Source organism: Archocentrus centrarchus, chromosome 22, assembly GCF_007364275.1.
Source record: "Archocentrus centrarchus isolate MPI-CPG fArcCen1 chromosome 22, fArcCen1, whole genome shotgun sequence".
NCBI lineage: Eukaryota > Metazoa > Chordata > Actinopteri > Cichliformes > Cichlidae > Archocentrus > Archocentrus centrarchus.
In genome coordinates, this window is record NC_044367.1 from 15,762,155 (window position 1) to 16,050,512 (window position 288,358).

Consider the following 288,358-nt stretch of genomic DNA (forward strand, 5'->3'; position numbering starts at 1 on the left):
ACTATAGAACTGAGATAAATAGAGGAAAGAAGGAGGGAGAGCGTCTCATGTGAATCGTTTAACAGCGGACACACCATGCCACTTGCATTATAGTGACTGTTGCATCAAGGGGCAATGCAAAGGGGCCCTCCTTTTTTCAGTGAACCCCAGGGTTTTTGGTCTTTTCTGGAAGAAAAAAATGAACCAACCATATTTAAGACTCAGCTAATAACTCATGTTATGGAATCAGAGAGCAGATTTCAACTGAAAATAATAATTAGACGAGAAAGTAAAATTTCAAGATATTTACATTTTTGTGTTTAAGAGAGCCAACGTCAATAAAAAAAAATGCAGACTATACTTTTAGATCAAAATGAATCAGTGAGTTTGGTTTTGTTTCTGATTCATGCCTGAAGCTTATGTTTATGTCATGCACCTCACCAGTTTAATGCCTGTCAGTCTCGCTATATCTCCATGTGCAGTTCATTCATGGTGTCTGACGTGCTTAGGTGCTGAATACTATTTTTTTCTCCTGGAAGCTCGATGCAGCCTTTTAATAGCAACGATGTATTCTTGTTAGCCAAAAGGAAAAAAAAAAAAAAGGTCACGCAATTGGATTTCTGAGCTCTGGAAAGCCCTAGATATTTACCTAAACACTGTGTGCACCTTGCCCTCTTAGCTCACTTTTCATATTCCTGCAAATCAGGATGATTTGTCACCCATCATCAGTTAATCTGTGGAGACTAAACAACATGGAAGACTCAGTGTTTATACAAACCCAGCATATATCTAATGTGCATCCCCCTGTTGTCTTTCTCTTTCTGGAGAAACATCAAGCATTTGCTTTAAATCCCACAATAACTCTTTTGTAAAAGGCATTGCAAAAACAAAAAAGAACTGTAATTTTACAAAGAAAGCCATTAAACCAGTCATGCAACTGTGCGTTTCCTCCAGTTTTTCATATCTGCAGTAAACAAGGTAAGTTTTCCATTGTGTGCTTTCAGTATTCAGCACTGTGTTCTTATGTATGAAAGGAAGCTTGTAAGAATGTGTTGTTTATTTCAATCTAGGAAGACAAGAGGAAGATAAAAAAACAAATCAGTGACTCACTGCTTTTCTCTTTCTTCCTTCACAAAAGAGTCAGGTATTGTAGCAAGAGAATCAAGTTTCCCCTGCAGCCAGTAAGTGCCAAGCTGTGTCAAAAATGACATGCATTTCCTCTTTCCATGTCATGCCATGCATGTGATGTGATGGGCGAAATGAAGGCAGTTCCTGCAGAGAATAGTAGGGGGTCATTATTAAGCCTCTTAAATTAGCACCCCCCCCCCCCCCCCCCCCACACACACACAGCCATTGCAATTTTCCAAGACCCACAACCACACAAATACCCACTGAACTTCGCACATTACCCCCCCCCCCCCCCCCCCCCCCCCCCCCCCCCCCCCCACACACACACACAGCCATTGCAATTTTCCAAGACCCACAACCACACAAATACCCACTGAACTTCGCACATTAGACTTGACAAAGAAAATCATTTCCAAAGTTTACTTGCAGCAAACTCATTTCATATGTGATTGAATTGTACCTTATAGCATGACCCATTTAGACTCAAAGTCACACATGGACGCTTTGAAACCTATTTGAGCAGAACCATACTGTTAGCTAGCTATAGACTGAGCCAATTGCATGTCCTATGCAATGCAATTTACATGTCTTTCCATCACACTCACTTATATGGTTCAACTCACAAGAGCTACCATTTAGATCACTTATAGGGGAGGGGAAAGGGTGAGTAGTACTGGTATAATACCATATGTACTGCAGTGGTATAGCATGTGTGGCAATAGTAGTAGAAAGCTTAACCTCTATTGCCCCTGAACACCATCCATGGTGAAATGCAAACAAAATGACAAACCCTGCTTGTACCCCAGCTGTGAAAATGGACTGTTTCTGGTGCTGGTCTTCCTATTTTGATAGGCAGGTCCCACCACTCCAGCCTCTTTGGCCCATCTAAGGCTCCTAATGTGCCCAGATTAAAGACACCTCAGCCCCAAGGTCATCCTGTGAGAGAGGTTGCTTCTTCTTGAGTGAGCAGTTTTTGTCCTTTGTCTCATTTTTATTCTGCACTCTTTCACTCAATTTCTCTCTCTTCTGTGTCTGCCTTTGCATCTGTGCATCACAGTAGCCTCCTCTCTTCTTCCTTCATTGTGTATATTTACAGTATATTTACAAGAGTGCACATAACTGCTGTCTGGGGAAGGGGAAGCAGCAGCGGGGAAGGGAAGCCATTAGAGGAATAAAGAGAGGTGCTGCCTCGCAGCCGAGCTTCACAGGCCAGTGGAGCAAATCAAATTGGGTCTTGTTCAGTGGCAGGATGCACCCACACACACGAGCACACATGCACGTGCACATATCCACACACACGCGAGCACACACGCGAGCACACACACACACACACACACACACACCACATAGGGAATCAGTGACAGTAGCGGAGTCACACAGCTGACAGGAGGGCCTTTGGGATATAGCAGGGCTGGGCATGTCTAAGGTTGGCCCACTAAGGGATGCTATTATGACCCTTAACTCTCCCGAGCCACAGGTGTGCTCATACAGGAAGACTAAAGAACAATGATGTCGTAAGGGACAAGGTAAAATGGTTTCAATAAAAAAGAGTACATTTTTGATCTAATTACTGACCGAAATAATCTGTTATTATACAGTAGTTGAGCAGCAGCTAACTTTGGGGCTTAGCACAGATTCCCTGTGGTAGTCTAAAAGTTTGAAAAGCAAGATAAACAAATATGTTGCAAAAAATGTACAATAGAAAATCATAAAATTTTGTCATATATTGGTGACATCCCTGTGACAGTTTTCATGGCATGTAGAAATATCCATCCACCTTCTCTGCATTAATATCTCATGTATAACTGCTCAAATCCTCCGTTCCCTAATGGTCTAAGTTATTAGTGGGCTTATAGCAAAGCTAAAGAACTAGAGGAAGACTTCAGGTAAAGGGCACTAAAGCTAATGAAAAATGAGATGGAGGTTCATTCTTTAGGGCTTTAGTTTTATTAGAAATACATGGTAATAGCAGGAAAACCTTAGTCAACATAATGTTCACTGCCATCTATATGATACCCATGCCTATGGGGCACTATTAATCCACAGAGAAATAAAGGGAGATGGGTAAAAAAAAAAATACATGCAATGCTTACATTTCATTCAGTTTCTCTGAAGAATTACTGCCACACATCACTTTGGATCAATTCATTACATGCCTGTAGAGAGGGGGCAAATGTGTGATGGATAGTTGTCTGCAAATGGACTTGCCAGTAATAGAAAAATGCACACTCTTTAATTAAAGAGAGCTAGACCAGTGGATCCACAGTGGGTTTAGGTATCTCTCCACATCTACACAGGAAACATTGTGCATCAGAATGCATCAGAGATGTCTGGACCTGAACTACCAGTGGTAGTTATATTATGTCCACAATGACGTGGACAGTAACTCATGCCATCTGATTTTTTTTTTTACTTTTTTTGTGCTTCCTCTGATTCTCCTTCTGTGGTTTCATTGGATTTTAGTTCTGCTCAAACTGTACTTTGTTTTCTGCGATAATGTTTGTATTATTAAGATTTGGGGTTTCATAGAATTGAGCTGAGATTTGTCAGATTTCCAGTGGGTCAAAATAGAATTTAATCAGTAGTTCATTTAAGTTTTGCATCATCATATTTTGTAATTGTATGGTTGATTTAGGTAAATATCTATGAGTCCCCACTGCACTTGTTTCATTTGTATGGGCACGAGGACACTTACTTACATGCAAACATGCATGCTGAAGAACGTATAGCCTAGCCAATTCTGAATTTTATAGGGTAATGCTGATATTATAATGGCCTAGCTGATTTATTGGTCCCGCTCTGGTTTTATGATCTTTCTATAATATGCGGTGGCAGCAATGCAGCAAAAATGTAGTAAAGAGTCAAGAAAGGCAGAGAAGAAGGCTGTTAGCAGACATACACATAGATGTAAACTATAGAGAGATGTTAAAAAAACACATCGTATATTGAATTGTCTTTAATCATATAATATTAATAAAAATACTGTGTAAAATGCAAACAGAGTACAATGATTTGAATATCAGGTAAACCCTAGATTTAAATACAATTATTACACTGAAAAACATTGTATCAAATACTGAAGTTGAAATTGAAAATGCAAAAAGAAAAGACAACAAAAAAACACCTGTCGGAAAATCTCACAATAAGTTAGGTCAACTGGCAACAGGCTAGTAACGGGATTAGTCATAAAACTCTTTTAAGAAGTAAAGATAAAGACAAACAGTTTAACGATTTAATAATTACGCTTTTTATAACATAAAATTGCAAAGAATCTGCAGATTAGCACAAATTTTATCATCTATTGCACATTATACTAACAAAATTTAAGAGAATCCAGGGAGTCTATAAATCACAGCACCCAGGCCTGAAAACCATTATTGAATGGTTGTGGTCTTGCAGCCCTCGAGCAGCACTACACTGAAAGTCACAGTTATGTAGTATGAATCACTCCACACAGTGTCCAGTCTTTTTGGATGTTTCTGCCTTTTATTCTGTTCCTTGTCAAGATGATCCCACACTGATTCAATATTGTTGAGATCCGGGCTCTGGGGAGGCCAGTCCATGAGTGACAGTATTCCATTGTGTGTTTTTCCTATCCAGGTATGCTTTTATTTAATTGGTGGTGTTTTTGGGATCATTGTCATGCTAAAAAAAAGTCCGATTACATGGTTTCCAGATGGTATTGCACGGCGGATCTTACAGTATGTTTTTGTATTCATAATTCCTTCAGTTTTGACAAACTCCCCACCTCCACTGGTTAAAATGCAGCCCCAAACCATGACAGCGCCTCCATCGTGTTTTAAAGATGTCTGTAGACACTCACTGTTGTACCTCTGCTCCTGATGTTCTCTGCATGTATTCATGATAATTTTAACAAAGAAATTATGGATTAATCATTCCATAAGATCTGTTACCACTGATTTTCAGTCCAGTTCTTGTGTAATTTGGGATACATCAGGCTTTTCTCCCTGTTTCTCTTCCTTCAGAATGGCTTATTGACAGCCATCATCTCACTGTGATCATTTCCGATGAGGTGTCAGCAAACAGTAGATGGATCAACATCTCTCAGGTCATGTGTCACGTCTTTGCTAGATTTAAGAAAATTGCTTTCCGATACTGTTAGTCTGCTGTAAATTGTTTGTAGGTCTGCTGCTTCTTCTTTTGTCTTCCACTTGTCCAGTTTCCTCAATTTCTTTTAAGGACACATTCCAAGTTTTCAGTTGAGCTCTTTGGGAATCATTTGTTGGTTGCAAAACTACAAATTTATGCCTATTAAACTTTGCTATCATTGGAATTTTTCATAGATTCAACTAAAGAAATTGGTACAAAATATATTAGTAACAAGGTGCCAAAGGAGACAATTAAAATTGATTTTTTGCTAAGTGGTCTGCCTTTATCCCCCCTTGAGTTAGATGCCTTTTTTTATGCTTAATGATTAATAAGTCAGTGTTAAGTAGCTTGACAAACAAAACTTTCCTGAAAATGGTCAGGTACAATGACTGAACTGAAAATGAGTTAAATAAACAGACAATGTCCAAAAAAAGATTTTGAAACTCTGGAGAAACTATTGCCACAAGACTACTTTAAAAATGACAGTCTGGGTTCCTGGGAAGCAACATATAAAGAAATGAGGGGAGGCTGAAGAGATTTCACAGTATGTAGTTCAGTAACACGTCTGAAAAACACAGCTGAATTACTACATTCATATATCCACAAACACTTTCTACTTCTCTGGACCTCAGGATCAGGTGAAGATGGACTGTGGGGATATGAGAGACCTGTCCCCTGGCGTCACCAATTAAAATTAAAAATATTTTATGGAAATTGTAGCATCGTGTCTTCTTTAACCTGGAGGATATGTGCTCTGACGTGGACATCGGTTGAAGATATCATTAATGCTGAACAATATACACAACCTATGGAGCAACGTAAGCTGTAAATTCAGAAAATTTAGCAAATCTGGCAAAGCTGTTGAAAATATTTGTAGAAACGAAAAAATGATACCAACCTATTAAGCCATATTCTGTGCATTTTCTAGAGGTCTAGTGAGTAAAGCTGTACTTATGTCTACACTAGTCAAAGCAGTGGACTCTTAGCATACTCAATCTCTAGTGTTGCCCCTAATATATATTATTTGAGTAAACATGGCAATACCCTTTTACATTTTTCTCCATGTCTGCAGTCGCCCTCAGATATTCCTGTGCATTTCACTCCAGTGAAACAAATTCTCCACTACTTTTGTTTTAAAGGCAGGCCATTAATGAAGAGCTCTAAGCTAAATACATCTTTATTTGCGATTAATGATGGTGCTTGAAGTAAGCACTGGTGTGGAAAGGAGGGCAGCGGCCTTCAACGTCCAAGCCTTTACAGCCACTCTGCCATCAATCAGGCTTGTGTCCAGTAAGTGCTGCTAACATTTATGAAATATTCATCAGCCTTTCAGTTTTGCTTTCCACTCACCCTAATAATTACTTTTAGGCAGCATTGTGTCACCTCTTTAAAAAAAAGGAAGGGGGGGCTACAATCATCTTGCTGAGGGGAGGTGAATTAGGCAATGGGTTTCTGCTTTTATGCAGCCATCCCACGGGTGGACATTCTAGTATAAAAATGTCAGTCAAGAGTCTTCTCCACCTCCTATGATGTTCCCTCATGTTTTCACTATGGTTTTTCATGCCCGTAGTTACAAAAAGTTGGAAACAAAACCAGATTTTTTTTTTTTTTTGTGGTTGGTGGTGGGTGGGGTATTCAAGTCCAGTTTGAAAAACTGATAAACTAATTTCCCTCACTCTCTGTGCTTCATTTTTTCTATGACTTTAATAATAAAATGAGCATATTCTGATCACTCTTCCCATCACTCATGCTCAACCAGTCGAAGGCCAGCCCACGAACGGTTCTGACATCATCAACATTCAGGACAGGAGTCTAACACACTTTTCAGTTACACAATAGCAGAGGGAAATTCCACCTTATTCTTCACCTATTTGCAATTCCTATTGCTGTAAGAAAGTTAATCTATCCCCAGCAATAACTCATTGGATGTTACAGCTTAAGCGAAGATGTCCTCAGTTGCCTGTCTTACATTTTAAACAGGGGGCAAAGAGCTTTGGTACAATTTTCCAAACACAACTGAGCTAACACTGATTTATTTCTCCAGTTTATATAACTCATATTAGGAATTCATGGACCTGGCAAAAGGGATTAGAGCGTTATTCAGGCAGGGAGATGATCCTGTCATTAATGGTCGATACTTTCATCATCGTTTAAACCAGAGGAATTTGCCCGGTGACGAATCGTGGCGGACACAGCTATCAGGGTTGTGCAGCTGTACTCGTTATCTTTCAACGACCCGCTCTGCTTGGTGAACGTGGACCCGCGCCCATCAAACTTGGATTAGGCTGTCAATCAAGCGTTGGCCGTGTATATTGTGTTACAATTTCTCCCAAATGTCACCAAGATCAGAGTAATTTCTTGGCTAATTGCATCTCGTCTCCTTTTTAATGCTGCACATTAATGGTTTTGTTACATTGCGTGACAAGATGGTGTTTCTCTCATATTGGCACGGTGATGAGCAGAAAGAGGCCCCGCTTTTGTTTTAGAGAAGGAAATGAAAGAATAAATGACTGTTAAAGTTCACAGGGCGTATTCTGAAATGGCAGCAACACAAAGAGAAGAAGAAACTGAGAAATGATCCCAATCTTGCCATAGCGTGACATCAATTACACAAAATTCTCATTAGAAGGGGTTGCCTCCAAAAGTCTGCGAGCTTTGCCTGGGTTGTTTTGTTCTGGAAGAGGCAGCGTGTTATGCTGAAGATCTGTGTCAAAGCCAGCTCAGAGCAATGCTGAGGATTTTCTCTCCTCTGACACCTACTTTTTTTTTATATGCCACTGACTTAGTTTAAACATGACAAATACAATTTCAAGCATTTTACTGTGTCCGTGTGCGTCGCCACAGCTAACAATAGCTGCCACAATGCACCCATAATTCCCCTCCACTCAAAAATCTCTACTAAGGGAAATACTATTAACCATGTTAAATAAAATACTGACGTACTAATTCCGCTGCACATCATCAGCAGGATTACATTAACAATGTACATGTCAAGTTATACTGGAAGGAGTCTCACAAATAATTACTAAAAGTCTGTTTCTCCAATTCCTCAAAGGCAAAAAATGCATAGGTGGAGGACGAACTCTTAGCTGCAGTACAGGCAAAGTGAAGTGTGACACATACAGAATAAAGGCCTTCACAAGCTGCCTGTGCCACTCCATATGTAATACACACAACACACACACACACACACACACACACACACACACACACCACACACACACACACCACACACCACACACACACACACACACACACACACACACCACCACCATATATAATGTATAATGTACATGAAAAATTCTCACAAAACCAAGGACAAAGTGTCTGACAGTCAAATGCACTTAGCATTACTCCACAATATACTTTATAATTAGACAATGAATAAAAGTCGCACCATTAAAACATACAAAAAAAAAAATTTACATCTCTGATTGCAAACTATAAATGCAGAAGAGAAAAGAAATAACGGGGCAACAATAACAAACACTTAACTGCTTTCCATTAGTGCACTTAACCTCCTCTTCATGGAGCGCAATCCCACTTTACATTTCCTGTGGCTAAATGTGTGTCTCTAATTCAGAAATGAGGGGACGTTTTGAGTGGCCCTCTGTTTCCTCCGATGAGCAAATGCTGCAATTAACTTTTCCTCGTCTTTTCTAGGGGGAGAAGGTGTTTTAAAGACATTTGCCTCGAGTCAACAGCATCTTCTGGCTGCTGCGAAATTTAAGCCATTTTTTTTCCCCCCGTGGTGCTTAACATTTCTGTTGGAGATAATGGATCAAGGATGATTTAATGGAAAAGAATCAAAAGTATAATAGTCGTTAGAACTTATTACTGTCATCAGCTAAAATGTATATGCAGCTTTCAACATTTTTCTTTTCAATTTTATGCTTAAAAATCAACCCATTGCTCATTTTCCTTTTAAGCAGACATCCATTTTATAACTATAACAATTTATTATAATTGAATGTGTGCGAATGAATCTCAGGTGTATACAAAGCTTATAGGTGAGGACCTTTTTAGGGATTAGTGACCAAAATAGCAATAATAAGCAACATCATGTGTTCCTGCTTTTACTGCTGACACGACACTCTGATAAATAATAAGGAGATGTCAAGATTAAACCTGGTTTAGTCCTGTAATGATCTCCCCGTGTATGTGACTGAGTGTGTACGTGGACTTCGCTATGCATGCCAATCGATGTGGGGTGTGTGTGTGTGTGTGTGTGTGTGTGTGTGTGTGTGTGTGTGTGTGTGTGTGTGTGTGTGTGTGTGTCATTACAACAAGAGCTGGTTGCATCCATGAGCAAGATTGCTGCATAATTGGTGATGTCCATGACACTGTGCTCTCTGTAGGTGTTTTTTTCTGCATGTTGCCTAGACTCTAATTACTGGGGTTTCAGCGGGGAGGTAAGGCAGGCGATGAGGAGAACTGCCGCCTATTTCTATCAGCTGACGGGCTGTACGTCTGCGGTAAAGCCAGGCAGCCCAGAATCCCTGGAGTGAGTTTGGGAGAGACCCAGGGACTGGTCATATCAACAAATCTTAATCAAAAGCCTGAAATTGTCAGCTGTCATACACTTTTTGTGATCTTTGATACCTTGCCCCTCCTCTGACCCAGACTGGCAAATAATACCTTGTCTGCCCGTGCGTGTGCACATACACAGACACACACGTGGAAAAGCACACAAACAGAGCATGCTCACACTTTCACACATGGATTTCACATGTGCTCACTGTCTCTCTCTGATATACGTGCAGAGACACACAGTGCACCTGTGCTTTCTTACTCAGATTTGTGCAGGAGAAGACAAAAACCTGCAGTATCCTCTTTTGAAAATGCAGACAGGCAGCCTGTATTATTTACAGCATAATAGCACACATGGCTGAACCTTTTAGCTTGTATCATAGTTATAACTCTGCTTAATATATAAAATAACAGCTTTTGTTACTCAGAAAAGTGGCTGGATTTTAGATGAAGCCCAATGAGTTCAAAAACAAACACTTGAGCATAATGAATAAAAATCGGCACTTCATTTTGGTTTACTGAGTCAGGTCAGTGGCAAACAATACCATTTCAGTTTCAGTCCCCTTTCAGAAAATCCTAAACTTGTGCCTTCAGTTCAGGAGAGGATGGAAAGGCTGTGGTGGCTTTGTCGCCCGACTGTTACTAAGAAGCTTTAAAGGAGGGTTTTAAAGGACCTAAATGTATAAAATGGACGGATCAAGAGCCAAGCAGAAATTTGACGGTTCAGAGGCAGGTTAAAAAAGTAAGAACATTCCCATACAATATATATCCAGTTAGTGCATATTAGGGGACAGCAGATGACAAAGGTGGAATCTTAGAGCCGATTAGCACTGTAGTTAAAACCTTCAATGAACCGAGGGTAAATACAGCTCCAGGAAGTGCATGATGGAAGCAGATTATAAGTGGAGTCAAAATAACAGTAAAATAAGATAAAACCGTGTTGCACATTCTACTGTAAACAAGGCTAAAAAATGCAAAGGTTGTGTGGTGAGACTTAATTATATCCTGGATCTTTAACTAAACCGCACGTGCTTGAAGAGGTCAGTGGTGAACAATGTGAAAATTAATCAAGTTTGATAAGTGTGCCATGCAAAGCAAACAGGTGTACAGCCTTATATTTTCCACAATAAGAACTGCTGCTTGCCAGCCTGGCTTCCATTGAATTCACTTCCCTTCACACTTTTAGAATTTTTTTTTTTCATGTGATTGATTGAAAAAAAGTTTCTTATTATAATTGCTTACCTGATTATTTGCTGGTTAAAAAAAACAAAACAAAAGAACAAATATGAATGACAGTATCTCATTAATCCAAGTCCAAAATACTGTCATCACCTAATTTCTTTTAGCTAATAAGGACACATCAATAAAGGCCCTGCCCTCTGTAATGAAACAGGCTGGGACTGTTATGATAACTGTTATTTATTCCTGTGCTACCCAGGTTATTTGGGCCAATGTGGCACTATGAACCTCTCTCACTTTGGTAATTAAGCGTGTTGATACCGCAGGATGCTTTACCTGCAATTATGCCATTTTAATGAGCAGCAGCGGATGGAAAAAAGGGTGGAGGCGAGGTCAGCAGATGGCAGCAAAGCACTGGTGTTTTAATAGACACTTAAATGCTGTTAATTTAGCTCCGGTAATGGAGAAGGCTGCTTGTTGGAAATATCTACAGTTCCAGGCTCAGTAAGTCACAAGAGCTGAGGCGCATTTTTGAGGAAAGATTGAAAATTCTTAAGCTATTCACAGACCTCTGTTACTGCCCAGAGGAGGATCTCCACATCTTCTGCTTGTTATCGGAGGCAGCCTTGGCATGTTTTCAGCTCTCAGGAACTAAGTTGATGGGTGTAGGTAAAGGTTTGGCAGGTTCTCACCAGCTCTCACCCGAAAAATGTCAGTGTTGGCTGGATTTTTTCGAGGAGCAGGACAATGGGCTAAGGAAAAAGGGGTAAAACAAGTCCAAGAAAAGTATAAAGTTAGAATGTACTGTATAACATAGCTAAATATATTTCGTATATCACATAATCAAGGTAAACAATAATAGCTTCTTCTTTATAGAAATAAGAACGCAATATAAAATACCATATAACAATATAAATACTCTGTAAATAGGAATAGTACATACACAATATAAAATAACGCTATATACGTGACATAGATATAAATACTATATACAACTGTACATTAAGATTAGTGGCTTGCGTTAAAGAGTCTGATTGCTGCTGGCAGGAAGGACCTGGTATCAGTATGAATGTATGAATGGGTGAAGACAATGCAATGCCTGTTTAATCAATTTGAATATTTTCATAGCTCTCTTCTGGTTGAACAAACTGATCTACTGGTTTCCCCCTGTCCACCCCTTTGCATGGATCATGTATCACCTGTGTGACTGTGTAAGCACACACACACACGCACACACACACACGCGCGTGCGCGCACACACACACACACACACACAGAGCGATGCTATGGTGCACAGTTTATTATAACTCATGCGTTGGGCTCTGTGAAGGTGGTGTGATAACAGTCATTAGGGGAGCTGTAGGAGGACACTGAGTCTTATTAGAGGAACATGGAAATTCATTGGAAAAACAAGCACTTTCATTAACAGGTGTGAAGCTATGCAAATACATAAACACACCCAGGTAGCCCAGTCTCCTCACACCTGCATGTGAAAAAACAGCTGCTTATTAACACAACAACCCTGCAATTAGTTTAGAAGAATCAGATTAAATTATAATGGACGTGAATATTTGCATAAATGTCCAGAAGGAGGGATGCATCTGCGCAATTTGGCAAAAAAGCCAAAAGCATAAAATATGATATACATTAAATGGGCATTATAGTGCAGGATTTTCTGATTTTTAAAAAAAAATGTTTTTTAAATAATAGAAAAGTGTTGCAGTACTGTGTACTCTGTTTCTTAATTTTTACTTAGATTTTCAAGTCATAACCTGCAAAATAACATTCAGGAAAATCTCCTAAAACCTAAAATTGTAATTAACCAAACAGTCGATGTGGAAAGCAGTTAATAGTTAATGAGCTGCATTTTAAATTCAAATTCTTTGTTGTCATTATTTCATTGTGAGTCTTTGTTTACGCTGCTGTTTGTTCTTTGTCTCGCTGCTTTTTTTTTTCTTCCCCCCTCTAATGAAACCAGCACAACTACATAGCATCAGCAATGAGGACTGGAATCGGATGGATCAGAAGACACTTTCCTGTGTGACACATTTAATGCATAACATGCTTCCACTGAGAGCTCTTGAATGGGTGGATTTTTGAAATGTGCCAGAGTGGCTCCCCACTGAGCAGTAAGCTAGGTCTTTGATGCATCGTGCTGTAATGTGGTTGTTATCCATAATCGGCTTGAATTCAGGAGGGCCACAGCTGAAAGAAGTACAGTGGTAGCCTGTTCTTGTGGAACATTAAAATGCGGCTGTCTTCCCATTAAAAAATATGCCACTTATGCCCACAGCGACCAGAACTAAACAGCCTGAATGCCACTATTGACAAAGCACTTAAAATATGGATTCACAAAAACGCTGTAAGATTTTAATAAAATCTCAAAACCACTATTTTATTTTTGAGTTTTTGACTGTATAAAGTATATGAAAGAGAACATTTTAGGCCATATAAACCCCGCTGACCCACAAGATGATGCTTTAAATGAGGTTGTTTGAAACTTATGCAAATTTCTTGTTTCTGCACATAAGTTTAAGCGCAAAATAATCCTGATGCCATCACATTAAGCTGTGATTTGAAAGGTGGGAGGCAAACAAGAGTTTGTGATACACATCACGGTAGGGTTTGCAAGGAATAGGGAGCTTATACTTTGCATTGCATGAATAACAATCAACAGTTGAGGGAACAAAGAAATGTTTTGAAATATGAACCCTATCATGCACTAAAATGAGACCCCTAGTAATGGGTTTTTAATGTTGCACCACGAAGCAAAGAATTTTCTGACAAACAACTAAGGAAGCGACTTAGACATAGAAATTGTAACATATAATAATCCAGGAAAATCACGAGCTGTTTTGCTGTCATACATCTTCCAAATAATATGGGTGCTCTACAAACTCAAAAGCCATAACACTACCGCACATTTTTGCTCATCCATACGGTTCAACAGATACTAATCTGCATTACCTTTATTATGTATACCATAATAAAGACATTTTCATGAGGCCATTAGAACCCCCTAAAACACTCTGATAGGCTGACTACTGAAAAGATAAGTGAAGTTATGCACCCAGGTTGTGATTACTCCAGAGATTTACTATATTATTACCATCTAGACTGTGCTTAGAGTTTTAATTTAGCAGTGATAATTTGCTGGTGCAGGTCTCCACTGTTTAGAGTTCTTTGTTGCACCGCCAGTTTTTAATATAGCGTGTGAATTACCCACAGTGGTTGTTTATACCAAACAGGACTGAAAATCAGCGTTACGCCTAGATGACAATAAAGATGAAATCAAAGAGACTGTGGTAAGAGACAACCAGATAAGGGGAAATGGATGCCATTGTGGGTGTGGTGGTGGTGGTGGTGGGGCTGTGTTTGTAAAGGAGAGTAATCAAACTGCAGAAAAGACCAAAATATAATATTGAATGCAGCTGACTCTCTGACATTAGCTGGACTATAATAGTTAGGTTTGAGAGGCTATCCTCATTGAGGATTGCAAGAGTGAATGGAAGTGTGCTAGTTATGCATCATTACAGGGGGAAGAGCTGTCCACTTCCTGCTGGGACAAGATGCCCTCTGCTTTCACACTAAGCAGTAGAGTTAGTTCACTAAATAACAGCATAGCAAGTGTCTGTCCCCGTCTCTTTGACAGAGGGCTCATATGAAGAGCCTGTGGGAAAGGATACGCCTCCATTTAAACTTAAAAGCAGGCATCTAATTCACAGCTTACAAGGGAGAAGTCATAATAGCGCACAGTTAAAAGATAGAGAGGAAAGGGTGTCAACAGTACAATATGCGCAATTACAATGGTAAAACATGCAATTTGATATTTTTCAACAGAGAAACGGCATACGTGCAGGACTTTTAATTCAGTTGTGAGACAAGATAGATTGTTAAAAAAAAAATAGAATTGGTTGCCTTTGACTGTGTGAGCAGGCATAAGGTTGCTCTACTCATCATCAGTCTGTATTGTGAAGAGCTCCAGAGGCTTTTTTCATCACGATCTTATCCACTTAAGAGGTTCAACAGATTAGCGGTCCACTGAGGTGCATTGGCTTTTCAGCGGTGTGCTTTACGTCCAATTTGAAGTGTGTAAGAGCATTCTTGCCATTAGTGTTTACTCAAGACTGTTTTTTAGAGAGCCCAGACTGAGTGTGACATTAAAGACAAATAAAACTCCATCAACCGTGCTGATCTTTTCGAAGGCTCCGGAGAAACAGGCCCAACATTTTATCTTGGCAGACAGCGGTTTCAGGGGTTATAGATAGGCCACCTTGCTGATGCTATTATTTACCAATGGAGCAGAATGTCAGCCCTCCTATATACTTCTTTGCTTTTTCCTCTGTATTGTTTGCTCCCTGTTTGTGAAAGGGGGCACTTTATGGCGGTGAGCGGCAAGAGAAAATATTTCTATCTTGCCATCAATAGATCAATGGAGATGTGTTTACCTGTCTTGAGGCACAATGTTCACTCCATAATACTGGATATTAAACAGCTTGTTGACTGAGTGCTTTTGTTCTGGGCTCTTGTCAATCCCTTAAATACTGCTGACCAGTGGAGAAGCACACACTACTGCTGTGGGGTTACCATTGACACCTCCAGCACCAAAAGGCGTTCTTGGACATGGACACCCTCCCTCACCTTGTTTGGGCAAAAAAAAGGACATGTCGGGTCAGTGAGATTCTCAGTAATTAAACTGAAAGGGGTCATTTTAGTTCAAACTGTGGAAGGTGCTGGCCTATGTGTACACTGTTTGAGCTGCCTTTCTAAAAAGAAGAGCTTGATCAGCACAGAATGTCTGTATTTAAAACAACATATAATCCTCACTGCAGAAGTTGGCTCATCGCTTTAGATTAGAACTTTTGATTAATGCTACTAAAATGGTGATCAGAGCATTAAGATTTCAGTAGCCACCAATTATTCTGCACATAAACTCAACTTTACAAATGTTGAGCTGTAGGGAAAGTATTAATATGTTGCCAGAATCATGATCAATGACAGATACCTGCTGAATATTAGTGCAGTCAGCTAAATCTGCCAACCCCCTCTAGTTAAACAGAGCTCAGAATGAACCATCCCTTTGTTTTTAAATCATGACTGCGTGCCTGCTCTATAATCCAAACTGCTCTTCACTGTGTAATAACTGCCTCTCATGTGGAGCAGATTTTTAGCTCATACCTCAATAAAAACAGAAGCCCATGGTCATTTTGTGGCTGCTGGGCTACTTTGGGGAATGCAGAGTCTGGCTTTCTAGCCACAGCACAGTGGTGTGATGGGAGCAGCAGAATGAAAAGTCTGGGTTTGTTTTACATAAAGGCTGCAGCCATCAGGACTCAGCAGGACAGGCGGAGAGTGGCTCTCTGGGCCTGATAAATCATGACCTGCATTCATTCATTCAGCACATTCAGACCAAGACATACATTTCTCTCCCAGCCAGCTCTGCTGACTCCTCATTTCTGCTTCCTTTTAATATGTGACCTTATACTAGGATTTTAGTTTCACTGTTCAGGTGAAGAAAAAAAGTGAAGAAGGCTGACAACAGAACAGTGAGAGGGTAGTGTCAGATTTGTGTGAGAAAACGGCCTTAGAGAAATCTTTATCTTTACAACAAAGGACAAAACTGCACATTTAAAGTTAGGTGTTTCACAAATCGACAAATACTGGTGTGCATTTTCCCTTTCTTTCAGGTAAATACATGGCACCCTTTAGGTTTAATGGAATTCATAGTAGTGACTGACAGGTTTTGAATAGACCAGAGAAAATGGGGAGGTAAAAGGGACATTAGGACTAGCTAAAGAGGTGGGGGTTGGCTAAGGACTGACACCATCTTCTGCCAGTGACACGAACAGACAAACGCTTGCACACATGCGCACGCTCAGATATTCAATAAAGGGTCAAGGTACAATAATTTGAATACATCTGTTCTGTGTGTGTGTGTGCATGCGCGTGCGTGTATATGGATGTAACGTGCAAAAAAACAAAAAAACCCTTTCACTCTTTGTTTCAATGGCTGAAAAGATCTGCAACACTAAGATGCAAAGCTGTTTTTGCCCCTCTCTCTCTTTCTCTCTCTCTCTCTCTCGCTCTCTCTCACACACACACACACACACACACACACACACACACACACACACACACACACAAAAAAAAAACAACACAACACAATTCAGTGCTCACAGAAAAGAAAAACGTAAATATGACAAAAAAAATCTAACAGTAACTTAAATGTACTGTACTTATAGTTGAAGCAGTTCAAGTAACAGCTTAAGATCACAGTACATTTCTGTCTTTGTTGAAACATTTATAAAGAGTTCAAGGCTGGTTGGTGATGCTGAATATTGGTTTACTTTCCATAAAAAAAATTACCTAATTATTTCATCCAAGTCAGGCAAAGCTGATTACAATACCACAATCAGACTTCAGTTGTCAAAAGCATCATGTGATGGAGAAAAGAAAGAAAAGAAACAAAAATCGCCTTTGTCTGTCCTTAGCAAATTAATAACACCAATCACATGAGCAGAAGGGGAAATACACTAGTCAAAAACTTCCAGCAGGTGTTGCCTTAAAAAAAAACATTTTCTTGCATGGAACCAGTAAACGAGATTGGGTCTTAAATAAACATGTTACACAGTATGCACAAGTGTTCAGGACTGGCAGACGTCTGGATTTTAACACAGTAAACAGACAGCAGTCTGTGATAAGCAAACACTTCCATTGTTATTAATTTGTTATTTCTCTTCTGTTTGGATCCTGGCTGGATTATCATGTTGAACACACAGTCCAAATTCCACTGTAAACATTTGCAATTAATCTTCTCACCAGCCCCACCCCCCCCCACCCCCCCCCCCCCCCACCCCCACCCCCCCCCCCCCCCCCCCCCCCCCCCCCCCCCCCCCCCCCCCCCGCCCCCCCCCCCCCCCCCCCCCCCCCCCCCCCCCCCCCCCCCCCCCCCCCCCCCCCCCCCCCCCCCCCCCCCCCCCCCCCCAGCCCCCCCAAATGACTGATTTACATAAAGCTGATCAAATTGAGTTATTTGCAGTGGCTAAATTCTGTTGTCACTTTGTCTGGAAATGCTGCAACATTCATTTACTGACAAATCAATGTACATTTCTTTGTTACAGTAACTAACTGCCATTAGAATTAGCATCATGAGCGCTTTTTCTCCTCTGCTTTGCATGTCTTGGGAATAGCAGACATTCTCAGCTGAGCTCTGAACCTGAATGTCTGCAAAACAGCAAACAGCCAGTGTGATTTATATTGGAGTAATCCCTCAATTAATGTCTATACCATATTAAGTAATTCAATGCAGCCAGTTAATGGAAAGGCAGGCAGAGATATCATGTTTTGCATAAAACCTATAAAGCCACTGCTTCTCACCACGGTCTGCCTCTGTCATTTTGGTCACATGACATATTCACATCCAAGGTAATCCCCAATCTATTTTGGAGCCGTGGCTGAAAATTATCAGCCTGTCTAAGAGATCTAGTGCATGTTACTGTATGAAATTACTAGTATAGTCACACTGAAATACCATTCCTGTTAGATCTGGCAGACCAACAGAAGAGTTCAGGATTTATAGTGTATCATAGCACAGAAGCAACACTAGTAAAAGACGACCTTCTCATAGCCGGTCATATTAGGGAAGAATGTGGTTGGTAACCGTGGCATGATCAAAATTATCGTGACTGTGTGCGATGAACTTGTGATCATGTTGCCTTTGAAATGGCTGCCTTGAAGACAGGAACCAGATCTGTGACCACTTGCAGTCAGTTGCTATATTCAGTGATTTCGGTGCGCCAAAGGAGTTAATCATTTTTCTATCAGTTTGCGATTGAATTAACAATTACATCTCAAATCTGTGACTGTTTATACACAGGAATCCAGATTAAATAGAAAATCACATTAACTGCTTATGCTCAGAATCCAGCCAGACCTTCATAGATTTGAAACAGAACTTGAAAAATTCCTCCACAGCTAGTGGCATAGTTGCTGCAGGATGATGATTTAAAACTGAAAAATGACATTGATGCTTGACAACCTTACTTTTATATAGAAATATAACCAGAATACAACCAGATGGCAACCAGTTGAGTCCCATATTGTAAGAGATGGGTGGTAGATGAGTTTCATTCATTGGCATAGACTGACATAGATTGATTGCAATATGTTGACTGCAGTTAGTCTGAGTTGGACCACGAGCGTTTAGAGACAGGTGGCCTCCCACCAGGAAACCTGTGCAATCACCAAAGTGGTCAACGTAACTATTTTCAATCTTTCACTGAATGCAAAACATTTCAATGCATTCACTGGGCAACCACCAGTTTTCCTGGGAAGTTGCCATTCTTTCTTTATTCTAGTGTGATTGAGCCATAAGACAGTTGGTTTGTCCTTCTAGAAATCAGTGGTCCATCTGACATCATTGTTGTTTGTCATGTCTCTATGACCATCTACTATGTCTTCTCTTTCCCTCACCTCACCAGTTGCAGCAGATGGCTGTCATCCTTGAACCTGGTTCTGATTTCTTTCTACAATCTCATTTCTCCCCGCTGTCGACAAGTGCTTGTCCGTAGAGGGTCACTGGATTTTTTTCCCTAAATGCTAAAGGAGCCTAATCTTACAACATGAAGTGCTATATTGTGGGTTTGGGATGGCAGCAACCTGTGTCTGACAAAAATCATAGAACACAGTTAAAGATAATGCTTGGGTGTGATGATCTTTGCTACATTTAAATGTGAAATGGTCATGCAGTAGAAAGTAGAAGTTCAAAGCAACAGAAGGATTCTTGCAGTAGAGGTGGTTTTCATATTAAAAAAAAATATGAATGAACCAAATTAATGAATATCCATATAGTCAAATATTTGGGTACAGCCCTAATAATACTTATACTATAATTGTGTTGAAATATTGCACTTTTTAAAATCCTGATAAGAATCCAGACTTTTTGTCATGCATCAAGTTACATTTAATTGTGTAAGTAGATAGAATTACAGTGGCCCAATCATTGTTGAAATTGTCACTACATTGTTGTGTTAGTCTGGCAACACAGGATTATACGGGTTCCATCGGAGTAAAACAAGTCCGTATGTTCAGTATTCTGCTTTGGTTTAAACACACTAACTACAATAAGCTGTAAGCCTTTTGTAACCCTCTTGTGATGGCCTGAGGGACATTGAGAATACATGAAGACATCAGGAATCCAATGACTAATGCCTGGAGTCTTTATTGAGCAGTCATTTTTCATAGGATGACTGACAAAAACAGAATCTATGGGTGGAGCTTCTTAAAAGCATCTGACCTGCATCTGCATACCAAACCCATCATGTCATATGAAATTTTTTGACAGTATTCAAAGAGAACATAATGGAAAGCAGTAAACCATGAATGCTGTTTGAAGATGTGTAATGCTCTCCTGGGAGAAAGCTGCCTTAGTGGTGAATCTTTCTTTACTAACATCACTCAGATGGACTTAAATTGGTCTGAATATTTTGGAATCAGCCTTATAAATGTATGTATATGTGGTGCATGATGAGCTCCAGCTAGTCTGTCTTCACTTAACATAGAAGCTGTCATTGTTGTGCTGAGGGAAGATGGAAAAAGTATATGGGAATGGTTTTCCACATTGACTGTGTTAGTATTCAAATACACTCACCAGCCATGCTGTTAACAGACTTTGCTAGTACCTGGTAGGACCCCCCCTTGCATTCAGAACTGCCTTAGTTCTTCATGGTATGGATTCAACAAGGTGCATGTCAATATAGACCAAGGATTTTGGTCCAGATTGATATGATAGTATCACTGCAGATTTGTTGGCTGCACATCCATGATGGAATTTCCTGTTCCACCACATCTTAAAGGTGCTGTGGAGGCCATTTAAATAAAGTGACATCACTGTCATGTTCAAGAAACCAGCTTGAGATGGTTTGAGCTTTGTGATAATGCACATTTTTGTACTGGAAGCAGCCACTGAAAGATCAGACCTTGTGGTGATAAAGGGATCATTAACAATACTCTGGTAGGGTGTGGCCTACACCATTATACCATGACCATCAGCCTGAACCGTTAAATGAATGCAGGATGGAGTCATGCTTTCATGTCTATGCTAAATTCTAACCCTACCATCTGAATGTCACAACTGAAATGAGACTCATCAGACCAGGAAATGTTTTTCCAATCTTCTATTGTCCAGTCTTGGTGATCCCGTGTGAAATATAGCCTCAATTTCATACCTTGATTGTAACAAATGGTTATTTGAGTTGTTGTTTCCTTCCCTTTATCTCAAGCACGCTGGCCATTCTCCTCTGACCTCTGGCATCAACTAGACATTTTTGCCTAGAGAACTGCCACTCACTGAATATTTTCTCCTTTTTCAGAAGGTTTTGAAATACTCAGCCCAGCTTGGCTGGCATGAGCAGCCATACCACATTCATAGTCCCTTAAATCATCTTTCTTCCCCATTATACTGTGTTATGATTGCCTAATTAGACATTTGCATTAGCGAGCCGCTGAACAGGTGTACCTAACAAAATGGCCGGTAAGTGTTTGTGTGTGTGTGTGTGTGTGTGTGTGTGTATATATATATATATATACACACACACACATATATATCATATATATATGATTTTCAAGTGCAGAAGTGCAGGACAAAGGCGTGTCTGATCAAGGCTTTAGACAAAACCTTGATCAGACATGCTCAATTAGGCAAAACCCAATGAAAAGAGGTTGGCAATAGAGATTGGGAGAGCAGTACTTTGTTGGACACCGTTTGACTGTTAATACATAAACATCCATTGTCAAGGCCCACAGACAGCCATTGGCTCAACTGATTGCCATGTAGAACTGCTTTGGGCCCTGCAAGTCTCTGGGTCTTGAGGGTCACGACTCTAGGCACTGTGGACCAAAGCTAAGGTCATAAGGTTGGCTTAGGATTATATTCCAACAAAAGGGTGTTGGTTCAGAAAGATACTATGGATCAGATGGATTACTAAAGAGATCTCTCACCATTTCTTGTTTAATCTTCACGGAAGAAAAAATTTTCAATGTCTTCTATGCAGAAAAAAAACAAGTACACATTGCACATAACTAATTTAGAAATGACATGAAAATCAATTATTCATATTGTATGTTGCCAATAATTATAGCATGGCACATAGCTGGATTTCAACCATTCACATTATCAAACTAATATTATATCAATATCCCTCAAATGCGACCAACACTTGCAAACACTGAATCATGTATGCACATCCGTCTTTGGTCTGGGAGGTACTTATTGTGCAAAGCTTCCTCAGTGCTAATCCATCTGTTCACAAGTTAGGTTGAAATCTGCCTCATACACTACAACATAAATGTAGTGACAACTGCAAGGATGCTAGAGGCTCTCCTGCTGAAATTTGTTAAAGAAGCAACCCCGAGGTAGTTCTACAGTTTATACATACTATTTTAGTCGCTAGCACTGTTGCATTTTGAGGAGTTACATGTAGTTTTCATGATGTCCTGCAAAGGGAGGCCAATGAAAGTGGCATGGGGGTGTGTGCTTGGTCTGCACCAGTATTTAGGTGAGTGGTACATATTAAAGCAATAGCCATGTGAATAGCAGGGTCCAAGGAATTACAGCAGAACATTGCATTGTTATGAACAGATCAGTGTTATTCACTCTACCAGTGGTTTTAATGTTGTGGTGGATCAGTGTGTATTAGTAAAATAGATGAACAATTTCTCTTCATACCCAGACCAAGGGATTTTGAGTACACTGATCTGCTGATCTGGCTTGCACAGTTTTTTGCTTAAAGTCAAAAATCTTAAACCACGTAAGTAAGAACAGGGAAGGCCATGAAGACAATGGATACAGGCCAGGGGACAGGGATGTCATATTTAGCTCATGATTGCACTCAGGGTAGACATAAGTAAGATTCATTAGGTCATTTTTTACTTTCGTCTGCCAAGATCTGGAATGAAAATGTTAAATGTTTCATGGGCTAAGAAAAGGGCAGAATTTGTCTTTGTGTTTGCCATTAGAGAGAGAAAGGAAAGGTAAAGAGAGGGGGATATTATAGGTAGATCTAAAAGAATGAAATAAGAATACGAGGGGAATACCGTTAAAGCACAGACAGTCTGCAAAGGAAGGAAATTGTCGGGAGCGTAAAACGAGGAAAAAAAAAAACAAAGGAAAGGAAAGAGTAAAGAGCGAGAACAAGTGAGGGGGAGCAACGAAAGGCGGGAGCATGGCTGGGTGTTTTGGGCTGTCTGATGGATGAGGGTGTAGTAGGGTTGGTGGGGCGGTGGTCCTCCTGAATGATGATGGCCTAATATCATCATCCCCCTGTCAGGCCTAATAGGCTTTCCTTGGTAGAAATCACTCACCAGAGCCGCCATAATGCCCAGGCCCCTGACAGCATCATCCATCCACTCAGCCAAGCGAATGTCTCCAAACTAATAAGGAAATATATGGTTCAAGGAGATCTGAAAAATTAAACAGGTATCTTATGAACAATTTGTTTCACAGGGATGTTTATTATATTTATCGAATGTTGCACTGGGTTGAGGTGTCTCTTGCACTGCAGCTTTATGTTTGAGACATTGGCTTGGAACCCGATATGCTGACAAGGCAGGTCTATAAAGTGTGAAATAAACACCTTCTCCTACAGCTCCTCTACCTCATGACTGGCCTTGTACTCCACTGTTGCCTGACTTTACTTTTGTCATTCTTAAGCAAGGCAGACCGGTCTTCTATCTTGGTAAAGCTATATTTTCTACAGTTGTTGAATTAATAATATGCGCATGCTGGAAAGGTCATTCTCAGCTGGAGTAAAAATACTTTTTTGAATCTTTATTCCCCGATCTCACGGTCCATTGTTCATATCTTCTAAAATATTCTAATTTTAGCAGCAGAGCTTTGGAGGAGTCACCCATTTCTGTTTTCCTCGCAGCAAGCCTATCACCAATACACCTGTCATTGCTTTCCCTCATGCAATGGCTGATCACAGCACACTTTAAACATGGTTATTCTCCTCTTATCTCCTCTCATACCCTACCGATCTTGCCATCTCCAATCGCCGCTTTAATCATGTGGCACCTTCGCAACAAACCCCTCTCTCCCCCCATCAACATCCACAAGAGAATACTGCCGCCATCAATAACGACAAGAATCTTTTCAAAGTCTGCTCTTAAAAGCCCCTGTACCATCAAAATGGTCAGATTTCATTATCGATCATGCATTGCAAAGAGACTCTTTCACGCATTCAGGTGATCATTGTTTTGGCTTTGCTTGTGAAGCTTATGCATACAGTCCAAACATTGCGATAACACATTTACATCACCAGTCCTCTGGTGTCTTTCTTATGCATATAAATTAATTACTTGAATACGCGTCACTCTGTCTGACAGTCAATATTTAAAATTGCAGGTGAATGGAGTGGCCCTTTATATACACATTTACAACTTCTTTGTGCTATGCTTTACATGCTGTACTGTATATAGTTGCTTTACATTGCTGTTACCAACTCAAAGTGTGGGATTTCATAAGAAGTGTCATTATTATTGTTGATGATAAAAAATTTGAGATATACAGTACTGGTCACTCAATCAGTGACCACTTTTCAGACCATCAGCCTCAGATAAATTGATTCCAATGATATACCACAGCCCAGCATGCAAAGGCATCATGTCATGTAAAGAAATAAATATAAACCTGTAACATAACTTTGTGCACAGATATTTCTTCTGTGAAACTAAACACAATATGTGATAACCTATAACTGTATCTAGGTTACTTGGTAAATGGACAGCTTTTCTACTCTATATGAGCACAAAATGCTTTCTTACCACAAGCCTCATTCACAAAATCACTTTCCTCTATGTCCAAGCGCTTTTGGCCTAACATTCATTCACTCACACTCCCATGTACACATCAGGGGTAACTCAGGGTTCGGTATCTTGCCCAAGGATACTTTGACATACAGATTAGAGGAGCTGGGGATCAAACCACCAACCTTCCAGTCAGTATTCAACCCACTCTACCTCCTGAGCCACAACCTTACTCATAATGCTAACATCTGCTGGTTCCTGCCAGCCTTTGTGTATGCTTAGTTGCCTTCTGAAGTCTTCTGGCTTTGTGGCGTTCTAGTAATTAGATTGAAAGAGACTTAAAAAAAAAAGAATGATCCAAGAAAATTGCAATCTGTGCATGTCTCCAAATTTTCATAAATAAGTGGTTTTTCTTCTCTTGTGGAAATCTGGCTCTGTGTTTTGCTTTTGTAGTTAAACCGATGTTCTCGCAAAACATATGGCCAAGGATGCATTATAAGTCAGTTCCCTGCTTTTTGATTAACATCTCGGCTTAAATGAATCTCTGTGTATTCAGCTGCATCTCAATTGTGTTCAGCTTTAATGCTGACATATGCTCATCTGCAGCCATGTTATTATTGTGCTTGTGGCACACAGTCCACCCTCTAAACGCCCCTTTCCAGTTGTAGGTTGAACCTGCAGCATCGAGAGTGTGTGTTAATAAGAGAGGGCTTGTTAGGTGTGTATGAGGCCATTGTGGTCTCCACGCTCGCTGGTTTTCTTTGTGCCATAAAAGCCCGGCGATACAGTAACAGCCAAAGGCAGAAAGGAGCTGTCTGTCGTCAAGACGGCTGGTAACACTTGTTTCACCCACCCTTCCAGGGGGCCGTGGAGAATAGAGGAGAGGCAGCTGGTAGGCTTAACAGGAAATGCAATGGTAACAGTGTCAACAGCTGCCCTCATGGCCACGCAAGCCAAACGGCGGGCAACAACAGGCAATATGAAAAGCTACATGTTTGGATAGCTGGGGGGATTTGCTTCGTACTGTATCTCTGTGTAATGCTGCAATAGCAAATGAGTGCTATTGTGTGTTTTCTCATTAGAGCTTTATACTCTAAGCTCAGTCATTTCACAGGTGATGACAACATGGACAGCGGTGAATGTTGAGTAAACAAGACAAAAACAACAGCTGAAGGAGAGCAGACAGGAGCGCTTTGACTGCTGCTTTTACGAACTGGATTATCGTTTCAGCCTGCTGTTTACTCATGTGAAGCTAAAACAGTATCCTGTTTCACATTTGAAGTATCTTCTCTTCAGGTTGCTGTTTTTCCTTAATACTTCTGGTATGATCAAAGGAAATAGTTAGAAAAATAGATTTTAAGTTTTATATATATATATATATATATATATATATATATATATATATATATATATATATATATATATATATATATATATATATATATATATATATATATATATATATTTGCATAATGTGTGCTGCATAGTTTGTTTAAAGTGAAGATAAGGACAAGAAAATTCCCATTACCCGTGGCTGTTACAGTGACCTCAAACTTAGGTCAAGATGACCCCCTGAGGAGTCAATAAATCACCGTGTCACCTTTGCTGCCTGATCCCCCTCATGCTATCAGTAACTTTGAGCGTCCTTAGCATTCTTTCACTTCCCCTGCTCCTTGCTTGACCCCCCATTCAAACAAACCGCCTGTCAGCACCGCAGCGACAGGTACGACAGCTCCAGCTCACTGTGAGGAGTGATCTCCCCCAAAAAGTAACACTCTCCCTGTCCTCGACTTTCTGTCTCCAACCCCGTCTCCCCTCCCTCTACCTCCTCTATCTTGGCAGAACAACTCAAGCCTCACTTTTCCAGCCTTTTCCTTTCTCTATATCACCTTGGTACTGTCATTTGCAATTACTGCGTGTACACTAAGCTGTTTGCAGATGGAATTTGTTTTTAGTCTTTATCCAAATTCCACGTGAGAGTTTTCAAATAAGGAACATGGGGTAGCATTGCAATTTTCTGTCTACAAAATCTGAGTCTTTAAGTCTTACATCCAATTTGTCAGGAGCTTTAATTCACCCTTATAGGATCATTGTTGGACATATATTTTGGAATCTTGTGGTATTATCTGCCATTTGCTAACTTTAATACCTTGCTGGGATTGGCCTGTGTTAGAGCTTATTTTCTGTTGGACTTGAAGATTTGGAGCTTCTTTTATGTACAATTCATTACTTTAATATGTAAAAGACTCATTGGGGTCACCATGGAATGAATGTAGCCATTAGTTTACATTCTTCGTCATCATTAGATGAATAAATATCAATGAGATTACCTCGTAAGCCTCGGCAAGTTCCACCCCATGACCCCGCTGCTACGAAGTCTCCTCAGACATGAAGTAAGTATTAAAGGGCTATTTCAGTTTACGTTTAAAATCCTAGCTGTGAAATAGCCCCCATTTTTGAGCTTGGGGGAATTATCTGAGATCTTTTTTCATTTTGCAAGAAGAGACCAAAGCGCCTTCTCACCGGTAGCAACACGGTTGTGATAATAGTAAAGAGGGAGGCCAACAGACAGTGGAATCTGCTTTCAATGACCTTAAATACTTTATCTGCACCTTTGAAGCTAGAGCGAGGTGATTGGCAGGTCAATTTGTGATGGTATCGGTCGATGTACTTGGCACTCTTAATGCTCTTTGCTTCAGATAAGTCTGCTTAATATGAAAACTGTCATAATTCATCCGCCTTTTCAGCAATATACATTTTCTCGTGGAATCATCAATCCAGTCACCTGTCAGAAGAGACGTGTAAGGATTCGTATTCCACCATCCGCCCTTCTGTGATTTCACTTTATGGAGATTATCCCGCACTATGAAGCAGTTAGGATTATTCCTCTGGTACGCTGAATCAAAGTTAGTTTTTCCCTCCCTGAACACTGTGTGTTGACAGAGATAGCAAGTTAGAGCCAGACATCCAGGCCCGCAATATGGATGTTTTCACTGTGTCCGCTCTTTGTCCAGTCTGCTGTCAAACCCATCACAGTCCCATCCCCTCCCAGTCGGTAGTTTCCTGCGTAAATTAACAGACTCAGTGGTGAACGAGATTCCAATTTTGAAGCAGAGTACAGTGTGCAAATTAGCCATGTTTTATAATTAAGCCCCCGTGCACAGTGCAAACGCAGAGGTCCATTGTTCCGGATGGGGCAGGTGCAAATTTATTCTCTGGGGAAGCGCTGCAATGTCCGTCCTCCAGCCGAGTCCCATGCTTAGCCTAATCAGTCCCTTGCTTGAAAAATATCCACATTTTGGCACCCTCTTGCTGGGAGCCACTGCTGAGAGTGGTCACAAATTATTCATTATTTGAGGACCTCATTTGTAACATTTCTATCAAAGCTTGCCACCATACAGACTAGCTCAACATTTGATTTTTTATAATTATAGTTGTTTTCTGCATCTCTGTATTGCTCCTTTAGATGCTGCCTCACCTCTGTCCTGCCACTTTCTATGTGTTCCCTCAGGTACACTGTCTTAGGAGGCCTTTAGGTTATCTCAGTGGATGAGGGAATGCTGGGAATACTGTCTTTTTTCATCTGTGTTTTCTGGGGACAGTATGCTTGACTTGATAAAACACCTTAAAAGAAACGCAATCTTCAACTGTTAAAATAATCAATTCCCTGTTTCAATTATTTGCAAGCAAATATAGTTTAGATTTTGTTTTTTTCATCAAGCTCATACTGTAAATTATTCAAATGTATGATTTAAGTTCAGAACAGCTTATGTTTTAAGCTCATCTTTGAAGTTGGGCATCCAGTTGTAGAGTGGGTAGGACCTAAAATATGAAAAGGCAGATTCTCTTTTGGGTGACAAGGACAATTGTGCCTTCTCTTTAGGTTCCTCTCATTCCTCTGTGGGGGCTTGAATCAGACGGAGACTAGCCACAGATAATGAGCCGTCTTTAATCATGGGAGACAGTACTTTGAGATGCTTTGCATCGCAGTTTCTGGATGGAAAAAAAGGGGGGTCTAATTATTGTACTACAGAAAAATCACACAGCTTCCTGTCCATCGGAACTGATGCTGAGTCCTAACGAACCTTGACAGGAAGTGACAACAAACGCTTTCTTTATTCTGAGCACTGGAGAAAAAGAAAACAAAACTGAGGAGATTCAAGATTGGAGGATGTAGATTAATGAATATTTGTCTCTTCAAAGTGAATCAGTGATTCTCTTATTTTGGAAAATATAGAAAACTATGAGTCTTGATAAGATACAGTATATTGCTTACAGCTGACAGCATATACTCTGCTATATGCTTTATTGATGTTTTAAAAATTCAATTCTTGACAGCTTTGTATGAATATTTCCAATGCTCATCAGCAATACGCCCTTCCTGCTGACAGAATAAAGATGAAACAGTGTACATCAAAATATAAATGCATCAGAAAGTAAGCTGAAGTTGACTTTGACTCAAAACAGACTCTGACTGAAAATGACAGGATGATGTTTTTGTTAAAAAAAAAAAAAAAAAATCTCAAACACAGCAAAGAAGCCGTGAATAAATTTCTGGATCGGTGACAAAACCCCAAAACATGTATTCCTTGACTGTCTCAGACACTAATTGCAGGTGACACCTTATGATGTTTTAAAAAAATGAAACATGACTCACATTGTAACTGTGAGGTTCTTTTTCAGTCAGTTTAAGAAAAGCCAAAATTTCATCTGGTTACAGTGATATTTAATAATAAAATAACAAAATAATCTTAATGGTAAGATTCTCCTTTCTTCATTCCACTGCGTAAAGTTCATTCCATGAAACTAAAATGGTTGCCTGAGATAAGTCCTCCAATCCCTTCACTATTTCATCCATGTCCATGTCCATAAAATCCAAAACAAAAAAGAAAAAAAAAGATGTGTCCCATAACCCTGTTTGATCATTTGCATCTAAAACGATATTCGACATTTGTTATTTCATCAATCAATACCATCTCTCCTATTCTCTGTGTGCATAATCTCAAGGCTTGCATGCAAAATGCTTAACAATAACATGTATGTTATACACGAAGCCATATATCATCCCTGGACGCATTTACATCCTGTTAACAATTTCTCAGGGCAGATTAGAGGGCCCCGAGACAGCAGCCCAGATCCCATGAGAGGTGGGCTTTGGGAGCTGATAAGGCCAACCATAGGAAGGCAGGATTAATACATATGACCAGGACACATGGAGGCTCTCTGATTATTCCAGCAGAAAAACGGCCCTATTGCATCGGCCCCGTGTGATTAAATACAGCCCGAGTGCGGACAGTGAAGCAAAGGGATGGGGAGATAACCGATTTTATTTATGCAAGCCGGTTAGCCCGGCAGATCACGTCTGAGGATTGTTCACGCTACAGGGGTGAGGAATCTCACCAGGGGAGCTCACCCCTGATCACACACAGGGCTGCTTTAGCTGTCACTTCACCACCTTGCCTTCTTCCCTCTGTAGAATATAAATCAAGCATTCCCAAAATATTTCATGTCAAGAATTTCCAAATAAAAATGCAGAATGTAACAGACCAAGCTGGAGATTATTTCTGTCATAATAAATCACTGAATACGCTGACTTTGTGCTTAGGGTGTTGTGTAACTGGGTTAATTATTTGATTGTTTTAACTTCAGCAGAGGGATATAATGCCAAATAAATTTTCCTTGAGCTCAAGTTGAGGTCTAGTCTTGTCTAAGCAGCAGTCAAAAATACAAAAATATTGAGATTATTATGTTGAAAGATAATTTTTTAGGTGATTAGTAGTTTATAATATTAGTATAACATACTAAAAATAAAGAGACAAAACAACATAAAACCTGATGGGACTCAAACTGAACTTGAATTAAAAGCTAAGGTAAAAAGGTGAATTTTTAGAGAAGATTTACTGTAAATGACTGTATGGACTCAGCAGTACAAATATAAAGTGGCAAAGTATTCCACAGTCTAGGGGCTGCAACTGTAAAGCCCGATCCCCTCTATCCTTAAAACGAGACCTCGGCTGCACTAAGAGCATCTGGCTAGATGTTGTCAGTGCTCTTTTGGGGTTATATAGTTTGAGCAGCTTAGCCAAATAGCTGAGTGCCATTCCATTTAAAACTAAAAGTAAGTAAAAGAATCTTAAAATCAATATGAGATTGGACAGGAAGCCAGTGTAAACCTGCTAAAACTGGAGTGATGTGTTCATGCTTTCTAGTACCTGTCAAAAGACGTGCAGCAGCATTTTGGACTACCTGCAAATGATGAAAAGATGATCATTCGAGACACAAATACAGAGAATTACAGTAGTCCAATCTAGAGGTGATGAAAGCAAGTTTTTCGAGGTCGTTTGGAGGAAGAAAATATTTTGCTTTGGCAATTAGCCGTAACTGATAGAAACTGGTCTTTTCAACTGTGTTCACTTGCTTCTCAAATTTAAAGGAACTATCAAAAAACACTCCAAGGTTTCTGACCGTCGAGGAGCAGTAAGAAGCAAGAGGGCCAAGGATTTCAGCTAGCTTACAAGGATATGACTTCCAAACACAATAGTTTCTGTCTTGTTTTCATTTAAGGTAAGAAAATTCTGTGTTAATCAGTCTTTGACATCATGAAGACAGTTAAACAGATGCTGCAGCAGGACAGAAGCATCCAATTTAATAGGGAGATAAATTTGGATGTCGTCTGCATAACAATGAAAGGGAATGTTGTACTTCCTAAAAATCTCTCCCAAAGGCAGCATATATAATGAAAACAAGACTGGACCCAAAATGGACCCCTGAGGCACACCACACCAAATAAGGGCTGAGGAAGAGGAATGTTCCCCCAGGGTTACAGAAAACGACCTCTCAGACAAATGGGTGGGCCGATCTGAATGAAATGCTGCACAAACATTGTCCCACATACAGCAATTATTAACATCTATATAAATCCCAATTTCTTTTCATTTCATATTATGTTAATTTCATCATTCCCCTGCAAATGTGATGTTACATTTTCATTTGTTTTTTCTGACATGTCATGTTCAACGTACGTTGCCCGCACGGTCACCAAAATTTGTATCCACGATGGAATTTTGTTTGAGTCACCACTAAATACAGAATGAACAATGAAAGGTCTAAAATAGCACAAACATATAGCTTAACAGAAATAAATTAATTCCAGTAAAGCTGAGGACATTTCTTGATAATCACCAGGACTGCTAAGTTTTATGTAAAATCTAACTCTTAATTTTACACATTTTTGAGAGAGAGAGAGAGAGAGAGAGTCTTTTTTTGGGTCCTGGTTTGTATCTTAGCTTTTCCTAGGACTGCGCTCTTTTGGACAGAGATCTTAGTCATTCTTGGAATCTGCTGGAGCCACTCTCCCAGTTTAGGAATCGCTACCCCAAGTGTTCTGATTACAATGGGAGGTAATCAGAGGATGTTGCATTCACCTTCCACATCTTCTCTAGCTCTTCTCGCAGCCCTTGGTATTTCTCAAGCTTATTGTGTTCCTTCTTCTTGATGTTGTTATCACTCAGTATTGCTACATCTATCATTACGGCCTTCTTCCTGTGTTTGTCCACCATTACTATGTCTGGTTGGTTAGCCATTACCAGTTTGTCTGTCTGTATCTGGAAGTCCCACACTTTGGTCATTCTCAACCACCTTTGGGGGCGTATCCCATTTTGACCTCTTGACTTCCAGGCAATTCTCAGCACAGATGTTCCTGCAGACTATTTCAGCCACTTGGTTATGGTTTTTTATGTATGTCATGCCTGCTAGTACCTGCACCCTGCTGTTATGTGCTGAATTGTCTCAGTGGCATTTCTACACAGCCTACACCTGGGGTCTTGCCTGGTGTGGTTGACTCCAGCCTCTATTGATCTTGGGCTTAGCGCTTGTTCCTGTGCTGCCATAATTAGTGCCTCTGTACGGTCTTTCAGTTCAGCTTTGTCCAACAATTGGTAGGATTTTTTGATATCAGCCACTTCTTCTATCTGCCGGTTGTACATGCCAAGCAGGGGCCTGTCTCCCCATGATGGTTTCTGTTTTTGCTCCTCTTCTTTCTCGAGTTTCTGCTGCCTGAGGTATTCACTAAGCACATGATCCTTTGTGGCCATCTTCCTGATGTACTCATGGATCTTTGTTGTTTTATCTTGGATAGTGGTTCTGACACTCACTAGAATTTGGCCTCCTTTCTTCCACTTAGTGTACTTAGCTGTTGATTTTGTTGTTCCCATTCAGCAGACTCCTTAGGACTTACCTTACTCTCTGCAGGTCATGGTTCCCATTTACCTGTGGAATTCCAAGGTACTTAAAGATTCCCTCAGTGTCTGCAATGTTGCCTTCTGGTAGTACAATCCAATCAGTTCTTTCTTTCAAATGTCTCTTTATTGATTACTGGAAATATATTGACAGATACAATACAAAGCCATATGTAGTAATCAAATTTTAACAGATTTTAACCCACAAATAAAACCCCAGACAGCAGACACACCCACACAAAACTAAACTGAGGTACAATATGCTCAAAGTAACAAAAAATGAAAAACAACAGATGAATAATGGCATTTAAGATAACCTTAAGACACTAAAATATATTATCCACAAATATGTATAAAAGGGAAAAAAAATAATAATAACAATAATTTTTTTTTAAAATGGGGGGGGGGGGGGGGGGGTGCGCTACTCACAGACAATAGTAGTAGATTTCTCATAAACTGTCAAGAAGGGGCGCCAAACTTTATAAAATCTATTTTCATGACCTCGGACAGTAAATGTTATTTTTTCTAAGTCCATACACAACATAATATCCCTTATCCAGTGTGAATGAGAAGGGGGAGCTGGATCCTTCCACCTTAATAAGATAGCTCTCCTGGCAATTAAAGATGAAAATGAGAGCATTCTTTGTTTGAAACGTGGTAAATCCAGTTCTGGGGCAACTCCAAAGATGGCGGGTAAGGGGTTCGGCTCAATCTTACAGAGCAAAACTTCAGATATAGTATGGAAGACTGATTTCCAGAAATTAGCCAGAGAGGGACAAGATCAAAACATGTGGATTAATGTCGCAGGTGCACTCCTACAACTGTCGCATGTTGGGTCCACACCTGGGTAGATGCACGCCAGTTTAGCTTTAGAGAAATGTACCCGATGGACAACTTTAAATTGCAAAAGTGCATGGCGAGCGCACATTGAAGATGAATGCACCTGATCCAAAATAGAGTCCCACACATTATCAGAGATGGTGGATTGTAAGTCTTGTTTCCAGACTGTTTTAATAGCAGTCACAGATGGACAATGCAAACTGAAAATTAGATTATAAAGTTTAGACAACACACCTCTGGAAGTAGGACTGATTGACAAAAATGCATCGAGGGGATTCTCTGGAGGTTTACGAGGAAATTGTGATGTCATACTTTGTACATAATGCCTGACCTGCAGAAACCTGAAAAAATTTGTGGATGCAAGTCTAAATTTTTTGTTAGATCAGAGAAACTGAAAATGTATCCATTGAATATAAATCCGCAAAGCACTTCACTCCTTTCTCATGTCAGACCCGGAAGCCAGCTGATGGAACAAACAGGTGATTAGCTGCAATAGGGCTTAAAAGTAAAAAAGCCTGGAGACCAAGTGTTTTCCTGAATTGAGACCAAATTTTAAGAGACTGGTTAACCACTGGACCACCGAAGGGAACTGAACAGGAAAGAGGAAGAGGTGAACCTAGAAGTGCAGACAGAGAAGTTCCAGAACCTCGAGCATGAACCTCCATGGACACCCAGACTGGAGGTGAAGGGTCCAAATGAAAATACTGCCAGTAAAGCAGTCCTTGGATGTTAGCTGCCGAATAGTAGTTTTGGAAGTTAGGCAAGGCCATTCCACCTAATTTTTTAGGCCTCTGAAGAAAGGCTTTCCTTAATCTGGGGTGTTTACCATTCCAAAAAAAAGAAATAATTAATGAGTCTAGAGATTGTCGGTGTCGGTGCTGGTGCTTTCTTTTCATATTTAAGACTCTTTCTTGGATGTCTGTCTATTATGATGGTTACTGGATCCTGTTCATGGAGGTTCCTGTGGTCTGCTCTTTGATCCAGTGGCCACTGTTCTCATATTGTTCCCCTGCCACTGAGAGTATACCTTGGATGGTTCAATGGAGAACATTTGGTTTATTCTCCTGGTTTCTCTGTTTCTTGTATACCTCTTCAAGATATTAGCCCAGGTATCAACAGCTTGTTGTACTTCTTAGGCCTCTTAGACACCTATCTCCATCTTTTCTGATAGCTGGCTAACTTCCCTCCATGCTGCCTGTCTGTAGTGCTTTCAGAGGATACTTCACATAGCCTTGGTAATCAGCCATGGAGATCTAACGTTTATGATTTCTTGCCCAACATATTTAATTACTGTCCTGTAACTGTCCATGCCAGAGTAAATGGCTAATTGTCGCCACTTCCTGTGGCCACCAGCCAACCAATCAAACAGGCTATTCTTCTCATCAGCTCATGTTTCGTTGACTACCAGGGTCAGCCAAACATTCGGTTTATTCAGCAGTGCCAGATCTGTTTACTAAAAATATCCCACTGCTAATTCCACACAAAGTTTAACACTGTATGGATATCTTACTTAAGAAATAGACCAAACAGTTTTTAAAATAGCTGATTTGTTTTCAGTTGAACAATCAATCAACTGACAATTGCAGTTCTATTATTCAGTTAACAAAACCCCTTATTCAGGGACCCTCAGAAAAATCAGATATCCTTAAACTCCACTTTGTGAACTCAGCTGTGAAATCACCTTTGTCAGCGCCTGATGGAAATACAACGATGCACAACCTGAGTTGTAAAGTTCTTGAGCTGCTCATCGCAAGGGGAGAAACTCTCCTAATTTATTTAATCGACTGCATAAAACACTCTCAAGTCCAGTTTCTTTGGCCACATCCTTGACAAAGACTTCAGCAAGTTTCAGCAGTAACTGTAGTTCACATTAGACTCCGTACACAAGACTTTGTGTGAGCTGGGATTACCTAATTAACTTCTTCAAAAACGTGTACTCATTATAGATTGAATTCCTTTTAGGGTGCTTTATTAATTAATTGTGTTAATGACCCATTAATGGAGGGGCTCCAGGAATTCTAATGAGCCACCTTAATTAAATATTATCTCACTGTTTAATCAATGCGTTTAATTATTCACATGATATTTTCTGTGGAATCAATTTGGTCCTGGGTCGCTGGAGCAAAATGCTGATTGTGAGCTCCCTCACTGATTCATCACTGAATTGGTCACCCAGTTCAAAATCCTCTTTTAATCATGGGGAGTATAAAGCCATTTGGCCCAGATCCATATATTTTCATGTGAGAGAGTAATTCTGATCATTTTGATATCAATTTTAATTGACCTCAGGTCACATTTTACATCTGTTTGAGAGACGTGTTTTAATTAGAAATATGAGATGTTGCAATTACTTGCCACAGTTGCAGTGAATTCCTAGCCATTAAGGGAGATAAATGGTAGGATTTCATATATTTTCATATGATAATGGACAATCTACCTGCAATTTTTTTTTCATTGTTCAGTGTGCTGTGTTATGCTACAGACTTTATATTATTTTCTCTCACAATGACAAGTGTGGCTCAGCAGCTTGAAATCTCCATGCTGCTTAACAGATATGGGGAGGACAAATTCGGACACATTTCCCTGCACATTCACAGTAATGTGTAGTTTTAGGCGGAAACACATCCATGGAATTTGTAGTCATGTCATCACCAAGTTTCTCTCCATCTCGAGGCCCTGAACCTCTGCTCTTCCTCTCTTCCCTCCTCCCCCCCTCTTCTCTAGAACAAACTGGAAGACCTCAGTCATCATCCTCATTTTAGCTCAAATTTGGTGGGATCAAAGGTGGCCAGCTGGGTGGGGGCGGGGAGCAGATGGTTGCATGCTCAGAGGGACCAGGCAAAGGCCCTTCAGGTTTTAACACCTCCTCTCCCCTGGGTGCCCGGGTGGGGGGGATCCGGCTCGGGGAATTTACCTGAGCTCAGTGGCATGACCAGCAGGCTTCCACTGCACCACCCCCTGCTTTGCTCACATATGGCACCAGCTATTCGGGTCTTTTTAGCTGGGGTTCTGACCTGAGGAAAATAAACTGTGGAAGGGCAAGGGAAGGTAAGCCTCACTCACTAGGATGAGTGCATGAGAAAAAAAAATCCATTCATTATGAAACTTAGAATAAACTTTTTAAGGATTCAACTTACATACAAATTCTATACACATACAAAAAGATACAAATTCTTGTATGTTTTTATAAAACCAATAATTTTATGAAATAAAAACATATAAAAGGAACTTTTAAGTGGAATTTTCCTAGATATCAGAAGTTCTTCCTCTGTTTCTTTGCCTCTGCTAACCTACTGTTTTGGGGTCTCTAGCTGGTTACAGAGACTGCAGGTGCTGGGGCTGATTAATCCCTTGCCAAATCAGCTCCGCCTCAGCAATCTCAAAGTTCCAGGAAAAAGGGCCTGCTGGGAACGTGAAGTGGTACTTGTGGTCTGAGATTATGACTTTCAGACTTGTTGGCCTTGAGAACACAAATGTAGCCTCTTGAATCGAATTTGCAGAGGGAATAAGTTCTGTGGAGCGGGTGAGGTGGGGGTGGGGGTGCTCGATTCATCCACCGACCAATGTTTTTTTGGGGATAACTATTTTTCCATAAATCCATCTTAAGTACTCACATTCTCCCTGTGGCTAATAGGATCATGATGGGAATAATCTTTGCAAATCTGACAGAAAAAAAAAAGAATGTCCTGGCCTTCAACTTCTTCCTCTCGGTAAATGAACAATTTCAAGAGTCTTTCCTGTGGGACAAGGGGGAGAAAAAAAAACTGGCAATGAAACAAATAAGAGGAAAAACAGTGTAATTTTCTCAGAAGGTTTGGCTGCTATTACTGAAACCATATAGGTTATACCTAATGTCTGCACTTCAGATGGAAATGCAAGCGATTGGTATGTCAATCTAGTACAGTTTAAAAATAACTTTCTAAAATCAATATTACCCACCGACACTTCTGTGGTAAGCATACAATTTCACCTTTTCTAACTACTTCTGAAAACTATGAATACAGATAAGTTTGGTTTAATTTCATACATGTATAGTAAATTAGTCTGCAAATAATAGCGACCTTAAGGTGTCCAGTGAACGCAGCAAAAATAGAACTGCCATTCAGTTCACTGTGGACTGAAAGTGAAACGGTACCTGATCAGACATTTGTTCCCCATTCTCACCTTGTCACTCATACCCATTTCTAGTCCCACAATAGCCTCAGATGCTCACAATATGACCAAGCAAACCTCTTATTGTCATATCAAACTCTGACAGCGCTTGGATATGTTTTTGCCCTGCATTTACTCACCTGCTCCCCATGTACAAACACATATTATTTTGGGCTTTCACAGTTTCAAACAACAAAGATGGAACCAGAAGAAAAAAAAAGATTGCTGAGATTTATGATTTTCTCACACATGCCTGTCCTCATCAAAATTAAAAGATGTGATACTATCAAATATCAGTCTAATGCTCAGCAAAATTCAGACTTACTAGAGCTCAAACAGTATGCTGTTGCATCATAGAAAATTAATGAATTGTCTCTAAGCTATTTTTAAAGCAAACACTGCCTGGTTGAAGCTTTAAGGATATGATGATTTGCTGCTTTTTCAAAAATATTTTTGCAAATTAGGGCTCCATATAATGGTTATTTTTATCTATTATTATTATTCTTTTTTTGATCAATAACTGGGTTATTATTCAAACATATAATGGATTGTCAAAAATAGCTGCCAGTAATTTCTTTGCTGACTGATGAAGTCTTTAACTGAGTAATGGCTGGGTTAAACAAGCAACCTATAGACAACACATGGGGCCCTGGGAAATTCTGCTATTTTTGGTGACATCATTTTTTATTTAATTTTTTTGCATATTGTAGCGCAAACCCGAGTTATTAAAGAGTAAAGAAATCATTTGACATTTACTGGGATTGCATTCATACCGTTTAATCACTTCAGAGACAGTGAAGGTCTTGGCTATACTGAAACTGAAACCTACAACTTCACAAAGAGCTGCTGGGCCCATTGCATTCTGGGATAAAGGTGTCATCCAGGATCCATCTATCCTATAGCATCACACTAAAAAGCAAGGAGTTGATTTAGGTTCCACCTATGTTTTTTCTCTATGCCTTTTGTTTGTGTATTTGTGTGTCTGTGTGTGTATTTGTGAGTGACCCATTGTGACCAGACACCTGCCCACAGGCTCCTTGTCTGACTGATGAATCAGTGTCTTCAAGGTGTCTTTGAAGAAGTCTATTGTATGCCTTTGTTCTACAGTCTTAAGCGTCCTGTCCTGTGCCTCCCTCTGCACACTAAAGAGAAAATAAATCCACTGCTGACACTGCTACAATGAATGGCCCAGGCCACTGTCCCATCAACCATCTCTTCCAGCTCAGAACAGTAGGAGAAAGGGATAATGGATGTTGGATCAGAGATAGAGAAAGGAGCATCTCTACCCATCTTTGCCATGAAGGAATAAATTAAACTGAAAAACAAAACAAAAAAAAATCCCCCAAACTTTTTCTCATTTTTATTCAGTTTTCTCTTTACTCGCTTCATTTGATTTCTTTCCTATTTGTGATGTCACACCTGCTATCAGTCATGTGCTGCACGGTCTGTCAGGGCAGATTAGAAGCAGGGACTTGTGCCTCGACAGCCATCGTACAGTATCAATATTGTGACGGCTGAGGAGCCACCCGTCCTCACATCTCCTCAGAGTGCAAAGACAATTGAAAAGAGGAAGCGTCACAAACCTGACACCCGAGTCACTTCAAGGAATCCCTTTCAAGAAGAAATAAAACCTCACCTGACAAAGCAAAGCTAGTCCAGGACAAGAGTAAATAGCATCAAACAGCAAGGGTATTTCCACTTTTAACAAAAGGAAATGCACTCGCCGAAATTAATTAAGATTCAGGAAGTGAAATTATGTTCTTAAATGTTCTGTTTTGCCAAAGAAATTTTCGTTAGACACGTGGTCTTTTTGTGCATGTTTAAAAGAAAAAAAATTAAACTAGACAAAAGGAATTCTGCTTGTGACAAGCAAATGCAGTAGGCAGTCGCGGTTAAAAGTTGAGGTGACTTCAATCAATAACAGCCTCATTATTGAAATGAGAGATATTTCATACAACGGCTAATGCTCGTTGGTGCATTTTTCAAATCTCGTAACATTAGGCATAGTTGCTTTGGATTTTTTTATACAATGTCTGGCCTTGAGATTTTTAGTTTAACAAAATGTAATAATTTTCCCTTATACAGTACAGCTCATTAACCCCAATTACTCTTCCAGGAGGCTATCAAAATTACTCTTTTTTTTCCAGTGTTCTAATAACTCCAGCTGGTCTCCTCATCAACCAGTTTAATCTGGGTGAGTTAAACTGGGATGTAAGCCAAATGAAAAAATGTAACATGAGGTTAATCACCCTTAATACAGCCTCTAAGTAATGTAATGCAATGTGTCCTTTTTCTGCCGTTTCTCTTATGTTCCTCATACTCCCACCCTGCTAAATTTGTCATTAAAAGTTAGACGTTGCTTTTTTTGTAGCAAGATTAGTGAAGTTTGTGACCCACTGCTTTCTGGGAAATACATTTACTGCGCTGAAAACATGAAGACATTGAGAGCTGTCACATTTTTTTAATTCATCTTTTAGCTTGGTGCATATAACTATGCACGTTTTAACCAAATTCCCTTGTTTTTACCATATGACATTTAATTTAGACCCTTTTTAACCCTGGTAGCTCTGACCCAGGATTAGTGCTACCAGGGTCTACAGAGTGTGCAAGACTGGGAGCACTGTTTGTGCATCAAATCTCTGATGGCTACACAAAGCAGCAAAAGTCCAGAAATATAAGATGAGATGGAACAAATTGAAAAGGAAAACAGAAAAAAAAAACAAGCAGAAAAAAAAAAGAATCCCAGGGTGATTACAAGATCAGCATGCCACAGTACAATTACCATCACTTTGAATTTGAAATGGCCATTTAAAGGGCAGTAGAGCATCCTGGAAAATTAAACTGGAGCCTAATTAGCACACTCCAACCTGACAACAGTGCAGCTTTCAGCCTGGCTGAGCAAAGCAGTCAAGCAAAAGGAATTGAGTGACTGAAGGACTGAAGGACCAAGGAGGCCCTGCCGCTCCTCCTATGAACCTATCATACACCCAGCTGGGAAAAACACTAACGCACAGACATGCAAATGCAAACATATACATGTACATGTACACACAAGCTTCCTGCTTTCCACCCCAGCAATGATCAAATTTAATTCATTCATCATATATCTGGCAGTGTCATGCTGTCATATGAGGTGAATTTATAACATATTGTTAAGAAATTTATGTGCATTATGAGGGCTAACTATTTCTTTTCAATGTGAATTCATGTCCTGTGTTCTCCTCACTCTGCCAGTAGTGGTTAGGTCAGGCCGTGACCCCCTGACTCTGTACTGTTAAATTAACTCAGCCCCCAGTTGTGTGTTGTGCCAAGTGTCAGGAGAGGCCTCTAATCCTGTCTGGTTGGACAATCAGCACAAGACTACCTTTCCTTTCCAGACCAATCTACCTCCAAACCAACCTCCGCTCAACTGCTGCAGGTTCTCATACCCAGAGTGAAGACCACCTCCTTACTCCACTGGAATGCTAGTTCAACCAGTTGGACAGTTTTCTTTATATAGCACTTTACAGAATGATGCAGCAACAGAGTTTTCATTTTCAGATGAAACTTTTGACCGTCAAAGTGGGTGAAAAGTGGCATTGCAAAATCCTGCCGGAGGGATGGAAAAGTGCTGAGGGGAGGTGAAACAAGAAACTGTCAAGACAACTCTGTGTGTGTGTGTGTGTGTGTGTGTGTGTGTGTGTGTGTGTGTGTGTGTGTGTGTGTGTGTGTGTGTGTGTGTGTGTGTGTGTGTGTGTGTGTGTGTGTGTGTGTGAGATTCACCTCTGTCTTTCCTGAGCCCTGGGGTCTTTACTGAGGTCTGGTCAAAGACAAGGAAAGCCCCATGGCTATATCTGCCACAGAGCACAAGAAGACAACTCTAACTTCCCTGAGAACTTTGGTAAGTTTGGTAGTTTGTGGGTAAAGTTGAGAACACAATGTGAAATACTTTATAATTTCAAAGAATATAATTAATGAGAGATAACAATGGTCGTATTACAAGTGTGTTGCTATTGTGACGTACCAGATCTCATATTGATTGGAGCCTGAGCAAGAGCTCATTTCCTCTGGGCAGATCAATTCAAACCTGTTCCAGAGACCCACATGATCTCTCCATGCTGCAATCATAGTGCACCAGCATTGTCCGAAGGCACAATTAATTTGATTTTAGTCAAATGTTGGGCTCAGTCACCTCCTATTTAATTAACCCAAATCGTGTTATTGGGCCTGATGACAAAGGGGTTTATGTGCGTGAACCTCATTGTCAGATCATTTTTCTGTTGTCTCATTCAACTCAGTCAAAGGCTGACTAAGAATAACCAGCTGCCAATGTGGACCACATAGGGAAGCACTATTGTTAATGAAGGGTGTGCACCAGATACCTGGGGGGGGGGGGATAATACATTTAAGAATGCTTTGTAATGAATTTCTTTTGTAAATAAAGCATTTAAACTGGTATAACATAAATACAATATAGTAAATATATGTACCTTTCTTAGTGTCTTCACTCCCATTGTTAGACAGTATAGTGGGACAATATATATAGCATTTACACAGCTTTAACTGGTCTCGCTAGCTTGTCACATAAGTGTCCTGTTATAAATCAAATTTCTGATGCTTGTCAAATTAGAAGTTGAAGCCTGACACATAAAGAATGAAAGGTGCAAGTCAATCACCTTCAAACAAAATGACATAAATACCATTAAATTCCATAAGATATTATTTCACCTCAGTCTTCTATTAATGCCTTTCTCTCATCTGAAATGACATGATATTTTTCCCTGTGACACACACTGTAATTGACAAAGCCTGGCTACACTTTGCCAAAGAGTATTGAGCTGCTGTCTGGCTGAAGAATACAAATTCATCCTGAAATCGGAGGTGCTCAACAAAACTGCTGCCAATTATCTGAAGCCCTGTAAATGATAACTCTGTGGCCACTCAAGCATAAAACAAGGAGATGAAGATGAATCTTGCTCTTCCCCATCATTTCATTCCATTTAATTGACAAGCTCTCACTCACTGTTAAATTTAGAAGATTACAAATATGAGCTGAATCTCGAGCACTCAGTCCTTCTACTCTAATCATATGCAGAACCAGTCGCAAATTAATCTACATATTTTAATAAGGTGCCAGTAGCGGGGAAGGTGTGTGCAGACATTTAACGGATTATCACCCGCCATCCCCTGAGTTCAGAAATTGAATAAATATCTTCCACATAAGTACATGGGAACCTCGGCTGATAGTGAGGAGCTTTTCTCTTACAGTACCAACTTGCTTGTAGTCTTTTCTCTCTCTCCCTTCTCTCCCTTCGCTCCGTCTCTCGCAGATGAACATGTGGACAAGGCTTTCCAAGGCTTTCTTCACTTGTGGACCACAGTCTTACACTCAGGCCGATTAAAAGTCCCAAGCACTTATTGAACAGAGAAGATGTAATTTCCCCAGCTTGTTAATACCAACAGCTCCTTTTTCTACTTCCAATGTAATCTTTGTGAGCACAGGAGTGAAATATCAAGAATTAAACCTGCTTTGGAGATGATGAAGCCTTGTGAGTATCAAAATGGCCATGAGTAAAACACTACTATGAGTTTAAAAAGTTAAGTAGGCATACTCATACCACGCACTGTAGAAAAACTTAGTCGAAGCAACTTTCTGATTAAGCTGATTTTATTATTTTATTCTTTCCAACTTTTGTTTTGGACTCTTTCTTGTTTCTAAAGTATTTCCTGAACCATCTATACCCCAACAGATTTCTATTAGAATATTCCAGAAACTACCGGAATTATGATTTAGTTTTAATTTAAAGCTCACAAGTAGCTCTTCCAAGCTATATATATGACTATTTAAGATTTGTACATTTATATTTTCATCATCTTTCTCCTCCTCTTTTGCATCTATCTCCTCTGTCACTCCAACTCATCCTCTTCCTCACGTGAAAGCCCTAAAATAAGAAAATGTGAATAAACATGCTTACTTATTCCAAATAGTTTAGCTAATGTTATGTTTGACAGTCGTAAAAATCACACTTTGCCTCTAATAAACATTCTCACACGTATTAGAGTTTATTTAGTAATTGGTCAAGTCTGACGATGTTAGAGCCACTAGAGCAGTGTTTCTCAAACTGTGGGGCCTGCCCCACTGGTGGGGCACAGGGTCATGATAGGTGTGGCGCGAACAACCTGGGAGAAAGGTCATGCAGAACAAAATGTTTAACATCGCATTAATTCTCAGGGTGGAACAAGGAAACGTTAGCAGGTATGTTAGCACAGCGACTAGCAAAACTCTCCACCGTCATTGCCTGCTGTGTACATAGAGCCGTCGTGCCGCCGCTTCGCCACTGAAGGGGAGACCCATCCCCCTTGGATCGCGATTCATGCGGGGCGTGAAAAGATTTCTATGACGGAAAAGGTTTGAGAACCACTGCACTAGAGAAAGAAAGTTTCAGTAACGGTGGCAAACACTAGCAAAAGCAGCAATACTGACAGAAAAGTTGAGGATATACTCAGCTGCTTACCTCTGTATCTTTGTTATCAGTCAGAAATGAGTTTCATTGACTCACTGACCTGTATCGGATTCCTTTCACAAAGTTTTGCAGTCTTGCTGAGGTTAAATAAAAATGGATAGTTCACAACAGTGAAGGTGAACAGTGGACTAGCAGGCTACACTTACACTTACTTAATATTTTAAATATTGCAAAATATTTAAGTGACACGTATTTATTTCTTATTCCCCATTTGTTGTTAAGTGTTGCTATTAAGTCATTAAAATAAAGTGTGCACAAAAATGTTGAAATACAATGTACTTATATAGTGTTTTTCTAGTCAATTTGAGTACTCAAAGTACTTTCTCACCCAATCACACATGCTGTTTGTCTATGCCTAACATTCACACTCTGATGGGGCAACTCAGGCTTCAATATTTTGCTCAAAGATACTTTGACATGCAGACTACAGGAGCCAGGGATCAACCCACTGATCTTCCAATTAGTAGACAACCCACTCTGTTCCCTGAGACATAGTGTTATTTTGTTTCTTTGTTTTTTACACTGACAGTAGTAAAAATGTGCCAACCATCTGCCACTGCTATGAAGAAATGCAGAATGGATGGCTGCAGCCGTTATGGAGTAGAGGGGGTTAAAGAATAATACTGTGGAATCATAGCCAGTTACTAGACAATGCTGTTTTACACAATAATGTTTCAATTGACTTGACATTTCTAAAATTAATTGCTTTATGATCATTTATTTTTCATGCGTACCAGGAACACAAAGAAAGATGCCAAGTGAGTTTAGCTTGCACTGAAGCACAAAAGGCTGCATGGATGACCCATACAGAGTGCTTACGTCTTGGTTTGAAATTGGCCCAAAAGTTTTGAGAAATTTCAGATTTTCCTCAGTGTTATAATTTTGACATAGCTCTGGCCTGTGGGAGTATGAGCCAAGCAAATGGTAATGCCACGAATTGAACAGCATGCTACCATTAAGGACTTTCCTAGTGTGGTGACATTGCAGTGGAAAATGAAACAACGCCAGGATAACAACAGATGTCAGGAGTGCAAATAAGTCTCGCGTTTACTATTAGTCAACAACAGAAGATTTGAACTTGCTTGTGACTGGGACTTTATTTAGTTGGAAATTGCAGAAGTAAATAAAACTAGCAGACTGCTCATTCAGAATTTAAGAAGATAGATCTGTTCGCCAGTGTGGGCAGTGCTTATCTCCTTTTGATGTCACAAGGGCTTACAAATCAGAACAGCTCATTCAGACTCATTGGACTATTCAGAGAGAAAATAGAATTTTCTTCACATTTAGTGAGTTTTGCAGGGGAATTTCTTGTGTTCAAAAACAAAGAAAAAGTGGATTTTGCAAAACATCTTCCCCTTGAAAAAAAGGCTAAGTAGTTCTCCCAAAGCAGCTGGACACTATAGAGTAAATGTTACTCATTTATTAACCACTATATTAAACTGTGTATTAAAGCACATTTTACTGCACTGCCAATAGTGGTCGGAGGCTACGTGCTACACTGACTAAAAATTAACTGCATTGGCCATATTACTTTGTAATGAATCACGCTCAAAGATTGTGGGCAACAGTGGAGGGATTAAATAAAAATTAAGTTATTTTGAATTATTAATTTTAAAAAAGTATTATCAATAATAATATATTGTCTAAATGTAGATACATGTGACATTTGGATGTCGCATGTATCTACATTTTTAAAACCCTGCTCCAAACAAATGTACTCAGAACCCAGCATACACCAGCACTGAACTGTTAGTCACCTTCCTAAACATACCTATTTTCTCTACGAAACACTGAAAATTACAAGCTTCCTCATTCACTGCAAATAAACTGGTGGTGGAAGTCCTTAAGTGGCCATACAAGGAGTTATAAATTGTTTTTGTCTCACCTTTTCACAATGCCAGAAGGAATATAGCCCCATTACGCTCTTGAGGGTCACTTTTAGTGTCTGAAGGCAGTGCTTACACCGACTTTACAGCATTTGTCATTATAGCTTGCCATATAAGGAAGCAGCTAGAATGGCAAAGGGAAAGAAAGGGGATGTCACTGAGGTTGTCAGCTTCCGAGAGGAGGTGATCAATGATTAGTGCTAAATTATCACTACTTAAGTGAAGTGAATTCTTTCATTCCTATTATGCCACCTGTTTGTGAAATCAGCATTTTGAACATGTCATACAAAGGCCTAATATCTTTTCTTTGTTCCATGTAGCTAACTCTTACTTTAAAGATCTCTTTTTTCATGGAGATATTTTAACCCCACTGAAAATCTCAAATATCACTTTCAAACAAGTGTATTTATCTTCAATCAGTAAGAGACATATCTCAGGACTAAGACAAAACGGTGATAAACCACCACCATGGCAGTGATTTGTCATTTAGAAGTGATTTGTCTTGTGTTGTCCCATCTCCTGGCTGAGTAAGACATCACATGTCAGCACTGATTGACAGTTCCCAGTTCTGTCAGTTAGCTGCAGGGGAGCTGCAGGGAGAGATAAGGACATCTATCTGTGTAGTCCCTAATGGCAGGCTGGGGTCACATGAAGGTCCCCTCCAACCATGATGATATCTGAATCTAGTAGACCTGGATTGACTCCTACTTTAACATCTGTCCTCGGCTGACCTTTCAACTCTACCTGACACGCCTTATCTGGATAAATTCACACGATCAGTTGTTAAATAAAAAAACTGCACACATTCTGTTGGTGTGGTTTGTCTATCATAGTTTTATAAGAATCAGTAATTATTCTTATTTTTTTGTCTCAACCCTGGACATTTAGTTATTTTGGTGATATAAATAGGTGATCATATTTGGCCTTAAATTGGGGCTTATCCTTCTTTAATATAGCCATGTCATCAAGAAATGACAATTAGCTCAGTATATGGAGTTCAAGTGTGCATGTCACATATTAAATATACAAATTATGTGATATTTATAAACTCCTTGGGATAAAACTTGTCTATATCTTAAACTATATGAGCACTATGTAGTGTCAACTTTGAATTTGGGTCTAGTGCTCAGTGGGACAGTGTGTTTTTGGATGAGAAGTGAAGGTAAGCATAACTTTGTGCATACAGTAAGAAACTTCTACAGCAAGCTATAACCCCCAGCTTTTTAATATGTAGGCTACCCTGCCTTTACTGCTCCCAGGCCTCACAATTCTATAATTTAATGTACAAACTAAATGTTGAGACATGTTTTTTTTTTTAATTTCCTGATTGTTTAAAAAGGTAAAACTTCCTTTGAATTTTTCACTTTATTGGGAACTTTAAACTATCAGCTGTTCAATGTAAGGCACTCGATAGACCAAACCTTACCAGACTGCACAATACTATAAGTGTGTTACTAGATTTAAGTGCCCTTTATTTTTATCTCTTCAAATCTCCTTATTTGGGTTTATGCAAAAGCAAATGGAGAATCAGGCATTGCAGGGGGTAGAGTGGGAGTGGTGGTGGCAGAGATGGTGAATGGGCGAGGGGGGGACGGGAGGCACTTAACCCTAAAGTACCTTGTATTTAAATCCCTCAACATATGTAGTCTGGAACGCAGATCTGTGTCAAAGTTTGTTTGAGTGCGTTTAACTGAATTGCTGTTTTGTAATGTTATTAGCTCAGCATTACCATGTTGATGTTACAGTTAAGAGGTTTGGGTGCCCTGGTGTGCCCTGGTGGTGGAGTATATTCTACCCATACCGATATGGAGCCGTCTGAGGTCCGATTACTTTACCGACGTATTAGAGGATGGATGGGTTTAGAGCAAAACCGGACAAACACTTAAACAGAAAGACCTTTTAATTACAGTTTAGGTTTCACTGTGCATCTGCCACTACAATATCAGGAAAAGCCTCTCTGCTGATCTGATTGGGGTAATATATGCTTCTGCATTTATGTGTCGGCATGCTAATTGTTTTTTACTTGATAGGAAGACCCTGTGAAATCAGCTGGGGGAATTTAGTGAGCGTACTTATCCAGATCTTTCACAAAGGTCAGTAGAGAATGTCTGACCACATGGCTTTGTGGTATTACTCTATACCGTATATAAAATTTTATTTAACAATAAGATTTAAAGACACAATTATCATATTGGTCCACAACATGGTACTGAAAGGCACTAATGCAAAAAAACAAAAAACAAAAACAAAAAAACCCCCCCACACACAAAAAAACAAAACACAAATAGCCACTCTAAATTCATAAACGACCTTGTCTGTGAAGGGAGAGAAGAAAAAAAATTCAAATAGCAATGGAAAATGACAGAGTGGAACAACGGGACATTTAAAGGAGAAACGAGACAGGAAAGAGTCGGGGGGTGTAAAGGGTACGAGAGAAAGGCTTGCCTATTATCCCAATCATTGAGCGGAATAATAGGACAACAAAAAGCCTGAGTGTGCCTGAACCTAGCAGTCTCTCTGCCTGCCAGTTGGGCCTGATGTGGTTAAAAAGAGTTTGGCTAATCGACTAAGCTCTAGCCGTCCCCACCCCAGTGACCCAGAACAGCCATCTTCCTCTCCCTGCGAGACCCCTACAGAGCAAACACTGCAGGGACATTAAACACTCATACACATTTTTAACCATTATCCTAAATGGCAAGGACTGTTCTTTTCTCCTTCCATAAGGTTTGAGCCATTGAATAAACTCAGATGATAATCCATCAATTTATTTCTACTTAGGCTGGTGAATAATGGTGCAATATGAAGCTAGGAAGAAGCACTGGGGAGTACAGATAAGTTCTTGAGAAACTGACATCATGTGTTTCAGTAGGAATTTCTTTTTAAAACTTTGCAGACAAAAAAAAGGGGGGGGGGGGGGGGGGGGTACCAATCCCAGGTTCTGCACACTGGCTGTCATTATTTTCCTACAGCCCCACATCTCGCTCCTATAAACACTCACATATGGCTATGTGGCACTAACATGGGCAGTGTGCCAGACCCATTGTTAGTGTAAATACTCAAGGGCTAGTGTTTCCCCAGAGGAATATAATTTGAATAGTAGCTATATCTTAACCACCTGTAACATGTGAACTAAGTTTGATCCCTCAAACATTTCCTGTCCCAGCGGAGAACATAAGCCTCTGTGGTGAAAGGTGGGTAAAGTCCCCGTGTGTGGATTTCCTGCAATTACAATAACATTTGAAGTTAATTATGTACAAAGCATTTTAACAGCACAGGTTGCCTGACCTTCTGTGCCATAAATTATTTAAAGAGGCAAGTTAGTATTGTAAAAAGAGATTTAAAAAAAGAGCTGAATCAACTAAAAAAGTAAAAATGGATGTAAATATCAATCAGTGGTTAAATGCCACCATGAAGACTATCTTAATTATTTTCAGTTTACACTTTAGAGGAAACTACAGTACTTTATACTATAGTTATTTGTTATCTCTGGTGTTATATAATAATAGTTATTCAAAACAAAATCTAAATTCTACTTCATTTGCAGCATGAAAAACATAACATGTCCACGATGTCAGCATCATAAATTCAGGAATGTCGTTCCTCATACAACAACTTAATTATATAGGATAAGTGGACATAAAAGCTTGAGATACCAAGTTTGAGTTATCAGTGAGGTGTGCTTTTTTTTTCCCAATTCAATTCAATTTTATTTATAAATCACCAAATAACAACAACAGTTGTCTTAAGGTGCTTTTTCCTGCTCCTTTTTTTTTTTTTATTTAAATCGACAAAGAGAACAATTCTTGAACACAGACTTTCTCCTGCTAGAACGTCTAACCAGGATTGTGGTAATTTCTGTGATGTCAGTTCAACTTTCATTTTGCAACTATTTGTCAGCCAGGACTAGACATCAGGAAAGGACAACCAGACGATGGTTATCCTGCTTCAAAATGTTTGCTGGGAACTCACTCTCTGGGTTTTTGACTAATATTAGCATTGAGGAAAAGTAGGTAGTTGCATGTGAGCACATTGTCAAGTAGGTTTGGTGAGAAATACAGACATAACTTTTGGTTGCTTACCAAAAAAAACTAAACAGTTAGCTCTTTTCATGTGGAGCTAACTTATAAAGTCTTACAGGCAGCTAAGAAAACAATAGCCCACTCTTATCAGGTGCTGCTCTAATTCCCTATTTGCTTGAAGGACATGAGCAAGTTGGCATGCTGACTTCCTGTGTGCGTGTGCAAGAGAGAGTATGTGTGTACAAGTTTGTTATAGAGAGGTGATTGTTAATTTACATCCGTTCATTGGCATCCCCTGGTTTTAATTCTGCCATTAGAGCATTAAAGGCGCTGCTGCCAGAGGCCCCATTACTCTGTTATGGGGGGATGTTGGAATGAAACAGTGTTATTATATAAATACCATTGCACTTTTGACTCCAGGAAGCTACTTCCTGAGGTGTAACCCTTAGTCATTCAGGGACCTGATTTACAGTAACTGGCCAGGGGTGGACGTGCTTCTCTAACACTTTATTTCACCCCCCTGCGCGCCTTCCCTCCCCTCTCTCCTTCTTCTTCCCACTCTTCACAGACACCCAGGTTTCTCATCTAATTTTAGGACTGGAAATCTCACTCTTTGACATGTCCTGGGGTTTATTTTCACCTCGACCACCGGCACAGCTGTCCATCCATGTGACGTCCAGAGGCGAGATGTTCTGCTTTATTAAAACGTGTGAATATAAAAAAAGACTAGAGCGGGAAAGAGAGTGAGACACGCACGCACAAAAAGAGGTACAATGGCAGAGACTGTTAACATACATCTGTCCAATTTGTGCATGCAGAGATACAGCCTTACACAAGCTAGGGCTGAGCTGTGCTTGTTTGAATTATAACTGGCCAGCATGCATGATATGTAGCCTACAAATCCTCAGAAGAAAGCATAGCATTGTGAATCCATTCATCTGACAAACTTCTCAGGCAATTTGAGGTAAAAGACAATAACAATTTACATGACAGAGAGAGGAGGGGGGGTGGAAAAAAAAGATGCAAACTCCCCGCCAATCAAACTTTCTTTTGTGTACACCACAGCTGATAAAAAAAGAACCTGACTTTGGAATCAAAAGATTAAAACAAAAGCTCCCTCGTCGAGTGTCTGTAATAACACCGACTCTCTGGCTACTGATTATATAGAAAACAACTGCAATTACGTTTCTGGGCTCCGAAGACAGAGGCGAAGAGGCAAAACCAGGCCCAGGAGAAATGATTAATATTTGTACTTTTATTCAGACACGGCCAATGCACTGACAGCCACAACGTCTCACCATTTTCTCATCAGTCGAACGCTAGGCACGGCTACCGGGAGGGGGTTGGGGGTGCGGTGGTGGTGGTGGTGGTGGTGGTGGTGGTGGTGGGGGGCTGTGTTTTTCTGGCACAGAAAACACATAGGCATCCCACTCTTTTTCTTGCAGTCTCACATTTGATGAGAAAGCAACAGTAGCATTTTAATTTAAATGTGAAAATCCCAGTACTCTGAAGGAGAATGATGCTATTTCCCCCCTAGTGAGTCTTTGGAGAAATCCTCAGCTCCCCTGCGCCTCTGTAACTCCTAATTTATTTCAAGAGTGAGTGTGATTAGAACCCCCCCCCCCCCCCTCCTCAAATTACTGTATCACAAAAAATGGTATAATTAAATTAATATTGGATGTAATAATTACTTTGTGGATTCTCATTTTTCATACACACGGCTGCTTTGTTGCCCGAACCATTAGCATTTGTCTACTGCAATTAACAAAGGCTCTAATGAGATTTCTGTGTATGCACGTGTGCGTGTGTGTGTGTATGTGTGTGTATGTGTGAGTATGAGTGTATGGGGCTTCGTTTGAGTGTGCAGTTTCGTGTGTGAGTGCTTATGCATGCAGATTTAACTGTATAGCAGTGCAGGTTAGCAGGCGTGCACCTCACACGTACAAATATATAACCGCTCGGTATTTCATGACGTGTTAAAAGGGTTTTGTCATCGCAGGTTTTTTATGAGTATCTTAGGACAGAGTAATTTAGCTTCAATGAGAACATGAACTTTAAGGAAAAGGTGGAAAAGTTCCCACTTTTTAATGACTAAAGGTTGAAGAATCTCTGTGGTGCCAAGAAAGGTACATTACTCTCAATCTCATCTGTAATGTATTCCACTACTTGTGAAAAATAGCTACATTTGTCTAATGCACGTCATGGAACTGACTTAATTCTGAATGATGACCCTGTCCACCGATTTCATTCACATTCTCACACTTACCAAGGACATGAGTCATTTTCTTTCAGCTTAGATTTAGAGTTTTCTGTTCATGGTGTACAAAGAGTTCAACACTGATGTTTGGACTCAGGGAAATGCAATCCAGACCCACTTTCTCAGTTGCGTGTCAGCAATAAATAAATTCCGTGACATAAATAAAACTGCTAAATATGTCAGTTAGTCAGTAACTGTCACATCCTGTTGGCAGGTTGTGACCTGCTCAACCTCCTCCAGTGCTCCTCGAGATAACTGTCCATTTGTAATGACTACAGTGGGTGTCACAGTTGTGTTTTCTGACTGGCAGGTGAACCTCTCTTTTCTTCAAACAGGACAACAGTCTCCTTCTCTCTCCCTCTGTCTCCCTCTCTTCTTCTGTCTACAACAGACACACTTCTGTGCCAGCACTGTCACCACGGATGAAAATGTCCCCTAGTTATCTGCCTGTGTAATTGCTGTCTTGTTTGGTTAGGAGATTAGAGGGCTGAAACTCTTTGTGTGGTCTTGCAGATTGAACAAACAGGCTGCAGTAGGAACCCCTGTCCAAAAACCACAAGACAGACTCTTGTCTGTCTGACGATAGCGAGCCAGATGGACTGGCGCAGGTGATAATTGTGGTGGTTGGCGTGTTGATGGGCCATGTTAGGATTTGACGATGTAGCCTCATTTGAAAGCCATTCCACGCTGTGCTATAATGTTTCCAGATGAGAGCTGAAGTTTTCCTGCAGAGCCAGGAAGAGTATTTGGACAACTCCGCTCACAAATGCATACACGTTACACCTGCTGGTTTTGATCTAGTTAGCAACAGAAAAAAAAAAAATTCTATAGTTAAATTTGTCAAAACTCTTTTGAGATCAGAACCAAAGTTTGCCTCTGTTAACTGGCCTGCTGTCTCTAGCATACTGTATACAAATGGTTCACCTCTTCAAGTGGTGAAGTCTGGTTAGGTCTTTTGTGCACTGTCGCTAGTCAGAAGTGACAGCCTATATTTCAGCAGTCTGCACTTTTCCTCCCCATCTCTGAGGGTGGTATCCCATCACTAGCACAGTCTCAGCCTCAGCCCCGTACAATACCGTACTCAGGTCTTCACTATTAAGGCAAATTTCCATCCCAAGCCCTTCTTTGGCTCGCATGCTTTTATTTCCCCTCGTCTCACTCCTTTTTCCTTTTTCATTCTGCTGTCCTCCCTCCCGTGAAAAGCGAAGGGAACGTCAGGCTCCTCTTGTCACGGTGGTTCCAATCAGTGGGGCAAAGCTCAGGGATCATGTTTGATACTGTCAGATGGCCTGGAAAATTAAAAACCCAATTAAAGTGGCAGTCCAGAGGTCAGCTCTTCTGCATATCAAAAGCTCTCCTCTGGCTATTCTGCGCAAATTATATCCGTTAACAGCTCACTTTGCTTAGACTGCAGCAGCACAGCACTTAGGGAGTAATAAGTGCTTTCCCTCTCTCTGTTCCATTTTAAATGTAAACCTATGTGCCTGCTCAGCCAGAGGAAATAAAGATGAACAACTCATTACCAAACAATTTTTTTGTTGTTTCTTTCTTTGAGCAAGACACAAAGGTCTGTCATGGGTGTATTATTAATGTAGCGCGAGGGAGAGAACTACAACCAGGAGTTTATTTTTAGATATGTTGCCACCTTACTCTTTTTTTTTTTCCTTTTTATCCACACATGACATGCTACATTTTTGCTTGTATTTATCTTTTGCTTTTGAGAAATAGCCACCAACCAAGCTCCTCATTTCTCTTTCACTTTCTCTATCTCTCTTGTTCTTTTGTGTACCCTGTTTTAGCCACGATTCATTAATTCCTGTACAGTGGTAGGGAAAGGACAGAGAGAAATGGCTAACCAAGCTTAATGGCATGCGTCTCGAGCCAGGCCATTAATATTCAGCTTAATGTTTCTGATAACAGGGCTGGGGGCCATGAGGAGCTGCTGGCCCAGACAGCCTTATTAAGCAGCTGGAGTGGAATGATGCTCGCTCACGTCGGGGATCAAATGCAAGAGTAAACACATATGCACGCACACACTCGCGCACACACCCACTCACAGTCAAGACAGTTATCTTTGGGACTTCAGACAGCATCAGGATCTTCCCACTAAATCGCTCCCACCATCCACCCTCTCTTTATCTGTGTGTCAGTAGCAGCCTCAAAGGTTTGGTAAGTTGCAGTAGCTGTTTGTAAATGCATCACAGTTCATTGTCATGGGTTGGTCAGCTTATTAAATGTTTACATCCCCAGAAATGAACATGAACATTTTTTTTTTCTCCACATCATTTTCACACCCCCCCCCCCCCCCCCCTTCTCTCTTTGTACAGCATGCCACAAGTCCTTCGCTTTGGGTCTTTTAGCTCCATCTCATTTACATTTAATGACATGATAATACACATTAGCAGACTATTTCAAATAATTACAGCCTTTCAATTGCATTTTACCCTCACCTCTCTCCCCCAAATGTTGTTCTACATCCTACAAGCGCTTTTCTTTCCCCCCTAAACTTTCATATTTCTAATGGAAATAATAGAAAATGCTTTTCCTGTTAACAATATATAATAATATGACACAGGGACAGAAAAAAAAAAAAAAAAGATTGAGCAATTTTCAGGGCGGACATTAAGTTCTTTTCTCTAGTAGAAGTGGTGATTTTTTTTTCCCCTGTCACTGTGACGGGGTTTTACATTGAAACAGCCGCCAGGTTGACAGGAAGGTGACAGCTTTCCTGTCAGGTTAGCCATGGCTGATGTTGAATAAGAGCTGCTGTAATTCTCCTGTAAGTTCAAAGAAAACAGGCTGAAGATGCATTGTTTTATGTTCCCTCATACATTTCAGAACCATCCTTAATTTGGGGAGTTGGGAGATAAAATGGTGGCTGACAGGTACAAAATAAATTTTACGGATAATAATAAGAAACATAATAAATACAGAAACGGGGAAAGGCAAAATCACCACAAATTTGAAAGATCAACATCAAGCAAGGGAAGTGGGTGTGGTTAAGCAAATACAAAGACTAACACACATCTACCTCACTGTAGTTATATCTAAATTGAATCTGATTGAATTAGACTTCGGCCATATTCGCTTTAGCCAATGTTTTTTGCCCTGTGGTCTTGCTCTGTTACTGTGGTTAGTCTGACCTGTGAGTTAATAGAAAGGCAAATGCTGGGTCTCCAGTGTACTTCAGCGCTCACAATTCCTGTTTGTAGTGCATTTACGCTACATCATTTACATAAAGTGTGCAAAATGTGAGCAGCCTAGATGGGTAACAGCAGCAGGTTTTTTTATGAGGCACGATCGTTTGCTGCGGTGTTCTTTGACAGTAACATGTGTAAATAATGATTTTTCACTGAAGTAGCCTGTTATATGTGTGGTCAACAAGTTTTAAGTATTTGCAGAAGGCAGTCATTTCAGGTGAGTGCGTCACTTACCTGTTGAAATTCGTGCACTACACAAGACCACCAAAAAAACACAAATTAAAACACAAAACATTAGCTTCTTGTCCCAAACTTACATTTTAATGGATAAATTTATGTTTAGCAGGTTTTAAGATTTATTTTTGACATTTTAGCCTTTATTAGAGATGACAGTACAGAGAGACAGGTGGAATCTAACTAGGCACCTGCAGTAGCTTTCATTGGTTGCCTGCTCAACCAGCACCCTACTGCCACATTCAGGATCAGTAGTAGAGACTATTTTAGTGCTTTGTGACACACAGTAAGAGGGTCGTTTAATACTGCATTATAACAGAGGAAAATGAATCAATAACACAGGAAGGAGAACCTGAAAATGTGTTTTTCATTTAAATTTTCAGTATTTTGATTTGCCGTTAAATGCTGCCAGTATCAGAAACACAGTACAAACCAAAGTTTGGACACAATAAAAAAAAAAAAACATCATAAATCTTTGATCAGTGATGTCTTTCAGCCAGGTCGGAAAACAGAATGAGGGACTGGTGCTGGCACCCACTGTTCCCTCTAGTCTAGAAATGGCTTCCAATTCCTTTGCAGTTATGGTACCCTGCAGAGTGATCACTGAACCTAATGACTCTGAAATGTTGGCTGACCGTACCGTTCCAGTCCTACACCTTGTTTAACAGATGACAACAGATATTGTGGGCTGAGCCTAAAACCATTTGAATTTAGGCAAAGGTGTGAAAGATAAATCACCATTATATTCCTTTGAGATTGTACTTTCCATACCAAGCAATGCCAGCTAGTACATATAGTCACAATAAAAGTGGCTTCAGGCAACGGCACTTTAGTTCAGCACATTTTGTTAGAACTTCTGAGGCTGCTTCTTGTCACAGTCGAGTTAGTTTGAAGAGATTTTTTGTTATGTTTTTAATTGTTGTCTTTCTTTAGAAACGTGTTAATCAAAGTCACAACTGGCTTTGACTTTTTCTATAGCTGACACATCGGTAACTGACAATATGTCCCACCTGCGAGACCGCCTTTGTGATTGGGAAGGAGTTTTATTTAGCCAGCACTGTGGTGTACACCAGCTCTGCAAATGTTATGGCAGGTCACTGTAACCTGAGGCCTCTCTACAAGTTTGCACATGAAGCACATCAGCATCTAATTATTCATATTGTAATGCAAGTTGTCCGGTGGATACTGCGGTGTTGATGTTGAACTACAGCATCGGATATAGTTGCACACAAATGTCAATTTGCGCATGCGAGCATGTGCCTGGGAAGGAATGAAGGGAGTTGTAAATTAAATAGGGTTTTCTAAAGTGTCTATTTTTTTTAAATAACATTTTGTGATAGGATTAGTCATGTGGAAGAGTAAGCAGAGCTCCCTCGTGGTGCCCGTATGAATCTATTCCTCACAGTTGCACTGTACTGGTCAAACAAATTAAATTACTACACCAGTATGTAAGTAATTTTATGTAAATTATGGTGTTAATGTTCTGTGTCGTGCTGTTGATGATGAGTTGGTGTGTTCCTTGTCTGGTGGCTCTTGTCTACAGGCCTGCCTGAAAATGAACAAGTACATTTGCCAAGATTGGTCAACAGTCTGCCCTAATTTTTTTCTATCTACTGTGTGCACTTGCAAGAGAATTTAACATGCCTTTGTTGGCTTGAGGCTAGAACAGTAGTGGGAGTTTATTAGAATAGTGAGTATGATGCACGTGCTGGTCTATGGCTGTGAGTAAATATACTGCGTGTGTGTCTTGATTTAGCATTGTATTGATATTTCTGACTTGTACTATATTACATATAAGTTAGTATATGTTCATGCCACATGTTTCCAAAAAATGTTTAATCCAACTTTTAATCCAGGAATGTAGCAATAATAAAACAAATGTGGACACGTACATCTTCTTTCGTCCTCACCTCAATACTCTGCCAGTGCCTTCCCTCCCCCCTCTCTCTCCCTCCCTCCTCTATCTGCTACAATTTATACAGCCACAAAAGAGTGCAGGATTTACACTGGATTTTTGTTTCAGCCATCTACGGAATTAAGAAGTGTATCCTTGCATTTCATTAAATCCTGCCTAATGAGATGACTGTCTCTCCCCAAAGAGCAGATGATAAAGTACCCTATGCCATGGTGCATAAATTAGTATGGTGAGGTTAAATGCTGGAACTGACTCATGTTTCACAAGAGGACCCTATCCAGCAGTTAAATCAACTCGCATAAATACTGCCAACTGCACGCAGGCTGAATTCACCTGCCTACTAGAGTCTCGATCCAAACTAATGGATCATTTGTTGGAGCGTAATGAAATGAAAATATGAAGCAATGAAGTTAAGTAGGAATTAGTAGCATTCCCTATGTGCTGCTTCTCAATGCGACACAGTATCGCATGGGATTTCATGTAGTTGTGTACTGTAAGAAGTAGTAAAATATTATAGCATTGATTAACTCTGGCAGTTGTTTTCTGTTGGACACAGACTGAAATAATCTCAGGGCTCTGACAGATCTTGTCACCTGTTTTTAGAAAACTCAAAGACAGGCAAGATTATTTGATAATCATTTAATTATTATGGTCTTTACCTTACAATATAAAGTGCCTTGAGGCAACTGCTGTGATTTGGTGCTATATAACTGAACTGAAGTGAATTGAAAAAGATATATAATTTTGTCAGTGTGTGCTGTGCTTTGGTTCTTAATTGATTAACTCATTTCTGTGTCCATCAGTTTAACACAGTTTAACTCATTTACGCTGTAAATGCTCAAGTGAAGCAGAAGTGCCTGAAAGCTGCAATAAAATTGCTCTGATCTGTTTGTGTAGTGCAGTACAGGATTTATTAATTCCTGGACTTTGATAGAGGCATTTTTGATGTATTAATATAATTACCATTAATGAGAAAACTGACCAAATTTTCTTTTATGAGTTCATCTAACCTTCATTCACACCACACACACACACACACACACACACACACACACACACACACACACACACACACACACACACACACACACACACACACACACACACACACACACTCTCATTTACTCACAGGTTAAGACTAAAAGAGGAAAAGAGATCAAAATTGGAGGAATTATTGAGAATTCATGAGTGGGGCTCGCGCCTGATTTGATCATCACTTCTAATTGGAAGATCATTTTCATAAAGCCTCTCAAACAGCTGACAGCTTCCTCCCTCCATTCCTGTCTATCTCTACAACTCTTTTGCCTTATTTTTCCATGCTTTAAAAGATGCCCTCGGCAGATGGAGAGTGATTAGAGAAGATACTGTGAGTTTGCTGATATTTCAGGTTTTTTAAGCTTTTGGGTCCACATGGGTGTAATGGACTTATTCTCAAGCAGTTCTTGTCTCTCTAATTAGTGGTCCCCCCTCGAGCCGTAACAAGGGCACTGACGAGAGAGGCTTTTTCCCAATGATAATGTGAATGAATACCTGCAGGGGGAGATTTCTGCACTGTTCCTCATCCTGTCAGCCACTCTGGGTAACACTGGGGCTTAATGAACCTGAAAACAAGACACTGTGTGTGGTGACTGGTGTGTGTGTGTGTGTGTGTGTGTGTGTGTGTGTGTGTGTGTGTGTGTGTGTGTGTGTGTGTGTTCGCATAAATTCAGATGGATACAATATAGTACTTTAGAGGTGGCTCTGGTACAGTATATCATAAAAAATACAGATGCATTCCTGGAGGAAAAAAAAAACAGACCCCCTGTGTTGTGATGATGAAGTCAATTATTTGTCTGGGTGTTTTGTATTTGTGAGTTTACCTGTAAGGGTGAAGCAGGCTTCAGCACCTTGCCACATTCACTGAGACACAGTTTACCTGGTGTAAAATCATCTGAGAATCTGAGTCAAACCACATATGGCTTCCCCGCTGGAGCGCAGGAGCTGCTGAACATGTATTGTGATATGTATGGCCTGCCTGTGAGATGGTTTGACTGATAAGTTGACACCACGGAGATGCATATCTAGGATGCATACAGTGTCACAAATGTCACGTGTGATCGATCGAACGCCACGCTGTCAGAGTGAGAGGTCATTGCTCGCCACATACAGCCGGGGGGGAGGACTGGGACAGAATGCCTGGTCAGCACATGGTCACATTTTGGATGCACCATTTTCCTTCCATGCCGTCCTGGGTGTGTAATGAGCTGAGTTGTTGTTGGTGGAGCACACGTCACTCCTGCTGACATTAGACTCAGTCAGTGCAGAGCAGACCCTGCGCTTTATCTTGGACACTTGGCCCTTCAATGAGGGAGTGCAGCTACCTTCTCGAGCTTGCTGACATGAATGATGTGTTTGTTTATTATGGCAGATAGGTGTCATGTTAGACATGCATTAAGTCCTTGCGAAGTGAGCTTTGCAATTTTTTTTTCCTCCAGTAATAGTGCTGTTGAATAAAGTGTGGTTGAAGTGAGTGGGAAAGTCCGTGACAGACTACAGAAAGTAAAAAAAAAAAAAAAAATGGATGAAGTAAAGGATAAGGAGGAGAATTGTGGACAGGTTGCATGTTAGAGAGGTCGAAAGACAAAGAGAGAGAAAAACAGCGACAGAAAGAGCTAAAGACTGAGAGAGAGAGATGGAGGAAGGGAGCCACAGATGTGGCGGGGCCTCGGGCAGTACAAGTCATTATGGTGTAAACTGCTCCAGTGGTGATGTTGTTGAGAGAGCATGGAGGTCACCATCTTGGGGCGTGTCAAGCAATACATGCACGCATACACATAGCAGACACACACACACACACACACAGGAAATTGAGAGAACATCTGGATATGTGCCACCTGCCTAGAGGAAGTCATCTAGTTTACACGCAGTACAGGAGGGGGTTTGTCCCTTCCTGGATGTGCAACCTTCATGCTAGTCTGCACCACTGGGAGAGGATGGAGGACAAAGTGGAGAGTGAAGAGCGTGCAAACCAAGTGACACACTTTACGGGTATTAAATGTTAAAGTAAACACGGATATCGTGAGTCGGGACAGGAAATGGGGAGAAATGCACACCACAGTCTCCTCCACGGACCCCTATCATGTCCCCTTTGATGCTTGTTTTATTCAGCTGCAAGTCCCAGGTCAGCCGTGTTGGAAGGACACATACCTAAATGGTATTCATGCAAACTGTTTCAGAGGTACTAAACCAAAAAAAACTAAAATTTAATATAACAGAAAACAGAAACATTTCTTTTTTTTTGTTTTTAGCAGAAAAGCAAGAAAAGAAAAGAGGAAAAGTAAGACAAGAGACCCAAAACTCCTCACTAAGTATTGACCATCTGGCTCCAGCCCAAGCTAGCGTGCCACAAAACAATTGCATTCATTAGCTTAATTTATCATGGTGGTAAGCTCAATTTACTTTTGCTTGTGCGAGTGTGGCTCATTAAGATTCAGTCTGCTGTTTCCTCAGGCCATCTTGTGATCATTCACACAGGGTTCAAGCATTTTGGACCAGATAGGAAGCACTCCGGGGTTATCTGCCCGACCTAAACTGTTTAAATAAAGGCAACATAAAAAGAGGTGGAGAGAGGGATTGTAAAGGCAAGTTCCAGAATGAGAGAGAGATGGGGGGAGTATCAGCAGAAGAGTGATCTGAAGAAGAATGCCATTGAAGAGGACTGGGTAGAAAGAAAGGCTCAGTTCTCAGTTGACAGAATGGATGTTGCATGGCTTTGGTGGAAGAGGAATGGAGAAAGAGCAAGGGAAGGGAGGCACGTGACTAAATGTATTCTGATAACTGAACAGCAGATGTCTCGCATGGAGCTCCTTTGTTGCCTGAACAGCAGGACCCTGCACTTCAGTGGGCTCACTTCACACCGCATTCATTTGCCTGCCAGCTGCCAATTTAGGGTAGAGAGAGTGAAAAAAGAAGGAGAAAGAGAGAGAGTGAGAGAGAAAGGAGGGTGGCTCACACCAGTCCATCCCTCCCCTCCCTCGCTATGTCTTGCAGAGAGGCTGCCATTCCGTTCTCTCTTTCCCCGGTGGCCTGTACAATTAGTGATCTGCATAACCACCCACACCTCCACGCACTGTTCTCACAGAGCAGAGGGGGAGCTGCCTTTGTCTTTTGGCTGCTGTACAATGAGTCGCTTTGGACTTGGCTGGAAGCCAGAAGCTATGGCACACAACTGCATGTTCTTGATGGATGACGAATACTCCCGGAGTCTTGTTTCCTTGTGCAGCTGATTTGGCAGGTCAGAGATGAACTGCATCAGCAGCCATCAACAGCTCTTTTGTTAAAACACCATATAAGCGGTGGCGAGGGATAAGTTTGTGAATTGTGAACTCTTATTATCCTCCCAGGTACCTTTGCTCAATAGAGGCACACTCTCATTAAGCCCACAAAGCCCACAGTTCATTAACGCCTCCGTAAAAACAAATTCACACCCCTCTGCTAAGTGATGTGGGCAGAGGCGTGGTGGCATCAAGGTTTTGGTGAGCCTAGCTGTGTGTGAGGGAAGAGACAGGTAACTACAACCACAACTTCACAGCTCACCTCATGTTTGATTTCACTGAGAGCCAAATCACCTCTCACTTTGTGCTACACATTTCCAACTTATGAGCCTGAGGAAAGATCATTGTGAAGTTAATTTTTAGTTAGAATAACTGGCTCTTGGCACAATTGGCTCAGATGTAAAATTGTAAAATTATAAGGTTTTATTCCTATATATCCATGCCTCATTGCCTTCTCCCCATTACACCACAATACTATGAATTGCAACACTGTTAGCCACCATGTTATCTCAAATTTTAAAACCATTCCGTAATGTGGGTGCCATGTTATTAATTTTATGGAAATTATATGGATTGATTGATAATCACCGCCTCATCTAAACTGTACAGCCTCAATCAAAACAAGTTGAGACACTGTAAAATGTGAATAAAAATAATGCAAAAGTTTGCAACTCTTAAACACATTTCATTCACAGTAGAACACAGTAAGCATATCAAATGTTTAAAGAAAAAGTACCATTTTAAGAAAAAAAAACATCAAAGATGCAGGGTTTTGAACTGAACCATGATAACAAGTCAGTGTTGATGGCGTGGTATCCAAGTTTACCAAAAAGAACAAACTGTGTCCACAGACGCTGACCTCTGGAAGTGTTTCGGAACTCATTAATGTAGCGCCACCTGCCGCAGATTTTTCCAAATTTTCTGAATCTTTCAATATTATGTACTGCAGATGATGAGATATTCAAAGCCTTCGCAATTATGCTGAGGAACATTATTCTGAAGTTGTTCCACAATTTATAGATGCAAGTTTTAGCAGACTGGTGAACCTCTACCCATCTTTGCCTCTGAGAAACTTTGCCTCTGAGATGCTATTTTTTTTTTTTTTATACCAAATCATGTTACTGACCTAATTAACCTAATTAGTTGCCAAATGTTCCTCCAGCTACTTCTTTTTACCACTTACTTTTTCAGCCTTTTGTTGCCTCAATCGCAACATTTTTGAGACATGTTACTGCCATCAAATTCAAAAAGAGCTAATATTTTTCAGGAAATAGTAAAATATCTGTTTAAACATTGTTTCCTATAGGGATGTGTGCAACTAGTCGACTACTGTCACTAGACAGTACTAGTTGGTTAGTCTAATTGTTAAGATTTGAATTGATACCCAGTGCCGTAAATGGTTATCCTAAATGTACGCAGCCATTTGCCACCAGATGAAGCTGCAGCCCTGACATCGTAATAGAAAAATGCCATAATTATGTTAATCTTGGCCTGGTATTTTTATTAGGTCTAATATTGTTAGTTAAGTTTTATCTAACCTGAAGCTCACCTTCATTTCCTTCTGTGTATTTCCGGTGTTGTGCCAAAAAGTGATCGTCTGCCAAAAAGTGATTGCCAGAAAATGATTGCCTGTATTTAAATTGTGTAAATGACTTGCTGACCTATAATCTGTGAAAAATATGTCAAACATTTCTCTCGTGAATGATATCAAGTAATTTTGAGTAAGAAACAACATTTCTGTTACAAGGTAGATGCTGCAATCAGTTTTTGGCAATGACTTTTATATATTCTTTATTTATCAGGGTAAAAACTGTGATCGATCAGATTTTAAAGAGAAATCCGACCAAGAGAGCAGCAGAAATCAGAACAAATATAACATTACACTCTATAAAGATATTTTAAGTGACCAAAGAGGACTGGATTTATTATAATGTACGTGCAATAATGCAGTGTCATACACATAATTGAAAAACAGGTCATTTCTTCATTTTATATTTAAGCCCTTCATAAATCCTATTGACTACACTATATTCACCAATATAAGCAAAGACATTACACATAAAAGCACATAGAAACATTTAAAATCACTTTATGGCAGACAATCACTTTTTGGCACAACACCGGCAACATCGGCCACTTAAGTAGGTTACGTCGTAGCTCTACAAAGACCCAGCTCTTAAGTCTGAACCAGGGGTTAGCTGGAGAGGGAGGCCTGGGCTTCACTGCTCAGGCTGCGGCCCCGCGACCCGGCCTCAGATAAGCATTAGAAAATGGATGGATGGATGTTGGTATGACATAATGTCATGAACAACGAGCATCGTTCATGACACGCGGCACAATGCGCCACACTTTTAAGTCGCAATTTATTCGTTTTTTGGATGTTTACTTCTCATAGTTTAGTGATGTGTGAACATGTTTGCAGCATGGCGTTTTCATATGTTTAACATAAATTTATTTTAAGTTTTTTTTTTTTTCGATGTTTGGAGTATAAGTCCAGTGTTCATGATGCGCGGTGCCTTACAGTTAAGCAGCATTTAAAGTGCGATTCATAATTGAAGAATGCAGTTCAATGCTTTCAAATGCCTTAGTTTAGACATTGTCCATTAAACAGTCCTAACGTGTAACTTGATATCTGCGTTTCTTAGATTTAGACCAGTCAATTAGTCTATTTTTTCCCCCCTTGTTTAGTCGAGTAAGAAATTAGTCGCCAGGAACATCCCTAGTTTCCTATGTGCTATTGTGAAAATGGGTTTATGAGATTTGTAAGTTATTGCATTTTGTTTTAATTTACATTTTAAACATTGTCCCAACTTTTTTTGGAATTGGGGTTGTACCTGCTTGTTACAGTACAAAAGACAGCAAGAGCAGATCCCTCTCATCACCCACCTCGATGTCAGTTCAGGGGATGAGCAATGGAACAAGCATTATCCCCACTTCCTAGGTTTGGAGGGTGGGTGATAAAAACTTTTTGATTAAGGAAATGGAATCTTCTATTTCATTCTGATTCGGGAAGCAGGAGAAAGAGCGGAGGATTAATCTTAAGGCCGTCGTTTTACTGCCTATCCCCACTCCCGTCTCAGAGCTGAAGAAGCGCAAGTGAATAATGGGGTGTCCATCAGCCCTGGGCTCAAGCCCAGATTGGGATTTTCTCTGGAGATAATACAAAGCAGGGCGACAATTGATGATTCATAATGTGTAGTTTTAGCCTCGTGCTACTGCTGGCTATTGTGGTGTGGTTGGCATTAGTATTACTGTATCTGCCAGTGAGGTGTTGCTGTCTGACAGCAATCTTTGGAAGTCTTCTTCTGCTGAGGATGGTAGAATCACGAGTTTATAAATATGGAATCTTGTATTCTGTAATTCAGATGACAAATTGCGCCATTTGAAGAAACATTCTCATTCAGTCATACATGCACAGTGTAATATTAAAGAATCCTGTGAAAGAAACGGAGGCTCTAACTATGGCAGAAAACGGTGATGAATAATGGCAACTTGTTATGTTCATTTACCTCATTTTGTACACAGGGGCTTTACGCTGAACCAAGAATAATTCCACTAACAAAGTTGTCTGGCTCTCCAGTCATGTGAGCAGCACCTGTCGTGGCAGAGAGTTGGAGGCTGAGGCGCTGCTGGGGATCCATGGTAGGGACGCTATCCATCAGTGGTTCCATTTGATATTTAATTTAGACTTTTATGAGCCTTAGAGGATGGGCCATGTCATTTTCCTCTTGCAAGCTCTCTCTATAGGGATGGAGGATAAATTCCTTCCATCCATGCAGCAGCCTTACCAAGGCTCCCGCAGATTTATAACTGTATTGTGTGCTGCTGAGCCTAGTGACGGTCAGTGAGTGGCCTACATACTGCGGGTAGCTCACAGGTCATACCTTTGAGAAAACCTTCTCCAATTCGGACACGAGTTCCACTTTAGATCAGGATCTAATAGTTGCCAGAAAAGTTGACCATGGATTATTATTATTACAGTGGCATTATATATGCAAGGAGAAACTTCTATGATCGTAATTCCTGGAAGGCCAATATTCCCATTTTAAAGCAACACAAAATCAATTAATTTTGCATTAGTCAGCTGAGTTAGTGATATTATGCATACATGTTTTTTCCATGAGTGATGGATGAAGTAAAATAGGTGCTATTCTGAGAAGGTAATTTTAAGGAACAGCAATGGGTTTTATAAACTAATTCGCTCGTAATGGTCTGTTTTAATGTAATTTATAGCTTCATTCATTACCTCTTTTGTATTAGTAATTATTTCTAAAATACCAAAGAGCCATCTTTTCTTTCTTGGTTCTTCTCCGGCTTTGATTTATCGCTACGGCTCTGGCCTGATGCTGTCTTCCCAAGGTGTGACATTTCAAAATATTTATAGCTCTGGCACATTAAAGGCCTTCCTTTGAAGGTGACCGACCACTCTTCCACACCAGCATAATTAATAGAATCTCAGCTTGTTCGCCTTGCGTTATTTATCCGCTGTTCTGCTATTCTGTTGAAACTCTATGGAAAACAGCAAGGTGTTGGCTCAGCTACTTCAGCTCATAAACAGACTTTTTACACACGCCATTCGGCAGGATGCATTGCACCGGGGGCTACAGGGAGACCATTCCACTTCAAAGCCCCAAAAGTTTAATATTTTATTGATTAGATCTAAACCTTCTGTCCAAAGTGGCAATTAAAATTCAATTAAACTGACTGAAAGCATCATATTAAATTTCATCTCTTTATGAGCTCCAAGATAATGCTGGAGGACAGGAGTTGAATATAATCACAGCCTTTTTAGATTATATTATCCGGTTCATTCACTATAAAACTGACACTTTTAGGTATACTTTCAATATTTCTTAACTATAACCTTCTAATGAACACATTTTATAGCCATTAAATCAACTGTTATTGGGCATTGCAATAAAGAGAGATGGCTGGTTTTTGTTCTGCACTCCACATTACAGAAGAATGAATTATGCCCAGTTTTCATACAGGTAAATGAGAAGTCAACATACAGATTTATTTCATTTATTAAATGTATTAATTGTTATTAACAATGCAAGAACTAGTGAAAAATATTCTATCTATCAATGCTGAATGATCAATAATCAGTGCTATTTTATTTTTATCTATGCAAAAATATTTAAAATATGCTTTATTTTTAAAGCAATTGTCAGGATATTTATCCAGTAATTTCTTTTTTAACATGCAGTCAGGGCAAATGTGTGTAAAAAGTTGCTTATGTAGCCGAGCCAAGCCAATTTTATTTATAAAGCACTTTACAAACAGCAAGCGCTGACAAAAAAGCGGGACACAACAAAAAGTGTATATAAAAAGTAACAAACAAGATAAAAGCAACAATAAAATACAGAGTTTATCATAAGTCAAATAATAAAATAGTATAAAATAACCAGATAAAAATAAATAAGAAATAAATACACAATGACTAAAATTAACATCTCAAACCTGGTCAAAAGCCAGGTGAAATAAGTGGGTCTTAAGAAGAGATTTAATAGTGGTCAGTGAAGAGGCCTGTCTAATATGCAATGGCAGGGAGTTCTACAGTTTAGGGGCTGCCACAGCAAAGGCTCTGTCCCCCCCTAAGCCTTCGCTTAGTCCTCGGCACATCCAAAAGCAGTTTGTCAGCTGATCTGAGCATGCGGGAAGGGGAGTGTGGGTGCAGTAACTCAGAGAGGTACGATGGAGCAAGGCCATTTAAAGACTAAAATGAACTCTAAAATAAACAGGTAGCCAGTGCAATGAAGATAAAACTGGGTAATGTGCTCCCTCTTACGTATTCCAGTCAAAAGCCGTGCAGTGGCATTCTGGACCAGCTGAAGACGAGCCAAGGAGGACTGATTAACACCAAAATATGTATTATGTACAGTTGAGAATTTTAAAGAAAACACATTTTATTATGAAGAATTTGGGACCATTAGAAATGGAATATAAGAAACTTATAGCTTATAATAAAAAACAGCATGTCAAAGGCCCCATTTTGTATGTAGTATGGTTCATATCATCGTCAGCTGTTGAGCATTATTCATATCCTCTAACCTGCAAAGGCAACTCATTCCATAACTTAGGACCAACAATAGAGAAAGCCCTGTCCCATCTGAGCTTTCTTCTTGATGTTGGTACCTCAGAGCAGCTGGTCTGCTGACCTGAGAGACCGACAAGGTATGTAGGGGTGAAGAACCTCTGTGAGGTAATGCGGGGCAAGGTAATGCAAAGATTTAAAAACAAACATAAGAATTTTAAAATGAATCCTAAAATATACAGGCAACCAGTGAAGTGAAGCCAGGACAGAGGTCATGTGCTCTCACTTTTGAGTTCCCGTCAAAAGTCATGCAGCAGCATTTTGAACTAGCTGGAGACGTGAGAGTAGCGACTGACTGACTCCCAAATAGAGTGAGTTAGAGTAATCTAGTCGAGATGAAATAAAAGTGTGGATCACTGTTTGAAAGTGCTGCCTAGATAGAAATGTTTTTACTCATGCCAATCACTTCAAATGATAAAAACTGGAGTTTACCACAGCTCTGATTTGGCTGTCCAATTTAAAATCACTGTCCACCTTAAAACCAAGATCAGTAATAATGGGTTTAAAATATACCTCCAAGGGTCCCAAGTCAACAGAGGAGGACTCACTGGAGCCACTGAGTCCAAACACCATAAACTCTGTTTTCTTTTCATTAAAATTTAAAAAGTTCAAGGCCAACCAAGTTTTAATATCACCTAGACATACCAGGAAATGTTTTATGGAATGGACATCCTTCTGCTTCAAGGGCAAATAAAGTTGGCAAACGTCAGCATAACAATGAAGTGAGATTCCATGTCTTCTGAGGATAGAACCCAGAGGCAGTAAATACAGCGAGAAAAGCAGTGGGCCCAGAATTAAACCCTGCAGGATGCCACATTGCAGGGAAGCAGCAGATGATTCAGATGATTTGACATTTTGCTACACATCAGACACTTTATGCCTTATAATATCAATAATAGGAGCTTTTAATTGTAAGCACAGATATTAAGATATGAACATTCAAACATTATATTTGATTTACATAAATGACATATCTTCACAAACTGTCCTCAATCATGCAGTTTCTATACAGAAATACACAGAAAAAGAAACAGTACTTTTTTTTGAAGCAAATATTTTAATCAGTCACTGTATTGATGTTATGAATCTTGGTAACCTCTATAGTATACAGCAGGGATCCTCAGATCCAGGCCTCAAGGGCTGGTGTCCTGCAGCTTTTAGATGTGTCCCTGATCTAACACACCTGAATGAACTGCCTGAATTGAATTACCTCCTCAGTATGCAGTCAAGTTCTCCAGAGTCCTGCTAATGACTTCTATATTTGACTCAGGTGTGTTGAAGCAGAGACACATCTAAAAGTTGCAGGACACTGGCCCTTGAGGCCTGGATTTGGCCTGGTATACAGGCTAAGTTTCATGAAGATTGAACCAGTTGTCTAGCAGGAGTTTGGGATCAAACATACAGACATACATACACTCCGATCATCATAGTATGATGATAATGCAGGAAACCCTAAAAAAGCAGTAGCAGTGCTACCAGCTTTTTGAGGCCATGTTACATAGGGATATGTGCGTCTAGTCCTTTGTTACTGACTGATTAAATGCAGAGTGGTGTATAAACAAAGTAAAAAGAGGTGAATGAAAAGAAACAGTGCATCATGGATAAAGCTGGGTGTCATCTGCATAATAATGAAAATTTATTCAGTGCTTTCTAATAACACTGCCTAAGGGAAGCATGTATAGTGTAATTAAAATTGTTCCTAGCACAGAACCCTGTGGAACTCCATTATTAACCTTAGTGTGTGAAGAAGAATCCTGATTTACAGGAACAAATTACATGAATGTCACGGTTTCTTGTGGAGATTAGTAGTTCAGTCCAGGGGAAATGGGGATGGGGGGGGGGGGGGGGGGGGGGGGGGGGGGGGGGGGACTGGCTTGCTCATGAGAGGTTGTAGGAGGGAGGGCAGTCAGGTGGTGAGACAGGGACTGTTCCAAAAATTGGTTTCCAAAAGTATACCAATTCAGAAAAACAGTGACTACTCTGACCGACCGGGAGGCGAATTAAAAGGAGGAGCAAGGAGAGCATGTTGAGAAACACAATACACTAGAATAATTACTCTTAGCCTGACTATAATACTGGCAAAGCAGACAATCTGGCGAAGATTGGATGCATGAGCTGGTTCTTAAATACCGGCAGGGAGTTCAGGAAGACAAGCAACCGGTGTGTAGGCTGAGGAGGAAACAATGACAACTCCACCCAAAAGCGGAACCCTGCCTGTCCAACCCAACCTAGACTCTGGGAAGGAAAACCAAGAGACAGAAACACCAGCAACAACCAGTGCCCGCCATGAACAATTAATGGTTATCTATTATTGTGATTATTTATAGCCTACAAGAGAACCATAGATGGTATAAAAGATGGACGCAGCTTTGTGGTCTAAAAGGTGAAATCAATGCAAGAAGCCAAAGGTTGCAAAAAGCCTTCCAGTTTTGTAGAAATCTATGGGAAAATACACCGTGGCTCCTTTTCTGTAACTTTTGTAAACACCTATGTTGCTAGTTTCAGGTCATATTGAACATTAAGTTCATTTTGTAAAGTGGCGATTATAGACAGAACCATCTATTTTCTTTTGCTTATCCAATTCAGGCTTGTAGGAGAGCTGGGGCCTGTGCCAGCGGTCATAGGGCCAGAGGACCTGCGACAGGTCACCAATCTGTGGCAGAGGATTGGTGACCTGAGGATTACTCAGGATATGCACTCTGACTAACAAGTAATCCATCTCAAGTCCTTAGCCAATGAGTGTACGATGTCACAGTCAAATCCATCATCTCGGTCATCACATCAGATTTCAAAACACCAAGTGACAGTGAAAAAGCTCAACATGAGGCTCCATAATGAACAAACCAGCGGGTGGCTACAGAGTTTTGTAGATTGTATTTTGGACAAACCATAATTGCATTTTGGAGGTTACATGAAGGTGTGTGCCAGATGTCATGGCAGTGCATTCAATAACTAATAGACTTCACACAGAAATGCCAGTCTCTGTGTGAGCTATATATCGATGAACTTACAACTCTACTTGCAGCTTTTTCAGCAATTAATTTATTGTTTTAAAGTGTTTATATTTTTATTGAAATTACTTTTATCTGTCTCAGTTATTTTTAAATACAGCACACCTTGTAGTCTTTGTGATTATATTTAGTTTCCGTTATAGTTATCATCTCCTGGCTACTGCAAACTGGTAGTTGTGCCACTAGCTGGGATGTGCAGTTCTTGTTAAAAAGTCAGAGGAGTCCTAGAAAATCTGTAGGTATCATCCATCTGGAACCATTAGCATCTGAACAAAATTAAATTGCCATCCATACAGTAGTTTTTAGCATATTCTACTGAAAAACAAAAATGACATCATGATTGTGGCACCAAAGGAGAAGTCACTAATGTGAGTAGAATTAATCATCTTTAGACCATAAATTTGAATGGCAACCCCTCCAGTAGCTGCTGAGATATTATGACAGGAATCAAAGCTGTGGACTGAGTGATTGTCACGTTACCAGAGTGGCCAAAAATATGGCCAATATGTCTCAATTATTAAAACAAACATGGCATTTATGTTTTACTTGTATAGTGTCATGGCTCGTGTTGTAACATCTAAATATCCTTTCATGTGTGTTTTTTTTTTTTTTTTTTTTTTCCTGTGGGCTCCTCAAAGGTGTCAGGTCAGCGGTAAGCCACAGCAAAGCCATTGATCCCACAGCATCCACCACAGTAAGCAGGCTATTTAGATGTACACAGAGAGCAGTGTCAGAGACTGAGAGAGGTTGTTATTACTGAGTGCCTCTCTGTTTCTCCCAAGACTGTTTGCTCTGTGTGATTATTCTCTCTAGCTCCCTGAGCATCCCAGCTTCTGCCTGTGTGATAAAGATATTCATTTACCTGATATGAAAATCTTGTTCATGGTGATCCCAAATGACGCTAGATAGAAGAGGAGGAATGTGGGGAGGTGAGACACAGTGAAGGTGGGCAGAGTAGGTGATAGAATGGGAGTGCACGAGGGAAAGGAGTAGGAATGACATGAAATATTAATACGCCATGAGACAACGTGACGCCTTGAATTTGTGTGATAGCAAAGTAATGCTTTTGTATAAAATGTGGGTACTGATTTATTTATTTTTTTTCTTAAATTTGTGGAGAAGGCATCACATAGTCATACAAGTCAGTTAAAGTGAAGAGCATAAATATCTGTTGGTGATTCTGGAAAATGAATGAATGAATGAATGGAGGGTGTGTGTGTGTGAGACTGTATGTGCACAAGCTCATATTATAGGTAGAAATGTGTGTGACTGTTTCGGTTTTGGCTGCTAAGGAGTGTCTCGCAGTACACATCCTCCCCTTTGTGCTAATGATGAGACTCGTATCATTTTTACTACGTCTGAATGAGGAGGCTTTGTATGCAGTGTTGGCTTCCCTGCACTAGGTCTTCCTCCTGGATGAAGTAGGGAGAGATTGATATTATGGGCAAAGAAAATTAAATGTGTCTTCTCAAATGCATCCTCATGGTTAAAAGGGTAAAATGAGATGAAGGGGTGTGATAGTCACTTCCCCTGATCTTGTAGCCAGCCCACCCTCTCTTCCTTTATTTTGTTTGAGTATATGGCTCACTCATCTCAGGTTTTATTGTCTCTATCTAGGGAGTGCTGCTTTCCCCTATAACACGGTCACCATGCGCAGCACATCAGGCAAGTTCTTGATTCTGTACTCAGTAATTTAAAGCCTTTATGGAATTGCAATTTCAGGGCTCAGTGCTTGTTTTTCTAAAATGTACTCAAGGAATTAGCTACTCCAGCCACAAATCAGTTGAATTTATGCCCAGTTGTAATACACTTTATGGGCTCATGGTACATTGCTTCAAAAACAGCAGATGTGAAATTATGATAAATATAATGAGGTTTTTTTTTTTTTCCTTTTCGCTCGCCTCTGTCTGTCTCTCACCCTCCTTCCTCTGCTGTGAGAGAGAAGGATGTGAAGCGTGTTTACTCACCCCATACAATACATTTAATGTCTTAGTAAGGGCCGCCAACAAAACCTGATTAATGTCCTCATCTCTTTTATTAAAGATAAGAGTGGCACTGCAGTCAGAAGATAGAGAGAGTGCCATAAATCTTAGGCAAAATGAGCAGTCAAATAATCACTCATCAGAAATGAAATCTACATACATTAACACTCGCAGACATTCTGCTGTGAATATAAACACAGGGCTACGGGCGATGAAGCTGACTCCATTTATCCACATATTCGCAGTTGGGGGGAGGTAAAGGTGTCTGAAGAGGGTAAGCTCTCAGCTGGTGATGATGTTTTAGGGGGTCCTGTCCTGCTAAGATACAGTCCGCCAGACTACCCATGTGTCCAGAGGAGCAGACGCACAATCATTAGGGCAATGGATGAGTTGGATGGCAGAGGCAATTAAGCATCTCCCTGAATAGGACATAATGTTGATCCATCCCTACGATTAATCAAGGCATGCACTAGACAGTGATGAGCGACCCTGTGCCTTTGTGACAAAATGATTCTTCATTGCATGTTTGGGGATTGGGATCCGGAGGTCCCTAATGCGCCTTAGAGGTGCCCCAATGAAATCCTGTCATCTATTTTGCTTCTGTCCCTGACAGCTATCAACCTGTCTTCTGTCAGCCACGGAACATTATCTGAACTCCCAAGGCGGTTAGCGACAGGGACTAAGCTTATGAGTGGTGGTCGCAGGCAGGCAGATATGTTAAGTAATGATAATGCTACCTTGCTTTTGTCCTATCAGCATCAACCCACGCACATGTTCCTATATACATACATACAGACTAAAAAAATGCATATAGATGCATAGAACCGTGTCTTTACTGCAGACATTTTTATGCACACAAGCAGAAAACATCATATATGAACATACAGTACTGTTGTGCACCCACCACAAATGTGCCTTTTCCATCACTCACAGCACGGAGGCCTCGCGGTGACAGATGTCATATATTGTGATTAAAAACTAGTGGAAAATTAAAAACAAATGCACAATGCACTATGACTGCTCTTTGTTTTGGTGTCAATCATATCTTCATAATCAAAATGAGCTGTTTTTTTTCTCTTTCACTCATTCGCCACCACTTTGGCATCTGGCAGGGACAGGCTGACAAGGTGTCTTTGCAGAGGAAATTACTAGAAATGAATTTTCAATGCTTGATAAAAGTCGCACACAATTAGTGGGAGTGTCAAACCACTTCATATAGAGTTGTGCAAAGTACTGAAGCTCCACTCATAATATTGACAGCGATGCGTAACAACGTCAGTGGTCTCACTGTGATAATGACTTGTTTGCAAGCTGATACTTTGCATGCGCTTCATAGACGCAATGCCATAGTTATTTTTTTATTAGTATCTCACGATCTAATCATGATCTCTTGTGCATTTGTATGTTTAACTCTGTAGCTGTTTAACCGCTCTCACCTTGTGAGCCTAAAAAATATTTAACAGTACAGTATAATGATATGATACAAAAATCTCTCTTCATTATACCTTTACACATTTTTCAATCTGTAAGGTGTCCACTTGTTCTCCTATGCAGATTTTTCTCCTTCATAGTCCCCATTGCCCATATGGTTATCTATTCACCTGTATTGCTGGATCATGAGATCATTAACTCCATCATTGCGGCCAGGCATCTGAAAGCCTGTTAACCTGCAGCAAGCCCGGCTGTGCAACCCTGTGCTGATGGTACAATATGCTCCTTGTTATTCTAGGATCATTGACGCTAAATCCCTGGCAATCAAGTCAGTTTTGTTGAAGCTCATTGGCTCAGTGGGGTCTCATCTCATCTGCGAGCTTGGAATGAAGAAAGGAGTGTTCGGGTTAGTTGGGTCGTTAGGTAGAAATTCTTCGATAATGGTGCATGTTACATTAGACCCTTACAAACCAAGGATAAGTGTTTCAGAGTCTGTGTAATGTAATTTGGAGAATGGTTACGGTGGTAAGTGTGGAGATGAATAGTTTCTTATTAATCTAAACTCATCACGCGCTATTCAGCCAATACAGTTACAAAGTGAAAAGATTCAAATGTATCCTGGACACTTTTATTGCAGATGATATATGGCTTAAACTATCTTTTTAAACTGGAGCTCCAACACAGCAAGCAGAAGAGTGTGCTTGTTGGTGCTATCATATTACTTGTTTAAAGCAGTTGTCTAAATAAATGGCTGATTTCATGTATCATTAATAAGACATTCAGAAATGCTCATTAGTTGTGAGCAATCTCTCAGCATTAACAGGAGCCAGATGAAATGTACACTCATGATGAAATGGAAACAGCTGAGCAGCTGAAGCAGGAGGCTGAACTCCAGCCATTGGATTCCCTTCATATGTAACAATGTGTCATGTGACACTTCTTAATTTGAGCTCGGTAAGACCACCATCACAGCACAAGCGATAGACCAAGACCCACTTTAATGTTCCTATATAGTAAACACTACATATGTGTCAGTTTGGACAGATAAAGGTGTTAATTCAACTGGTACTTATCAGTTTTCTACTCTTCCTAAGAAGTCCTTTTACACTACAAGTCACATTCATCGGTTCATACACACTTATATGCAATGCTTTTTTTCCTATGCACTTCTATGATCTACTCATTGAAGGGTCGATAGTTTGATCTCCGGCTTCTCCAATCTGCACGTGGAAGCTTAGGCGATACACTCTTCTGAGCCACAGCTGCCCCGTGTAAACTGCAATTCAACTGTTTTGCAAAGGCATACAACAGCAAGGTAGTAATTCTAGATTTATATCATGGCATGGATAATATCTGTTTTTAGCTAGTGGATACAATATTTGAAAAATCTAAAGGCTTTATCACATCAAGGCAAAAAACAGACAACCAAAATAAAACAAAAAAATACATTTAAACTGCATTAAAATCAACTCTTGAATAGCCACAAATGAATATGAATAGTATATATGCTTGAAATGCTCTTATAACACTTATATAAATAAAAACATTTGCTTCATTAAACTTGTCTGCATTTGAAGTTTGAGTGTAGGTGTAAAGCTAGATCTGCTTCATACACCATGCAGCAAATCACCACCTTCAGCTTGCCTGTAGTGTTACCTTCCAACCACGGCTTAGCGTATTATCAGGTTCATGCCACATCACTTAGACTGCAATTACAAGCAACCACATTGGAAAAAAAAAAAAAAAAGGGAAAAAAAAAAATTTTTTTTTCATACCAGCCCGTTGTCATTCTGAGCTGGAGATATGTGGAATTTGTGACTTCCAAGTGTCAACAACCTTGTGCTTGCAGCATCCCTGGTAATTATACTAAATAAAAATCAAATGTTAACATAATGCATTCAGCCAGCTTAAGCGAAGGTGTAAATAGTTCCTTTGTATCCAATTTCACTTGCTAATAAACTTCTCTAAATATATAACACCGCAAATGTAGCAAGTTTAAGTTACTGAAGTGCTCCATAAGAATAACATACTTGGAAATATACACCACTTCCAAGTTGGATAAATGGGCTTTTGTACTGATGTTGTGTCAGTGCAGTGTATACATTTGCTTTTACATGCATATCATAACTTTAAGAAAAGCAAAGTAAGATTGCGATCATTATTATTAATAGTATTTTATCACTCTTCAGTCCTGGGCTGCCCTGAACACTTGAGCTTACATAATTTCCACAGAAGCATTTCCAGTTAATCCCTCTCCCTTTGAATGTCGGCCTTTCAGAGGAAGAGCAGGCCATCTTTGAGGAGGTGGCGTCACACATCTGCCACAGCCTAGCAAAGCTCCTTGAGGAAAGACATGTTGTCAGTGCACATTAATCATCGGGCCCGCCATCGGAAACAGATTCCCCTCATAAGCAATTTCACTCATTAGAGTTACGGTGCTGATTTGCTGATTGGAGTTACGCTGAGGCTACTGCACTGTGAGGGAAGGAGAGGAGAAACGGCAGTGAGAGGAGGGAAGGAGGGAGGAGAGGAGGGAGAGAGAGGGGAGAGAGGGTCTGACACATTTACAGTGATGTGAAAGCTGAGATGTTGATTAATGTGCATTGTTCCTGTCACATAAACTGAATAAATAAATATCAAACAAAAGCAGAGGGAGAGACTCATTTACAAACCAGGAAATGAAAGTTCCATTTAGTTACGGAGTAAGACAGACTGGGGTGACAGTCTGTAGACATGGCTGTAAACAAGAAACCACCACAGTGCAAGTCAAGGCTGTGTGCCCACATGCTCAAAGCACCTGGTGTGCCTGTTTCAGGCGTTCCTTAAACTGATGCAGTTCACTTCTTGTGTCATAGACAAAACATTAAGTGGAGAGCCCCAAAGCCCTGCCAGCTCCTCGGGAGTCGGCCACTGTGATAAGTGGCCTTCCTGGTAAGAATGACACGTTGCAATCAGCTCTTGAAAGCCCTCCAGCTGCAATTGGTCTCAAAACAATCTAACAGCTCACAGTTCAAGCAGGTTATAAAATAAACACTTTTTACCAAATTGAAAACCCATCCTGCATGCTGCAAGTGATGCATGATGATAACAGAATATTCCACAACAGCACAACCCCATTCAGGTCATTTAGGATAGGCTGTTTATATTGATCTTCATATCCCATCCACAAACACCCTTGTTTACATAAATAAACAATATTATGTTTGCTGCCATGGAAACAGAGTTTACGCAGGCCACAAAATCACCATTTAATGGACTAAGATGTTTACATGCCTGAGAATGCTGGCTAATAATGGCATATCTCAGCTGTCATATCCTGGATTCTCATAACTGGGAAATGTGTTTATCCGGGCTGTTGGGAGTGGAATGTAGCATTTCCAAACTGCAACTCTTAAACTTTACGCTGCTTAATACCAGCTATTTTCAGCAGATTTATGCAAACATCGCTCCTCTGATCATTTTCTGGCAGGAACAGATTTAGAGATTTAAAAAACAAAATTGTTGATCGTTGCTATAAATTTTAGTTTCGTTTATTTTCACACTTGCAGTTATTGCAGCTGCAGAATTTAATTATCGCAAATTTGTTCCCCAAGACAAATTAAATCCACTTGTTTAACACTGCCAGCACTGCACTGGGTTTTGGTTGGATCTTATCTATTACATCCTCTTAGTCAGGTCTCACGACCCCTTTGCCAGTCATTTGATCATTACTAATAATTAGTGACAAATATAAGCCAGCATTCAAATCGGCAACAGACATGAATCAAGTTTGGCCAAATGCTGCACTTCAGGTTTGGTGTAGTTACATGCATTTCTATGAGTCTATGAATACGAGCCCTAACCATTTGATGATTTTCATGTAGTAGTTTGCACATAATTTATTTTTTTTTAACTAGACTGTACAGATACACACTGCGTGTTAATTAGCCATTATTTTGTCAGGTCAGCGACGGCTCCCGATACACCCCTCTGTCATTTTCTTCATGAGAAAATGCACTCCTGCACAAATTCTTCTGCTTGCTTCGCTCAGCTCCTTTTTTCTCCCCGGTTTTGCAAATTCCTCCTTCTGCTCGGGCATCTTGGGAGAAGTCGTTTTACAGTTCAATCAGGAATTCTAATAAACTGACCTGTGCTTTAATGACTAATTCATTGTCTCCTTTACTACCTTCATGGGTATAAAGCAGATTAATGACTTGAGCAAGGTTAAAAACAGTACCACTGTGCTTTTCCTTCATCTGTTATCAATCATCCTTTAGATTCTTAAGAGAGCAACGGAAATTGAAGGAAAATTAGTAATCCTTTTGATGGATGATACCATAGGTAGGAGTGTACACTTAAGATGAAAGTATGGCTATAGCATTAAAGGGAAAGCGGCTGATAAGTAGCATCGCACGAGGAGCTTGCATTTCATTAAATGGCATATATTCTGTATATTGAACAAACTATAATGCTGCATGACAGGAGAATTATCATTTTGTCACAACAAAGCCGCCACAGTTTTAGTTAACCCAGTTGAGGAAAAGAAGTCATGATTTTGATTATCCGCTCAATGCTGGACTTCCTTATCAAAATGGTCCAGAGACATAATCTCGCCGCACTTACTTTTTTCAACTGTGTTTACAAAGAAGAGCTTTAAGAAAACTCTGAGGAAAAACTCACAGCAGTTTAGAGAGCGGAGGCTAAGAATTCCACGTGAGTTGTTAAACTTTGACAGTTTCTTTACTTTTCCTCATACTGTACTTCTCTCTTGTTCAGAAATCCCATGAAAGGGGAAAGTGAAAAGAAAAAAAAAAAACAATAAAAAGAGGAGGCAAAGGGGAATGGCAAGGAAAAGGAAGACCGGGTATAAGGCTGTGTCTTTGTTTACCATTCTATATTCCCATCACATGCGCGCACGCCTTTGCTGCATCTCTGGGCTCTTCCCACTCTTGGCCCAGTCATTTCTGACAATGTTAATGATTTAGTGGAGAGCCCTCCACAACGGATGATTTGTGACATGTAGGAAGGCTCGAAACGAGGGAGGACTAGGCAGGTTTCTGTGGGGAGTGTTTGGGATCCAGGGATGCCTTGAAGATAGTGATTCATTATATTTAAGACAAGTGTGACATCCTACTTCAAGGAAACAGCACACATATGTATGGAGGGGGAGATTTTTCGGGTGGCCAAAGTGGGGAGGGGTAGGTAAGTACAAAGGAATGTCTCTGTGTTTTTGGAGATGACATAGGGATAGGAGGCAGGCATATGGAGACGGCAGACTGGAAAATAATGGGTAATGGAGGAATTTAGCCTCAGGCTATATGCCTGCTTTGCCTACTTCTGTATAACTAGTATATTTATAATTCAAATACATACCTTTAATAATTAACCACCAGTGAATATTAAAGGAGAATGTGGGATATCTTTTCTACAGATAGAGTCAGGTGAAAACAGCATTAAATTTCAAATTTGACAACAGCACAGAACAAAGGACCGGAGAGCCAAAAACAAAAAAGTTGCCTGGCATTTTTTGGGGGGCCAATTTCTTTATTTTATACTACTGTAAATAAACAAATAGCAGCTTTGTATGAGCGTGACATTTGTTTTTATGCATGATCGTATGTTTCCATGTCTTTAAAATTTGAAGTAATGAACTGTCTTAATGTTTCCGGGTTAAAAAAGACATGTTTGTTCACTGTACTTTCATTTTTGTTAAAGGGCAGTTAGTCACCATCTGTACTGTAATCTAGCCGAGGACTACTCCCTGGAAACATAAGTCTAGAGTTACACAAGCAAGCATCCCACTGATTTTCTTGGAGTGTCTCATTCACTGTTTGTCACTGTGAACTTTTTTGCTCTGCTCTAATCTCATCAGCCTTACAGTACCAGAAACGTTGACAACCTTTTGTCTAACCGCAGCGTGAATAATACACATCACACATGATCTCCATGTGACCAAGTGATAACGATCAGCTCACATTAGCCTCGAATCCTGCTTTACATTCGGTTACATAATTTCAGCCACATTGAGGCAGCGAAATTCAGTATATTTACGGTGCTTTTTAAACTAAAACATCCCAGAGGACAGTGTGTTTTGTAGTCTGTACACAAGTGGCACAGAAGAGCTCTCACAGACTGTGTCACCCGATGTTATGCAAACACCAGAGTTCAACAAGAACCGATGCATTTGCATATTCTGGATCTTAAAATGTGTTGGGCTTTTTGTGCGAGCCCCATTTCTGTCTGTGCTCTTTGATGTAGCTCATACATATTGACGAACCCATTCAAGAAACCAACTGTGTTAACTAAAGCATGAGCTCAATTTGTGCATCCCCCTTTAAAAATGGTGCATTAGTTTGTCCCATTTATATTTCCTGGGTTAATTAGCAAGTGAGAGATTGGACAATTAGTTCATCCATGCTAATTGATTATAATATCACAACTCAGTGATGATAAGATGAACATAGCCTTGGTTGCATATTCCTCTAAGAAATTCAATAATATATACAATGCCTTTGCGTAATGAGGGTTTTAAAGGACCACATCAACTAGGGAAATGTTGCTAATTCATTTCCCGTCAAGAGTTTTTCAGGGCACAAATTAATTGAATGGCAGGGATGCGAGGCTCTTACCAAATGGCAGTGTCCTTTTTTACCTTTGAGTCATGTCCACACAAATGATGTGGGTCACTGGTTCACTTCTGTCAGTGGCACCTGACAGTAGGATGGTATTTATTTTTATCTGCTCATTGTTGGAAAAACTCTTATTTCACAATGGTTTTCATAGTCTGAGTAAACTATATAATGCTTTTTTTTGTACTCAAGCAAATATTATGAGCATAAAATTAGACCTTGTTTAATATTCACTGCTCTTTCCTTGTCCTTTGCCAAACCATCCAGACCCAGCTCTCTCCTTAGTTGTCAAATTTGAAGATCAGGTATGGACCTCTAACCACCTCTCACTGGTGGCCCCACTCGAGCACCATCACAGTGTGACAGCCTGTCATGAGGCCGCAAAGCTGCGCAGAGGAAAAAAAAAAGCTTCAGGAATGCGTGCTGACGTAGTTCACCTGGAAAGTTAAACAGGAAGCTCTCAGACTTTCACGTTATTCATTTTAGAGCGACCGTGCCACTAATTTTGATGTAAGAGAAACGTTTCTGCGCGCCGCTGTTATCATCAACCTTCTTTGCCTTTTAGCTATGACGTTAATTATGTATATTCATAGATATTGCTCATGTTCTGTTTGATAATTATTGCTCTCTATTTCTCAAGAGTTGTCTTCATTTTTCTGCCTTACCGGAAGAAGCGTTTTCTGAAATATGGCTCGTTTCACCTTAAAATGTTCTTCCTCAGTTACGGCAAATAAAAAAACAAAATTCAAGTATTACACTTCTATGCTGTGCTTAATAATTAATCGCCCATCTCATCATTCTATGAATATTTACATGCAAAGTGTCCCTGGGAGCCATCCGTATGCCAGAGGGAGGGAAGTCTGTGTGTTTATAGCATTAAACGCTCAAATATCGTCGCAAACCCCATTTTGCCTCCAACCATGAAAAACACTCACTAAAGCATTGCAAGCATTTTATTTGTTGATGCACAATGTAACCTATTCAACTCCCATTTAGACGTGGCGAGTCAAATTACAGGTACTCTCTCTGTGCTGAACAGAAATCCCAGGATGCCGCTTGTCTACTTCAAATGTGAAGGGTTTAGAAATGACTTTTTTTTTTTTTTTTTAGGTGCTGTTTCCAGAGCAATGACATTGTTCACTGAGGCCGACCTCCACTTAATATGTCAAAGTGTCAAAGGTCCTGTTGTCAGGGTTGCTTGAATAGAGGTGTAGGAGAAATTACACAGTATATTAAATTATGTAGTGAAAGAAGAATCGTGCTGTGCAGTGGGAGGAAAAAGCATGTGTGGTGTTTTTAAGGGGAAAAAAAAAAAGAGAAAAGTTTTCGCCTGTACAACTTTGAGCAAGATGAAAATCAAACACAAATACTCCTCGTTATAAGTGATTATGTGGTTCTGCAGTTAAATCAGCTGAGGACTTGTGCTGCCAAACATTAATGCACTATTCAGATCTAATCCTGGTGACTGCCTTATCTTTATGCCTCCCTTTGTCTGTGATCTAGAAATGTAGAATAAGTGCTCCAGCATAACCGTGCTGCCTGTGACTGCTTCGGAGTTCAATACCATTCATAAATTTCCAACCTTTGACCTCTGAGAGAGACTCAGCAGGATGCACATCAGGAGGGTCCAGAGATACAGCAAAATCCATCTTGTTAAAGTGGCACTGTGGCCACTTTAAAGGATACACAAGCTAATAACGGATAAATGTGATATGTTATACAAATAAATATGCTGTTGGTAGTGAACCTGGGCATGTTTGGGTCTGTTGCTCCCATTGGTGATATTTATCTAGGAAGGGAAGGCTGAATGTTGTTGTTGCCTCCCTGCAGGTCCCCGAGCTCTCAGATCTCCTCTCTGTCTCCTGTGCGGATAAGTAGTGGCTGCAAAGGCAATGCCGGTCTTTGATATTTCACTCCTCATTTGAATCAGTGGTCGCTTTATTTGACAATGCCAGGTAATTACGTGGGTACCTTGCTTGATCATGTGAACTCCTGCAGAACCAGAGCAGAGGGAGGGAGGGAGTGAGGATTGGAGGGAGTTTCAGGAGAGGGGGGTGGGGGGTAGGGGGGGTGTACTGGGCTGTGAGAGAAGATGGAAATGGGATCGTATAAACAGGGGGGGGGGGGGGCAACGGGACAAAAACAAAACATACAAACACAAACAAACCATCTGCATTTGTTTACCTGCATTGTTTTCTCCAAGTATTACAAACAAGGGGAGTCGCGAGTAAGAGGCAAACTGTGTTAAGCAAGTCTGGTTTGTTTTTAAATTGTCCGGCAGTGCTTTTTCTAGAGGAGCTGTCCCATGCTGTGAAGGGCGTAAGCAAAAGGTCAGACCGTGCAGGTTACAAAGAGACGCACTTAAGTTCATGGTTATGGGGGGATAGAGCGGGGTGTCAAGTAATCCCAGGGTTGGAGGGTCGATCCCTGGCCCCCTCCACGGTCTTTGGGTAACACCGCAAACCCCAACTTGTGCAGGCCGTTTACCATTTGTATGAGACAGAGGAGTGATTCGAAGAAAACTTGCTAACAAGCTTGTGTGTGTTTCACAAGTACTGAAAAAAAAAGAGAGTGAACCGAATGAGAGTTTTGAAACGTTTTAATTTCATTTACATTCAAGAATTAATAATTAAGCCACAAGAGTCACAAAATACACAATAAATTTTCAGACAGCAAAGAAAAAAAAATGTTCTAGAGGGTAAAATATGTTTAATAAAAAAATGTAACGTCTTCTCTTTTAACAATTTTTTTTTTTTTTAAATGCTGATGCTGCAGTTCAGGATGTGAAATAGCTGGGATATGGGGCCTTATCAATGATGTTTATTGAATAAGAGAGCAGTGTTTACTCTGTTGTGTGACTGGAATATAAAACCCCGCAGCACCACGTGAATGCAGCTGCGTTCAGGCTAAGTGAGCTCTCCTCGGAGGAAATCAGCAGACAACTGAGGCATGGACCTGAAGTTTAACTGAGAGACTGTGACAGCATTTTAAAAAATCCTCTCCTGTAGGCTACCCAAATATTAAAGATGAATTTTATTGCTACAATTTTAAAAAATAAAAGCATTTTTTTTTCAACACACATGCACGCACACACATACACACAAATCTTGAGAAAAGGCATGATTACTAGATCAAGGTATTTTAATGGCCTGCCTATAATTAAAGCAGAATTACGGAAGTCACGTGAGTGGCTAACTATATCTTGTCTTAGGGACGTTTTCACCTTTATTATTTTTTTCCAAGAAAGCAGCAGCCACTTGTGTGGATAGTTTTTAGAGTATTTGGATTTTGATATATAAAAAAAAGCCACGCTGAAATTCAAGCACACTCGAGTTTTAATGTTGCGCGCATTATATCCGCTCTGGACAGGTTCGCTGGCACTCGGAGGCTGCTTTTACAATTTTATTCATCCCCTAATCATACTTGAACCATGGCGGACCTCCGCACTTACATTTCCTCGCTTCCGCGATGGACAAACAACAGAAGAGCCACATTTATATTCGTTTCAAAGTGGAGAGGGGAATTAAGATAATTTAATAAAGACTTAAACCGCTGGGGGTGTCTCTGTGGCGCCTAAAGACACGTTTCCTCTGATCAACGGAGGAGGGCGACTTTATTGGACGTGTTTCTATTTCCAAATCCGCATAACGGGCAACGATGCATGTATTTCCTATAATGCAGATAAGGGAGAGAGGGTTTGATATGTAATAAAAGGTGGGTCTGTGTTGCCTGTTTAAGCCCCTTAAGCCTGATAAATGATGAGCGACAGAGGCACAGCAAGAGGGTCACCGCTATTAACTCCTCGGTTTCCCGGCCTCCACTTAAACTTCTCTCAATTACATGTGGTAATGTGGCTGGATACAGGACTTACAGGCTTCGACCTGTTCAATCTAACTGAAATAATAACAATAAAAAAAAAAAAATCATCGTCAAATCTGCACAGTGCTTTTAGGCTGCCCCTAAAGCCAAGTGTTAAGGGGAAAACACAGGGATTACGGTCTGTGGCGTTACTAACGCATGCACACCAGGTATTCTGGGACAAACACCCAATGCAAGCTCATTAAATCCGCATTTGGTGTATCCGAGCAGGCGTTAACGACGGGCTCTAATCTCGGCGGTGACCTGCTCAAACTGTGTCACAGCCGAGCAGAGCTGAGACTCTGCAGAGAGGCTGCAGACAGAGGAGGGGAAATATTACCAATCTGGGTAGTTTGACTGGGAAAAAAAATATTTCTATATATTTGAACAAAAAAATGTTTGAGGGGAAATACGGGAATGTATAATTTTATACCTGATAGATTTTTTTCAGCATAAGGAAGATTAAAAAATAAGTAATTTTCAAGCAATAATATTTTATAATTAATTGCTAGTTACTGTGGTTGATTCCAAAATCACGATATGAATCGATTTACTGACTTTTTAAAGCCTCTCTTGGGTGATAATTTTTGAAACTTTAAATTTATTAATTTGATGCTTCTCAAATAAGCATGCAATAACGCTTATAACAGACAAATAATGACTTTCAGATTATATTATTATTAAAATAAGCATATGAGCGTCAGTGTGTATTTTTTTTTTCAGGTTAGTTATAGCATAAAGCATTAATTGCTGTTGGTCTTCTTTGTTCGGTTGATTTAGATTTATGTGAATGAGTTAATTTCAAAATAAGCTCAGAATTCAGATAAAGTCGATATTTCAAAATAAATGTGCCTTAAAGATAGATCATGACTGATAAAAGCCAACTTTTTTCTGTTTTGTGTGGCACAGTGACCGTCTTGTCATAGAATCAAATATAAAGGCTGCAGACATTTAAACTGAATTTTTTTTCGAAGCGTGGCAAAAAAAAAAAAAAAATGAATATCAGATCATAAAAAAACAAATCCATGCACTATTTAGATAAAGTCACTAAAACAAAAAACCTGCATTCTTTCAAAGTTCAATTTTAGATTTACACCCACCGGTGCCTCCAGATTAAACTGTTTGATTGCAGTCACTTTAATTTTAATTTTTAAAACACATTTGTGTGGTCATTTTTGGGGGGATTTATTTCGTGTTAATATGGTTAATTAAGTTTGGTGTATTTTGTGGGCCTTCTCGCGTTTGTGGCCAACCTTTCGACAGCTCGGAATCCGCTGCGGCCGCCAGGTGTCGCTAGAGGGCAGCGCATTTGATGCCGAGTCTGTGAGCGGGGTGGGAAGCCACAGTTACGTTTTGTCTTGGCCTCTCTCTCTCTCTATCTCTCTCTTTCTCTCTCTCTCTCTCTCTCTCTCTCTCTCTCTCTCTCTCTCTCTCTCTCCCCTTCTCTCGCTCCCTCTCTCTCCTCCACCCTTTACTAACCCTCTGACACCAAGCTCCGAGAATCGGTGGAGGGGAAAATGAGGCTTTGGAGCTGAAGAATTTACAGTTAGTCGCGAAACTTTTACAAGTATTTGAGTTGCTCACTCCGCTTTCTGAAACCCTATAGTCACATTTCACTCCGGGGTCAAAAAGAGTTCAGACGCAGAGGATTGAGGTAATGCTTTATGGAAAAAGAAAACAAAGAGGGACCAAAATATCATAAACAAATCATGAATAAAATAATCTTAAAAAAAAAAAAGGCCAGGTGTGTGGCGCTGATAATTATGAATTAATTAGCTGCCTCCTTTGGAACCGGAGACATCGGGAAAATGTGGAAATGTGTTGCTGTTACTGAGCGCAAAATTAAACACTGAAGTAAATTTCTGCCATCCGACCTGTTTTTTAATTTTTCTTTTTTTTTTTTTAGAACTTGTGCAAAAAAAAAAAAAGGAAAAGAAAAGAAAAGAGCACGAGCATATTGCAGGGTTTGTATTTTCCGTGCCTCTCCTGCAGTCAGTCTATGATCCAGTCTTATCTCAGCCTCTCTATACATTAGCTTTGCTAATTTACATAATCTCAAATACTGAAGTGGGCCAAAGAAGAACAAAGTTACAAACAAGATTAGGGCGATTTTATTTGTTCCTGCGGTTGAGGGCCAATTGTTTCTTCAGGAGTGTTTAAGGTCACTAAGAGGATTTGAAGCTCGTTTCATATCAGTGATCTTTTTGAGGGAATTAAATCAACAATGCATTTCTCTCCATATTTAGCAACAGGCTTGTGTGTGTGAACAACCGAGCCCTGCAGGGCAGGAGAGGGGGAGAGGGATTGTAAGTCCTGCGAAGAGTAAACAGAGGAGTGGGACTTGAGTGCTGGTGCTCGGGTGGCGCGCAGGCGGTCCTGGTACACCTTAGGATGTGACATGCAGTGGATCTTTAGTCTGGTGACCGTCCCAGTAGTGTTTTCCTTGAAATGGATCCTCTCCCCCCCCTAATGAATCCAAACGCAGCTGGCCATGTCCCACACGGACACCGAGAGCTTTAACCCTAAACTGACCTCAATTTGACACCACCAGATGAAATCTTACCGCCTGTTAATGCCATCTACTGATTTTTTTTTTTTTTTTTTTTTTTTTTTTATGCAAACGCGCGGGAGTTGTCCACCTGAAAAGAGCCGCAACTTGAAGAAATACAAAACTACTTAAAAAAGTCTAATAATCTGTGATAGGTGTCCTCCTGGAGGTATCTTCCTTGTAAACGCGGTCAGATTATAAGCAGGGGAGTTTAGGTTGGCACATGTCTTGTTTATGAGGAAAATTAATTTTAATTAACTATTGAGTGAATGATGATTAAAATGAAATTGGAAAATTAAACACCGACTTGTGTCATGCCACATAAAAAAAGTTGTTATTAAGCGGATTTAATAATTTAAATACTGTCACTTATGAAGTCTTGTGTTTATGGCTTTCATTAATTACTCAAATAAATTTATCACAGAAGAAAAGAGTCTAAAATTTCACGTCGTTGGGAGTCATTGCTGCAAGTTTTATAGGGAAGGATGTGTGTCTGTGGAGCCGTACATTGGACACGCATAATTAGCTTCTCCTATTTTCACACGCTCCTCGGGTGTTTACATCACTCTCCTCCGGGGCAAATCACATATTTTCTGAATAAATGTGAATTAAAAAAAAAAAAAAAGGAAATTTGCGCGACCTAAAACTACATAAACGTAAAAATTAACGCGAGGATTTTGATTTGCAAACGCATTATGCTTCACACCTCACCTAAGCTTATTAAAAAATATGAATTTTTGTCTGCATTTTTATAGTTCACCCTCACAACTTTCCGTACGCTGCGCCCCGAAAGGACGCGCGTTCGCAACAAAGCAGTAGATACAATAAGGTTCATGCTACTTACCATGGTTGTCCAAAGGAGGAGGATGAAAAAAGTCAAGCGTTAGTGCACAAATCAATGTGAACGACAGTATTTAGCTTATGAAAATATCAGTCTTCAATAGCAGAGCCTGCCGGGCTGGTTGTGTTTACAGAGTGTGAGAGAGACTTGGAGACGGTGAATGCCTTGGCTCTCTGCGCACCGCTCTGCTGCTCCTTCCCGGGGTATTGCACGTTGAAATGTCCACACAGCCGTTTGTCAAACCCTGCAGTCCTACACTTCCCACCCCCCTTTATGCCAACAAACATAACTGTTGTCACGGTTTCATTTATTAAATCTTTTTCATTTTTTAAAAAAAACTGCTATTTCTGTAATCGACCCTGAACAGCTCTGCTTTATATTTTGTTTGTTGGGAGAGTTTATTGACCCTCCAGCAGTAGCCACAGCCCATCTCCCTGAGCGTGCGTCTACCTTAATCCAAACCTGTGAATAATTAATTCCCACCATCAAAAATGTCACGGAGCAATAAATGGAGCCTTTATGTGAGAACCTATCAATACAGCCATGATGCCATATTAGCACTGATGGACCTAAATATTAAAGGGGATAGATGGCCTGCTTCTGTTTTGAGCGTAAAAGTGCTCAGGCTCCAAAGAGGGCTTCACTGCAATCGATGGCCGGAGCGTTGCTCCTCCTCTAAACTTCAATCTCCTCACATGATTGATGATCTTGGGGAGCTTTGATAATTGACTACTCTGAGGTAAGGAACGAGTTTCCATCAAGAGAGGGGATTGGACGAAAGAAGCACACAAAATTACTTTCTCCACAAAAGCTTTTTTTCCGCTTGGAAAAGTTCATTCTGGGCTTAGAGGGGTGCTGCGCGCCGTTTAATTGCTAAAAAGACCAGAGCAATAATTAGCAGTGAGATTAGGAGGTATTACTGAGATATTGAGTATGCACACCGGCTTATAACCACAAAACAGATAACAAGTAAGCGTCATGCTCATATATTAAACTCAGCATTCATAAGATCTCTTGTTAATGGCTTTCTATCAATGACAATAAGGATTTAAAATATTTATTTTGTTAAAGATTTTGCCGTGCGTAAAAGCTTGGACTCGTAGTGCGCAATTCTGCTTTAAATCTAACTTTTTTATTTTTTTCATAATTCATGCAGATAAATTCAGTCAGTGTTATGTTTAGTTCAGCTCGGAGCATTTGTAGCCGAAGTGTTAAGAAGTGTCCGCTCTAGTAAACCTCTTGCATTCAACCTTTTCTCCTGTTTCTTTAGGACTCTTATCGGCGAAGAAGAATTGGGTGGGAGTTGGAGCTGTTCTGCGTTGGCTTTTTACCCCCAGTGTGGAGTTGAAGCCGTCCCTGTGCCTCGCATATACTCTGCATATCACAAGATTTGGTCTCTCCTCTCTCTTTTCTGGAGCTGCTGTAGGACTGGCTATGGCCACCACTACTTCCGGGATCCGTCATTTCATTCGCCCACCGCTCAGCGCTGCGAACTGACTCTGTTTCTATAAGCAAGCTAGCAGCCAACCTGCCAACACTCGCTGACACTCACTCATCTCAGTCTCGCCAGATAGACGAAATACCTACGGGGGGAAGAAAGGAAAGATCTGAATCGCAATCTCTTAATTTCGACTGCTTTTTTTCTTTTTTTTACAGTGATAATAAAACAAGATAGAGATCTGGAGGCATTAAAGGAGACGCGGACTTGCGGGATGAAAACGGACTAAAAAGATTCGTCCTTCTCTTGAACATCATCACCAACCGTCATTCATTCATTACCTTGACAACCTCTGGCTTTGATTGACAGCTGGAGTGGCAAAAAGCCATGAGACACGACAGTTTAGTTACATGCAGGTTGTTGATGGGCCGATTGTAACCTTCACTTTGGCGCATTTTTTATTTTTTTTCCAGGAAAGAGGGTAAACAAGAAAAATTGCAAAACTCCCTAATGCAGCGGTTTCAACTGAACCACACTGGCGAATAGGAGAATTCGCAAAGTTGGTTGAAAAAGGAATCTTGCCACTAAATCACTTTCTAACCGGGACTGGGATATTAAATATACGACAGATTCAGGAGTTTATTGGAGCGCAGCCTGATGGCGCAAAGGGTAGGTTTTTAAATCTGCTACACTTACCTGTTCAAATCCACTGTAGGGAGGCCCTCGTATCGCTAACCTCTTGTCGGGTGGTGGCAAATTTACAAAGCATTCATATCAAAGCGGTTATATTTGACATTTTTGCAGCGCTCTCACTCTTCAAGCAAAGTGACAGCCTCTGCTTTTACCGACAGCCTCCACCGCAGCCGTGGAGCAGTTTCACAGAGGACTCCAAACTAATTCGCTCTATTCAACCACCAAACTCTGTGTCGCGGAGCTCCTAACTTATAATGTTTTTGGTAATGACACACCGAGTAGCAGATCTAATATATGACACTTTTCTGCTTTGGCTGCAGTGTATTTTTCACTGCGACCGCTTTTTAGTTTCTTCTTTGCGTTTGTTCAGAATGAGACGGCATGCTTTACTTTTCACATTTGTTTAAAAAAAAAAGTAGCTTAACCGGAAAGTCAGCTGACTTTTGTTCTAATTTTAAATCCTAGTACGATGAGCTGGCCCATTATGGTGGGATGGATGGAGTCCCAGCGTCGATGTACGGGGACCCGCATGCTCCCCGGCCGCTTCCCCAGGTCCACCACCTGAACCACGGACCGCCGCTGCACGCCAGCCAGCACTACGGAGCCCACGCTCCTCATCCAAACGTTATGCCCACCAGCATGGGCTCTGCTGTCAACGACGCTTTAAAGAGGGATAAAGATCAAATTTATGGGTAAGGTTTGCATGGATCTTATACGCGCTCATACACTTTTTTTTTTCTAAGTTTGCAGCTTTTATTCAAGTTTGCTTTCTTGGAGTTTGTCTCCCACTACTAAATTAAATAGTGTTTTGTGCAGGTTTGAGCGCAATTTTGGAGCTCTGTTGTTGGTTAGGGGAGTTTTGTTGATGTGTAATTTTACACTTATTGTACAAGGCATGCAGTAAGTAAGAGTATGAGCCTGAAGCTTGAAATACAAGATATAGAATAACATGGAAGCTCAGTGTTCATAGTCCAACCTCGAAAGACACAGACTGCGAGGAATTATAATAAAAACTATTTTTAACATCATAACATTGTTCCAAAGTGCAAAGTCTGCCTTAATATTGCTGCAGACTATTATTGTTCCATCGTAAACACAGGCTTTAGTTATTTAAACGCTCTTGTTCCAGCTTGCAAAAAATGTTGCAAATGTTTTCAAAAATTGTTTGTGGTGAGACACACACACACACATACACACACATACACAAAGAGCGCGTTACAACGCATTGGGTGTCTTTATAATTTTATCACATTCATCTAAAATAATGTAAGAATTGCCGGGCTACTTACTGCTGAGTTCAAACCTAAAAAAAATATGATTACAGATAATGCTCACTAATACGTACACAGTAAGTGCTATAATCCCGATATAATCTGGGATGTGGTGCAGAGTTGCAGAGTAAATCCAGCTCATCAATTTTTTTTCTTACTTTTTCACATGGGAAATAGAGTCGACTCTCTTTATATATATATATATATATATATATATATATATATATATATATATATATATATATATATATATATATATATATATATATATATATATATATATATATATATATATATATATATGTATCACGATTAATTAACAGCCCAGGGTCAGATTAATTCCTTAGCACTAGTTAGAGAAATGAGAGTTTTGCTGAAATTATAATGTGCTTTAGTGATTGTTTCAACATGTTGAATAACTGGAATAACTGGAAGTTAGTTTACACATTTCACCTCTGTAAAACGATGAACGTGTAGGCCTGTGTGAAACTAATAATAATAGTAATAAGGTCTTCAGTGACGACATCTTTAGTGCAACTCTGTATTTTATTTTATTTTGTCGACCACTTAATTTCTTAAATTCCACTGAAATCAGCGGGCTGTCAGTTTTGTGTTTTGCTTTAAATTTTGTTCACTTCTCAGTCTTTTGTGTTTCGCACTGCAAGAAATGTCTGTCTAAAGTCGATTAATAACATATGAAACTTCAAATGTTAAAAATGTACCAAACGCGGTTGTTCACGTACATGTGTACTTTCCTTACAATGCAAGAAACTACGAAGAGGAATTTTTATACTGTTTAATTGTTGCCGTCCTTATTTTGAGATGATACGACTGGTTTTGATAACAGTGTGTAAAAACTAAACAGCGGAATAAAAGTAAAACTATTTAAAACAGGTAAAACGCATTATTGTTACTATTATTATTTTTAGTTTCAGTAAGAATTTGAAGAGCAGGGAGCCGACAGATAGGCAGGTTGACTGGACATTTTTTACAGTGGGCATTGTAGAGCCGGTGTGCTGTTTGTACTCAGGCCGTGTTTCCCCTCTTGCAGTCACCCTTTATTTCCACTGCTCGCACTGGTTTTTGAGAAGTGCGAGTTGGCGACGTGTACTCCGAGGGAGCCCGGCGTAGCAGGCGGCGATGTCTGCTCTTCAGACTCCTTCAATGAGGACATTGCAGTCTTTGCCAAACAGGTCAATTTTGCTGTTTGAAAATATTTGTGGATGGTGTGGCTGCGTCATGGAAAATAGTTTTCTGCTTGCTTCATTTTTTTTTTTTTTTGCAATTAAAAACCTGTTCTTTTTTTTTTTTTTTTAAATATAATTTATGAATATTTTTAATTACAGAATTTGCACTTAATGCACAAGTTGTCTTTTCTTTTCCTCCAAATTTAAAGTTGCAGCTATGATCAAGTTACAATCCAGCATAAAAATAGAGGCACATTCCACACATTTCATGCCAAACTAACTTTGACATTTGGTGTATTGTTTTAGGTCCGAGCAGAAAAACCTTTATTTTCATCAAATCCAGAGCTGGACAATTTGGTAAGCGCACCTCTTTGTCTCCCAATTCCCTCTTCGGTGTGGTTACTCTGCGCCGGTGCTCTGAATTGTCCACAGCATCTCGAAGTAAATATGTGAACCTATGATTTAGACTTCCGCACAGATGTCGGGTCAGTTTTGAAGTGAAGCTGTGCGACCACATTTGCCGCTGTCATTGTTCAATCTTCCCATCTAACTGGCCCAGCTGACCACTGTGTAATCACTTATTAGAACTGTAAGAGGCAACTTTCTTTACAAGTTTATATATATATATATATATATATATATATATATATATATATATATATATATATATATATATATATATATATATATATATATATATATATATATATATATATATATATACTCTTACTGGCTGTGGTGCACTCAGGACCGGCAGATTCAATTTTTATAGCACAATATATCACAATGTAAAAAATGTAATTAATCCTGTCAGTTTTGTAATTTAATTGTTGTTCTTTTGCTCGTTTTTTTCCAGATGATACAAGCCATACAAGTATTACGGTTTCACCTCTTGGAATTAGAAAAGGTAAAAAAATTTTTTTATATCTTTATGCATTCTTAACGTCACCTGCCACATGCACAATATGACTGTAGTATAAGCGATACCACTAAATGTGCTTCAGAGGAAATCACTGCTGTCCATATATCACGGATATGAAAAATGAAATCCACTGAGAGCCGTTCTGAAGATGTTCATTTTCATAAAATATGCTATTTTATTTAGCCAACTATTGATGCAGATGAAGTGGCTATTGATAAAATATGTTAGAACCTCTTTGCCCACGGTGCTCATTGTTATTGATCTGCAGATTTGGTTTCAGCTGCTCATTATTTCGCCAGCTTACGGCATGCTGTTTATTTTTTGTCGTTCAACTTGTTGCTCCGGTCTCAGGAGAATAATAAGCACTGCAACAATTTCACTATTGTTTCCTCGCCGCCGATAATGCCTCTTAATTGCAGTTATTCTTGGACTTGGCTGAAGCGTTTCCCCATCCTGAAAAAGGTGTTTTCTTCCTTTTTCTAGGTGCACGAGCTCTGCGACAATTTTTGCCACCGGTACATCAGTTGTTTGAAAGGAAAAATGCCAATAGATCTAGTTATTGACGAACGGGATGGCAGTTCTAAATCAGATCACGAAGAACTCTCGGGATCGTCGACCAACCTTGCAGATCACGTGAGTAACACGAGCTTTATTATGTTCATAATTTGTGACGTGCTGTTTTTGTCCATGTCTGCGTGCGCATCTGCTTCTAAATATCAGGCCTACCTGAACACTTAAAATTTTCAACAGACAATGCATTTGAGTGATCGACTTTTTTTTTTTTTTTTGAATAACCACATTGTTTGATTTATCTTATAAAGCCAACTTTAGGGCTACTTAGCTTCTGCTCAGTGTGTGTGACCCTGCTGTGCCATCAGTAAATAGAGCATGCTCTGTTCTGCAAGGAAAATCTGCCGATCGATGTTCTAAGGTCAAAAGCTACATGTGATACAATAGAGTGAGTTATTGTTTTAGTCTTTTGATTAGGGGCAGCCATGTGTGCATAAAGCGTCCGTGCTTGCTTGCGTGCTGGAGGCTTGTGTGGGTGTGTGTTTGCGCGTGACAAAGGGTGCGCGTGCGCGTGTGCAAATCGCTGCCCTGCATTGTGGAGAGTTGCACGCTGAAAAAAACAAAAAGACGGGAAAAAAAAAAAAAACGCGAGGCAATTATCTGTTACGCAGGTTTAGCGTTAAAGCAGGGTATCAGCGGTAAGCTTTAGCTTTAGGCCAATATTTAAAAAGAAAAGGGCTTTATATTTGGGGCTGTGGGAGCTGAATATGGCCTGCGCGTAAAGCTGTGGATTTTGCTGCAGAGGTGGAGAAAGTGGTAGCCTATTGAAAGAGATCTCAGAGCTAAAGGCTTACCATCAATGTCAAGTTCACAAGGCATATGATGGTTCGTCTGGAGGCCTTCCATTGCTGTTGATGTTAATGTGTTTAATTGTTTCGTATTGATTGCCGTGTGGTTTGCTCTGCAGTTGCTTTCTCCTCTGCCCCCCCCAACCAACCCCTTATGGCTGGAGGCTCTATAATGCTAAATTCAATTATATGCACCTGAAGTACAGTAGCTTTAAATTTGAAGATCGATTCTCTGGTTTAAATTGTGCATTTTCGGCGTAATAAACACAGATTCTACCCCCCGCAGTATGGATTGAGCTGACAGTGTAGTACTGAGTTGATATTTGTGAATTACTGCGTCTTCTATGCCTGTGATAAAGCTAATGTTTTAGTGAGGGGGGGTGAGGGGGGTGGGTTGGGCGGCTAGTGTAACAAAGTGACTAGTTAATATCTGTGCAGCACAAGGCCAAGCCTATTAGGAATTAAAGCAGATTTAAGTGTTATGCAAAGTCTCTGCGCTGCATCTGTTGGGTCTGGCTATAGTCCTAGTGGATTCCCCATGAAAGCCCGTCGCCTGCGCAGCGCGTCACACAAGGTGAACTGAAGCATATTTAGCCCGATGCTGGTTTCAGAAACGGTCAAAACGGCAACATTGTGGTCCTCCAACACAAGTGTAGAAATGAGGCATGCTGTTGTTTATAGTGCAGAGATTAGATAAACTAGCCTGTTTAGTTTCATGGCAGATGGTTGGCACTCAAGCCAATTTCCAATGGTGCCTCCAGTGCTCAGACACCAGCTTTGTCATCAGTCCACTTGTAAGAAATATTTAGATAATTAGAAAATTAAATATGCCAATAAAGCAAATAAGGATCAGCAATAAACAAAGAAAGCTGCATGACAAGCTATTTATCGCGGAGTTGTTTGAAATGACCACCTCATTAGCTATTTAAGTTTGAGGGATTTATTTCACTTTTGTGGCACCAATGAACTTTTTATTATACCTAACTGCTGGGCTGGATTTTACTAAAGCAGGAGAGAGTCGCCCCCCCACCCCCTTGTTTGCTTTTAGAGCTGTGTCTGAGCAGAGAAGGGATTTTTAATAATGACTACAATTTATGGAAACATGCATGCTCCAATTTATTTATTTTTAATAAATAGAGGTACAGTGCAGTGTGTGAGAACATATGTGCACCTCATGACACTTGAGTGGAAATAATATTTGCAGAAAGTGAAAGAAAGTGAAACTGCAGTGCAGTCATGATCTAAAAGCCTTGTAATAAATAGTTAACTTCTTCAGCAGTCATTGCCACGTCTAATTGAAAAGAGTCCAGCTTTACACGCCGAAAATGTGTTTTGAGTATTGGACACAATACCCCAAAAAAGCATTTGGCTGCCAAACTGTGCCGATGGATGGGAAGCAATTTCTGTCACTCTTGTCGTGATTTATTTATTCTATCTATTCACTTCTTTTATTTGGCTCTTTTTTTTATTATTCATTTTTGTCCTCGCATCTCATTGAGAAGAAGGCAGCGTGATAGTTAGATATGCTAATTTATTTAGTTAGACTCTCACACGTCCATTTTTCTTTGCTTTGATATGCATTTTTAATATATAGCCCTGGGCTACATCTCATTTGGTGAAAGTCGGTTTTTCTGGAGATGATCAGGCTCTTCACTGAGGAGGCAGCCCGTGGAGCTTGTTTTTATGTGTGTATGTCTGTGTTACACCTTCCTTTCTACCACTTGCTCTGTCTTTTTCTCCCCCTCCTCATACCTTACTGTAGAACTATCTAAGTCTAGTTTTATTTACATTTGAATGCAGTGTGGTCTTAAAGATGATTGGCTCATAGCATAGATCAGGATAAGGCCTTATTGACACTGCTGATTTCCCTCATTTGCTTGTGGTGACTATCTCAACCATGTAGCCCACCCAGTCTTTCCTCACTCTTTGCTCCCCTCCCGCCCCTCCTTAGATTGACTCCATCATATTTAAATTAAAGGAAAAATAGAATTTATATTACACATGAAGGTTGATGGGGGGGGGGGGGGGGGGGGGGGGGGGGGGGCAGAATGGGGTAGTTTTGCAAATGGTTGGTGTGTATGTGTACTTGTCACTGGTTCGCTCTTGTCTTTTAATTAATGAATGAAATTTCTGTCTCTTCTATGCTACATCCAATTAGAGAGACAAATAGAATTAACAGTGTCTGAGTATTATCTGTTCTAATGAATTAGCCTTTGTGTCTTCTTGTGCCATTGTGCCGCTTCCTTAGTCAAGCTATTAGGAGAAGGGTTTTCACTTCTTTTATGCATATGCATTATACTGTTGAGACTGTCATTGAATATCTGCATAGTTTAAGATTTGTCACACAGAAATTCTGTTGCATTTGGAGGTCCCAGTGCATTGTTTTGGAGATCTTTCCTCAGGGTGTGATAGTGCTCATAGTTATGGTGTTGCTTATTTTGCATTTGCTTGGCTAGAAAACAGGATCTTGATCTCTGATAAAGACTCTGTAGGCCAGTGGTCAAATACTCCGATGTCACAGGTTCGATCAAGTAATGCAATAGTTTGTCTTGAGCGCGCGTGTGTGTGGAGGTGCGTGCTCAGTAAGATCCTGTCCTATTTCTGTGCGTCACTATGCATAAGCAGCCCTCTGCCTGTGGACAGCGAGCCCTCGGGCCAAGCTTGCCTGCTGAACCATGCAGTTTCTCAGTTTTGAAGGTGTTCTAATTCTACTAGCTTTGCTCTCCTCGAGGGTCGACTACGTTTGGATATCATGAAAACAGTGCATTGTTGACTTGGAGCGGTCTGTCTGTTCCACACAGTTGTTTTGTGATGGTGGGATGTCTGGCCGTACATTTCCTATTTGATTTGTGTTCAGAGGCAGGGTCCTGTTGGCAGGCATATCTAATCATCACTATGGTGGCTGAAGAGAGGCTTTGCTAACTTGTTGCATCTCCCACACTCCCCTTTATTTAACTGAATGCATGGTGTAAGTGGCTGCAGTGATCATGAGATTGACATTTACTTTTACATTTATTTGAAATGTGAAAGCCCTTGTTTTTGAGTTATTGTTTTAAAGGAATAAATGAAAGCAGAAGAATTTACAATCAATTTTCAGTTTTATGCCATTTATTTTTTTGGAATATGTCATATCAAGTTGTGCCAAATCCATGAATTATAATTACAATCACTTTACAAAAAAAAAAGTCTTCTGTCTTTGCACACATAACATACCACAGCGAGTAAAATAGTTTTTGGCTCAGAGAAAGTTTTCAAGCATAAATACAGTCAGACAATCCTCCTTGTCTGTTAAAACATGCTGTGGTGAATTATTAGCTGCTAAATTAAGGACTCTTTATATTGTGGATAATTGAGGGGGTTGTAAATACTCGGTTGTTCAATAGAAGTGCACCTACACTTTTCTAAAGTGGCTGTATATAATTACGAGCTCAACGCAACAGAAATGTGTGAGAAGTTTCTCTCTTTCTGTGTTTATGCCATGTGGCAAGATGCGTCTTGAAATGTCACATCACTTTATGATTTATGGTCCTGTGCATTTCTGGTGCGTCAGCGATTTTGTACATGTTTAAGCACACGATCTCTGTAGCTGCTCTTCGCAGTGATAGTACACACACAGACACACACACACACTCACGAGGCTAGTCGTTCTCAGCCTGTGTTGCACTGCTGCTACTACACTAGATTTCTCCCCTTCCCGCCAGGTTTCAGGGGAATTTTTGAGGGAAATTCAATGATGCTGCTAAATCAATTTTATTTGAAATTCCTAGGGATGTAGGCAGAGTGCAGTGAGGGAAGTGAAATTGTGCCAGGCAGGTGTTTGTAAATGAGAAACAGGGGACAGTGGCAGAGGAGACGGCAGCATTCTCCTGCTCTCCTGCGGCCTGGCTGCACTACAAGCCTTCTTTCCCATATTGTCTCCTGCTTTTATATTAATTACAACTTGTATTAGCAGCCGCCAGTTGCTAACCCCAGCAAATAGAAAAGGCAGCCCCTAGAGACCACTCTTCTTTTGTATCTTTTTCTCTATCTAGTCCTGCTGTGTACATTTGTGTACATGTTCCCCTCCTGCGCATGCATGTGTATTTGCTTGCTGGCATTCTCCTCCTCCCCCTCCTGGTAACACTGCTCTTTAACACAATTAGTGAGGAGCACGGAGTGAACCGTGTTTGACTCCTAATTATGCTCAGCTTTAGGGAATAGTCACATGGGCTGGAGGCCTTTTTTGTCTCTTTTGCATCTTCCTCTGTTTTATGCGAGGACTTCTTGTGTAGGTTGAAGACTGTTTGTGTGACATGATTTTTTTTTCCTGCAACTTGTTTGAACTTTATCAGACCCACAGGGGTTGTGGCAAAATGGTTGTGTGTGTTTGTGCTGCACAGTGCAGTGTCTGATGATGCACCCGCCATAGCTTAGAGAGACCCACTAAATTATTCATAGGGAGGAAAGGCTGTTGCTTTTGTCGCCTTGTTGAGTGTGGAAAGTTAACACTGTTGTTTTGATATTCGTTGTCTTGTTTTGCACACATGCTTATGAATGAGTGGTGACTTACAGGTACTAAAAGAGAAGTGTGCACTCCGCTGCATATGCATTGGTCTCGTATGCACTCTATTATTATTATTAGGTCATATAAAGTGCTGCAGTCTTCTTTTTCCATTATAAGAGCCAAACTAACAAAGCTTTATCTACATCCCTGCATAAAGGCCCATTAAATCCACAGGGTAGCAAATCACAGCAAAATATCATTCCCTTTTACACCATTAGATGAGGTGTCTTTGAATTTAATTTAGTGCCAGGGCCATTAAAAATGACACATTACTCTGCAATGATAGCTAAATTAAGTCCTATCGATTCCACTGTTGCATTAAAACCGTAGCTTGCTGTGGCCAGAGCTGGCAAGTGTTAAAGGGAGAGATAGAATAAGAGAGCAAGCATGTGTGAGAGCAGCAAGCACAGTTTTTCAGGTCTGTCTTGTGTCTCGCCGGCAGTGGGTGTCTCATTGTGAGGAAGTAGAACCCAGTCATTTTCTTCTCTTGGAACAACAACAGCCCATTCTGAGAGCCCAGAGCCCAGCTCTGCTTAAACACACTATTCACTCTGGGAGTCTGGGATTTTTTACCTCTCCTTTTCTTCCTTCCCTCTGCGTTGTACACGACAAAGACAAAATTAGACTGTTGAGGGGGTTGATGGGCTTTTCCCACATTAGGGATTTTACTTAGCCTATGCTGTGTTGAGAATAACAGAAAATTACTATAACAACAGACCTTGTTCCCATGAAGTGTTCCATGTGTTGATCAGTGGCCCAGAGAGTGAACACATAATCATCCATCCCTCTCATTGCAGGGACACTTTTCCCTCCACTCACTCTGGAGGGCTAAAACCCACGCATGGGCTATTGTTCACGTTGTCTTCTTACCCCTCTTCTGAGTAATTCTCTGAGCTCTTTATCTGATTGCCATCCGGTGAACAGCTGACGCTGAGAGGGCCTTGAGTGGAGCGCGGGGTCTGAAGGGTCTTGTGTGTTTCTGTCTGCTGTTTTCAGCTTCAAGCTGTTTGAGAAAACAGCCCGCCTTCCCCAAAAAACTTAGCAGATAAAAGGGCCTCGCTTACAGGCATAGCAGCAGCCTCGCCTCCGCAGCAGAACAAGCAGCAGCACATCAGGACTGTGCGCCCAGGGGACCTCGGCAGCGGCTTGTCTTATAGTCTCTGTTTCCCTGCAAACCTCGATTAGTCTCCAGGCTCTATCCTGTCTGTCCTCCTCGAGTACAGCTTACTCTGACTGGGGCACCAAAGCAAGCAGGCAGGCTCCTCTCTGGCAGGGACTGAGGGAAAAGTTCATCAGGAACTCTGCTCAAGTTGGACAAAATGGTAAAAATGGTCTGTTTCTAGGAATATACTGAGGCATGTACATTTTCCCTTTACTTTCATATGTATGTATATGTGTTTATGTGTGTTTGAGGAAGAAAAAAAAAACACATAGCGGGAACTGAGAAGTGGGTTGAGGTTTGTGGGAAGCCTTGGTGCAGGCCTGTGTTTGTTTGGCTTGGGCTCTGCTCAAGGGGCTGCTTCTCTCGGGCCCCAGACAACATTAGGCTCAAGTTTGCCAACATTTTGTCATCATGCTCAGGTGACATGTTAAATTGGGAAAGACTAGCAAGGGTTGTGCAAGCTATTATGTTATATCAACTCTGTGCGAGAGGCTGTTTGGAGTGTGTAGTTGAGTGAGTCTGTGTTTGCGGGCACAAATGTAGTATATGACGTGACCAGTCTGTCCCTCTATTGCCTGAATGGCAGAGGAAATTCCACCTCTAGCCTGCCTTCATGTGGCTCTGATAAAGCCTTTCCTGTACAGTAGAAAATCCTGTTTCCCTATGTGCACTGACAAGGCAGTGGGAATGACCAGGAAAGAGAAGAGGAGCAGAGAAAATGAGCTGGAGGTAGGGCAGGACAGAATAAAGTGAACTTAAAAGCCATGAATTTGTTTATGGTTATTTCTTTGAAGTTAGCCAGCAGGGATTTAACACTTCTTTTCACGATGCCTTTGTATATATGAAAGTGAGTGTGCGTGCATCTGTGTTTATACTTCTTGCTCTATTATGTCATTAGCATGTGTGCATAAGTGTATTTCTGCAAGCCTCTGTGGGCGTGTGTGTATGTCAGTGTGGGCGTGTACACATTTTTGGCAGATTAGCAGGAGAATCACTGTCATATCTTATTTTCATTTCTGACAGTGGTAATGATTAATGGCGGCTGTGGTGTGTTTGGACTTTTTACCTCTATATTTCTCACTTGACACGGAAGTCTCAATTGGTTATGGTACAAATGAACTGTACTGGGCTCCACCATATGTGTTTAGACTATTACTCATGAGTGCTCTACTTTGCAGTGTTCAAAATAAAATGCCACATTAACAGTGCTTTGTTTTGCCCTCATGCATTAATGAAAAACTTTGATTACAGTGTTTTGACTTATAGCCAGCTGCGCTGGTGCATTAGTTACTTTCTATTCGATCACTGTAGCTACTTTGATTATTAGCTGAAAAAAAAAGCAGTGGAAATAAGCAGGCCAAGGACCTTCACAGTGCATTTAGACTCTTACAAATGTCACTTTCACATTTTCAGCATTCTCATATGAACTCGCTCTTTCTGTGTTCCTTCCTCTCTATCTTCTTCTCCTCCTCCAACTTCTCCCCCTCCCTGCTCTCTCTGCTCCTGGTTTGTGGTTTGGATGGGGAATGTGGTTGGATGCACGGATGGATGGATGGATCCCACGCTCGCTTTCTCCTTTTTCAAACCTCAGAACCCAGCTTCCTGGAGAGACCACGATGACGCCACCTCCACACACTCAGCCGGCACACCGGGGCCCTCCAGCGGGGGACATGCTTCACAAAGCGGTGACAACAGCAGTGAGCAAGGTGAGTCAGTACAGAAACGGGCATGCACATGCATGCACATTCGTAACACATGCACATACATTGGTATAGTTTTGCACCCGAGCCCTAACACATAAACATACATAGATTTATGCAGGACACATTAATCATCGCACATGGATGGAGTTGCCAACACTTCACTTTAACCCTGTCTAATGTGAGCTTTATTGTAAATAGGTGGCACATCTCTCTTTACACATGTCCCAGTCCTTCCTTTTGCACTTTGGATTATCCAATTTTTTGACTGGCATCCATGTAAACACAGTCACACCTAAAAATGAACACGCTTATCCACTGTTGCACTCACACTGAAATACCAGCAACAGCCACTGGAATATACCAACCTAGTAAAAGGCTTTCCAAAATGTTGCTATTTAGAGAACTGAACAAAAGCTGGTGATTAATAGTATATTTCTGCCAGTTCTTTCTTGAATTTAAACCATATTAACTTTGCCTGCACAACAGCCCCTAATTATGTCTCACCGAGCCTTGTGTTATCTACTACACGACCTGCCAAACACTTATAATGCATTTCAAAACAAATGCATTTGAATTTAATACAGATAGTGTGTTTGAGTCACAGCGATCTGCCTTGTATTTTTGTCACGGTCTGTATCAGTTTTGACATGAAAATTGTCAAATGCACGTGCTGTTAGGTAAGTTTATATATGAGGCCAAGCGTTAAAATCTCACGGAATTAAATTTGTTTAAAAGTGGAATCTGCTGCCTGAAGTAAAAGAGCAGATGAGGAGTTCCTGACCTCTCTCCTCTTGTTTTCATCTTGTTTTGAATGTACCAGAGATGTGTGTTTTTGTGGGCCTTTTTCTGTATCCGTGGGTGCCCTCTGGCAGTGTCCAGAGTTTTTCATGAAATTTCATCACACCATCTAAACACACAAACAGACTAAGATACACACCAATACCAGCTCACTCACAGAGCAAAGCTGCTTGGTATGCCTGTTCAATGCTATCGTTTTGCCAATAAGCAGTCAAATGTACTGATGATGTGTGCTTTGTGGTGGGGCTATTTAAATCATCTTCTGCTCTTTAGACAGAAGGAACAGCTTCTGACCATGGCAAACCTCTGTGGCCAGTTGTGTTAGGGCTAGTTGGATCACAGGCTGGTTGGAGAGATGGCTAAGACTGGTAAAGTAATAGGATATGTCTCGATAGCATTATCAGTATAAGAAAAGAATTCTTGATAATAATGTGATAATAGATCCAGATAGGGATAATTCCCTTTTTGCTTTTCCTCTTCCAGTGACAGATGCAGAACTATCTGTTGCTTAAGGAAACTAAAGCCATGCACTCTCACACACAGCGCATACAGCATATAAAAAAATGTCAACATACATGTCAATACTAATATATTTGGGATTGACCAATATAGACCGATTATGCTGGCCAACTGATGTATCAGTTAAACTCTGTTTAAAACTTTAAAAAGGAAAATTTCAAGAAACTGCAGTGAGTTAAATGTGGATTTTCTGCTTTGAAGTCATAGTATTAGTTAAAAACACAGCATGACAGATCAGACGACAGAGTGCACGTAGAGTTTTTGCACTCCTCTTTGTAATTGCGAGAAGCATGGGAGATGAAGAGCAACAGAAAGAGGAAAGGGATGAGAGAAAGAAATGCACTGCCTATTGATTATCTTACACACATAAGTACAAGTGACCTGTAATCCACAGAGCACTTATCGACTCCTTTCTCCACCGTATCCAGTAACAGCCAATCAATATGGGCCAAAGACAGTTACGGTATAGCACCACGCTCTGGGCCAAGATAGACCTAGACTAGATCAGGGCCAGAGCCTGACCTACACTGAGTGTTAAATGCAAGTTCCACCAACTCAGAATATTTTATGGTTAAAAAAAACAAACAAACGAAGCAGCTTAGAAGAGAAGCAGAGATTTGAACAAAGCCCAAGAACCATTGAAGTACAGAGGTTAAAGTGTAGAGAAGGTGAAAAAGTAGGATCAGCGAGAAAAATGAGTAAGAGAGTAAAAGAGAAAAAGACCAAGGGCAGCTGATTTAATGGTCTAATGAGGCCGTCCTCTAGCCAGTTGTTTTGTGTGAGGCATGCTCTGACCTTTCGCTTCACTCGGGAGCCCCGCCGCCTCATTTTTCACATTCTTGCAATTACGTTAACGCTTGAAGCGCTCGCTGACTCCCGACTCTGGCCCTTCCATTCTGACAGAGCCTTCCCTCTCCAACCTCTCCACCTTTCCCTCCTCGCCTCTCTTCTCCTCCACTCCACTCCACTCTATGCATGATCTTGCCTCCTATCTCAATACATTTCAACATAAAATTTGTAGTCCGCACTCTCAAGTCCACAGAGAAAATGTGAAATGTGGGCTTCACTTCAGTAATGGGGTCTTTAACAGCTTGGCCCCTGTTAAAAGGGGTGACAATGTGGATCGGTTGAGGAAGACAGAATAGATGGGAGAAAGTGAGAGAGGAGCGGCGTATAAAAGAGTGCGTGAGATGCACGGTACTTTCAGATTTCAGCTGCCAAGAAAAACATCAACCTTTTTTTTTTGTCAACTTCCCTCTTAAAAGGTCTGTTCTATCTGTGCATATGGCTTGAACAACAACTACCTCACATTTTGATCCAGAAACATCCTTGCACTGAGTATATGACACCAGTCCATTTGTCCCTGAAATATCAAAGCATTTCTGACAGAGACCAAGCCCACTTTTTCCCTTAAAGACTAACTTGTTTCTGCCTTTCCCTGTTAGGGGATGTACACGAGAATAAATGAGTCACTCACTTACCTTTTTTTTTTTCTTTCTTCAAAAACTGCTGTATGCACAGTCACACAGTACTCAAGAGGGTCGCTTTGAACACAGTCCTCTTCTGCAGTCTTTTGCTTGTATCTCGGTGCTGAGCATTGTTCTGAACCTGCGCCAAAAAACAATTTAGCAAGTGAACAAGTATGTATTATCCCTCGTGTGGAATAATTTATTGCCAAGCAGAAAACCAAGGTGAAGCATGTCCGTAGCTGTCAGTAAAGATTGCCAGTTAAGGTTCTGACACATTAAAAAAAAAAAAAAGTTTTCTGTACAATTCTCAGATCTGCATCCTTTCCCTAACCCTTCTGCTTAACAGACTTTTTTAAAAAAATACTTTTCTCAGAATTTCCCTCCAAAAAAGAAAATATGAGTTATCGCCCTCGGGGCAAAATCAACGATCTGACTCTCAGAGAGTGACTCCCTATGTTCTAGCTAGATAAACAAATATCAGCGGTTAAGGGGAGACGGTTCAGAAGGTAACACACAATAACTACACTGGCTCTGCATTCACATCGTTTTGATTAACAGTCCTTTGGAGCTCCTCCAAGCTTATCTTGAAACATCATAGACATCAGTTGCAGGGAGGTAAACTTGATGAATGTGCGTGCCTTAAGATAGCACTCGTTTCCAAGTAGGTGTCTGTTATATGTTAAGCACCCAAAGTGTGATGGAGCAGTGTGATGAAATACTCTGCACGTTTACCCACACCAAACACAGTAAAGTCAAATGCACTCAGTCATGAACAGTAAATCCCCAACACTGATTCAGCATGGTAGGTAATGCTTTTGCCTTCTTATATGTGTGTGTGTGTGTGTGTGTGTTTGAGCATGCCTCAGCTCCAGTCCACACTTGTAATTATTAGCTATGCATGAAGACCAAATCCACGTTGACATCTTGAGTGCCGAGCAAAGGGGCTTTCTGCACTGTTCCAAGATTCTACTGTAGACGGACAAGGCTCAACAGAAGAGAGGAGAAAGCATTTTGTACATTTTCTCAGCAATTGAACAATCCCCACGCTCTGTGGATAGACGGACTCCCCAGAGAGACAGAGAGAGGCCGAGATGGAGAGGAAAGGGAGGAAAGAGAGGGAGCGCTTGAGTGTTCAGCTCCAAGGGAGCATGTTGCGCTTGATGGTGTTGTGGTACAGCTGTGTGTGTATATGTGTATGTGTGGGGAGTGTGGTGAGTTCCCTTGGCCCTGGCTAGGGGCCCCAATCAGCAAGGTCTTTGTGGTTGAGCTCACTAGAGAGAGGTCATTCCTGTTGGGGACTCAGCTCCTCATGTCCCAGCATGAACAAGTCCTGTTGAATCCTATATTTTCCAGAGCTTTGGCTATGCTTTTTTTTTTTTTTGTCACAGTTATGCTTAGGGCCCAAGAAAATGCAAATGTGCAGGTAGAAAAAGAAAGAACATGTAATCACATTAGAAAAAAAACATGACAGTCTTTGCTAAACACAAGATGGAAACCTTGTTGCATTTTAGTAGCCTATATTCCAGCTATGGAGTGATCGTTGGGGTGTGTCTGTGTATTTACAATATATGATTTGTGTGTGTGTGTGTTTAGCTGGGGGAGGGGGGGGTATGCATGTGCATGTGCATGTGTTAGCTGGTTCCTTCTAAGTGCCTGTTAGAGTTTAATTTAGTGTAGTAATTAAAGCTGAACACTGGCCCATAAACAACAGATAAACAATAAAGCAGGCCCAAGCCCTGCTGTTTCATGGCTCTCACTCCCAGCTGTTGGAGCACTGATAATTTTTACACAGTGCCCCCACCTCACCACAACACAATGCTGAAGCAACAAGGTTTTGTATGTGTGCATGGGTGTTTTTTAGTGTGCGAAGGCAGAGGCTGAACAAAAAGGGCCAAAAAAGCACATAAACACACAGGATATGTCCACTTCCTCTCTCAAAAGAACCGCAGAATTGCAAAGAAAGTTTAAGAGTAATATGCCTCCGTAGCCATTTACAAAACCAGATCAGCGGGGAGATAACATAAACATGAAACCATGTGCAGCCATGATGTTCATACAACGTGCTATATCTCAGTCAAAAGCAGCAAATAGCCTGCACTTAACAGACATTTTTAATGAGGAAAAAAACACAATGCTACAGTGTTTGTCAATAAGCTACTGTGTTCCACTCCAGCCATGTCACTGCATGTCAGTCACATGTTAGTCAGGTTTCTGTTATGGAAACAGTGCAATATGCCTGTCTGATGGTTTGTTGGGAAGGGGCAGGGCCATTGTTGAAAGCTGAGAAGAGTTGCTGTGGAGGGGGAGAAAACATGGTACAGAGGGGATACTTTCATGATCCCATTAGCATAAAAGAGACTAAATTATTCATGTGGAGTGCTTAATCTATGGGGAAAAGTATAGTTAATGCACATAGTTTTAAAATGGATCTCTCCCAGCCTCTGCTCTAACACCAGATTCTTGCTGGATTCAGCATTCGCAGGCATTTACGGGAATGGCTGTCACTCTCTCTTGCACACGCACACACGCACGCGCACACACACACACACACACACACACACACACACACACACACACACACACACACACACACACACACACACACACACACACACACACACACACACAAAATGTGTGGGCATATGTGCACACTTGCCTAAGCACTGCTGCACTTCAAGCTGTTTCAAGGGTCTCTGCTCTCAGGCTCATCCCCTCGCTCCATAAGTCCCTTTCCCATCCTCTCTCTCTCCCCCTTTCTTTCCATTTGTTCCTCCATCTCTCTCCTTCTTCTCTTTCTCCCACCCCCTCCCTCACTTACCGACTCCCTCGTACTCCTCGCCTCACTCACCCTTCTCTGTCTCGCTCTCAGTTCCGCAGACTACCTGGCCCTCATCCAAAATGTGATTAAAGAGAATGATCAGCTCCCTCAGCTCCCACTTTCCTTCCTCCCTTCCGCTCGCTCTTCATTTTTTTTGAGTCTCTTTCTGTCTTTCTTCTGACCCTGTGGTATAGCTTAAAAGAGTGGAAGAAAAGGTAATGTAAAAACAATAAAATAAATAAGGACTGTCAATACAGTCAATTTCCAGTAACACAGGCTTCCTACAATATTACCCCTACCTCTTGGTCTTCCATCTACACTCACTCTTTCACTTAGCATCTCTTCTCTGCTTTTGTCTTTTCCCTTCTGTCCTCTGACCTCTGTCTCAGTACTGGGTTGGGTTCTCTCGCTCTGATCCATAATCATGAACAGGCCTTTTGTGTGACCTGGCCCAACCCAGCCTGGCCCGAGCCTGGCCTGGTACTGAGTCCTACACCACAGGAAAGACATATTTACCATGTCAGTCTAATGTGCAAACTAATGTTTGGAGAACATAGGGAAAAAATTATCCAGATTATTCTGACGGCAGCTGAGGAGAATTTCTGTTTCGCGCCATTAAGGGGAAACTTTTGGGACATTTTTCTCTTTTTTCTTTCTTTTCTTCTGTTTCTCTGAGAAGTAGATGAAGACCAGCTTAACTGGGAGTGAGCTGAGCATAGCTAAAAATGCACAGAGGAAACGGTGTTGCAGGGAAGTAATCAGGATTGAACTCCAGTAAAAGGAGGGGAGTGGCTTTTTCATTCTTTTACCCAAAGGCTTTGGCCAAAAACAAAGACAGTGCAGTGTTGTTGTATCAGTTCATTATACAGTGGGTTTACACACCCTTGCTCCATTGCTGATTACACCAGCGTATGTGGTGATGATGAGAAGTGCACAGGGGTCTGATGTAATATGGCTAAAAGGGATTTGAACACGTGCCCCAAAGGGCATTTCCATGTCCATTAATGCTGCCGCTGCTGCCTTTTCACAAGGACGACAGTGCTTTGGTTCTTTAAAGGGAGAGAGTGTTTTCCCAGGAAATTTTCAGTCTTGTTTCAGCAGGGTAGCCTGAAGGGGGTCAGCCAAGAAGTCACCCTTAAGAGGTGATAGTCCAATTGCTCTAGTCCTCACCAGATTTGTTTTCCCCTTGTCTGGCGGCGTGTTGGTGTGTGTGTGTGTGTGTGTTTATAGAGAATGTAAGCGTGTGTGTGTGTGTGTGTGCATGTGTGTATGTAATAGACAGAATGGGAGGCAGAGACAGCAAGATGCCACTGGTTTCTGTGTCCAACCCCATGCCCCGTTCTAGATCAGAGAGAGGTTATGGAGGCCAAGTCTGTCAAAGGCACACCTGCAGGGAAACTCCAAAAACCCTGACTGCTAGCTTACATGAGCCCGTTTAAGGTGTGCTTATTTGGAGTTTAACCCTCACTTCAAATGTCCTTTCCCTCTCTTCCCCTTTGTGTTTGACCAATGGGCCTTGTGCTCTTTTACTTTCATTTCTTTCTTCTGCCTCCCTTGGCTCTTTAATCTCTTTCACCACCCCCGCCCTCCCAGTTCTCCTCCCCCTAATGTCAAAACTGCACATCACAGCAAAGGTCCCTCCAAAAGACAGCACATGGTTGAGTAGAGTGGCTTAGCAAGGCTAGCTAAAGCTTGTTCACTTGCTGTGTGGTTTTTCTCTTGTGTAAACCAGGGTTTAGACACTAAAGCATATTTGGAACTGAGCAAAGCAGCTATACCCTACAGGTAGTGCTTTAACCACGCTGCCACCATCCAAAAGAGTGGGAGGATGATAAAGGAAGTGTGTTACAATTCGAGTTCTTCCTCTCTGCTGCTGATTTCCACGCGCACATCTTTCCCGTTTATGCAAAGCTTTTGAGGGCTTTATGCAAGATAAGCTCATTTTCTAGTCTGATTCCCACTCTAGCACATGCTTTAATGACTCTTAAAGCCAAGGGCTGCTTTTTTAGGCATAATAGCAGTCCCGCGGTCTCTCAGTTTCCATGTAGCCAGGGTGCTTTTTCCACACCTGATCACTTTTGTTCACCCATTTTATGGCTATTGGGGAGCAGGCGGAGGTGAGCGATTTGACAGTGGTTAGTGCCATGAGCCCTAATGTTTATTGGAACCAAGCGTCTAATAATTTTTGATTACCCCAGAGGAGGTATTAGCCATGTTAGTCAGCAAGGATAATTTCTTATTTACATGCCCCAAGCAGTGAACACTCTGAAGGAACACTGGGGCTAAATGCGCAACAAAACGAATCAAACATGCCAAACGAGATGCTCCATCCTGGCTGGCTGCAGGGCTGAAGCTGAGAAAACCTTCATTATGCATTTACCATAATTCATTTAGAGGGTTATCAATTTGGAGAATACAGAGGAGATGTTTGGAGGGGGAAGCAAGAACACCATATCAAACGAAGGAACAGAAAAAGGAACAAGGGAAAGGGAGATGAAAAGAAGGAAGATATTCAAGGATAGCTCAGTGCCTGTATTTTTAAAATGTTGTTCCAATTACACACATTTCCATGTTCTGAGGCAGAACTTGCATGGTAAATGGTGCAATCTCTTCTCTTTTACCAGTGTCACGCTCCACCCCCTAAAAAAAGCACAAGCTGATTTCTCTTTAATGAAAGCTGTTTAGCTCAGGAATTTTCTCCTCTGCATTTTTTTTTTTTTTGCAAGATTGAGGGTACACAGAGCTGTTGTAGTTCAAATATTGTCTTTCTGTTCATTTAGGGCTTCTCTTTGTTTGGCTCCAACCCTGCTTACTCAAGGGTTTTTTTTTTTTTTTTTTTTGTATCTATCTATCAGTGTGGATTTTAGAACAGTTACTACATGTTTTCATTTTTCTCTACTGGCAGCACAGACTAAGAAAAGAAAAAGACCTTTAAAAGCATCTTTCCCTCTGCCATCAGGCAAGGATGACTAAGGCCCCATTAGAACAATTGGAGGAAACTTAGGGAGTCGGGGAGTGTTTAAAGGAATGAAAGCAACAAGAAAACACCACTATCTTGTGATAACCAGTGCTTTCTTTCATTATCTCAACACAGAAACCCCCACCTAGGAAAAAATTGCACGCACTTTAGTGCTTCATTCAAAAATAAAACAATGAAAACAAGAAAGGCAAGAAAAAGCAAGACAAAAAGGGAAAAAAAACTGTAATATTCTTCAAAGTAAAGGGAAAGCTGCATTGTTTAGTACGAATGCTTACTCCCAGGGATGCAGTCCATAGACAACTGAGTGTCTGCAGGAGACATCTGTGAAGCTTGACCTTGTGACCTTGGAAAAAATGCTCTTAAGGTGGGGGGAAAACTGCCTTTTCCACTGCATCATGGCCTACAGGACAGCCCAGGAGCAGCACAACAAACACAACCACCACAGAAAAACAACAGCGCATCATACAGTCAATAAAAAAAAGATTACGAGGTTGAAAAAAAATTGAGATTTATATTGAGGCCAGTTAACAAGTGAGGAAGTGATGGATATTGAAAAAAAAAGCAACTGAGAACGAGAAAGCGAGGGAGAGACAGAAATAAGAGGCCGATAACATGCAACAGAAAACACAGATGGACTTGGTTTGAATAGTGCCTCACAGGCCTGCCTGTCTCTTACTCCTTTGGCCCCCCATGAGATCATTTTCATCCTTTATGAGTCAAAAGGAAGCCTGGTTGAAAATGAAAGGTTACACAAGCCAGAGCCCAAGCCCTCGGAGTGAGAGAGGAGAAGATCCCTGCTGCAAGGGCCCTGCTGCTATTCAAAGCACCTGCCATTGTGTGGGCGCTCATCCAGTCCTATTGTTGTGCAGAAATTAGTCGTGCTCCCTTTGGCTCCCTTCGGCTCCAGAGGCATGCGGCAGACCCCCTTGTTGTTTTGGGTTCAGATACATGGTTGGATAGATGCGTGGCCCCGGCTACCATCACCACTGGCTGTGGCCCTTTGCCCTCTCTCCAACAGCACACTATCGCTTCTTTTTTTTTTTCTCATCCACTCACTGGTGTTCACTTCTCAAGAACACTTTCAAGCCAACATTCCTATAGTTTTCTCTGTCTTTCTTTTGTACTCCTACTCTCCCTTTTCCTTTGGTGTATATGCTTATTGTTCTTTGGAGCACCCTCATTATACCCATGGTTATATTTTAAGGGCCTCTCTCTTTGATTTTGGTCTCGTGGGGAGTGAGTGGTGGGCTGGTGGGAGCTGTAGGCCTGGCCCGGCTCTCAGGGCTCCCCAGCCAGCGTCTCGGAGAGTAGGCTTGGGGGTATTGTTGGGTTGGCTACCACAGTACAAGCACTGGCGCTACTGCTATTGCAGTGGGTGGATGTGAGGGGAAAATTGAAAAGTCAATAGTGAGGCCGCACAAAAAAGAAAAAAAAGAAAAAAGAAGGTGAAACAAAAGGAGATGGAGAGCTTCAAAAAGCTGAGAGCTATAGAACACTGCTAATTAATAGCATCAGACGAAGAGCTTTTTTTCTTCCTTCTGGAACTCTAATGCTGCATATTAACTTGTGAGGCGGGTTGATTAGGAGCTCACATTATGTGTCATGTCGATCTGTTGACCAAAGTTATGTGAGGGAGCGTTGATAAGGTCACAAAAATGAAAAAATAAGCAAAAAGAATCCATTGAGGAAAGGAAAACAGAAACCATTTCACACTGTAATACAACCCTACCTTTATCAAACTGCTGAATCACCAATAATTGTGATAGATGTTTATTCAAGTAATTTCTGCAGCTATAATTTGTGACAGCAATCAAGTTGCACAATATAAAATTTTAGTTCCTCCATATCAGAAAGGTGGGACAAAATATTATGAAATAGAACAGCAAGAGAAACATAAATTTTTAAGGAAAGTCTGTATTGTCTATTCAGTAAATACACATTTGGCTGCATTTCCTATTCTTTCGTTACTCAACGTAGGGAAACATTACTGGCAAGAAGTATATATTGTTGGTTTTGCCATTTTTATTCCAAAACAGGTTTTAATCTGCTTTTATTCCATCTTTACATGCAGCTACCATCACATAGAACGTGATGAAATACGACTTTTGGTGGGTCAGCAAGGCAGATTGGCAGCAATTTGAAGTGGCTTTACAATTTGCATCTTTCACTGAAGTAATAGGCTCCTCGATCACCGATCCTGCCATTGCAATTTCCACTGCCAACAGCTGTCAAGACCCTAAAATCAAAATTAGCGCCATGGAATTGGTCCTTAATGAAATGACCTGCTGGATTTACCTTAAGGAGCAGGGCGGACAGTCAATACTAGCCTCGTCAAAACCCTCTCTGTGTGTGCTGTGGTCCCATTAACAAAAGGAAATAGTCTGAAGTAAATGCATTAAGCACTACTTCCATTTTCTAATTATATTTCCCTTCTCCCTACATAATTCATTCACTCATTCATTAGTTCTTAATATTAAAAAAGGATTCTGCCTGTTCTTTCTTCATGGGATCACCAATTATTTGTCACTATTTATTAGGGGTTTGTCAGAGGGGTCCATATTTTATGTTCCACCTCAGCTTCTATGTGTATGAGTTTCAAATTGAAAATCTAGCATTATTTCTATAATTAGCAAAAAAAAAAAAAAAAACCCCTGAAACTCCAACCCACCTCCAATCCCCACCCCCTCTCCACCTTTGCTTCCTATAGAAAGAGGTGAATGTGTGCCAAGGCCCAGTGGAGGACATTGGGCCCTGGTTATTGACTTGTAAAGAAGCCGTTAGGTGAGGGGTCTTGACAAGACATGAGCGGCTGACTCTCTTGTAAAGCTGTATCTGATTTCTCTGCTAGTTGACTCCCTGGAGAGGGCCGCTCTACCCTCTGTTGATCACACTTTCACTCACAGCTGTATGGAAAATGTAGTGATAAAAAAAAATGAAAGAGCAGTTTTGTGGGGAAAAAAAAAAAAGAACATAAAGCAAAAAGCAAAACAAAAAAATACTTACATTCAGTATGCCACGAGTGCCTCGTTTGGTGAGACTGAGCGCCAGGAAGGAGGGCAAAAGCAATCCACAGACAGGTGTTGTACCTCAGTAAGTCATAAGATAACTCTTAAATGAATATTTTGGTGAGCTGTGCAATATATACTTCTAAGGACATCTGCATTTGTGTTGGTGTGAATGTATAATAATAATAGCGGAAGTATCAGCAAGAGGCAGACAAAGCAAGTATCAACTTAGCGAGATCTTCACTCCTCAAAGATCTGACTAATTTATGAGGGTAAACTGCTCTGACAGAAAGAGAGATGCAGGTGAAGGGAGGAAGTTTTCATTGGCTCTCTGGAGCAGGCCAACCCAAAGCCCTGGAGGGATCTCTCTCAGTTTGAACTTTATCAGGGGCTACGCTTAATCAATACACTATCGGAAAAAGAATTAATTACTAAAGCAGAATAAAACAGCTGCATTTTAAACCAAGGATTCATCAATTCTGTAATCTCTTGGTTACAGCTCAGGTGTCAGGAGGATCATTTCAGCTCCATGTAATGAGGAACTGTGGGAGTTTACCCCAACCCTCTGCTCCTCTCCTCCTCCACCTCTCTCTTTCTGACCCCTCCTTCCAACCAACACGATTTCTTATTTTCCCATTCCTTACCTTCTCAGCTCTTTGTCACATACCTATAATATTCTTTTCACTCCTTTTCCCCTGCCCCTAAAACACCGACTGTATTCCACTCTTTTATACCCCCACCCCTACCCCACTGCATTCCCTTCCCACCAAATTCCTGTCTTTGCAGGGATGGGACGAAAGGGTATTAAATTTGTGCAAAAGCTGACTAGAACGGGACATTCCCGCTGCTGCAGCCACCAAGCTGGACATTCCTCCACTAAAGCTGAGACACCACTGGTATTGTGAAATTGGGTGGGGGGGACATAAGAGATGGGGGAAGTTGTTCTAAGACTTGAAAAACAGCCTACCACATGCACGTTGTATATACAAAAAGTATATTTTTGTTGTGTAAATTTAGAATAAGAATCAAAAGAGAAGATGAGTTGGAATAAAATTAATGGTGTATGGAAAGGCAAGCCACGCAGGAAGTATCCCCTGTTTCAAAATAACCTTGGCAGCATTGTTGTCACTGCCACTGACATCCACCCATCACAGCCCTTGACCCTGGCCCAAAGCCTGTAAACGGACTGTCCTTGACTCCCCATAATGGGGGATTTCAAGGCAGGTTGAGAAGGGGTTATGGGTGATGAATTGGGTTTTTAGTGAGCTCATTAGGAAGCCAAACAGAGTTTAGACTGTCGGAGCGGAGCAACAGTGCAGTAATCAGTTCTGCTCGCTTTGTTCCCTGCCTCCAGGACATTTGTGCGGAAAAAAAAAAAAGAGAGCGAGGAGGAAAGAAAAAAACTTGGCATTTGGCTGATGAGAGGGCTGCTGAGCAGAGGCTACAATCTGATGGTTGACTTGTTGATTTATAAACCTTTTAATTCATTTACTCTACCAACCCCCCAGCTCTATATAGAACCCCGTGCCCCCTGATCTTTGTCGAACTCTTCTTTGATGCCACTGTCCATCAGGTGTGGCAAAGATTTGTGTAATAAATCCGGGTTGTCCCCCTCTTCAGCTCAAAAACAGCAAGTTTGTTTGGTTTTAAGTTGTAATTGAGGGTAGAGAATCACTGCTTATGCTGTTTTCATGCATTGCCTCAAACGATGTAAGCTGTTCTGAATTTAAAAAAAAAGAAAAAAAGAAAAACACTCAGTTAAATTGGCAACCAGCATACAGCTGCTCTTTGTGGTTTACATAGAAGACTTTGATATACAATAGTTCCTAGCAGGGATTATAAATACATTTCTTTACTAGCAGATGGATCCACATGATGGATCTGCACTGTCTCCATCTCTTTGTTTTATTTTGCTCTTTCTCATGTTTTTATCCCCTGCTTTCACAAAATTATAATTCCAAAATAGAGCAAGTGAGTAATTTTTGGGAAGCATATGGTGTGAGACCACATCATTTTACTAATGATCATGTTTGTTTCTATTCACTGTACCCTAATTACTTTTGGTAAATACTTCTTCTTCAATATTTAATGCTGCATCAAACCTTGAGATGCAGGTATGCTGCTCTGGGTGTGTCGACTTCCTATTGTAAAAATGATAAATTACTGAGTACTGTCAATATGTACAATGCCAACACTAAGAATAGCTTCAGTGTACCATATCAAGGGAAGAAGATAAGACAGAAGCAGTCTGGGTAGACATAAGCGAGATCTGGACTCATGCAGTGGCAGGTTTGTAAATTTGTTTATGAAGAAACAAGTGATGAATCAAGATTACCTGTGAGACCAATTAACCCCATTCAATTCAGAATGTAAGGGAAGAGCAGCAGCGGTTTCTTCTGGAGTGTTAGAGTGCAGGGGGAGCAGGGTGGAGTTGTCAGAGAGGCAGAGAGTGTGAAATATCTGGTGGAGACCCAAAGCCCTTCATTAGCCACTGATCCCTGTCTGCTGAGTGAGGGGCAGTCATGGGCATCACAACTCCCTTTTAGTTCCCCCCAAAAAAAGCGGGGTGAGGGGGTGGAGGGTAGATACCCCCCATCCCCTGCAATTTAGCCCTTTGCCATTCATGCAAATTGGGGCTTGACATCTGCAACAGCCTGCCTCCTTTCTTTTATACATCTTTATTCCATCTCTTTTCTTTGGATCTTTTTTCCTCCTCAAATAAAGCCCCCTTTAGATGACAGAGCCTTGCTGCAACTGACAGGCGTTCTTTTCTGTATAATTCACATCTATGTAAAAGCAGCATTTTTGCTGTGTATTTATATAGGCATAAATATGTAGAGAACTGGAAGATCATATCAGAAGAATCAAGAGCCTAGAAGGCTTAATTTGTTTGTGTGATTCTCAAAGTCCAAGTTTACGAGGAAAAAAAGTTAATTGTTGTTGCAGGTAGCAGGTTGTATTTTTGGTTCTCAACTGATTGGAACCTTATGTAATGAGAAAACTGCTGCACGCATGGCGTTTGGACAAAAAAGCTGTAATCAGGCAGCCCCCACCACCACCACCACCTCTTGCTTCTGGACGAACTTTGTTGGCTCCAGAAGTAAAGCTGAAAAGGGAGAATGGCTTTGCTCCAGCCCATATTTTGGGTTAAAAGGTAAAATAGTCTAACTGGCTGTTAAAAACAAGTTTTACCTCACACTCTAACCCCCCACCCCCACCCCCCCGCTTCTCCCTGTTCCCTCCTGTTCAGCCTTCACCCTCTATGGTAGGGATGTGCACAGTAGGGTCAACTCTGCCCATGAGAGGAGAGAGGCCTTCTATTGGTGGAGAGGCGATAGTTATCTCCAGCATTCCAGGGATGACAGAGAGATATCTGCCTGATGGCAGGGTTAGGGGGCTTAGAGAAGGGGGCAGAGATGGGCGGGAGGGAAAGAGGTACAGGAGTTGTTGAGCAAGTGCTCCCCCCCCCCACACACACACACCCCACCTCCTTCCACCCCCACCTCCCACCTCCCTCCTTCGTTCTCTCCATGCCTTTCTTACTGCCTGACTGCCTCGCTTCCCCACACATAGAAAAAACCCATCTAATTAGAAGCTCTTATTCCACTTCATTTAAGGGAACACTTAATGATGTGTTTTTCGGGGGAGACAACTACACATTATTTCTCATGCAAAAGGAACCACTCAGTTGTAGCCCCCAGGATGCAGATACAGCTGTGTTTGAGATGGAGGTTTGTCCTCATTTCTCTGGGGTGTCATGGCTTTTGGAAAAGAGAGGCAAAAATAGTAGTGCTTTCTAATTCACCTTTAGCCAGTGTCCTGGCAGTAATGGGGGGTGGTAAAGAGGAGGCGGATGGTGACATCTGAGTTTGGCAGGGGGACTTGCTAAAGGAGAGAGTTTGTTGTAATTGCTCTGACAGGTTTTAAGGCTGTTAATGACTCCGGCCTGAGCGCTACCAATTTGTCAGCATGCTTGCTGTTTACTAAGCTGTTGTTTTATGGTCCAGTGCAAGGGCGGCTGCTTGTTTAAGCACAGATCAGGAAATAATCAGCGTAAAACACTAGCTGCAGTGGTGCAGCCACACTAAAACAGTTCCGTTTAGAGCCCTCATCTACTGTATGGATCTGAATGAGTGCACTAAACCATATGGTGTGTAGGGTGTGTGGTCACACTAAGACACACATATTCACTGTTGCTTTACTCAAAGGTTAGAAATTGAAAGTTTGAGTGTGTGTTTAATCACCAAGGCTATCATGTTTTACTCGCTAGCACTTGTCTATGATGTATTTCACATGAATGCAAAGCATATTGCCAGCATGCGGTTATAGCAAGATGATCTTTAATCCCTAGAGCAGCACAGAGCAGCAGAGAAATAGCCATTCCACTAGTGTGAATAGAGCTTCTACGTGTTTGTGTATGTGCCTATGTGAGAGATTGTGTGTGCGTCGAGACCATGTGGTCCCAGAGCCAGCAAAGACCCCTTCGTAAATCCAGAGTAAATAAAAGGGGTAACCAGACGGACAAAAGAGGAGCCCCCACTGCTTCTCTCATTCGCTGCCATTTGGGGGACTGAATGTGCTAAACGCCGCTTATGTTGGCTGAAAAGTTGAGGAGAAAAAGAGGGAAAAGGGAGGCTCTAAATCCCCCTTCTTCTTTTCACTTCATTCTCTGCGGCCAAGCCTGCATGGATAGAGGTGGTGGTAATAGGAGGGTGTTGGAGGGAGAGGTGTCCGTCACTATGGTGCGCTAAGGCCAGCGAAGCTCCTCCAGCAGCAAAACTCTAAACTTCTGCTATCCATCTGCCCCTCTTTCCATCTAACTCTCCTCATGAGTTTTTCTCTTCCCCTTATTCGGGTGAGCTTGGGTGAACACGCTTCACTAGTTTAGGCTGACAGGGGGCGTGGGGGGGTCTGTTGTAATTAGTCACTTTAACCACAGCTTCCATAAGCCACTGCTTCTACACTCTTGGTTCATTACCCTGAAATAAATGCCCAGACTTCCTAGTGCAAAATCACTGCACAGCCTTTGGAATAATACACACACAACATCTAAAGCTTGTCTAGAGGCTTTTCACTATGATTATTAATGGTATACGGGCCACTCTGGAGTGTTATGTGATAACTAACCATGGCTGGATTTGAATGTGTTTTCCAGCTATTGACAAGCCATTATTTATTCATGCATATGAGAATGGCAGAGCAGCAGAGGGAGGGCATTCTCGTTATACTGATAGCTGCAATATATGTTACTCATGGTCATATACACAATACAGAGTATACCTTGGTGGCTCCCTAAGGGGCAGGTACCTACTAGACATACAACTTTTGCTCTGAAGACTGCCCTGTTCTAGGCAGAGACACTTTTTACTTAACAATTTTCTGTGCAAGAAATCCTGAAGTGACCCTGAATGTGCCAGCATTAGATACGCCAAGTTGCAGTGTGTTTACAGTCCTATCCCGACCCGTTAATGAGCTCAGCCCTGAGACCAATTTACTCACAAGGAGATATATCTGAATGCATTTTTAATAACCACCCACTGGTGATGAGAGAGGGAATATGCTTTGGACTTGTGCTTGTTTGTTTGCTAGTGCGCTCATTCACTCTCTCACCCTCATTGCGTCCGGTCATTGTCTTCCATCTTGCCTGATTACACCTTCTCCACTTGTGTGCATCTGAAAATCTGCACAGAAACTTTCGTTGCAGACACTTTATGTCAAGATCTTGATAGCGTGAGCGAGAGAGAAGGAGGGAGGAGAAAAGGTTGAGGGAAGACAGAGAGAGAGAGTGGGAGAGAGAAAGGGGGGGGGCTGTCTTTTTTCTGTCTCCAAGGGCGCTGCTTTTCCAAAAGTGCCTGGGGCTACACTCCAGCACCTCAGCTCCCCTAGGCCTTTCGACTGCCTCCTAATAGCCAACCCCCATCTGTGTCACATGGCTAGATGATGGGACGCTTCCCCCTGCTCTGCCCTGCACTTTTTTTTTCTTTCCTGATTTTTTCAGAGTGCACATCCACACAGGTTAGAATGGCAGAGTTGCCAGGGAACAGTCAGAAGCCATTAGCGTTTGGGACAATTTGCCCTGCAGCGTTCCTTCTCTCGCTCATAAGAAAGGAGTGGGGGTGGATGCAAAGCACCAGCCCTCCTTTAGATGTAATGAGGTTGTGCAAGTTGGATCTTCTTTATTCTATTTCTACTCCTTTTTTCTTGCGTCTTCTTGTTTCTCTTCTTTCTTTGCTCTTTCTTTTCATGTTCTGTCCACACTTGATTTTTCTTCATTCTTTATTTACAATATGCACATTTTCACATATTTAAAGTCATTCAAAAACAGCACACAGTTTGTATTTAAACTGTACACAGAATGAATGCTCGCATGCCACATGCCCGATCTGTGGACACATGTCAGCATCCGTGTGCATGTAAGAGAGAGAGGAGCTCAAAAGCACCGGAGTCTGGTTTCATCCTCGCGGGCTAGGGCAGGAGGCAGCGAGCATGCTGGGTAATGAAGTGACAGGTCAGTCTGTAAATACGCACGGGTCGCACTGGCCCTGGCTGGGGGGGAGGCTATCGCATTGCAGTGAAAATGGAAACGTCAATAAAATTAATCTGCCAGCCTTTTGGCCACTGTGTGGTTCTATTGGATGAGCCTGACTGCTCACAGCAGGAGAGGGATTTGGAGAGTAGCTCGAAAATCAACACAAAACCTAGCGGCATACAAACAAACAGCAAACTGTGTATCAACATTATTCAGTGAAGCTCAAAAGCGGAGAAACAAAAGGGAGTTGGTTAAAATTCACAGCTCACTAGTTGTGTTTTTATTGAAGTTTGGAAGCAAACTGAGGGAGTTAGACTTAGCTTCCGTCTGGGTCGCATTTCTCAGGAAGCCCCTCACAGTCAGGGTAGGGCTATGGCCAGACCAAAGTTTATTGTTTTAAGCTTTCCTGAACAAGGATTCGTACTTAGTCTGGGATTTATGGCATTTGCCACTAATGAATGCCCATTCTACAATTACAACACCCCTAACCTGTGTCCCCATTCCCATATGTCCTTCAGAAGGACTGTTGCTTCTTTAACTTCACACAGGGAGCGCAAAGTCGGCACTTCTCTGTTTTCCTCTTTCGTGTGGCTCTGCACTAATGATGTGGAAGGAAAACACTGTGCACAGACAGAGAAGAAAAAGAGAGGCAAAAAACAAGGGGAAGGGGGGAAAAAAAAGAAACCGGGAAAAGTAGTTAGTGCGGGCCCCTGCTGTCCTTGTATTCTTCATTTATTTTGCATTAGATTACGCCACTAGTCGGATCCTTTTTCTTTCCCCCTTTTTAATGTTATTAGTTCAAATATTTATGCGAGATTAAGGCTTGTATAGGTGGTTGTGATTGATGCCTCTCCAAAAACAGGAGGACATATGAGTCTGAATTTTGAGAATGTCAGGGTCCTTCTCTTCCTTAGTGGAGGAGTTTTTCAGATACATAATTTAGATGCCCTCAAGGAAGGCTTTCAAGGCATTTGTGCCCGGGGGCAAGAAAAAATAACTATGACTGTTAAAAGTAAATCATTTTTGCTAATGCACAATTAATGCCGAGGAAGACGAACAAGGAAAAGACAAGGGACAAAGATGGAAACTTCAATTTAAAGGAGAAATCGTGCCCGGGTATGCGCGTGTTTTCCTTGTGAACTCAAACACTGATGGACATTAATGCAGGCAAAGCCGCTGCTGGCCTGTCATGCTAATCTTGTGGCGGAAGCTTGGGGGGGGGGGGGGGGGGGGGGGGGGGTTGTTCAGGGTTTCGGGAAGCCGACGAAGAGTCCATTATGTGCATCGAAGTGCAACAATGAACCACCCCAAATAACATTTACTTTCATGCACCTCAACTGGATGCCCTAAATTCATGAATTTCTGTGTATTACAGTACATATCTGCATAACTTCATGCTGTCCCCTTTGGCTCTCGTCAAAAGATGGGAAAAAAAAAATGCTCTACATTATGTCAAGCATGCAAATTTAATTGAATTAATGACATGAGTCCATGTTTCTTCTGTACTTGAAGGCTCTGTGTCTATTTTTTTTCTTTCCATCTCCTCCTACTGTACAAATGGAATGAGGAACCTAGTGTTTCAGCGTCCAACCATAACATTAGAGTCATTAACCCCTATTCCCCTCCCTCGTGCTCTGGGGTATAGAGCAGCTCTGCTAGGCTTCTATGTAAACCCCTCAGCCTCTGTACAGCCCTTCGTCTAAGGCCATCTAAATCCCCCTACCTCCATATATTCACTACACAACACTGGCTTTGCTGCGGAAATTCTTTCGGCCTTAGTGCAGCACTTTTGAATTCTTTCAAAGTTATCTGTGGTATTTGTCCGTTTATCCATCTTTCATGAGCCTTAAACTCAGCTTTGACTGTATACCCCTGTTTCATTTTTTTCTGTTGTATTCTGAGCTTGTGGTGTGGTTGAGGGATGTTATTTAACCCTGGGTTTGGTTTCCGTCCAGGAGATGGCTTAGACAACAGCGTTGCATCGCCTGGCACAGGGGATGACGATGATCCAGACAAGGATAAGAAGAGGCAGAAAAAGCGTGGCATTTTCCCTAAGGTGGCCACAAACATCATGAGGGCGTGGCTGTTCCAGCATCTCACGGTAAGCGCAACCATTTTAGAGACATACCTACATTTGGAAAAAAAAAAAAAAGATGAAGACACCCACGTTTTAAACACATATACACACACACGTGGCTGTCACATAGTAGCTACTGAGAGAGCGGGGGAAAGAATGATGGCACTGTTGTGGTGCTCACCTGTCAGCCAACTGTCAGAGGGACACAGTGACCAGGTCAATCTAATCGGTTTGGACTGTTTACTCTGCTCAGCACACTTTGGATAAAAAAAAAAAAAAAGGTCCAACAATCTAAGATATTTATTCTAGTATGAATTGTTCTGCATTTTACATGATCAGCCTTCCTTTAGAATAAAGGAACCTTAACTCATCTCCCGATCACATCCACAGATTTAAATCCAATTGACTTGGTGCTATTCTAGCTTATGTTTTAAGATTTAATGACATGTGTTAGTTTATTTCTTCTCCATAGCTGTAGGAAAGTGTTTATCACCCAATGATTGTCAGACAACTCTGACGATGACTGAAGAGTGTCTTGGATTATAAGTTTAAATGGTGCAGCAATTTAGACATACACTGTAAAATAATGAAATACTCCCTCTCTAGCTATTTTCTGCCTTTGTGTTTCTTAGTAAAACGGGGTGGTCCACATGTCCCCTCACCCTTTCTAATGTCGGGACATTATCAGAACATCAGGCTATATTGATTTTGTATAACAGGTCAGATTTCAGAAGGAGGTGGCTACGCCGGGACACATAAGCTGCCTGAGCTCGTGGCTCCCTGTTGCAGGGATGGATGGACAATTTAGGGGGATGGGCAAAGTAAAAGAAGAGAGAGAACAGGAGAGTAAAGAAGACTTATTTTAGAGTCTGATAGAGCATCCACACATTTAAGAGGGTCATGTGCCCTCTTTGCACTCTGTAGCCCCCACCACCACCACAGTGCCCACTCCCTGCTCAAAGCCCTGTACCCTGATTACCTAACCAAAAGCCCAAGTAATAAGCAGCCAGCAAATACAGCCTAATTGAAAGGGCTGTAAATCCATTACATATTGGTCAGGGATAATCAGGAGTGCTTTAATCACTTTTATCTATTCAGGAGCAGTGAAGCTGCAACAGCAAAGCCCTGAGCCTCGCAGGCCTTAGCGGCTCCACCACGCCAGTCTGCACGCTTATTATTCTCATCATTATCAAAATGACTTCACAGCTGTTCATGGTTCCCATTGCTCTCTGACCGGAGACCTCTCACCAAACACTACAGACCAGGCTTCAATCAGACGCTAAACTTTTTAGTATCACAAACTGTTATTTGAAAGAAAATCTTGCAGATATTGTTAGAATTGTTTGTGTGTGTGTGTGTGTGTGTGTGTGTGGGGGGGGGGGGGGGGGGGGGGTGTCAAACAAAAAAAGGAATTTGCTCTATGTTCATATACACATGCAGAAAATATATAAATAGGCCTTATGTTAAGGCTAGAAATGTTCTCGTGATTTGTCATTTTTCCTGATGAAAGCCCCATGCAGCTTCTGAACAGACCTTTTGGAAGAGTCGCTGCCAATTATCTTTAGAATTGTTTTAAATTTGAATTGAAAGAGTGGCGAGGAAAGGAGGGGGCACATTTTTCAGAAAGCTGGTTAATTCAGACCCTCTTTTTTTTCCCTCTCTCCCTCTCACCCCTTTATCACAAACCCTGCTTGTAGATGTTATCCAATCTTTATTTGTTTCTTTTGTGTAAAGCCCTGGCCAGTCTTGTACAAATAATAATCCCTCCCTTTTAACCTGCCTTCATTTCTCTGCTGAGGAAGACGGCTAATTGAATTATCCCCCTTCTCTTCTCACCATCCACTTCTCCCACCCATAAACTCTCTCTTTTTCTCTCACTCACTCGCACACACACACACACACACACACACCCATTAACCATTCTTCTTTCTTTTAATTTGTTAAGCAAATGTATTTGCCATAGCTGGATGCATTTGTGCAAGGGTGAATTCTTGGGGACTTTGGCCCCTGAATGGCCTATAGCGGCATTCTGCCATTCACGCATTCATTAACTGAGGGGTGAGGAGTGAAAGGAGCGGCCTTGTATTTTCTCAAACTGAGGGGCCAGCATGGAGCTCCTCTTCCATGAGCCGCAGGGGTCTCTCTACATATGTTCTCAACATCCAGCCATTGTCACATCTTCTGAAAAGCTCAAAAGGACAGGACCCCCTTCAAACACAAAAAAACAACACAGGCCAGTAGTAACAACTGTTGGCTTTTAGATTCAGTATAACAAAATTGCCCTTTGCCTCTCCCCTCCCACCCTCCCTTGCTTTACTCTGACCTCACACCCTCTTGGGAGAACTCCCAAGATTGTTTCCTTCATGACAGTCACATGTAGCAAGTAGCCTCATTTCAAGTCATATTTATCACGAATCTTAGTAAGCCAACTTTCCAGTCAAGGGGAAAGTACAGTTCTTGCACTATATCAGTGACAGTTCTCTACAAGTACTCCTCAGAGAAGGTGTGATAACCCTGACCTCTTTTTTTTGTTGAGGCCATATGCATGTTCACTGCAGAGCTGGCAACCTTAAATGCCCCATATGTAATTGGCAAAGGGTTGGACAGATCAGCTGGTGTTAGCTGGCAGAAGAGGGTCAGACTGTCTCTCCACTCCCTTCTTCTATCTTCCCTCCCACTCTTTCTCTCTAATACCCTCCCTCCCTCACCATGAGGTTCTGGATGTTTTCCAGCCACATTAGGGGAAGGGAAATCCCAGACTGTTGGTATAAGCTTTTCAATACTACAGGGAGATTATGTTATCAGAAAGGTAAACTTCACTGTTAGGGGTAAAATGTTCTGCTGCACTTCAAAAGCACTGACCACAGAATTCAGGATAGGAAGAGAGAGTTGGATAAGTAAATAGAGAAAATGTTACAGAATGTGTCAGAGTTGTAAATTTGCAGTGATGGGAGTTTCTTCCTACTTTTATAAAAGTGATGCCCCTTTGTGCTCAGCAAAAGCAAACTCTAAATTTTACAATTAGCCCCTTGGCGCCCCTGGTCTTCCTTCCCTCTCAACCCCTGCTAACCCCCCCGCTAGCCCTTACTCACCCCTGTAAAGACAAGGGTCGGCCTAGCAATGAAAACAGGAAACACTCAGATGCAAAGATACCTCTCTGGGCTCTGGTCTTGTCTTTTTGACTAGTGTAAATTCTCAAACACCTATGAAAATAAATAAGGAACCTTAGGAGCAATCTGGGCCAAGTTGAAAGTTTTTCTTAAATGTGTGCACCCAAACAAGGGAGTGAAGGATTGTAAGAGAGAGGGAAAGCGGTCAGTCAGATGAGTAAGTAGGTAGCCAACCCGAGCATCAAGCGTCTCAAGTTCTGTGCTGGGCCACCCTTTGGCCTGGGTGTTTTGGGAAATGCTGTTAAGCTGCTAAGCCAGGTGTATTGGTCCCCTGGGCTCCTTGAAAGGGAAGTGATATATCCTTTGGTCATTTAGAGAGTCCTTGGACTGTGAAGTAGAACTAAATGTTCAGTTTTGAAATGCTTATGTATTATTAGATGGTATTTAAATATTGCTATTAGTATAATTTGCTTTTATCTTCCTAAATGCAACACCTAATGAGCTATATTTTGATTGAAGCAGTGAAATATACCTAGGCGAACACTAGGAGCAGAGCTCAAAGATACCAGTGCAGCTATTACAGGTGTGCGCAAGAGTGAGGAGCTTTGTGGAGTTAATAGCATTGTGCTGAAAACATCATTAGATTCACTAGGGACAGTGGCTACCCCCTGCCCCACCTCACCCCACCCACACGCAAACACATACGCACACTCCCAATCCAAGCCCAACATAGCATTAGTCACCATGACGACAGGGTGTCATCGTCAGGTCGAGCCCTCCTATGGGAGTTGCGCTCTCTGCCACCCTTTATAGACGCACATAAAAGAGTGGGCTAGGGTCATTCTCAAGACATGGACGCAGGCAAGGCCGAAACCTGGCAACGGATGTTTGTTCCATACGATAAACAAGTGTACGAGTCCATCCCTCAAAAAGAGAGGGCATGTTGTTTGAGTAGACTAAACAGTCAGCTCTGTAGTATCCCCAGTTTTATTTAAGCTCCTCTAGTCCTTCTAATCCTTGTGTGTTGTTCCAGTACAAGCAGCATTTAGCTCGTGCAGACACACATCTGCAAACAGTTTGAAATACCCGAGCCCTTCCTCCTTTTACATTGAACTGCCAAAAGCTGTTTATTCCATATTTGTTGGTGCCTGCTTTTTCTTTCCCATATACATGGCACAGTACTTTTTTTTTCAATAAACAAAGAGTTGACTTACTTATAATTTAATGTAATCACATTTTTCACTGGAAGATTTTTTTTTTTTACTAATATTAGTGTCTGATAATAGTTTGTACAAAAAAGTTTAAAACTGAAAATATTATTAAAAGTAACTTTTGTTTGCTTGTCCATCTCTATAGGTTGTTGATAGTTAGAGACAAAGGAGAGGCAGGGGGCGGCTTTAGTGGTAAGAACAGGGGGTGTGAGGAGGGGACTCCTAAGGGTCACAGAGGTGGACGCCTGGAGGAGGCCCACACACTAATCTGTCATGTGCTTGTTTGCCTCAGGAGCTCAAAAGTCAGTCCTCCAGTCACCCGTAGCAACCCGGGCGACAATTTGGTTCACTGCCACTGCCCAAATGTGTGGCCATCAGTGGAAAACGCAGGAAAAAGAGTCATCACATTGTTACTTTTGTGACAAGACCCGCTGCTCCACGTGTGTTTGCAAAACAGATGTTAGTGACAATATGACAGGATAGTTTGGTGATGTTTAGCACAGGGGTAATTGAAAGTCATTGATAATGAGTGTGGAAGAGACCTTTGGCGGGGAGGGGTTGAGGTTTGGTGCCTAGCTATTGTCTAGTTACTGTGTTCTAATGTTGGCTGCTCAGCGACCCTGGAAAACAGAGACACAAGCCACCTCAGTCTGCCATCTGTTCTTCCGCAGCCAGGACACCACAGAGGGCCTAACACAGCAATGGTAGACCCACACAGGGTAATGAGACACCAGAAATTCTTTATTTTATTCAAGAATTTCACCTTACAAAGAAGGAAACAGAAGGATGTTAAACAAGTAAATAAATCAACTTTTCGTTTTCAATGCAGAGTTGCTGTGGCATTGTTTCCAAGTGTTAGTGTGTCACAGCTCTGTAACCGACAAAAGCTTTGTTTACAGTGCTTTGGCGTAGATGGTAGGTGTTCCAGAGATTTAGTGCTGCATTAGAATGTAATAAGCCCTAATTCGTTTCATGCTCCAATATCAGACCTTTACACTTTGCCCCCTAATCCAGATCTGTCACAGTTCCACTTCAAAGCCAACTAACCCCACTCTGGAATCTACTGACATATAAAGCATGGCACATTAACCTCGCATACGCTATGCGGTGTGTGAAAAAAGTGCTGGCATGTTTATTTGTAGTTGCCCCCCCCCTTTAATCCCATAGGCTTGCTTATCCTCAAAATGAGCATCATGTTATATTGTGCATCTTCTAATGCTGGGATACCTGCATAAACCCACCATTTCTCCTCCTCCATGTTTCCTCTCATTTCCATCCCTTCCAGTTAATTTTCACTCCTGCTGTTTGCATCTTAATGCAGGTTGTTTAATGAAGTAGCAGAAATGAGTGCTTTCGCTAAGGGACTGTTTACGGTACATTCCCACTGCATGGAGGTGATTAAGTTGTGTGAAACTCCACAGTATTTGCAAAAGAAAAAAGAGCAACCTACAAATTATCCTCCAGGAAAAAAAATAATAATAATAAAAATAAAAGAGAAGGGAAGAGTGTTGCCTGAACTGTGACATAATATGCATTTCTTTAAATAATGGTTTTACAGTAAGGTGTCCCTGTTGAAGAGCAGCAACACAGCATGAATTTGACTGGCCCCTGTGGAGGTGACTGCCCGTGCCCTGACCGCAGCAGACTACAAACAGAACTCAGCCCGTGGAGGCCGCTCAGATTTATAAACATACAGCTCACAACAGTGGAGAGATGTCCAAGAACACACATGCACAAAGCAGAGGAGGCTTCTTCAAGGCTGTATGCTCCACTGGGAACTGACCCCAGCTCAGTAACATTTCCCTGCCTTCAGCACTACTGTCCATTGCTTCTGTAGTCATAGCACTGATCCAGGCTGGGACCTGGTTGAGCCAGCTCAATGGGAAATGGGACAAAATGACATCATATTTAATGAGGGACCTCAATGTCTGTGATAGCAAACCTGCCCCTGGTTAAAAAAAACAAGGTTATTAAGATGGTCGTAGCTTATTCTGTGCCATTTTCCTCCTTCTGCACTTTTGGGGTTATCTTATTCATAACAAAATGTATAAGAGGATTTTGGTTTGACGTCTTAGAGCTAGTTCCCTTAAATTACCCCTTACCCTCCCAGAATTTCCACCCGGCAGGCTAGTCTCATTGCCCCCACGGTTGATTGCAGGGTTGTGGCAAGAGCTGTTAGAGCAGTGGCGGTTGCTTGCTGGGGACCATGGAGGCCAATGAGATTCTGCTGCAGGCCTCCAAGCTGCCCCAGTATTGCTTTGATATTCATCTCACACCAAGAGGAGAAAATGCAAAAGGGAAAAGGAGCAGCACAGGCGTGGAAATGGCAAACCAGGCTAAAGAACGGGAGGGAGGCAAGGAAAGAGAAAGGGTTGAGGGATGGAGGCACAGAGTATAAATCAAAAACAGACTATGTGTTTCACTGTTTGGTTTGTCATGGGAGCCTAGCTGCACCAAATCCCACTCCTGCCATTTTGTGTGATTTTTCTCCCCTCCCTTCCAACTCTTCTCAAATGCATGCTTTTGTTTTGCCCAGCTCTTAGTCCAGGGGTAGGCAGTGGGATTCCTGCACAGTGGGGTCCTTATAACTGGGAGCCATGCCTCTTGTTCTCACCTCTTCCCCCCAACTTCCTCACCTTTTCATTTTTCCCCATTGATATCCTATCTCTATTCCCTCTCTGAACATATGGACTGGTTTTTAAGAGAGAGCTCAGTCCACATCAAAGACGCAGACTGAGCAGGTCAATTTGTTGCTCCTTTCCCTGACTTTTCCCCCTCCACTAGCCACAGTGGACCTTCCCTGCACTGTAACCATTTACCCAGAATGCTTCATTGCTCAAGCATTTCTGCTCAGCGCGTATACTGAGCCATGTGTTGTGTCTGTTCTCCACACAGAGCAGATGTAGTTCACTCCAGACCTCTGGATTTCTCTGTAGCCACATCCCTCTAAGATCATGTAAGGCTAAGCAAATGAGCATGTGTGATAGATAACAGTGTCTCTATCAAAAGTAAACTTTATCACACACTAATAAGAAAAAAAAAAAACCCAGATGGATAGAAGAAGAAGAGAAGCAATGAAAAATCAAATAGAAAAAAAAAACACCAATATATAAATCCAAATCTAAGCAGGACAGGCCTTGGCTCCAGATGTGAATCTCTCTTAATATTGATCTTATGGAAAGCTGGTCTCCTACATCCCCAGGGCTGCACCAACTGACACACAAAGCACCTCTCTAAAGCCAATAAACCAGCTTGTACAATTATTTAGATAAAGAGGGTGACAACAGCAGTATATGCCTCCCAAACCAGCACCTCCTCCTTGGCTCTCATCCTCCTTCAACAACTCTCGCTCCTCCTTTTCCTCTTTCTTATCCAGCAATAGGATGAAGAAATGTAAAAGAATGTGAGTGTATGTGTGTGTGTGTGTGTGTGGAGGGGGCAAATGTGTAATTAGCTACACATTTCTGAATCCTCCTTAATGTTCATTACTGAAACCAGGGGCAATTACAAGTTCAAAGAGGTTTAGGGCACCCGCAGCCTGCATAATCAGTCACAAATTAGGCACCGCTCATTTGTCATAGCACAGCATGCACACTTGTACATGCACACAGAAACACACATGCATGCATATTGTCAGAGTTGAGTCATAGATAGGCTGACAGGCATCAATTTCCATACAGGCACAAATCTCAGCTACCCCAAGGCACTTGGTTAGGTTGCCCAATCCTCTTATGCTCTGAATCTTTGTTTTCTCCAGACAACAGCAAACACCACTGATACCTTCACCCTAACTTGCTCGACATTATACTGTATCCTGCTTGCATTCATCCTCTTATAAGTGTCCTGTTTGCATCTACAATCCCTGCCACCACCTGTCCTATCCTGTCTCCATTTTACAGCTTTTTTTTTTTTTTTAAACGGCTGTCTTCCTCAGTGTCAGTCTCTGCCCACCTGGCTGTTTTTCTGCAACACGTGACAGTGTGTGTTTCATGTCTGTCCCCGGAGGTGTATCTCAGTTACCTCTGGGGCTGGGTCACAATAGCTAATCCTGTCTTCAGGTGGCTGTTTAGCACACTGAGAGGAGAGCTCGCCGAACCGGAGGTGAGCTCCTGTAACAGGACTCCCTGACCAGGGGTCACCTCCAACACTGTCAGAATACGCACTGATACACACACAAACAAACATGCAGTCACATTCTGGCAGATAGGTAATAATACAGGCACACAGGCATACTTACAATCTAGAATACACACACATTGTGCCTGTTTATCTATCCTAGGTGGCTCAGCCTTCATCTCTCCCCTTTCTTGTTCTTCTTTATCTGTCCACTGTACTACCGTGCATCTAGTCTTTCCATGACTTCTCTCATTCCCAGATCAGTCTGAGTCTTGTTCACATTAGGATTCCCTGATATGATCTCCATGAAGACTTGCTCGAGTGGCCATGCGTTGCCTGTCCAGCCCAGACAAGCTGCTCTCACACAGGGGCACAGTTCGGTCTCTAGTGAATTGAATGGAGCCCTATCATGTGTGGCTCTGCCTCAGCATAGTAGGAGAGAGAACTCATTTTTCACTGAGGGAATGACATCCATCTCAGCAGCCAAACACTGGCTGTTTCATTAAGTAACCCATCCAGGCAGACAGATGTGTTCACCACACAGCCATGTTTGCCTATGCAAGAGCGTGTATTAACCCACAATCCTTTGGGGGAGATTAATAGGGTACCAGCCCCTTTCCATTGATTATCTCCATGCCATTTTCCCCTCCTTTTCTTGGCTAGATATTAAAAACTAATGAAGCCTATTGAAATCGGGAACCGCAAGTCTCTTCACGGATCATTTTAGGTTATTTGGACTCAAACAGAGAAGGATCTCTTTAAGGCACAGTTTGAGTCGAATTAAGAAAATAAATGTGGAGAGCAGTGTTGAAGAAACAGGAGGAAAACAAGAGGGAGAGTGTGACTGTAAAAAGATGTGTGTTTAAGAAACGACAGCTCCACTCCAACACATGGAGTGGAGACATGGCAGATGTTAGCAATTCCAGAAGATAGCAAAGCATTCCTAGTGTTAGAGCCATGTCCTAATTGGCATAATGGAGGCGGTAAGCACTGACAGTAATGGAATCGTGGGGATCCATCCCCAGCAACCTGAATTAGGGGCTGCTTTGCAGATCCACTTCAAGATGGCCTGTTCTTTTAAGTCAAGACAACTTGTTTTCACTGCTCTGAAAGCCTTTTTAATCTTGCTTCTTCTGAGAGAATTGTGTTGATCTCTTTCTCACCCTTGCCATGGTCTTAGAACTAGGAGTCTGAGTTGGTGGCTGGCATTGCAGTGTGGAGGGAGAAGGTGGTGTGGGGACGAGGGGTGTGAGATAGATCGGTATGAGAGATCTGGGCAGTGAGTGAGCAAAGAGTTAAAAGCGTCCATGTGATGGGCTCACCTCTGCACCAGGCCTGTTGAAAGGCGGCGGGGTGCTGTCGGAGAAAATGACTTCCTGAGACATTACCATCAATCACCAGACAGGTCAGGCCCCCCAATCCCGCCATGAGGATGGAAGAGAGGAGAGGGGGATGGGGATGGAGGATTAGACTAGAGGGGACGAAAACAGGGAAGAAGACTGTTGAGGAGCAGACTATTAACAATCTCTTCCTCTCACTGTTGGACTGTTTTATATCCTTGTCTTCCTCTGCCTATCTGTCTCTTCATGTCTTTCTCTGCTTCTATTTTCCGGTCCTCCATAAAACGGCTACCCAGGCAGTCAGGAATGGCCCCTGCTGGTCAGAGTCCTCTCCTCAGCTCAATTGCATCATTAATTATTCCACAGGCAGTGGGCTAGAAGCAAATCTAAAGAGAAGAAGAGAAATAGAGAGGGAGCAAGAGTTAGATGGGGAGATGGGGGACAGCTGTCTAACACCCCCAGTTGGTCTTGGTCTCACTCTCTGTCTTTCTCTTTCCGTAAATGAAGGATGGAAAAGGGGAGGGGCTTAGGTTACCTCAGTAAGCGGTTGTGTTACATTCCTGAGAAGGGAGGTAGGGTTGGGGGCGGGGTGGGGTGGGGGTTCAACGAGTTGTTGAAAAGAACACAGACGCTTGTCAACAGCCTCTGAGCTGGGGAGCCATGATGCCTTGCGTTAGGCACGCAGGTCAGTGACCTTCTGTTGTACTCAGATAGAGAGAGGTAGAGGGAAACAGTGGAAGCAAAAAAAAAACAAAACAAAAAACATACAGATGGTATGTGTCACTGCTTGTCTGTGGCAGAGGTCAGTGAAAAGTTTCAAAAATTTCCTTCTCTTTACATCCTCAGCCACATACCACTGTACGTGTGCAGAGCCTGAGTGTCTGTGGATTATCCTTCTTCAAAGTACTGCTCGAATTGAAGGGAGAGGAGAGGCAGACGGAGAGGGAAAGAGAAAACGGCAAGCGCTGGCAATCGTGCTAAAATGGCCCATTAGATTTAAGGAGTAAAAGTTCATCAGCTTTATTAATGGGAAGGTATATAAATGAAGTATGAATTACCTGACTTTTATGGAGTGGCGAGAGTGAAACTAGAGTGTCTTATGATATAATGTTTTAGTGAGCTGTTCTGAGCGCTCTGATGAGCAGGCTGCAGAGAGGAGGAGGGTGAGGAAAGAAAGAGTGGAGGGAGGGAGAGAAAGAGAGAGAGAGAGAGACTGAAGTGTGCTGGGGTCCCCTGAGTCCAACGACTGGAAGGTTGCCTGATTGTTGCAAACATGTATAGCTGATCTGGTTAACTTGGAGACATGACCATTTGTAGCTTCCAGATCTATTCTTTGTATGTTATTGGGTAGCATAATAAAAATTACTTGCGCAAAAACCTTCAGTTAAATATGTCTGCACATGCAGATGCACATTTATAAACACGTATTAATTCAAACATACAGTAAATGCATAAGACATGAGCATAAGGACAGACACGTATGCCAGCGCACAGACAGACACACACAAACACACATGCTCCCCAGCATCCTGTAATAAGCAGTAAGCTGAGCTAGCTGATGGTCATCCTCCCATGGGGCTGCTGGGTGGCTGCCAACTTCCTGCCTGCTTTGTCAGTGGATAAAGCGCCTAACAAACGAGAGGGCTGTAGCTAGGCAGGCCAGCCAGGGCAAAGGTCACCTCGGCCTGCGGGCAGGATTGAGCCTAAGAGCACTACAAGCAGGGAGAAAATAGGATGGAAGAATGCACCTAAAGATTGGCGGCTATTGACCAGCCTAAAAGCAACATAAGCCTAACAGGCTCTTCTCTTCTCTTCTCTTCTCTTCTCTTCTCTTCTCTTCTCTTCTCTTCTCTTCTCTTCTCTTCTCTTCTCTTCTCTTCTCTTCTCTTCTCTTCTCTTCTCTTCTCTTCTCTTCTCTTCTCTTCTCTTCTCTTCTCTTCTCTTCTCTTGGCAGCACTTCATAAAGGCATTTTAACTCCTGTCACATGTCGACTCTCCTTTGAGGAACATTAAGAAAGTGAAAGATCCTGAGGGCATTTGTCAGTCCACAGAGCCCTGTGCAGCCAGCCGCCCCTGGGTGTTGAGCAATGACAGGAGATATCTCCTTGACTCATACATTCCTAGATGAGAGGAGAGCTCAGAAGACTTGCATTTCTGAAAGGCTAAAATTGTAGTTGGTAAAAGAGAACAGACACAACAGGTAGGGGCAGGGTGGTGACTGATCAGGACTTGGCTGACTTTGTTCCATGGAAGTACTTGTGATCTCAGATGAATGCACCTACGCTACCGTTACTTGCAGCTATGCTCGTCCATCTCATTGACAGGGACATGATCTGAAGTGTCTGTCTGGCGTGGACCTTCTTACTGGCAGAGGGTAGAGAAAAGGGGAGGCAGAGGAGGAGAAGAGATAAAATGTTTCTTTCCATCCCAGCTGTCCATTTGGAGGGGGAGAAAATTTGACATGGTTGACTTGAACACATTTAGCATCATTAGCAAACAGGAAGTGTCCCCCGCAGCTGTTTTTTGGTAGGGGAGGGGGGTGTTCCTGCCTGCAATGTAATGGACAAATGTTACCCACCATGTTTGCCTTTGATTCTTGACCTGAAAACAAAAATTGACATTACAAATGTCCTATGATATCTTCCAAATTGGCTTGACATTCCACAGTGGGCCCTGGGGGTTTCTTGTTTGTCCTCTGTAAGTGGTTGTGTTCTTGCTGTTGTATCCTGAGGCTCACTATTAGAACGCACTGGCCTTTCTCTGGAGAATGAGGAGTCTTAAAGAAACAGAGGGAGAGAGTAGAAAGAGAGCGGGATAGAGCTAAAGGAGGTGCTGGATGTGTATTTGAATACTTATTCTCATTAAGTTAGTTCACAATGAAAGGGAGAACCGTCAAGTGGAAACTCTCAGAAGCTTCTATTTGAAGAGCGAACAACCCCCCTTTTTCTCTAGCTCGGTCTGTCCATCTCGCCAAATGAATCTGTTTCTATTTCAATTGAAGATCAGCCCCACTTTACTTTGACTTAGGAAGTTAAACAAAGTGTAAAGAACACAATAGAGTAAGAGGGTAAATTTAGAGAGACTCTCTATGTTAATATTAAGTACTTTTTCCGACAGACTTTATCAGCAAGCTCTTGGTTGTAAGTGCTTTACTGGCTTGACATCAGTCCCCTGTTTTTCCTAACATTTCTATAGAGTGGCTTCCAAGCTTCTGTATGCCTGCAGTTTCATTTGTAATTATCAAATTGCCTCAAATGTACTTTGATCTTTTTTTAAAAATATATTTGTAATTAATTAGAAATTGTGTTGCTCATAGTTGAAAAGGTGATGTGATGATTTGGTAGTGTCCTTTGCATTCCACTCTCACAGTCGATGTTAAATGTTTCAGGGCAAGAAAACTGCTCCTTCCTTTGCAACATGTGCACGCTGCATGTCACTAAACCAGTGCTGATGTTTATTCAGCGGGCTAGTTTGTTCACTCTGCTATGACAACTATAACGAGTGGTGCGGATGTGGAGTTGTCTCATGCAGGCAAAGTGAGTGGATCCACTGCTATGACCAGCCCTCTAAACCGCTAATGATCTCTTCATAGGACTTAAAAGGACTGTGCAAAGGCAAAACACCAGTTATTTCACAATTCCAAAAAGCAACATCATAGCAAATAACAGAACTGGAGTCATTACTAAGAATTATTTAAAAAAAAAAAATCTACCAAATGTTTGAAAATGTAAACCTATAAAGTTTTAATAGGAACAAACCCCTTTGTAGGATGATCCTTTGGCTCAGCTGTAGTCATTGCAAGAACATGTTTTAAAGATTTCTTGAGAACAAGTAGTGAGCGTGGCTGTGTGTTGACATCATACAAGCTAGAAAGGAGAGCAGAACAGAGCTGGGTGCCCCTGAGCAGGCAGTTACCACAACAAAGCCAGCAGCCTGGACTGAAAAACCAGGCCAAATTCCTGCCCTCTAGGACCTGGCTTAAAGCTTGTGCGGAAACTTTGAAAATGGGGGACGAGACGAGATGAGAGGAAAGGAGAAGGGATAAGGTGAACTAAAGAGGGTACGAGATGAGGGCAAAAGGGTTAGTGAGTATAGTGAGAAACATATTGCTGTTAGGACCTGTAGAGTACAGTGGGAGAAGGAGAGATTGAAGGAAACGAGAGCGCGATAGAAGACCAGGCCCCCACTGTAAGGATGGAAGGATTGTGTTCCTCCTCTTGAAAGCACAGGGTCAGCCATGCGGTGAAAAAATAAGCCATGAACTCAATCTGACGATTAAAAAGGCACATCTCTATATTATGTCTGCAGGCCACAAGTGGACCCGGTCTGCAACATAGCACACATGCAGTTTATAGATGTAACTGTTGGCAAACACCAATAGATTTGTGGTTGAGCTCAACTGAAATTCATATGGGAGTTTTATTTGGATTTCTATGTACATAATGAATATGTTTATTTATTTTTTAAAACATTTTTATCTCCTCTATTGGATAAAATGATAGCTTTCATTTCATTATGCATGATGGAATTTGGAAATGCTACCCTAAAACACCGCTCTCTTTTTGTTGGTCGATCGCTAAGTCTGGAGGTGCATTGGGATTGTGTGGGAGTGATTGCTATTTAGCCTCATGGAGCTTGGTACAATCAGATGCCTATATCTTTCACATCCTCCAGGGCTATTTCCTCACCCTCTCTTCCATTCATTCCTCCCTCCTTCTGACTCCACACACCCGCTTTACTCTTGCTGGAGCTTGGCAGGCAAACAGGGCAGTTATGCCGTAGAGCTTCTCTACAACCTTGCACTGTCTCCAGTGAACATAAATTAATGGTGTAGAGCAAACAGGCTGCTGGCAGGGGTCCAGGAGCTGGCTTCAGGAGCCCAGCCAGCGATTGTTGTGGGGGGCCGTGGCAGCAACAGCAGTAGTAGTACTGATACACTGCCAACCAGCCAACCAGCCAACCAGCCAGCCAGTCAGAGAGGCAGACAGACAGACTGGGGGCCCTTTTGCTCTATAATAGATGCCGCAGGCCTCACCAGTCCGCCTTGTATTTGCAATCATCACTGTTTTACTGTCAGAGGGCAGTCCACTGAGAGCCCTTATACTTACTGTGGAAGCTTTGGAGTTTGGAGTGAGCACAAGAGAAGTGTAGTGGTATGTTCTGAATGCAGATCGTATGAGGTGCAGATATGGATGTACTTTCATTTGCTGTTATCAGAGGTTGGCATGCAGTGCGTGCAGTTTTTTTGTTTAGCATCATGTGAGTTCTGTTTATAAGCTGGCTGTGTGTGTGTGTGTGTGTGTGTGTGTGTGTGTGTGTGTGTGTGTGTGTGTGTGTGTGTGTGTGTGTGTGTGTGTGTGTGTGTGTGTGTGTGTGTGTATATACAATCGAGAGAGAGAGAAAAGGGAAAGCGGCAGGGTTGAGTCATGTGGCATTCTTGCCTGTTTTCAAACTGTTGTCAGGAAGCAGTGTAGTTCCCAGTAAAATAAAACAAACACCCAAATAACCCTCAACTGCCTCCCACCTCCATTTTCCCCAAATCACACAAAGACAGGGAGAAAGAGAGAACAGTGCGGAAAGTTGAAGATAGGAAAGGACAGGCAACAGTATTTTCATGTAACTTTCAAAAGACCCGCATATGTATATCCAAGTTTGCCATTCTTACTTTGGAGTCCATTAAAAACATCGCAGCAGGTTAGAATTGATAGAGAATTGATAGAAAGCACTTCTCTTTTTTAATTGTCAAGTGTCAGTCGATTTGATGTCTACAGATGGAAGTAATTAACTGTATTTTTCATTATAAATCACAAAACCTGTCAGAAACCTGCAACTAAAAAGCCAAGCATTAGGTAGGCTCTGTGCATAGTAAACACTCATGAAGATTCAAAAACTCCAACTGGATTTATTTGTCATATCTGTTTTGATCTCTCAGTAATGCTGATATGCATTCAATCTCATTGTCATTTGTCAAAGAAGCCAATTGTAACATTATTAACAGCGGCAACTTGATATTTAAAATGTGCCAATCTTACCCCAGCTCGATGCGGAATCCATATTAAAATGTCATTCCTATATTTGATTGCATTTGTTTCTGACAGTGAATATTATTATCATCCTCCAGTCACTTTGATTAAAAACAAATATGATTCCAATCAGTGTGTGGAAGGCATATATGAAAGGAAATACTGGGATGCAATATTTCTATAAATTTAGACACAAAGAGTCACAATAAAGTCCATCAATGCTTCCAACACACGAAAAAGTTGTAAAATTTTATCTGTATGACAAATGCTTTTTTTTTTTTTTTTAAATCAAGTCTACGATAAGTAAAACCAAAAATAACTAGAGCAAAATCATATCAGTCATTCTGGGCAAATGTTGCCATTGCATTGAGGGTAAACAGCCAATGGCCTTTGATTTCCTGGGAGTCATTAGCATGGAATAGGTTTGCGAGCCACTGCAACCTTGTGACCTGCCTCTATAACTCATGTCACACACTGATGATGTAATTCATCAATGGGGTCCACTAGCAGCTCACACAAGGAGCTGCAGGTTCACGGGGTGGAGTGGAAGCGGCAGAGCAGGAAAAGTGGTGGGGGTTGTATGGAACAGCCGGGATAATGACCAGGCTGTGGGATTTGATGATGGGTGCATATAGGTGTCAGGAGAGCACAAAAGTGATATATGACAAACTGGATGTTGAATGAGTTGATAGGTCTGCGAAAGGTGTGGTGTGAAGTTAAGGCAGGTCCAGCGGTAGATGTGGTTATTGTATATGATGAAATGCCAAGCTGCTAAGCTGGATTCAGGTGTGTGCGTGTGTGTGCATGCGTGTGTGTGTGTGTGTGTGTGTGTGTGTTGTTGGGTGGGTGGTGGGTGGTGTCAAGGACCGTATGCAGCAGATGCTAGAGCTACCTCAGCTTGTAATGTTCAGCAACCACAGGGGCCATTACATGCAGCACTATCAGAGAGCACGGAGCACATCAAACCCTGTAATTTAACCAGCAGTCGGTCACACATACACACATGCACACACACGGCTCGATTCTTGACAAATGGCAGACTGTGGTCCACCTGCGTGTGCGCCTGTGTTTGTGTTGATGTTTGTCTGAGTGTGTTTTTTTTTTTTTAGGTCAGACTGCAGGAACTAGACAACATGTGCACTTCAGGATAATGTGCCTCTGTTCCATTAACAGGTTTCAGAATAATTAACGGGGTTGTTTCGATCCGAGACTGCTGCCTGGACAACAAATTGAAACTGTTCGTGTCTGCCTCTAATTATTTATAGACTGCTTTACATTTTGTGGTCAATCCTCTTTTAAGGATATTGGCTGTGGTGTTTGTAACTGAACATATTGAGTGGATCCAAAGCCAGTGGGGAAGCTATCAATACCATCTTTGATCTTCCACCATGTTTGTGTTTCTTCCATTAAATACTCATGTCATATGTCCTCTGATGGTAGAGAAGGACATCTGCAGAAGGATACACACTGATCAGAGGTTTTTTTTTTCAGCAATTCATCTCATCTTTCCTCTTGTCATCTAAGCTTTTTCTGTGCTCATTGGGTGATTTACCAACATATATATATATTTTTTTACTGTGGCAGTTAACAATCAGAGGTTACTTTGAGGTCTAAATAACCATTCTCCAATTTCACGGCTGCTCCAGATTTGTAACCACTAGGCCCACCATGTCAGCTTGCTTCTCATGTCTGTGTGTGTGTGTGTGTGTGTGTGTGTGTGTGTGTGTGTGTGTGTGTGTGTGTGTGTGTGTGTGTGTGTGTGTGTGTGTGTGTGTGTGTGTGTGTGTGTGTGTGTGTGTGTGTGCCACTATTGCTGTCACACACAGATGCTTCAGGGAATTTTGCTACAGTGTAAAGTCTGGCCTGCATTCTAATTCATAAAAAAATCAAACATATGTGAGGCACGGAGGGTCCACAAAAAAGGCAAGACAAAGATTGCTGAGGAGAGATGAAGAGAAGAGACCGACTATACAGTCCTACTGTTTGTATGTTTCAGTCTGTCTGTTTTTAAATGTGTTTCTTTGTGTGTATGCTCAGCAGTACCTATGGGCAAATGCTCACAAGAATTAAGATTGCAGGGGGTGATCATCTGACACAGGGAGGTATAAGTAAGGAGTGGAAGAGGTATGAGCTGAACGAAATAGGATTTTTTTTTTTTTTTTTTTTAGTGTCGTGTCTATGCGGTCAGAGTAAATCTCCTTACTCAGGGGTTTTGTGTGCGAGGGGGGCTTTAACATCCCCACTCTCCTTGATGAGACATCTTTCTTGTTTGTTCAAACCATTCATTACGTGGTGGCTGTTGGACGAGCCGTACCTCTGGCCAGCGTATTTATCACCAGGCTAGAGCGCGCTTTGGCTGACAGTAGGCGATTGATGACCGGGTTTGGGCCTGAGAGGCTGAGGAAGCCTTAATACAATGTAAATGACCCACTCCCATTTCCAATTTAGGCTGCTCCTATCTCCACAATTCCATGCAATACCATCTTTAGCCAACTATTTGTGTAGGTTTCTGGATACGTTTGCAAGAGTTTTGTAGAATGTATACTTAAAAGGATAAAAAGTGTGTGTATGTATATATATATATATATATATATATATATATATATATATATATATATATATATATATATATATATATACTTTTGTACATCTTGTACATCGTGCACACTGTGCCTCTTCTTGAACATGTTTACACACAGACACGCACACAAATGTGCACACACATACACACACAGTACCTCTGTAACTCTGTCTCTAGTAGCCAAGGAAATGTCAACACCTGGCAATCAAAAAATGTATTTCTATGCAAGCATTATCATCTTTCCTTTGTTAATGATTTTAGCATATTAAAAGGGACTAAGTACACAAGTACAAATCAGATTAATCCCTCTCTGCAGCCGGGAGTCATTATTTGTCCAATCTCAGCCTTGTTTGTTATTAATTGTGCACATTCCTCAAACCATTTTTTTTCCATCTCTTCTTTAATTAAAACAGACTACGTTTAAACAGGCAGGGCTACCTGAACGGAGAAATCTCGTTCTCTACTGATATGAATTCTCATATAAATTATTACAGCAGTAAATGAGAAAATGCTTCCTGAGCAACCGCTATCATTTCAAGTTAAAATTAAATTCAATTAACCCAAGCCGGGTGTACATTACCAGTTGTAAAATTTGCTCAATCGGCATATAGACGGAAAGAAACTGAAACAATCAAGTTGAAGACCGAAGGTAGCTTTCTTTTGAGGGGGGAGGGTTAAATGTGCATCAGTGCAGCTTGAAACCACCTGAAATCAGAGGAAGTTTTAAACATCACCTTAAAAAGGATTTTTGTGTGTGTGTGTTTTGATTTGTAGGTATGATTGTCTATGAATAATTCTTATCTGTCTATTTGCATTTCTGTTTTCACGTGCTTGCGTGCATGCATGCTTTCTGTTTACAGCGGCTGAATGAAACACATAGTGTCTCATTTGTTTCGTTTGCGTGCGCCCCGACTCCTAATCTGGCCCTTAAAGACATCTGTCACCAGCGATCACTGTTGTTTTGTCATGCTTCATAGCAGGCCCAGGGGGAGAAAGGAAGCCCAAGGTCTGCCATTTATATCAGCCAATGTTCTCTAGATTGGACCTGACACAAATAGTATCATTGCAGACCTTGTTGGAGAATTACATTTTCAGGTAAAAATCTTGGCAAATCTGTGGAGGAGATTTCACAGTATTCTCTTCTTTTAGCATAAGTCTCTTTTCAGCTGCTCTCTATGAAAGAGCCACCACCAGGATACATGTCAGACATTCAAGGAAAGATAAATGTATTCACCACAAATCTTCTCCCACTCAATCTGTTGCCTGGTACATTATAAAAGGATTCTCAGACACCACAATATATGTCTTAGGCCTACTGGAAAGTCGTGTTTGTCGAAGTGCGTATGGTCATAACTGTTGCATATGATTAGTAGGTGCACTATAGGTTGTTTCTGTGTAGGCAGGGTGGGGACAAAGAAGGGGGTTCTCATGGTTGACAGTTTTGACAAACTTGTTTGGCCAGCTCCTGCAGGTTTTGCTGTGAATTGTGTGTGGGTGGGTGTGCATGTGAATGTGTGTGTGTGTGTGTGTGTGTGTGTGTGTGTGTGGGTGGGTGGACACGTGTATGGTGTGAATGTCTATACTGTGCAAGGGAGAGGCAGCATTGGGTGGAGGTCAAGAGAAGGTTCAGTCTTAAGTTACACAATGCAACAAACTCAGTAACATATTGAATAGATACAGTAATAAGCAACAGCCATGAACTTGACTCGAAGCACGTGTTCCCTTTCCCGTGCTTCTCTTTATGAGTGCTTACATGCATGGATATTTATGTTAATCTGTATGTCAAAGAGGCTCATGCATGTGTTTGTTTCTCTCTCTGCTTGCTCCTGCAGCACCCATACCCTTCTGAAGAGCAGAAGAAGCAGCTAGCCCAAGACACGGGCCTCACCATCTTGCAAGTAAACAACTGGTGAGTCAAGATTTCCGCTCGCCCTATCTCCACCACCAGCATCGCTGTGCCTTTTATTTTCAAAAGCCTTCGCCTCCCTCTCCCCACCAGCCAAGACGGCTAATGCTCCTAAAGTGTGAAAACCGTTTATGTACATCCCTCCCCATCGCGTACAGACACATGCAAAGGTTCACACATAGACACACACACAGACAACCTTTGTAACATTATTATATGTAAGCTACCAGGATGTTCCGGTGTTATCTGTAAAGTGTTCTGCGGCTAAGTCAGTGGTCTTTGTGGTTTGATGCGCATGTATTCACTGGGATATATTTAAGGGAGACAGGCACTGATCATAAGCTACCCCTACAGCCCCCCACACCCACCCCACCCCTTCATCCAAAACCATACCTAGCACCGCCACTGGTGCCCCCACAAAAGGCAAAACTGCCTTTCCACCCCCTCCCCATTTTACACCAGCTATATGGTGGATTAAGGTTTTGGTGGCCTGGCCAGCAGGGCCTTTGTAGATGGCTTAGCACATAACTGGGGGTGGTGGATTAAATAAAATGATCACAGAAGCAAAGAAATGATACAGGAATTACTTATCAAAATACTAGCCCAGGTTTTATCTGCAGCTTAATTTTGTTCAGTACATTCTCAGGGTGATGTTCAGATTAATTGAACTGACAGCTTCCTTTCAAAATTCCGGGAAGGTATTTGCACGGATTTCAGGTCTTACACAAACTTAATTATATGGAACCCCATTTTATCATTCTAATTCCATGTAGCGGGGGTTCTATTTACAAATGACAAGTCTGTGCCTTTTATTCACAGCTTTCCTTAATATATTTATCAAAGCGGGTTCATTTACAAAGTGCTCTATCTGTTGGGTACAGGCAGGCTGACATTAACGAAGCTTTTAGGTTTATCAGACTCGCAGCCTGACAAGCCACCCGAGGGTCAATTGATTTTTTGGTTCTGTGATTCATTTTTTTCTCATTTTTCCTGGATCACAATGAGAAACATGCCTGGAGAATTAGCCTGGTTTGTCGGCCTTATCTATCAGCCCCCTTCCTCATACTCCCCCCACAATCTGACATACTCTGTCTCCTTCTCTCTCTCTCTCTCTCTCTCTCTCTCTCTCCCTCCTTCTCTCTCACCCTTTGCTTTATTTCCTTCTAGCCAGGGGAAGTCAAGCTACTTAAATTGGCCACAGGAACCGCTGTTATCAGACTTTAATGCACCCTACAGTGTGGATAGCATTTCAATTACACTAGTAACCAAAGATTAGCCCCCGCTTGCCTGTTTCATGCCTCGTGCCACCGTTTCGGGACGCCATGCACCTTACCTACAGGAGCAGAAAATTGAGTTGCCTTGCCTGTGTCATGGTGATTAATGCAGAAATACTCTGCTAACCTGGGAGAAGAGAGAAATAGACAGAGACATAGACAGAGATAGATCTAAGACGAGACCCTGTCTTCTCATTGGCCATGAAATTCAAGCCCAGGATTGAATACATGCCTCAGATCCATTTGGTCTGAAAGCAACTTGCACTGTGTAACATCCTTGAACAAACACACATAGGTGCATAATCACAGATGGTCACAGATCTGTGCATTAACTTTACACCAGGCCTATCATCAAATATATACCAATCACTGAAGATTTGTCTATCTGTGGTGCATCATCCTGGATGATGTCAGCAGGCCTGGATGGTTCTGCCACAATAATGGCCATGTTAGAGTGAGGGGAAGGTGAGAAGAATGTGCAGAAGTTTTCTGCTTTTAACTATCCAGGCCAGGTAGTGAGTTATAGATTAATGTATGACTTTTTGCTTTTTCCCTTTGATATTTGGTCCAGTGTCTGCTCAAATCATTCACCCCAGATATGACAGAACTTAGCCGTATGAAATTCCTGTTTTAAAAAAAAAAAATCAAATTCCTGGCTGGTCCCTTGCATTGTTCTGTTATTCCCTTTGATGCGTAGTTGCTGCCATGTTACTGACCAAAGAGAGGGAGAGCGAGCGAGAGAGAGAGATAGCGACAGACAGGGGGAGAAAGAAGCAGAGGATGAGTGGGGGGGGGGGGGGGGGGGGGGGGGGGTTGGCCGCCGTCTTCGGTTTCCAGAGCTCTCCCTCGGGGAAAGGATGTGCTGAATCAGGGCTTTGTCCGCCGGCACAATCGCAGCCCAGCGAGGGCACAACGGTGCTCTGTGTGATAGTCAATAGACAGTGCATCTCACTCTCTCCCCTTTTGCCCCATCAAACCTCCCAGAACCATCCCCTCCAAATGACACCTACCATTACCTTTACCTGGAGCTCACCTGTACACACAGAAAACAAAACTCAGCTGATTGGAAACATTTTGTCTCCGCACCACACACCGATACTCCACCAGATTCTAACTCTGGACTAATTAGCAAACAGCCTCACCTGTTTGTAGCCCACACACCATCAGCTGTTTGATGTTAATAAGGGCCAAAGGAAAGGGTTAAAGTCCACAATCTCATTGCACTGGTGTTCAGCTTATGAGACGAAAGACTTGATTATCCTGTTAATAGTTTCCCCTGTGTTCAGAGGTGTGTTTGTATGTGCCTGCTATGCACATTATTACTAATGGGAACTTAGTTAACATTCAGAGATGTGTATGTGTATACAGTATGTCAGGACATCATTAGTTGACCATTAGATAGTGTGGTGTTTTGTTTGCTCTGCTTACATTTGAGACAACAGGCGTCATGTTAAGAGAACGAGGGAGTGGTCCGATATGTAATTGCATTTGTTTAAGATTGCAGGAAAAGGTGAGGGCCATGTCACATATGGTATTCTGGGATAGCGAAGTAGGTGAAATGGCAGACAGGTGTCCATACACTAAAGAAGCATTTAGAGTTTACAGTGTCTGGTGGCAGATTTGCCTGCCTCAGCAGCTCCCGGTGCCCTGCTATCAGTCTGAACTAAATGGAGCCTGACCAAATCCTTTCATGTCTCAGCATCAGACCCAGCACGCTGTGCCCTCGCTCACTGCCATAAACACACACACCAACTATCCTGCCATTATTTACCACAGCAGCAATGCGTATGCGCACGCTCACGCTCACGCTCACGCTCACACAGGCGGCATGTAACTACACACGCAGGGTTATTACGTGGGCCTGAGAGATGACGCCGATGACAGATGACTGAAAGAAATGGCATCTAAAAAAAGGAAGGAAATCGGCCCGTCATTATTCCCTCATCTCACAGGCAGCCAGTTGGTCATTTCCATGGCTGAGTGAAAGGGGGGAAGGAGTCGGCTGAGGTGGGGCGGGGTGGGGTGCAAGTAGAGAACGAATATGTCATTTGTTGGCATCGATGATAACTGACTGCTGTGCCACTGGAGCACTAATAACAATAAAGAGGGCACTAAGCCACACTCTATTTTTACTTCTCTGCCTCTTCTCTACAGCCCAGGGGGGACTACATGCGCTCACACACACACGCATGCACACACACACACACACACACACACACACACACACACACACACACACACACAGTGAGGAGAGGCTCCAATTAGCGGCAGAAAGGAATACAATGAGTGAGTTATTAAGACACAGAGGCGGATCGCAGCCAACCTTTGCCCCCTGTCGGAGCACAGGTCACATGATAAGGGAAGGATATCCACCAGACAACGGCGCCAAGCAGCCTGTGCCCACTGAGGAGATGAAATAGACTCAGTCTCTGTGGCAGTTCAGTGCAGAGTATGGTGCACTGATTGTTTCTTGTTTTGTTTTTTTTATTTGTTGTTTTACCTTGAGCAACAATCATCATATAACCCAGTGTGCATTTACTGTATGTTTACATTATCAGTTATATATTCATACTGTTTTGAGAACAGCAGAATGTGCTGCAGTATGTGCAACCAATGCCATTTACATGTCCAGTAAGTGGTCAGACAGGTGTATTGGAGATATAAGCAAAATAGCACTGATATAGGATGCTGAAAGAATGCCACAGTTAAAAAAACAAAACAAAAAAGCAAAAATCAAAAGTGATTACCGTCATATGCCTTTTGAACACTCATATGCCTATCTATATGGAATCCCGATTCTGACCCCCGATTGCGCTCTGCTGTAGCACAGCGTGCAGATAAACTGAATTTAGATGGCTCTAAACTGACTGCTCTGTAGCTCTCGGCACAGCAGGTTCCCCATTCCCATTCAGATCATTCCATCATGGATCACCCCTAGATTTTACAGAGTTTAAATCCCTTACCGAGATATGAAGTAGCTATACTGCAGGTTCATGTGCAAAATATTAACAGTTGTTTGTAGTATCTGAAAACACGAAAGAGAAAAAGAAAAGTCAAATTTGTTCCTCCACTCAGCAAAGCATTTTCCATCCCCCTTTCTCAGTCCAAAGAGACACTTAGGAATACTGCCTTTTACGATTTTTTATGATTTTATGATTCTCTGGCTTGGCAGCGACACCCATTATGAAATGCAAAATAATAACTAATATTTTCCAAATGTAACATAAAGCTATGAAACTGGCCTAGCCGCCTGTTTTTCCACATTCTTTATAAGTATTTACGTCTCATGAATCTCACACAGAGGCTTTTGAGGTCCTTCCCCCCTCTCCACACTCTGCTCACTGCCCATTCCTTACTTTTCTATCTCTTCTTTTCTACAGTATTGGTGGGCTAGTTGACTGAAGTTGCTGGTTATCTGTCTAACTTTGACCCAGATGGAAATGTCATGCCTTTTTTTGGCTGCAACCAGGGACTCCCAGCAGTGGCCATCTCATGCCCCTGGCTTTCTAAATATACAGCCGGAGTGTGGAGAGGTTGCGGCTGTGTGTGTGTTTCTGTGTGTGTGTCTCTCTGGTGTGTCTGTGTGTGCAAGCATTAGTGTATATGTGCATCTAACTAAAAAGAGAGACTATCGGGACGCTGCCAACACAGGCATCATGATCCCTCTCATTTAGGGACCGCTAATTGGCAGTTAATTAGCAGAATTGACTCTGTTGTCGGATCCCAAGTGCCATCCCCCCTACCAACACCCTCTACCCGCTAAGTTCATTTGATCTGGCTGCTTTCTTGATGCTGTAATAATAATCCCGTTTTATCTGTTTTGGAGGAAGAAACACATTTAGAAAAACATATTCTCATTATTGGCAGAGTGGAACAGAATGGGCTCTGTTTTGTAACAGGTTTCATTTTGTTTTTCATTTTGTTCAGCAGTTGTTACAGATCCAAGTATCTGTTAACTGCGCAATCTAGACACATGCTTTACTCACAGAGTAAGCCATGGGAGTCTTAAACAGCTGATGCTAATGTGTGCCACTGTGCTCTCACAGTATATGTGAGTACATTAGCCCTGCTGAAGTTCTCAGTGTGATTAACAGGGCTCACTCACATTTTATCAGCCACTGGAGGCCCGTTGGCTCATAGCATGGTATGGACACCCAACGAGGCTGTGGAGCAACCCGGTGCCCACCTCTCTGTGAGGCTAGAGTTATGAAAAACAGGTGGTGCTTTAACAAAAACTGGCAGCATTGGCTGATCATGCACAAAAACGAATGCCTTTTTTTTTTTTTTTTTTAACTTGTTTTCCCATTACAAGCCCAAGATTCTCCAAGGCTGTGGAATTCTCCCAGCACAGACGGCATGCAAGAAGAACGAAGCCAGACCGGGCAAGATAGAGCGGCAAAGAGCTGAAAGAGGCATTACAGAGAAAGCATTAGAGAGAGATGGGAGGAGGGAGGTCTTTGTACTTCTCTGCTCCTTTTGGCTCTTTTATTCCTCAACGGCTTGGTTTTTATTGGTGGGTCGTTTAATAACAAGGGCTCTGCGTTTGAAATGAAGTCGAGCTGCGTTTGCGTGGGCAGGCCCCCTTTTTTATTTTAAGATGGTAATTTCTGCACTAGGGGTGAGAACTGGAGAGAGATCGAGAGAGCGAGGAAGAGAATCCACTAGAGAGAGAGAGAAAGAGGGTGAGAGTGTGGGAGAGGGAGAATTCAAGGAGAAAACAAGGCAGGAAAGTAGGTTAATTTATTTCATTTGTAAGAAAAGAAAGAACTTAAAAAGAAAAAAAGGTTGATGATAGTGAGAAAGAAAGTGTAGGATGCTGTTTTCATGAACAAGCAGCTTAATGCACACGGGCAGCCACAGTAAGCCTGCTAGAATCTCCCTGCGCCTGAGGCCATCTGTGAGCAGAATAGCAATTTTATTACTTTGTCATTAAACCAATTTCACAGCAGTATTGTTTGTTAATGAGCAGCCACAAACGAGCGAAGATGTCACGTACTAGAATAGCAGCAAGATTTGTGACCCCAGCACTCCTCTATCTCATTCTCCCAACCTCTGCCTCATTCTTATTCTTCTTCTCTTTCTGCCATCATCTTCTTTCTTAGCATCCTTACTGTCATCCCTTCTCTCTCTCTCTCCCTCTGCCATCCTCCCATCCTGCTTATCTCCCCTTCACCCCCACCTCCCACCCCTCCCTCCCTCCGTTATAGAGATCCCTGGCTCATAAAAGGGGGAAACTGCTGAAAGATAAAATGCAAAGTCTATACAGTCGAGTCTCTGTTTATGAGCTTCCATTTGCCTTTAGAGCTCATTGGGACGAATAGTTTCTCCACAGGCTTTCAGGGTGTGCTGTTGGAAAGCCTGGCATATTGGCCTGTTATTTAGCTCTAAAACCTAACATGGGTGCCAGCATCAAGTGCCAGCAGAGGGACTAAGCATTTGAATAGGTGCATAAGTCCTTTGGATTGTATGCTGGATGATGTCATGCAATAATTGTGATTTTTCAAAGTTGTTCAGAGTGCAAGGCTTAATCACTGCTTTTTTGTTGTATTGTGCATGTTAATGGAGATGTAGTCACACATTATGAAAAATATCTAACTTCAAGTTTGGCAGTTCTGTGGCATAGTCTGGTTTCACAAAGAAAGTCATGCACTTCAGCTCTTGTGATGCTATATGTGTTTTTATGGCTAGGCGCTCTGTTTATGTTTTTACTTGGGAAGTCATTTGGCACAGATTCTTGGTCCTTTTGTGGCTTATGACTGAGCAAGAACCAATGACACACAGGGAGAGAGACAGAGAGAGAGAATTAAACTGAGGCCCCAGAGGATCAGACAACCTGACAGAGTAGATTTGGAATAATTAGTTTTATCTGCTGAGGGAGATAGCCAGAGGAGCTGTGTGTTAGCCACAGGGTGCTGCTATGTGTGCCTTGTTGGTGATGTGAATTAGGTGAATGAATGTTATGTATGCGGTTTTGTGCATGGTGTGTGTGTTTGGAAGGAGGGGTGGGGTGTGGAGGGCTAAAAGGGATAAAGGTGACCAGGTGTAACAGAATGGCCTTGAGGGTATGTGTGTGTGTTTGTGTGTGTTGGAGCCAGAGAGGACAGGAGCTCCTTCTCTGGCTGAGCTCTTTAAACTCTGTGAACCTTACCAAGGTATTTTCTCTCTGTCCAGGCATGCTCATTCTCTCACTCTTTCTGTTACTCTCTGTTTCCCTTTACCTCCTCCTTACACACTGCAATTCCCTCCGTCCCTGTGTTTGGGTGCACAGTAACACGATGTAAATAAGCATGTTCTTCTGTCTTTGCTTTGTTTCTGTGGTGCCACATTCAAAATAAGCTCCAATTACCGCCCACTCCGTCCTTTTAAGACGTGATGAAAGTAAATGTGTTGGGATAGGAAATGGGAGAGAGTTGTATTCACATTCTTAGCAACACTGCAGTGTAATATTCTTACCTGTTGTGTGCATGTGTATTTTCAGAAGCTGTAATTCATGGCCCCATGCCCTCTGTGGCTTTGAGGTGTAGGCCAATAAGCCCATCATGGGAGACCCTATAAATCAATATAGTCCTTTGTTGGTTTAAGCCATGCTCTGCCCCAGTTCAGGTCTGTTATGGATGAGATATCAGTAGACCTGGTGCCAAGCAGAAAAGGGAAGGGGGGGCCTCTCCACAAAAAACAATCCAGTCTTGACTGGAGCATGGCCCAAACTCCTGCATGTATCAAACCCGCTAATTTGCAATTTGGGAGAGGTAAGAAATGAATGGTGTAGCTTGCTGCCACGTTCTCTGCAAGCAAACAGAAACAGACACATGCACTTTGATGAAGTTATCAGAGGTAGCTGGAGGAATTAACCATGATTATCCAACACCATAACATGCATAACAAGATACAGAGATATAGAGGAAGAGCTGGGAAAAGGAATGGGAAAGAACAATGAAGAGTATATTACCTTAATCTAGGGTTTCTCTATTCCCAGCCTTATGAATATTTATTCTTCCCATTACTGGTGATGATGTTTCAATTAGGAGTCTCTGTGAGCATGTGAGGTGGAGGGATAATGGCGGGAATTGGGTGTCAGCCTGGCAGTAGAGGGTGTCATCCTTTAGCACACCCAAGATATATCTACTTTATCATCTTCTTGTTATATGATACAAGACACATTCTTCATCACCAACTAATATAGTTTTCATTTGATAAAAAGCTTTCTGTGCAAAATGTATCTGGATTTTTTAACCCGGAACAGCACAGACCACTGACAGTTGAGATTTCTCTATTTGGGGGCTTTTATTAGACACGTCATATGAAAAATCTCACATGACAGTTCACAGGCTTGAATTTAAGGACCATAGGATCTTCTGAAGTGTAGGCTTAATTGAATGTGGCTTTGTTGTGTTTGTTTAAGGCTGTCACATATGAAGGAGGCCAGTCAAAGCTTTACACAGTTGGTGGTAGAGCTGATCTGAGAGGCAGAGGGCTCGCTTCAGGCCACCAAGCACATCAGAGTCCCTGTGGTCTGCTCCACAGTGTCACTGCTGTTTCTGCCAGCAGTCCCTTCCACAAACAACAGCTATTTATATCACAAGCCTGCTGCTGGGCTTTTTAGCCCTAAACTCTGCTTCTGACCGTGCCGGCGCATGTGTGTTTGTGTGCCTGTGAGTTCATGCATGTGTATTTCAAAGCGATTATGTGCGATTGAAACTTAGATTAATTATTCAATAGGGAAGTGAGAGGCAAGCTGGCAGCATTTAACCGATGACTCTCGTGGTCAGTAATATGTGCTAGACGCGAACTCACTCACAGAGTCACATCATGGAAACGTGCTTGATGGAAGCACTCAGTCACACGCCAGAGACACAATGATGAGAAGATGATGACATCCCAGAGGGAGGGAGAATCCCTTCCCAAACATACACACACACACACACACACACACACACACACACACACAGGCTGAATCCTGTACTCTGCAGTACTCTGGTTCTGAAAGACTCTAAGTGCAGCAGCACCTAAAGCCAGGCATTAGAGAATCTCAGTGGTCTATCCACTAGGTTTAGGTGTCACTTTTTAATTGCTCAAACTGCAGTGCATTTTCACTGCCCTAAATTCATGGTTAGTATCACATCAGTATGAGGAGTAAAAACTTAAGCTTCAAGAGCAGGGACAGAATGTGAATGTATACACATGTTTGAGAGGGGAGTGGTAAGCTGAGGGCACCTTTCATTCTTAACACCTGCTAATACATTTTTATATTCAGGAGTGTAAGTTGTCTGCAGATGTGTGCGTACATGTACAGCACATGCATGCTCACACGCATGCGCCCAAGTATGTATGTGTGCTGTGTGAGAATGTAACTGTTGCTCTTGGCAGGCCCCCCTCTCTTCTTCTCTTTGAGCTGAACCCATTACAGTCTTATAAAGGAGAGAGAGGAGAGAGGTTTGATATGAAGCAAAGGAAATAGATTGGCCTTATTTCCTGTCTGGCTGCTGCAGAGCAGACACTTGTGTTGCCTAGACGATGCAGGCAATTGACACTCAATTTTGTTTGAAATATCACGCCTCTATCATGTCATTATCAGCTTCTCATGGTAATCCACAAAGCCGCACTGTTTGATATCTGACAATAAGGGGGAGTCACAGAGTCACGGAATCTCTCACTCGATTACCAGGCAGAGAGAGAAAAAGGGGCTGAGAATGAAAGGGAGCAGAAAACGAGAGAGCGGGGAGACAAAGACAGGGTGAAAGAAAAAGAGATGGAAAGATAATTCAGGAGAGAGAAGCTAGAAAAGCCACAGATTTGTATGTTAGCAGTCAGAAGGGGAAGGAAATTGAGATTATACCTGCCCACTCCTCAAAGATATAAAAAGGAGTCCAACAGGTCTGGGATTGTGGAGAAAAAAAAAAAAAGCAAATGTGGGCAATAGGGGTGGCACTCTTCAGAGCTGTGAAATTGGGGTGATCTTGTAAGCACACCCACTCATCTCAGGAGAGCTGATGGGTAGGCTGGGGTAATGATAGTGCTGCAGTCAGTCTCTCTTTCTGTTCCTCCCGCCCGGCTGTGTGTGTGTGTGTGTGTGTGTGTGAGAGAGAGAGGCAGCTTGCCAGGAAGTGTTCTATGTATCTGTTCTATTTCTTGCTGGTCCTTCATGAAAGCAGGAAAACCTCACCCATCCAAAAGGTGAGAAGCTGGCTTATGAGGAATGAGCATTACCTTCCAGCGCTGACGGCCTCTGTCACGCGCTATGTGCTGGAGCCTTTGACGAGGGCTAATATTGACCTACGAATGTTGGTTGTTTTCAGGCGCTCTTCAAACAAGAAAAAATGCAGCTGTTGATCCCTCAGCTCCTGTGCAGGCAGAAAATACCTTTTGTACACCTGTGCACATTAAAAAGGTGTTGTCTTAAAGGGGGCGGGGGACTTGCTAACGAGGGATTTGTGGATCATCTCTTTTCATATTACCCCTGTCTAGTGGCAATAGGAAAAGAAAGGGAGGTTAATGAAGGAAAATATGCATGAAGGGAGATGTAGACAGAAAAAGAAAGAAGAGATGATTTGGTCCTTCCTTCTAACATCAGAAAACTGGTAGTGCTAGGGCAAGTTAGTAACGCTGGGTTGCTACAATAAGGTCTCTTTCATACAGGTGTGTTGACGCCTGGGGCAGGCTTGGCCTCAGTCCATTCCATTCACCCTGGCTGATTTGAACAATAACTATCATATCTTTTAAAAGAAAAGGGAGGGTGAAGCGTCAAGAAGTAGATGCCTGAGAGCTGTGTTGGGGCCAAGAAAAACCCCCGCTGCCGTTGTCAGAGCTTGTTGATGTTGCAGGGAGGAAAAATTTTTTTTTTTTTTTTTTTACCCCCACCCCCCATAACCCCCACATTTTTTTCCCCACTTCTGCACTGGATTCGGTGTTTTGTGCCGTAGGACAGAGTGTGGTGAGGAGACAGAGGAACAAAGTGCTGCTGTGTGGAGCAGCAGCTGCTGCTTGCCGGATCAAAGGGGCAACAAGCGTGGTCTTCCTGGCCCAACGCTGCTCTGGAGGTGTTTGACGGACAGTCAGCAGCTGGGGCCATACAGCCCGCCCTGTAGGGGTCAGGCTGCTGGACTGCAAGGCCCAGAGGTGACATACCGTCACTGGTCTGGGGGAAGAGGGGAGAAGGTGTTAGATGGGAGGGTAAATAGAGAGAGAGATGTCTATGTTTGTTTCTTTTGTTGTTTGCATTGTTTTGGTGTGTTTGTTTAGAGCGAGACTTTTGGGATTACTGTTCCATATTTCCATCAGATATTTACTGTTTCGTGATGAGTGAGTGAGTTCTCACTTATTCTTCATAATGCATAGATGATAGCGCCCTGGTTTTAAGGCTAAACAATTACTTGCCTAGCATTACACTCCACACTGCAGTATTCCACCTCTTTGGTGCTGACAGAGAATCAGAGCAAGAAAAGAGAGACAGAGAGCAAGCATGCCGCAGTGCTATTGATTTATTTTAATTAGCTCCTCGTTAAATCTTGTCAGTTTGCAACACAAATATATAATTCTTTGTCTGATTTTCCACTGGAGTCTTAATGACTCATACTCGGCGGGTTTCAGAGAGAAATGACTTCTGCCGCTAGACTGACAGAGCAATGCAAATGTTAGTCATATAGGGCTGAGGGGGGGATGCCACAAATGGGCAATGAGTGGAGTAATAAAAAGGGAAAGAAAAACAGGTCAGTGAAAGTCCATGGAGGAGAGGTGAAACAGTCCCCCTTTCACAGGCAGACAAAAGCGTGTGTGTGTGGGGGGGGGGGGGGGGGGGGGGGGGGGGGAATATGGAGGCACAGTGGATGTGAGAAAGAGGGAGAGGGGAAGAGATAGACGGAGGTAAAACTATGTAAACACAGTGGCTGCCCTAAAAGCGGGCCCTCTCTGACGTTCCTAAAAAAAAAACGATCCTGTCTTGCTCTGCTTCACATCTGCACTAAATCAAACACAGTGGTGAGGTAATGTTCGCCCAGCGCATGTCTCTTGACTCCTGTTTTAACTTAAAGAAGGGAAGAAGGTATAGAAAAGGGAAATTCTGTTGCTGATGAGCTTGAGAAAGCTGCCCCATTCCTAACTACATGTCCATTATCTCCATCCTAGAAGAGTGAAAAGCTCCTTTGTGGTAGTTTATGATAAATCCACAGATACTGTAGGTTCAGTCTGGTGGGAAGCTATGTATAAACTGTTACAGGGGCCTGCCTGGACCATGTGAACTGATTAAATCACTGTTGTTGACACTACAGTAGATCAGTGTTAGAAGTTCAGTAGACTTAGACTGTCCTACTGTCTGACTGGACCATAATTAGTGTTTGCTTATACTAAACACATTCTCTTGATGGGGTTAATTTGCATGCACTTCCTGGTCAAAGGACTTTCAGTGTTTCCACTCTTGTCTCTCTGCCTTTCTTTTTGGTGGAAGAGCATCAAACTAAAACCTTCCTCCTTTGATTCTAGTGAGTTGTGACTCAATCGCTGGGGGTTTGGAATCTTTATTTCTGTCTGAAACGGAAGTATGGAAGCAATGAGCTTTAATAGGAACCAGAGGACAGTCATGTTTGCAAGCAGTCATCATGGACTGAGTTCAGTATGTTCTTGTTCAGATTGTGTTGCATCTAATCTTCCTACAAAGCGAGACGAATAGGGGCCCAGGAATCGGAAACTTGCCCCCCTCTCCCTTGGCACATGAGCTTCCAAAATGGGCACGTGTAGATCAGCCATGAAGGCAATAAACTGTCAACGATTTTTGTGTCACTGTTTCACAGCCTTTGCACACTATACAGTGCTGTGTTTGGAGCAGTCTGTTCAGTTTTCTGCATTTCATTCTCCTGCCTCACTCTGGCTTGTTTCATTTTGTTTTGTTTTTTTCTTTCATCACAAACTCGTCAAACGAGTGACCCCACTCCTGATTGGCTAGGTCTGCTGTGATCTCAACAGCAATTGGCTAGCTAAGCGCTGAGGCTCTCTCTGTCTCGTCTCCCTCCCTCTCACCCTCTGTCTCTTGGCCGTGCTCCAGGGTAGGGTGGTTTGGCATGACAATTTCTCAGGGAAGGAATGCTGACAACAGGAGCAAGTTACCAGGTGTGGCTGCAAGTCAGTTAACCAGAAACAAGGCCTTTCTGACAGATTGAGATGAGGAAGTAAGAAAAACATTAAGACAAGCTCTGAGTGAGAGAGACTGGTTTGCTATGAATACATCTGCAAACTTCCAGTAACCTTCTATACCATTATGCTTGTGATGCAGTTGGCCTGCATCATTAAAGGGAAGCATTGTAAAATTGAAGGCCTCTACTTTGAAAATAATAGCACGTGGTATGTTTTAGGATTATGTAAGTTCTCTAGTAAATCTATATCGCTTCTTCCACGCCTGACCAGATCTTAATCTTAGTCCCTCCCACACACACATACCTACAGACTATAGCAAAACACTGCATGCTAGCCAGAGTATTTAAAGAGGCACTCTCAGAGAGAGCAGATATTGGTAACAAGGGATGCTGTGTTGATCCCGTCTAGTGGCGGCCCAGTGTCAAGTGGACTCCTGCTTCCCTGGAGCCATCATTCATATCTGCCCACTATGTTCATATTTGTGATCTGCACAGTAACAATCTTCACAGCACGTGTAAATTTACCACCTTATATCATCAAGAGATGAAGATGCATTTTTGTAGCTGTACATGGACTTATGCGCATGCATCTTTCACATCATTTCAGTGCACAAGAGTTTCTGTGACCCAGCTGGCAGTACTGTGCGAAGAATGTGCTGACATGCATTATACGCACATATTGACTGACATGTGCATACATATTAACATGCAAGCTCTAAAGCGCACTTAGAGCTGTGAGTGCAGTTTTTGAAATGCAGCCTGAAAATGTGTTTAAGGCCTATTGGATGGACGAAACCAGTGGCTCATATTAAACAGCAGTGGGCCGCTGCCTCCAACAGCCCATTTTTTCCTGGGGTATTGTACACATTCTGAGCTGTATCCCAATGAATGACCTCCACACGACCCCCTAACCTTGCCTTTAATTAGTTGTTTGAAGACAGCATGGAGTTCCCATGCTGAGAGGTACTCTGTGTACTATGTGTGCATGTGTGTGTTGGTGTTTCTGCGCTCTAACACTGAGCAGAGGCAGGCCATAATAAGCTAGACCACCAGATGTAGATAATAAAACATGGGCTTTGGGTTGGAGGTTTTTTAGCTAGTGTCCCCTGTGAGCCTCCTGTGTTCTGGTTAGCCTACGGACACACTGGCAGTGGTTGTGGTTATGTCCATGGTGTTGATGTGTAGATTTACAGCGTGCACACACACACGTGTTTTAGCAAGTGGCTTAGGAATTCTAAATCCCTGTGGTCAACCTCTGTATCTCTCCCAGGACTTTGGGTCCTTAGATCCTTCCGTCTGACCGTCCATCCGAGTTGACTGGCCCTCATCTCTGGAGGATTCCTGGTTGTGTTGTTCTAAGCACACTCCATTAGCAGCTCACGGGTGGAGGGAAAACAGTGTTATCGGGCCAGGGTCTGATAATCTCAATTGACTTTACTCAGACTGATAAAAGGTGCTCTAAGGCCACGAGAGGTACCCTCACTCCCCCACCCCACCCCACAACTCTTTTCGGTGCACATCATTGCCTGATGGTTACCGTGGCAACTTGTTTAGCATGCAAAAACAGAGTCTTTCTGAATGTTTATTGTGATAGTTAACCAGTAGGGAGCACTGACAAGGAGTAGGTCCATCTAGGGAAAATATGTGAATATCTATATTTGTCCATACCCCAAGAGCTGTTTCCATACCAAAAATTAGTAAACACTCTGGCAGTTAAATTCTTTCCGGTATAATTTAATTTATATGTTTTCTGTAAGAAGGTGGAAAAACACAAGATGAACAGTTATTTTTCTATCTGAAAATGACACTTTTATCTTACTGCATACTCTCCATTATGCAGAATATTTCCTCTGCAGTCACTAGAAAACGTATGGTTGAATTTAGCACCTGGGAAGAACATTCCTAATATTATGTGTTTATGGCTGTGACCCAGAATACGTTAGGTAAGAATGCACGTGGTTGTGATTTTGAGCCTATTGGTGCATCCACAAAGAGAGAAAACAGGACATATCTTTTGGCAGGCCTTACTACTTAGAGGGAGTGTGATACCAGGAATGTCTTACTGTTTACTTGCTCAGCTGGTTTTGATGCTGGAACTGTCTTTTTCTCTTAAGCACCTCAGGCATTTCTTACAGCATAGCTATCGAACAGTGCTTTGTCCCCTTTGTTCTATCAAAAAATACTTCAGAGGTAGTAAAAGTTTATTCTTATTTCTCTCTTAAATCACAAATCATGCATTACAATCATATAATTTCCAATCCAGCTCTCTCATTCACTCCACTCCACTCCACCTCTCATCTTCCTCTTTCGTTCTCTCTTATTCTCATATGGATTTGTTTCATCTTTTTCTCTCAGGGGCCTGCAGTACCCCATGCGTACCTGCACTCTGGATGCCCCCTGGCAAATGAGCACCGCGTCTTTCTTTTCCCAACTGTGCATTTTGTACATTTAACCATGTCACTTTGAGCTGGGCAGATTACAGGCGTTTAAGTTCATTGGAGAAGGTAAGGGCAGGTATCAGGGCTTCATGGGGGATTAGGAACCCAAATTGGTTCCAGCTCTCCCTTCCTTCTAATGACCAGTTCTTCAGCCATATTGATGGTGCCTTGGCCCGTATGTTAGGAGAGAGCAGTAAAGCCTTTTTTTTCTCTTTTTGGAACTAGCAAAAGACTCCATGCTGGACAGCTCCAACGTGATTTGAAACCGCGCTTTAATATCAACCACATGGGGGTACCCCTAGTGCTAGGTCCATGCTATGTTTTCAAGTGTATTAAAGCAAATGAGAGAAAGTCAGAATGAGAAAAGGTGGTAACAGAAGTAAAAGAAAGATACAAAAGTGGAGAACTTGCTTGGCCTTAGTGGCCAGCTTGTGTTTGACACAGCCCAAGGCATCCCATTCTAAGTTAAAAAGGTTGCCCCTGGCTGGCAATCACCTCCAGATGACCTCCGGCTCTACACTGGAAAAGCCACAGGAGCTGGGGAGGCTTTGTGGAGGTGCACTTACTCGCTGCTGTGGTGGTGATAAAACTTCAGACAGCCTAATTGATGGGCTCACTGACATAACAATACCTTGTGAAAGCACGGCGTGGCCCATGCCTGGTCCTCATTTCTGGACAGCTGGAAGGGGAGCAGAGCCCCCTACAATGCAGCCAGAGTTGGGGGTCCCACAGAGGGGGAGGGAAGAGATGGGAGTGCAATGGTGGGGTGCAATGAAAGGGACCATTTATGTCTTGCATTTTGCTAACTTAAAATGTATTTTGGAAATTCCCGTGTCCCCACAAAAATAACACTTTGGACAAAAACCGTAGAGGCTACTGTGCATTACGCATAGAGTTGGTGAGTGTTGGGTGCAGGAGTGACAGAAAAAGAAAGAGACATAGAGGGAAGAAGGGATGTGCCATATTGAGGGTTCTTCTGTGCCCAAGCTGCACTTAATACTTGAGGAATGTCTCCCTGGTGCCCATAGCAACCAAACGTAATCAAAAGCTTTATTAAAAGAGGGGGGAATAGATCATAAGGAACATTAAAAGTATCCCTCACTGGGTTCCCAAGTCAGCAGACAATTGCCCTTTTGTTTGTTTCTGTTGTGTTGTGAGTGCCTCTCTCAAGGACTCGGTGGCTAATGTTGCCATTAAGTCATGCAAAACTGTTTTGTCTTTGTGGCGGCTTGTGATGAATCTTTCTATGTGTGAATGCAGAGTGATTTAACGTTTGTTTTTCTCTTCTCTGTGTTTTTTTTTTTTTTTTCTCTGCCAGGTTTATCAATGCCAGGAGAAGAATAGTACAACCCATGATCGACCAGTCAAATCGAGCAGGTAAAAAATAAATAAATAAAGAGCAAAAAACAAAACCAAAATGAAACAAAACAGACAATCCAGCTAATCTACAGTAAAGTACTGCTTCTTTTCCCTGCATGAAGACACCCTTTCCAAATCCTTTACTGGCAAGCACATCATGCCTGGAGCCCAGATTTTTAGAGGGGCGCCCTACACCTACTCCCTCCTCTTCCTCTCCCATCGTTCATTCCCTTTTCCATTTTCTCAATGAGATGTGTTCAGCAGTGGTGCAGGCTGTTTGCTGATTGACTCTAATTGGAGATTTCCCAGTCTAAGTGGCAAGAGAGGTATATTAGCAGTCTCTCTGTGAATTACTAATTGGACACAAGAGGAGTGCCAGAAATGCTAGCAGCAATTTATGAGTTATCTTCTTTTTTTTCTTTTTTTTTTTTTTTTAAGGCTATTTTGTTTTTCTTTATTTTTTTTCCAGTTAAGGGTAGGGGGCTTCCCCCTGAATCTTTCTGCTGCATTTTTTATTTTATTCCCTCAAGAATCAGTCTTCCAAATTTTGATCTTAAGTAGTCATTCAGTGCATCTCAAATATCGAGACCTCTAATTTTTTGGTTTAATGGATTCTGTGATTAAATCAGATGTTATGTCTTGATTTATCATCCATGCAGTGAGAGATTTACACTGGTTTAAAAAAGATTATGGAACACTTTATACTGGTGAATCATAACACAATAATTTTCCATGTCTATTGTGTTCAGATTACAAAAAGCAGAACCTAGTAGTAGCAAGCATGCCACTATGTGATCCTGCTGAATGTTTCAGTCACCCTAAGCTTCATTGACTTTGGCATTACCCAAAAAAAAAAAAAAAAAAGAAGTAATTTGTCTCAGGGAGGGAAAAGCTGTTTTTCTTGATTAGCAATCTCCCCGTTTTATAGAGATCCCTACACACAGGGGTGGAGATTGTTCAAACAAACATGAGCCATGATTAACATGAGATGCACTTACAAATGTGGGCGACTCTTTCTATACTTATTGCTCTTTTGTGTGGCATATTTGACAGCTTGCATCCGGTGTGCGCCAATCAACAATCTCTACAAACACAGCATGACTAACATCTCCCTCTAATCTTTGAGAATTACAGATTATCCAAGATAATTCTGTTATAGTCCCAGAATGCGATGGTTTCTGCAGTCTCCAAAATGCATTAGTTCAGTACGGCTAATAATAAAGAAAATAAGATCCAGCTGAGCAAATAGATTGCTGCTATGTCTTCTTTATTATGACAGATAATCAGGTAAATCATGCATAACATGAAATGATCTGGCAGTTTTGGGGATTATTTAAATTTGTTATGTTATGTTCTTCTTAACAGAAGAAATGCATACATATGCTATGTATTTAACAAAATATTTGAGAGCTGAGTCTGGATGAATTGCCTGCCATGGCACAAATTCTTCCCATCCTGTCAAACTGCATGCTTTCTTCTCTCGGTTAGAGAACAATGTGTCTCCTGTGAGCGTGGTTTTGAATGACACTGGCTGTGTGTATGCACAAGTATTTGTGTGTGCGTGCGTGTGTGTGTGTGTGCGTGCGCATGCACTTGCATGCATAAGGACCCACTGTATGCGTGTTTGCATGCCACGCGTCAGTCAATGCTGTCCACAAACATGAGCACAATGTCTTACAGTATGTTTGGGCTGGAGCTGGGACAATTGCTGATTGTCTGGTGTGTTTTCTCTTCTTCTTCCCCCCTCCCTTTTTCATGTCCACGTTTTGACTACAAATCAGGTTTTCTTCTTGATCCTTCAGTGAGCCAAGGAGCAGCGTACAGTCCGGAGGGCCAGCCAATGGGTAGCTTCGTGCTGGATGGTCAGCAGCACATGGGGATCCGACCAGCTGGTAAGTCCATCCGCCTCCCTCCCTTCATCCGTCTCCCCTCCATCATGCCTGCTGCACCACACACCAGTTATCGAAGAGCTGATCAGCACTGTTGTTGTCTTTAGCATGAAATTAATCACCTCAACTCGGAGAAGGCCCACAAGTCAGTCACATAAACCTAACACTAACGGTGCACTACAACCACAATAACACCTGTCTTTAAAAGTCCCCCTGTCTGTCTGCCTTGCTTGTGTTTTCTCTAATCTTACACTTCAGTCCCAAATAATCACAACAAACGGGTCTAAGAGGATGCAGTGAGAAATGTAAACTCTTAAGCCACTTCTTCACATCTTCCTCTTTCTCTTCCCTCATTTTCCAGCTAAAGCTAACCAACCTCATCCTTTCTACCAGTTGGTCGTCTCTCACCTCACTGTGATTCAAACTCCTGCTGATGCTTTTTCTGGCAATTATCTCTTCTTTCTAGGGCCTATGAGTGGAATGGGGATGAATATGGGAATGGATGGGCAATGGCACTACATGTAACCTCCATCTTGTAACTCAAAAAGCAAAGAAAAGGGGGAAGTAAGTACTGGGATCTTTTCCTTGTCTTTTTTTTTTTTTTTAACACACCGAGGCTGTGGATCTTATTTTATTTATTTATTTATTTTTTACCCACAATTCCCTTTCACTTCACCAGCACAATGTCTTCTTACACTGGCCATAATTTTACCACAAGCTCCCCCCCCCCCCCCCCCCCCCCCCCCCCCCAGTTCCCAGCAACAACTTGGGTAGCCAAGAAGGGTCGTTTTAGAAAGATGCTTTAAGGGTAGAGGATGAATTGAGGACTTGAGAAAAAGGGGTAATCATCCTGGGACAGAGAGGACCCAACTTGTGGCGCCAGACAACATGAACAACAACAGAAGAAGGGGGAAAGAAACAACCTGGCATGGCATGCACAAATTTATTTATCACAACAGTGCCATCGCTCTCCCCATCTTGGACAGCCAATGCAAATGTTGGACATTTAGGGAAAAAATAACATCTCCTGGGGAAGGGGCTGACAGGGAGAAATTAAGCAGGCTCCAGTGAAGCGATAAAGAAGGAGAAGTGAAACTGTCCTCCGAGTGACATAAATCTGTCTGGGGAAGGATTGATGCCCAAATTATCTTATATGCAAAGACGGGAACACCGCAGTACATTACGGCCCCTGAGCAAGATATACGGGCCGCGGGTGACATGGCCGATCCTTCACTGGGGGTTTGGTTTGAGCTGTGTAAAGGGAGGAATGAGTGTGTGGGGGGGCTGTGTGTTTTGATTATTTTTTACTGGAGGGAGACGATTTGGAGAGAGGGAGGAGGCAGTGACTAGCCTGACCTGAGACTCGCAGACAAGAGCAGGGAGACACTGAGATAAATTTATAAGGTAGAACACACAGGCATGCACATTGTGTCCAAAAGGAGGGAATCTCTTTCACACATGCAGATACAGTCTCTCTGTGGCACTGTTTTGTCTCTCGCTCTCGCTCTCTCTTTCACTCACTCACTCGCGCGCGCGCACACACACACACACACACACACACACACACACACACAATCCCTCCATAGCTAAATGGCGGCAGTCTGATTAAGCCGGCCATTCTGCCACAGTGCTGACATTTGAAAAATCAAGACATATAACATCCCAAAGGCGGCAGGGCAGACGAAATTTTATTTAACACCTAAACTCCCTTGCCCAATGAGGCACAATATAATAACACTTACCTTGATTAAAAGAACCCTTTATATGTAAATGGAGACTGGATTTTCCAAAGGGTCACAGCGGTAATTCTGCCGACAGAGATCATTTCACCCCTCTAGTCTTTGCATTCTCTCTCTCTCTTCCTCTGTTTCTCGCTGCCTCTCGCACGTTTTTATCTCATCCCCTCCTGTCTTTGCTAATGGCACCAGAAAAAAAGAAAGAAAAAAAAAAGAAGGGAAAATCAGGAAGCAATGTTCCCTAAAACAGCCACACAGAGACAACATTTGCTCAGGTTGGCTAATTCTTAATATAGGGCTATATAATTTTGAGACTATTTAATTACGTAACATACTTTATGCTTCATGACCAATTACATTAATAGCTTAATACAGAGGAATATTATCCTCTCTTGATTTGATTACACAGTCACACAATATGGTATATTTGGTACTTAATTATGGCCGGCCATTGAGCAGGACTGCTGTGCCATAACAGAAGTGCACAGCCAGCTAGGGAGGCAGGCATGCAGAGATGGCAAGAGAAAGAGGCCCAGTCTGTCCTCAGTCATTGTCTTCAGATGGTTTTACCACTCTTGTTAATAAAAGAAGGAGTCGGGTGGGGGGGGTGGGGGGGTCTCAGATCTACTTAACGGAATGACTTGAGCTTACAAGACTAGAGATTACCAGCTTACAGTGTCAAAAACATCTGCTGGGCCTTTTAACAGGAGCTGTCCTGGGTTATACGGAGGTGAGGGCACCCATCATACCCTACTAACTCCCTGAATGATTTATTTATTTTATGACCCAAGTAGTGAGGTTTTAAGAGACCTGCTCTGACAAATACTTGCATTTCAAATGGACTGACATGGAAAGGGAGTATTAGAAAATGGCACAGCTTTCAATCAGTGAGACTGGCTATTAATCTTGGCCTTTGCTGTCCCTCTCTCCTTTCTGTCCTCCTCCTCTTCCCCTCACCAGGGCCCTCCAGTGTAATTTCTTAATTGCGGTGTTCTAAGGTGGAGGAATGCAGAGAGTGAGCATGCCTAGTGACCTTGCAGCGACCTCTCCCCTCCTATTACAGCTTCTAATCCCCCAGGGGTTCACATTACAAAGCAGGCCAGCCCAGACCCAATCCCAGACCCAGGCCCCCTGGCTCCAGCAGGACCTCCTGCTCACTTGTTTCTCCCCAAGGTCCAGGCCTCTAGCCCAGCCTTGTTCCCATACTCCAGTCCCAGGCCCCAGGAACAACACCCCCACATTTGACTTTTTTTCTTGCTGATTACAACAAACAGCCATGTGAAAAGCCAAACAGTGGCACTGCTGAGCTCGCCCTGTGTCCTGGGTCGTGTCACAGTATGAGAGATGCAGCATGCTGAGGTCTCTACACATATGAAGTGGACTCCATCTTAAGGGATATCAGCATAAGCCACCTCCTTTTCCTTTACTTTCTCTGTCTCCTTCTTTTTGTCTTGCTGCTGTTTGATGAACAAATGCTACTTTGTTTTGCTTGAAATGCTCTTATTCAAAGGTGGAAACAAGCCTTTAATGATCACTGTATTGGTGATGCAACTAACCGAGTCCTAAATTATTTAATGATATCTTTAAGAGATTCTAAATCAAATATGTGCACAGAGGCACATCCCCATGAGAGAATGCCTGTTCGGTTAGTCACTAAATTCAGCTGGGGGAATTGACTCTTCCACTTGTAAAAGTATTAACGCTTCTCCACATCAATACGCCTGCTTGGTTTTCCTCACATCCTCCAGGACTACAATGTCTGTGGATGACTGAGGATCATTTTCCAACCTGAGACCTGACCACAACGCTATTGGGCATTGTAAACCACTCACCATCACCTAAAATAGTCTACTGCAATAATGTCTCTCTTTACTTGTAGGAGCTAAAAGCTCTGCAGTCACAGGCGTAGTGTCATAAAATCTGTTAAGCTCTTTGTTGGAGAAGTTGAGTTTAAATTGAATTAAGGTCTGTTAATGGAGAAGGGAGCGTGTCAAAGCTGCAGCGAGAAAACAATTTTAGTAACTGAATACATTCTCCTCTTTCTGTCTTTCTTCTCAGGTCTGTCAGGCATGCCAGGGGAGTATGTACCTCAGAGTGGTCCTATGGGCATGAGCATGGCCACACCCACTTACACCAACCCTCATCAGATGACCTCTCACCCTTCCCAGCTCCGACACGGGCCCCCTTTCCACGCATACCTACCCGATCATCCCCACGTCCACCACACTCATCACGCCATGCTGATGCACGGAGGACCCTCGTTGCACCCAGGAATGACCATGTCTGCGCAGAGACCCCCTTTGCTTTCTCCTGTTGATCCCAGTACTGGAGGACAAGGCCTGGACATCCACGCCCAATAGCATAAGGGAACTTTGCTATGACATCACGACAACAGCAGCTACTACAAGAAACCAATAAGAAAAAAAAAACAAAAAACAAACAGCAACCCACAATAAATCCTATTTTGAGACTATTTTTAAGAATAAAAAGCAAACCCTTTTGACCAGAATTTGACACGAACGAAACAGAATTCCAGATGAGCTGTGATAATTCTTTTTTTTTTTTTTTTTTTTTTCTAACTTGTCAATTTTGTTACTTTCATCCAAACGGAGGACCAAGCTGACAAGAACACTTTGTAAAGTCTTGGGCTTTTGGTAAAGATCAACAGAGGATGTTTTGACATACACGTACAAAGAATGGACAGACGCACCCGCTCGAATAAAAACGAAACAAAACACACTTTTCTCACATTCACTCACACACCGTCATAAACATGTTCAGTATACATTCATGCGACGCGCTCAAACGCTTCTATAAGATCACTCTGGAAGATTAAAAAAAAAGAAAAAAGAAACAACAGAAAGACTCCAAGAGTTATAACTACTGTAGTATAAAAGTATAGATAAATAAGTTAAAACTTGTGCATTTTTTGTTGATCACATGGTTTCTGTTTCCTGAGCTAGTTTTAGAATTAAAGGTTAACCTTTTCTCTCTCACACTGTGTGTGCTCCTTCCTGGAGGAGAAACTGTCTCGCAGCACAGCACTATTAAAGAAAAGAAAAAAAAAAAAAGAAGAAGAAGATGGAACATCTCAAAAAGGCTTCAAACCACAGAGGGCAATCAGGTCCTGTCCCCCATAAGAACAGGGCATGATGGGAAAAGGCTGCTAAATGACACCGGATCTCTCCAGAAGATTCAGTTTGAACATTTGTCATGTCCCTCTTTTTTCGGTTCATGAATGAATGTTGCCCTGTAGGTTTTAAAGAGAAAAAAAAAAAAAGTTCTTTGTTTGAATTGCCCAAGCACTGGATTGTGTTGGTTTTATACATTTTTATTTTAATATTATTTTATTTTTTTGTACCCTGGACTCTCATTGATAAGAGCATTTTGAAGGAAGCTTAATAGCGGAAAAGCAACATCCTACGGCGCTTCTTTATCTGTGGATCAACATTCTTGCCATAAGGACAATACTGACACAAATGTTGATTCTGTGGCACTGGAGAAGCATTTGATGGTTGATGCACCAAAAAAACCCTGAAACACACACAAATACACACACACACGCTCACACACACACACACACAAAAAAGAAAAGAAAAGAAAAAAAACTTAAATTATGAACTCAATGCTTTTGGGAGAAAAAAAGCTGAGAGAGTATTGTAACAAACTTCGTACAGAGTTCAGTCTATTAATTGTTTCATGTTAGATATTCTATGTGTTTACCTCAATTGAAAAAGAATGTTTTTGCTAGTTTCAGATCTGCTGTGGCATTGATATTGTATGTCCATGAATTCCTTCCTTTTTCAGCACGTGTTCCTCACTAGATGATAAGATGCCGTCTCCCTTAAGCTTTGTCAAAAATACATTAAATACTTGTATGAGGACTGTGACGTAATGTTTAAAAGGTGTTCAGTCACAAATGCTGTAATAAATATTTCATTTTTGATTTTTGTTAGATTTTTGTGTGATTAACTGTGTTGCATACAAAGTCTTAATTCACGTTCCCATTTTGACAGAACACAATTAATTGGTTTATTATCATTATGACTCGGAAAACCCCATTTTTTGTATATATTGTTGCCTGTTGAATTTATTTTTGCAAATGGTCATAAAAATACACCATTTCAAACTTTCTTCCAGCACTGTGTTTGCAATAACTTGTTTTAACCAGACTGCCCATTTGAGTCCCCTCTTAAACTGACAATAACAAATTGTGGTTGAAATACATCTTGCCATGGTCATTTATTTAGGCACACAAATATACCCTCTGCATGATAAATTGCTGACAAATGCAAATAAAGTGTGCAAATCACAGAGCAAATTCAACACCGGCCCATCTTGGAGTTAGAAGACTATTAGCAGTGAAGTGGAGGTGAGAAAGAGAGAGAGAAAAAAAAAGATTGACAGCAGTTGATAAAGCAGAATAAACAAAACTTTTCAAAGGGCATGGTTTTTGATTTTAAGCATTTATTAATTTTTCTGAAGACATCCCAGATCAAGAAAGTGAACATGAATTAAGTAGACATGAATTAAATTCTTTTATGTATATATATATAAATATTGCTACCTGTGAGGAGAAAAGCTGCCCCCTCAGAAAAAAAAGAAAAGTCTATATACATTCATCTTTTAATGTCTCCCTACTTGTTCTAACATCAGAGCAATGATTTGTTCCCACAATAATTGCCTCTTTGGTCAGAACCATGGCGGCCCTCTGTGTGTGCTCATTTCTGCCGTTTTGCAGCGCCGCCTGTCGGTGTAATCGGGCACCGTGGTTCAGGAGTACAGAGATGGGCTTTGAAAGGCTACCTCTTCTCTCTTGTCTCTATCCCTGCGCCGGTGTTTGCCCGCGGCCACCCAAGCCATAGCCTTACCAGAAATGACAACTTTAGCTGAAATATTTTCTGCCCTTCGCATAGGAGATCTCGTGTGCTAGATTCGTGGCTATAAGTATATTTTTCCTTTCAGTTTTCTCTTTTTTATTATCACAACAAACGATGTTGTATTCTTATTATTATGTGTGAAACAACAAATATATTATATGGCAAACTATTATTATTATTATTATTATTATTATTATTATTATTATTATTATTATTATTATTATTTGGTTTGAGTGATTGGATTTAGTACACTACCTAAACTGGTCTGGAATTTTCTTTCTTTTCTTTTTGTTTAAATCCCGTTCTTCCTCTTCTTCTTTTTGTTTGTTTTTATCTTGTTTTTTTGAAGATTTTTTTTTTTTTTTGCCTTGCTGTGCTATTTATTAATTTTTAGTCATCTGATTTATCTAAAAAAAAAAAAGGATGATTTTAAATTTTGGTTTATTTCTAAAGCATTGCAGGCCTAATAGTGTGTTTAACTGTTGATTTGTTTTCCCCCTCTGGTTTTACATACTGTATATTTCCAGTCTTTGCATGGAAAGGCCTCTTTTAAATTTAAAACCAACAATGAGAGTTTATTGTTGTTTATTTATCGCTCATATGTTTTGGCCTGCATGACAATCAAAAAAACAATATTTCTTTTTTTTAGTTTTTTATTTTCTTTTAATTGGTTTAAACGATTCCCAGGTTGTCTGTGAAAGACTGTTTTAATTGCAGACACCATACCTGAATAGATAATCTTTGTTTAACTTCATTTTCCCCCCATTTGGAACGCTGGGCCTTAACCAGATGGAAGAAAATATTTTTTTTATTGGTTTTACACCAGAGTCTAGTTTGGTGTGTCTTCTTTTGTCGACTATTTAAAACCTAAAAGCCCTTTTTGTTTTTCTAGTGGTCTATTATTCTGTGGATAAAACGGAAGGAAGAAACCCTTCGTTTTGTGCGGAGATTATCAGATGAAAAAGAGAGAAAACGTGAGGATTACTGTGGATGGAGAGGATTTTAATATTAATAGTTTTTTCCCCTTTTCTTTCCCCCCTCCCGACCCCTCCTTCCTCCTCCTCTCCCCCCCCTCTTCCCCGATGAGACAGAAGGTAGATTGCCTCTGCTGCTTTCCTTTTGCCGATTCGGTGTGACAGGGATGATGGATGATCCAGCCGAGCTAAACAACTCCTCCCCTTCATCTCCTCCCTGTCAAAGCCAGTCCGGGCCGCTGCTGCAGGAATAAAATAAGGAATATATTCCCTCTGCACTGCTGCACAATGCAGCCCGTTCCTCTGGAAGACACTCTTCTCTCGTGCAACAATATTAAAAGTCCACACACCCAGTTCACCCGCTAGAAACACTGAGTGCGTTACGGAGGCAACATGTTAATAATACTTGTGTTATTGGATATGTTTGCATGTGCGTGCGTGCGTATGTGTGTGTAAGTGTGGTGCGCGCGCACGCTTCCAGCAGAGCATCTGGTAAAGTGGGGTTTATGATCTAAGAGAGACGACTGCAAATATATATTTTTAGATACACAAGTGCATCTGCTCGCAGCGACGAGGGAAACACATTAGAAAAGTTTTGCTCCTTCTTTGTTGTTCTTTCAAATTGCTGATTTGGATTGTGGTCGTAAAAATGAGCGCTTACGCAGGGACCGAGTGTCCTTCGCTGTGCAGCTGGCTCTCCCCGAAATGGCTTGCTCTGGGGGACAGGGACACTTTTTTCGGTTTTGTGTATGTAGGCTCATGAGTGTGTGTGCTGCCCTCCTTTTTTTTTTTCTTCTTTTTTTTTAAATTTCAGCAGTTTTCTCTCCTCTTGCCATAAGGTGTTTCTATGACTACGTTATGTAGGCCTGTGTGAGGCGGGTCAGAGGCGGGGGTCCCTGGGAGAAAAGGACCGCATTTGGCTGATCATTTATCAATGTCAACCGCATAATGATTCTCCCTGCAGTCCCCCTATTGATGAGGATAATTACATTAGCTCAGAGTGACTGATCAATAAAGCCCAGGGAAAATGGTTTATTATAGCACCACCGAAAAGGCTTTCTGGACAACCCAGTCTCACGGCAGTGCGTTTTTTTTTTTTTTTAAATAATAGAAGACAGGGTTGATCTTTGCAATCCAAACTCAGCAAAGGCAACAGTGTGAGTCTGCATTTCAACCAGTTTTTTTTTTTTTTTTTTTTTACTTTTAATGTTTATTGTCCCCCTTTTTCAGTACTGTGATGAGTTGTGTTTTCACATTTTATTTTCTTTATGGTTATTTACTATCAACAACACACGAATTTGTACACCAGGAAATAGTTCAGCATATAGAAACCATTCGATTTTAAAGCCAACTAGCAGAGAAATGGTGCATAAAGGCACGTACATTCATATCTTACGCGACTGATCAAAAGTCAGGCTGGGAGTTAAGACCCAAATGCTCCCAACCACCTGAACTCAACTATGGTTTCAGATACCCCCACCCCCGCCTCTTTTTATTTTTGTTTGTTTTTTTAAAATAATATATTTTGTCTGGATGTTGAAAAAGCAAAGCACACGCTCAAATGCCAGCAACACCTGATGTAGTGTAAAAGTCAAGCCGGCCTTGAGGAGAAAGTCTTCAAATGAAAAGTAAACAAAAAATTACCACCCCGAAAAAATAAATAAATAACCAACAAAGACAGCCAGTAAATGCATTTCTGACCTCTCTCAGCTTCCCCATCTCTCCGTCTCCCCCGTCTCCCTCTCCTCGCGCGTGTATGTGTGTGTGTTCTTTAATTGTCAACAACTTATCCCCTGCAGGAATGTTGCAAACTCTTTCGCCTTAATTCTCCGTGGTGCTCTGCGCCAGCTCCCATTTACCGCTGATGAACGTGTCTGCAGGAGACAGCTCCATTATCTATTTATCATTTATGATAGTATTTCCTCAGACAATAGGGGAAGAAACGCGCCCACAGATAGTCCCACTGATGACTCTTCGCTGGCCTTTCGTAATATTTATTCGACGGCATTTTAATCAATAGAAAATTTGGAGTGTGTCCAAAAAATAAAAGCTGTGGAATATTGAAACATAAGGCTTAAAACAGCAATTACGATTAAATTAAATATAACATTTTATTTTTGCTGCACAAAAATAATAAGCAAATTAAAAAAATGTGCATCATAGCCTATATTTTAGGAGGGCTAGTTTGAAAAAATCCAACTTGGTGGGTGATATTCAGGACTGTTTGCTTGCCCGCCACTGCAGGAATAAGTGATGATTTTTTTTCACACTTCAGTGATACTTGTCTTCTTAAAAAAGAGTGACTGCCACCCCCCACCCCACCCCACCCACCCACACAAACAGACACACACATACACACACACATATATACACAACCCCTCTCCAGTGCACACTCACCCCGCAAAAAGAAATCTTAATGATGCGAACGTTATAAATAGTCAAATAACATAGCTATAGGGGGTTGGAATTAGCAGAAACTGAAAATTGCAGTGGCCAGTGTTGAAGCTGCTAGAGAGGCAGAAAAGACGGCACGTTAGTGCAGAATAAATAAGGCGCAATAAAAAGGGAAATAGCCGAAGTTTAGTCAAGCCTTGAGGTACTCAAACCTTCATTTCAATCAGTTAAGATTTAATTAGGCAAGCCCCTGGCCCCCTTTTTTTTTCCCTCATTATATTCCCTTTTTCAGAGCTGTGTTACAATGGCCCCAAGGTTGTCAACGTTTGACCGGTTTTTCTGTGAAATAATCACGGTTTATGGCTTGAGAGCCCATAAGATTGGGAAATAAATATGGCATTATTCCATTATGAAACGAAAGTCCTAACAGTGAGTGGCGCAGATATCGATTCTCTTAATTTATGGGTTGTTTTCCTAAATAGCTTTTTTTTTATTCCTAATTTCCTTCGGTTATTTTGAGAGCTTTAAAAAAAAAAAAGGTTAGAAATATCTTGCGGGAGGCCGAGGGCAGCAAAGTGAGACATTTCACAAGAACTGTAAATAACAGAAGAGGGTTGAGAGAGAAGCAGAGAGAGAGAGAGAGAGATGCATGGATACGCACACATAGTGGATTTTATAAAATATGAAATTTCTCCGGGTTATTGATTAATGTGCATATTTCTAAAGGCACGATGCGCATTTCAGATCCATTAAATAACTTCAATATAATGTAGATGTTCTGAAGTGTGTGTGTGTGTGTGTGTGTGTGTGTGTGTGTGTGAGAGAGAGAGAGAGAGAGAGAGAGAGAGAGAGAGAGAGAGAGAGAGAGAGAGAGAGAGAGAGAGATCTGGAGACCCCCTCCCCACCACACCCTTGGGCGCAGTGTTATTACATGATGGCGACCCCTTCTGGGGGCCAGAGTAAATGTATTTATGGAAAGGAAGAAGAAGAAGCGGTTTCTGTCTTTCTCTTTGAGACACATCAGCTCCAGTGGAGCGTTCATTCCCATTTCTGTTTTAAATGCTGCGAACAGTAATCAGGCCTATACTCGGACCTATTTATATATGGGTTTATATAAATAAATATATATCCTATATATAACTCTTTTTTTTTAACCTCAGAAGTTCATATATTTGGATCCCACCTGGGCTTTTTCAGCCTCTGAGAGAGAAAGAGAGAGACCCTGACCTGCTGCAGTAAATGTGACCTCAGAGACTCTCATCTCATATTTACTCACAGGTAAAAGGCTTCTTATGCATGTATTAGGAGGGCACGTTGATGGTAAAATCAATAAAGATGGATTGTAGGGTCAATATAATGCTTTGCACCTGGGGACTTGTTGCCCGGCTCCCATTCCTGAGTGTGTGTGTGTGTGTGTGTGTGTGTGACAGAGAGAGAGAGAAATGAGCAATTCATACGCGACCATCTCTGCAAGCTCCGTGTGCGCCGGTGGCTGCGCGTCTATGTTTAAAGAAAAGAGACGAGGTTTGAAGAGCAGGGCAGCAGGGCTGAAGTCATCCAGCCGGGGACCCGAAGGACCCGGCTAACTCTGACATCATTAATCACGGCCCACTTGAAGATTATGGCTGAAAGTATAGAATCGGTAACCATTACCGTCTCGGATGGCAGTTAAAACCTCAACGATTCAATGGCATACAGGTCTATAAGAAAAAAAAAGAAAAAAAAAAAGGCGCAAAGACAAGAAGGCAAGAAGAGGAGAGGGAGTCTGGTGTCACTGGGATGGAGCTCCAGACTGCGCGTCAAGGAGAGTCAGCAGTGCTCCACTTAATTAGCCCAGACTGGTTTAATATCATTATAAAACGAAACAAAGACAGACTCGAACCACAACCAGCTACAGTTGCTTTAAATAATAACAATAATAATAATAACAAGAATATTAATACGTTTTCACTTGGCATTTATATTTTTTTAAAGTCCGACTGCATTTCATTTCAATTAAAATAAGAATAAATAATATCATTTCGTTTAAATATGAACTGAAATCCGTTTTATTGCCATTGCAGTACAAAAGGAAGGGTTGCTAAGGTTTACATTGAATTTTAGAAAAAGAAAAACACAAATATATATATAGCCTATTTAAAAGTGGAAATGTCTTTCTAAATATTTTCCACAAATTTTAAGACCGGACAAGTTGTTTTTATCCTTACTACAAATCGCCCAACAACTTCGGATAATTATCACTTTATCCACCGGAAAGCGGAAAATGGCGTCTTGTATTATGTTTTATGTTTTCAGCCGCAACCACATTATTTTTATTTATTTATTTTGACTTTTTGTGTGTGTGTGTGTGTGTGTGTCAGCGACTGAGATCGTCTAATTTTGTAAATCTATGAAAACGGTCAAAGGTAATTAGTTTAAACGCTCAAAATGCGCTTTCTTTCAAAAACAATGAAAACTTTCTATATGCTGCTGCGTAAGGAAAACAAAAAGCAAACAAACAAAAATGTTTCCACACAATATTCACTTAATGCAGCGTCAGATATCATGACAATTATTCTAATAATTGTTTTTTTTGTTTGTTTGTTTTTTCTGCACAATCACCCCCAACGGCAGGTGATTCAAGGACTCTTGTATCTTGTAATATCTCTGTGATCAGTTTGGAATTTGTGAGATTTTCAGCAGCACAAAGAACACATGCGAGGGAAGAAACGCTAACTTGTTCCCTGTTAGCAGGGAAGCTTCAGTGATGAAAAGCAATAGCTGGTGTCAAGAACTTTTTTAGCACTTCACTACAGCTGCTGGAAATAAATAGTCAACTGAAGAGGAGTGGGGGTGGGGGGTGCAAGCCGTGACATAAGGGTATTTGGGTATGTGGCCACAGGGTGCTTTCATATCTCTTCTACACAATGAAAGCTTTGTGTTCAGCTGTCTTACAAGTTCAACTGTTTCACAACAAGGAGTGTAACCTGTTGTCAATATTCAGATAGCCTTCATCTACCAATAATGACAGGCAGCCGGCTTTCTATCTTATCTGTGGGCCAGGTAGCACCGTACCTGAAGGGAATAACTGCTGCGATAAAGAGCGCCTGGGCCAATAGAAAGGCTCTTGTCTGTCTGTGAGGAGTTAATGGAGAACGCCACTGGAGACAGGAAGTCCTCAGAAAGTGAAAAGCACTTTATTGCACACCTGAATGGGCTGGAATAGGGTTTCCCTCAAACCCAATGGGAAAACCACATTACAGGTCTTTACACAGGGTCATTACAACAGGGCAGTGGAGTTCAAGTGATCCATTGCATTTGAATGACAACATCACATCGCTCTATTCATTCTTCCCTCTTGTGTGACCTGGTGATGATCCCTGTGGGACTGGGATGTTGTCAGTGGAGTGATGTGCTGAAGTTACAGTAGAGCATGTGCAAGATTTGGCCCATGCAAGTGTGTAAAAAAAAAAAAAACTCGCATGTGGCCTCATCCCTTTGTTACTAACTCTGAGTCAAGACAGTTGCAGTCATGTTGTTTTCTTGTATCAACAGGTTCGTGGTCCCATAAGCCACAGTACGCTGCAGCATGACATCATTAGGCCTCTAAAAGGGAATTGCAACATCGATCCCTCACAGGCTGACCTCCCATAAGTCAAATGCAGACAATGTGAGACATATGTTTAGATGGAAGTGTATATTTACCTGCCAGTGGGAACTCAAGGACATGGCTGCAGCAAGGTTGTATCCAGCCACATAGTGGAGTGTTTTGGGGTGAAAATGAGTTGTAAAAATGACAAATGGCCCACAATTCTCTAGCTGAAGGAGCACTGCAGTAGGCACTGTGTTTTAAGCAAAACAGTTAATTGCTCAGCGCAGCAAAGGATCAATGAAATACTCATAAAACATCACCAAAAAAAAAAAAAAAAAGTCAGTGCCTTCTTCTGTTCCTGTACTGGGTAAACGACTGCTTCCATCCGTGCTCTTCATGATCTCCCAGCGTAAAAATATTATGTTGCCAGTGGCAACAATTCAATAAAATACCCAATCACATCTGTTCTTTCAAATATTCCCAAAATTAAACTAAGTCTGCACATAATAGGGAAGTCTTCTCATCTGTGTGCTTGGATTTCAAGCCAGGATTTACTGCAGCGTGATAAATGACAATAAGGCTTGTTTTGACAAATGCAATGGTACTTTTGAATGAGCGAGGGGTTGGCACAGTGTGCAGGGCCAGACCCACTGTTATCAGCTGGATTAGTGGCTCTGATTATGCCCTGGAAGCCTTTGCTCTCAGCACCAATCAAAACCTGTGGTCCATGCATCCCATAATAGCCACGTTCATTCGTACAGTAGCCCCACCTCCTCCTGAGTGCACTTATTTCATAATAACAAGCTTGCCACAGCTCACATCAGGCCATAATGCTCACAAATAGAAGACAAGGGAGAGGGTGAGCCGAGGTTGTTTTGACTGAATCTTTATTTTTTTTCCCCCTCTCTAACCTCATGCAACTAACCTTTTTCCCCTGACTACCTCCGGTCGTATTTCCCGACCACACGGCTCTAATCTTTTAAGATGTCACTTGTGATCATACATCTACTGCTGCCTTTCTGCTGTCTGTTCCTCTTCTACCTTTCCTCTACCCTGCTGTTCTCCTCACCCCTGCCCATCACCATGCTGGCCTGAACCTGATTTTGTGGTTGTTACTGGGCTTCCTCTGGACTCTTGCTGTGATCAAGAGATATCACAATTTCTGGGTCACTTCTGTCACAGACCAAATGCCACTCAGGGGGGGGCTGACCTTTCTAGTGGCTGATGCTAGAGCAGGCAGCCTCCATGCAGGTTGTCACCCCTGCGGTTCCAACCACAAGCGCACACTCGGTAGTATTCCCGTTATCCTTTTTATTCATGACTATACATGTTAAAACAATAGGCATGAATTTAACCTGAACAAAAATAGCCCCTCTACATAATAGCTGATGCATGACATCTTGGCGAAGCTCCGGACTGTGACAGGCCTAAGTGCTGGCTGCAGACACATGGTATATCAGGTCTCAGTAGAAGGAACTCCAAATATGCTTCCAGAAATTATTTGAAGGCAGTGAGTTATACAGCAACTGCCACTGTTTTTACAAATGGGAGCTTAGCTCTAAATGAAATACCTCAATTAGCAAGTAGCCTAGTCAACGCCTTTCTCTTTAAAATACTCTTGCATACCATTTCTATTACCATGCTGTTCATTTCAACCGAGAGCAAGTTGAGTTGCTCATTTAAAGCTGTCAAAAAAAAAATGGGATATCGTACTGGCCAGACGCTGGCTGCATGTGATCTAATGTCACATCAGTGCCAGCCATGGCTGATTTTTGTAGGCAGAGCAGAGCTCTAAAATTTTGTCATTGTTGTTTAAAGCTCACGGCCGTGTCTTGTCCCATGCAGCCAATGAGTCATAGGAAACTAAATTATCCTCCCCCACCCCTCAGAGTGGCTTTATCTGTCATAGTTGTTCAGTTTCCCTCAAACATACCATCTGTCCTCCATCTTGTCAATCAAAAATCCACCGCATTGCCATTTAAAATCCCCCCAACCATTTTTCTCATGATCCATTGTTGTTTTTAAATAACAGCCTCTGATTAGCGGGTAGAGCTTCCTAAAAATAAAAATGAAGTCTGTTCGCATCTGCCTCAGCTCGGAGAAGAGAGGCCGCTTTTTTTTCCCCAGTGCTGTTATTCAAGCCCTCACAACAAAAAATAAATAAATAAAAAATTAAAAATGCTTTTTTTTTTTTTTTTTTTCCTTTTTTGGTTGTTGTTGTTGATGTTGTTGTTTTCTTCTTGTCTTCTTTTTTCTTTTATTTTCTCATTTAAAATTTTCAAACTGGCTGTTCTGGACTCTTCCAGGAAAAATTTTTATTTATTTCCATGCTGTGATGTCTTGCTGGCCGAGGGAGGCTGAGAGGATCCTTACTAAAAGCACTATGCCGCCTGCGGCAGAAATAGGCCAGAGCTCTCTTCACATAAATAACACAGGAGCGCGGAGAACGTCCTTTTGGTGGTCTGCTAGAGGGATAGAACCAACTCTTCAGTCTCTGGTTCTGTCCTTTTTTTCATCCTCTGTGTCTCAGTGGTCTGTCTATGAGCTTGGATGAAGAAGCATAAAACAGCAGGATCTAGAAGAGATTGGGCCAAGACGTACATCTGAGTGGATAGTGGACTTCCAATAGCCTGCAGGCCAAGGCCAGACAGAGTGGATGCTGCAAACTGCATCAAACTAATCTGACACATGGGAGTCACAGATTTCAGAATTGTAACCAGTATTACAATAAAGGGAGAAACGTGCAACTAAATCACATTGCATATCATTTCTTCTTAATATTGCAACAGGAAAAATGATTAATAATATGCCGCCAATTTTGCCTTTAAACTTTTTTATTAGCTTGCTTATATATTGCATTCAGGTTTTCAGACTTTTGAGATTTCCACATTTTATAGACTTCTCATAATGTATTTAATTTTTTTTTCAGTGTGTTGAGAGTGTTTTTTTAAAAAATTTATTAACAGAAATAAGTATTTGAATAAGTATTCAGACTCTTTGCTTAGCACTTGATTAAAATGCCTTTGGAAGCATCTGCAGCCACGATTCTTTGTGGGAATGATCCTACAAACTTGGAAAATCTTTCATTTGGAAGATTCTTCAATTCTTGACAGAAAAGTTTAAGCTCAGTTATGTTAGATTGGGAGTGCTGTTGCACACCCGTTTCCAGGTCTATTAATATTCCTTTGGTGTTAAGGTGCAGACTCTGGCTGGACCACTTTAGTACTTTCACACAGTTTTTGCCCAAACCACTGATGTGTTTTCTTGGTGGTATGCTTTGGGTCATCATCTTGTTACCTGTGGTAACATTAGAACCTGAGCACTGATTGAACTATACTTTTCTGCATCATGACTAGTCCCTCAGTCCCTCATAGCACAATTCTGCTGTAAGACGATATTAATGAGGTTAGGCTCAGTGGCTTGTCTTCTCCACTAATGCCATTGAGAACTGTGAACAGACAGATCAAGATTTGTTTCATGGTTTCATGGTCTGGAAGTCAAACTGCCTTTGGCAAATCTGGGAACGCACTGACAAGTCTGCCAACTTCACCTCTGAGGACAATTTTTCGGGGGCTACCAGCAGGCCAGGACTTGTGATTGTGACTGTTTTTGTCTGCTGGCCAGTATTTACAAAAGCAAAAACATTTTATAAGTGCTAATAAAAAGCTAAATCAGTGTCAGACAGTAACTGTTGAATTTTAGCATCTGCCATCCTTCTTTTGCTTTTCACACAGACTGCTCGCCTCTATGAAACCAAAGTCTGCTCTGATGCAATTGGTCAGCAGCACCTGGACTACAACTGGATAACAAGTGGAAACCAGAAAGTTTCCAGTAATATAAATCATGGCTTTTGCCTACAGATTCATGGTGATTATCTTTTAGAAAACTCAAAGTAGGCTGTCAGGTGTCTTTCAGTGAGGCATGGTTTTCATCATGGTCTCCATCTACCACAAAGACATCATTGATAAAGTGCTGCACAGAGAGCTGTATTTCAGTAAGGTACTCTTATCGTCACAAAGCAACTGGGTGGACAGGTCTAGGAAGACTTCTTCCACCATGCTCCTGGGCAGTCGACACAGTCAGGTAACATATTTCCATGGTGAGCTGCTCTATACACTTTAGAATGTACCACCCCATTGATAATTTGGATCACTTGGCACTGACTCAGACATGCACGGTCACCAGTGGGACTTTAGATAAACAGGAGTGACTCTCCTATTGATGAATTAGAGTTCTGTTAGGCACAGGTTCCAGTCAGGTTGAGGAGCATCTCAAGGACCACCCATAGAGATTGGTGCAATTCCAGCTCAAGGGTGGGAATATGCTAATGAGGTTATCTCAGTCTTTTATTTTCTTTTAAATAAATTAACGAAACACTTTGAAAAATTGTTTTTTAACCTTACCTTAACTTGGATAAATAATATTGAATCAATTTTAAGATAAATTTGAAAATAAATAATGGAAAACCTTTTGAATACACATCATAATAATATTGGTCATTTTTTTTTTTCAGTGACGAAATAAAGAATGTGGAGTTTTGTTCTTGCTGTATGCCACTTGAGAATCAAATTTCTCCAGAACACGGGTGTTACCAGCCCCAGGAAGCGACCTCTCCAAATTGGCCTTATTTGGAGAGCACTCGAGTGCCCCATAGTTGTGACAAGAACAATGACTCTAACAGTGCTGGGAGAGAAAACACAAAACAGGCATCTGGCTATTAAAAATCATCAGATGAGAGCTATTTTTTTCTAGATTTGCATTCACATCATGGAAATCTGGTCACCTGACACTGATGCTGGGGCTCGCCTTTGAAGTACGTACGTTTAAAAAAAGCTTTATTTAGTGCACATTGTGTGCAGAACCTAATTTATAGGAGCTGACCCTGGCTACTCTTTTGTGCAACAACCACCTTGGAAAACAATGGCAGGAAGGCTTGAAACTTGAGAGGAACTGAATCTGCTGTTTTCCATTTTTTTTTCTGTTCTTATTGAATGGAGAATTTTCCCTCCCCGAGTAAAATAGCCAACAGGAGCCATAAACTGATGTCTAAGCATACTATGACGAGGCATTAGGGCTGAGTTTAACTAGACACATGGGGACAGTTGTTTTGTACCACAGTGGGGGTGGGGGGGGGGGGGGGGGGGGGGGGGGCAAAGGAAGCCATGGCCGCCTGGCGACCCAGTGGTGACCCAGTGGCCTCCTCATGGAAGGGATCAAGGCCTAGAAGGGAGCTGCCTTAAGGTTAGAGGTTTAAGGGTAACAAATCAAGCAGCACTTTAATGGCATATAACCCCCACATTCCATATCTCTCTGTTTGAACAGCGCATAACTGCAGGACAAACATAGGAACACATATTTCTGTTCTATATGGGAAAGTTCTCTTAAACAACAGAAAAGGAGGCAGTCACATTTAGTGATTAACACACTGAAGACAAAAGCTTTCCACTAACTTTTCACCTGAGGTCTGTTTTGATTCATTTCTATGCAAGAGAACACATGAAACATTGCTTCATTGTAGGAAGCAAAAACCAACTTCTCTTTATCAGTTATAATGCTGCTGCAGATGGAAGGCACAATATGAAAAAAACAAAACAGTCCTTTCTGAGGTGACAGCAGGTTCTTCACCCTTTCACTTTCTTTCCTCTTATCGTTTTGTGTGCCATAAAGAAAGGGGCAGGACAGGGACCCCCTATAGTCAGTGCATATCTGCCTCTAAAACCATCACTCAGCTTTATGTTCACTTCTGGTTCTCCTAGCTTGGCTGTGTTTCTTCCATTAGTATCCACTCATAAAATGTACAGTGGTTATAAAGATGTGCAATAGATGACTACCAGACAGTCACATACCTTTACATGGTAATCTGGTGTTTCTATCTACCTGCCTTTATGTCACTTGCCTATACGTGTATAATATATAATGTTTATGGTGCTGGCATTAATGACAAGAGCATATTATTCAAGCAGTTCAAACATATTTATTAATAATACATATACAAAAAAAAGCATACAAGTGGAATAGTTTTAGTTTAAATTATTACAGGTTAAATGTGGGATAGAATGTAACAAACACTGATTCTAATCTCATCAGCTTTTCTCTTTATTTAGTTATAACAATGTAACAAGTCATATAGCTCTAATTAATTTTCTTAAATTATTTGACCATGACCTCATCTGTCTCAATAGGCCCATTAATCCATAAGTCCTATAAATATTCATACAACTACGATTACTGCTAATATAAACTAGTTGTTTAAGATTGACAGAAAATTAGTTAAATATCAAAATACTTTTGACAGCTTTGATATTTTACTAACTAAACACTGGTCATACAAACACAATTAGCTTCACAAATGTGAGGATAAGCTGTTTTATTTTTTATTTTCTTTTAAACAGAACACATTTGGATGTTAGGCTGCTGGTCTCACATTACTCCCAATTTCAATATGGCTTCAAGTAAATTGTTACGGCCATTGCTCATGATTTTATGACTTTATGCAGATCAAATTATTAAATCAATTAAACATAAAAAATAGACAATTTATTCAATTTTGATTACTATAAGATAACAACTGCTAGTGGAAACCCAACTGTCAAATAACTTTTACTCTATATTTAACATGAATTCCTTTTTTATAATCATATCAGAATTTTCACTTAACAAGATTAGTGGAACCTGTGTGGAAAACTGTACCTAAAACATAAAGATTTATGGCTGATTCATTTGTAAATATTTAATTGTAGTTATTTAAATCAATGCATTGTTAAGAAACAAACACTGACAGCAGCGTGAGCAGTTCTGTCAAACATCTGAGCTAAGAAAAATAGATTTTATATGTGAAAAGGGTCACTGAGAGGCCAGCCTTAATCAGAAACTATCCTGTTTATCCCGCTGGAGAGTGACTGAGAGGGCACTGAGTGACGCAGGTGAGAGGCAGGCGTCACCCAGCTCCTAGACCGCACCTCTCTTATCTGCCTATGGAACGGAGGAGGAAGGAGTGACAAAGGCCAGGGCCTGAGCGTGATAAGGAAGGGCCTTATGTCCTGCTTTGGCCCTGGCTTGCGCCGTGACCTCCACTGCAAGAGGCCATCCAAGAGCCAGGTGTTGACCACGATCAGAAAAGCCTGAGATTAAGCTTTTTTTTTTTATTCACAGGTATGAATCTGGGTGATGTCACATATACAGAATGCTGGTGTGCATCACATGTGATCGCTTTGGCGCAGTGAATGAGAGGAAGAAAGGGAGAGACAGACAGAGAATGAGGGTCAGGTGAAGTTCAGGGCAGATTTTTTGCCAGTAGCCTCACACTGCAGGAAAGCCAAATTGCTTCCGGATCTAGGTATCCACCCCTGCATAGTTCAGTGTTGGTGCCTTTCCCACCTCCTTGTTGTCCTCCCTCTTTCCTCCCATTCATCCTCTCATCTTTACTTGCTTCAGTTCTGATCTTTCCTCACTCTTCGTCCTTATTCTGGCTCTCTGGTGATTTGTCTTGCTGCGTGGCATGGCACAGGGTGACAATGTCTGTGGGGAAGCAGTCTTTGAGTAGGATACCTCTGTCTCTCTGGCAATCCAGCTCTCCAATAAAACCATACCAGTATATCACAAGGCCTGGACCAAACCTGCAGTGCACCAAAAAAAAAAAAAAAAAGAAAAAGAAAAAAATGTTAGTACATTGCTGCTGTCATTCCCAAAAGTTCTGAAGTAGCAAACACTGAGTTACACTTTCAAATTAATATCTCAAAATGCTTACAGCTGTTGACTTTGGATAGGGAAAGCATAAAACAGCAGGAATATGTTAGTAAAAGGATAAAAAGATGGGACACTAGTGAGATGGATCTATGAGAGATAAGGTGGCTTCGGTATTTTCCTTTGATCACAACCAGGAAACTTGTACTGAATCAAACAAAAACACCGCCAGGAAGATAAAGATCTTTCTGACAGGGTGATACACACTCAATCACATTACAATGGCAGCGAAATAACAATAATCTGTGAAATAACAAAGCGCTACACCAAGGCCTCCGGATCCTGTCATCAGAAGCCTTTGGCACCTAACAGAGCACACAGAGTTCAACACACTCCAGTGGTTAATGTTAGCTAGTCAAACAGCGCCCAGCTGTTTCATTTACGTTCATTTTGAGGGCAAAAGCAATTTGCACTACACTTGCTAATGGCAAGAAAGTTTGCCTTTCCAAGCAAATGCAAGCTGAAATTAGGATTATTTAAATATAGGAAGTTTTTTATTTATTTATTGCCTCTTGTGCTCTGTCCTCATGTTGTTGCAGAATCTGTAGCAACTGTATACCTAAAGGTGTGCTGAAAGATGCAGAAGCATTTTAAAGGAAGAGGAATTCTTCAGTGGGCATGTGCACCTACATTTCACCGTTTCTCTTCACAAAAGAAAATAAATCATCTTTCAAGCTAGTTATTAACCCCCAAAGAGCCACCAGTGGCCCCTCTCTTCTTTGAACCTTTGCTGCCATGCACAAAGACGTGTCACAGCTAAACTCCGAGTGGAGAGCACCGCAGCTCCTAGATGCTAGAACAGATTCACGGGGATGACAGCGCTCACATCCTAGGCTCTCCATCCTCAGACAGTTAATAGTGTTGTGGGGCCTCTGGAGGCCCAGACAGGAAGCAAGCTAAAAGGGCCACTGAGAGCAGTAGAAGTTCAGCTTCAAGGTAAAGTTCATAAAGATCTTTGACTTGACCACATTTTGGTTACATTATAATAACTGATTTAGATGCTGTATTTATAGGAATCTTTAGGCTGCAATGTATGATATTACTATAAACATATGGACTGTATTGTAACCACAGAAATGATAAATTCTCAGCCTTTGTGCTTTTGCCAGCTGTACATATGCCTTGTTGTATTGCCTGGCCTTGAGGCAGTGCACATTCTACATACAGTTTCTGTGTACAGACAGACACATATACATGAAACTATATGGCATGCACCTCCCTCTAAGCAGTCCTTGCAGTAGTACATGCTCCTACACCCTATCCCTGCATTCTGCGTTTTACAGTGTGTGATTTACAGTGCTGTATCTGTGCGCAAACAGGCCAAAGCTAACAGCCCTGGAGAAAGCCTGCAGATGCACACTAAGTTCACCACAATGTCACACACATAGCTCACCCTCTCAGCACTGCACAAAGCTCAAGCCCCAAAATTCTCATCATTTCCATGGTCCACTGCTGCACATGGCTGTCAGCTCTTAATATGGAAATGTTTTAGAAACAAAACCTAAACATTTACATTAGGTGGCTTCAGAAAAGGGGTTACGCTCTTCTTTTTATTTAGCCACCATTATATGTATGTATTTCCCTTGCTCTGGATGTATGTGTGTGTGTGTGTGTGTGTGTGTGTGTGTGTGTGTGTGTGTGTGTGTGTGTGTGTGTGTGTGTGTGTGTGTGTGTTTGGAGTGGGGTGGAGGGGAATGAAAAGCATAGAAAAGGCAGACTGGTCGGCACACACTGGAAAGAGGCAACCTTCTGAAAAGGTTAAAACTGTACATCAACAGATAAGGCAGCCGTGCACGATTCATCATGTCCCAGGTCTGTCAGGGGAGGCTGAGTACAAATTGAAACAAGCAAAATTATAAACACTGGGGAGCCATGTCACCAAGGCCTTTCCATACCGTAAAGAAAATAAATGGAGTTTGAATCCTTCTCAGGATTAATACAAGTCAATACTACAGGGACCTTGAGGTAAAAATCTTGGACTGGGAATAGTAACAATAACACTGAGGGGGAAGGGAACGGTCAGGGGGTCAAGACTACGTCTGATGGTTACAGCATGAGTTTCTTGAGAAAAAGTGGCAAAGAAAGTAGAAAGCAGGTAAAAATATATGGTAGGGTGCTTTATGCACTACCACTGTGTGTGTGTGTGTGTGTGTGTGTGTGTGTGTGTGCGTGCGTGTGTGCGTGTGTGTGTGTATAAAAAAACTCCTCTTAAGTTTGTGTGTTGGAACACCTGAGGAAGTGAGTGGAAGTTCAGTTTAAATTTGTAGGCAAATTATGGTTTATTATGTGGGCTGGCTCATTTTAACCTGGCATGTGCTTATTACACACACCACCTCGAAGTGAGAGTCAACCATCTTCCAATAAACACCTCTCTATGTAACGAGTTGGTGAAATTGTTTGTGAAATGTAGCTAATTTCAGCAATAGGGCCACTTGACGAGCCTGGGCGTGGATTGCGGGCTGCCAGCCATGCTTTCGTTAGTGTTAATGAGCTGCTGGTGGTCGCATTTTAAAGCAGGTGCCAAGCAGCTTACTACAACAGCTTAATGAGAGCAAGGCAGTAAAGGGGGAAAAAAAAAAACATGAATGGAGAAGAGGGAGTATTATTAGTATCTGCCTGCACACACAGCATGCCATGAAGCCGAGCTAAACGCAGTATGGAATATCTGCATCATAAATGCACAACTGTGCATAAATAAATAAATAAATAAGTAAAAGTAAAAGTAAAAGTAAAACACCAACTCTAACCTTCAAAGAAATTGCAGACTTATTTCTTGATTTTAAGTTTTTGCTTTTCTTTTCACACCCTCTCAAAAACCTCTGAGTTGAACATCTCTGCTTAACACACAGATCAAGGTTACCCTCATCTGCCACATGTGCTGAGAAAAAAAAAACTGAAGTGCAACTAAAGGTTAATCACTTGTTCCAAAATACATTACACGACATGACGAATTATCAATAAAATTGAGATGAATTTACGCTTGACTTTAAAACACCCTCACTTCATTTTACACACCACACAGGTCCACTTTAAACAAACACCTCAGCAATGATTTAGACAGTGCAAGCCTTCACCTGAGGGTGAAGTCTATGTCTCTGAGGCCTCTCCACAAAGACCTCTTTGTTTTCCGCATCCATACATCAGGTCACAAGGTAGGCAACTAAAGCACCGCCAAACATTAGTGTTAGTCTTTTCTCTGCTCTCTGAAATGCTGTAATGGAATCTGCTCAACTTCTTTTAAGACAAAAAGCATTCACAGTGCGTACAGAAGAATAAAAACTTGTGTGTTGTATACAGAAGAACAGTGTGCATAGCAAAAGACAGACTAAAAATAACCCTGTTCTTTCGAGGTCCCTTTGATAGGCGGCCACCTATTCACCTAAGTCACATAATGGTGTTATGTCGTGTTTTTATGTGTGGAAGTTTAGAGGGAAGGCAGTGACCCAGAGCCTGCATTCAGGGTGATACAGTTTTGCATGTGCACTGTATACCCAGCTTGTCTATTTTAATGACTTTGCAGTGCCTTTTGTTGCAATTCAGCCAAACTGATGATCAAGACACCCCTGACAAGTGAAGCTGCTGTGCACAAGTAGGATATTTTAAGGCTGGTTCTGCCCAGAGGGGCGTCCTCAAACAGGGAGGTAAATAATCCCTTGCTACAAACTATACATCTGTCTGTCCATAAATAATGGGAATTGAATGGAAGAGTTAACCTCCCACAGACAAGTTATTAACATGACCGCAGCTAAGAATAGAAAACATTCTTTTTTTCCTTTCTCCACCCCCTACTTTGTCTCTATGAACAAGGAAAAACTTGATTCAACTTAAGTATGCAAAACACAATTACAAGGCAACCGCAGCACACAATTGTACATTATTAGCACCCAAACCTACACAAGCATCCTAATTAAGGAGGAACAGAGGAGAATGTGGTTAATCTTTGTCACCAGTGAAGAGTATGTCATATTCATATGCATATGTACTTTTTAGGCTAGAGGTGTGGAGGTGGAATGTATGAGAGATGTGGGAGGTCAGGTCGACTCAGTGTGCTGTCAGTTCTATGTTGCGGTAGGAGCTAATTTATGCTCACTAATGCAAGATAACAATACCAAAACAGAGACAAGAGGATTCCAGAGCTTTACTTGGCAAACGCAGCAACCGCTTCAGGAGCAAGGCATACCCTCAGCCCTTTGAGGCATCACAAAATTAGTCGATGGTCAACTGGATTCAGCTTTAGCAACATTTTAGTCCCCTCCTACACATGCACAAGGTGGAAGCTGATTAACTGCTGGCTAATTAAGACAAAAAAAAATATACATGTAAAATAGGCAAAGTAATATACTAATACACAGATTAGTATTTTCTAGTATTCTAGTACAGTAGGTTTGCATGATTCACTGTTTAAATTAGTCTTTGTTTAAATGGTCCTTGGTGCAGGTCCTCAGTTTAAAGAATCGGAGAATCTGGAGAAATTTCTGTACATAAGAGACCTGGTACTTAATGAGTGTGACTTTTGGGCTGCAGGGCAACATTAAAAACAGAAATGATTCTGGAGCGGGAATCACTTCATAGGTTCACAAACATTTCAGTGCTGCATCCACAAATGTGTGTTATACTGCAACCATGGGTGTGTGTGTGTGTGCGCAAACAAACTGGAAGTTGGGTAAAATTATGAGCATTTTAACATTACTAATTCATCTAAGCTCTGCACTAAGTTTAGACTTTTTTCTGCATGATAAATAGAGAAAATATCTTATTCTTAACATATAAACCATTAATTGTAAAATGGGGAGTTTTTAATCTCCTACTAATTATTTGACCAGTTATCACTTTCTGACCTCAGATTCCCCACACACTCCTATCACCTCAGCCACTTTCTCACAATAACCAAAATCTTATCATTTTACAGATACACAATCTGACAGCTGGCTGATAACTTGACTAACACATGATTATGTGAATGAGCAAATAAGCATTAACCTTCTATTTATTTGTTAGCTCAATAGTAACTTACAGAAATCCTACTTAATTACATTCGGTCTTAGTTAGAAACTGTTCGCTCAGTATCACGCTTCCCAAACATCCTCCAGCTGAAGGGAGGAGGCTTAATCAGTGTTTTGAACTCGTTAAGTCCTTTAACTGAGCATGTCGCCTACCACATTAGCAACACATATCTAAGGAACAAGTGTGCGCTGTGTATGTAATGTGTGCAGGTCCTCTCTCAGATCTACTGTGTCACGGTCCAATGCGCTTTGACACACTCCGGTCTGCTTTGGATGTGAAGCAAAAACCAAACAAGGTGTGGTCTGGCTCTAGCTTTGTCTTTTCAGTGCTCAGAACTTGGTCCAAGCAGCACAGAGTACATGATGCACAACAAAGCAGCCCAATGACGACAGCTCTGTGATGGCACCAGAAAAATCCAATATTAAAGTTGATTTGGATTTACAAAACAACTTATCCTTCAGACAAAAACCTTCTGTGAGTCATTATTGTTTTGCAAAAAGAATCACTTTGAACAGGCTTTTTAATATAAATGCGAGAAAAAGATACTTCTGTCTAGGGCTGCAACGATTCATCGATTAACTCGATTAAATCGATTCTAAAAATTTATCGACACAAATTTACTGTGTCGATGCTTCGTTTAAACTCTGCCGCGCTCAGCTGTCTCGGTGTAAGCGGCGCTCCTCACTAGCATTAGCAGCATTAGTGCTGACGTTTTTTTTGTGGGTTTATTGGGGGCTGGCAAACCAACATAGAACTGCATTACCGCCACCTACTGGACTGGAGTGTGAATCACTCACGTATACACAAGCACACATTCTAAAAAGCTCTCCGTCGCTGCGATGGATTTCATTTAACACAGAGTGGATCATCACTAGAGTTGCCACCTGTCTCGTAAAATACAGAACCCCGTATGTTACGGGACTCCGTGGAATACGGCTCCGTAACATGCCGTGTTCCGTACTTTACGGGACGGGTGGCAACTGTCGCTGACATGCATTTCCACACCTCCACTGCTCTCTGTGTGTGTTGTGCTCGCTGAGAATTTCAGCTGCTATTTTTGTCTTTACTTCAGCTGTAGCTACCAGAACTGGTTTGCTAGCGAGCGCGGGCCATTAGCACTAGCGATGGTTCGGTACCGGAAGGCCCGCCCCCCAGGACCGAGGGGCTCCTTCAAAATATTTTTTATACTTTAATCCCTTATTAGTGACTAAATATAGACCTGCAGTAGAAACGTATTTTCGAGAATGCTTGTGAATACAAAGCATTACACCATTACTCACACATGCGCCATGGCTCCCGCAGCCACTAGTTTTTCAAAACACTCATAGCAGGCAGCGGTTTTAACTGCGCAAGCGCAAAGAGGCGAAGCTGTGCCGGTGAGCTCAAGTAGTGAAAAAGGAAACGTTTTTCCAGCGTCCAAAACAGCAGCTTTTTCTTTTAGTAACCACCAGAGGTAGCAAAAGTACTGACATTCTGTACTTAAGTAGAAGTACAAGTACTTGTGTTAAAAAATACTTTGGTAAAAGTCGAAGTACTGGTTCAAGTTCTTTACTTAAGTAAAAGTAAAAAAGTACAGGCTCTGAAATTTACTCAAAGTAAGAAAGTAAAAGTAGCTCTTTGGAGGACGTTTCTACCTGCTATTTTTGTGTAAAGCTAACTGAACCTTATTATATATTATTGTAATAATATAAAATAATACATGAGAACACAAACATTATTCCAATCTAAATTTTAATTTTAATGAATGCTCTCAGCTTGAATCACAAACTGTGAAAGGGAATTTAAACACAGCTCTGTTCTCTGTGTCCTCCATAGTAGAGGGTGACTGTGCCTCCACCTAAACACAAACATGAGGATACTCAGGGGTTACAGTGGGATTCAGAAGGTGGAGGAACCCTAAGATCAGCTGTAGTGGTTCTGCATGGGGAGAAGAATCACAACTTTCTATTGTGAGCTCCAGTAAATGATGTTGGTGTGCAGGCTGTGATCAGCTGACCTGCTGCTGCTGCTCTGAGGTTTACTGCTCTGTGTGGATGAACTGAACTCATAAAGATGTAACCCAGTATTTCACAGCTCTCTGAGCTGATCTCCATCCCCTACACTGACAGCATACAGGCTGTAGAAATGTTGGATTCAGTGAATGAATCTCAGCATCAGCAGCTTTGATTCAAACTCATCTCTGCTGCACTGATGGAACCTGTAACTCTGACCATGAACACAAAGTGCACCAACACAGAGCTTTACTGTAAATACAGTACAACAAGCTAACCCGTTTATTATGTACTAAACTGCAGTATTTTCATACAATCTTTGAATAACACAAAGTCAGCATACTTCAGTTTATTTTCCAGTCCTTACCTTTAATTCTAACCTCTCTTCTTCCTCTCCTGTCCTCTTTCTCCATCTCTGAGTGAACTTCTCTCTCTTTGCTCTCCCTGAAATGCAGCAGCTCTTCTTTTAGCTAGTAGACACACTGTGTGACAAACTGCACACACTTTGTGTGTTTGCTGATATTTGTTGAGCATTTAAAAATGTTGCATTTACCTGCCACACGTTACTTCCTTCATGCTCGCTCCTCTTCAGTAGCGCTAGCTAAGCTGTTTATGTCCCGCGAGCATAACTTACGGATTCGGTCCGGCCCGCTGTGACCCCTGATTATAGCGCTAAAAATGAGACATTAATTATATGGGTTTGTGTATTTAATCCCTTTGTACCCGATAAGCCCCGGTGATGGAGGATACGCCAGTACGATTGTCTCTTATATGTTAATATTCCTCCGTTTAGGCTCAGATCGCTTGATGACTGACGGCGCACTGACCGGAAACGCAAACTTCTCTCTGACGTGTTAAAAAGTAACGAGTCTGTTTTGAAAATGTAAGAAGTAGAAAGTACCGATACTTGTGTAAAAATGTAGGGAGTAAAAGTAAAAAGTACTCAGAAAAATAAATACTCAAGTAAAGTACAGATACCTAAAAAATCTACTTAAGTACAGTAACGAAGTATTTGTACTTCGTTACTTCCCACCTCTGGTAACCACCATTAAATCTGTGAAACAGCTGGAGGTCCTTCATCAAGCACCTGATCAGCAAGTGTTAAGGTGAAGAAAAGAGAACTTTGTAGCTGCTCCATTCACCGCTGTTTGTTCACATGGCGAGAAACTGCATTACGGAAGTTAAAATATGCAGATAAACTTAATAAAAAAGTATTTCTTATCCGATTACTCGATTAATCGCTGGAATAATCGATAGAATACTCGATTACTAAAATAATCGTTTTATGCAGCCCTACTTCTGTCTCTGCAGGTCTCTGGTTTTAGAAGGGTTAATGTTCAGACACTAGGAGGACACCTGATTTTTTTCTCCAATATCGACTCCTCACACTCCCTAATGACACTGTACATCATGAAAATGGCTTGATCTCTTCAGTTATGACACACTGAGTGGATATTCATTAACAGTTAATGCTGATTTTAATTAATTCTTTTATGGTGATGACAGCACATAGTGTCTCTACTATATGAACTGAAATTGCGAGTAGCGATGACAGTAACGCTGATGACAGCTTATAGCTGAAACAAGTTTGTTTTGCCCTTTAATAAGCATAAAGTAATATACTTATCAGTGAGTGCCAGTATTGTTTGTTCTTAGGTTTTATCAAGACCCTATACATGTTTAAGATTCAGAGGTGAGTGTATTGTTGCTTTGAAAGACTGTAAATATATCTAATAATTTATGTAAAAGTGAGAGGTTTTGAAAACTAAACATTGACCGCAGCGCTAATTTGGAGATCAGTCCTGAGTCCCCTTGGGCTTTTGACGAGTCCTTGAGTCTATGAGTTCTGCTTAGAGACAAGAAGCTCCCCATGGTAGTGGGCAAGAAGGCTGGGGGGCTGGGAGGCTGTGCAGACAGAGAGAGCCACATCGTCAAGGGGATACATGCTCCTTTAACCTGTTATTGTGAACTCCCAGCAGCCCTGGCCGATAATTGCCACCTGTCTCTGGGGAAACAATCCAAGACAAGCATTGGGACAGCCATTTTTTTTTTTTTTTTTTTTTTTTTTTGCCATTGCTCCTCATGCTACACAACTCTGGTCCTAATCCTGCCCTTAACCCCTGTGGCTAATGTGTCTTCAATTTAGGATGATCCCCCACTACAGGCACAGCCCCTAATCAACAACATTTTGTACCGTAACCCTATCCACCCTTGCTAGGGCAGCATCAGCCTGTCTGGGCGCCGGCATGTGTCCAGCAGAGGAACAATGTCATGCATGTGTTAAACAGTGCTTATGGATATCATGTTTATATATGAGGTCATGGGATGTGTGCCATACACTCAGGTGTTTGTCTTCAACATAAGCTGTTCAAATAAACATTTAATATCCACATGCAACACAAGCAAGTTGCATGTAATATGTAAGCCACGTTTACAAGCCAAGCCTAAACATTTAAGGATATTGTACAAAGTTAGACTCTTATGTCCACTCCTCATTGTCCCTCCACTCTGAAAAAGCCATACTGTCTGGCTCAAGGATCTCCAACAGGTTCAAGAATAAGAACTTCATTGTAAATTTTGGTACCAATTCAGTGAGGGCTGAATCAAAAGTCATGGAAAGAAAGGTGTGAATGTTTGTTGTGTAGGCCTCTTGGCCTCTGCATCCATGAGTACAACCCTGCCCCAAAATTAGAGTGTGGTCTCTAATGTCTCCCTGAGAGAGAAAGAGGCCTGGCTTTCGTCCAAGTCAGCACCTTTGGAAGTGAAGTCGTGTTACCACCACTAAATCAACATGTCAGCGCCCGGCCCAATGAACTTCTTCACCCAGCCTCCACTGCTTATAGCAACCCCACACACACCTAATGAATTGGTGTGAATGCCTATCTGTCTGCTAAAATGAAATGGGGAAAGGAGATATGAGGACTACAAGGGGGGAAAAAAAAAAAGATTTCTTTTTCAGCTGTTACAAAGAGTATTTGCAGTTAGGAAATATGATTATCACTGTATTAGCCCTGTTACTTAAGCAGAAAACTACTGCAGCAACCCAGCCAGTGCCAGGTTACAATATCCTCGGCATCAACCTTGGCTTCTGTGTCCAAAATGGAACTGTCCCAGTTTAGGGGGGCAAGTGTGGAGAGGGATGCAGGCGAAGGGCCACAGAAATCTGTGTGCTTACTCGGCAGTCTGTTTACATTCCTGAGGGTAATTTTAGCCCCTGGGGGGAGCAAAGCAGGGGGGCCGACATGTTGTTGGGGCTTGTCAGTGTTCCACGGGCTAGCCGGCACAGTGGCGGCACCTGGACATCTGGGTGGTAAATACACAAATACACACACACACAGATATACCTCCTGCAGAAAAAGCACTGGAACTGATTAGATATCTGTGTTTGCATCACTTATTAAGGTTAAGCTTATTATTACTAAATTTTAAGAGCAAAGTTGCATCTTCCACATAATCTCAATAGCTACTTTTTTGAGGCTGAACAGCTAAACAGAGATGCACGCTATCAAGGCGGCCTTATGAAATAAGGATGTAGTCTTGCCAACAGGCCCACCACAGCAGAGTGCCATTAGTTTTGGACAACACAGGATATCCCCAGTGTTTTCACTGACAATCTGGGGTGCAAATCTAATTTCACTGTAGTTTTAAAAAATTTGCTAAGCAAACAAAACAATAATCCTAGCTCAAGAATAGCTTAGGGCTTCTGTACGCCTGTCGGGATTTGTCTTTTTATTACTCCCAGCCCAGAGTGTCCCTTCAAAGTGAAATAAAGCAAAATGTCCATGTGTTTGCTGTGTTTCTGTGAATGCACGTGTAACAGAGAAGGAGAGAGAGATATAGAGACAGAGAAGGAGGGAGGGAAAGAGAGACTCTGAGCTTATCGAAACTAATTAGGCAAGGGATCAGGATGGAAGTTAAATACTGGGCTACATGTAATGAAAGAAGCAGAGTGGGGGACATCTAGGGGTCAAGCCCACACCAAACAGTGGTCCTCAGGCAATCTGGTATTGATTTTCACTCGTTTGGGGATGAATGTGGATGGGAGGGCGGGAGACGGGGAGAGGCAGTAGGGCAGAGTCTAAGGGTCTCGTGAGTTGTCAACTTGACAGTTTAACCCCTTTTGGAGTAGAACAAACAAACAGAGGGATCTCTTGGGCTGACAGCGTTGATCTGTCATAGCGATGACACTGCAAAGCCCCACAGAATGGCCACACAGGAGAGGAGAGTGGAGAGGAGAAAGGAGGGAGGGTGAGCTGATACAGATATGCACAGGCACATTCCTTAAGACTTAGAAGATAGGACTCTGCTCACCTTAAAAAATTCAGGAGGACAAAAAGGACCATACAACTGAATCCATAGTCTGAGTTTCACTATATTTTCTAAAATCAAGATTAAATATATAATAAAGTATTAAATAAATATGTGCGTACAGTATGACTCTTCTTATCAACTGTGTTATGTAACTATGATGGTAGACTTTAGATCAGACCAAAGTGGAATTTCAAGACCTGTTTTGATGATTTGCCATGTCAAAAAGTATGGGCATCCCTGATGTAGCAATATTGGTGATGGACCACAACCACACAGACATTCAGATGTCAGCGCTCGTCTCTTGTCAGTCTGTGAAGGCCGTCACCCTCAAGCACCTTCCCTCTCATGTCCTTAAACACTCGAAGACCCCTTTCACTCTTTCCCTCAGACTACCTCATTGTTTTGTCACATTGCCAAAGGGGACTCCATTACCCTGGCCAACTCTCACTTATACTTCTCTCTCTCTCTCTCTCTCTCACACACACACACACACACACACACACACACACACACACACACACACACACACACACACACACAGGACAGTCACAGCTAATGCCCACATCAAATTAGAGAGGCCCCTATTGTCCCTATTATGGCCCGGGAATGCTCCATCATCACGGATGCTACGGGGTCCCTCACTTGTCAGAAGTTGTCAGACAGATAGGGAGTCTGGATACACACAGCTGACAGGTAATCTTAATGTCTTCAATTAGCCCAATTAGGCCTGTCATAAACAATTCGATAAGTGTTCAACCAACGCAAACAGTTAAACGCACGTACAAGCACACCAAAATGCACACACTCACACACCAGGGTCTGCAGGGTATTAATGAGAAGGGTAATGGGTATATCAGTGGACGGTTGACTTGTCTTTTGTTTCAAAGAGGGGTGTGTCCCAATCCCTTGCTCTCAGCTGTGCACTGCTGGCTGCTACCTGGTCAGTTCAAATTGTACTATCTCCTTTCATTAGCACATCGCCGGCTGAGAATCTGAAAGGCCGTGACAAAATTCATTTGAGACGAGTGGGAGCAGATTGCCTGAAGCAGGTGCTATAAGGGAGATAAAACAAAAGCAGCACCTTTGTGAAGCTCGGTGTGTGCGTGGATGTGTGTGTTTCCCATCTGTGTGTGTATGTGAGGGGATTTTCCCTGGTCTTCAAATTCTGTTCTTTTCCTTGCTATGGTAAATGGGTAATGACACAAAAGTGCTTTTGACAAAAAAGGAAAGGTACCAGAGAGGAACTGGCCGAGCACACTTGGAGCATTTACAAGGCTGTGGCGAAATCTAAATATTATTTGAAGCGTGACTAAACAGGCCAACACCTTTCTATGCAGAGGATGTGTGATAGCTAACACTGTTTGATTTGGTCTCTCCTTCATAATATCTTATCGCTGAGCAAAGGTGGCACCCTTACTGCATCCTTGCCTTTTGTCCTCTATATGTTTTTCTTTTAATCTATTTGCATTCACTATCAATTTTTTCTGCAGGGACATAGAAGGGACTGTGAAGCACAAGCTTATGTTTAAAACAGAGATTCCACAGTTTGCAAACATGAGCGTTGTGCAAAGTTAACATCAATATTTGAACAAGAACTTCACATCAACACTGCCTTGATCTTATGTGCAGAGGCCTTGAAATGCCCCCTATCAAGCAACAACTATGACAGTTTCAATGCAGCGCTGTTCTCAAGGCATTCGGGGCAATTTTTTTTTAAAAAAGGCAAGAAAAGAAATGAACAAAATACAAATGCAACACAGAGAGAGAAAAGTTAAAACCAAGGCAGTGTTCTGAATGGTGAAATCCCAAGGCACATTTTCATTCAAGGAGTCAAACTGGGACAAGAAGACAAACCAACTGCTATCAGCAAGATCTGTGATGGACCTTTAACTCTACTTCTGATCCTTAACTCAAGTGACGGCTGGAAAACCATCTGAGGAGAAAAAAAAAAAAAAAAAGAACGAAAGAAAGAGAGAAAAGCCTTCACCGGGAAGTTGTAATAGGAAATTGCTCTTGGCAACTATTTGTTCAAGCACCAGATTTTTTTCGTCTTTATGCCAACCCAGTGAGCCCCCATTGGAAAACAGGGCAGGTCCCCCTAATGAGTAATCTATTTCAAAGCAGTCGTGTCTGGGCATGACAGTTTACTGAGAGGCTTGAAGAACTGGTAATTACCAGTGTTACGGGGCAATTAATGCATATTACACTGCGGCACTCATGGCGGTGACTGTCAGCTCCCCAATAAAAATGAGCACTCTTCAGCTAAAGGGTGACATTAATTGGGCCCTTAATGACTATGCAGAGGAACCAAGCCAAATAGGAACAAAACAGGGGACTCGCTCTGACACTAGCAGAGGGCTGGAAATTGGACTAAAAATGAGATTAATTGCTGTTTAGAAAAAAAAAGGGGGAAAAATGTGGTGAGGGGAAGGGGGAGAAAGAGGCTGGAATTATAGGGTGCAGAGAGCAAGAACTGTTCATACAGATGACAATTCAATTAATTATTTTATATTGCATTTTCTATACCTTAAGAAAGTGCACACAGGCCTCAAGCCCATTTCAAGGGCTTTGTCTTCATATGGTGCTTATTGCATAAAGAGCTACATAAACATTTTCATAAGAACCTACAGCTAGTTTCAGGGTCCATATACTCAATATAATATAATGGATAATAGCTAAAATTTTCATCCAACCATCATCCTACGTAACAGGAAGAAGGACTAAACATAACAGTCAGGAATGTAAAGGGTGTCCAAAAAAAACTAAATAAATAAAATAAGATTATCTTAAGGAGTAAGTATTGAGCATTTCTGGGTTACACACTTTCCTATGAAATATAAGGCCTTTAGTATGTCCTTTCACTTAAAGCAGTCTTAAAACCTTAAGCAAAGCTTTCATGAAAAGTAAATCAAGTAAATCTACTAAATTGCAGGCCTTCCACTCACAGAAATGTTTGTTTAGAAAGAGATCAAGGATATGGTGAAGACACGAAGTAATTCTGATTAATGTTGCTAAAGCTAGGCACGTACTGAGCACCACCTGAATATGCAAGCCCCAAATCATGGAAATATCAGCATGCAAAACATGCAGTCATTTGCATACATTTTTGATTTTGGATTTCCGTGCTATTTAAATATGCAGTTAGAAATAGTCCAGCACTGCCTCTTGCGCTGTCACGCTGCACACTCACACTGTCATTGGTCCTGATAGAACTCCTCGCTTCAAAGGGAGCTTTGCAATGGAGAAGAGAATGAGCAAATATTTGAATTGCAAAAACACATCATCTTCCGAGGGGAGAAAATTCAAGACAACTTTTTAGAGTTAAAGACACCCCCCCAACCCCCAGCAAGCTAACCCTCTGCATACAGCACAAAAAAAGTCAACATATTCATAGTGTAAGCACACTCCTCACTAATTTACCATATCCAAATTTGTGTAATGGGATATGACATATTTTAGCGGGGATTGCAGGGGGAAAAAAAAAAACTTTAATTTGAGGAGAGAACCATAAAATGTTTAAGCTGGTCCTGTATTTAGCTGAAATCCACCATACAAATCCAGGTTCTCAGACAACCTGACATGGGTTTGATTACAGACTGAAGTGTAATTAGCTACTTCAGTTATCCTCTAGAAGGTTGGAGTGAGCAGCACCACCATCCTTGCTAGATATTTCAGCATAACTAAAGAGACCTTTACATTCTACAGGAGTACCTTCCCTCTCAGGATTCAGCACAGCCAATTTATAGCCATTTACATGCAAGCACTCCAGGAGAATCTCAGTTGGCGTCCAACTTTTGCAGAAGTTAGAGAGAAAGTGCAATAAATAATCTTCATGACAAATCAATAATATGACTCAGAGCATATTTGAAAGTATGAGCTCCTCACTTGGTTGCCAGAATAAATAAAACATTTAAGCCAAAAGTTACAAGTCTAGAAATGAAGGCCATGAACAACATTAACAGCAATAAATACCCATCATCAAACATCTAAAAAAACACCCCTGCACAGGAGGAAAACACTCATCTCCTGTGTTTATGATTGCAAATGTATATACCACAGGCTGAGAGCTACCTTGAATTTTAAATTAGGGAAAATGTAATAGTTTTACACACAGACTAAGAAAATAGAACACAAGGAGAATTTCTGTAAGTACTCTTCTATAAGTAAGGCTATCAGATTGCTGATGGGGGGGAAAAAATCATGGCTACCTCTTAGCATGCCTTAAACATAAAAAAAATAATTGCGGATTCAGATTTCATACAATAATAAGAGGATTGAATTTGATTTACAACATTACCTACATTTGAAATAATATTCTTAAATACATTTGAACCATTAATCACTGCCGCAAAAAGCCCAATTTTTGTCATCTCTTGTCACAAAGTTAGCTTTAGCCACCATCCGCCTCACACTTTCTCAAAGTCCAACCCTACTGTGGCCTCTACTCCTTATAAGCTACAAACCTATGCGTAGACAACTTGGAGACAGGTTTGAGCAGAAATCAAACCTGAATGATGGATGGCTTTACTACACAATGACCTCTGTCACTAGGTTCTTGCCCTAAATCAATGGTGGCGATAAGGGCCCTGCGCCAGTGCTCACCTTGGTATGTTCAGCAGCAGACCTTATCTATGGCAGGAGGAAGTATGAGTAATAACTAAAGACAAGCTACGACAAAACCACTAACCCCACCTTGTCAAACATAATTTACAATGTATATCCCTTTACCTCCTCACCCCCACCCCCTACCTCCCACTGCTGTTAAAGAGTAATTATGGGAACCAAAGAGATTTGGGACTGAGTTTGGATGATTAGCCTATTATAGTATGCTGGGAGAGGTTTGAGTACAAGTCCAAGCGGGGCTCAAATTTGTGAAAGGCTTGGGACTGTTATGCTCTACTCTTGCCATTCTGTCATACACTCACACACTCATTCACAGAATTAAGAATAAGATTCTTAGATTTCAGCAGTGTCAGATCTATGTGGAGTGGCCAAACTTTGGAGATATACACAGTGAGAGGCTAGAGGTTAAAGTTGAAAGAAGGGCTGACAGGAAGTAGACTTTAGAGATTATACTAGATTATAGCATTACAAACTCTGAGACCTTTCAGTAGTTTTTCATTTGACTGTGTGTGATGAAGAGTGTGTGTATGTGCGCATGTGTGTGTGAGATGTAGAGAGAGATACAGAGAACCAGGCAAGAGAGTGAGCACGCTTCCAGGGAGTTACATCAAAATGGAGAGAGAGACCAAATATGACATCAAACATTGCAATTAGCTGACCCCTTTCTCCTAGAGTCACAGTTTGAAAAGTCCTGCCTTTAAAACACTGATTAGAATATGTTTGCTCTCTCATTCAAAATGGCATTTGACAAGGTTAGTAATATTTTAACTAACTGCAAAAACATTCTTGCAGACGTAATCCTTTTTTCCATCACTTTGCGGAGGTGCAGGTAACCTCCGAGTGAGTTTCCCATGAACCCAGAGCTACAATTTGAAAACAAAACGGCTGGGGGATGAAAAAAAAAAAAAAAAGTTCAAAAGTTTCACTCAACTGTGTTTTGTTTCACCCGGGCAGCTGAAGCTAAATGTTTTCTGATCATTATTCAGAGCATTTATCCCCTTTCTAATTCAAACCACAATGAACATTTAAAACTGAGCCAGTTTTTTCTTCTTTTTTTTTTTTCCCCTCTGACCACGAACTCCATCCTTAGCAGGGACCCAAGGGGGTGAAGACTGTCAGCAGGTCTGAGGATAGAGTTCCTCAAACTGTTAAACCCCCTAAATCACCAAATTAGGAGGTGTATTCTAGAGCTTAGTGGCATTTCCAAGGGAAAGTTGAATAAAAAGTTATGCAAGATGTAATTTAACAGTGCATGGCAGTACACTGTACATATAAATTGTATATGCAATATTTTTTGTAAGGTTTTAGAGGAGTACCAACTTGTTTGGAATCAACTTTGAGTCCAAGTTTTAATAAAAGGAATATAGTCAGCAAACTTAAACTAAACGAAAACAGAGCCTGAGACAGTCATCGGTCCTGACAAAGCAAGTGGAAGATAAGCAGTGAAAAGGGGGAAAGGATCAGAAATGGTCAAGCCAAAACTGTCTGAAGTTAACAGTTTTCAAATCCATTCCAATCGCAGGAGAAGAGAATGTGAAGTGTCGGGCTGGACAGTGAGCCAGCAGAGGCTTAGCTGCAGCTGCGCTCAAATGGAAGTGGCACTTTCTATCAGAGGCCTTTCACCAGACAGCTCTATTCTGCCTGTTCACTTTTAACCTCACAGACACATAACAAAAAAATACGAGTGGTCATTTAAGACGCATGCACTGGTCACTGAAGTGACAGATACAGGGTTTAACGTTGGGAAAGACTCATAGTGTGAATGTGCCAACTGATAGAGATATCACTCAAAATGAGAAATAGATTTCTCTGACATCTCTGTGGCGGCCATTCAAAGGGGGTGGGTCAAAGCCCCAAACTCTGTTAAGAGTTTATATTTCACTTGTTCAGAAATGTATGCCCCTGTTGACTTGCATCAGTCTGAAGGAAAAGGATTGTGTGTCATATGTTTCAGCTTATGGTGAAAAATTACATCAACAAATGTTAAATCAGGGAGAGCGGGAATTTGTATCCTTTATAGACCTCCTCAACAAAGTTTATTTCAAAAAAGTTATTAAAAAAAACAAACACAAAACAGAAATACTGATACCATCAAAGAAGTGGTGAAAAATACATAAGCAGACATTTTTTTGTGTTCAAGTTTTTATAAGCGCCAATGGCCAGATGCATTTTTTCTTCTAGTCGTTTATAGACCTGACAGAGTCTGTGCAGACAAATCTGCTGACCTGATAGATCTTGTACATTAACCCCAAGAATTGATGAGCGAAAGCAGAAGGTCAGCACTTGGACACAGGCTCCTCATGTGTCTTTGATTACACACTCCCACTAAAGGATAGGCAGGCAGAGATGTTTAAGCTATCAGGCAATCAGACCGCCGAGAGACGTGAAACTCAAACCAGAGACAGGAGAAGGAAAGGGCTGCCTGGGAACAAAGATGGGGGAAGAGGGTTCTGACGAAGCTCTTTAACAAATGCCAGGCCAGTGAGGAAAAACTCAGATGTGCTTACATCTCTTTCATTGTTTCTGGCAACAATGCAATGAGGTGAATTAATACGGAAATATAAAACAACGGTCACAAAAACAATATCTTTTCATATGGTATTTAAACTAAAGTACTTTTGGTACATCAATCACAATGACTGCCACTGGGAAAAATCGGATATAGGTCTTACATATGAGAACAAGCAATTCAAATGTATATTAAAAGCACTTTTGAAGAGAAACTAGGTCATACAACAAATTAAAAAAAAAATAATAATCTCTTCTTAACTAAAGCGGAGAATGCTGAGAGTACATTTAAAACAACATGGCTGCTTTTGAAGTCGTTTGGAGGCCGACTGGTGTTTTGGAGATTTATTTATTTATTTTTTTTTTACATTAATTGTGTTATTCTTTAAAATCCTCTCTGTTACTTGCTGCATTATCAGGGAGAGTTTGAGAGATACAAGGAAAACAGGAAAAACTTTGCCTCTTAGTTTAAAATATCAAAAGCTCTTTTATAGGTATAAATTACCAAGAGCCTTTTGTCAGGATCTTTTTAACTTTAACACACACACACACACACACACACACACACACACACACACACACACACACACACACACACACACACACACACACACACACACAGATGAATGTGAGCCAGGAAAGCACTTAAAACTAAAAAACTGCACTACACACATGCACGTAAGTGCACTGTTTTGTGTGTGTGTTTCTTTGCTGTATGTGATTAGAATTCTACTACTAATATTAGTTCCAGAAATTCACTCAATTACTTGTTTGATTGAGCGAAAAAAAAAAAAAAAAGATGCAAAACTAAAAGTCTCAAAGCTAAACAAGGAGCCGAAGTCGGTGGGGCGGAAAAAGGAAATAAGGATGGGTGGAAAAAAAAACAACAATAAAAAACAAGGTTATGTGAGGGACAGTGTGTCTATAAAAAGAAGCCTACTGTCTAGGTTATCTATAAGGAACCACTTATCACAAGCGACCAGCTTCACACAGTGACTGATGGGCCTCTACAGACCATGAGTACCAGCACATTATCTGGTACACACAGAGGTGCTCTTTAAACACAAAGGCAGAAAATATGAAGCATTGTTTCCTTGGCTGTCATTTGTTTTTAAAAAAAAAAAAAAATTACTTTTGCAATGGAATAAAAAGAATGTTTACTGTTTCTGTACCAGCAAATACACAAAGACAATGCTGACCAACAGAAATTAACACTAAAGTAGCCTAATTGAATCAATAATTTCTCACATGTAAAACACGACCAATTTATAGCAGACCGAGTAGTCTTACAATGCATGAATGAAATCTTGAAACAAAAAATTGTTTTATAATAAGGATATTACTCATACTAACTACGCTCCTTATCTTTGGGCCTTAAATATGTGAAGATATTCAGCACCTGTGAGTGTGCAGGCATTTGTATAATGCATATAAAGCATCATGCAATCTGTATCCACCTGACAAGAAAATATTACTGAAGGTTTAACATCACATTGAGGGTAATGTAGATCTGAATGTCTTTTAGAGGTCAGACAGCCATTAAAATTCTCCTGTTAGACTGACTTTTACGAAAAGCCTTTCCATTCCTTGCCCACTAGTCTCTGTGCTTTTGACAAATGCTGCTGGCTTCTTCCTGGAATGAAACCCAGAAGGTCAATGTAGAGAAGAAAAAAAAAAAAAGAAGGAGAAAAAGGCAGAAAGACTGAGAAAATGAGGGAGGGGGGGGGGGGGGGGGGGTGAGTCTTTTTAAGTCTGATGACATACATCGTGAAAGCTGACAAAAAAATGTATGTTCATCTTTAAAAAGTTCCATACCAAAACAGGAATTCAAGGGGCAGACATGCTTGCACCTCATTTTACTTCAGGCTTTCCTCTCCATCTCACAGTGTCACAGGCAAGCAGCAAGACAGGAGGAGGGGTATATATCGCTGGGGTGCCGCTTTCTGTCCCACTCTTCGTTTATACACACAGCGCGATGTCAAAGCTGCTCTCACACTCAATGGTAAATGACAAATTTGGATAATGCACACATACAACCCTACCAACATAAATAGGAGACATGGGGCTTAACCAGAGCTAAATCCTGAGGCTGCTAGAGACCTGAGTGCGGATTACACCCCAGACGTCTTAAACAATGCACCCAAATGTGCATCCTTAAAAGCATGAAATCCTTGAAGCATCACAGCCGACTTGTCATTTACCATTAATATTCCAAGTAACTTGTTCTGTGAGGGCCAGCATTGCACTTCTGTGGGCTGACATTCCCCACAACAAACACTTGCAAAGCCCTAAAGGAACCACCATCGTGGATGGCTATTTTTCTTGCTGTGGAATATTCTACGCGAGGATGTCATAACAAAGGAAACAATAAAGGAGGCCACGTTCCTGCACTGCATGGGGCATCCATAACTATAAATAGGAGAAAGGCTATGTAGAGACAGTAATGCTTTGCCAAAAAAAAAAAAAGAAACAACTAGAATTTTGTATTGATATTAAGTGCACAAAACTCCACAACAGAAGAAAGACTGTAAGCCTCAAAAGCTACTTCCTAAACATCATGACAGAATGGATTAAGAAACGAAAAGATTGCTGGCTGGTGCTGTAATGCAGCTATTGAAATATTGGGGTTTTGTGACTCAAGTGGCAATCAGCTATTCTTTAAAGGCCAATATTGCCATGGAGTTTTTTTTTTTCTATTAAATTTACCCCCTTTTGTTGTCTTGCACATTTCTGACAGGAACCTGAGGTAAGGTATGGCAGGGCACAGGTCTTGGAGGTGTCACACTGTCACCCCAGAAGCGCCAGTACCTGTCCTCAGGGATGGCCTTGTAATGTCCAGCCTCATTGAATCAGCAGCAACCACGCCCCGTGGGCTCCCTCGCTCAGGTGACATCCCCTATCTGCTCTTGCGCCATGATGTCCTAGCTGCTGAGGCTTTTAATAATCGTACGCTACGGCATTAAGAGGGCCCGCACAAGAAAACACATATGCAGAAACACACAGTATGAGAACATCATTTCTAAATATGAGGAGCTTAAGTCACATTCAGACAGTCATTTAAATGAAAGCAAACTACGTTCACATATAAAAATGTCAAGAAGGAGCCATTAAAAATTTTTTAAAGGTAAAGCTACCATCAGATGAATTCAACAGGGCATGTCTAACACACACTGTATCATTATACTCTACTAATTAGGCATTCCTGTTATCAGTGCTTTGGAAAGTTCAACAAAAATGATGGACATGTCCATTAAAAATGGATGACAATGTTCAATATTGTGAATCAAGAAATTAATTTGATGTCGCAACTGGATTGACGTTCTGAGACTAACAGAATTACTATGCAATTTCATCTGTAAAACCTACAGCATACAGCTCTAGATATAATTGGAAAAAGTTCACAAAGCACTCAAGGTGTCTAATTGCGGCTGTGTCAACTAATATAAAACATCACAAAAATCTTGGGTCTGTCTATTTATGAGCTAATGTGTCAGCAAGCAGATTAGTGATGTAGGAGCAGTCTAGTGTGTCTTTAGAATCATGTCATCCTCAGTAGTTTTAGCATTTCTTCCATCAAAAAGAAAAAAGTAACAAAGGACGAGCATGAGCAGATATGAAGTGAAATCAATAAGTGCTTTTGGAGCATGAGAATTTTATGCTAGTAATTAGGTGAGGACATAAATTAGCAGCATTACAACAGCACCTTCAAAATTACTGAAACAAAGGAGCCAGATGAAACACAATGCGTGTGTGTGCATTCAAGTCTCACTAAATTTCCAGTGGTCAAGCCAGATGATGTATAATGGCAAACCCAAAAGTCTTAACCCCCATTTCATATGAGGGAGAAATGAGGCATACTGTCCCATTATTTTGCTATAAATCATTTTTTGTGGACGTCTGACAGCTTTTTATCAGATCTAACCTTTTCAAGCCTCCATTAAGAGTGCTAACATTTTCAACTCTGACACATTTGCAGTTTACGAATCGCACAGCTGATTTACTTTGGGAGGAGGGGAGCTGGCGTCCATGCTCATTGTCACACAGGCTGTTCATTGTGTTGGGCTGGGTGGAATGGGGAAAGGGAAAGAAGAGAAAGAGAACTGCAAAGTGATGAATGAGTTCCGAATTACACGCATTATTCCAACATTTACATTTTTAATAAGCTAAAATACAATACAAAGTTATTTTGTTGCTTATGGTAAAGCATTTCTTGATTTACATGATTATTTTTTTGGTACACAAATGTTGCATTGAGGGCAATTAGCTACCTTAATGAGCCTTCAAAAGCTGGCAGACTAACAACCAGCAAATGTTAGCGAAGAGATGCTGTAAGAGCTACAGACAAACTTGACATAAAGAGCAAGCGTTACATCAATTTAAGTGGGACCACAGTAGCTGCAACTTTTATTAACACTGGTTTTGTGACTGAGCTCGGATATGATTATAGTGTTAATGTGTTGACTGCTTTTTGCTCTCCTGACAATAAGGACCAATCACTGAACCATACAGATCCATATATCAAATATGAAAACTTCTCTAGTGTCTTTTGTCCTCCTGTGAAACCTTTAATAAGGGGCTTCACAGGCTGACAACTATAATTCACAGAGTCCACTTCAGTCAAACAGTCAATATTTCTAATAAGCAAGCATAAAATACCCAAATCTCTATTGCTACATAATATTTTGAATGCACAAATAATCAGGAAGTCAGCAAATAATTATTATCTGCATGATCTCTGGATTAAAGTATGCAATCACCTAGACAGACAAATACATGAGCAGAATTTGAACTGCTCCTTGCAGAGTTATGGAAGGAACTTTGCCAAGCGTAATTGATATAAGTACACCATAATCAACTAGGGGCAGTTAAGGTGCTACCACATAAGAGTCCATATTTCATTACATGCTGTGTTTAACCTTATCCACTTCTCCTAAAACACACAAGAGGCTCATTATGTGTTTAATATTCACCAGCAGGTGAATAATTTTTATGCAACTCTGATAGTTGGGCGAGATGGATCACTCAATTATCTGAACATCCGTCAGAGCAGAGGGCTCACTGGCTCTGGAACGCCACCAGCTAAGATTGATGGCTGGAAGACACCAATAGCTGCTGCTTCACCATCTCATCCAGGCACTGGGCCTGAACACCCCGTCTGATTCTGCGGAAGACTGTCTTTTCTCTCCATTTTTTTCTATCCTTTCCCTTTTTTTCTTGGGAGCATTGTAGGTGAAGCGTCATTACCCCTCACTCCACTGAAGAGGGGTTCATTATGGGGTTAGTGTGTTGGCAAGACTATTGTTTGGATGATAAATGCAGTTGGTGCGGTCTTTGGAGGGAAAATTAGTTATGTTTTTTCTATCCGTCTACAAAAACATGTCCCTACTCTGTAATGCTTGAGGGCAAGTGAAGAACAATTAACACAGCACTGGGTAACCCAGCTCAGTTAAAGCAAAGAAAGAATTCATGAAAAATAAGCAAATCACTGGAAATGTCAATCAGAGGCAATGAAGTAATTACAAACACTGGTGTGTGTTTCCAAGGGTGGCCAAAAAGGAAACCAACCAGTTTACACTTTGAAATCTGACTGAAGAATGAAGGAATGGACAAACATTTCAAACATCAGCCCTTCAGGGCCCATCCCATGAACTGAAACCAACTAATGAGAGGTGAAGTGAAAAGTGAACTAGAGACCATCTTCTGAGTGGATCGCACCAACCCAGTTCTTGGACCAAAAACATTAGACACTCTATCTATCTATCTATCTATCTATCTATCTATCTATCTATCTATCTATATAGATATAGATATAGATATAGATATAGATATATATGGATCAGATAAAGAATGTTCAAATATGGAATTACAGATACAACAAAAACAAACAATAAAAAAACAAAACAGACCGAACCTCAATTAAACATCTAACTCTGTGCATGTAACTTGTTTGGCTGGAATACTATCACACTGACAACATCTAGACAACAAAGAATAGTTATAAAACTGTCTTTTCTGTGGTTACTGCTACAATAGTAGTGCCCAGGCCCACATTTAACATGTTAGCAGAATCAGAGGAAGAAAATAAATAAATAAATAAATACCAGCCTCGCTTTTGCAGCTGATATTTCACCTGCTTCTCTTAAAGGGTTACAGTTTTGTGTTACTACATTTACAAACACACACAAAGATGCACATCAGCAACTACACTTGCACTTCAAATGATCATGCAGATGGTCTAACAGATTAGGGCACATGTTGAAATGTCAGTTGTAAATGTCAATTGAAATTTACAAGGAGGCTGAAAAAGGTAGGGTCTGAAGGGACTGACATTTTTTTTGACACAATGTTTGTCTAACTGCTGCTGGCTGACATGATAGGATCTACTTTGTCAGTTCCTTAATACCCTTGGACAAGGCCAGCCCAGTGAATATAAATGAAAGACACCCTTGGGCAAATATATAAGGCTCAGACTAACCCAGACTGTCCAATCAAGCTGTAAGTATTCCAGAAAGAATAAGAAAAACCCTTAATGCTAACCAAGTCAAGAACACATAACACAGGGCCTAACATTGTCAAAGTCTACATTTAATGAAAAAGACTTAATGAGAGTAAATACAGATAGTTTATGAGGTACAAGGTGCAAACAAATGTTTTACCAGAATGATGGGAGCAGAAAAGTTTGCAGAAGGAAAGGAAGATCTCATGATCTGAAGCATTCCATATTATCTGCAAAACACATTGGAAGCAATTTTAAGGTGTGGGCACGTGTGGCTACGAGTGAACTGGGTCTCTAATATTTATTGATGATGTGACTGCTGATAGAAGTAGCAGGATGAATTATGAGGTGCACAGGGCTGTACTCTCGCTTTCAGCCAAATGCTGCAAAACTGATCAAACAGCACTTCACATTGCAAATGGATGATGACCCAAAACACACCGCAAAAGCAACCCAAGAATTTATCAAGGCAAAGAAATAAGATTTTCTTCAGTGGCCAAGCCAGAAATCTGTCCCTACTCAGGTATTGGACACAGCATCAAGGATGGGAACCTGCAGGTACTCCAGGACCATGTCACAACATGTCAGCTGGCCATCACTGCTAATGTGGATCAGGGTCACAGTGAGGCACACACACACCTCTGTCCCACCATAGTTGGGGCCTGCTCATGTCCAAAAGTTCTCATGACACAGAGGCCAGACATTAGTCACCCATTTCCTTGTTTCCCCTCCAACACAATGTGTTTACTCAACAAAACAATCAAGCTTACAAGCGGACCATTCAAGCCGTAAAAGTCTCAGAGAACAGGAGTGAATGTGGAAGTAGTGTAATGAACAGATGCAGCACGTAGAATCTTGCGGTTTAAGTGGCCTTTGCCAGAGAGGAAGTGGTAAGCATTGTTGGACTGAGATACGAGTTGTTTTTATAAAACTGAGAACACCTCATCGTGGTTTCTGATCAAAAAAGGAGAAGTTGTAAAGAATATACAAACTGATTATATAACACTTGTAACTTTATATGGCCAAGTAAAGAAAAAAAGAACACAAAGGGAGGGCTCACCTGTTCCAGTAGCTCCAGAACTGTTCATTGAGGTAGGTTTGATGGCTTTGATCATCTCCAAAAGAGGCTTTGCTCTCAATCCAGTGTATAATGTGTCCTTCCACAGCTTTTCATAAACAACAAAACACAGCAAATCTCAAAAAAAATGATGAGACACGGTTGTTTGCTTTTCCCAGTCATTTACAAATGAAAGAAAAAAAATTGGCATTAACATGACATTTTGACAATACAATTATTGTCAGGACAACAGATGCATAAGGTTAGAGAGTGGTTACATTCATAATGTAAATACTAACCAACTGGAACCTCCAGGATGATATCAGGTGTTTTGTCATAGCCCATAGTTCTCAGATGGTTTTCATCTACAGAAAATAAAGTTTAGGATTTTTATATTTGCTGTTTTGCAATAACCTTCTACATTGAACATCAATCACACACTGTTGATATAACTGCTTTCATAAAGATGCTGGTAACAAACTGCTCAGCATGAGCAAAGCAGAAAAACAGCACTAGAGGACAGCAAGTTCAGTTAAACCATTATCTACATCTGCCACGTATTTGCTGTCACTGCAAAAAAATACTCTAAACTCCAGTTACAGTAGTGCTCTCTTTGGCAGTGCTTTATAAAATATACAGAAAGAAGACAAGGTTGGCATTATAGCCTCTGCAATCCTGACCCTTGCCTGCACAGGCTATAGCCATTGTCCTTGACTTCTGGCGTGCTCCAGCCATTATCCCTCCAACACCTGATTTCTCCATTAAATCTCACTGACCAGGTCATTCAGTTCCAAGGGCCTGCCTCTTTGTCTCCAGCCAAGCTCAACTAATGGGGCATGGAAGAGAATTGTGGATAGATGGAGGGTGGCGGTTAGTGGTGGCGAGGAGGTAGCATCAGCCATGGATGAAGAAAGAGAGCTGAAAGAGGTCAGTGAGGCTACCAGAGGACTGTGGTAGACATCTGACATCCACGATTTTGTAATGTAGGTGTAGGTGTGTGTGTGTGTGGATGGGAACCTCTGTACACACCCACTGGGCTGTTGACATTCTCATGTGGCTCTGATCGCCTTTTTAGATCAGCTTTGATTAAAATTAATGGTCCATTCCTGCTGTTGGGTAGCTTATTTCCAATCCATTTATCAGATGGGGTGAGGCTGCTTCAGCGGCCCTCGTGCCCCTCGAACTCTGACAGCTTTAGAACAGTCTTCTGTGCAGCCTGAAGAAAGGTCAGCACTCCGTGTCCAAATAAATGATATGGTCTTAATGACAGTGGGAATGATTCTTATTCTTCATCACTCATCTGACCTAAGAAATGGTGATGGGATGGGGGTCATATAAGGGGATGGGAAGGTTCTATAGTTTCATACCTGGACATTCCATTTACCTTTAATTTTATCTGAATAAGCCAGTAGCATCAGAAGTGCAGATGACATTCAGAAAACAATCTGTTATTGTAAAAATATGTGGCTAAATTAGTACAACCCTATGACCACTTATGAAAGGTTTATTGTCTATAAACATCAAACCCCCCAAAACACCTGCAGATAAAATAAAAATATGAAAGGTCTTTGCAGTCAAAGATGTCCATACGGTGCCAATATGATATTCACAGGAGATAAAATTCCCTGCATCAGCCATGTCTCCAGGCCTTCCTTTACTAAGCTTATAAAAAAGGATGCATTTGCATTTTCATATAAAAATGTGATTAGAAGGTCAAGAAATGGCTTACCCAGAAATGAAAGGTTCTTCTCCTTGAGTTTTTCCCGGAGCAGCACTTCATGCTCATGGCCTATGGCGCTGAGAATAGAGTCAAGGATTCCAACATTCTACTACAATACATTTTACCTTTAAAGTTAAATTCTTTGGAAACCACAAAATACAGTGCACAGGTTATATAGGCTCAACTGTGCATGCATATGTTTAACATCAGTTACAGTTAAGAATCTGCATTTCTCCGTTATTGATTTACTATGCAAAGCGAAAGCCACTTCTCTTCATGGTAACGTACAGTAAAGCATATTCAGAGTTTCGGGTCAAGTTAAATCTGCTTTCACAACAAATCTCTGAAGTGCATTACCTAAATAAGAAAGATAAAACAAATGCCAATTTGACAAAATGCATAGAGTGCATAGATGAGATGCTCTGCCTACTACTTTAAAATATTTGAAGAAAAATACTTTTAGAATAAATGCCACATTGTATTAGGATGCACAAAGCTTGAAGGGAATATACAATTATGATGTTTTTTTCCTTTTGAAAGAGAAAGAAGTTAGAAATATATTAGAAATATATTACCCTTTACAAACACTAAAGAAACTAAAGTGGTTTTGAATTAATACACATATGACTGGCACACATGCGTAAAGAATCATGAATTCTCTCAGAGTAACTGATTTTTAAGTTGACACAGAGGACTGCCACAGAATGTGAAAAAAAAGGGGGGATGTGGAAGGAGGGTAGGGGGAAAAGGTTGACTGGCTATGAACAGAACCACCACGGGCAAGAAAGCTTGGACAGACACAATAACATACGGATGTGCACGTGTATGCCGACTCAAATAATTCTCCTCCCCTTGAAAACAGTGGATCTGCTACCCAGCTGGTTGTCCCTAAAAAAAAAACCCCCTGAGATCCATTCTGCTCCTACAGTCAACGTCCTGCTAGATGAGTAGGAGGCATTTGTATTCGTGGTTAATGTGTGGGAAGAATAATAATGAGGCAGAGAAATGAATTCTAATTAAATAATAAATTATTACCTTAAGTTGGACAGATGAGCAAAAACTCTTTGTAGCGCACATCTGAATAAAATGACCAGAACTAAATACTACTGAATTAAAACGTATTTAAAATATGTACGTAAAAGTATTAGCTTATTTTTTATTTCTAAAAAGCTTTTGAATTATATTTCTTTTCTTGTATCATAGTACATTGGGTCTGATTCACAGCATGCACATGAAGATGCATTTAGATCAGCCTATCCTCTCCTCCTCTTCCCTCCATCGCCTTCCAGCCCCTGTATGGATGATAGTGGGATGGCAGGCAGGATGAAACACTTCCTCTGTGAAGCAGAACTTTTATGTCAGGTGAAGCCAGACACATCTCATCCCCTTCAATAGCTCCTCGTCAATTTCAGGCTTAAAATTTTATGGGATAGGATACTGTTTGATGCAGTCTACCAGCGGTCCATAACAGCAGTCATTTATTGTGCACTGAAAAGAGAGGGAAGAAATATTATGGCATGCCAAAAGGGTGGGTGGGTGTAAGGGAGGTGAGGGAAGCCCATACACTGCTGGAAAAAGGAGAAAACACAGGAGATGCTGGCAGACTGGCAGGCATGACCGCCGGCTCTCACGTGACCTCATCAGCAAACATGAGCGGCCGATGCCGTCTGTCAGCCAAGTGTAGAGTAATATTTAAAAACTCACTGCGCACAAGCAGTTGATTTGTTAAGTGGTAGCACAGCAACCATCTTAAAATGATAACGCTTCATCTAAGTAAATAAAAATACACCTCTGAATCAAACAATTTAAAACAGTTTCCTGAAAAATGTTAATTAGATGCAAAACTTAAAACCCTTACCTGGTAGACATTATTGGCCAAAATCTGGTCTGGAATTGAAGATGGCTCCTTCAGCATGCTGTTGAGGACTGTTTTAGAGGCTGAGAAAAAGACAGAAAAGATGAGATGGAGACAGAAAAAAAAAGAAAAAATTGTAAATCATCATCATGTTATTTTTTCAAGAAAATGTCTAACTGCTGCATTTAATGAAGCAACACAATCCGCATTACAAAAAAATAGCCCTTACATTCTCTAATTCACAAGTGTTAGCGCAGTATTTCTGCACTGGCCCTGTAGATGGCTGCTTGGTGTCTACAGAGATTTTCTATAGATAAATGTTTCAGTCCAGAGCACAGGCGCTTCATGTAGTTTATCTATGTTATGAACGCTGACTATTCTGCATCTCTCATCCCTGTTCTTGCTCTACTAACATTATAAATCAGAAAGGGAAGCCTGCGAATTGACTCGCTGTTACTGCAACAGCAAAAAAATTCCTTAAATCATTTCTTAAAAAAGATTTGGATTAAATGGATTGTATCACTGTGTGACGAAATGGTTGAGGCACACCATTTTAGTGATATATATATATACACACACACACATGCGCCTGACAGACTTGGAGCATTAGGGACAATACATGGAATGTTTCTATTCACATTTCAGGCATGGATGGTGCCTATACCAACATTGCAGAAGTTCTCAAGCGCATCTAGAAAACTGCACATGGTATATAACTGGCATAGACAGGGCAGCTTATTTGAAAATTAATAAACAAAAATAAGTCTTTAAAAAAATCCCTTAATGAATCAAGTGATTGCCAAATGGATCTTTAGGCCTCTGTTAAATAAATTTCACTAGCAGAAAGACAGACTGTTCTTTTCATGCTCTCATCCCCTACACACTACTACCACAGACAGGACAGACAGGACAGCCATTGCCATGATCCTGCATCTACCTTATGATGAAATAAAAAGTAGGAAGGTAGGAGGAAAAACAAAGCCCAGTTAGCACCTCCTTTCTTCTCTTTCTTTGTCTACATCTTTTTCCAGGATGGCTTTTTTTTTTTTTTTTTTTTTTTTTTTCCAACTTGCTTTCTGTTTAGGTCTCTCCCAGCCACGGTGCTCCCCCAGCCCACCCCATAACCCCACACTCCCTCTTAGAGCTGCAAGGCACAGGGCAGTGCTTTATTTCTCTGCTCATTTTTCTCAGAGATTGGTACCTTCACACGCAGATCCATACCATGCTCTCCCCTACCAAGCAATGCAGGCGGTGGTGAAGAAAGAGGGTTATATTTTCCCCTTGAGTTAGGACACCTCATGACAAATGATAATGGATAATCAATAAAGTGGGAAATATGAGGCAGCAAACTTTATGAAGCCAGGAGACATATTACTCCCCAACAACACTGGTTTCCCTTAACAAAGTCACTACTCGACTGTGCCTAATAATCTGAAGGAAAATCAAAGGACCCGCAACCACATCAGCAATATTGGCAACTTATTCCACTTTAATGGCATTTTGATTGATTTTTTCCCTCTTCCTAATGGTCTTTTTATAGATTTGACGCTGTTTCTGCAAAACAGTAGTGTGTAATAAACCTCCCTGAAGGCAAACGTTAGCCATTAAAGCCCTTGTCTTACTAGCACTCATAATTGGAGGTTGACCACCACCACATTTTGGTCTCCCACATAACACACACTTTTAGGACTAGAATTCTCTTTCCCCTATGGCTCAAGCTCCTTGATATTTTTTGGTCGATGGCCATAATAAGTGCTGGGATCGCTTTCTTCTTCTTTTTTTGAGGAATGGGGTTAAAAATAGCCATAAAGAGGTGACCTTGGCGCTGACATTGTGGAATTTCAGCCAAGCATTGACCTGATGAAAATGGAAGGCCAGGCTGCTAATAAATCAGGATGCTTTTAAAATGAGTTTACCCTAATGCTCATTCATCACGGGCTGTAATGCCATTTGCAAGCCCAGGATTCGCTGCTGTGCACAAACACAGCAGTAAATAACAACAGGGCCCTTGCATCCTTCGCATCGTTGCAGCCTCCAACATCAGCATACATTTATTAAAGACGCCCCCGCCTTGCACGGCAGCACACCTCTAGAACACCCTGAGCTCCTTTCTGCTACACACACACAAACACAAAACATACAAGCTGTGCTCCTTAAATACACACACTCAAAGCACACATAAAAATGCATGCAGAAAAATAAAAAGCACAATCTGTAGAACACTAGACACAGAGAACAAAGCCCTGCAGCACAACTTTGCACCTTGTAAACATTCACCAAATTTACTGTAATTGTCCCATGTTGGTATAAATTCTGACTAAGGCACCATATCACACCTTCAACATCTGAACAAAAAAGAACAGAGAAGAGGAGAATAATAGATGTGAAACGCTACACCTCCATAGGGATTTGCTAAAGAAAACAACCAGTGTAAACAAATCACAACCCTGTTTTCATATGCAACTCCAAAACAAGATAAACTATATAAGGCAAGGTAACAGCAACAGAACCTTGGCATGTTTTCTCATTGCTTACTTGTTTCATTTGTAACTACTGGGACTCTTCTTTTCTCCACCAGGGTGAAAAAGTCATTATCGCAAACACAAAAAAAACATAGAGAAACCTCATTAAATAGCAACATTTGTTGAGGGAGGACTGTAATAAACAATAACGGATGACGATTGTTATTGCCCTTGACACTGATGAGCTCCTTTGTAAGTTTGTTTATTAATTAAAAAACCCACTATTTTCCACGGGTGGGGGGTGGGCAGTTACCCATTTCCTCTATATGCCCACACCCCCGCACACTCCCCATGCACAAGCCATTGAGCTGTGGAGGGGCACTCGTTCATCAAACTTCATGGAGCAAGGGAGAGACAGGTCCTGATAATGTGCACCGCTAAAGCTGATTTTCCATGATGAATCTCGGAGCATATAAATTGGCTAATATCTGAAAACATTTACAGATACTAGAGGAATTGACTACTTGTGGGACATGATGGATGAGGCTCTCCAACACTGGCCGACAGCTCTGCAAATCTCTGCGGCTGCCTAAAGCCCTCATTTGATTTTCCAATTTACTCCTTTTAAATTTATCCCCCCGCACTGAAAAAAAAGAGAAAAAAAAAAAAAAAAAACAGAAGATGGGAATGAGGGAGAGAGTGGGAGACGTGGGGGGGGTATGTGTGTTTCTTTTTAAACTATCTGTGGTGGTGTGTAGGTGCTGGTTGATGATATGAGGTGGTATCTCCTGTGCAAAAAGAGCCCAGTCCCTGAAGAGGTTACTGGGGCAGAACTGATCTGCTTCCACCTGATTCCTTCTGATAGCGGTGAGATGAGACTCTACATTTCTGTGTGTGTGTGTGTGTGTGTGTGTAGTAATAGTAGATCTGGGGAGGCACTGCTATGGAGAAAGGCTTCCCAGGTCAGGCCATTAGACTGTGGCAGAGGCTGACTGGAGCTTCTCTGCTAAAAAAGGAGTAATTAGTATACTTGTCAAGTGAAGTGCCACGGTGCTGCTTACCTCCCTCGCACCCGCCCCTTGCATACACATACGCACACTAACACTCATGCAGTCTTTGCCTCCTTACTCCCTCCCTTCTTGCTAATGAAGTGCCCTTGCGCTCATTATTTGGGAAAAAAAAAAGGCTTCATATACACACACCAACTCAGCACAGTGGAGAGGTGTAACAGAGAAGAGAGGAGCACTTGAACACAAGAGGGAAGGAACCATAACAATCATAGTGGCTATGTTGAAATTTTGGTCTGATAAGACACAATGCAATATTCAGTTATCAACACGTTTTATCTGCAAAACATTAAAGTTATTATAAATCCTGTCAGGTAACCAAAGGATCATAGTAGACACTAAGATTCTCATAGTGTTAACATCAAACACGGGACATTTATAACCTTGCGTACAAGGCTTCTGTAAAGGAATGTGACAATAAATCTTAAAGGCGGTCGAATCACATAGTTACAAAACATGGAGTAGCAATCTAATCTGGAGCTGGGCCTTGGGAAAATGGAAAAGGTCAAATAGCTAGCAAAATTGCCTCCTCAAAAAAGTATGTCTAAATCTAGAGGCACATCAACTCCTGTCAAAGGAGGAATAAAAAGAAAGATGAAGAGATAGTAGAAGGGGAAGAAGACAGAGCATGAGCTCCCCCAGTGTTTTTGCTGTGACTTTGAATCTACTACTAGATACTACTATTCTGTAGCTACTCATACAGAATACGAATGTAGGTACAGCTGTCTGCTGTGGTATAGTTTCATTTACAGAACTTCCTATTGGGTTGAGATGCGTTCTGTGTACACATACTAAAGTCTTAATGACATCTGTTCCTACCATTCCTATCCACATTAAAACATGATTGTCTGTGCAGCACTAACAGTTGTCATTATTGGGATTACCAGTTGAATTCACTGCAATTTCTTCTGCTTATTCAATTCAGGGGTCATGGTGGGGCTGAAGCCTATCCCAGCTGTCATAAAGTGTGAGGCAGGTATAACACAGAGACAGACAACCATTCACACTCACATTCACACGTACGGCCAATTTAGAGTCACCAGTTAAGACTGTGGGAGGAAGCTGGAGTACCTGGAGAGAACCCAGAGAGAACCCATGGGGAGAACATGGTGGTGCAGTTGTTAATAAGAGGGTCCTTGGTTTGAATTCACCAGCCAACTGGGGACTTTTTGTGTGGAGCATGTTCATGGTCACTCCAATTCAGTGAAATTATTTTAATTATTATTTCAATTATCTATTTGAAAAATGTAATAAGTATTTAAAAATATTTTCAATCACTTAAAAATGTATTTCTCAAGTTTGTTGACTGCAAAAAAAAAAAAAGTTACATTTCACTTTATCGTCATTATTTATACCTTCATACAATGAAAAACAGTATTCAATATACAAACAGTATGAAGACATGACCATAAACATTTTGACAATCACCCCAGGCCAGTACCTCATAATGGTCACTTGACTTGACAAAAATTGTATTTTTTCCTAAGAAGTTCCATAAAACTTTAATGTCATATTTATGACCCCAACTTAAACATAAACACTACTCCAAAAAACAAAAAATAACAAACAAAAAAACGCACTACCCTGAAAGCAATTCTGGCATATATACTAAGGCTGTGCTGTTTGGGTGCACAAGTGACCATCTTTCCCTACTACCCAGTCTGGTTTTATAAGACAAGGAGCAAAAAGCATTATGGATGTTGATATTGCATTCAATACACGATAAAACTGCTTTGACTGTACTGATTCATTTACAAGCATCACCAGATAGTCTTTCACTCTGCTTGACTGATGCGCTCACCAATACTTCTGCTGCAAGGAAGGGGGATGGAATTTGCTGGTGTTGTCGTCATGTTGAGGTGTGGCGGTGTGTGTAGCTAGTGGGAAGGTCGACAGGGTGGTGGGTGGGTGGTGGTGGCGGTGGGGGATGGGGGGTGGCAACAACAAGCAAGAAAAAAAACACACAAAAAAAAAAAAAAAACAAGGAAGGTACAAAAAACAATTTAAAACTCTGTATTGATCCAGCACTAGTGATTGTACATATATTCCATAGTCCCAGAGGCCCCATTCCTGTGTCTCTTAAATGCAAGGGGAAAGGGAAGGGGAATAAAATAAATAAATAAAAAAAACGACAATGTTTGGTAAAGGCAAGCCACTCACCCTGTTGGAGGTAATGTCCCTTATTTAGAAGTCTATTGATCTTTGCAGTGCGCCTGCCTGCTCTTCCTCTAGAGTCCGACTAAAAGACCCAAATACACACATGCACACTGAAGCGCTGTCTGAGGCTGGAGGGGGCATGAAAGATAGGCCTGCCAATAGCACTGAACCAACCTGTTAGCTAATTGCCAGGAAAGACCATTATCCTTGTATTGTTTCAAAGTGGAAACACATTACTGAAGTCAAACATATATACAAAGAAATTTGATGTTTTGATGGTGCAGCCAGTGTGGGCAGCAGGTTATTGGGCGATTGCAAAGAAGCTCATAATACAAGTCCCACTCACAGCCACAGACCTTACAGCTGGCAAAAGTGAAGAAATGTAGTATAATGACATGTCAGAATTTGAAAATCTCTTTCTAAATAAAGCACCATGATATTACATTCAAAAAGTAAGATGCTGTATGGCCATAACACTCCTGAAATTAAACAAAGATTTTCAAGAAAGTTTCATCTGGTACAAATCTATTCTGAGCAATAATAAAGCATGTTTTTACTGTATGGAGATGGACAGATGCAGTGTGCTATTATCTGAGACATAGTGTTTCTTGTGGATGAATGCCCTGTTCTACAAGCAGCTCAGACTAGTATTTTGACAGGCAACGGATAACGGTGGGTCCAAAGCAATCACATCTTTGACTTTGACAAATGGCTGTGCTGTGGCGAAGTTGAAAATAACACACATCCACTTTAATCTCTTTCTTGATTAAATTGGAAGCACGTCTTTTTGACATCATACGATTCACTCTCAAAGTAGTGACTACTGCAGAGACAGAAAGTCCTTGGGATAGACCCATTTAAATAATATGGAACTACATGTATGCGTGTATGAGACATTAGAAGTTCCAGAGTGAGAGTGTGTATGTGGGGTTTTTTTTTGTTATAAATTAACAAATGTCACATTCAAAAATCTAACTGTAAAACACCTGAACTTTTGAGAAAAATTTGAGAGATGATGTAATACACTTCTAGCCCAAAGACAGGAGAAAGAAACTAACCAGAGTGTACACGGGCAAGAATTCACATAATTTCTGGAAAATATCTTTGACACATTCAACAACAATATTTGTGTCAGTAATTTTGTTCTCCCACAGTGTGTCCATCAGCACTATCTAGAAATGGTTTGCTTTTTCTGCCACAGTTTCCCCCCAACTGAATTTCCTCAGTAGACCCCAGCAGGCAGGGAGAAAGAGAAGGGAATGAGGGATAAGGAGAATGCTGGCGATAGATGGATGCATTGGGGGATGAAGGAGGCTGAGGGAAGAAATCAGGGGTGTTATAAATAACACTGATGAGGTGAGCTAGCATTGATCCACACTGCAGTTGAGAGGTGGGTGGTCCTCCTAGTACTTAATTGCCAGTCATGTGCCCTGGGATGCAGCTACTACTAAATGTGGTCTATCTCTCATTAGGGTTTGACAGGCTGAAAATACAGCAGCTAGACTGGAATTGGGACTCAAACAGAAAGGGATTAAAAAGACAAAGTGCTACAATTAAGACTGATGGAGAGAATGATAGAAAGGACAGAGTGAGAAATGGAAAAGTGTTACTCACGCATTCCACCATCCTGGCCCTGAAGGAACCTGTCTAGGATGATACGAGCCATCAACGCAGGAGACAGATCCACCTTTACATAGATTCAAAAACAAAACAAAAAAAAAAAGACAAGCAGCTTAAATAAAAACAGAATTTAGCATCAATGGGGAATTAATACTTATTTTAAAAGCTAGGTATGGTGGAATTTATATTCCTCTTTGAAGAACTGCTCCTTTTATAAACCTTGAGGCAAAATCCCATATATCCAGCTGGAAGTGCAAACATATTTTAAACAGCCTACGAATTACGACATTTAAATTGCACAGCCAGTCTACCTTTGGCTGATGTCACATAGATAATGATCGTAATGGCTCTAAATTATATTATTGCATTTCAAAACCTTGACCTTACTTTTGACAATCCCTGTGCAAATTGGTCTTTGAAAGCATTGCTTTGCATCAACCTTTCCCACAGGAACAAGAGATCGCCTATTACACAGCCAAGCTACCTGGCTGAATTGCCTTTCCCTCTGTCAAACAGACAACCCGAGTCTCTCATCTTGAAAGAAAAAACGGCGCATACTGTGCCCAGGCAAGAGACAATGGAGAGCTTTAATCATTGAATGATCACCAAGGCAAAACTATAGGAACCAGTAGGACACACCTGAGGGACGGTGAGAATGCAGTTCTTAATAGGAAGGAAAGAACCTATGGCTGCAGCACTCTTTGAACACAAACACACCTTAGAGGTGAGCAGTGTTTATGACTGAGTGCAAGGAGAAGCCCTGACAGGAAAGAGAGCATGAATGACTGATAGTGAATGTGTATTTGATCACATTTTTATCAGTGCAAAGCATTTCCACACATTATTATCATTACAATGTTTTATTAAAATAGGGGAAAAAAACCAAAAAACAACAACAGCTTTTTTAAAGATCAGTGTGATGAAAAAAAAAATATTAGTATAATTGAATTAACAGGCCTCATATACAGGTGCATGTATTAGCATAAGATGTATTTTCCCAAGGTCCACATTTGGCCAGTGTTCAAACAATATGCGGTGTAAAAAAGAAGATGCATTAAGTCATTCACTACTAAAATTCACAGCCTACTCAGTATAGAGGGAATTAAAACATTGCTTGAAGACTTTGCCATTCCTAGCCAGCTCATTATGAAACAACATTCTTGCAGCCAAAGATCATTTTTCCTCTTGTTAGCATAATTGGGGACCAAAAGTGAATTTGCCCTCAGCTTGCAGTGAGAATAGAGTGTTTTATCTTTTCTGTGATGCTTCCTTGTAACGCTGGGAGCAGAGATGCTTCTGTCTAAACAATGTCTTTTTACCCACAGTAGTATTTGTTAACATCTCCATAATATTGCACTAAGAAGGCAGCTAGTAAAAAAGCTTAGCATGTCTATAATAATTAAGGGGTGAGGAAAGAGTTTACATCTTCATTAAGACCTCTGATAGCACTGACTCCGACTTAGCGTTTGTAGCCTGCAGTTACAGTAGCTTGCTTTCTTCTCTCTAATTCTTCTAATTTCCCCTCACTTTCTTTTCTCCCTTCCATCCTTTCTCTTTGTGCTTACTGGCCGGCTCACCACTCAAACCCTGAATAGCCAGAGAAAATCAGATTCTTGGTAACCCGCATCAGAGCTGACACATGAAAAATGGCAACATTACCAATGCAGGCTCAGCCTGAATAAAGATCACCTGATTAGTTGAGGTACATGCATCTCCCTAATTTTCATATTAATCACGAGCCTATCTTCATTCACTGGTCAGACCACATAACTTCACGAGTTTAACATGTGACTAAGATTTACAGGTCCTTAAATTTCTCCTAAAAATAATTATTGACAATTAAAATTCTGGTTTTATCAACCTATAAAGCAATGGGGGTCACACACAGTGCAGTATAACTGTACCTGTTCTGATGCCACATTTAAGTAACATTTGCATAAAATTCCCATAAAGCTAAAAACAGTGGATATTGAGTATATCTCTGATTCATGGGCTTCTTCTAAGGGCAAAAAAATATCTATGAATAGTTTTCATCACTGTTAATCATTTTCCTCTGTTGGAGATATATTGTCTCATAAAGGCATGAAACTACATCAATTAGCAGTCTGGGAGACCATGAGTGCTTGGTTTAAATGTTAAGTACCATATTAAGATGACAGTTAAATGGTTCATAGACAGTTATCTCTTTGGTGAATTGGATTCTTTCAAGAAAAAAAAAAATCATGCGTCAATTAAACTGAGAATGAATAATGGCAGTTAGCTTTGAGGTAGCACTGATGCATGCGAACTTCTGTGATTTTAGATTAAGAGACCCTCAAATTTCATTGCCTACTGCATGCGCCAATCAAAATTCAAATGGGAATTTAAATGTTTAAAAAGGTTATCAGGTCTTTTCTTCCAGTATAATCACAAGAAGAGGGACTTGAAAGACCAAAAAAAAAAAAAAAAAAAGCAAATATTTATTTTATTGTGGCTTCACAAACCATACAGTAAGACGTAAGACATAATGTAACCATCTAATATATAGTGTCTGAGTGTTTAGCGTTACCCTAATAAAAGTGATAATTTACTAACCAGATTCAAAATATGATCAACACAAGAGGCCACTGAATAATTTTTAATTTTTCACTAGTGTGCAGTACAGAAACTCAATCATGTGATTAATTTAAATGATCAAAGAAACAGCTATTTTACAGCAAAAACAAGTATCTACCACCCAGGACCTGAGTTTTGTACCACTGAATGATGTGGATTTAAGCTGCACATAAACAACTGCTGGTACAGCAACAAAACTGGAAATTCTTTACCTACCTCCTAAAGTAAATAACTGATCAAATAATAAAGAGAGGAATTAGCTAATGACCCCAGTCTCACCTGTCCGCAGTTTATAGCAACTCTGCCTCAACTGCAATTTGGAAAATTGCATAATAAAACAGAAAAAGTATTTTCACATCTGCTTAATGAGCCGAGAGCTAATTACATTAAATAATTGATAATTGAGCCAACCATTTTACCAATTTCGATAATGACTAACAGACAAGGGAGAAAATCAAAAACTGCAGCCAACTGCTATCTATCCATTTATAGAAAAAATAAAGTATAAACTGAGATGTGTTTTTCATTGGCAAGTAAAAAGGCAGAGAGGGGGGAAAAAAAGTTATACTATTACCTCATTGGCCAATTCAAGCAGGACAGGAGCAGTAGGCTGTGCCTTGGCTTCACTCAGATACCTTCATTATAACAAAGAATAACAAGAGCAGTGAAAAAAAGAAAAAAAAACATGGCCCACAAAGGCAGACAGAAGGGTAGAAGGGGGCTAGATCAGGCTAGCCAAGACATGCTAATGTCCCTGATGACTTTGCCCTGGGTGGCATATGGCAGGCTCCGTGTGGTTAAAACAGCACTGCTTGAAGGGCTTCAAATTTCCAAGAAGCCAGACAAGCATATGATAGTTAGTTAACCCCTGCCGCCCAAAAAGCCTTTATTCCCTCGCCAGCTAAACCTGCAACACACGTTAGATCTTACCCAGATCATCTCAGAGGTTTGTTGTGGTAAGTGGATTAGAAGTGCATTATCCAGCTTTATTTTCCCCAGAACAATGGCCTAATAAGCTAGATAAAGGCTAATTGCAATATGCAAAGAGGCTTTCCCCAGTACAGCCTGTTTTCAGTTCTTTTTTTTTTTTAATTTAACCATGTTCATTGAATTATGGATAATCATCCCATCATAAACCTGTGTAAGGCAAATGTCCAACGGTTGGTTTATTTATTTACTTTCATGCTTTCAGCTTGACATGGAGAACAGAGCTTTAGCTTAGCAGGTGCAAGTGGGGGTCTGGAATGAATCCTGTGGGTGGTGATTTGTTTGGAGGAGATTATAATTGTCATGGGACACACACACATACACACGAGTGGGTGAACGATTTTAAAAAAAGATTAAAGAAAGATGAAAAACAGTAAAAGAGATGAGGAAACAATAAAAAGAGAGATCTAGAAAGAAAAGACAAGATAAACAAAATGATATAAAGCACAGTAATACAATACCTTTGGTAGTAGCTTTCAATAACATCCGGCACATGGTGTCTTGAGATTGTCCTTTTGATCCGCTTCTTTAATAATAATAATAATAAGAGTAATATGAAGAAGAACGATGACGATTCCTAACACAATAATCATTATAGTTAAAATAATTGACACATACATGCAGATACATACATACATGCATGCACAGAAACATCAAGAAACATCATTAAGTACTTTTCATAGGAGCAAAACGCTTTCCATTTCCGGTTGACCTGATTAAAATGCTAACTTGTTCACCCTTGGCTTCTCTTCCATGCTCTATTCTTTATGAACAATTGCAACAGCAATTTAATTCCAATAATTTTCATAGGGGTCAAACTGTGCCAAGGCACCCTTGTTCAAAGCAGCCTTTTCCCTCTACCTTCCTGATTCAAACCCTGTATTCATTTCCCCTTTTTTTTGATCAAACAATGACATTATTCCACATTTCACACCCTGACATTTCTATGCAATTCAATTGCCATCGTTGCCGAGAAGGAGGAGAACAGAGGATAAAAGCGGAAGAGCACTGGTTAAAAACAACTTATTTAAAAACTACTACACAGAAAAAATGTAATTCCACAGAGACGGGCAGTGTGACTGACACCTGTCACTGGGATGATAAATGACTCCATTTTCTGCTTGTGCTGCCTTCTGCCACTGGCGGCAGTGGCCATTTATCATCATCCACTGTCAGCCGTGGAAAGCAGCAGTGACAGTGCGAGTCAGCAAACATTTAGCACACGCAGCCGCACTACACAGGGAAATTATTATTGTCAGAATAATAATGGTTTAGCATAATTTATTACAGGTCCACCAAATAAGCAGGGGCTAGATGTTATTAGACAGATGGATGGGAAGGCTTGGCAGACATCCACTGAGGCTCAGGCAGGCAAAGGCCCTCAACATGAACGTGAGAAGGAGGAGGGGGTGGCGATGTGGGGTGAAATAAACGGGGGTATGCTGGTGGGGGTGGGGGGCATCCTCCAAACCAATCAGAAAGCTGGCAGTTCAATTACAAAGAAATAAAGGGACATTCATCATTCAATTAGGCACCTGTCAGGGCTCACAAAGGAAGAAAACTTCTAACCTGGTACTCCAGGGAGAAGATGCTCAGAAGAGTGGACTGCGAGTGACTGGAACAAATAAAAGAAGGACAAAGTTAATTACCAGAGTGCATTGCACAGAGACAAAGGGAGAAGGGAGCTTCAAAGCTGGGGCCAGCTGCCCTGTAATCTAAAAGAACATGAAAACAAGTGTGGCAAAGTTGTTCCAGATGAACACCTCTGACAAAAGGATTCCTGCTACGATAGTGTGGGGGAAGTTGAAAGAGGGAGGTTGTGTGGGGTATGAAAGATGAGAAAAATATAGCCTGTTTTTTTTTTTTTTTTCCTTTCAGTCATTAATACATAGCATCTTCTTCTATCCTTTGTCTCTCCAGGAAAAGTGCCAAAAGCGAAACCAATCTTAATTCATGTGCAGTGTCTGCTATTGTAAAGTTGCACAAAGGCAAGAAAACCCAACCAACCTAAAGATGACAAAACTGAAGATAAATTGACGATATCCATGCAAATAATCGACAGGGTTAAAATCTAAATGGTGAGTAAAACATGGCATTCACGAGGAATTACAGTCATGTCCACACATGATGAACAAAAACATAATTATTTTTTTCTCACCACCATAAAAGAAGCAATCAAAATGTGATTTTGAAGTGTAGACTTACTCTAATACACAGAGTTTGACAACTTTTGTATATACTGTTAAGGAATTACAGACATTTTTAAAAGACTCCTGTTTTCATAGGTTCAAAAGTAACTGGACTAACTAAAATAATTCTAATTATATAGAAACTGATCAACATGACCAAATGCTGAACTGAATTTATCCGATAACACTACCTCCTTCAGTCTTCTTGTTGTGTCTAGGTGTGGTGTAAGATTCTGTTATCACTCTGAGAGGTCCAGCTTTTTTGGGTTTTTTTAACTTAATGTGGGGCTTTTTCACTTCAGTTGAAATCTCTCTGGGCTGCATATTGACAAGTCCCATGAACCGCTCCCATATACACATTCAACATTTTGAATCATTTCCAGACCCTACATCACCTTGATTTGTTATGAAACAGCAACAAAGATCAGTGTCCAATTATTTTTGAGCCTGTCAAAAATGATGTAAAAGGTAGATGTAATTCCTAAACAATAGTTTTGTTAAACCCATTAAATTATAGCTGAAAGCCTACACAGTCATATCTCAATTGCTTTATCTTGAATCTACTGTGGTGGTGCACAAACCAAAATTTATGAAAATCTTATCCTTGTCCAAAAACATATTGACCTGACTGTATGCCTTTTATTTCAATTTATCTCTTTGCAAATTAGATGACTACTGTGATTGCCGGTATTTGTTTGTGTGACTGCACGTAGACACATTTAAAAAAAAAAAAAAAAAAAAATCCTTTCTTTGCTGTCTGTAATAGCATATGGGCCATTCTAGATCCTTCATAGGCTTTGAAAATGGAAACTTTCACTGCATGAAACTGTGACTCCCAAGAGTCAGTCAATTCCATGGGTTGCCATAAGCTACATTTATCTCCAGCTCCAGTCAATGTCAAACACCTGGCAGAGAGGCAGACCTGGAAAACAGACAGCTCCAACAGGGACTTGCAGCCCCTTCGATATCCATCTCAGCCGCCATTGTGACCTTTGAGTTACGGATATTTAAATGGGTGACAGAAATGATTGTAGTTGGACTGTGTTAATCTTCACGCAGCATGTCGAAAAAATACAAACAAAAAACCAAACAAAAAAAGAAAAAAGAAAAAAAAAAAAAAAACCACACACACATGTGCCACTACACCCACTGCGCTGTAATGTTCACAAGTGGTTTTATGTCTCCATACACTGCACTCAGTACACTTGATTGTTAAATTTAATGGACTTTTCATTACAAGTCAACTGGGAATGGTTTGTAAATACTCATGAGAAGCTGAAGCTTCCAATCTGCATTAAAATATTGAATCTACACTGGCCACCAACATCAATCACTAAAAACCATAAACTAACTTTGTGACATACAGACAAAGCCAAAAGAATGTCAAATCCTGAGTTCTGTCTGGACTGTCTGTCTGCAACCATTTTTTAAAGAAAGCATCTTAACCACTGGAACAGTTCGGCCATTTATGATGAACCCAAGATGTCATCTTAGGATCCCTAGACACCACTCTTAAACTGTTTTATTGCTCTAGCTGAAAAACAGCTAACAATGCTTCCAGATTATGTGCAATTAATTTGTACATCGTCCAAGACAATTGCTGCCCCCCAAATTCCCTGCTTATTACCTAAGTACACCTATCAAACAGCTTATAAACAAAATAAAATGTGCACCAAATCCTACTGACACAGTTGTTAAGCAACTTGATAATGTTACTAGAGTATTCCTAAGCTGAGCAGTATTCCACATTACTGGTGGTTTTGTTTTGGGTTCACAAATGAGGTTAGTCCACACAGTCATGCCTGCCTTCAAACCTCATATCATGAGTTTAATACCGATATATTTCACATCTGATGGGTACCATACTCAAGTACTTCTTATTCGCACCTAAGTCTGGCTCTTCAACAAGAACCACGACACGAATTGTTGTACTATGCCCGTGGGCAGTGTGCGACACTCACACATATCAAACATACTGAACTTTGGGCTCAAGTGTACTCGAGTACAACATGTTAAAGCAACAAGTTACAGCACCAAATATTGAAAGTAAAGAAGACAACAAAGGAAGTTCTCAGAGAATTAAAAAAACACAAAAAAACAACAACAAAAAAAGCACCCTACCCCCCTCAGCATTAATTTATAATGATGCTTAGGGGTGAAGGGGCCACCGCAATTAAGTGGGCCATTAAATGGTCAACTGTCAACATGTGGACACTTAAGGGAGGGAAAAAATTTCTTCCACACTTCAACCTTGCACCTGAGCATTTCAACAGCATTACAGCCTTATTGTTGGCATGGGACCATCATGATCCCCCTGTCGGAACAGACATCTGTTACGTTTTAAATGGATTACTCTCTATAATGAGCATGATTACTGCTTAATTGCTAAATCTATACCCTGTTAACTTTAAAGGGACATAAACGACTCTTAATATCTATGAAAACATATCCGTTTCAAAAACACTAAGAACTTTGGGGACTTCTGTTTTCATTTCTTACCTCAAACTGATTTTGCTGACACAAAAACAACACTAACTATTTAGAGATGTGAAGAAAATAAAAGAAACAAAGAGGGGCAACATGAAGTGCTGAATGCAGATACCTGGATTAAACCCAAGACTTGTTTGCAGAGTCTGTCAAGTTTTACACTGCTATAATCCCCCTTTTTTATTTAACAGACATTAACAATAAGTTATTGCAGGCTTTACATTAATGTATATCCAACCTGTCCTCTCTTGGGTGCAGTAAGATCACCTCATGCTAAAATATGTAGCCAATTGCCGTCTTACAACGAGGATTTGATCTGCCTACTGAACAGGAGTATTACATTTTTACTATAATTCATCTATTCCATTGCCACACAGTACAAGCATTTGTGCGACTCTGTCCTGTCTCAGTGGTTACAAAAATGAACCCAATATGTTAACAAGTCTAAAACCAGCTGCCTTTCTGTCTGCCTTTTGTTATCCTTAAACACATCTAGTAGCCTGCATTTTATTCAGAATTGTGCACATAGCAAGCACAGCCAAATGCTTAGTTTCTGTATGCAACATGTGATGTTAGGATATGATAAAACAGTCGAAATGAGATGATAAGGTAACAAGATTTGCAACCTTTTCTAATATATAAATGTATCTTCATTATGAGGTTAAAACTGAAAATGAGTGAATCTAAAACAGTTCTAGCTGTGACTGAAGACAGGAAGTACTGAACCCTTTGTGAATTGTGTACATAAAGCAAGCTATTTTTATTCAATGCACTGGTAAAATGCCAAGGTCAACATTTGGGTTCACTGAACGCTGTCTCCCTTACATTTTAAAAAATCTCTCTCATCAAACAAAGAACACACAAAATATTATTTGAAGAGCCACGGACAACACTCTGTGACACTGCAGTGCAAGCTTACAGTGGCTTTTATGTAAAAAGAAGAAAATAAAAATCGCCCCTTTCGGATATAATTTAGAACACGGGGAAACAGAAGGTTGGGAGACAGAAGAGTGGTTAGGGAATCATTCACTCTCAACCTAATTACCCTTCCTTACAACATAAGACAGAGCATTAATATGCACTGGCACCCAAAATAGTAAAGCAGCAGATTAAATTAAAAACAATTAGGGACTTTCACTTTGTCACTGAGCTGGTATGGCTGTCTGGTCAGTACTTCAGGCACTATTAAGCTAGGTTACCCAGTGGCTGTGAATCTGACTAATTCAAGTTTGAGTGTTGAATTGACTTATTTTCTTGTGCATTCAGGCTGTATCAGTGCCTTAAACATAAACACAGCAAAAAGCCTTGAAAATCCCATCAACCTAATTAATAGGAGACGGGGGAAATTCAAACTATCAATTATATTTGGAAACTTCCTATTTACAAATAATTAATTATAAACAATAGCTGTAATTTGGGTAATGAAAGCCACCTGGCTAATGGCATTGGTATCATATGCTGCGACAGTATTTTAGCATTTGGTGGATCTGCATGCAGAGTGTGTTGAATGGTGTGACTCTTCGGGGCATGGAACTGTCTAATGGAAGCGTCGCACATATTTTTACTGCTGGCAATGAAACAATTTTCAGAAGAGAACGGCATGGAAGAAATATTTACTTTTACAAAATCTGAGAAAACTTAGTTTAAATCCCAATTTCTACACCTATATTACATTACACTATAATAGAAGTTTCAGTAAATTATTTTTTAGCATAGGGAGTTTTTTGACCATTAAAAATACCTCATTCAAGCAAGAGTGCTGACAACACTATGTGAAGCATTTACTTTTCTATGGATCAGTATTTTATAAAGCTGAAAACACTGGATATGCAAATGCTGCTAATTACGCATGCTGATAGGCAAAATGCTAACATCTGTTTCTCAGCTAAGCTTACTGTCATCAGCAGCCAAACAAATGAGTTGAAAAAAAAAAATCTTTATGCATTAATGTATAAATGTTATATATTCTGACAACAGATAGAAACAAACACAAATCTCAGTGTGTCATTTAGCTTCAAACAAATACTTGCTCAATAAGAGCACGTGTTTACAATTTAAATATTTACAATTTTTGCTATGCAAGAACAAGAAGAAAGGCTTATTTTTAGTACAATTAACACAATCATTGTGGCATTTTATGAAAATGTAGACTTTTAAACAATATTTTTAAGATATTCTTCCATAACCAAAGGAGGATTCACCAGTTTCCATTGAGAATGAACCTTCCACCCCCAACCATCTTACCACAGCAGGCCATACCTAGAAGGCTGTAGGGGACCGTGGACAGAAATGGTTTTAGCAGAGGCATAATATGACCCCTACCACGCTTCCTTTACTTTATTACAATCTTTAAAATTTCTGTCTGCTGAGGTGCCCTGAGTTGTCAGAACTGTTATATAATGGTGGTAAAAAGAGCGAGAAAGTCCCTACAATCATCACTCTAATTGTGATTCCTTCTGAAAGCGAGGGATCTTCACCACTCTGTCTGTGGCAAGACATGCTATAACTGTAGTATTTTGCCATTGTTAAAGCATAATTACTGTCACTGCTGCTTCTGCAAGCTTTCATGGAAAACAGAAAATGAGGTTCATGCTATCCGTCAAGTGGCGAGTGTCCACTGGTCTGGCAAAGAAACACATTACACTGACCAATTGCCTATTCCCCCAAGCGCAGCTGGGGAACTTGTACCATTCTGGGCAATTTTGTTTCGTTCTTCTTCTGCAATTGATTCCAGTATGCAAAGAGAACCTCAGGCTAGAGACTGATATAACTGCCCAGCTGAACTGTAGGTTTCCCTCAGAGTGTATATGGCTTTGAGGGGTTCAGTGACAGCACTACTACTGACACTCTAACATCAAGTACAACCGATGCTGATCTTATTCACAATAACTCAGATTACAATGTCAATAGTTTCACTCTACTAATATTGACCTACTCAGTCTATCATTCCAGTAACTGCAGTTTTCAACCTTCAAGATAGGGTGCTATATAATTTCCATCAACCAGACCTAACTTGAGAACAAGCTGCTTACCTCTGTGTTTTTAGACCAATGAGCCAAAAAAGCTTTGCAATCTATGGAATGTGCTTGGACAACATCCCTCTGATATGAGGAGGAAGTAGTCATTCCTTTGCTTCCTAATCAAGTAATTGATTGCATCTATTATTCATGAACTCTTTAGCCTGACATGAAGTTGTAAACTCAGCTTCTCTTCTTTCCACACCTCTCCTCTCTGCTTACACTTCATTCATCCCTTCACCCTTCCAATGCTCATCTAACCACATAAAGGCGTGGAATTATTTAGCCAGCTTCTCAGCCTTCAAGGGTTGTACCCCTAAGCCCCAACTGCCAGTTTGTGTTTTGTTCAATATGGGCAGCCAGAAGTGTGAGGCCATGCACTGGAAGCTGTCGGGGCTGGCCCCACAGGCTCTGCACTTGATCAGTCTCTGGGTAATGTCATTGCCACTTCCAGCCTACAAAACAGTTGTGGAGTTCTACCTTCACAGGAGCTGCAGTGGAGAAACTCAGTTGATTCCACAGGGACAATAGTGGAAATCAAAGGTAAAAACCTAGAAACAATCCAGGAACTGAATATATTCATTGCAAGGCTTTGATATATCTAAAATGTTGGCAATGAGCCCTTAAAAGCTGTGAACAAATAATAAAAAATAAACACACGTTGGAAAATCAGAGTGATATGTAATTTTTTTCTCCATCAACACATTGCCCCAGTTACCAAATCCTTAACTTTAACCACCATGTAAACAAAGACGTAAACAATACAACTACAATAAATAATCAATGAGCAAGTCCCTAAGCTTCGTGCTGGGCTGAGATATTACCATCAAAAACAAAGTGTAGCCAAGAAATCATCATATCAATGGCACATGACACAACAACCCTGCCCTGCGCTTTCCTTCCAAAGATCATGCTAGATAAACCCCAAATAACAGAAATTAACAAATGCTTGACATTTGCTCAACATCCATTATTCTGACACTTCTTCAGAATTTCAAAAGGCTGAACGCATGCTTAATCAACATTCATATTCCCAGAGCGAGCTCCAGCACCATATTGCAGCCCGCCTCAGTGCTGATGAAAACGGCACATTAGGGCCCGATTCGAAAAACGTTCAGGGACTCCTCACCAGGGAACTGTGTGTGTGTGTGTGTGTGTGTGTGTGTGTGTGTGTGTGTGTGTGTGTGTGTGTGTGTGTGTGTGTGTGCATAAATAAAAGAGAGGGACTGACTATGTTTAGGGGGGAAAGATGGTTCACACTTTACTATTTAAGTGTTTTTCGTTTGTTTTTTTCAAAAAAGCAGCATCTGCCCCTTTTTGCTCACACTTTCGCTTTCATCACTGCGAAAGCTATATAAAGAGCTGAATGGCATTTTAAGGAGGGGGGTAATCATTACATCCCAATTCATTCATAATATAGCACAGAAGGACACAGAGGACTCACACATTCCCTCCCTCTTTATCTTGCCCTCCTTGCACCACCTCTCTCTGGGGACAAATGGTAGAAGGACTGGGGTCCCCTCTAGACCCAAGGGAAGTCAGGGAAGGCCTGAGAGAGCAGCCCATCATTTCCAATTCTAATATGTGGCAAGAGAAGGACCTGATGGGACTGATGTCACATTTCCCCTTGCACCAGCCTGCAATGAGTCCCCACCACCACCCCAGCTCCCCTCCTCCTTTCTGCCTAGCCACAGTCCAGATAGTAGACAGGACACCACGACTGGCTACGAGGAGGGCAAGGAAGATAGGGCAAGAACGGGGGTTGATATTTGCATGTCCCTCCATTGTGAGTGGGGGTGAAAAGTGACAGCACCGTGTCCAATTCTTTTCCCCCCAGAGCAGCTCGGGCCCTGCAAGAGAGGCCAGGCTGACAGATGACTCCCAACATCTGTGTTATGCAGCCGTTACAGATGAGGGAATCCACATCACAATCTTTCTCTTTCTGTCTGTCTATAGGACACTCCCTCTCTCCTCCCACAAACCCTTTTCATAATACAACCAAAAGACTGACAGACTCTCTGTGGAAATTACCTTGAAATGGTCTATAACAATCATTTTGTTCCAAGTTTAAATTCTCTTTCATTTAAGTCCCCAATCAAAAGCAATGACTATGAAATGATTTTGAACTCTATACAGCATTCAGACTTTAATGGTAATGGTTATTTCAGTTGAATTATTAATAAAAACACTAAGAGGCAACAACTGGAAGAAATTTAACAACATAAGAGAGACAATATTTTTTTTCAACCTTGTCAACATCTATCTGCTGTAGATAAGATATAAGATATTATGAAAAATAATTTTTATATCAATATATATTCAACTCCTTTTATTAAAATATCCAAACTTTAATCCCACCAAAAACCTTAATTTAGCCAGAGCAGAACTGTAAAAATAACCACAGAGGGCCATCAAATCTTTTATGATTTCACCTAAATCCTAAAAAGTTAGTAACTGGTAACTGTAGTACCGAATTACACTCTCAAACTAAATATATCTCATCAGTAGTGTGCCTTAACACTCACCTGAGAAGTACTTTCTTATACTTATTGGATAAATGGGATTAATGTAGCATAAAAGAGAACTGCACAGTATTTACTGGCTCAAAGTCAGCCCTTGGTCATTGACTACATGTGTACAGTTAAGGTATAGACTGTGTTACTTTGTTTGTCTGTGCATTTCCTGCCATTTCTACTCAATATTGATTTTAACTAAGTAAATAATATCACAACTAACAAAATCAGTTTTAAAAAATTATGTATTTATTACAAAGCTGGTGAAAGTCCACTAGCTCTGTCTAAATTGGTCTAAGGAAAACCCTGAAAAAAATAGATATACTCTAACAAAATAATAGAACTATCTAAATAAAATCCATGCCTCTGCTATTATACTTGTAAACAACATACCAATTTACAATTTATTCAACAGTTTCCATCAGCTGGAAATCAGCTATAATACATTGCAAAATGATTTGATATCAATATGACTGTCTATTCTCCTGACTACTATAACTAAACCATTCTCTTGCCCATCCCCTTAGTCCAAGCTTGTCCACAATAAAGCCCCAAACCCCCCCCCCCCCCCCCCCCCTCCAACCCAACCACTGCCAGCCTCAGCCTGGCCAATATTTACGCAGTGGCAGGGCTCCCACACGGTCTGAGGGGACGGGGGAGTGTGTGGGGTGGGGGGGGCTGACTGCTGTGCCTGAGCGCATGCTAAGAGATGATGGATGGCCTAGTCGATATGTTATGTCTTAAGAGCCTGATTTCCTGCCAGTCCAATCACTAACCCTCCAGAGCCCAGCTCAGCTGATTGGACAACCAGAATAATTTCGCAGACTGTGAAAACACTGCTGCCGTGCCTGTCTGTCAGGCCCAGTGACGAGACTCAGGGATTTAAAGCGCAAGGGCCTCCCCAAGATTGGTTATGGTGAACGTAATAATAATAACCAGCAAGACTAAACAAAAAGAGCAAGCACCTCTGGGAGAGGAGGACTGTGGAGAATTACAGGAATGAAAACTGTGTGGTGTTTTCATTTAATTATTACACACCAGTACAAAAGATGGCATTTGGTATGTTTGTTAAAGGCAGTTTGGGTGAGGAAACAAAAAGGAAATAAACGCAAGAAGGACTTCAGTGTTTCAGTGTTTAAACATGAGGGATATTGGATCCACTTTATATGCATGACATATTCTGTAAAATGCTGACAGTGAGAACAAAGGCAAGCTGAAACTCCATGGCATCCCCTTTGGGGACCTGATACCTTCTTCTAGATTGGTGATTAGGGCACAATGGAAGTAGGAAGCTCCAAATACATGCGACTTTGTAAGTGACCTCGACGGGATCAGCAATGCTGTCCTGGAGGCCTTGGGGGATTACACATGTTACATTCAATAAAAAGAGGGCCTTCAGTGTCAAGGAGAAAGGCAAATACAACCATTAACCTCTCTCTTCGATTTCTGGATGTGCAGGACCTGCATGGTAAAACACTGGCTAATGCTGTGGTGGAAGCCAATGCAGAAACCTGTGTGGAATTAATTAGTGATCTTAACAAGTGAATCAAATGGGATCATAAATGCGGCATAGTAGAAGATAAAATCAGATGGGAAAAAATGATTCTGCTATACGGAGCTGAAGTCAGGCAATAAAGATTAAATTTGATTCAACATGCTCTTCAGTACATTAATTAATTTCCAATAATCTAAACACGTCTTGTTTTGTCTCTTTTGGGCATGACTCATTGTTTTATCATGTGTGGTAACAGATGTTCACGCACAGGAGTTTGATGGTCTTTTTGCTGCAAACATTAACATTCACTTACAGAACAGCAACAGTCAGCAACATGTAAAATAAAGTATACAACCACTCACCTCGGAAACCTGTCCTTCAGCATCTTCATACACTGACGTGTAGGTCTCAGGTGTTCAGTCCATCGCACTATCGCTTTATATTCAGCCCGGGACAGTCTCATCTTTGAGTAACAAACAGAGGATGAGAATCTGATTAACTTATGCTTCTTCATTAAATTGTGACAACGTGACCTGACAGTGTGCCAGGTGACTGACAGCTGTCAAAAACAGCTGTTTTATTGGTTTATTAGCTGTACTGCTAACCAAGCTTAGCTTTATGTTACACCTGCAACACACTAAACGCATATCATAACATAAAGCCTCCTGCGTCCCCAAGGTATTAGCCTGCTTCATGCCTACTGTGTGCAACATGCTGCAAAAATAGTTTAAAAGCAATAAATACCATGCGAAAGGGCTCGTTTACTCTCAATTCCTGCACCCTTAGTACAGTCCCCGATAGCTGCTTCCCGCTAGGAAGTTGAAGGAGTGACTTTAATGTGAACAGCGAGTTGATTGGTAGATGAATCCATGGAGCTGAGTATGCCGACCGATGATTGGTTATTGTGTAGCTCGAAGGCGGTGTCAAGCAGAGATGTGTTGCTCACTGCAACTGCGTTCTCGTCGGCTGCCAATGATGTACGCAGAAAAAGTAGGTATTAGTAATGAAAAGATGCAGGCTCTTCTGTTCAACTCGTCTTCTGTATTTTGCAGTCCAGCCGCTCTGAAATACATGAACTGCACTGTTTTCTAGATGATTTCTAGGGATGGGTTGTAACGGGAAAACGGAGCCGCAGTCAGTGAGAAATAAGGGAACGCCTCCCTGATGCGTATGTGAATTACAGTTTCACTAATAGCGTGACAGATTTAACGCATTTTTAGCCATGGTTTTGCTTCTGCGCTTACATTTATGGCACTCGCTGGGGATGTCAAAGAAAAAGAAAATGCTGACAGATGCTGCCCCCTCACCTGAGCTTTCACCATAAAGTTTATATTTTTGTACTGTAGCATACAGTCTGATGTAAACCACAGGGTTCAGGCAGAACTTTCAGCAGCATAGGTCTTTTGTTTATAGTTCTGTTTAAATTAATTTCCTTTTTTGAGTTTTAAAACTCTTGCACAAAAAAAATAATAATAATTGAAAAGAGAGAGCGAGCGCCCACATAATTATTCCACTCCACCTCCAAAACACAGCATCTTTATAGCTGACTCCATCATATTAAACAATTGTTATTTTCCGTTTTTAGCGCAGTAATTGAAATTAAAATGTCTACTGTATATTCTCTAACCTTTCTTAGTGGCTGAATGGGAGGCATATGACTTGTGTTCCCCTAACTCCACGATTAACTTCTACCGGAAATATTGTGGGTCATCTCCAACCACCAAAATCCACCAGCCTTTCATCTCAGCAGTGAATGTATATTGCTTCAATTTACACGACTAAAATATAAAGTGAAATTTTAAATATATTGCAATGTATAGTTAAAAAAAAATGGTTGTTTTAAACAACACTAAGATAGGGGTTATTCTTGAAGACCAAATACATCCCTTGAGATCAATATAATTCTACAATGGCATTACTGTATAATTAGTCTCTGTGGAAAAGCGCTAAACCTCATTCCCTAATAGATTTTCTCTTAAATGTTTTGTCATCTTCGGTCCATTTTCTGTTTGATTTTTCTTTTCCGAAATATAAAAGGTAATCACTGTCACAAAAAATTGGCCTTAAAATGTGTAAAAAAAAAAAAAAAATCCAAACTCAAATGTCTATTATCGCCTGAATGGCCATAAAATAATATCAGTCTATTCTATAGTAGAGTCAAACATTCTTTTGGTTTTCTGCATTGTGGGTGAACAATGGATCGGTGAGCAGAAAGGCTCTATTTGACCTGTGCAGTGTCAGAAAATAGCACTCATTGTTGTTGGGCAGTGTAGTATGATGTCTGTGATGAGTTGAGGTCTTGGGCTGTGTGTTCACCAGCATAGTGCCTGGGTTTGAAAGGGCTCAGCGCTCTGTAGTTGTTACAAAAGGGATCTGTGTAGTGGGATTGGTATAGCCAGATAAGATCAGGGCCACTGAGGAAGTCTGGTCTGATTGCTACAAAGGGCTGAGGTCAGGGGCAGGAGGAGCAGTTTACCCATCTAGGTATCAGAGCATCAGGGGTTTTGGTGGGGAGCCGCGTGTGTAATAGGTATAAAAGGATCAGTGTAATGCAGTGGTATAAAATGATAAAAATCAGAGAAGAGGTTGGAAGGCTGTGTATTGTAATGGCTTCAAAAGCAAGGGGATCAGAGATTTTGTTGTGTGCAGGTGTCTACTCTTGCCCTTGTGTGTACTCCTCTGTGTGATCACACATTCTTGTATTGAATAAGTTTGTATCTATATGCATTTATTGATGGCTAAGAGAGCCACAGCAAGCTGTGATTAGAGCTGAGAGAGAGAGCAAGACGATGGAGAGGATGAAGGGAAAGGATGCAGGGTGAAAGATGAGTGCTTTGGAGACTGCATGTAAACAGGGCAGTGGTACACCCAGTGCCGCTAACCAGCTGTGAAGCCGGCTCACAGCAGGAGATGAATTTACAAAGGATGTCTCCCTCTGATATCCAGGAGATGCCGCACTGATCTCTGCTCCACTGCTCTCGGCACACCATTGTAGTGCTAAGCACTGTTCCACTAATGGCACTTATATACCTTAATGCCTGGAAAACATTTACATTTTGCTTGCAGCAGAGGGAAAGTGGTGTGTCTGTGGAGAGGGGGAAAATGCATGCGTGCATAAGAAGTAGTTTTTTATCAACAGTACCTGACAATGAATTTAAGATTTGTGAGGCTGTGTAATTTCCTTTACTCATCACACAGTTTAAGGAAATTGCAAGCCCTCCCATGTCTTACACATTAGTCCCTCCTTACCATATCTAGTGATATTACTCACGTTACAAAGAGAGCATTTTGTTACACTAGATTGTCAGCATTACTGTCATAATGTTCTTTTTTTTTCCATTACTGAAGCCAGTGACTTCACTCCCCTGCACCACAGAATTGCTCTCCAATCTTCAGGGAGCCTGGGATCTTAGCTCTAAAAATCACAGTTTAAACATGAGGCAAACCATAACCAGGAAATGCCTGTAGTATTAGCAAAGTATCAGATTCATACATCCCCCCTGTACAGCATGACTGCCCCTGAAAATCTCACATCCATATTTTACATCATGGAAGACAAGACACATGTGTTTAACCTACGCTTTCGAGGCTGTTTCTTCCATTTATTTTATTATCTTTTAATGAATTTAATTAGAGGACATGTAATTAAATACAATTGTGCTCACCCCCTTAATACACACACACACACACACACACACACACACACACACGTATGTGCAAACACACATGCACACATTTGGCTGTAAATCTGTAAATTGCTCAGAACAAAATGTGCAATGTGAGCAAATTTACTGAATTAATAGGGGATTGATAATATTTTGGGATTGTATTTCACTCTAAACGGTTGCATGCGGAAACAAAGGCTGCAGCCCAAACTCATTAATCATAGTCAACGGGCTGCCCGGGTGCAATTTGCATGACCGAGGTGGCTGCACATGCTGTCGTTCGGCCTATGTTGCTGGATCTGCCTCGATTTGGCCAGGCCGTTAACGCTGCGTCAATCAAGGATAACCCAATAACAGTATGACAGAGGAAGAGGGGAAAAAAACATTTTCTTCTCATTAGCCAACACTCCTTCCCCTCCCTCCCTCTTCCTGTCTGCCCAACTTCTTATTTTAGTTAGGACTAATTATACTCGTCTGATGAAAAATGAAGCCATTCTCTTCCATTTTTTTCTTTACTAAACGTGTAAATTCATAATTAAAAAAATGCAATTTTTAAAAACTTGAATATTTTTCTCCTGTTTTTCTACCAATACACGCTTAAGGTATATTAATAGATGGCAAAGTTTGATTTTAATATTATGTGTATTTTCAGAGCAAATAGAAGTCTGGCCTTTTAGCTTTTTTTTTTTTTTTTTTTTTACGACGTAATTACTTTTATCTATAAAGAAAACTTTTTGGGTTTGTCTGTATTTTTGTCAGTCACAGTTTGGAGCCTCACTAAGCCATTTTAACTGCAGATAATTGGGTTGAGGCGTGATGCAGTGAAGTTCAAAATGAAGCACAATTTCACAACGCTGTAATCTCACCAATGACTCCATACACTGAATTCTAATTATCTCGTCAGAAACTTTACAAAAAAAAAAAAAAAAAAAAAAAGTGGCTTTTAAAAAAAAATTTTTGTAGATAAGAGGTGTGTGTGTCTATGTGTGTGTGCGTGCGCGCGTGTACATACATAGCCGTGCGTGAGGCGCATGATGATGTGTGCGTGGGTGCGCAAGTGTTTTTTTTGTGTATGAGGCACACACACACACACACACACACACACACACACACACACACACACACACACACACAGGCACTCACCATCACCACACACAGACATGTGAATGCAGCTTGTGTCTGGTCTGGCCTCTCTACCTAGCTCTGCTGACGAGGCTCACGCTGTGCTCTCCCCCCATCCCCTAATATCCTGGAGGCATTTTTCTCATTATCAAATATTGTTTGATGTCTTTGTTTCTTGATGATTAACCATGGTCACCAAACACTGGTCTGGATTGTTTAAAATTTAATTTTGGGGCTCTGAAGTACCTGCAGAGGGCCGACTGGTGGGGACACCCGTATTTTATGTATGCTATTTTTCACGCTGAAATGCAAGAGGACACACACTGAAAAACACAATAAATCCTGGAGGAGAATCATTAGTGGAATACTAGTGGTTTTATGACCATTGTTATTCAATGCTGTATTGAGATGCAGTAAATTATACTGTTTATTATGTGTTTGTGGATTCAGTTCAATTTTCAGAATAATTATATTTTTCTTTAGCATAAATAAAACTGCTCGCTGTATGCTTTTCTCTGTGTTTAACGTAAAATCTTAATGTTCCTTATTTACAGTTCAAATATTTGATTTTTCAACTCCTGCTTTTTTGTACATCTTTTGCATATTGCTTGTGTTTTCACTTTACTGACCATATATATTTCACCGATAATTTGAACATCATAAAGACAAACATCTTGCTTTAGGTATCCAAGATTTATGATGGAATCAACATCATTGTAAGCAAACAAATAGGGAAACAACAATCTCCCCTAATGTCAGCATGTCAAAACTATATTGAATACTTGAAATATCTGTGTATCTAAGGCTGAATAGCAGCCATTGTATCAGTCTAATGATATTATCCTCTGAAATTTGGAGTGAAAGAAAAATGGCAGAAATGAGCAGTACCATTGTCTGCCCCCATTTTATTTAAACAAATTGCAAGCGCAGAGAGGCGCAGACTGAGGGAAAGAAAGAACAAGGGAGACAGAGAGAGAGAGAGAGACAAAAAGAGAGAAAGTGCTCTGTAAATGAAAGGTTATGCGCCGTCCCATGTGTTTGTATTGTCAATAACTGGAGAAGGCTGTCAAGAAAGTGGGGAGATAAAGGTCAATAACTCAGGCAAATGTGTTTGTATTTGTACACTCCTGCTGATAGCATAGCAAACGTCAGGGCCTGTGTCTGACACCCCACAACAATAACACAAACAGTGGGGCTAGCACTAGAATAGTCATTATTATTGTTGGTGCTGGAAATGAGAGGGAACCTCGGCACATGGCTGTGACAGCCGGCGCAGTGTCACTCAAACATCACTCCATAATGAAACACGCCAGAGATCAGAAAAGGCGATGATAAAGTGTAAACACAAAGAGATTATGCTGCCGGATGATTCTGATATTTGCCTTATTTTCTTGTCTCTGAAGAAATACGATCGTAACTGTGATGTTTTGGAAGCACTTATAACAAAATGTAGGCACTGATTAGTCCTGTTAGTTTTTTTTTTTTTTTTGGGGGGGGGGGGGGGGGGGGGGGGGTCTTTCAAAATAAAGTTTACAGAATTTCCTTTTATTATTTATCCATTGCTAATTTTCCATTCAGTGAGGCCTACTTATTCTTTAAATAACTTTAATAAAAAGAACTACGATAATTGTGAATTTTGCCCTTTTGATTAGATCAATAAGAATTTTCCATTTTACCCCGAAAGACAAAACAGCAAGTAAATGAATTGTGTAGGACTTATTTTTTTAAAACACAATGTTAGGCTGTAATTTAAAAGCTTGATTCATTTTTCATGATTCCTATACATGTTTAAGTGTTATTTTATTCTAGAGCAGTTTAGTGCTTCTGTCTGTGGCCTTGAGTGCAATAAATGTGCAATTAACAGACTTAACTAATTCATGAGGAACATTTTGAGACTAACGAAGGGCATAACTACTGTACAGACGCCACTGTCATCGGTGAATATTGTTATTGTTCTGCTTTTAATTGCTGGAGGAGGAGGAGGAGGAGGAGGAGAAGGAGGAGGAGGCAGCATGTTTTGAATATACGTCTTCGGTTACCATAGCAAAAAAGAAACACAGGCTCCCTCCTGACAGTTATATCTAACGTCAGAGGTACGTGGAGGTGTTAACTTCTCCACTTTAAACCAGCTACCAAACAAATGACCCTTTTTAACATACAATGAAACCAGATATAAGTAGCTATGCCACAAGTAATGGCGTGAAGTCATTTGGCCATTCATCCTGATGTGGCCAAAGAAAGGTCCTTTCTTTATTTTTTTACCAGATATAATTTATGTTATTTTAACTGTTATTGCAGTGAAGATGGCATTAAATTGTCCTTCCTTCCTTAGGAAACTGCAGCAATTAAATAATTTTAAGTAAATAACAACCAAAATATCTGCCTCTTAGCCTGTGATTTTATTTGAGAAGCTTATTTTCTGTTGTCATCAGCACACACGTCCACAAAATTTGCAAACGTTGTGCTATTGTTGTGAGCGGATGAAGCAAAATGTACTTTAAGTGAGTATACAAAGTCCATAGGGGAAAGTGGATCCCTCTCTCTCTCTGTCACCCTCTCCCCAGTCAGTTTGTTTGTTGGCTGTGGAGCCTCGTAGTGGTTTACATTACATATGATTATGTAAATCTGGAGCTGTTCCTGTGCATTATGGGCCAATGCATTGTCAAGATCTTTTCTAAAGCAGTCAAGTAGCTATTTCTGAATTCTTTTATTATTTGAGAGTGCAACAAAGAAAGTCTTTTGTTCACTGTTTGCCGCACACACACTAACACGCATACACAAACGCACACATACACATACACGCGCACTCCTCCTGCCGTCCATGACTTACTACTGTCCCCTAGTGGTGCTTGAGTCCACAGTCTCTCTCTCTCTCTCTCCATTCTGTCAACTTTCCACACTTCCATTCACCTGACTTCCCCCTGTCTTTGTCCTGCTCCCCTTCTGTGTGCCTTCTCTCTGCCTTATCATGCTCAAACATTTAAGGGGTTGATTTGTAGTATTGTATGACAGGGAGCTCCAATTATGCATTGCTGTGTCCACAGTGACTTTGCTTTCAATAGAGGGCTCAAACAGTGTCAACAAAAACAGGAACCCTGATGTTTTGTGGCTATTGTGAGGCCCGAGCTCGTGTCAATAAGGTATTGTTTAGTCGGAGTGCCACACCAAAACGGCAGTGAGAATGTTATCAGACCTGTGGAAATCGGGTGTGCGTATAATAGTGCTAAAATGTAAGTATGATTGTTTGGACAAGCCCAGCACAAATGCATACAGGGAACAGCCTTGGAGGTTTGTTACCTTTCCACGCTGTTCTTTTTAAAGTGAGAGACGCAGCAGGAACTTTTATAGAACAAAAACCCTCTCTGCATCTGTCGCTTATTTCATTTGATACTAAAATTACTCCTGGATTATTTGTTTGTTTTAGAATTATTTTTAGCGAGGTCAGAAGAGTACTCTCTTACGCTTGCTGTCACCGAGTTGATCTCCCATTCTCTCAGATAATAGTATGCATTTTTATACTTTTTGTTTTGCTTTCCTGATCACTGTTATTCCAACTCTAATTGGTGTGATAACCTGGAACAGTGCTAATAAACTATAGGGTAAAAGGGTCAGCCTCCACTGGCAGTGCGTGGACACACACAGTCAAGTCACTCATGTCAAATGACCAATTATACAGGTTATAGAGGATGGCACCTCCGTCTCCAGTGCCCCGACCCTCCTGGGATAGCTTTCCAATGAGTGGGCTATCACTCAAAACCAAACCACATTCATTCATTAGTCTGTTAAGATGGGCATCAATTATTCATTGAGAAAGTGGCCAGTGGATTATTTCTGTCAGCACTAGGCTTATTGTATCAAAGGTTGATTATGGCTGTGTTAATTTAGTATGCACTATTGTTTTTGTGAATCCTCAAAAGAATACATTTAAAAAGAAACTAATGTGCATTCAAAGAAATCTTGAAAAATGAAAAATATTTATTTAGATCAACTCTAGAGTTTGTTTAAAAAAAGAAGAAAAAAGAAGCATTATTTAAAGAAACTTAACTTACTTGTATGATACAGTGTCATCTTGATTTATGAGTCAAATATGCTCAACACCTTCCCTTTATTCTTCCTTTCCCTCACTAAGAATCTTATGCTCACATCTTTTTTTCATGGCATCCCCAAAATTCACACCCACACCACTCTGTAAAATCTTTTTATTAGAATGTTAAAAAGTCCTACGGGAATTTTTTTCTTTCTTTTTTTTTTAGAGAACTGTGTGAGAGGGGAACTAGTAAAACAGTTGTCCTAAACTGGAGGATTGACAAATCCTTGGCTGAGACTGCAAAAACAGGCTCATGCATTGTTTTACATGTTAAATTCCACTGTAGATTTAAAGTGTAGAAAAGTTTATTTTATTTATGTATTAAAAACTGTTTTATATCAAAACATTTGATTAAGCTATTAGTTTAATGTCCTGTTTATACTCATTCCACTGGGAAGTGAAATTTCCCTATCAATTTAATATTAAATTATATAATTATTAAAATCACTTTTATAATTGTGTACAGAAATGTCTGAACATTAACCTACTTTTCCTTCACCCGACCCACAGAATACCCTTTGAAAACATGACTAAGTAAAGTGCTATTTAAGCAAACACGCTGCGAGTGAGGCAATGTTTTAGCAAATATACATGGAGTGTTTTGGAGATTAGTATCTTGTTACAACACATAGCAACACACTTTAGTTTTGTGTTTGCGGGGTTTCGCCCGATGACAAATTTGACCTCCAACTTCAGAAAACTTCAAAGCAGCAGACATCGTTCAGATGAAGAGCTATTATATGTAAATGTACACCATGTCAACAAACTCCTTTTAGCTTGACTTTTTTTTTTTAATTGCATTATATGTTATGTTAAAGGATATTATTGTTTTTAAAATGGATATTTTAATAACATTGCCCTTTATCAAATGAAAGAAATGGGCATATCTAAATATTATCCTCCTATTTTTAGAGTGAATGATAGGGATTCTCACAGACGAGTGGACCCTTTATATGGTCAGAAAGCTCATTTTGTCTCGACCTTTCCTCCCATCACTAACCCCTGCCAATGATATCTAACTGCCACCACGTTAAAGGTTAGAAAAGTTCATTGATTAAAAAAAAAAACCTGGGTGTGTCACTGTTTTTAGAGTTTTAATGAAGAATAAACACAGCGAAGAAGTGATAGAGAGCAGACTTGGGCTTGGCACTTTGGACTTGGAGCTTTGAGCCACAGCAGGCACTTACATGTGATCCAGTGACAGCTCTTTGAGTTGGTGGGGAAATTAATTCTTGCTCAGTGTAAAGAATCTATTCATAACAGCTTTGCTTGAGAAAACATTAACAATTTTTCATATGGATCAAAGTGGCCATCTGGTTAAATTCACACAGGCTATACCTTATTCATGCACCTCGTTTACTGCTCTCAGTGGATTAGCTTAATTTTCTGTCTTCCCTTTTCCCTCAGGTTTGTGGAGCACTTGCAGAGTGAGACTCTCTCAAGAATGTGTCTAATTTAGTGGCTAAGAGGCAGATTTATACCTGTGCTAGTTATGAAGAAGGTTGCTCCCTCGAGAAGCCCAATGACTGTTTACGGGCGGCCTGACAATGCCTCAGCAGATGATGAAGCACCTGCCAGAGTTCCCCCCCATGTCTGTTCCATCCCTTTCTGTCTGTCTGCTCGCCTCCCTTCCTCCTGCTTTCTTTCTTCTTTCACTCTTCCTTCCTCCTCTCTTTCTCAGCCCTCCTCACTCACTCCTGTCTCCCTCCCTTTCTCCCGCTTTGTTTCTTTTCTCAGAAGAGCCACATCTCCTTCAGTTACCATGGAGTTGTGCATTTTACAACCATTCGCACTGCTCTCCCCAGAGTGAACCCATCTACTTACTCTGCCACTGAGAACAAGAGAGTTTTCCTTTCCATGTCCTTCTGCCATTCTACCTCTATTCTTCCCCCTCCACACACTCACACACCGGATGGACAAATTGACAGCGGCGCACAAACACACACCAGCGAACAGAATTGTGGTCAGGTTTTGTTTATGACAGAGAAAGGCAATATCGGGATTGTTTCAGAGTAGTGTCATCACGTGAAATGTATCGCTGTCAGGAGTGTGTTTTATATGTCTGGGCTCTTGGCTGAAGCCATTTTGGGAAACAGAAAATATCATATCATATGACCTCCTCTGGTATAAAATAAACTATCAGCTGTAAATCTGATACACAACTACAGTTTTGTGTGTGTGAAAAAGAAGGGAAGTGAATGCGATGTATAAGTAAATTGAAAATCAGCTGTCTTGTAAAGTTAATTCTGTTTTTCAATGAATTCTTTCTTATATGCTCGTAGTGATCTAGTTTTCAAAACATTTAAATATCACAGCTTTGATTTAGATTTTTTTAATGCAGTTTTTTTTTTTTTGTTTTTTTTTTTTTTTTTCAGTGTTCCTGAAGAATAAGTATAATATATTCTCAGAAAGAGTGTACCCTTTTTTCCCTGTTTTTTGGAAGCTAACAAGACACAAGACGAACTGATTTCCCGCATCTGGAATTAAAACAAGTAAAATACAGATACCCTAAAAGAAAAGTTGTTATATTTTATTCATTTCCCCAGCAGAAGCACGTTTTGTTAATTTCGTCCTCTAAAATGCTATCTGCAAGTTTTATAAACACATTATTTGTCTTTCCTCATATTGTATGAGTATTAAATCATCAAATGTGGCCGGATTCCTTGTCACAGTGCTAAATTGTATTTGTTCGTTCTCTGAAGTATCCAGGCTGCATTAAATTCAGTGGGCTGTACACTCATTAATGTATGTTGTATGAGTTTGCACCTGTAATTAAGTGTCAGTTTATGAAACACACAAACACTAATAATACCCAGAGCTTTCCTTGGTGAGCCCAATGGTGGCAATAGCCCATCCATCAATGTCCCTAATGAGGCTCATATAGACAAGTCAGTGGCGGCTTCATGGGTCCCTCAGTCTTATTTTCCATGCAATAATATATATGCTATGATAACACCCAAATCCCCCTAGTAAGCAAGGACAGAGTAAGCGTGTGTGTATCTGTGCATGCATCTGTGTATATGTATATGTTTGTGTGCAAGCCCAATGCTAAGCATGTAGTATTAAAGTGTGTGTATTAAAAGTGTGTTCAAAGTTCCCATTAACCTCACCGTCACTTTAGGTGATGTTAATCAGAACCAACACCATTAAGTGCGAGGTGTTTAACATGGCTACTATTTTCAACGTCACCATTAATAATGTGATCCTGAGTGTCCAACTCGAGAGCTAATGAGGTGTCATAGGTTATTTAGACCAGTCAGAGACCAGCACAGGACATCAAACAAAGGCCTTGGCTCTTACACAGTGGTACAATAATGAACTTACTGAGTTAGGAAAAGTTTGACACCAAAACTCTCTCTTGTAGAGATCCTTCTTTATTTATGGTTTCAGCTAACCTGGCATTCACCAGTGACATTCTTCAGAAGCTTATGAATGATAATCATCTTCCTGTTTATCCAAATCACATTTCTCTTCTCTCTCTGTCTCTCTCTCTCTCTGTCTCTCTCTCTCTCTCTCTCGTCTCTGTCTCTCTCTCTGTCTCTTTCTCTTCTCTCTATATATCTCTCTCTATGTCTCTCTATCTGTCTCTATCTCTCTCTCTCTGTATATTCTCTCTCTGTCCTCTACTCTCTCTCTCTATCTCGCTCTCTGTATCTCTCTGTGTATCTTGTCTCTCTGTCTCTCTCTCCTCTTCTGTCTCTCTCTCGCTCTCTCTATCTATCTCTATGTCTCTCCTCTCTCTGTCTATCTCTCTCTCTCTCTGTCTTCTCTCTCTCTCTCTCTCTCTCTCTCAGCTCTCTCTGTCTCTCTCTGTGTCTCTCTCTCTCTTGGTCGCTTCTCTCTCTCTCTCTCTCTCTCTCTCTCTCTCTCTCTCGCTCTGTCTCTCTCTCTGTCTCTCTCTCTGTCTCTCTCTCCTGGGCTGCAGAGTGTACAGAATGTGGTCGCCATGTTTGGCTAAGGGATATACAGTTTTTTAGAATCTGAGTCTCTTGTGCTGTGGGATAGATTTCATGCTTGAGCTCTTCACTGCACTCTTCCCGAGTTGCAAACTCACTTTTTGATGCATTTAGGGTACAGTTTTGAAATCATACATTTCACAGTCATGAATAATGAGCTTCTTTCCCTTTGCCTTTGTATTGAATGTGTCTATGTCGCCTTCTTCCAACATGAAACTGAAACAGATTTTCCCGCAAGTTCACATCCACCTAGTGATTAATGTGCATTAATGTAACAATAAGGAGAGACTACTTTTGAAATACTTTAAGACTCCTTGATATTTTTTCTGTTTTTCTGTCAGTATGAAAGCAGCAGCAGTCACTGTGTCGGCGGTTAATGACAGAGGAAGTGACGTCTGACAACTATAGCCTGCCATTGTGGTTGGTTCTTTAAGAGCAAAAGGAGGTGGCCACGTCTCAAAGCTAATGGAGGAGGAGAAAATGGCCGTGTCACTCCTGTCAACGTATTATGCTTTAAACCTAGACAGTTGTTGTCGCTCTTGCAGGCCCATAATTTTATGCCATTAAAAGTGCCAAGGGGGAAAGAGTCAGGGAAGAAGGAATGAGGGAGGTGGGCTCTGAAGTGAAAGCAGTTGGAGGGTTTCTCTACCTCTTGTTTCCTTCATGCCTGATTCCCTGACACTTTTGTGCTGGAAACTTTTGGCATTTCTTGAAAGCATAAAGACCAGTTGAGACTTTAAAGTGATCATAAAGTCAATCATGTTGGCTTGAATTACCAGCAATCTCTGTCAGTTAGTCCTCCTCGGCGGCTATGCCGCGATGTGTGGGAGGGATGTAGGCAGGAGTTGAGCACACATTTGCACAAGTCTACATTAACATACTGTAAATGCGTGGGAGTGAGAAAAAAGTGCGAAACTTAAATTACAGATGATGGTACAAGAGGGCTCATTTTCATACTTTATTGTTTTAGAGCTAATAAAATAAAATCAGCTTGTTTGGGAATTTTTAGAGAAAACTATATGGAGGGTAAAGCGCAGTTTTAAAGCAGACTGTGGGGCCAAATTATGAAGCCCTGCAGGTGAGAGCAACTCTGACACTTCTTTATGAATTGCCACTAATCAAAAATGTTGGCAGGAATTACTGTCACTTGTCCTGATTTGTATGCATGGCAAGCTTTTTCATCTCAAAGAATACTAGACCCCACAAGGTCTTTACGTTATGGGCAAACATTTGCAATTATGATGAACTCTGCCAGCTTATCTCAAAAGGAACAGGTTCGTACTGATGGACAAGAAGACATTTTAATGAAATAAACTGCTTTGAGCTGATGAAATAAAGATTGCTCCACCTCAGGGCACACTCAAATTAAATTATCAAGATGACTGCATGCATGCCGCCCCCATTAACGCAGGTATCGTAACAGCCTAATCGCGCTGCACTTGCTCTCTGTAGTATTTGTGAAACATCTACTGTATACAGTGAATGATGCTAACACTCATCCTCTGTCCCACATTTCAGCCCTCTTCCACTAAAGGCCTCACAGCTTCTCTTTTACTTCATTCAGTGGGATGAACTAATGTTAAAACCATATGTTGTCCCTGGAGGCTGAGCGAGTAGACACTGCGATGCATGCGGTTTTATGCATGCAGATAAACATGGGCTTGTCAGATGCCTCGGGAAGGAGCCCAGAGTCCTCTGCCTTAAAACAATGTTGGTGTTGGGGCGAGAGATTGTGACTGGCAATGGGAAACACCTGTGCTGGGGTGAGCAGCCGGGCAGCATAGGGTTGGGGGGGGTGTTACCACTGTTAAAAGAGGAAGAGAAGGCAAGAGGGAGGTATAAAGCCAGTTCGAAAGGCCACTACATCCTCAACATTTGCTTCTGAGAAGTGGAGGTCGAAGGAAATTAGTTACAGTAATGTTTTGGTTGTTGCCACTTAAATTTTAACACACGTGCTGGGAAGAGAGCTTGAGTCTCAGCCTGAAAGAGAGTATGTACAGTAGTAGTTAGTGAAGACCATTAAAAACAGTTAGAAATGGTGGGAAAATACAGTAGAGAATATTAAACCAATGAATATGAGTTTTACCAAAAAGCATTCTTTTAAAATCTGACTAAAGACTTTCTAGAAGTCACTATAACCACAATAAACCTCAATTAAAATTTATCATTTACTTCAAAAATGTGTTGAAATGGTGTAAAATTCATTTCAATAATGTTCTTTAATTTTGTAACACAAAAGGGTTCAATCATACATGTTAAGGCATTTTCTGCAGGCATTACAGTTTTTATTTGTTTATGTTTATTTTACTTGGCCTGTTGAAAAAAGTGTATATACTGTACAAACATGCAAATCTCAAATAAAAAAAGAACACACAAAACAGCAGCAACTTCACAGCCAAACATCTCACCTGCTGTATATCCATCAGCCTCTCCTCAGCAGCCCAGTGCTCCACTCTCAAGTGAGGTCGATCTTTCCATCTCTTGCTTCTCTATCCTGAGGTGCCTGCTGTCAATTTATCAGACTCTTCCTTTTAATTTCATACTTTCCACTGTGTAAGCATCCATCTCCGCTGTCTGCAGCAGTGTTAGAGGGTTCAGAGCATAGTTGTGTTTAATAGTGGCTGATGTGTAGACCACAACTGACAAGGAGAAACAAGTTGCGATGGAGTAATGAGTATGTGGAAAAAAATACTTTATACTGTACACACACACACACACACACATATATATATATAGTAGAACAATACGCGATACGTCATGCTGAAGAATGTACATATACATATACGTACATTCTTCAGCATGACGTATCGCGTATTGTTCTACTTACAAGCCAGTTGCATATAAACCCAAAAACATGTGTTGGGGAGAATGATGTACAGTAATTGAGTGGATATTGCAGTACCTTTGTTCTGAACTGACATGTATCAGTGGTTGAATCTAGCAGTCACATGGCCTTATACAGTCATACTGATAAAGAGAAATCACCTGTATTTCTGGAATCAAGCATAAAATTAGTAGATTAAATTTATGTTAAACTCCATTAGCTCCATTGCTTTGATTTGACACTTCCAAAATGTAAAAGTACTTTTTGCACTGGATGTGACACATAAAATATGATAAATCTAATCTTAATTTTGGACTCCCAAACCTTGTCTCCATAACCCTCTCCTCATCTTCTCTTCATCCTTTCCTCTCTCCTTTTTTTCCCTATCTCTGCATCTACCAAAATTAATTACTGTATGCTTTATTTTATGAAGGTGTCAGGATGAAATGATGAATGGCTTGTAATATCAAAAGATTAAAGGCACAATGCAATGAAGGACGCACCTGCTTACACTGTGATAGTGCTTACATACAGGCACATACACACATTTACACACACAAAGTATGCGCACACAGTCTCTGGGGCCACTGATATCTGGTTTCATATTTGATATTAACTACATGGGGGAGCGATTATGGCCACAATGTCATTACCAGTGGTAGAGGGGCATAATAGAAGTGAACTTTTCAAAAAGGTCCTTATAATTGCTGCCTGGGTCCTTCTTGATAAAATTCAATATTGATATGTACACCAGTCCCCTCATTACGGCCACAGATGAAAAAGAACATTTCAGCATTCTTTAATGAGAGCTGTACCAGTGAAGGTCATCTTAATGGGGTTCAACTTGTTTTTGGGAGCCAGAGGTAATATTCTAATGAGAAAGAGCCACTACACCACTCCAGTAATTCTGTAATTGCACCCATGGATGCCACTTTATTGTTGCCTGTGCAGCAGTGTTGAAGTCCTTTGTTGTCATCTGCAACATTGCTTGTCCTCTCTGGTCTGGTTTGGTGGTCCACTTGCACACATGCAGATGCACACACGCTAATTACCATATTTTAGATGCACTATTCAGTGTTTACTGAAAACTGCAGTTTATTCATCACTTACTTATGAGCAGAGGGACCTCATAACCATCTTGCAAAAAGAATGAATATTAAACCCAAGTATACAACAGCATGGCAACATAAGGACAAAGGGAATGTTTCCTTCTGTCCTTATTTTGAGGTTGCATGAGTATGTATGCTAGCAAAATAAGCTTTAACCCTGAGCCTGTTACTTCCCTGAATCTGTCTATTCTGTAGAATAACAGAAATTGTCCCATTAATGCCATGTTTTTCCCTAATATTGTCTTTGCTACTAATGGTTTTGTTTTTGCCTTGTGCAGAATGGTGGTGCATACCAGCCAGTGACTGGTGTGGAGTTTGCATGTTTGTCTTGTGCTTGGGTGGGTTATTCAAGCACAAGGGACTCTGTTATAGGTACTCCAGCTTCCTCCCACAGTCCAAAAACATGCATGGGGTTAGATTAAATGGAGATTCTAAATCGGCTGTAGGTGTGAATGGTTGTCTGTCTGTCTGTGTTAGCCCTGCAACCCCTCCAGGATGTACCCCACCTTTTGCCCTATGACAGCTAGGATAGATGCATTTTCCAATGACCAGTAGGAGGTTATTCATCAGTTTGAAAGAAGTCTGATGATGTCGAAGTCTATGGGATGATTTTCATTGTCCTCAGATTTTTAGTCAGATCCCCTCTTCCCGTGCTTGTGATGGCTCATAAAAACAAACAAACAACAAAAACAAAAAAAACTGTAAAGTTGAGGTTTCAAAATGGCAGTCATCAAACCAATTTGAGACACCACGGTGGCTATATTCATCTTTTACATAAAGTCTGTTGTACAATTAGTAGAGTTAGCCATTAGACAGGTAGATAGGTAGCCAAGAGAAGAAGTGAACATTCAAGGTTCCTGAGGTTGTATGTCTTTTTACTTGGTTGATTTGCTTCCCTTGTGTCCAGTCTCTGAAAAACCCCATGAGCCAAACTGACAAGACAAATGGCACGTGGAGACCATCTGTTGTTGCTATGGTTTCCTTTCCTCCATAACAACCCTCATATTATCGCTAAAGTCAAATAAGAAGCAGAAGAGTGTGCACTCCACACTCCACAACTGCCACCAGCTATGTTTAGATTTACAGTACCCTTCGGTCCAGTGGCTGATGGTTAAATGGCTTCGGACAATCATAATTTCTGACTCACTCAGTCAGTTTTGCACAGAACAACAAATAGCATTATTTTGGAGGATTTCAGACTTCGTTATAAGTTGGAAGTTGGTTGTTCCAGATATAGTTTCTCTGTTAAAAAAAAAAAAAAAAACTCTGAAAATATTTCTAAACTATACCAAGCTTCTAGATCTCCCCCTTTCCTCTCTGCACTATTATTCCCTATTGTAGGTCATGTCAGTTTAAACAGGATCTTCAAATATTTTCACTCTGAGTTGTATGCACATGGGAGATGCACTACAGAACCAGAGGTTAAAAGTCACGCAGCCTTTTCCCTTTTTGGACACAAAAATAATTTTCAAAGTCACGAATCATCAACATTCAGCTTCCCATCCAAAACAGACTCAGTTCAAGACAATGATGAAAAAGATGTAACCTAAACTTGAGGGGTGAAAGCTTAGGGGCATATACTCTTTGGGGAATTAAAATGAGCAATTTGTCAAATTTCATTCAAAGCAGTGAAGTTTTAAAACATGGATCAATTTCAACCTCTCTCTCTCTCACCTCTGTCTTTGACTGAAGAGTGTGGAAAAATGAACCTGCTCCATATGATTCAGGCAGTTGTGTAAAACTGTGAGGGAGTTTTAAAGGTGATGAGAAAAAAGCAAGGCAGTGAATATCATCTTGTAGATAAGACAGCCACCCCGCTTTCCACAGGCTACATCCGTTTTATTGCATCTGGCAGCGAATTAAGGCATGTGTGGAAAAAAAAAAAAAAAGGACGATTGAAAATGAAACCCGGGGCTAAGACCGCATTCAGCCCGGCTTCTTTCCTCCTTCTGCACTGACATTAGACTTTGATTCTTCACATGAGATCCTCTGATGACGGTGATGAACCATAAAAAATGATATAGCTCAATAAAAGTACAAAAAGGTGCAAGTTCATAAAGCATGCCTTGGGGCCATGTTAGGTTTGGTCCATCCCGATGCATTTCTTCTCCCTCTGCTGGTTTTTAGAGATGATTACCTTAGATATTTATAGATGAAACATTCTTTGATTTGGAAGAGTTAGTGTGGCTGGGTGTTTGTGCCCGCTGGGACCTGTGAGGCCGATGCAGTGGCCTCCATTAAGAAAGATGTATGACCTGTTATCTGTTACAAACTGGTGTAATACAATACAGTTGTCGTTACTGTTGTCTTGAATAGTAATGGGGAAGAAAAAACTTTATTTGAATTTATGGAAAATTATTGGAAAATTGACTTATATTGACATAAATACAAAGGACAAACGAGACATTTGTTGGAGGTTTTTTGTTCACCCTGATAGTCTATTTTGTCCAAAATACACAAATAGGTCACATGACTCAATATATCATAGTGAGACCATGCCAATATGTTGAATTTTGAGTTTATAGATTGTGGAAAATCAACAAGGAAGTGCATAAACTTATCAGTTCTTTCCTTTAGTCATTGATCCTTTTATTGTTTCCCCTCTGTTGAAAGAGTGCAGACTGGAGAAGGCAGGCACTCGTGAGCAATGGCTCCCTCCTCTTCAGTCATGTGTGATGTGACTTGAGCTGTGTGATCTCTGTGAGAGAAAACCCTGATGCATACAGGAAATAATCAGGGCAACACAGGCAGGGTTCAGAGGAATGCAAATATTTTCAGAGTGCTTAAAAAACAATACCACACACACATACACGTTGCCAGATACCGACCACCTCCACCCCACTCCCCGTCCTCACATACACACGTAACATCATACACACTTTTAACCACAATACATATCCACACATACATCACACACCGGAGGAAAAAAAAAAAACAACCAGCCCCCTGACAAAACTCTCCCCAAGTGCATTTGCATAAAACATTAAGCTTAACAAAATGATTACACCTGACAAGTTGAGTTGGAGGAAGAACATCGCCAGTGGCAGCCGGTTACTTGCAGATCCTGCAATCATTCTCTCGTCAAGCAACTGTTTCATGGCCGCCTTTGTAGGCACTGTCATCCCGCTGCATCGTGATTAATCCTTCCCTTTTGTTTTTCTTTTCTCCCTTCCACCCCTCTCAGTCCCTCCCACAAATCCAATAAGTTGCCCTTAAATCAGGTTACCCTGCACCTTGCAGATAGGAGCATTGTGATGGATATGCCAAAATGCATGCCAGGCAGCATGTTTTTGTGTGGAAGCACTGTGAAATTGTACTGCTGTGATTTTGCATTATGGCGCTAAGTGTTTGTCTTGTAATGCAATTAAATGTGCATGTAAGCCACCCCCACACTCCCCAAACTATTGTGTGCTGTATTTAATAATTTTATATACGCTCTTTTGTGACATTGCCATTTAACCTGAGGTAAAATAGAATAATTTAGAAAAGAATAACTTTAGAGTGTTTGCCATAGAGAACACAAGCTGGATCATTTTAGAAAAAAAAAGATGACAATCAAAACATTAATATCCTTCTCAGTCATATAAGCCTGCTGAAAATTCTTAGCTCAGAATACTTTGCTGAAGGATAGCTTGCAGATAAAGAAAGAGAGAGATTATTGCCTCCTTTCATTTCTGCCCCCCTGGCAGCTCTAGGTATGGTAATATGGTTTTTGAATATTTGCAAGCATAAACTTAAGAAATGAGTGCTGATAAGGAGTGACAGCAACAGAGGCAGCAGAGATCTTCAGCATGACAGGCGATGTCAAAAACCCTGGTGACGCTGTCACTGTGACAAACTTTTCAAAAGAACAATGCACACACACACCGTTATTGAAGTGAGCTGCTGCAAGCCTCTCTGACAGTGTTGTCCCAGCAGTTAAAAAATGGAAACATCACCTAATTATGCACGCCATATTTTTTATCTGAATACTTAAGCCAACAAACTTTCAACATATGTCAGTATACTTCGCTACAGTGCCTGGATACTACAGGCACATTGGTAAAATGAAAGATTTATTCTGTATTATGAAAGGTTTAATTTTGGGGGAAAAAAGTTAAATGCAATAAAAAAAATCGATCATTTGAACAGCTTTTTCCACAGATGGAAAATTTTTTAACTTCAGTCTACAACGGGTTTATCCTGAATCTGACATTAACCTGCACGTAGGCAGGTGTTAGTCTGACACTCGGGTTCTACTGCGTTTTGCTTGTGTTTCCATCTTGTGCTGTACTTTTATTGGTTACTCTGCCGACCCTGTCACGTCTGTTAGAAGTCATGAGGATCATTACTTTCAAAAAGAACCAGCTGGCCTATTGTTTAGGCTCTACCAGCTGTGTCTATTTTCATAACCCGTTTTCCTTTTGTTCTGCTACACCTCCTTATAAAGTTTCGAAACAGGAAGGCAGAGTTGCATTTCACCATTTTTATGAACTCTTACCCTCATGATAGCCTAGTGCATGCATGTAGGTGTCTGTACATACAGACTATGTCAGTGTGCATGTCTGAGTGACTGCAAGGAGGAAGGCAAGTTCTGTAATCACCTAATCCAAACATACACTCAGAGAATCTCATTACTGGACCTAACAGTTCCATTTTAACCTTATCTGGTTTCAATCAGCCACCTCTCATTTGGAGAAAGGCGCAGAAACTTGATTCCTTTTGTCTAGAAGTCTCTGCTATCAGGGGTCTCCTGTTTGTCTTGTCTATCACCATCTTTTACAGTTAACAGTATTTCCAGTTCTCCATCAGCAGTGAGAGAAGCGATTTAAGTGGCAGCAAAAACCTGCTTCTCGTCATCCAACTTGCAAGTAGCAGTGTGTGACATCAGCAGGCTTGTATGTGCAGAATGGACGGCTGCCATGGGGAACTCCTGTTAACCCCACACTCTTCCATACTAACCCCAGTTTTTTCCCCAGCAACCCACTTCCACGGCCCCCCATCCTCATGCAAACGGACATTAAAACGAAACCTGACCCTGGCCCTGGAATCTGTAAGGTACTGCTTTTTTTCCCCACTTCTTTTTTCTTTTTCTTTCTTTTTTTTTTGCCCTAAACAGGGAATCCTGCAGCTTATGCATATGCGTGCTTGTGCGTGTGCGTGCTGTAGTCAAGAGGAGGTCAGAAAACGGTGAGCATGAAGCGACGTCAGCGGCCGCAAGTGAGCTGTCTCAAGAATCCGCAGATTAAAAAACTCCAGAAGGTTGAGAGTCAGAGATAATCACAGGATCTGGAATTCACAATAACAAACTAGCCATATATCTACCTGTCTCCGGCCTTCCTCCCCGAGACGGCCACGGGGTCAAACAAATGGCTGCATTCCATCAACGGCTCTTTTTTTTTTCCTCCAGCTGGGCTCCCAATGAAGTGTCTGGAAGGATCAAATATGACCTCTGAAGTGAAATTTTTAACTCTTTTTTGGCTTTCTTCACCTGGATATCGTCCATTATTTTTCTTTTTTTTATTCTTTTTCTTTTTTATTGTCAGCATTTTTGACCTTACCACTACAGCATCACAACAGCGACTCAAGCTATGGGCTCAGGGACTTGTAGGATCTGAGGTTAGAGGTCTGGAGTTTTGTGGCTTGGGTTAGAGCACTTCCTTTGAGACTTATGTTGCAGCAATGGGCTCAGTGGCTGTAGTGATTTCTGGGTTGAATTAACAGTTGAGCAGGGGACCTGTGACTAGTGTCTGGAGGGAGCTGTTGGGGTCTAGTGAAGGGTCTAATACAGCAGGTATGATTTACATAGCTGTGAGAGAGTCCAGGATCTAAGTCTGCCCAGGCCCTCCCCCTAGGGACTGTGCTGAAGGAGGTGCTGCATTGTGATGCTTGTGTGATTTATGTTCCCCACGTACTCTTCCTTCCATTGGCTGACAACTTTATTATTTATTTCTGTTTGTTATAATTATTTACTTTTGTGCAGTTAAAAATACTGTGTATTGGCTAGCCATTCTGAAAACCTTGGGTTGCAGCCTAGAGATTTGACTGTGTGCCTGTCTTTTCTTCAGATCTGTTCTCTGTAGAGGTTAGTCTTTGTTGTTGCCCATGTACCTGTCTAGACACAGAGGATAATTTGTCCCTTTGCTTCCTCCTCTGGTTGCTCCATTCTCAGCCAGGGAAATTACCTTACAAAGAGGCCAAGGGTTGCCGATTGAAAGTAAGTTATTTCGTCAGTGTAAAGTGTAGTAAATAGCCCGAGGTTAGGAGAAAATAATGATATACAGTCTCATCCAGAGGGAGACTACAGCATGAGACACAATCAAACCCTTGCAGAAAACTTTATGAAATGCTTTCAGAGGATATATTTCATCATGTTAGATTACTACAGTGGATAGTACCACTTCTGGATGGTTATATCATATTCATATTCTGTATATCTTGGCATTGTGCACCAACATTCCTCGAGTGTAGTGCATGGGATTTAGGACTGCAGGGCATATCTAAATTCATCTATTGATTAATGTTGCTGCAAGAAAAACCCAAACCAAAAAAAAACCTTAAAAGACATCATCACATGCAGTTACACCACAGACTGTTTAATACCCCACTCACTGCTGCATTCAAATTATTTGCTTTCACAGTCAAAAATCGAAAGGTTGTAAAAATTGACTTCCCGTACAGGCAGTGAGAAATAAATTTCAGCTGTATTGACAGCAGCCAAACAGAAAAGCTATTGCCCAGCATTTAATTATTGAAGACATTGATCAACAAAGTGATTTGTTTGCTGCGGATCGGTTAAAAGGCCTAATTGAGTCGTGGTGTTCTGTTAAAGGCTTTTATTTGTTCATTTGGCCTGGATCAGATTGCACAGCAACCTTCAGTCAGAAGGTATGGAAGCTGTTTAGTTTGTGCGAATGCATTTGAGGAAGTCTTTTGAAAGCAAGTTTTAATTTTGGTGCGTTTACAAAAGAAGAAAAAAAATGACAGGCTGTAAAGAGAGAGAGACTAAATTAAAGGAGGTTTGAGAAATGCATTAGCAAATATGTGTAACCTCAGTGCAAGCACACTGCTAAGTTGCCCACAGAACACTTTCTCACCTGTTCTCTGTAATCTGGGAATCTTTTGCGCAGTGGATGAGGGCCCAAGGATATACTCAGCAATTTACTTTCCCCCCTGTTCTCATCAAGAATGATGGAGTCTAGAAGAAGTAAATGCAATGCACCAAAGATCATAATTTATGCATTAATAGCGATGTGATTTTTTTTTTTTTTTTTTACAAGCTGTATCATCATAACATTCCCCAAATACTTGTGCAGAAGAAAGAAATTGTGTCCTTTTCCACTTCTAGTAAGCATATTGTCTGCATATGTTTGGAGTATGAAGAGTGGTTTTGGACAGGCTGTACCTTCTTTCTATTGCATCCATTCTCAACCTCTGGCTCACGCTAGCCACATAGAGAAAGGAAGAAAGGAGGAAAGCAGGATGTTTTCATCAGAACAGTATCTTAACTGCACAGCAAGTGAGCAGTCTAATCATCTAACTTTAGACAGAGATGGGAATGTTGGAATTCCAGGAGGAAGGTTGGGGCTCCAGGTTGTGTCCCACCATGTGAGTCTGGAGAGAACATTTAGACAGCATGACTGGAAGAAATTATGAGATAAAAAGCAAAGGGAGGGCTGAAAGAGAGAGCGATAAAGATGGGAATGGTATCAGAGAAGCACACCAAGAAAAAAAAGTGGGTTATTCATTTTCGGGATAGATAGATCAGATGGGATGGAACCATGCGTCACAATGAAGGCATCTGTGCTTTTGGCAAGGACTTTCTTGGCACGCACACACATATGAGCACAGACATCCTCCCGATTCCATCATGCAAAATACACACACACACATCGCACAGATTGCACACATGGAGGTGGGAGTCTTCATGAACAGGTGAGGGTTAGCTTTACTATTAGCTCTCTGTGCTGCAGGCCTGGATGAGCTCAGCCACTGATTTCTCCTTGATTCTTCCTCTGTGGGGCTTTAGCCAAGGGAGTAGTGTTTAGCAGGCCCTCAAGGCATGAAGCCATCTAAGCAGCACAGTCCTGGAACTGCTTCAGATTACCTGCTGTGTTCTTTGCCAGATAGTGCTGTGTGTCTGTTCCTATGTGCAGTTGTGTGTTTCTGTGTGCAGTTTAGGTTTGCTGGAGGTTTGCTCCAAATGAATTTTTTTTATCAGATTACTTAAACTTCACATGCATTCTGCACATAATGTGCTTTATGGGTTTCTATTACTGTGAGTGGAGGGACATTTCTATTTCAAGATGTCGCTCATATATTAGCATTAAGCACAGGTTAAACTGAATACATGCATATCAAATGGGCACATTACCTAAATTACAATATATTTTTAAATACCTTTTTTGTAAATGTGTTGAGCTCATCTTTAAGGTGCACACCGTAAAAGGGATAATTATGGAACACACACACACACACACACACACACACACACACACACACACACACACACACACACACACTTGAACAAAAATAAACTGTTATCCTTGGAAGTGTCTTTATTGTACTTAGTCACACATGCATTTATCATGAAGTTATAAATCTTTGTGAGTGAAGGTTGTTAATGACTCCAAGAGTCAGTGGTGGACGTGCTCTGTCTCATTCATTAGATGGGCTGTGATTCTAGACGCAGAAGACAGGGCCTGGGATAGTACTTTACCTGGCCCAAGACTCCCCTGGGCTCATTCTAGTGGAACGCTCTGCTGAATGGGGGCCCTGGCCTCATGCTGAGCCAGTCTGTATCCAGCAGTTTATGGAGATGCTGTATATAGACTGACACTGACAGTTTGATATCTACTGCCCCTTACTTTCCTGTTTGAGAGTGCAGCTCTTTCTTTCTCAGTTTGTTTTTCTCTGTGTCATTCTGATGCTGAAGTACAGACTTTAGAGATGGTAAGGGCATGCTATGCATCCAGTTTGTTTCCTTGATATGAAGGATTCCTGTCAGGAAAAAAAAAAAAAAAAGATTGGTGGGCAGAAACATCAAGGTGCAGTGGAGTTGTTTAATATTTCCTTTCCTCTGTAGATTTGGACATGAGGGAAATATCCATCTCCTGGGTTCCTGACCCTTTAGGAACTATTCATATTCCAGGCGGAATTCAAACAATGACATCCAGACGGGGGTAGGAGGGCTATTTGTAGAGTTTGGTCATTTCCAAGACATCAGCCCTAACCTTTCAGGCCCTCAGACCTTAGTCCATTTTTAGTGGTGAGTGTAATGAAAATAAGCATCACCAGCAGTTTGTCTTTTTACAGCCTTGCATCATTTCCTGCCTCCCCCTTGCGTTTGATCATACTCACTCCCTTTCTGCCCGAACACATACTCATACGCAAAAACAAACTTGCACCATCCCCTGACTCCTCCGTCTTTCTTCTGTCCTTCCAGCCCTAATGAGTCTTGTAGCTGAGCGGGGATAGACTTGAACAGGATAATCATTTTAGGGAGTGTATCGTTACTCTCTGTGCCTGGGGCTCATGCCAGGGACCGATCATCCCCAGATCCAGGCAGTGAGAGGAAAGTAGAAAATAGGTTTGTTTTTTGTTTTTGTTTTTTCGGCATCACCTCCTCCCTGCCCATTTTTGTACAGTAAACAAAAACACTGTACATAAATATTACTTCATTTTCCCACAGGCATTGTCACTACTTGATTTTTTTCCCCAAAATTATTTACACTATAAAGTTGTGCACATATTCTGGTGATTTCCTACACAGATAACTAGTCATGTTAGCTCATAACACGCTGACAATGGACAAACACCAAGGAAAAGCCTGTGGCTAACACTTCCTATCTCCTAGCTTGGTAAACAAGGAAGGAAGGAAAACTGACAAAAAAAGGCAACATGTGTATGTTTGCACTTGTCATGGACTCAGGTTACAAGTATCCCAGCTGTTGTTTGCTTTTTGCAATATATGCTTCAAAGTTATCAATGTGAGGTTACATGCTGGTGAAAGACCCAGGAGCACTGAGCTGAGGAGATGGAACGGCACTTTGAGGTACATAAATCTAGCATGCAGCATGTGAGCGCATTAATTCAACTTAAGTCCATGTGCATGAGATGGAGGAGGGCCTATCCAAACACTGTCCCTCTGCAGCAGGGCTCTATGCACTCTGAAGCACTCTCTATTTACTGTAGGCCTGTGTTTGGACTTGTGCCATATAGCTCTTTGACCCAGTGAGAGGAGATTGTTGAGACTTGTATCCAAGATGGGAAATAGTGAACTATTGTGAGTCTCAGCACAGCAGGGTTTGGTTTTGATGGGGTTTATCAGTTTCTCAACTTACTGACACATATGATTTGCAGTTTCTACAAATCTTTTTACTGTTTTCCTGTTGTACCTCCTCCCATTATTTTACATTATAGCTTCATACACTACATTTGTCCTTGTAGAAAATGCCTGAATTACAGGGCTCAGTTTACAAAACATTCAGTATCCCTGGTGAACACGGTTTATTTTTTACTCTCACTTCATGAAAAAAATTGTGAAATATCTTTTTAAAGATATCAAAGAATGCATATCCAGTGTCCAGTATGCCCCTGCTCTCCATACATCTCTGACTCAGAACTTTAGAGTGCACCATAGCTCCAAAACATCCCCTCATTGTTGACATTAGATCCCCTGGGGCAGATGGTCTTTGGGGAAGGATAGCATGGTTCCTTAGATGCCTGGATTTGTGTTTGAACACGCAGGACGAATCAGAGCACCTGTGTTCATTTGGACATAGCTCTGCACATCGCGTGATCTGTCTGAGGCGGGGGCAAGGGCACATAGTTATCCAGAGCTCATCCTGGCTGATGAGCACCTCCTCTGACTGACCTGTGTCATCCCAGGAAAAGACCCATCCATTGCTGCCTGCACTTACAGTATATCTAAGATGACATCACACACCACATTTGATGGTTTGTTTTTGGTGTTTTTTTCCATTTCTAGTCTGAAATTAGCAGTCTATTAATGGCAATGTCTCTATGCCCAAGTCTTTTTGATTCCCTGAAATGCAAACTGGCCTGAGAGTACCTTAAGTATGCTGTTATTTAAGAAATTCTGGGGCAACCTCATAGCTAAGACAGCTTCATGATGTTTGCGTACATCCATGGGACAAGCATCAGGTCACAAGGCCTGATGATATCAGCCTTGCTAATCTTCCATCAAAGTGATACCACATGCCGGGGCCAGTGTTCAGGTCTGGGAAACATTATTTTGACGCTAGGGCTGATGTATACTCCAAAGTAGCACCACCCCCAAAAAGGAGCAGAGGGGAACAGAAGTGCAGCATTGTGCTATTGGCTAGTGCATTAACCCCAATCAGCTTATGAACAGTATCCTGAAGACAGGAAGAAAGATGAAAGACCAAAGAAGAAAAAACTGTGGGGAACATATTTTCTGCTATTTCTTTTATAAATACTTAAAGTATACTTCTGTCCTTATCTCCGATTGGAGGGATATATTCAAAATCTTCTCACCTCATATAGATCATTTTACATGTAAGGCAGCAATTCTAGTTTAGGGGAAACATTACACTACATCATAATAATTAATAAACTTAATAATTAAAGTCCCCTTAGTCACTTAAAGCCTTTCAAACTGTCCTATCAGAATGTGATGTGTAGTTGTCCTCTGCCTTGTTCATCCCTACTGTCACAGTAGATGACAGGTAAATGACCTCTGAAAGTGCAAATACTGTCACTCCACTGTCATAAATGCCCTGCACAAAGCAACATGCATATTTATGATGTCGCATAAACACTGCCCTTGCATCACACCAGTAGGCAAATATGTACCTCACCATGCCACTCATCTCCCACCCTCAAGAGACCTGATGGCACAGAGCACCAAATGAAGGGATGTCAAAGAGACTGCCAGCCTTTGTCAAACTTTGTGTGGTGAATGCGAGGTACAAACCAGGAAAAAGTATTCTTTAATCTGCCCGAACGGGAATCCCAAACATGCTTTAGGAGTGTGGCCATTTCATCCTGTTTCAATTTTGAAAAATTTATGGTGCATGTTGAGGCAGTGGTGCCTGCTGCCGTGATGTATCAGTCATCCTAATCTGTTAGAGGTGAGGGAGTTTTTTAAACTCTGATGATTAGTGGTTGATGCGTCCAGACATGTCAGTGACTGACAGCTTCACCACCTTGCCAATGCCTTAATCCAGGAGGAATGGCAGGGGGCGAGGCCAGTGTATTAATCTTGTTATTGTTAGCTTCATGACAACACAAACGGCATTCAGTGTTATAACAAAAGCATTCTAGGGAATTCTTTTTTTTTTTTTATCTGACTGCAAGCTAGAATAATTAACATATTTTTATCTCACAATCTGTTGTGTAGAACTATTGCTCATTCATATCTATACTCCTGCCTCTGAGGTGGAGTTGTTAACAGCCTGAGATAAACTCTGAAATAAGCCAAAACAATTGGCCACAACTGGTGTGAAATCCTTTTTGGTCTCCTGTGAGGTGCCCCGGCCACTCCACCACACCTCTGTCCATCTTTCCTCTCAGTGGGATGCCCCACGACACTTCCAGCTTCCCCTGGTAAAGCCGCCAGACTTCCTGTATTTCTCAGCCATGAGATGTTGCATAAAGTATCTGCAGTTGTTGGCAAGGAAAAAGACGTGTTAAAAATCCTGCAGTAAATTCAAAAAGACATCTAGCCACTAAGTGGTTTATGCTGTTTTTGCTTGGCTACTCTAGACAGTGACTTTACAATAAACAAATTAAGTTCCCTTTATATCTTAGAAAGACAAATGAAGCTAGTAGATTTGCACACAGAGAAGAAAATGTATACACAGACACAGACATGCATGCACACGCCAAAAGTTCAGCCTAAGCAGTAAGTGGCAAAGGAGTGATTAAAGCCAGTTTTATGAAAGCAAATGCTCTCTGACCTATGCCCTTCCTAAAAGCTGCTATCCTACCTTGAACGCTGGGTGAAACTCATTCAACAGCTTCCCACAGGTCATCTAATAGCGGAGACATTTGTGAAAGATGCTTCCTAAAAATTAATGTATTGAAAAATGTGTTTCCTCCCACCTTCACATTTCGCATAACCTCTACTGTTAATGGTACTCTCATAGTGCCCAAAGTCTGAACAATAGAGCAGACTGGAGCGAGGAGCCACCTGTGCTGGTGGTAATGAGGAGACTGTCTGGTCAGAAAGTCTCGTGTTGGGGAGGCAGACCTGCCAGCATTCGATGCAGCTGTCTGTACCTTCTCAAGTCATAACTATATGTTTTAAAGTCACCACACAATCCTCCTGAGCATTTTGTGGGCCAGTTTGCTTGTAAAGTTGATTCTTGCACATCACAATGTCAGCTGTGAAACAAAAACAGAAAGTTCAGCTAAGAATATATCTCAAAACATATTCCTGATGTAACTGAAAGAGCTACACAGGACTCACTGTAATGCATCTTTCAAAGCGCTGCCCTAGCAGATGGATATTTATCCTTGTAGGTGTGAGTTGATTGACAGGTGCTTTGGAATGTTGCGTGAAGCTGTTTCACAGTTCAGTGTCAAGGTTATGGTGCATCACACAAATCCGCACTAATCGTAGCCCCTAGTAAGCTCCACCTGACAGCGAGAAACTCTACTGACGATAAATTGTTGACATGTTTTCCAAAACTAGCATGCCCAGCACATTATTTTCCCTTAAGCCTATTCACAGTAATGGGGAGTGCTGAAAGGATTTTGATTGTCTGCTAAAGTATTTAATGCACAGCAAATATTTTAGACACTGCTCATGGTGCGGAAACAATACATACAGTTTCCAGCATTCTCGGTTAATCAAGCAGAACAAAACAAACCAAGCCAGTGGGAAGAAAGGAGGAAAAAAAATACTGGTCTTTTGGTATGTGTGGATGACCTGATTCAGGAGGAATTGCTGCCATTATTTTACTTTCTGAGAATTTGTCTTTGCAGAGGCACACTGTGACTTCCATGCACATGAATATTCACCTTTTTTCTGCGAGGCTTGGAATAAATGATTGATAAAATCACAAAAGGAGTCTTTCCTCAATGAAATTTAAAAGCATTACTCTGAAATGAACTGCATGCTTCTGCCTTGTGGTGTTTAAAAGGATTACTGGAAAAATACAATATCTTCTTTGTCAGCACTTAAGGTCTATATAGCTGTGCCTCAGGATATCCCTTTCCCGAAAGGAAGGATTGTCCCATTTTTTTTTCAACATTCATGCTGCTCATCACATTAACACCTCAGCTTTGCTCCAAAGCGAAGACTCCCTCTCATAATGGGATTAGTCAGAGAAAAGTTGCCATTTTCTAATGTGCTACAGTCTTCAATTTCCCTTTAATGCAAGATAAAAAAAAAAAGATTTTTTAATTTTATTTATCATGTGCAATGAGAGTACAAGAAGTGTGAAACAGACATATCCTGCCTATTTTAGGTCCACTCACTTCAAATATTTGTTCCACAGAAATTCTTCTACGTTGCACGGTTGCAGATTTCAAAAGGATTATGTGTAGCTCTATCCTCCTGTATCATCTATCATCTGAGGCCCTTCATACACCCTTTTCTCCCTGTCCCCTTCCAGATGTTCTCTCTTGACTTCCTCTCCATCTGCCATTCTGTCTTTCTCTGACAAAATCAATAGTGAGTCCATTTGCCATATCATACTGTAGCATCTCTCCAAACTCCGGATGATAATGATGCAATGATAACTCAGGGGTGAGGCACATAGGGGAGAATTTTAGCCTGATCAATACAGCTGGTGTACAGTATGACAAGGTTTTTTTTTTTTGTTGTTTTTTTTTAATAAGGATGCACCGTATGCTTGCTATTTGCTACCTACAGTATCATCAGTTGAATATTTTTTTTCATGAAAAAGAAAAGTTTCCAGTTTTTGGTAGTGGCATTTATATGTACATATGCTTTCAATGATTGCACATTATCATTTGCTGATTTAGGGTCACTTTATGGGTCACAGACTTGAATTTTCTCCCTGTCCCTGGACAGAACCAGTTATATGAGCTACCATGACATCACTCCATTAATGTGCTCCTCAGCCAAAGAGAGGCCGAGCTTGGCCCTTCCTTGGGGGAGATTTCTGCAAGGGTCTTTTGCATTACTCCAGCAAAACAGCTTAAAGCCAGCCTTCTGCTTCCTAAACATGGATTTAATACCCTCATTAATGATATATGACAAGGGAGATCAATGCACCTCACGTTAGAGCCCTGGATCTATGTGTTTGTGTGTGAGTGCGTGCATTTGTATGTGCTCATGTGTGTCCTTTCATGTTTGTGTTGTGTGCGTGCGTGCGTGCGTGTGTGTGTGTGTGTGTGTGTGTGTGTGTGTGTGTGTGTGTGTGTGTGTGTGCTTGCACGCGCGTGCATGCATGCGTGCGTGCGTGAGTGCATGTCATGTACTCTGCATTTAATGGGTACATGCTGTTGAACATCATAGAGACTGGACTGCCTCTGGATACCTTATATCTCACTGAAGAAAGGCTGGAAATAGCAGGGTCAGAAGCCTTCAGAGATCATAGCCACTAATTATATTATAATGTAATCATATCCATTATATAATAATATAATTATAATAAAATTTGTTGCGTTTTAAGTTGCTTGTTTAGCATAAGAAATATGAACATTTTCTCTAGAGACCATTTAACCTAGTAAACTTTGGTCTCTCTGGTGCTTGTTCTGCTTTTTATTCAGCGCAATTGAGTGCTCTGTTTACTGTCAGATTTACAGTTTAGAAATATTTTTTGGCATAGCTCCATACCAGTCTGATATTTTATTTCTTTTCTGTATAGAATTTACTGTACAGTTTACTATGGGCACACTGCCACAGACACCCAAATAATCTTCAACACTGGGATTGAATTCCTGTTTACAGAGCATCAAGGTTAAAGCCCGAGTTTTAAAAGGTAAAACTAAAGTACCATCTACTTGACCCGGTGACACTCTATTTGAAGGGACCCATAGCTGAGGTGATAGCATGTAATAAAGCCCCAAGATCAAAGTTTGGATTTGATTTCCAGCCAGCATGGTCTGGTGAACAGGGCCCAACAAGCTCATCCAACATCCATGGCAACCATTCAGCGCTTTATTTTCTTATTAGATTGCTCTCCCAGAATTCCATTTTTATCCACATATATCTGGCCAGTGAATCACCATTAAAGGGCCCATCAAGCTGTCAGGCCATCCGGAGTGCAGGTGCAGCGGGGCCCAGTCTACTGTAAACAAGCAGTGCAGGCCCCTGAATAATGGAAGCCCAGACTGTTTTATGTTGTTCAAGGGGACTTAAAGAGATTCATCTCCTGCTGCTTTTCACCAAGTTTGCTTCACAACTCCTAGTTGAGCTGCTGAACGCTACAGTCTCATATGAGGAGAGAGGGAGGGCTGGAGGAAGTGGAGGAGAAAGGCGGGGGGCTAGGGAGACATGGAAATCTTTCTGTACATTCTCAGACAATCACTACCTGCGAGGCTGTGCCAGAAAGCTTTGTTTCTGGAACGGGGGTCTAAATGGAGCATTTTATGCCTGGCTGAGCACTGACACTAAAAAGCTGAGACTTCTTCATATCTGACAGATTTTCTTTCATTATTTTTTCTCTGTAATTTCTTCAGTAGTTAGTGGGTCTGCAGTTCTTTGTAGAGCAGCAAAATGTCTGACTTAACTATTCGAGACACTAGACAATTGCCCACTGGTCCTTGTTCCCCCAAGGTCAGAGAGAGAGAATGAAAGAGCCCAAGAAAAACAAATGCAGACCATAGTGTAGTTGTCACACGCTCCACTAACACATGTGAAGGTTGGCTCCTCTTTTATTCTCAAATAAATTGCCCTGAAGAAGTGCTCACACATAAATGTCTCTCGCATAAACTGAAGTAAGAGGGGCGTTTTTCACGATTTGCGAAAATGGTCCTCAGAATTTATCTTGTGTCGTTGAGTTTGAGCGACGTCAACCCTCTATTACATTATTACATCCCCGAGATTCGCAAAGATTTTTAAGCCAATTTTAAAAGTGGTGCATGTTTACTAGCAGAAAAAAGAACATCAAAAAGTGGACCCCACCCCCCCGAAAAGCAAAAAAAGACAACAGTAAGATCACATAATGTATGTTTCAGCTAAATAAACTGAACATTACATTCTATCTGGAAAATCTGAGCTGGTACATGTGTGCTAGGTGTACTGTAGCTCTGTGGGGTAGTTAGCACCTTAGTGCCCTGTCTTTGAGGGTGTCTGGTTGTCATTAGGGGTGATGGGCAACAGTACAGGCAGGTGGGGATCGGTCCTTTAGGTTGCTGACAGTTTTGCGAAACTGTAAAAGATATTATCCAAGGGGAATGAAAACAGCACTCAGCGGGTCTGTCAGGGAAGACAGACAAGTTAAAACAGATGATGCGCGTCCCGGTGACTGCACCATCATTCTAGTGCCCCTCTACACATGCAGCTGTAAAGAACCCTGGGTCGCCACATCTGGCTCGGGCTTACCTCGAGGCTGAAGGCTGGGGCCTGGGGGGACAGAGAGTGGAGACTAAAGGAGACCTGTCAAAGCAGACCAAACAAAGGCTTTCTGGCTACCGACAGGCTAAACACAGAGAGAGCCCAAGACATGGTTTCTGCTTCTGTTTTGTCCCGATCAGCTTTTAAAAATGACACCTCCCTGGGAAGTGGAAGGCTTTTATTTCACTGTTTACAATATGCGGCTAGCTTCTGTTTATAGTAGCTGAGGGCCCTGATTTGATGATGAATCAGAGATGCCCAAAGCACAGTATACACAGTTTTCACAGTTAAAGATGATGTAATATTTTGAAACATGTAACAGCAACTTTTCTTCACTGAGATACATACTGAGATTATTTGAATACATGTCAGAGTAAATATTGTCTAACATTTTGTCTAGAAATGAGCCTGAAAAAAAACAGCTTGCCACAGGATAGAACTACATCAACACATACTCAAAATCTTTTGAATTTCCATAAGCTCTAATTGCCTACAAAACTGTGATATTGCAGAGCGTTACACCTCATTTACATTACATAAACAGTAAATTTGATAATGGGTGGTGTTTCTACCCTATCAAACTCTTCAAACTGTAGAGGTCCTCGCTTGTGGCTTCAGGTGTTGAGAGCTTTAGAAGAGAAGAGGCCCAGGCCAGAGAGGGCACAGGGCAACATGGGGTGACTGAAGGACACAGTGTGGGGTCACTGGGGGGCTCTTCCTGCTCTGCATGTTGCATGCTCCAGTGCTCTGGAGGCCAGATCCTGATTACTGCACTGGGATCCAGCCACAGAGTGTTTTCATTAGGGAGAGGGCCAAGATCATCCAGGAAGGTTCCGGCCCATTAATACATTTGAAACAGCGAACGAATGGGTGGGGGGTGGTGGTTGTTGGAGGGCGGTTTGAAAAGGGGGCCATGGGTTATTTTGAAAGGAGAGAAGCCTGTGGAACGACCATGAGAGCCTTGGTGAATAAATACCCTGTGGATCATTGTAAGCTCATTCAACTTTTTTTTCCCCTTGTCCTCTCGCTAAGATCTGCAGTCAATTTTCCTGCAATTTGGGATAAATTGTTTGTGAAATCCATGTCGATCCCTCCACTGGGAATCCATTCACAAAAGATAGGAAAAGGAGGAATACAGTCCTCATTGACAATGGCAACGATGTATGGAGGATCTGGTTAATGACATCATCTGCTTCCTGTTTAAAAGATATGCTTTTAATACAGACGATCACAACATGGCATAGAAACAGATTCTGCATTCGCACTTGAAGTAGCTCGAAGAGATCAAAGTCATTTGTGAAAGCATACAATGGCACTGACAGATGTTTCCACAAAGCCGTGATATACATTTTGAAGTTTGGGGTCAATATAAGCTTACAGATGCAGGAACTGAATTTCCCAGGGTGTATTTGTACTGTATGCTCTCTGCTCAGATACATTCACCCTCCTGTACTGGACTGAAAAAAAAAATACATATACAAAGACAGGTTGATCTAATGTAATTATGCTGAAGGTTAACTGCTCATCTTTCCTTTCTTTGGTAGATATGATATTTCCCCTGCTAGTTTTTGCAGCCCTGTAGGTGTTTATTACGAATAACCACATCAAGCCTTTTCTACTGGAGGAAAAGAAATCTCCTCAGGTCAGTTTCCAAACTAGTTAATATTTTATCCTGCGCAGTGGTGTAATGATTGCTATTGATTTTTCATCATCTCTTATTAATGCAGTCTGGTGCCACAGCAAAATGCTAATCATATATTACACCCCTCTACATTTTTCATGTTAACTTCTTCAATTACTGTAACTAAAAGTACATCTCAATTCAAGGTCTTCAGAACCTGACAGTGGCAGCTACTTCAGGATTCTGCTGTAATGCCTCTCCTAGGAAGGTGTTTAATGTGAGTTGTTTTAGACTTTAAATAAAATGATAACAGCTCCCACAAGCCTGGGAAATTGCAGCCTGTGTGTGTCTGCACTAATCATCTGAGTCACCTAATATATTAACATGAACAGCAGAGACCAAATATGACCTTGTATGCTCCACTGGCCCAGCACACACCTCAGACAGCGACCCTGCCAATAACACAAAAGCTGGCCTGGATCCGCCAAGCCAGTGCAAAGTGAGCTGTTAAAGCCTGACGTGTGTTTTGTCATTGAAGCACGACAGGGAAGAGGCTGACGGTAAGCACTGAGCAGTGTTCAGGGAGCAGAGGGGGTAAAAAGGCTCTGCAACTTGGCAGCAAGGATAGCAGCGTGTGCCAGCACAGCTGTCCGGCAGGCGTCTCATTCAGTGCTGCTCCCAACGTGAAAGCGACGACCAATCTATCACTACAGCAGCCGGGCACACAAGGACACAAAGGTGTAAACCCAGCCTGCGGAGAAGAGGGCCTCAGCACTGCACTGACAGAGTGCAAGAGCTTTACACGTCATAATCTCCCCTCATAGAATTGCAGTTGCTAACGCTGTTTCATTGGCTTGTCTGTCTATGCAGGAAACTGAATATTTTGACACCTTTATTTTATTGATGGGTCAGTTTTATGTGATTACAGTTTTACACATGTGATCTTTGGATGTATTCCCATCAGCGCATTCATTGTATCTCTTTCATACAATGTGCTCCTTGTTTACTTAGCCTTCATGAGGATATCTACACACATTGTCTGGCTATGGAAAAGCTAGGGCAAAACTCAAATCACTTAAGTTTCTGAAGTATGTAATTCAGTCAACTGTTAATAACTTGCAGGGCGCCAGGCTTGTGGAATCTCTTTTGTTAGAAAGACAATGGTGAGAGAAGAGATTTTATGAGCAGGCGTTTCTCTTGTGCCAGGTTTTTGTTTGCACTTTCATTATATCTCTAGTATATTATCTGATGCCTACATCCTGATTCCAATCTCTCGGGTAGGTTTTAATCTCCTGACGCACTCAGCTCACTCGCCCCGCTGTCCTGTGCCACACAGGGAATCGGAGAGGGGTTATATTACAGTGCATGAATCAAGGCAAAATGAAATGCACTCCAGACGCTTTCAGATGGTTTTAATTTATAGCCGAGGCCCGCGGATACAAAAAAATGCATTAAATGTAATCTGATCACTTCATTCGATGCTGAATTTATGAGCAATCGGACTCTGGCTGAGTGACTGATTTTAAAAATAGACCCTGTGATGGATTACACATCTTTAATGCTAAAATATGTCGATAACAGCATTAACAATAAAAAAAAAAAGTATTAGAACTAATGTTATGTTATTTTTAGGCTCGCAAATAAAAGGTAAAGCATTCGAGTAACACTTTACTGACTAACGTCTGAAGAAATTTTACTTACTAGTTGCAGCTGCTTTGGGATTTAAATTAGCAAGATGCATTTGATTTATTAAGCAAATCAGCAACCTCACAAAATTAAGATAAAAGTAGATCAGAAGTAGTAATAACCAGTCACTTGAGTAACATGTTTGATTCTTCCACTGCCAGTTTAGGAGGGATTGACTTTCCCCATCTCCTCAGTTGTGGTCTATGTCCCATTGATGTTTCAATTGTAAAAATTCTCTAATTTTATGTCCTCAGAGATCAAATCAATTTATGAGAGCGGGATATCTGTCATTGGACCAAATCCATTACGGTCAATCCAACCCAGCAGGGCATTTGGCTTGTACATTAAGAGGTCCACAGGCATTTACAGTGAAGTGAGGAGACGCATCAAGTTTTAATGCTCAAAGCCACAGAAACCAATGAGGGATTAGTCTGACTCATTACTCAACACGAATGCCTTGTGGCATTAAGAGAGAAGTGCAAAATGCTGTTGAACAAATATTTTTTTTTTCTTCAAAACACAAGTGATCTGTGGTTGTTTTTAATCTTTTGCTCTGTTGAGCAGATAATGCATGGCCACAAGCAAGAACATTAGCATACAGTCACACCATTTGCTCCAGCATGTGTGTGTGTGGATGCAAAGACTTAGGAAGTGCATCCATCAGCAGTTTCAGGTCCATGGTGAAAAACAAAATGGCCTCTTCCTTCCTTAAACTTTGACCCCCTGTGCAGCTAGTGGCCACCTGGTGAGTGAGGATGTTTCACTGAATTCAGAAGGACATGTCTCCTTAATGCGTTGTATGTTTGGAAAAAAACTATAAAATGTGAACTATGATTCCATTTCAGTGTTAGAAAGAGACGTTGGACATCTGTATAAGGAGCTTTTCTCACTTCCCCCAGCTATTGTGAAATTAAGATCAAGGTTAAGTCCAGTGTTTGTGTTATTCTGCCTGCTCGCTCTCTTCTCATCTTGGAAAAAAAAATTCTTCTAGTTCTCACTACCAGCAATGTTCCTTTAAGTAAGACACCTGTCACCTTTTTTTTTTTTTTACCCATGCAAGGGGATTGCTCTAGGGAAGGCCACTTCAGACTCCAGACTGAAATACTTCAGCAACTTTTAACCAGCAGGCTGACATTTTCTGCTTTTACTGAAATGTCTTGACAGCTGTTAGATTGGATTGCCATGAATTTTCATACAGATATCCACAGTGCCCAGAGGATGACAGGGAATTTTGGTTTTTCCCTACCTTTTCCTCTACTTCAGCCATGAGGCTGGCATTTGTAGTTTTGAAAAAAATTTTCTCCATAAACTCTCGGGTAGATTGCCATTGCATTTTCTGTGATGGTAAGTTAGCAATCTGATAAATTTGTTTTTTGTTTTCATTAGAGATGATAATTAGAAAGTGTGACCCTGCCAGTATGCCAAACTAAAATAATACAAAGGTATGACATTTAAGTTGCTTCAAAGCATGTCAGCATTGTCACTAAAAAACCTGTGAGCACTCTTAGGCCTCAGTTACACAGGTTTAGAGATGAGCATCTGGCAACCACCGGTTACTAGGAAAAAATGTGTTTTCCCTGACTGTGGTTGCGAGTAGTTGCAGGCAGTTGCTAAAGTTACAGTCAAACAGGCCTAGATGACCAGTCAGTGAACTCAGTCGCAATGGAAACCTGCATATTCCAGAGCCAGTTGGTGAGTGGTTTCTGGAGGTTCCTGGCAGTCACTAGCGTGAAATTGGTTGCAAGGAAGTAAATAGTGCTCCACCAAAAACCTCCCTGCATTTGCTTTGGTTGCTGTCAAGCTGCTGCAGTCACCCTTAATTTGCAGGAGTGAAACTGTGAAAAGTGTGATGCAAAACAGAAAGGGAGACCTCACCTTCAAAGTACATGCACTTACTGAGATGTGTTGGTTGCAGTCATAAACAGTATAAAAGATAGACATAACTACAATGACGTCACCTATTGGTTTCTGAAGGTTGCCAAGGGGTTACCGAAGCCTGTGTAACTGAGGCCTTACAGAGCAGTTGGCATGGTAATTTTATTTTTCTAAATTTCACCAAAGGTACAAAAAGACATTATCTTCTCCTCTCCATGTGAAACCATTTGATGTGAGTCAGTGTTAAAGACTTCCTTTTTATAATCAGACATAATAACAAGCACTTGTTACATTTTTCTTCGTAAAACAAAACACACCAGTGGAATACACCTTTGAGATTTTTCCTTTATCGTATTCCATGAATAACACATAACTTTTAATAGCCTGTTAATCTTCACCATAGATGTTAAACTATCAGAATAAAGCATATATCTTCAAGTCTTTGTTCAACGCTGATGCACATAGACTGAAAATAAAGCGCAGGGATGATGCAATATTTCTAAGAGCTTGTGATAACTCTTTTCATTCTTCTGTTTCTCCAGCTGTACAGAACCTATCTGAAAGTAATTGCTACAATTGTACTCTCAAAGTGGAATTAGATGATGCCTGTCTGGATGTAAACAAAATCTTTAGCAAACAGCAGAGCAAAATCTTGGGCAGTAGTGTTTTGACAAGCGCATGATGAGTGTCCACGCACTTCTGTGCTTGTTTGCAATTAGATAAGCTAACTCGTACCCAGAATTCCTTTCAGAGCCTACCACCCTGACTATCCGTCTGCCTGACTGCTCACACTGCTCTTCTTTTTATGTCAAGTTCTGAGCCCGGTTCTGCAAACTTTCTTCACTTAAACAAAGAGAGTTTTCCATCTCTTTGCTTTCTCCACTGAAAGTGTTGAAATAGTTACAGGGACTTGGTGGCTAGTTCTGTAAAGACAGTGTTCGGGGGGGGGGGCTTTTGGATCTTGAAGAAATTATTAACGGCTGTAGTTCAGAGGAGTGCTCATATCATGTACTGTGACAAGTGTGCAGCGCTAAGCACGTCCCTGCCAGCCTGGAACTCAGCGCTGCATTCCTTCCACAGACACCATTAGGGCTCTGAACTGGGAGAACGACTCGTCATCACACTCACAGAGGAACAGAGGAACCGTGGTAACATTTCTCAGATTTGGCAGTGAAGTTTGTTTTGAAGGGTGAAATTTTAGTTTTGCTTTTAGTCTGGAATCTCATGTCAGGATGGGGTTTTTTTTTAATCCTCCCATTTGTAGCTTAGAGACCAAATAAATGCTTTGATGTCTGTTGCTTGTTTTGTGCAAAGATTTTTTTATTAATAGTCACCTTGAAGTCTAATTTATCATTTTTATTTGTAATGAATGTGTTTCAGAGGTTATTTAATGACTATCACTGCAAAAGATAGAAAAAAGAAAAAAAGAAACATAAATAAATGCATCAATTCCATGAAGCAATTCAGTCTCCTTTTTGGGACATTTTCTTAAAAAGGGACTGGAAAAAATGCACAGAAAATTCTTTCAGACAACACCATGGTGTTTAATTGCCCTGTCCTCTGTTTTGAGGTCCAGACTAGAAAGGTTTATGCATTCAGAGATGATAACAAAGGAGCTTTGCTTTAGGCCGATGTGAGGACAATGACATGTCACTCATGTATACACACATCAGAGAAAGTGATGTGACTGGGGCCATCTCAGACTACCATAACGACCTAGCACTTTCCTCTCATGCATGTATTGAGATATGTATGCCTTTGTACCTTTGGTCCATTATCTGTCTGACTAGGCCTCCAGCTATCCAGATGAGCCGGGGAGCAGAAGTTGTGCATGGTTACAGAAAACCTAGTGTTTGTCTGATGGGGAAAAAGAGGGTTCAAACAAACCAAGCCTGTGAATTATGGAGTAAAGCTTGCTCAGAGCATTCTCTAAATTAGCCTGGTTACATATGCACAGTCATCCTCCTGCCCAGAGGTCATACCAGCAACCTAAGGACAATGGTGGCATCACTCAGGCATTCTGTGCTTTTGCTCGGACAACAGAATTACCACAGAAATATAACCAAAATGGTCTTTTTGATGTGTTTTTTTTAATACCAATTTAGTGGAAAATTGTCCAGCTATATCTGTGTCCAAGCTCTTATTCCTCTCTTCTCCCATCTATCTGCTTGCAACGCATCAAACGCAAACTCACCTTTACCACTAAATGAGAGGGAAAGGCTGCCTCTTCCTGACAGGTTATTATTGATCGCTTTCAATTTGCTGTCAAAGCTAGATCTGGCAAATTGCAGAGTTGGTCTTAGCATGTTGTCCATCCATCCAGCAGCTGCAAGGCAGGTCACCAGCTGACCAGTCAAATATCTGTCTTAAAGGGCACTTCAGTTTTGACAGTGACAGCATTAGAGAGAGCAGCCAGGGTCAAAAACAAACAGGTCTGTCTGTCAAGGCTGTAACAAGAGGCCAGAGTCTTGTCTGCTCTAGACTGCTGCTACCAAAACCCAGAGGAGACAATTTTTAAAGCAGTTGCTCTAGTAAGTTTGAACAGATATATTGTTTGGTTAGTGTGGTCTGTGAGCACTGAGGTCTATCTAACACTATGTTAAAGGAATAGCCCAACATTTAAAAAACAAATTTATTTAGCTGGAAATACAGTCCTCATGTTTGCGCGCTACATGCATAATTTCCTTTTGCATGTAGTTACATGTTGAATAATGTTGAAAATTTTAGAAAATGAAATGAAAATAATCTGGAATTTGTTATTAGAATGCCAAACAACCAGAAGAGACTGCAGGAAACTATTGTGCTTAGTGAATATAACTATGAACTTGATTAAAGAAAAAAAGCAAAACAATAATACAAAAGTATTCTGTGATTATGGAGATGTAAAATTTTTACATTTATTCTTACGTACTGTTACCAGTCTTTGGAACATTTCTCAAAAATATTAAAGTATTACACATTACTTTTTACTTTTTACCTTTACAAAAAATAAAGGTAACTAACTGCTACATTACTTTTACTGCAACATCACCAGAGATGTCATATAACTAACCTAATCTTAAAGGCAGGTTTGATTTTCTTCTAGTCCACCCATCTTGCCATTCATCTGCATTTTCTCCAAAGTAGTGAACTTAAAACTGTACTTAAAACTGTTCAACAAAGCAAAATTTATGGCTTCAAACCAAATTTTAGATTTTAGATTCTTCAAAGTAGGCACCTTTTGCTTTGATTACAGCTTTGCACACTCTTTCCATTCTCTCGATCAGTTTCATGAGGTAATCACCTGAAATGGTTTTCCAACAGTTCTGAAGGAGTTCCCAGAGGTGCTGAGCACTTGTCGGCTGCTTTGCCTTCACTCTGCTGTCCAACTCATCCCAAACCATCTCAGTTGGGTTTAGATCAACACTCCATCACCCTCTTTCTTGGTCAAATAGCCCTTACATAGCCTGGAGGTGATGATACCACTAAGCACAAACCAGATGGGATGGCATGTTGCTGCAGAATGCTGTGGTAGCCATGCTGGTTAAATGTGCCTTGGATTTTGAATAAATTGCTAACTGTTTCACCAGCAAAGCATCCCCATACCATCAAACTTCAGACACAGACACAGCGTTTGGAACCAAAAATCTCAAATTTGGACTCATCAGACCAAAGGACAGATTTCCATTGATCTAATGTCCATTCCTTATATTCCTTGGCCCAAGCCATTCTCTTCCTGTTGTTGTTCTTCCTTAGATGTGGCTTCTTTGCAGCAATTCAACCATAAAGTCCAGATTCACACAGTTCATATATATATAAAAAACCACCATAGTAGCCATTTGAATGCATATTGCAGAAAGTGCTGTATCTGTAGTAAGTGTACTGCAAGGTAAATGTTATATGTATTTTCTGTTGCTGTGCATGTATGTATGACCTATTGTTTATAGGAGGGACTCATCAGGAGACTAGCTGCCTGTGTTGTCTGCCTAAGCAGAACCTGGTGAACCTGTGAACCTGCAAACCTTGAAATGCAGATCTGAAGCCTGCTGAGGAGTGATGACAGCTGTCATAGCTGTGCGATAAAGAGAGAGAGAGAGAAGGAGAGAGGAAAAAGAGAAGAAGCAGCAACTTCAACACTTTTGTGCTGAAAACACAAGAGGATTTTTTTTGGGGGGGTGGGGGGGGTGGGAGGGTTGTGGTAGTGTGCTGAATTCTGCTACTCAGCATAAAATGTGTTGGATTGAGAAATAAATAAAAGCAGTGAGTGACCACATGAAACACTGCTGCGCTGCAGGGGATTCTGCTTCCTTTGTTTAGATGCTAATATGCTGCTGTGATAGCAATATGGAATGAAGGGGTCCTCCTCTGCCTTTGATACACATTATCTCTCTGCATCTTTTTTTTTTTACTAGCCTGGCACAACAAGAATAGTATCCCTTGGAGAGTAAATGAGGCCCTTTTGTTGTAGGCTGACCTGCAGGCACTGAGAAGCCATTAACATAAGCATATAAGTAATATCTAACATTGCTGCTTTCTTCTTTTTTGTACAATGTCTTAATGATATGGTTTTATTGTATGTGCAGTTCTGGGCCCTTTTACTGTGGTACTGTATGAATTTATTTAGAATGACAGAGAATGTTTTCAATTCACATTTCAGTCATTTCATATATTATTATTTAATGCAATGCCACTTCTCTGAGCATCATCTGCCACGCAGGCTCAGCCTGTCTTATAACTGACCCTTTCTGGTCCTCGGTTTTCTGTGTAAAATGAGCCTGCCTGCCACACACAGGGTCAGTGCATTAGATCACTTTGCAAGCCACCGTGTTTAGGGTGTGTGGGCAAACTTAAGAGAGAGCCCAAGCAGGAAATGGACAGGAGGGGATCAGAATGAGTGATGGAGAGACAGAGTTTGACTGGGAAAAAAGGAAAACACCAAACTAAGAGCAAGGACCTTCTCAAGTTTCATTTTAATAGCACAGGGCCATTTTTCTCCCTTTACGCAAAGCACAGGCCTGGCCATTAGGGCCTCTCGGTAGAATGTGTAAACCTCCTGCTATTAAAACCACAATTTGCACTGTCAGCTCCTATGAGCCAAATCTATGGCCAAACTGCACCCCCCCACCTCCCTCTGCCCAACACAGACCTCTTTTCCCCTTTTGTAACAACTTTCAGGCCACAATAACCATCATCAGTTAAAGGCGGCGGGTCCATTACACTTCCCCAGTTCACACAGCTCTGCATTAAGCTAATATTATCTATTCCCAGAGTGGCCAAGCCCTTCACACACCCCATCAATTATTAAATCTCTGCTCATAGCTAATGTTTGGTTTGAATTATTTAAACCTATCTTCATTTATCAATAAACATAAATGTTAAACAAAGAATGCTGATGAGCATGAATTACGCTGTAAACTAGTTTATGAGATTATTTGGATGGGAGTTGATTTATGGATGTCATATTCAACGGTAATGCTTCAAAGAAAGGACAGAGGATTGTAAAGGCAGGCTGATGCAGAGAGGGGGAATATTCTCGCACTGGGGCTGGTCATCGTGTCAACACAATCACTTCAGCAGTGAGTTACATTTCAAAATGTAACCCAGTGCTCATCTTATTCTTTATTAATGAACAGATTCTTTCATGACACGTGTGAATCCAAATCTGTGTCCCAGATATTTGCTCTTGTTGAAAGCTCTTACATATTAGTCCAGTCTTCCCCAGGGTGCCATTACAGCTCAATACCCCTGCAGTGAGAACAAAATGAACCCGCGCCTCTGAGATGTCCAACCTGTTAAAAGAAGAAATGAGCAGACATGAGCACAACCTCTCTGTCGGGTCTTGCTCTGAAAGAGCGTCCTATACCGCCACAGCTATTTGACTAATGAGGGAAAATAGGCATACGTCACGGTTCTCCCTAAGCAAACACATTTGGATATTATGGATGACCTGTAGAGGCAGGAATAATACAAACCTTGAACGGTGTGAAAGAGCTCAGCTTGGGGATGGATGCCTGGAAGACCGATGTCACCCAAGAAATCCACAGTTACTGTAAGATTTGTGAATTGCTTGCCATCATGTTTTCTCCACTGCAACAAAGAGAATGGTTTGAAAGATAAAAGGAGTGAATACAGACTTTAAATAAAGTACCGTATTTTTCGGATTATACGTCGCTCCGGAGTTTAGGTCGCACCAGCCAAAAAATGCATAATAAAGAAGAAAAAAATATATATAGGTCGCACTGGACTATAAGTCGCACTTTTTTTGGGGGGGGGGGGGGGGGGGGGGGGTGGTGATGTAATCCGAGACCCAGAGCAGAAATTCCATCTTGAACGGCAATTTAAAATAATAATGGATTAAAGAACAGGACGAACACGGTTACGCCTACGTTATGCTAACGTAGCACATTCAGCTACATGACGCACAACGAACACGTGTTTGGTATGTTAACGTAACATTAAGTTATTCAGATAACCATAGCATAAAGAACATACTAACAAGTTAACCAAACCATCAATCCATTGAATTCTTCATCCTCGCTGTCACTTCTAAACAATTCCGTACACTCCGTAGACGAAGCGCCGCTTCCTCTTCTGTGTCGCGTTAGTCAGACTCGTCGTCAGCTGCAGTTCCAATTATTCCAGCCTTTCTGAATCCCAACAGGATGGTTTGTCACTGAAGCCCATGTTTTCTTGATCCATCCAATGACTTCCAGGAAAGTTGGGTGGCGCATTCTCCCAGTTGCCGTTAAGCTGTGCTCTCCATACATCATCCACTGCGCCCACAGGTTACGCAAGACTGCCTTAAAGCTGCAGTTCACAGAGATGTCAAGTGGCTGGAGTATTTTGGTTCATGTGTTATAAATGTCACATATACGTCGCTCCGGAGTATAGGTCGCACCCCCAGCCAAACTATGAAAAAAAGTGCGACTTATACTCCGGAAAATACGGTATACTTGCCATAAGTTTAGTTTTGTATAGACAAAGAAACTCCAGGAGGATGCTAGCAGAGTGTGTGGGATTGCATTACCTCCAAAATACCATTCTTATATTCAAGCCGCCTGCTGTTATTCAGTCTGTCTGAATGCACAGATTACGTTTCTCACAAAGTTATACTCCTTAGACCCCACCCATTCACTTGTGTCCTCTGTAGTGGAAATTGTTTCCATAATCTTCTTGTATTCGTTTGAGATACACTGTGTCCAAACTTTTGACTGGTACTGTATATATAGAAGTTCATGACCAGCTCAGTGATTGCAAGGTACCCAAATCCTATGGCTGCAAAACAGGTCTAAATCATCACCCCTCTATTGCTGTGCTGTCAGTTGGTATGAGATGTTTGTGTTGATATGCGGTGTTTGGTGTTCACCAAGTGTGGTGCTCTGCATTATGGTTAAACATTTTAACTTTGGTCTTCTTTGTCCAAATGACATTATCCAAGAAGTCTTGTGATTTGTTCAGATACAGCTTTGCAAACCTAAGCTGTGCTGCCATGCTCTTTTTAGAGAGAAGAGGCTTTCTCCTAGCAGCCCTTCCAAACAAGCCACACTTGTTCACTCTAATTTCCAATTGTACTGTCATGAAATTGAACATTTAGCTTGTATGAATTTATGTGAATTTGCTGGGATGTCCACTCCTGGGAAGATTGGCAGCTGTCTTTCCACTTCTTAAGTATATTAAGTCTTGCTCTTAGTTGCTTAAGTTCCTCCCTCTGTGTTCTTTCCACATGGGTCAGGTCTGCTGTATTAAATTTATTCACGTCTGTATTTTTTCCGCACTTCCTGTTTTATTTTGCTACACTCATCTCTTGTGTACTTTGTGTTCCATTTTGCTTACCTTGTCTCATTAGTTAGATTCAGTTCACCTGTACCTTGTTCTCCCCAGCCATCTCCACTTTTCCTATAGTTTTATTTTTGGTTTCATGCTTAGTTTTAGTTAGTTTCAGTTAGTTTCAGTATTAGTTTTAGTATTTTCATACCTAATCAGGTGCAAGATTCAAGGCGCAAAAGTGACTATTGTGTAATGAAAACTTGACAAAAGATACAGTTTAAAGAAATATAGTCAACAACCAACTGTTCACAAGACATGCTAAATTTGTGTAATATTAAGGACACACATGAGCATAATCAGGGAGAAACAAAGAAAAACATGAACTCCCAAACTCAATAAATTCTACAATAAACTCCACAATAAACTTCAGCATCAGTGCAGCAGATTAATAACAGCTACATGTGGTGTTAAACAAAAACAAACTCTTTGAAGGAGTCAAAGCTCAAATCCAGCTACATCCTGATGTTCTCACCACCTGAAGCTGCTTCTGTTTGGAGCTAGCTTGGTTAGATGCTCGCTGATTAAACCTGCAGGGTCTTTGCGGCCTCTGTACACAACCTACAGAAGTTGCCCTAATTACCTCATGTGTGTATTTAAGCCCTCAGTCTTCCTCAGTTCTTAGTTGTGTCCTCCATTCATGCTGTGTGCTCCCTCGATCTGTGGTTTCCCTTTTGTTTCTATATTTCTGGCTCCAGTCCTGCCTTGTTTTTGTATTTTGCATATTTTGGAAGAAACGTTAGCATTAAAGCTGTTCTTTGAGTTAAAGTCCTGTATCCCAAGTCCTGCATTTGGGTCCACACTCTACCTGCCACACAGCTGTTCCCTGACAAATGGTAAAATGAAAGTACACGTACTGTGAGTTCTAAAGTTTTACCTATCAGGACATAATCTGGTCCTTACCAGTTCTTAAAATTAGGTAAATAACAGATAATCAGATACATAACACAGTGTGTGAAAAACTAAGTACATCCTTCCTGCTTCCATAGGAATTAAAAGACAGCCAGGTGCTGCTAATCAAATGCACTTGATTAATTGATCATAAGCGAGTGTGTCCAGTGCTATAAAAGCAGACGTTTTGCTAATTTGCTGGTCTCGAGCATTCAGGTGTATCTTAACACGGTGCCAAGGTGGAAAGACATTGGCAGTTATCTTAAAGAAGTAGTTGTTTCTAGCTATTTCCAGTTCCTTTTAACACATTGAAAAAGATTATTAATAGGAAAATACTCAAACTGTGGACAAACCACAGTTTGTCCACAATGAACACCATGTTCAAACATAAGGATGTCCGTAAGAGCACATGGCATCAGGACACCCTAGGTCACAGGTTGATGATTTATAATTGTATCATCAGGTCTGCAGGTTTATGTTCTGGACCTTTGGGTGAAGAGAGGAGCTGAGCTGCCAACTGACCACCATCTGGTGATGAGTTGGATCAGGTGGCAGGGGAGGAATGCTGGACAGACCTGGCGCACCTAAACATATAATGAAGGTGCGCTGGGAATGCCTGGCAGAGGCACCAGTCTGTGAGATCTTCAACTCCCACCTCCGGCAGAACTTCAACAGCATTCCAAGGGAGGCTGAGAACATTGAGTCTGAATGGACCATGTTCTGCACCTCCATTGCTGAGACTGCTGCACGAAGCTGCAGCTGCAAGATGGTTGGTGCCTGTTGCAGTGGTAATCCCTGAACCTGATGGTGGACACCGGAGGTGAAGGAAGCCATCAAGCTGAAGAAGAAGTCCTATCAGGCTTGGTTAGCCTGTGGGATTCCAGAGGCAGCTGACGGGTAATGGCAGGCCAAGCGTATTGTGGCTCGGGTGGTGGCTGAAGCAAAAACTTGGATGTGGGAGGAGTTCGGTGATGTACTGCCTCAAAGTGATTCTGGCAAACCGTCAAGTGATGCAGGAGGGTAAAGCGGTGCCCTACTCACACAGTGTATAGTGCAGGTTGGGAGCTGCTGACTTCAGCTGAGGATATAGTCAGACAGTGGAAGGAATACTTTGAGGACCTCCTTAATCCCGCTAACACACCATCTGTAGAGTAAACAGAGTCTGCGGATGAGGGGGACGACTTGCCCATCACTGGGGGTGAGGTCACTGGGGTAGTCAAACAACTCCTTGGTGCAAGGCCCCTGTGGTGGATGAGTTTCTCACTGAGTTCCTGAAGACAGTGGATGTTGTAGGGCTGTCTTGGTTGACATGCCACTGCACCCCCCATGGGGTGGTGTCTGTGGATTGACAGACTGGGGTGGTGGTCCCTGTCTTTAAGAAGGGGCACCTGGAGGGTGTTTTCCAGCTACTGGGGGTTCACACTCCTCAGCCTCCCCAGGAAGGTCTATGCCAGGGTGCCTGACAGCAGAGTTCATCTGTTTGTTGAACCTCAGATTCAAGATGAACAATGCGGTTTTCGTCCTGGTCGCGGAACACTGGACCAGCTTTTTATCCTGTCAAGGATATTCAGGTGTGTGTGGGAGTTTGCCCATCCAGTCCATATGTGCATTGTGGCATTCGACCAAGTCCCTCAGGGTATCCTGTGGGGGTGCTGTGGGTGTTTGGGGTGTCTGGCCAATTGTTGTGAGCCATTCAGTCCCTGTACAACTGCAACGAGAGCTTAGTCTGCATTGCCAGTAATAAGTTGGACTTAATTCTGGAGCATGTTGAACTCGGCCAGGGCTGCCCTTTGTCACAGATTCTATTCATAATTTTTATGGACAGAATTTCTAGGCATAGCCAAGTGGCAGAAGGCTTCCACCTTGGTGGCCTTAGAATCTCATCTCTGCTTTTTGTGGATGATGTGGTCCTGTTGGCTTCATCAGGTGGTGGTCTCCAGCTCGCACTGGAGTGGTTTGCAGCTAAGCCTGAAGCTGCAGGTATGAGAATTAGCACTTCTAAATCTGAGGCCATGGTCCTCAGCTGGAAAAGGGTGGAGTGTCCGCTCTGGGTCAGGGACAAGTTGCTGAAGTGAAGGAGTGAAGGAGTTTAAGCATTTCAGGAACTTTTTCACAAGTGAAGGAAAAAGGGAGCAGGAGATTGACAGATGGCTTGGGACTGCGTCTGCAGTGATATGGACACTGCACTGGTCTGTTGTAAAAAGAGAACTGAGCATAAAGTCGAATTACCGGTCAATCTATGTCCCCATCCTCACGTATGGCCACGAGCTCTGAGTAGTGACCAAAAGAACGAAATTGCGGATACAAGTGGCAGAAATGAGCTTCCTCCAAAGGGTGGCTGGCCTCTCCCTTAGAGATAGGGTGAGGAGTGCAGCCATCTGGGAGGGGCTCAGAGTAGAGCCACTACTCCTCCACATTGAAAGGAGCCAGTTGAGGTGGTTCAGGCATTTGACTAGGAGGCCTCCTGGGCACCTCTTGGGTGAGGAGTTCTGGGCATCTCCTACCGGGAGTAGGCCCGGGGCAAACCCAGGACACGCTGGAGAGATTATATCTCTCGGCTGGCCTGGGAACACCTCAGCTTGAGATACTGTATCTCAAGTTGGAGGAGGTGGCTGGGGACAGGGAAGTCTGGATTTCCCTGCTTGGGCTGCTCCCCCCACGACCTCGCCCTGGATGAGCAGAAGAAAATGGATGGATGGATGGATGGATGGATGGATGGAAGGAAAATACACAAGAAATGATACAAACACTAAACAAACAAGAATCAACAGAATACAGTCATCTCTCGCTATATCTCAGTTCACTTATTGCAGCTTCACTGTATCGCTGATTTTTTTAAACATACATCTAATCCTGTATTGCAGAGTTTTCTCTACATTGCAAGATTTTGCAGTATATAGGTATTTATATAACTCCCCATAACTATGGTCATCACTCGGATGAAGAGATCAGTTACGCCTACGCCTTTAGTGGAAATAGAAGTTACGGCCGAGGGTGAAGATACTGCACCGCCTGATGAAGTGATGCCTTCAGAAGAACTGTAATGCTACATAATTCATCATCTTCATCATTCAAGTTGTAGCAAGAGAGTGGGAAAGGTTTATAGGAGTGTGGGAAGGGTTTATAAAGCCTTAAAATATATATAAATAATAAAATAAATTTAACGGCACTACTTTGTGGATTTTCACCTATCTCGGGGGTCTTTGGAACGTAACTCTGCGATAGGTGAGGGATCGCTGTATTTACAAAAATAAAACTTGACAGTCCAGAAACAACAAAACCCAAATGCTTGCTAAACAGACCCAGGACCATGACACCATGACTGCATTTATCTCTGATAGCAAAAGCAAATTATAAGTGTTACAGTATTTTGAAATAATAGACCTAGTTATGAATTAGAGTGGACACAAAGAACATCATGTCCTTTGGAGAGATGAGAATGATCTCAACCTTTGTTATTTGAAGAATGTGAAACAAAAGATGAAGGGGATGAAGGAGGCTCAGATAATGATCTGATGCATGCTCAATGATTCAGGTAAGAAAATCCCAGAAAGTTGATTCTGTTCATCTGGACACAATGTTTTCAGTGGGAGAAACATTTCATCACTCATCTAAATGACTTTTTCAGACTTCTTTAGTCCCAGACTGGAGAGTCCTGGGATGATAACAGAATGGTGCAACAATAACCAAGTACTTTGTCCTTTCATGGAAGCGATGCTAAGATACCGGAATTTGGCCCAGAAAAAATATCCATATCCATGTACAAAAATCTGCAGGGATCACAAAGTACAATTGCAACCATCATGAACTCCTGAATTCAGTCTGACAGCAAAGTACTTAACAAGCACTGAAATTAAAAATAAAAAAAGCACATTTACAAATGTCTAAAATATAATAAACTTTTGACCCACAATAGGTATGAACTCACAAAAAGGAAAAAAAAATGGAAGACATATTTCTTGTTTCCCAGGAGAGTACAAGAATGAGCAGCTACGCATTTATTGTCACACCCAGGGGTACATTTCTGCATGTGGTTTTAGATCACTCACTGACATTTTACTTCCATCATTACAATCCAGATTTGATGCCCCTCATACAGTACCTCGCCACACCACCTAAATCTCAGCCCTCCCCATCTCCACGCTGCTGTCTCCAATGTTGGGTAAACAAGGCGGAACCCTTGTCAGTGTGGCTAAGCTGGTGGCTCATGACAGAACGCTGAATGAGTGATTTAAAGTTTCAAGTGAGCAGCTTTCACAGTTAATTAA

General features: G+C 41.2%; 2 protein-coding genes across 9 annotated transcripts; one reads left to right on the forward strand and one right to left on the reverse strand.

Moving 5' to 3' along the window:
- The first annotated feature begins 89,469 nt into the window (after nucleotides 1-89,469).
- meis2a (Meis homeobox 2a) lies at nucleotides 89,470-167,822 on the forward strand. 8 transcript variants are annotated; one of them, XM_030718306.1, is made up of 14 exons: nucleotides 89,477-89,630; nucleotides 89,932-90,768; nucleotides 91,258-91,484; nucleotides 93,115-93,256; nucleotides 93,557-93,607; nucleotides 94,107-94,157; nucleotides 94,656-94,805; nucleotides 102,827-102,941; nucleotides 123,012-123,157; nucleotides 143,347-143,423; nucleotides 160,573-160,631; nucleotides 162,395-162,505; nucleotides 162,969-163,066; nucleotides 166,297-166,436. In XM_030718306.1, exons 2-13 carry the CDS (start codon nucleotides 90,757-90,759, stop codon nucleotides 163,025-163,027), a joined length of 1,200 nt encoding a protein of 399 aa, XP_030574166.1. In that variant the 5' UTR covers nucleotides 89,477-89,630; nucleotides 89,932-90,756; the 3' UTR covers nucleotides 163,028-163,066; nucleotides 166,297-166,436. The 8 variants fall into 8 exon arrangements, with proteins under 8 accessions (XP_030574163.1, XP_030574161.1, XP_030574166.1 ...); XM_030718308.1 differs by having other exon boundaries at nucleotides 89,488-89,630; nucleotides 162,416-162,505; XM_030718303.1 differs by lacking the exon at nucleotides 162,969-163,066 and having other exon boundaries at nucleotides 89,470-89,630; nucleotides 123,015-123,157; nucleotides 166,297-167,822.
- A 14,242-nt stretch (nucleotides 167,823-182,064) lies between these two features.
- On the reverse strand, nucleotides 182,065-236,920 carry cdin1 (CDAN1 interacting nuclease 1). The gene is made up of 12 exons (XM_030718923.1): nucleotides 236,699-236,920; nucleotides 236,317-236,417; nucleotides 225,823-225,868; nucleotides 224,715-224,779; nucleotides 223,841-223,901; nucleotides 220,666-220,738; nucleotides 213,369-213,448; nucleotides 212,949-212,998; nucleotides 211,520-211,587; nucleotides 210,090-210,155; nucleotides 209,794-209,899; nucleotides 182,065-183,673 (listed from the first exon to the last, which is right to left on the reverse strand). Exons 1-12 carry the CDS (start codon nucleotides 236,699-236,701, stop codon nucleotides 183,505-183,507), a joined length of 888 nt encoding a protein of 295 aa, XP_030574783.1. The 5' UTR covers nucleotides 236,702-236,920; the 3' UTR covers nucleotides 182,065-183,504.
- Between the last annotated feature and the right edge of the window lie 51,438 nt (nucleotides 236,921-288,358).

Excerpts from the sequence above, each read along its gene's own strand:
- meis2a (XM_030718301.1), top strand. Across the intron at positions 94,158-94,655 it reads ACCTCTTGGAATTAGAAAAG|GTGCACGAGCTCTGCGACAA; the intron begins GTAAAAAAATTT and ends TCCTTTTTCTAG. Across the intron at positions 102,942-123,011 it reads TGACAACAGCAGTGAGCAAG|GAGATGGCTTAGACAACAGC; the intron begins GTGAGTCAGTAC and ends GTTTCCGTCCAG.
- cdin1 (XM_030718923.1), bottom strand. Across the intron at positions 224,780-225,822 it reads TCTTCTCCCTGGAGTACCAG|AAGCGGATCAAAAGGACAAT; the intron begins GTTAGAAGTTTT and ends TTATTATTAAAG. Across the intron at positions 209,900-210,089 it reads CATCCTGGAGGTTCCAGTTG|CTGTGGAAGGACACATTATA; the intron begins GTTAGTATTTAC and ends GTTTATGAAAAG.